The 288,358-nt window shown below is 37.7% G+C and overlaps 7 protein-coding genes and 2 long non-coding RNA genes across 28 annotated transcripts; 7 read left to right on the top strand and 2 right to left on the bottom strand.

Moving 5' to 3' along the window:
• Nucleotides 1–24,228: 24,228 nt before the first annotated feature.
• On the top strand, nucleotides 24,229–26,056 carry LOC113055262 (rhodopsin-like). Its single transcript, XM_026221418.1, has one exon. The coding sequence runs from the start codon at nucleotides 24,303–24,305 to the stop codon at nucleotides 25,365–25,367; it is 1,065 nt and encodes a 354-aa protein (XP_026077203.1). The 5' UTR covers nucleotides 24,229–24,302; the 3' UTR covers nucleotides 25,368–26,056.
• Nucleotides 26,057–28,078: 2,022 nt separating this feature from the next.
• Nucleotides 28,079–149,289, bottom strand: LOC113055263 (membrane-associated guanylate kinase, WW and PDZ domain-containing protein 1-like). 7 transcript variants are annotated; one of them, XM_026221426.1, is made up of 24 exons: nucleotides 148,462–149,288; nucleotides 93,764–93,880; nucleotides 70,463–70,582; nucleotides 68,646–68,852; nucleotides 66,627–66,843; nucleotides 65,694–65,776; nucleotides 65,039–65,074; nucleotides 61,723–61,780; nucleotides 60,907–61,010; nucleotides 59,687–59,803; nucleotides 57,788–57,973; nucleotides 57,069–57,704; nucleotides 47,584–47,615; nucleotides 45,906–46,149; nucleotides 43,321–43,412; nucleotides 41,819–42,011; nucleotides 40,358–40,660; nucleotides 37,744–37,947; nucleotides 35,233–35,326; nucleotides 34,388–34,475; nucleotides 33,854–33,997; nucleotides 32,344–32,482; nucleotides 30,898–30,977; nucleotides 29,706–29,909 (listed from the first exon to the last, which is right to left on the bottom strand). In XM_026221426.1, the coding sequence occupies exons 1-24, from the start codon at nucleotides 148,757–148,759 to the stop codon at nucleotides 29,853–29,855; spliced, it is 3,849 nt and encodes a 1,282-aa protein (XP_026077211.1). In that variant the 5' UTR covers nucleotides 148,760–149,288; the 3' UTR covers nucleotides 29,706–29,852. The 7 variants fall into 7 exon arrangements, with proteins under 7 accessions (XP_026077205.1, XP_026077207.1, XP_026077206.1 ...); XM_026221420.1 differs by lacking the exon at nucleotides 30,898–30,977 and having other exon boundaries at nucleotides 28,079–29,909; nucleotides 45,912–46,149; nucleotides 148,462–149,289; XM_026221422.1 differs by lacking the exon at nucleotides 30,898–30,977 and having other exon boundaries at nucleotides 28,079–29,909; nucleotides 37,744–37,911; nucleotides 148,462–149,289.
• Nucleotides 149,290–159,238: 9,949 nt separating this feature from the next.
• Nucleotides 159,239–168,336, top strand: LOC113055264 (putative homeodomain transcription factor 1). 3 transcript variants are annotated; one of them, XM_026221427.1, is made up of 17 exons: nucleotides 159,239–159,898; nucleotides 159,977–160,074; nucleotides 160,168–160,224; nucleotides 160,316–160,385; nucleotides 161,129–161,287; nucleotides 161,471–161,651; nucleotides 161,855–161,969; nucleotides 162,055–162,231; nucleotides 162,311–162,559; nucleotides 163,942–164,070; nucleotides 164,310–164,579; nucleotides 165,252–165,383; nucleotides 165,785–165,871; nucleotides 166,364–166,519; nucleotides 167,171–167,266; nucleotides 167,357–167,482; nucleotides 167,757–168,336. In XM_026221427.1, the coding sequence occupies exons 2-17, from the start codon at nucleotides 160,045–160,047 to the stop codon at nucleotides 167,775–167,777; spliced, it is 2,055 nt and encodes a 684-aa protein (XP_026077212.1). In that variant the 5' UTR covers nucleotides 159,239–159,898; nucleotides 159,977–160,044; the 3' UTR covers nucleotides 167,778–168,336. The 3 variants fall into 3 exon arrangements, with proteins under 3 accessions (XP_026077212.1, XP_026077213.1, XP_026077214.1); XM_026221428.1 differs by having other exon boundaries at nucleotides 159,239–159,748; XM_026221429.1 differs by having other exon boundaries at nucleotides 159,239–159,552.
• A 2,003-nt stretch (nucleotides 168,337–170,339) lies between these two features.
• On the top strand, nucleotides 170,340–173,242 carry LOC113055266 (uncharacterized). Its single transcript, XR_003277511.1, has 3 exons — nucleotides 170,340–170,923; nucleotides 172,955–173,011; nucleotides 173,128–173,242. It is a non-coding gene; the product is annotated as an uncharacterized LOC113055266 (long non-coding RNA).
• Nucleotides 173,243–176,897: 3,655 nt separating this feature from the next.
• LOC113055265 (uncharacterized) lies at nucleotides 176,898–182,942 on the top strand. The gene is made up of 3 exons (XR_003277510.1): nucleotides 176,898–177,954; nucleotides 178,041–178,105; nucleotides 182,533–182,942. It is a non-coding gene; the product is annotated as an uncharacterized LOC113055265 (long non-coding RNA).
• Nucleotides 182,943–204,030: 21,088 nt separating this feature from the next.
• Nucleotides 204,031–205,112, top strand: LOC113055268 (DNA-binding protein inhibitor ID-1-like). Its single transcript, XM_026221431.1, has 2 exons — nucleotides 204,031–204,506; nucleotides 204,614–205,112. Exons 1-2 carry the CDS (start codon nucleotides 204,156–204,158, stop codon nucleotides 204,647–204,649), a joined length of 387 nt encoding a protein of 128 aa, XP_026077216.1. The 5' UTR covers nucleotides 204,031–204,155; the 3' UTR covers nucleotides 204,650–205,112.
• A 1,895-nt stretch (nucleotides 205,113–207,007) lies between these two features.
• LOC113055267 (nuclear receptor coactivator 3-like) lies at nucleotides 207,008–240,816 on the bottom strand. The gene is made up of 23 exons (XM_026221430.1): nucleotides 240,691–240,816; nucleotides 219,860–219,964; nucleotides 219,605–219,765; nucleotides 218,096–218,196; nucleotides 217,759–217,933; nucleotides 217,419–217,595; nucleotides 217,218–217,304; nucleotides 216,736–216,879; nucleotides 216,345–216,492; nucleotides 215,743–216,242; nucleotides 214,051–215,048; nucleotides 213,491–213,617; nucleotides 213,134–213,292; nucleotides 212,799–213,020; nucleotides 212,588–212,702; nucleotides 211,775–211,946; nucleotides 211,274–211,633; nucleotides 210,578–210,679; nucleotides 210,443–210,508; nucleotides 210,067–210,241; nucleotides 209,714–209,894; nucleotides 209,279–209,459; nucleotides 207,008–208,875 (listed from the first exon to the last, which is right to left on the bottom strand). Exons 2-23 carry the CDS (start codon nucleotides 219,943–219,945, stop codon nucleotides 208,864–208,866), a joined length of 4,449 nt encoding a protein of 1,482 aa, XP_026077215.1. The 5' UTR covers nucleotides 219,946–219,964; nucleotides 240,691–240,816; the 3' UTR covers nucleotides 207,008–208,863.
• Nucleotides 240,817–244,949: 4,133 nt separating this feature from the next.
• LOC113055269 (protein kinase C-binding protein 1-like) lies at nucleotides 244,950–263,306 on the top strand. 3 transcript variants are annotated; one of them, XM_026221433.1, is made up of 20 exons: nucleotides 244,950–245,053; nucleotides 248,790–248,854; nucleotides 249,058–249,209; nucleotides 250,972–251,193; nucleotides 252,639–252,752; nucleotides 253,293–253,385; nucleotides 253,493–253,580; nucleotides 253,677–253,732; nucleotides 253,811–253,888; nucleotides 253,983–254,098; nucleotides 254,752–255,248; nucleotides 255,332–255,469; nucleotides 256,319–256,480; nucleotides 256,782–257,348; nucleotides 258,622–259,116; nucleotides 259,952–260,151; nucleotides 260,256–260,336; nucleotides 260,432–260,510; nucleotides 261,004–261,243; nucleotides 261,710–263,306. In XM_026221433.1, exons 1-20 carry the CDS (start codon nucleotides 245,040–245,042, stop codon nucleotides 261,874–261,876), a joined length of 3,624 nt encoding a protein of 1,207 aa, XP_026077218.1. In that variant the 5' UTR covers nucleotides 244,950–245,039; the 3' UTR covers nucleotides 261,877–263,306. The 3 variants fall into 3 exon arrangements, with proteins under 3 accessions (XP_026077218.1, XP_026077220.1, XP_026077219.1); XM_026221435.1 differs by having other exon boundaries at nucleotides 251,050–251,193; XM_026221434.1 differs by lacking the exon at nucleotides 244,950–245,053 and adding an exon at nucleotides 246,554–247,350.
• A 691-nt stretch (nucleotides 263,307–263,997) lies between these two features.
• Nucleotides 263,998–285,302, top strand: LOC113055270 (death-inducer obliterator 1-like). 10 transcript variants are annotated; one of them, XM_026221439.1, is made up of 17 exons: nucleotides 263,998–264,201; nucleotides 266,102–266,151; nucleotides 269,394–269,469; nucleotides 269,857–270,733; nucleotides 272,118–272,463; nucleotides 273,707–273,925; nucleotides 274,238–274,454; nucleotides 277,048–277,621; nucleotides 277,832–277,991; nucleotides 278,110–278,226; nucleotides 278,325–278,489; nucleotides 278,710–278,866; nucleotides 279,000–279,474; nucleotides 279,656–279,803; nucleotides 279,895–279,984; nucleotides 280,109–280,304; nucleotides 281,221–285,301. In XM_026221439.1, exons 3-17 carry the CDS (start codon nucleotides 269,406–269,408, stop codon nucleotides 284,718–284,720), a joined length of 7,305 nt encoding a protein of 2,434 aa, XP_026077224.1. In that variant the 5' UTR covers nucleotides 263,998–264,201; nucleotides 266,102–266,151; nucleotides 269,394–269,405; the 3' UTR covers nucleotides 284,721–285,301. The 10 variants fall into 10 exon arrangements, with proteins under 10 accessions (XP_026077224.1, XP_026077228.1, XP_026077221.1 ...); XM_026221443.1 differs by having other exon boundaries at nucleotides 263,998–264,200; nucleotides 269,373–269,469; nucleotides 277,051–277,621; XM_026221436.1 differs by having other exon boundaries at nucleotides 263,998–264,200; nucleotides 269,373–269,469; nucleotides 281,221–285,300.
• The last annotated feature ends 3,056 nt before the right edge of the window (nucleotides 285,303–288,358 follow it).

Below are 288,358 nucleotides of genomic sequence, written 5' to 3' on the forward strand. Positions count from 1 at the left end.
GTAATAAGAGGGACTTCAAGTCAGTGTAAACATCCCTTCCTCTTTGCTCTGATTAGCTGATAAGAACTAGAAAGCTTGAATGTTAAAAGTAGGTCAAGATGAGTCCCTGAATGTTCCTACACCACTAAAATGAACTTTACCTCACAATCAACTGGCAATCAGACATAAAGTCAAGTCAACTTTATTTATATAGCGCTTTTAACAATAAAGATTGTGACAAAGCAACTGAACAGCATTAAATAGGAAAATAGTGTGTCAATAATACAAAAAAGGCATTTCATCATTGAATTCAGTGATGTTATTATCCAAATCAGTTCAGTTTAAATATTATCTGTGCAATCCAGTCGACGAAATAACTGTAAATTAAGTGTTTAATTTAACGTCTATATTCCCCTGTTCTGAATTCCTTTTTTCTTCTTCTTTCAAGTCAGATATATATATATCTATCGCCAGGCGAAGTTTCAGCTCAAGTTTTAGTGAAGTTTCAGCTCAAAATACCCCACAGATAATTTATTATATAATTTGGAAATGACTATTTTGAGTGGAAGCAGAAACATGCTGTTTTCTTGCTAGTAGGCCTATCTTTAAATGCAAATGAGCTTCTGCTCCCCGCTGCCACATTTTCCAGAATGGGGCTGTGACTTTACAGCTTGTACCTCAAATACTCTGCAAAAAAAACTACTGTTTGGGTTTGATTATCATGTATATCACACAGAAATTATGCCTTTTAAAGCCATATCAGTTTGAACTTTCAAAGCACACACAGAACGCGTCTGTCACACAGCATGTGAGTATTAAACTAAGTTCTCTTTCATGTCTTATTGGACTTAAACTGCCAAATGCACACAGGTTTATGTTAAAAGGGACATGATTATAGCACTTGAACATGGGTAAAATGTCTGATTTTCATGATATGTCCCCTTTAAATATCAAATACACAGCCAGGTCAGAGTGCTGACTGTGCTAAACTGAACATGGACACTTTCCAAGATCAAGAGCAGCTGCTTGGGGTCTTTTCTAAATCCAAGCACTTTACAAATGTTATACTGCTCCGTGGAATGGGAACACTACAGATTAACCAAAACAGGGATCCATCAAGATTCACAAACATAGATTAAACAGGAGAGATCGACTGATGAAACATGTTACGGGTTAGAAAGACATTTTCCATGCCACTTCAAAACAATCTGTGATCCTAAAACTTCTCTGCTCTTCCTAAAAGTTGTTTGTTTAGTTGTGCTTTTGACCAAGAACGGCTGCACTGAATCACTCCCACTGAGAGAGCATTTTACATGTGCTTTTACTGCTGGGACACTGACCATGGCGAATACTTGGAAAAACGTGTGGGATTGGGCATCCAGATGGAGTTAGACAAACTTTGATTAATATGAAAAGTGTAAACAGATGGTTTAAGAAAAGTGGTTTTATTGTTGATCTGAGCCTTCATGACATTGCATTACTGCTGCCTGACCCATCTCCTCACATATCTTCTCGTGTCAAACATAAGGACAACATGGTGACCTAATCACTCTCAGCTGTGAGAGAAATTGAAAAAGATAACTCAATGCCCAAACTGCCTAAGCCTGCACTCTGATATGAAGCAGCTGGACAAAAAGAGGGAGAAGGGAGGGGAGCAAAGGAATAAGGACCGACAGCATTATCACTTGTCATGTCTGGAGAACTATTTTCTTTAGCTACACCTCGTGTTTCACCAAACATTTAGTATCATCATGAAGGACGACAAATGCAGAGAGTCAGTGATAAGAGGTAACATACTGTAATAATATAGTGATTATGATTACACATGACTAGTCTGCATTAGGTGATGTAATAACGTACTGAATGTAATGTTCTTTCAGTAGTCTTCATTTCCTTCTGGCATGTTCACATCTTATCATTTTTGCATTCGTGCAAATAAAAAAACAAACAAACAAACAAACCACTTCTTAGAGAAATATGGTTGGTCTTTATTTTAAAGTGTTTTTGAAGTATAGCCTACTGAATAATATTAATTAACAACATGTGCTTAATATAGGTCTAGGTTTCGGTTTAGGGTTTAGGGTTAGCTGCATCGAATTATGTATAATTTACTGTTATTACTATGACAAATACATGTAAAATAAAGTTTACCGGAAATATTCCTGGTTTGATACAAGTTCATTTTAATCGACAAAATTTTTGGCATAATATCGATTGCCAAAAAAAAATTTAAAATCCGACTTGTACCTTATTTCCAGGTTACAGTGAGCCATTTACAATTGAAAGTAAATGGGAAACATTTTTGAAGCCAAAAGCAGAAAACTGGAACTAATAATTTTATTAAAAATGCATTAATACTTCTTTGAAAACGAGCACTATTTGAGCCATAAAGCTGTCATGACAGCATTAAAAAATGTCAGTCAGATTATGCCTCCCTTTTTCTTACACACAGGAAAAATCTATCTCAGACTGTACATCTTTACATCAAAGCCATGTGTCTTTAGCAAGAGGAACCATGGGGAAATATGCTTGCCCTTTCCAGATGCAGTGGCCTGGCCTTTTGTAATAGCATATATAGCTTAGGATTCTGGGTCACAAACTCCATTCTCTGGTTGTCACAGGGATGAGAATGGCCAGGCTAGAGTCCCGCTGGCAGGAGCTTGGAGACCTGAGACTCACTGTGACTTCAGCCCCTCGGTGTCTGACAGGAACGCAGCGGTGCGCACAGGGGCCCCCGCTGGAGAAAAACGGCAGCCCAAATTACCTCTATGCTCCTGTGTGAATGTGGGCAAAGACGAAAAGGGAGGGGGGAGCCTGAGATTCTGAAAGAGAACAAGAAAGAGTGAGAGAGACATGCTGAGAGAAATCCTCTGGATTAATTACAAATTTCCACAAGCATATTTTAAGAAAACTGTCAAATGGACAATCTGGTTGAACTTAAAGACATCAGTGATAATGATCATGAGCCTTCACTCTTCATTCTTTGCCAATAGCATAAATTGTAACTTGGCTGTCTGAAACATAAGCAGATAACTCATCTTTTGTGAAATTGTGCAGTGGCAGCGCTTCTAATCATTATGATTGACAGTTTTTCAGAAGCTTGTGTTGCATGTCAGATGATCCAACAATCATAAACGGAAAGTTTGACAAACTTGAGGGAAACTTGTTTTCTAATTGCAATCCAGTAGAGCCTAATTAGTCAAATACCTCCAAATACCAAATTAATTTGCAACCAAAACAGAAACCATTACTATTACGTTCAAGCTTATCCTATCTTTGAATACCAATAAGTCTTATATTCCAAGAGCAATAAATAAATTGAAAATGTCAAAAGTTGGCATTGAACCACAAAACCAGTGGTCCAATGCCAGTAATAAGGGTCACAAAAACCAGTCATAAGTGTCAATTTTTCTATCTGAAAGCTGATAGATAAGCTTTCCATTGACGTATGGTTTGTTATGATAGGACAATATTTGGCAGAGATACAACTATTTGATCTGTAATCTGAGGGTGCAAAAAAAAAAAATCGACATATTGAGTAAATCGCCTTTAAACTTGTCCAAATGAAGTTCATAGCAATGCATATTACCAATCAAAAATAAAATTTTGATATATTTACAATAGGAAATTGTACAAAATATCTTCATGGAGCATTATCTTTACTTAACACCCTAATGATTTTTGTCATAAAAGAAATATAAATAATTTTGACCCATACAATGTATTTTTGGCTATTGCTACAAATATACCCCAGCGACTTCAGACTGGTTTTGTGGTGCAGGGTCAAAATAGCATTTCCATATCAGTAGCTCCTTGTAAAACTAATCTCAACCAAAATATTTCAGACAAGACATATTAGGCGGAAAATCAACATGGATCTTCTCTCTGTTTCCCAGAAGCAGTGACATACTGGCCAAAGATTGTCTTTTGTGTATGTTTCAGTTGTGAATTGGATGGCTAGAGAAGTACAGGAAATATCATATGACAGCAGGCTAAAATTCCTATATTTGTATACCCTGAAACACTCACTCCTCAGGAAATGGCAAGGGAAGCACAGCATTTTATTAAATAGAAAAAAAACATTACATGAAACACTAAATAGCCCGTTTCTATACTGTAAGCCTTGTCGGGTATAAAAGGAATGTTCTGATTAAAATAAGCAAAAGAGGGAGGATGTTGTTCCCCAAAGTTACGGTTAGTATAATAAACTACAATCAATCATATACTCTTTAGAGTGTCACCAGGAAACAATGAGAGCCTACCGATTAAAACGTGCCTTTACAGAATGTCACAACCACAAAGCCAAGTGAGTGCAGTAATTTGAGTGTGCTAATAAATACTGAATTTCAGAAAGAATGATGCGTGAAGTACCTATGTCAAAGGTCCACGTGCTGTGAGAGTCAGCATTGGCCAGAGTTTAAGAGGCAAGTTCCTAACCATGCTGTTGCATCATCTACAATATTGTCTATTGTTTTACCCAAGAAAAAAAAGTATTCTGAGGCAACAGTACTTCAGTATCTGTTTCTCAAATTTTCAGCAACCTCCTTCCAATTTTGTCCTCTCCTTTTCCTGCTAAAAGAAGCATTATTATTTCATCAGACTGAACAGTTCCAACATAAGTACTTCTCAGGTATAATTGCAAAACAGTGGAAAAAGAAACTTTGTGTAACCTTTTGGGACAGGTAATTATCAATGATTAGGCGGAGGAGACATAATCCTTCGAATTTATTTAGGCTTTATTTGAACTCTTGGGTACACTGGTGTTCCCCCTTTGTAGTTTTGCACACCTAATGCTATTCCAAATTCCCATCTGGGCCTGTAGTTTCCTGCAACTATCCATCTGTACAAGCTCAGCAATGGACTCAAAAGGAAAGCACAGATGAAGTGATGTAAATTTGAGCTGGAACAATACATTTAATCTCACAGGGATGTTTAACTTGATTTGGCTGCACATCAGCCTTTGTGCATATCACATGCAATCATGTTTTGCCCTTTCTGAAGTTACAGAAAAATGTCATTTTGTGTCTTTAGAGAAGTGAAATGTTGCATAAGAAATCCCAACTACCATAATGACCTACTTATCTCTGTTAGAAGGAGGGGACAGAAAATGAGAGGAGCAGTGAACTCAACGGAAGCAACCGCAACTGATAACAACATGAAAAAGGAAATATTCTGTTTTATTACACACTGCTATCAAGGCTGCAAAGAGGAAGTTGTATGATCTCATGGTCACCAAAAACAGTTTTGCTTGTTTGCTCCTCACCACTTCAATTCCAGCAACATGACCCAGAAAAGAGAAATGAAAAGATGCCAATATGAAACATAGCATCCAAACCTAATTATTTGGACCTCCCTTTTTTCTTTAAGTCTTTCCACTTGATGTTGGATCATAGATGCATTTAATTCAGTCCAATTAACTGAGGTCATGCACCGATGTTGAGTGATCTGGCTTGCATTCAGCATTTCAGTTCACCCTGAAGGTGTAGAGTTGGGTTCAGTTTTCTTCTTTGAGCAGGCCAGATGAGGTCTTCCAAATCAGACCCAGTAAACCACACAAAAGGCCCCATTCAGCTAAAATGTTTGTTTAGTGGGATTGTTTGGTTGTATACTTGATTATATGCACCTGTTAGTAATGAGTGTAGCCGAAAATGCCAAATCCATTATTAAGAATGTAGTGTTTACAAACACTTATCTTATTCTGATGCACACAGGGGGGCCATCGTCTTATTCCAAAGCAAATGAATTGCATTTGATGGAAGATCAGTGCAGTCTTTAGTTAAGTCAAAGCACTTACCCTAGATCCTTCATATTTTGTTGTTAAGTGTAACTAGCTGCACATGGTCAGAGCAATCCTGGCCTTCATGTTATGCATGCTGTGAAAGAGACAATAATCATTTTAAATGTCATACTTTGATCTCTGAATCACCATTTCTGCATCACGTAAAATGCTTGGTTTTAGTCCCTAAATTGCATACACCATAATGTTGTTATTCTTTGTCTAAATTGAGAATTTATTTGAAAGCCACAGCAAAACAATCCCTGTTACGAAGAAAATGGCCTGAAATGTTCTATAATGTAACTTTCCTTCCCATATATTCCTGCAGGGATTTTCTGTAAATAATGAGAAAGGGAAATTCAAAAACGGTGTGTAATGAAATTAAAATATGAAATCAGTTTCAAATATATAGGCCTACTTTTTAAGCTTTCTATTCATACAAGAATGCTGAAATAAATGTTTCACGTTTTTTTAAGCAGCACAATAGTTTCAACACTGATAATAAGAAACATTTCTTGAGCACCAAATCAGCATATTGTATGGTGATTTCTGAAAGATCGAGTGACGCTGAAAAATGTCATAATTGCTAGAGAAAATTCAGCTTCGTCATATGAGGAATAAATTACATGTTAAAAAATGGAAAACAGTTATTTTAAATTGTAATAATATTTAACATTGTTAATGTATTTTAAATCAAATAAATGCAGTCTTAAGAGTATAAGAGACTTCTTTCAAAAACCTTAAATCTTACTGATCCCAAGCTTTTAAATGGTAGTGTGTGTGTGTGTGTTTGTGTGCCTGCGTCAAGCGTGCATGTGTGTGTGTGAGTGTATAATAAATCTGACTTAATATTTAGTACTTTATACATACTAAACATATTTGCATCTTTCTTTTGGCTTATGCATTCTCCCCCCAAAAAAAAAAAAAAAAACCCACAAAAGCTCGATATTTATCATTCTGAATCATCATCATCATTGATGTTTATAGAGGAGATTGGTGTAGCTAAGAAATGGGTGGATGTGATTTCCTATTGGGACCGAGGGCTATCACCCTCCCATCCTGCCAAATGAATGAGAGTCTAATGGGAGATTACATCTAATTCTGCAAACCTTCAAATTCAACTCTTCATCCAAGACCAAGTTCTGAACTTTACCTACGAAGCTATTTTCGTTCATTTCTTTTTGGCAGCACTGCTTTGGTACTCTAGCGACTGCTTTTCAGTAGGTCATAAAGTGCATGTTCAATCCTGAGAGACTTCCAGATGTGCAACACCGCTCTCAAGGAAGCAGCTTTAGATGTTTACAACTACTTTATTTCTTTCTCATCCCCCAACATTTTAAGTTTACTTAAATATCATCCCAACAATTTGAAAAGTTTATCTTTGTGGTTTGTTTCAATAAATACACTAAATTAAAGCATGCCGTCTTTGAGACATTCCTGAAGTGTCTTGCTGTCTGAATACTAAAAATAGGCCACAGGCAAAATTTAATTGCCAAGACAGCAATACAGTTTTTATGAGAGCTGTTTTCCAAGAGTTTTTAAATATAATGTACTATGATAACTACCATTCATGCAATTTCAGTGAAATGATGCTGCTAGAAGCTTATTAGCAGTTTGGTCAAAGCATGGCTTTGTGCCTCATAAAAAGTGAGCTGAGTGATAGTTACAGAGAAAGGCAAAGTGCATCATAAATAAAATAGGAATTACTGCTTTTAGTGGAATGTGACCAATTTAACCTCTTTTAAACAACACTGTTTCTTATTTTTCATATTTTTCAAACAGAACAATCAAAAGCGTCTGGCTGAGCACATTTCTGTAACCCTACGGAAAGCCAACCCGACTTTAACCTTTACAGAAGAGAAGGAAAAAGATAAGTGCTTAGTTTACACTCTCCCAAAACAGTGCATAATGTTGGCCTTGGACCAACTGCTTGAATTATCAACATGCTGAAGAGAAATCAACAAACCTGTTCTGAAATCGATATTAAAAGGCAATATTCCAAAATATTATTTAATATACCATGAGCAGGGGTACCAGATGAGACCATATGGATATCTTTGAGAGCTATTGTTATAATATACAGCTCTTTGAATGATTCCACAGTTATTATGAGTCCGCATTGGCTTATCCTCCATTACTACACATGATTATGACATCAACCTTTTCTCTTCAGGTATAAAGAGAGCTGATATACTGTGTCAACATGCAGTCTAGACACGTTACAGTAAAAACACATGTTACAACAAGCTCATCAGGGATACCACTGGACATTTAAAAACTCTGCTGAATGTATAGTGGCTTTGGGAAATGTTTAATCAGAGTTTAAAACCACATGTTTTTGATATGTGCACCACGTAGTATGAATTGAAAATGAATTCACTCTTTTATTCCTCAGGTTATGCGAAAAACATGTTTGGAATTTAGTTTTTTGGTAAATTCCACTGTATATGGGATTTCTAATAATTATTGATGCCTTACAGCTTAATTAAAGAGGACATTTTGGTTTAAGGAGTCAGTGACTGCAAGGAGTCAGTGACTGCAGTCTTGCAGTTAGCAGAGAAGATAAACTTTACATTTGATAGATTTTAGTAATATATATATATATATATATATATATATATATATATATATATATATATATATATATATATATATATATATATATACATTTTTTGTTATATTTCAGTCAACTAATTATTGAAATTCTTATTAGGCCCAGTAAAAAACAAGAAACTAAATGCAGTGTATGCACATGCATGTTGACATGAGAAAACATAAAACCATTCAGCATGAATGTTTCCTGCTATTAAACTATTTTTATTTCTAATTTTTAAGGAATAAGTGCTTTATTTTCCTTATGTGCTATTATGAATCCCCTACATGAACTTCAGTCAGCTGTGTCTGCTTTGTTCATTTTCCCAGGCTCTATTATTTCAATGACAAGAAGCAATTAGTGTTAGTTAGTTGGTACTCTGCCCTATAAACAGTACACCCATGCTGCTCATCTGCTCTCTCGTGCCAAAGGATGTGCGGAAGTTGTATGGCCTCCTGGGAGTTATATTAACATTTGGGTGCTTCAGTTTTTTTTTTTTTTTTACTTGCTGAGTAGCTCCCAGATTTCTGGTCACAATGCAGAAATACCCTTTTAAATACTAATCAGTTATTATTTAAGGCAATTCTTATAGGATCATGATTCAAGTTTGCCATCAAAAGCTATTTTTTAAAAACAGGTCAATTTTGCCACACAGTCTATTATGGTTGAGTCAACAAAAATGTACTCCATGATGTGTTGCTGAATGATTTATGCTTTCCAGCATTAATGAAATACAGATGTTCTGTATTTCATTCTCAATATTCAGAGAGGGGATAAGGAGGAACAAAGAAAATCAAAACCAAAACATTTTCAGATGCTATCTTCTCCTTGATAGCCTAGGCCTCACCAGATAGCCAGCATACCGCACACAAAGCTCAGCGCTCCAGCACCTCATTTTGAACTTCAGTTCAGATACAGAAACTTCAAACAAAAATAATATGCTTAAGTGCAGATATTTTGTCTCCCTAATGCATCCCTCCTGTAGCTCCATTCAAAAACAGAGCTTTTTAAATCACTGTAAATAATCTGTAACATTTATATTTAGTTGTTGTGAAAGGAATGTAAAATAAATAAATAAATAATATAAATTAAAATTACAGGACCACGCACACACATATAATTAGAGTACAAAACAGGTGTTTACATTGGAAAATATTTAGCCGAATTTATACTTTAGGAAGGGGATCATCTTATTTGAGGGCACATGGGCTTATAAAGTTTAAAAACATTTACTCTAAAGCTATCTAACTTCAAAATATAAATCAGTGTAAATCTGGAATGCCTTTTTTTCTCATTCAGCATGCAGTTTTACGCACTCATTTAATGGAAGTTACTCTTTAGAATGTCTTTAGATGAACAAAATGTCTCACAATGAGTGTGGAGGAGTGCATTTCATGGCTTGAAAACCGCCTTAGAGCTATTATACATATTCTTCTTCATCTTGTTTTGTAATCAAGAGTTTTAATTAGAAGCCACTCTTAATCCTTAATCTCATAGCATGTGACCACAGCCCTCAAACACTCACAGGGTTGCCAACTCTCACGCATCTGGCCTGACACTTCAGCGTGAGATTGATGCTGAAAGCGTGAGTGTCACGCCAGATGCGTGAGAGCTGGCAACCCTGTGAGTGTTTGAGGGCTGTGGTCACATGCTATGAGATTAAGGCTCAGACATCCAAATAGGTCTTGAATTCTGCAGTTTGTGAAGGAATCATCAAGTCCTCACTCACTACAACAGATAATCCATCTGCAACACTCAACGTGGTCTAAACCAGAACTTTTTGGAAATATCAGGTAACCAGTCATGTTAAAACCATTACAGTCTATTTTAGCGGGTGAATAAACCATGAATAGTGGGTGAATAAACCAGGGACTGCTATAGAAAATGAGAAAGCATCATGAACCAACACAGTCTGATGAATAAAGTCTGGAATAAAGTCACAAACGGATGTGTTTGCATGCTAAACGATTCCTCACTATGTGTTCTTGATGTGGATGCATTATTAATTCTTCCTTCCTGCCATTTCCCGTTCTCTGCTTGCATTGTGTGAAAGTTCTCTCAATCACCAGGGCTCTGCCCAATTGAGCGTGATTTCAACAAGTACAACATGTTCCTGGATCAACATCCTTGTTGATCCTGGAACAACATTCCAGTCAACCAATCAGAATTAAGATATAACTTTTCAGGAAATATCTGCTTTAGGCTTACAAATCAGGGTTAGGTGCTTCTTTAGCCTTGTTATTAGCTATCATTTCCCACTGATTTTAGGAATAAATTATGGGTAGGGTTAGGTTTAGGGATAGGGACTGGGCTAAGTCTATATTTTTGGACAATAACGTTGATCCAGGATCATCAAAAGATGTTGATTGAGGAACATGTCTTACTTGGCAAAATCACTGCAACCGCTCGGCCCACAGGAGTGTGTTACGGTGGTGATGCGGTGAGTGCTCAACAGAACTGGCTCAGGTTCAAGGCAGGCTGCCTGGGTCATTTTGAATGTTGGTTAACCACTTTAAAAGAGCTGAAATGCAGAAAGTTAAAAAAAAAAAAAAAAACTTTGTTGTGGGCTATTGGAAATGCTGACTTTCTAAAAAGTATGGGGCATGTTAACATGGCATCTTAATAACTTGCACAGCACTAGTTTCTTAGCGATAAGAAGCCACAGACCAGTTTTCTTGAGAATATGCTGAATACTTTTGGTTCTTTTTGGAAGGCCACAGGAATATCAGAGCTGACTCAAGAGGTCAGATCTTTTCTGAAACCGTCGACTAAGTGAGAAAATGTCAATCAGAATCAAGGAAATGCCTTAACAGTAATTTCTAAGCCACAATTTGTAGGTTTTGGTAAATTATTTTATGTCACCGTGAGATGGTTTAGTGTTGGTCGTATTTGGTCTTCTAAAATAGCTATTGTTCAGCTTCATTTGGTCGAAATAATATCTCATAACACTTGTGTGTGTTTATAGTGAGAAACTGCAGAATTCATAGACTACATTGTGGGAGAAAAGATAAGGAATAACAGCATGTTGGTGGTAAGAGCAATTTTTTTTTTGCACGCGAAATTGGTAAAAGTTGGTTAACAATGCGCGTGTTCCTGTGGAGAAGGGTGATGTCAGAAAGCAGCCACATTTCATATCAAGAAGCAGTTAATCAAAAGAAGTGACACACACATACACAAGTGTACTACATTCAGCAGGGTGGGAGACAAACCTCAAACAAAACCGCTGAAAAGACAGTAACACTTTTGCACACTAGACTACATGTCCAATTTAAAGTCAGATTAATTAAAATTGATTATATGCAATTATTATATGCAGAGTCACTTTGGCAAATGTAAGAGATAATGGTTCAGATTTATAGAGTAATTGAAGAAAAATAAATCACGTTTAACAATGATCACACACACACAAACCAATAGAGAGCAGGACCCTAGATTTGCATGCATTCCAACTGGGGAAAAGGTACACTTTTTGGGAAAGATGCCCATGGAGAACCGAAATGAGTAGCTCACATTCAAGCCTGCTCTCATTCTCTATTGCATCTAAAATCATAGAGAAATGGAAAAATTTCTATCTCCGTTTTCTCAAGGCTTTTGGGGGCTGCAGAATGTCATTCAACATGTTCTTTGCTAAGAATGATGAGAACGAGGTGTTTAAGAGCTTCAAGTAGAGCTTATATGTACAGTATGTATGTGTGTGTGTGTGATATGCACTGTGGGCCTCCAACAGCTGGGACCGCTGAGATGGCAAGCACTTGGAATATGTCACTGGGATCTGTCAGTATGTGCCAATGTCTCTGATAATTCCTTCAAACATATGCTTACCTCAACTTTAAGTCACATACTAAAAAATGAACCACATCTCATTATTCCATGACATCCTGACATACAAACCCGCTGTTGACACAATCAATTCCAAACAACCCACAGAGTCACAAATGATTCATAGAGGCATATCCAAGAAAAATCTTCACAGATCTGCTCATACAGACTGTGTTTGTAAAGATTATTCATTTCATAATAATTGTACATAAATAATGAGAAATAAAAGAGAACCAGTGCTATGGAAATACCGCTTAGTGTTTGTGTGTGTGTCTCTCAGGCCTCGATAACAGCGTGTTAATGCTTCTCTGTGCATGCATCTGTGTGGCAAGTAGACAGTTTTTTCCAAAAATCTTTGAAGGAAAAATAGAGACAGATGGAGAGAGAAAGGAGGAGAGTGAGGGGGATGAAAATAAAAGAAAAAAGCAAATGAAACTGATAAGAGTAGCCAGATGCCTCACAGGGAATTTCAACATAGTAATTCTGTTCCAAACCTAGTGAGCTGCACCTACTAGCTTCGTAAGCAGCTGTCTTCTTAAGTAGAATTGTAACTGAAACAGAAGCTCATAGTCATCACTCATATGCGATTTGACGTGTTCTACACAGCATGTCACACAAATAGTGCTCCACACAGGAGACTCAGTTGACAGTTGTTTACAGCAAAATTTGATGTTTCCATTTTGCTCATGACATGATACACAAGTAAGCAAATGCACAGCAAACAGAAACAAATACTAATTAAAACTGCACTGAGCTATTTTTAACTATACTTTTAAGAATTAAATTACTGAACTAATTAAGCCAATCCAGGTTCATTTGGTGGCTTTTCTTCTAAATGATGACTTTGTTGCTTTTTGCATTCTTGCCATACTTTCAAAGTGCAATGATGAATGTGACTCTTGTCATTGTATGACAAGTTCGGATGGCAGTTCGGAAATGAAACGTTCAGAGAGTGATGCAAAAAGTTGAATGCTCCATAGACACCTAAAGAAACTGTAACCAAATGCGTTAACAAAAACAAACATGAGATAGATCACATTTGCTGAAGCAACCATAACATTTTAGCTTGCTTCTACAACTCTTTGATCTTTTTTTTTTATCATGACTCATTTTACAGGACTTGTATCCGAGTACTCTGCATCACAAGTGCAATGCTGTACTAGTCGAACAAGTCTACTACAGTATGTCGAAAAGCTATACATGTGGAGGAGTATTTAAAAAAAAATGCACAGAATAGGCAGTTCAGTATGTTTTGGAACGGAGTGATAATTTCCACTTGACACTGTCTACATATGAAGAATAGCAGTACCATATTTTTGCGTGCACCACCTGTAATGTCAGAGTATTGTCTGTAACATAAACTATCTTCTGCCTCTTTGAGATGGCCCTTTCCAGCTGTGCTGGCATTTCTGTCTCCACTCATCTCTCACACACAAACAGTCAAACGTCAGAGCTATTCACTCCATCGTACAGGCTGATAGTACTAACATCTAGGGAATGTGCTTTTACAACAACAGTCTCCCACTTACTTAATGCCAAAGCAAGAACAGTGAGTTGTGCAATGTCTCTGTTTCTATTTCTCCACATGCCCCCTCGTTTCGCTCATCCCTTTCTTCTCAGTGTCCCTTACATGAAAGCTCTACGACTTGAGGAGGAGTTGTAGAAGATGACATGCAGAACATGCAGGTGTCTGGGGGAATAAACACAAATAGTATTGCTATACCTCTATATAATCTGTTCATCAGCTGGCTCATCTCTGTGTGCGAGGTTGTAAAAGTCCCATATTTCCCACCAACGTCTTCAGAATCAAACTGACGATGAGGAGAATGCAAAGAGGAGAACAGAAACAAGCCCATTCGTAGTTTTATGGGCGGTTTTCTTATAATCTTTGGTAATGATTAAAGTGGTTTGTGGTGTCCTACAACAGTCTGGAAGACAATCCTTCAGGCTGTGCATAAAGTTTTAGATCACTTTGAGACACTCATCTTGACACCTACTTTCTTGCAAAACCTCAAACACAAGCTGGCACACAGTCCACAATTCAAAACACACATTCCTGCTAATTGTCTGCAAAAACGTCACTGTCTCACATCTTCTTCAATGTAATAGCAAAACTACTGCAAGAAGTTTTAGGTCAGTGTGTTTAAAGCAGACAGAAGCCCTCTTGGATGTATTTGAACAGACTTTGAGAGATTAACCGTTTCTGCACATGAACAGCACAGACCTCCCATGCGACAGACTGTTGTTCATATCTGTTGTTGTTATACACCATATGTTTTTCTGCATTTTTGTCCCAGTTGCCATTCTACAGTAATTTCTCACAAAAAAAAAATCCTGAATGGGTGCGACACAGAATTGAAAAAATGTCCGACTTGGTTTGGAAAAGAAAAATGTTTTCTGAAACAGAATGCAGTCTGTTCAGAAATATTGTATTGAGTTGAGCCTGTTCAAAAGCAGACTAAGATCTCTGGGAAGTATTTTGTAGAGTAACAATGATTATTATCAAAATGTTTTCCCTAAACTCTCCCTTGTCTGTCACTGGTCAAACAAATAGTCCTGCTCCAGACTCAAATCACTGGATTGAATCAAACTGGGAATGGAATTTCCAACATTAACTTATATCGAAACAAATTATGGTTATTCTCCTCAGACTTTATCTGGGAGATTTGAAAAAAGTGAGTTGTGATTTATGCGTCTTTTCAAGCCCCTTCACGTTGTCTTCCCAGAACTCTTCCCTCCACATCCCGTTCCTTTGCCACCTTCCTCTTCTCTATCACTGGTCAGTTCCAAACACACTCAGTGGCTGCAGACGTCACTCTGCTCATACGCATGCACAGAGAAGTGAGAGGACAACGTCATCAGGCACTTCGGCATCTGGGAAACCATGTAGCTTGAGTTCTTAAGATGCACAGCTATAACTCTGAGGAGAAGACGTGGGTTTTACAATAATCTGCATATTGTCAGCTCATAGCAACATTTTTTCAGTAGAGATGTGTTTTATAGTAGCTATGTACTTCTGTGAGGTGTTACATTAGTGAGGCAACAAAAACACTGAACCCGCTGCAAAAAGAAATGGCAATACCGAACAGAATAAATAAAAGTGATAATAATAATAATATGAATAAACTTTAGAAATGTTAAATTGGGTGCATCAATTAAAATAGAAGTCTGGGGAGGGTTTTAACATTGAGTGAGTGGTAACACAGACAGTATAATGGTCAGAAAATATATATATTGTTTTTAATCAAAATGATTATTTTTTTAATCAAAGATGAATAAGTTGAGAAAGTGACAGTAACAACATTTTTAAATTAAATACTTAAATTTAATTTTATTATATTATTAATATATATATATATATATATATATATATATATATATATATATATATATATATATATATATATATATATATATATATATATATATATAGAAACACATTAAAATGACTTTTGGTATTGTTGGTATATGGATCAAATTAAATTCATTTTTAAATTGAAATATTAATTTTTAGCAGACAGGGAGGGATGGTTATGTATTTTTTCTATCCGTTTTCCAACTTTTCTTCCTTTCTTCTTAAAGGAAAATGTTCACAATGAAATCATACTTGTTTATTTATGCATTTGTAATCTTGAACATGTATAAATGCATAAATAACAATAAATAACACAGTTTAAATTAAATAAATGCATGCACAGTTTTTTCTAACATTACAACTCACCTGGTAATTATTCTTTGTACTTGGATATTTACCCAGTTTATAGATTTCAAAAGCAGCTTTAATTTGTATCAGATAGATATGGGAACATATTGTAGGTTGAAATAAATATTTAAAACACTGAGCCACCGACGTTGAAACAAGACATCACAATAATCTCCGGCCTTCCCTGTATTACTGTAGTTTATAATTTTTGGCTTTACTTCTTCAGTCATATCTGGTCCACTCAGAAATGCTCTCTGTATTTTGGCCAAGGTTTGTGTGCATTACCAAATGTGTAATTTTTGCTCTCACAGAAGCCGTGCTGAATGAGATCTGTTACTTGTCCTGAGAGGCACAACCACCGGCCTTTGTTCTAAAAGGCAGCTGAACATGCTCACTTGGTTTTTCCCACAGAACTGGGCCACTTCGGCACTCATAACATTCACACCTTCTCCCCTCCTCTTGTGTGCAACGTCAGAAGCATGTAGCCCTGTCACTTCCTCCTGTCAACCCAACCTATTATTGTTCAGGACATCCTGTGAACACCTCCATATCATGCATCACTTCCTACCTCTTAGATGGTTTAACAACGTGTCTAAAGGTCATGAATGGGATGTGACAGTACCATCTTAGCGTAAGTGACCCCACCTCAGTTTCATTGTGCAGGCCTTTCCACATGCAGCTCCCAGCAGTCTAGCATTGTCATATCTGAGCTGTCATCATCCTGGGAGGATGCGACCTCCTCCCTACTACTCCTTACTGTAATAGCTGAAACATAAACCAGATTCATTAGCCTGAACATCTAGGCGAGCTTTAAAATGAATTTGTGGAAGGAAGTCCAGGCGGACAAGGAGAAGAGAAAGATCTGAAAGGGAGAGTCAAGCAGCATTGCCAAATGTATCGAAGCAGGAAAGGAGAGAAGCTGACCAAGTTTGATAGTGTTGAAGAAGAAAGTGGTGGATGATTAAATCAAGAGATGGAGCACATAAATGGTGCATCTTCTGCAAAGATATTTCCTTTTCAAAAATGTGATCTTCACCTCTAAAAGCTTGTGTGAAGACACTTAGCTCTTTGAAAAAACTTACAGAGATGGTTGATAGAATCCCATATCTGTGATATCTGACATTCAAATGTGTGCCGTTGCAGATCTACAAAGATAGACACATGTTAAAGAACATTTACAGTGAGATCCAAATGTATGAGACTATAGAATTTTTTTTTTTTTTTAATTAAATTTTTTTTTTTTTTACAATTAAACCTGGAAATAATAAATAAGATGTTATTAAAAAAAAAGTGTACAAGTCAGTTAAAGGTGCAGTGTGTAATATTTACAATGATCTATTTACGGAAATGAAAAATATTATATAAAACTATGTTTTCAGAGGTGTATAAAGAGATTTCTTAATGAACCGTTATGTTTTTATTACCTTAGATTAAGCTATTTCTTTCTACATACACCACAGGTCTCCTTACATGGAAGTCGAAACCATGTTTGTACATTAGCCCGAAACGGACAAACTGCTCTACAGAGCGCATTTACTCACTTTGTTGTTTTTGCAAATAAAACACTAACACAATGATGAATAAGTTCATTAACATTCACAATAACATTGATTTATTGAATAATTAAATACATTTAATTCCATGATTTACCTTTGTAAAGAAATCTCATTGCTCTCTACCTGTGTCGGCCACCGTAGTTTCTCTAAAGAGAGGGATGAGCGAGGGACTGAGTCGTTGGTTGCAATTCGCAACCTCTCTGCTTTATGCCGCTAAAATATACACAGTATACGTTTAAATATAAGTACAAAAGAATATACTGAAATCTGTTTGAGTTTGCATAGTGATATTAAAGACATGAAAGTAGTGCTGGTTTCAGATACTTGAATGAGTGGTTTGATAAACAGTGTTGCCAAATTGATGATGAGAATATTAAGAAATAACTGTTGAAGTATCTGTTATTTGATAACTAGGTCATAAACCCCGCACTCTCCACATAAACAAATAGGACATAAGCCAGACTTAAAAACCAAATAACACACATAAATTCCAAAAAATGTTTTACCAAAGATGGTTTCTGTCATTTTAGGTATTTGTTATCACACTGACGGATGTTCAAGTGTTTGTTATTCTAAGTCGGTTAATTGATGCTATAAAAAGGCCCGATCCCATGAAGCTTAGTGAATGACATAATTGAGTCAGTCTCCCTATGCTCAATGAATATTTTGTTATTCTCTTTGTAGCGGATTGGTTTAGTTGATAGTTTATATAACTCTGTAACAAAGACTTCTTTAAAAAAAAAAATGAATTGGAAAATACTTTCTCAGCCGGAAAAAGGTGGCATGTCAACTTCAGGTTGGTGGAGAGCTCCTGCCTCAAGTGGAGGAGTTCAAGTATCTTGGGGTCTTGTTTATGAGTGAGGGAAGGATGGAGCGGAAGATTGACAGGCGGATAGGTGCAGCTTCTGCAGTGATGCGGTCGATGTACCTGTCTGTCGTGGTGAAGAAGGAGCTGAGCTGCAAGGCGAAGCTCTCGATTTACCGGTCAAACTACGTTCCTACTCTCACCTATGGTCATGAGCTGTGGGTCATGACCAAAAGGACAAGATCCCAGATACAGACGGCCGAAATGAGCTTTCTCTGCAGGGTGGCTGGCCGCTCCCTTAGGTGAGGAGCTCTGCCACTCGGGACGAGCTCAGAGTAGAGCTGCTGCTCCTCCTCATCGAGAGAAGCCAGCTGAGGTGGCTCGGGCATCTGTTCCGGATGCATCCTGGACGCCTTCCTGGGAAGGTGGTTCGTGCACGTCCCACTGGGAGGAAGCCCCCGGAAGACCGAGGACACGCTGGAGGGATTATGTCTCTCGGCTGGCCTGGGAACGCCTCGGGATCCCCCCGGAAGAGCTGGAGGAAGTGTCTAGGGAGAGGGAAGTCTGGGCATCTCTGCTTAGACTGCTGCCCCTGCGACCCGGGATGGATGGATGGATTGATGGAAGGAAAATACTTCTGGAACCAAAGCCACTGAAGAGAACTGATTAACTCTGTATATAAATTCTATTAAGTCAGTAATGAATCTAATGAATACCTTTCACACACCACCTCACTGCACAGTGAAATTGATTTATTATTGATAATATGTTAGTAAATGACAAGGATAAAGTCCGTGGCTGGAAATGAGGATTCCTATGTCTCCTGTGGATATCTTATCTTATTTATCTAATCTCCAGATATCATTTCTGTTCTTCATTGTCAAGACATTTTGGTCTGTTCTGCTCATATTTTGCTTGCTTATCACTTTTTCCGAGTCCAAACAGTCTTTCACTCTTTCACTGCAACTGATAAATGAACATTAGGGAGAGCAGTTTAAATGACCCCTACAGTCAGGCCAGTGTTAAAAATGAACTGTACAGTGAGTTCAGCCTGTCTGATGAATCTAGTGGAAAAGTGAGGCTGTTCATATGCAAGGATTCACAGCAGACTCCAGACTTGTCCCTCTTTTATCAATGTCCTAGTCTACTTGACGTCTAACACAAACACAAATAAGCAATAGATTCCAGCTACTGTAAGACAAGGTTAAACTTTAATTCAAAGCAACATACGATTGGACGATACATAAAGCACTTCTTCTTAAAGAGGCAAACAGACACAGGAAGTGCTTGTAATACCAAGTTTTAGACATTGTTCAAATAAGTACAAGCTAGAAAAAGAAAGAATAAAAAAAAACGATAAAGCCAAGTTGCTTCGAAGGACATTTTTTTCAGTTGTCGCTTGAAAATCGTCAGGGATTCAGCATTATGGATAACGGTGGGAAGATCATTCGGTAACACTTTAGAATAAGGTTCCATTAGTTAATGTTAGTTAATGTATTAATTAACATGAACAAACAATGAATAATACATTTATTACTGTATTTATTCATCTTCATTAATGTTAGTTAATGAAAATACAGTTATTCATTGTTAGTTCATGGTAATTCACAGTGCATTAACTAATGTTAACAAGCACAACTTTTGATTTAAATAATGCATTAGTAAATGTTGAAATTAACATGAACTAAGACTTATAAATGCTGTAGAAGGATTGTTCTTGCTTAGTTCATGTTAACGAAAGTAGTTAACTAACATTAACTAATGGAACCTTATTTTAAAGTGTTACCGATCATTCCACCAGTCAAGAATGTTCTGGAAAGTGATTTTGAGTGGAAAGCAGAGTGGTGCTGAGTCTGTGGCTGATGCGAGTCTTGAACTTCATGCGAGCCACAACCGGTAGCCAGTGAAAGGAGATAAAGAGAGGTGTAACATGGGCTCTTTTGGGTTCATTCTAGACCAGTCTTGCTGCTGCATTCTGAATCATTTGTAGAGGTTTGATTGTGCTTCATGGAAGTCCAGCCAGAAGAGCACTGAAGAAGTCTGGCCTAGAAATGAAAAGGGCTTGTACAAGAAGTTGTGAAGCATGCTCCGTTAGAAAGGGCCTGATCTTTCTTATGTTGTGCAATGCAAACCTGCAAGACTGAACGGTCTTTGCAATGTGGTCTTTGAAGGTCAGCAGGTCATCAAAGGTAACATCAAGATTGCTGACTGAAGTTGATGGGGAAATTGTAGAAGAGCCTAGCTGGATGGAGAAATCATAGAGTTGGAGTGGCAGGGAAGACGAGAAGCTCAGTATTTGCTAGGTTGAGCTGTAGGTGATGTTCCTTCATCAATACCGAGATGTCCACCAGGTAGCCTGATATCCATGCAGCTACCGTTGGATCTTCTGGTTGAAATGAAAGATAGAGCTTTGTGTCATCAGCATAGCAATGGTAGGAGAATCCATGTGCATGTATGATGGGACCCAGTTATGTTGTGTATATGGAGAAGAAGAGGGGTCCAAGAACTGATCCCTGAGGAACCCCAGTGGCAAGTTGATGTGCTTTGGATACCTCCCCTCCCCAAGCCACCCTGAAAGACCTATCAGTAAGACATTCAAACCAGCAAAGTGGAATCCCTGTGATTCCCAATGATTAGAGAGTACCTGGTGATTGACAGAGTCAAAAGCAGCAGATAGGTCCAGCAGAATTAGAACTGATAATTTGGAATCAGCTTTTGCAATCCACAGGGCTTCCGTGACTGACAGTAGCGCAGTCTCCGTTGAAAGGCCACTCCTGAAACCTGAATGGTTAGCATTAAGTTTGTTGTTCTGTGAAAGAAACAATGATATCTGGTTGAAAACAACTCTTTCAAGGGTCTTTGCTATGAATGGAAGGAGAGAGACAGGTCTGTAGCTACCTGTAAGTGAAGTGTTTAATGTGGGTTTTTTGAGCAGTGGGATTACCCGAGCCTGCTTGAATGCAGTGGGGAAGGTGCCTGTGAGGAGAGATGTGCTGATAAGTGCTGATAAAAGTGTAGGAGAGATTGCTTGGAGAAGGTGTGAGGGGATAGGGTCTAGAGGGCATGTTGTAGGGTGGTTGGAGAGGAGAAGTTTTGATATTTCTTTCTCAGTGAGGGGACAGAAAGAGAAGATGGTAGTTTTAGCAGTGGGTATGGTTGGTCCTGTGTGTGTGGGGCTGAGAATTGACTACTTATCGTTCTGGTTTTGTCTGTGAAGAATGTGGCGAAATCATCAGCTGTTATAGAAGTGGCGGGAGGTGGTGGAGGGGGACAGAGGAGATAATTGTTGTATATAGGCCTACACAATACTAAAATAACACTGGATACAATGTCAGATTAAAGCATACAAAAATGAGATGTTGGTTCAGATAATGCCCAGCTATCCTGTAAGCAATAAGCTTCAAAATGATTTTAAAATGTCAAATATCAACAAACATCTATGCAGACTGATCACACATATAAATCACTTGAAATTGAAGTTAATACTAGATTTTTCTTATGCAAAAACCTGGAAAAAAAAAAAAAAAAACTTTTAAGGAACTTGTTTGAGGTCTAATGTGGCAAAACAAAAAGAAACATCCCCGAAAAACTGAGCAGCTAGAACAAGAGGTCAGTTACAACACTAACAGTGTTTCAACGCTCTCAGGCTAAAATTGGAGAGACTATGCAGACATCAGTAGTTTCTTCAAGACTGCTCTTTTGGGAGATGGAACCTAAAACTGCAAAGGAAAAAGTTGTAGTCTGACAACACTCAAACTGACCTGAAGGTTATGTTATGTCTGCCAGAAACAAAATACAGGCTGACACCAAAGTTCCAGTATGGCCATCATGGGTGACAGAATCCTATTGTGGTGTTACATTTCAGCGGGAAGAAGTGGACAGATGTCTGCCATGAAAAGGAACAGAAATGGTGTCATACACAGGCAAACATTTCTCAGGAATCAGATTCAGTCAGCACAAGATCTACATTAATGGCAATAGAATACATTAACAGTAATCCAAAGCACATGATCAAGTGCTTTTTAAAAAAATTGGAAGTACCAGGAACAAATGATGGATGGATGGTGCACACATAAATACACTGTATCCAAATAATAATTTGAAAAAGGCCCTGCAAAAAACTCCTCCTTTGATTAGAGGCAACTCAGTACATGTCAAAGAAACAGACTGTTACCATGAGTTAGCACAAAAAGCTTTTGATCCTGATGTATTAATAACAGAATAATATACAGTCCTGTAAGATTTATCCAGAGAACCAGCACTAAAGGACCCAGAGAGAGAGATAAGAGTGCTGTTTAAGACACACAGGAAGCTCTGCTGATGTGAGAAGACCTTTGTTTGGTCTTTCTGTGTCACAGGCACAGATCATTTAATACACTATACTGGAATAAAACAATTCAACCCCCCAGGCCAGATCTCCCATCAAAACCAAGAAGCCAACACTATTTAGCAGCCAGTCCTCCAAAAGCGCCTGGAGAGTGAAGGACTGATGTTTGAGAAAATACTGCATTCATTTCCGAGAAATGTGCAAGTGCAGGTTTAAAATAAAGCGCAATGGTTCACTCTTCAGTACTGCAGTTTTAGTGCACCTGCATTGGGAATATAACAGCATAAATGCTCATCAATTTTTTTTTTATACAATTGTAGGCTTGAATTTAACTGAATATAAATTGATTAAAATTGATAAAATAATTAAATTATAATGTAATAAATCTAAGCAAACAACAAAAAAGTAAAATATTATAATGAGACCTTCTTTAAAATCATAATAAAAATTATACAATTTACAGTTTATAACAATTATACAGTACAATTACACAGTTTACAATTGTGACAATGCTTAATTAATGACAGTGATAGAGTTGATGACGAGCTGAAGGGTTTCTTCACACTCTTGCGGGTCGCGTGTCAGCAGCAGAGGGCGTGTCTACATTGTGGCAAAGGAGGACGTCTACCCTTTGTTTTCCATTTAAACAACTCATTACACATAATATAGCTTAACTGTAGTTTCTTAAACTTCCATATTTTGATCATACGTCAAATTTCTGTAGTTGTAAGAGACATAAATCGACAAGACAGCAGTTATAAGTCATTATTATCAATATTGAACGTGATCATTTCCACGTAAGTTGCTGGATATGGGAGATGTTCGTTACTATCTAACTAAATGAATTAATTGATAGGACTGCTGTTGCAGGGAAACTGCCATTTCAGATATTCACCACAAGATGGCGCGTGGGAAGTTATTGACCAAGAAATGCACAGAGGGTCTCCTGACGCTTTTTTTTTTCAGTCTCATCTCTTCACATCTGTTGACGTGACATCATGTTTTCACTGTTTCTTCATGGAAAATATATTAACCCATCTAAATAATAATAATCTTTTTGAGAGAAATATTGAAGTATAGCCTTCCTCTCCAGGGCTGAATACCAAATAAACCAATTCAAGTTTCAGAGTTTAAATATTTTTTTTATTAGTGTTTTGAATTTAAGTGTATGGTTTAAGGCTAGGGTCAAACTCTAATTGTTAGCATTTAAGATATGAAATGGAAATCAAATCTTAATTTAAAAAAAGCTGAGTAACACTGGTGAACTGGTGAAGCAAGACCATAAATAGAACATTTAAAAAAATACTTTCCCTACAAACAAGTATTTAAGTCTTTAAAAAAAATAAAATAAAAAAAAAGTTCATGTACATGTTCATGTCTACTGTCACTCTCTCTTTAGTTGTCTTTGAGATAATTATTAATAGATGTTTGAAAAGATGAAAAGGACTAAATAAGGAGACAACATGAAGTGTGTTGTTTGAGAACCCAGAATACACTGCTCTCTGCACCAACTGATCTGTTTAACCCAATTGATGTAGACAGATTCAATCCACATAACCTGATCACACAATGAGTGTATGTGTAGGACCGAGATTATGATGAGCATTGGCTGAACCACAATTCTGCTGACCAGTCAAATATGCTAATCTATAATCTGCCCTTTAAAGGCACCCAAGCGGAGTGTGTTCAGTTTCCCAGACCAAACAAACCAACACTGAGAGGTGGAGAAAAAAAAACACTCATCATGAATGGCACAGAGGGACCAGACTTCTACGTTCCGATGTCCAATGTGACCGGTGTGGTGCGCAGCCCTTATGAATACCCGCAATTCTACCTGGCCTCACCGATGGCATTCTACTGCGTCGCTGCATACATGTTCTTCCTCATCGTGACCTGCATTCCCATCAACGGCCTCACATTGTATGTGACCATTGATAACAAGAAGCTTCGAACCCCCTTGAACTATATCCTTCTGAACTTAGCCGTGGCTGACCTCTTTATGGTGTTTGGTGGATTCACGACCACATTCTACACCTCCATACATGGATATTTCGTCCTAGGACGTGCCGGCTGCAACTTGGAGGGTCTCTTTGCTACTCTCGGTGGTGAGATTGCGCTCTGGTCTCTGGTTGTCTTGGCTATTGAGAGATGGGTGGTCGTCTGCAAGCCCTTCACCAAATTTCGCTTTACGCAGCTCCATGCCACCTTCGGTGTCACTACTAGTTGGATAATGGCTTGTTCGTGTGCTGTACCGCCTCTCCTCGGATGGTCCCGCTACATCCCGGAGGGCCTGCAGTGTTCATGCGGGGTGGACTATTACACGTTGAATCCGGAGACTGAGAACGAGTCTTTTGTCATCTACATGTTCGTTGTGCACTTCTCAATTCCTCTCACCATCATTTCTTTCTGTTACGGCCGTCTGCTTTGCACTGTCAAGATCGCAGCCGCCCAGCAGCAAGAATCGGAGACTACCCAGAGGGCCGAGCGAGAAGTTACTCGAATGGTTATCCTCATGCTCATCGCTTTCCTAATATGTTGGCTCCCCTACGCCAGCGTCGCCTGGTATATCTTCACCCACCAGGGGAGTCAGTTCGGTCCTATTTTTATGACCGTCCCTGCATTTTTCGCCAAGAGCTCAGCGCTCTATAACCCACTCATTTACGTCTTCATGAATAAGCAGTTCCGTCACTCCATGATGCTGTTACTGTGCTGTGGAAAAGATCCTTTCCAGGATGAGGAGGAAGAAACTTCCAGCTCGAAGTCCAAGACAGAGACCTCATCTGTCCCCAGCTCTGAATCTTCTGCCTGAGGGTCATGCTCTAGGCTATTCGAGGAATATACAGTTCATCTGCCTGGAACCTATGAAAGTTACATCCCTGTAAGGACATATGGAAAACTCTGGCATTGCAGATAGAGTTGCATACTAATAATATATCAATGAACAGACATTCCAGTACAGCTCAGACTGTGGATGGGAATAAATAATTACCTATATGAGTAATTATTATTATTACTATTTTCATTATGGTAACACTTGAAGCTCTATATATATAAATATATATGACATTATTAAGTGTATTCTTAAGGAATTATAATAAATGGATAATCTATTATTAAAAAACTTATGTTATTTTATCTCATAACTAATCATAAGAAATCTTACGTATTTGTGGTTATAACTTTTAGGAGTATGATTATTTATAACACACAATAAATATGTTAAATCCACTTAATTTATAAAGGGTTATAAGTCTCATAAGATCTACAGTATCTTACTGATATTACAATAAATATAGTTCAAATCAAATGTTTCATATTTTTCATATTTTTTCATATTTTTATTATCATTATTTTTGTTATAGCATAGCATATATACTAAGTTATGTGTTCATTGTGTATTATAAATCATCATGATCTTAAAAAGATAACCACAAATAAGGAAATATTATAATGCACTACTACTGTTATGATTACTCATGAGATGATACAACATATTATAAGTTTTTGTTTTATACATTATGCGTTCGTTATAATGCCTTAAGAATGCTCTTAAATGTTTTATAAATACAGTCTTCATTAAAAGTGTTAATTTGGGGACAGATTTTATTTATTATTTATATCTTTACGCTTTTTTAAAGAAAGAAATTCTTCATGAAAAAATGCTCAAAAGTGGCAGTAAAGATTTTTACACTGTTAGAAAAGAATGCTATTTCAAATAAACGTTCTATCCATCAAAGAATCCTCAAAAAATATATCACGGTTTCTAAAAAATATTAAGACATATATTATAATATTAACAATAATAAGGATGTTTATTGATCTGCAAATCATCATAAGAATGATTTCTGAAGGATCGTGTGCCAATGAGAACTTGAGTAATGGCTGCTGAAAAATCAGCTTTGCCATCACAAATAAATTACATTTGTAAATATATTAAAACTGTATAATTTCGTTTTTTTTTATGAATTTGAGCAGAATAAATAAAACTGCTACATATCGCTAAGTAGCATTATAGCTGACGATTGATTGTTGCAACAATTTATTCCCAGTGTTACCTTCTACCAGCTGCAAAAGAATGTGTGCTAAATAGAACTGAGATAAATAAAAGGGTGTTCAATTAATCAAAGAACCACTTTTGTATTAAATGTAAAGGGTAATGTAGGTTTTATACTTAATATTATTTACTGCAATTAATCTGCCACAATCTAGACTTCAAATTTGAACCATTCAAAACAAAACTATGGAAAATGTCTGTTTCTTACAATCCTCAAGACAAACACGATCACACTGACTGACAAATGCAACTACAGTTAAATGCACTGTCCATTTAAATTAAACATTTAAAGTCTAATCAACGTTTCCTTGATTTTATTGCCGTTTTAAGGTTTTTGCGCCATGCTTTCTGGAAACAAACGTCTATGAAACTCTGTAAAAATGACCTTGAGGTAACTAGGCAACCCAGAATCCTCCTCCCCTCCCCCACAATACAAATTCAAACCTGCATAAACAGAAGAGAAGTGAACAAATACTAGCCTATATAGACAGACAGACACTGTATTGCACGGCACAATGTTCTTTGTTCAGAACTGGATGTGGGAAAGTCAGCATACATTTGCACACCCTGAAAGCAACAGCGTTTGTAGCTAACGTCACTCCAATCCTTTTTTCATTTTCCAAAATGTAGGCCTTCTATTCTTGGATGCAGCAGTGGGACTAAAATGAGGTCAAAATAACAGCCATTCACACCAGGTTGCTTAACTAACACCATGTCATTCCAAGAATGAATCAACTACTTTATCTTGTGCCAGATATTAGAGCTTTCAGTCGCATATTGTTTTTCTTGTGTTAAAATCAAGAGTTCTAGTTTTTAAATGTTTTGCTATAGATCAAACTGTACAAGCATTAACGAAATAATTTTAAACCCTAGATTTTGTTGTGCAAACCTAAATTAGTTGAAATCTGAATAAAAATAGAGTACATAAACATAAAGGTCTTCAAAACACATTGCTTGGCCAGTAATATTCATTTTCATTCTGTTAAGCTGTTGAAGTGAGGACATACTAATTCCCAGTGATCCCTAACCACTCTTAACCATCCCTACTACGGCTGTAGAGAACAAAATTCACTTTTTATGCATTCACATCATCGTCTTTGAGCCAGAGAGAAAGGCTCGGTCTCTTATTCAGCTGATAACCTGTGTGAAGCAGTTCTCACTGGATTTTTAAAAAGCTGCCGACTCCGTGGGTAGTGTATTGAATCTCTTTACCTTCACCTTTTGAACTGCCAAGAAGATAAAGAAGTCTTTGTTCTCTTCTCCTCTTTATTTTCCAGACATGTTGGCAAAGTGCTAGAAAAGAACCTAGTGCGGTTAAACAGTCTCTACCTCCCACATGCATCCATCTTGAATAAATTTCACAGTCCAAGTTATCCTCCGCTTGCCCCGCTAACTAGCCTATTTCCTTTTTGTGGAAAGCTTGAGAATCATAAGAAAGACCATCAAAATGTGCATGTATATATATATATATATATATATACACTGTTTTTATTTTTTGAACATTATCATCATAGTTTTTAATTAATTATCCCTTCATTCTGTTAAAATGATCACCTCTGAATGTACACATACTGCAAACTGTCAAAAATATACAAACGAATGCAGGCTTGTGCTATACTCTGGTCAAATGTCTAAAAAACAGTGGCACTGGGGAAGAGAAAGAAAATAAAAGAGAGAAACGACACTGAAAGTGTAAAGACATGCACAGTATATGTCTGAGCACCACATTGACTGAGCTGCTCGGTGCATGAGAGGGCTCTCTGTAACAGAAGTTTTCATAATCAGACGGTAGTCCAAAAAGGCTGTCCTTTGTTAAACAAAATGAAAGAAAAACAGAAAAAAGAAAACACCAAGAATGGTACTGTTAGGCACATAATCGTTTTCTTTATACATAGTTGTCAAACTCTGTAGAACTGCTAGCAGATTTATAAAAAGGGTCATAAATGAAACCAAAATGACACTTCGATGGAAAGAAACAAAATCATTCTTCTGCTGTTGAGAGTTGTAAATATGTTCAACCATGAGAAAACATCCAGATTTCAAATCAATAATTTAGTATCCAGGTTCTGCGCAGTCCTTGGGTGAAGGCTTGTGTGGACAGTGGGCTCTGGGAATGGTGTCCTTCCTAGCCGACCCATCAAATGCTGAGGTCTTTGGAGCTGTCTTTGTAGGGCTTCCTCCTCGGCTCAGGTACATTGTTGTTAGCTCTACTGTAACTGGATCTGAGGGTGCTATAATACCCACTCAGCTGAGATCCGACCTCCTCTTCTTCCTCATCACGATAACCTCTGATGGGAGACAGGTCTCGGCCTAGACTCCTTGTCCGGTACGAGTTTGAAACCGGAGACTCGACCCGACGGTATCCATCCAGTCTGCCCCCACTTCTCACTGGGGAGCGGCCCCTCAATAACGAGTTGTAGTTTTGAAAGGCTGAATCCGAGTCGGGCGTCCGAACCCGGGGAAGGGTGTCGACACGAGGAGCACTGCGGAAAAGGGTTGAGTCATGATAGGCTCTGTCTAGGTAGCTGGGTGGCTCTCTTGGAAGGTTGTCTTCCAGATCCAGCCGGTCCAGAGATGCCGACAAATATGGTATGCTCTCGGATCGGGATGGAGGTTTGGGAGGAGGAGGTTCTTTTAAGGTCACATCTAGCCCCCTGTCCAACTCACTGTTGTAGGGTATATTTGAGGAAGCTGTAGGACGTCTCGAGGGAGACTGGTATCTGGATCGTTGAGGGGAACGGTAGGGGGATCTACGGCGGTAAGGAGAACTGCGGCGATGACCGGAATGGTGGGGAGAACGCTGAGGTGAACTGTGTCTGCGAGGAGAAGAGTGGCGATGATGGTGTCTATCCGGTGAGCGACCGTGTCTTCGGTCCAAGGTGTTCTCGGCGCTCCGAGCCCTGCGCCTCTCTGGGGAGCGGTGCCTCCGGTGGTGGTGCTGGTTGTGACTGTGGTGTTGGTGGTGGTGATGGTGGGAGTCATCCGTGCTGGACCTCTTCTTGTCGCCCTTCCTCTTGTGAGGCTTTGAGGTTCCACTGTCCTTGCTGTGCCCTTTGCTCCTGTTCTTCTTTTCAGGGGAGCTGTGTCTGTGGTTGTTGTGGCGGTGGTTTGACCGGTGGCCGTGCTCCCTTTTGCCCGACTCCCGTGCCCTCCTGTCGTCATTTCGTGATGATTTGTGAAGTTCTGGTGGATAGCTGGACTCCGATGGTGGGTGGGGTCGACTTTCGGGAGGAGCTGCATTCACTTCCGAAACAGTTTGTGCACCGGCGCTGAGGCCGTTGCCGTCGTTGATGCCGTCTGTAAGATACGAGTAATTATGAGTGAACTCAGTTATCACACACTGCCTGAACATGTATCATGTTTGTAATGGATAGTGAATGTGTATTTATTACTATTATATTTTCAAAACTCTTATAGGTTAAGCTGTTACCATGACTTTGATGAATGTCAAAGTCAATCTGCAGGCAGATTTCACCGAAAAGTGAATGACTGGCAGAGACTTGGCATTGCACTTCTGTGTGACATATATTTCCAAATATTTGCCATGTAGTGTATACTTTGAGTTTGATATGAGTTTGACTGTGCAAAAATCTGTTGTAACTGTGCATGTTAACGCACTTACTGATTCTGTTCCTACACTAACCAACAATTAAGAACAGTTTTGCTGCTGATGCAAATAATGAACACATGCAATTGATGCTTTTAAAATGCTGTTTCAAATGTTTAAATATCAAAACATAATGGACTGGTTTGAGATGGCATATCTGTGTGATTATAAAAATGGATGTAACAAACCTGAGGCAAACCTTTCTGCACTTATCTGAGGTCAAAGCTAACACTCTACACGTAGAAGCACTTTTGAGCTACATATTTTCAATTTGCTTGTTGTTTTTTAATGAGAGAAACCTAACATGCTGAAGATTGACAAGGATCCAAAGAATCAAAGAAGTTTTACCTGTACCAGTTAATGGCTTTGGTGTGTGGCAAACGACGACGAAAAAAAGAAAAGAAACGCATGACAAAAAAATAAAAATAAATACCACCTACTTAATAAAAAAAAAAAACTGCATTCAGTGATGAGGGTTTCAATTCATCTGTGGTGATGTCAGCAAACTTTAAATGCAAGAATGAAACCCACTCATTCAGGTCACAATGTCAGAAATGGCCACAGGACTGGCAATGCATTCTTTGTAAATGAACTTGCAAGAGACAGTACGGTTGAGTGGAAGCCACAGCACAGAAAGCTGCCAGATATGAGATGAGACGGAACACAGGATCTACAAACCGTGGTCTGATTTTGGTAGAAAGCAGGCTCTCCTGTCTTTTCAGATCTCATACAAGCAGCGACTTGGGGAGCAACCATCGCTAGGGGTGGAAGGAAGAGCCCAGAACAACAGAAAAGGATAGATAAAAAAAGAAGAGAGAGAAGCAGAGTATTTAAATCCCTTAAACAACAGTTGTGAGAGAGATATGCCCTTTTGCAATGGAAACCGTGTTTATTTGATCAATTAGTCAAAGATAGAGATTGTCCATAAAATGCCTCCACCCTTGAGTGAAAAATCAACACTAACAGAGAGAGCTGGAACCAAATGCATGTGCACACACACACACAGACACACACACACACACACGTGCACATCCTCACCCAGCAGCAAATCAATCCAAAGACAGTGAGATGTGGATGCTGCAACAAGCTTATGTGCACAAACACACACACCATATGAAGCAGTTTACATTGCAAACAGAAAGAAAAAACAAAAGTGGTGAGACGTGGAAGAGAAAAATGAGAAAAACAAGTACAAAATGGTATAAAAATATAAAACCTCACAGAGATGTCATGTTGGTGCAGGAAAGGACACATTATGTCACATTCTGAACTTGACAAAATACATGAATGAGCGTCTTCAAACGGTCAAGACCAAAAGCATCAAAAATAACTGGCAAATTAGTACATGAATTTTCCATAAATATTATGGAAATTGACAAGAAAAAAACACACATTTACATATTCACTGACATCATGCGGCACTGACATTATGCTCAATGAGTTGCTTTCTGTCTGTAAATGAAAGGATGTAGCGTCCGATAACAATCCGTTGAATACAAAAAAAACAAAAAACAAACAGGATAATGGAATGTGGAGTTTAAGAACCATCTGCAAAGTTTGCAACGAAGCAGCTGACATGTACAACATGCAAAAAGATCCGTGAATATACGAAATACAAGTATTGAGAGTGTTTACCGAAATAGCTAATGATACCAGAACGTGTTGTAGTCATGAAGTCTCAGTAGCTTACATTCACCTTCAATAAATATCATAAATATGTTACAACTCACTGACATGGTCATGCCACCTCAGTGGAGGGCATGACAGAGTTTGTCATATTTTCTTTTTGTTCCTCTGAAAAACAATAAACGTATATCCAGTTTTAGAAACGTTAATATTTCTGCTTCCTCGCTTTTTGCGTTTTTTTATTCTTGTGAATTATTATGTAAAGCTTGTGCCACAACCACCACCCAAAAGCCACGTGTCCCATAGTCCCTAGGCTAGCCCAGTGCACAGAGGCAAAGGGGGCAACAGCAGCAAGTGGAAGGCCCATCACCCAGGAGGAAGTCAGAGGAGAGGGCCAGTGTGCAGAAAAGAAGAGGTGGTGGTGATGCCGACCCCGTGGGGGAACTCCTCAAGGGGTGAAGACAGGGGAGAAGGGGATGTTCTCGTAGATTGACCCACCATATTCTGGCACAGAGCCGTCCCCCCTCTTTAGGAGCAGGTGGACTTTTCGGCCACCGTTTTTGATCAGTTCAATGGCACGGGCGTGCTTCATGCCCTTGGTGCTCTCCCCATTGATCTCCAGGATCTCATCTCCAACCTAGAGGCATAAAGAAAGAGAGAGGGCATGGAGAGCATAAAAATAAAGCAGTGGGATCTATATTTGGCAGTGAGATCCAGTAAATACCGTCATCCACAGAGAAAGCTAAAGATGGAGAAGAAGGTAGAATTTCCTTTGTTCTATTTCCCTATCTGCCTCTGGTTAGCTGTCAGAACTTATCGTCAAGGGAATACCCATTTCCACAAAAATGGGTCTTTGGCTGACAACTCGCTGCGCTTCACAGAGTCCTGGCACTACTGTCCTCTCATCTAACTTGCAGAGCTAACATTTCATTTGTTAGCACTGATCCTGACAGCTAATTTGTCTAATCTTATTTAACAAATAAATCTACAGTTTAAGAACACTTTTAAGATAACTATGGCGATATGCTAATTATAGAATTTGCTGTGGGTTGTTCTGACGGAGGACAGCAGAAACAGTGGTAAATGCAAATACTAACTGTTTAATCATGCATAGTTAGGAGAGCAAATTATAATTTTTTTAATTAATGAATTAATAAATAAAGCACTTTAATTAATAACAACTCATTTTGGAGCATCCATTTAGGTGATATAATAAATGTAATATGCAGATCACTCAGGATAATATAATATAATATAATATAATATAATATAATATAATATAATATAATATAATATAATATAATATAATATAATATAATATAATAATATATGATATGATATAATATAATATAATAATATATGCTGCATTTATAAAAAAAATCTGTCATTTAAAACAATATCATATTAAAATATATTTAAATTGAATAAATATTATACAATTTAATTAAATATAATCATTTAATTTAATATTTAAATTAATATAAAATATATATATATATACAGTATATATATATACAGTATATATATATATATATATATATATATATATACAGTCATGCCCAAAAATATGGACACCCTTGGTAAATGTGATCAAAGAAGGCCGTGAAAATTATGAAAAGAAATGCATTGTTAATCCTTTTGATCACTTATTAAAAAAATTCACAAAAATCTAACCTTTCATTGGATAATAAGAATTTAAAATGGGGGGATATATCATTATGAAATAAATATTTTTCTCTAATACACTTTTTTTTCATAATCAAAAGATCAAAAGGATTAACAATACAGATACATTTTCACAGCCTTCTTTGATCATATTTACCAAGGGTGTCCATATTTTTGGGCATGACGGTATATGACCATTCATATAAATAATAGCTACTTATCATAACTAATCCTTGGGCAGTCCATTTAGGTGAAATAATGAATGAGTCCAGATCGCTCAGTTTCAGATTCTTAAGTATGATTAAATCCTAACAGGTGTGTGCTGATTCATAGCTGCACATACCCTCATCTTTCCGTTTCGCACGGCTGCTCCGTCCTCTGCTAGTCTCAGCACATACAGGTCCATGTTGTACTCACGACCCCCTCTAAGGCTGAAACCAAAGCCTTTATTGTCCCTCTCCAGATCGACAGAGTAAAACTCCGCATCCTAAAACACAAACAAATACAGACCAAGGTCAGTGATGAATCTATAACAGTGTATTTTTTTCATTTCAGCAGAGGAAATGAAAGCCACCTGCAGGAAAGTCACAAACACTTGACAGCAGAAGCATCAGAGGAATAGCTTAAATAATTGATCTGACTCTGATGGTATTTAAGGTAGGGACAAACACATTAAACGTTCAAAATTCCACTTTAGAATCGAGGAACCTCAAGTGTAAAATGAGTCATAATGCGTGTGTCACAAATTCGCTTTGGTGTTTCAAACATTTTTCCTTGTTTTGTTTTTGACAGTTTGTCTAACTACTGGCATGCCCCCTCTCAGAGGAGCAGACATCTAAAAGAGAAGGCAGTGTGAGGAACGGGGGGAGCGATGTACCTGATTTGAAGGCTGTGTTGGAGCTGGAGGAGGTGGTGCTTGTGGGGCTTTGAATTCAAAAGACTCCTGTTTTGGTTTGGTGTTGTTTCTTGGGGAAAAAAAAAACAGAAAGAAAACTTTTGTAAAATCATGAGCACTGAGCCCCCACAAAAGATTTAAAACTGTCTAAATGTCAATGCATAAAGAAGCATTTTGTGCTCACAAAGGCTGCATTTGTTTTTTGTTTGTTTTAAAACACAATAACAACAGTAATAATGTGAAATGTTAATAACACAAATTATGAAAAAAACACTAAAATATTCAATGTTTAATATATACATTTTCATATATAATGTATTCCTATTGTGGCAAAGCTGCATTTTCCAGCAGCCTTCGGTCTCATTCGTAATCATTCTAAGATGCTCAAGATACATTTCTTCTTATTATCAATGTTGTGCTGCTAACATTTTTGTGGAAAACATTCTGCAGTTTTCCAGGATTCTCTGATGTACAGAAAGTTATAAAGAACAACATTTACTTTTAAATACAAATATTTTGCAAGATTCTAAATGTCTGCTGAATAAAGATATGAGTTTATTTTCAACAATTATCAACAAAGCATTTTGAAACAGTAAAAAGCTCAATAGAGAAACAACCTGGTTTGAATTTTTTGGACTTAAATGTCCAAATACATTTTGGAGCCACTTTACATTTTTAATGGAATGGTCTGGTGTGATTTTCTTTCATAAGTAAATAATGAGCAACCAATGAAAACATGACATTAAATAACTTGCAACTCCTCTTTTAATCCAACTCAGTGTGGCTGTAATGTGCGAGTGTTGTTGAGTTCAGGTGTGTGTGTGTACCTTGGCTCAGGTGCGGTTTGCTGTTGAGGTGTGTGTGCGGTAGTTATGGTTGCAATCTTCTCAGCGTTGGTCAGCAGTGATGCATTGGAGGACTCTGCGGGAGGAACAACACAAAATGTTAAGAAAGACATAATTCTCCACATTATTGTGTGTAAGTGTACCCTGTGGACCAAGCATCAGAGGCCCATTTTCCATACATCAAAACATCAGCAGTAGTGCACTGTGTAAGCTGGGCAGCAGGAACAACGGCACATTCATCATTCTGGCTGTAGCTTTCGTCTCACAGATTACATTATATCCTAATCCTAGCCCAAAAAACCACGCAAAGCTGAACACCCAATTTCCCCTTCTGTCTGTAATCACATATCACAATCTAACCTCACATTAACACTTACAACAGCTTGTGTTGAAGGGATAATTCATCCACAGATGCATATTCTCTACCATTTATTTCCCCTCACATCTCTGTGGGTTTTCGATGGAACATAAAGAAATTCTAGAGGGACGTTAATGCTGCACTGTGATTAGTTAGAGTTTAAATTCAATTTGAGACTTGAAAAAGAATATCATATTTATTGTCAGTAATGATTCAATTCTTGAACAAGTTTGGAATAACTAAAAGAAAAAAGTTTTATGTTTTTGATATAAGTCTCTAATGCTCACCAAGCCTGCATTCGTTTGATCAAAAACACAGTAAGATTTTTATATTCTTGAAATATTATAACAATTAAAAGTAAAATGTTTCCCATCTAAATGTTTATTTTAAAATGTAACCTTTACCTTTGATGGCAAAGTCATTACTCCAGACTTCAGTTTTGTGAAATCCATTATACATTTTTTTTCTTTTGGTGAATGGAATAGCATTTAGTTTAAAAAAAATGATATTTTGTAACATAATATATATATATATATATATATATATATATATATATATATATATATATTTGTATTAAACATGAGCACTACATCTTGAGCACCAAATAAGCATATTAGAATGACTTCCAAGCAGCTTGAACATCCTTTAAAACATCTCCTTTTGCCCATCTTTGTGTGAACTATTAGTTTAACTGATCTGGGATCATTTGCTTTGACTGCATCAGCCTAACTCTTAAGTCAGCTGTCACCAATGAAATGCGGACTGCTGCTGCTTGCGCTCAAAGCTGCTTTAATTCCGCCCCACTGAGCAGTCACTGTGGGATAGAGAGGGAACTTTGATGAGTGCACAGCCCGTGAATCCCACCGTCTTAAAATAGCCCTTCCCCATCACTCTGTTGAGAACAGACTTGCCGTTCTCTCTTTTTCCTCATCTCATGGTTTTCTCTTTTTTATTTCTCTTTTCTCCACTCAGAAAGCACAAGACATTTTTAACTATAAATTATGCAGAAATTAAGCACAGAAACCAGAAAGAAACCAAAAGATTACAGTTTAGTAACTGCAATAAAGTAAAAAAAAAAAAAAGTCTTCAGCTTCCTGTAAACACAACCAGACATACACACCCACAGTCTGTCAGTTTAGAAAATTCCCATGGTATGCCAGCACTCTCCTTCTTTCAGATTAAAGAGTATGAAGAACTCGCAGACAGACCCCAGTGCATTTGGCATCACGTATTAGAGTAGAGCCAAGACTTCACTGGAAACAACTTTCTCATTATTGCATGCCGCCTTCCCTCTGAGGAAAACACTCAATATAGTGCACAGACACACTGGCACATGCAAGCACGCATATATACCATGTGCTGTAATACCACAGGCCAACACTTGTTTTTCAGTGGTGTTTAAGCGTCAGTTCTGCCTCGCTTGGCAGGTAAAATGAGACTCAAACTAAGAAAATAAAGTGCTAAGTAAAACTAATTGATAAGGGTGAGGTTTTTATTTTTTCATTTTTTATGAAAAGGGATAAATGATTTTCAGAACAGCAATATATATACATATATATATATATATAGAAACAGAAAAGTAAATCTATAAATAACTAAATTTTACTTTCTAAGGATATATATCTATATTTCTATATATATATATATATATGCATAAACAGGTTTTTGGACAAATAAATAACAATAACTAGCGTTCAGTTAGTTCTGACTTAATCATCAAAGATGTAGTTTATCTTAAAACTTTCATTTAAGAAAACACTTGCCACTTATATCTCTGGGGAAACATTTAAATGTCCATGACGCATCTGCACAACCATGTCTTTGTTCCCTGATCAACTTTATCGGTGTGCCATCTGTCATTATTACAACAGCACAATATGAAGGCGTTCTGCCTCTAAGGTTATCAGAGTGTGTTGAATATTTATTGTGTTGGTCCCCTCACAGGTTCCTGTTCATTATTCTTCTTCTAATAAGGCTGAATGTATCATCTTCATTATTACTGTGAGGCACATGAGAGCAGTATGCTAAGAAATCGTGCTATTGCACATATTACACACACCCACGTGCATCAATATGTTCTCACCTCAGCTATGCAGCTTGAGCGAAGGGAAAGAGAATGAGAGAGAGGAACTGACCGTCTCCTGGAATGATCCGCAGCGTCACCGTGTTTCCAGCCTCTTTGATCAGGTTGACGATATCCGAGTGGGACTTATTGGTGATGGAGCAGCTGTTTACAGCCAGGATCCGGTCTCCGACTTTAAGTTTCCCACAGCGGTCGGCTGGGCTTCCCTCGATGATGCGACCTATTTTATGAGGCATTGCCACACATGCGTTTCCAGCTTTTGGCCAACATTGATTGAGCATGTATGAGTTTTAATTAAAAGTGTTATGTTGTTTTTTTTTTTTTTTGGTGGGGATGGAGAAAAGGAAACAGAAAGAGAGAAAAAGGAAAGAGAGAATGTGTAGGGGTTAATACACCAAGCCAAAGTGCTAACATTTTCAAAGACTGCCTAGTTACAGCATGGACAGCAAAGGTTTGGTAACAGCAAGAACGGACATAGGGAATCTGCTGAATTTGGCACTATTAAAAAGCATTCGCATGCTACAGTAGATCAGCCTGAGCATAATTTCTGTAGCACTCTTCAGATCCTGTGAATAATCACCATCGCTTTTGAATTATTCATTATGGGAAAAAGGTGTAAACTCTTCCCTTAGAGAACTGCACTGTGCTGTAACAGTGCCTATTCAATGAATTATAAAAAATGACTAAGTATCATTAAGATTATTCAAGTTTGCACCTTCTGATTCCCTTTAGCATTATGCTAAAGATGCTGTTAGCCTTTTAGCTGAATTCTACCACACTCCCTCCCTTCAGAATCCAGAATCCCTACGTTTGCAAACACATAAACTGTTTTCCAGTCTGACTGCCTAGTTTAGTAGATAATATTAAGATTATTCAAGTTTGTGCTTCTGGTTAACTTATCGTGGCACTAAAGGTGCTGTTAGCTATTTTTGCTAATTTCTGTCATTTAACCACGCCTTCTTCTCATGTGATGAATCAGGGCACGGCATCCCTTTTAAAAGTCTTGTTTTCTTATATATATCTGTCCTTTCAGCCAACCGATTTTCAGTTGTCATAGCCATTTTTGATCAATCTAAATGCTGTGATGGCATTTTAGTAGCAACAACTATAAAATATTCAGTCAATCTGTCAGGCTTGTTAGACTGCTATGAAGATGATTTGTTGTTTGATTGTAATACTAATGACTGAACTCTGTTTATGCTCCGAGGTCCTCGTTCACAGTGACTCTGGAACAGGAACTCATGCGTTTCATCACTGTAGTAAACGAGTGCCAAGCACTGCTTCCTCGCTTTTATTCCTCTCAAAAAATGGATCTGTCATTCCTCTCCTCTGTCATAAAGCTCTGAACAAAACTCCCACGTGGAGCAATCACCGAGCCTGCTGGATCCAGTATACGCTTATGTGAAGGCTGCCAGTGGCACTATTGTGAGTTTAAAGAGCGGGAGCGTTCTGATGAACACGGTGAAGAAAGATCTGAGTCTGTAAACATGGGATGTCATACTTGATTTGCTTTTTTTCTAACTTGATCTCTCTATCAATTACAATTGTTTAAAAATACTGATAGAAAGTGCTTCTGGCAACTGCTAAAATTAAATGGTGGGATTTGGATAACCTAAATGCTGTTTCACTAACTCGACAGCCATCTTGTGTGATGGAGACTTGTCTGGCTTTGGGAAGTAGAGCAGAAATAGAGCCCCACACAGAGGGTGGACATCGACCCCTGCTTCAAGCAGACATTGCAAACACACTGTCTTTTGCAATAAGAAAAACACAGGACATGCAGATTGGGATAAGTAGAATATGAAGAACCCACACCCACCGAAAACTGAAATCCACAACCAAAGTGCCATTCAGAGGCAAAGAGCTCCCATAAAAATGTGAATCTCTCAGTCATATTCTCTTTTTATAATACAAAAGAAGTGAATATGCAAATATGGATTACTTTCCTTTTTCTCATTTATGCATCTGACAGACAGTTTTATCAAGTGATTTACAGTGCTTTCAAGTCACACGTTTTGGAATTTTAAGCGTTTTCTGGGATCGAACTCAAAACGCTGGTGATGCTAGTGCCATATTCCACCAACTGAGCTACAGAAACACTTTCTTACTAAATTGATAGATGAAATCTGCAGACTCACAATTTTATGTGCTGATTTTAAAAAAAAAAAAAAAAAAAAAAAAAAAACCTGCAGAATGGACCCTTTTCATAGATTATGATTATGCGTTTCTATAGTTATTGAATTGTAAATCTAGCAAAGATTTTTATATTTATTTTTTTATTTTTTTAAGTAATATTCATTTACACTATATTTTATATTAGCTTGGTAATAAATTATAGAAAAAAAAACTGGTTAATAATGCTGCATGAATGTTTCTCATACAACGGCTGAAACACTTAACTTTCTTCTGATCAATTTAATCAATGTCTTAATATTTTGACCTCCTTTGGAAAATTATATATTTTGTAGATTCCGTTTACCATTATATAAGTTCTATGACATCTGAGAACTCACGTAAATGTGAAAAGGGTCCATTCTGTTTATTTAATATAAATCTCACCAAAAAAATAACAACGTTAAATGTAATTAATTAAATAACATTACATCAATTAATTATTTAATAAAAATCCAATCCATTCATTCACGAAACTATCCGTGCAATCTTACCGAAAGTGGTGCCCGCTTCAGGCCTCGACACTGATGACACGATGACAAATCCGAATCCCTCGTTCTCTCCGCGTTGGATCTCCACATCGTAGGGCTGAATGGCATTGGGGACCACCGTGTTGTTGCTGCCGCCCCCGCCACCGCTGCCGATGCCGCTGGTGGAGCCTGACCCGGAGCTGACCGTGTTGAGGGAGTTCTGGCTGCCCTGCGGTGTTCGCTTCTCCTCGGTCAAAGACGGGGCATGTGTGCTGCTGTGGTGAGAGGAGGCTGGGGAAGGAGGCATCTCACCATCCACCTTTGCCACTGAAGAGGAAGAGTGTTAGGAAGGTCACTCTGAGAGATTCATGTTCTACAGCTCAAGGAGAAACTAGCTCTTTGTCAATAAGCTTGAGAGGCAAAGGCTTAGACTCGATCATGTGTATGATCTACAAACCAAACGTGCTTCTAAATTTCTTGAACAGATCATGTAAATATATAAACCAGCTGGTCACAGCATATAAAAAATTTAGTAATCGCTATTTCCCAAGAAGTGTGTGTCCTATCTCTTGTCCTGCTCTCTTATAATGGTTAGATTGGGACTTGTATTCAGGTAGGTGATCTTAGATGAGTGAAAAGGGTAACTTATACTCTGAGACCTGACATATGGGACTCCGAGCCCCGCGCAGATTAATTAGCCAGAGTCAGCAGGCCTCCCCTCATTATCATTTGCCATGAACTCTCATTTAAATAAAGTCTGTCTGATAGGAATGGATAATCAGACCGCAAAATCCTGCATAATTTACAATTCCAGGAGTCAAGCTGGTCATAACGCTCGGGTTGTAGAGTGCAATAAGTGCACATTTAAGCTGCAATTAACACTTCCTCTGGAATTAACTCTACCTACTGATATGAATTATGACACTGATACAAAAGACATGCTGAAGTTTGTAATACTTCAAGTACTGATGAGCTTTTCTGGTCGGAACAATTCAAGGATCCAAATTTAAGACTGAAGACTGGAGTAATGGCTACTGAAAATTCAGCTTTGACATTAAAGTAATACATTACATTTTCAAATCGAAAATGATATTTTACAATTTTATAGTTTTTTACTGTATTTCGGTCGAATAAATGAAGCATTAGTGACCACAAGAGACTTCTTTTAAAAACATTCAGCCAAAGTTTTCAACGGTAGTGTATAAAAATAAATAAATGAATGAATAAATAGTAAGTCAGTGAAATATGAGCAACAAAATCTCAGTGTGGCTTCATGTTTTTGTGACTGCCACAGGTGACACAATGACCTGGTTGCCAGAATAATTCAAAGAAAAACAGCTAAAATAACATAATAAAATAATTATGTTGAAATGGGGACAAAACACATATTTCAATAAAAACATAAAATACAGTTTCATGACTAGTAATACATATTCATGGCCTGTAACTTCTCTCATCAATAATAATATTTTAGAGCCTCCTTACATCCATATCCAGTCTTGCGCCTCACGGTCAGATTGACGTGACCCTGTTTTGCGGCTTGTTGCATGAGTTGAACGACTAGCTGATGGGATTTTCCCACAACAGCCGTTCCATCCACACAAATGAGCTCATCTCCTGATCGCAGACGCCCGTCTTCATCAGCTGCTCCGAATTTCACGATGTGGCCAATATAAATCTATAAAACCAAGAGAGACACATACAGTTAGCAAGAAAAAAATCCTCGCAACTAACAAATTTGTCTTGGCCAAACTGACCTTCATCACTTTCTTAAACTCGTCAACTTTGTTTCGTTCACTGAAACACATTCATTTTAAGACTAATGGTTGTGTAATGCTCTCATAACAGAAAACCTCTCTGGAATATGTTATACCCCTTTACCAGCAAAAGCGAGAAGCATTGCAGGCAGCTCTGTATTTTTTTTCTTTAAGGAATAGAGTCCGAGACACCAGCTCATCAGTTCAAAGATATAACATGGCCTCATTAAAGGGAAGAACTGGTGGTCTGAGAGATATTTTCTGACTGATCGAGGCTGTACTGCACAGATCAAAGCTTTTGTCAACCTACACACACAGGGCAGATGCTTTCACTGTTTTTGTAAATGCACTGTGCACATTTCACATAGAAATGTGTATCATGCACAAGCTGTGAAGACTGAATCTGAGAACTCAGCCAAGCTTGAACTATTACATTTGGAAAATCTTCAAAGGGTCTATATTTGTCGGGCGCCTTTAGAACTGTCAAACAGCGCAAGTGTATTTCTGTCTGGCGTTATAACTAATTAAAATAAATATCAAATATTTACTTGACAAGCATATTCATGTTTTCACCGGTGTTGTTATCCATAAATAAAACCAAAACTATTAAAACTGTTTTCTTTAACTGAAAAAAAGCTGTCATAAAATAAAATCTAAATATCAGATGAATTTATTTTTTTTAAACTTGAAAACTTAAAAAAATTTTGAATTGTTATCTTGACAACTAAAATAAGTTCAAGGACTAACATGACTAAAACCGACATAAAAAATAGAAGCTAAAATAAATATTAAAAGGTAAAATGTAAAAGAAAATAATTATTGTTTTTTTATGAACATAAAGGCTAATTCAAAGCATGAACAAATTCTTTATTTATTAGAACATAAATAATACTACATTATTTTATTTTTTAATTAATATCAATATGCTGGGTTTGATTGTGTTTGAATGTATGAAATATGACAATGTAATATATGCCAGCATATATTTTAAGTCCTGTAACTGGTCACAATGACTGCTGCATGTGTAATAATTATAAAATATTTAGAAAATGTATTTAAAATAGTTAAAATAGTTTTATGTCTAAATTACAACTACCCCAAGATACTGATTAAATGAATAAATTACTATTTACAATAAAAACATTTAAATAAAAAAAAGAACAAACTAATGAGCATAATATACTTCCAGAATTGAACAAATGAAGCCTGCACTCATTGCTTTGCACTCACCGGCTCGCCAGGTTCGTTGCCTCCGAGAATCCTGAATCCAAAGCCGGTATCTTTTCTCCACAGGAAAATATCCTGCTCCTGATAATCAGGTACTGAAAAGGAGAAAAAATAGCTTGAGCCCATGATCAATCGAGCTGCGGAATGACGCACAAGCTTTGATTTAGAACTTAAATCTCCCTCTTTTGAGAATGGCTGCTGGTTCAAGGAGGCAGAAAAGCAAACAATGTCGCTTTAATGACTGCATCTCACATCTAGATTTTTTTTTTTCTAATTGGTTCACACCAATGAAGGTGAGATATGATGAATCCTCTGTTTGAATGAATTCACATAGCACAAAATGATAAACAGGTATTCCCATCTGGGAAAATGATAAGCACTGACACATGTGCATACAAATCTAGATTACAGATCAAGTGAAGTGGAAGACAGAATACAGGGGTCTTCTGAAGCAGCTGTGCCCTTGAGCTTTACACTACCGCTTGAGTGTCATCTCCACCACAGCACTTCCTTGTCAAATCAGTCAGGACGAGCAAACTTGAAGCAATCTGTCAGGTTTTACATTATTGACCCTGTAGCTCTCCAATGCATCACATGATGTTCTGTCGGGGGACATTTACGCCTTTTAAGTAAGAGAGAGCTGAAAACCTTGGATCTGGGCAGAAAGTTCTGACACAGGTTTTTACTGGAGATCTATTGTAATGCAGCTGGACGTGTGGAGCAGATGGCACATACAGAGGTCTCTAGTCTAACCAGATGTACAGCAATATACTGATACAGAAACAGGAAGCAGAATGGCTCCAGAGCCATAGAAAATGGCTGCTGCATGGACCCTATTCCCATACTGTTCGAGTTCCATTAAGCATCAAGGACGAATGTGGCAGACTATTTAAATTGAGCATTATGACAAAGACAGACCTTCAACTTACATTCATTTGCACTAAAGCCTCTCAATGGAGCTGCTCACTGCTCACCCTTATTGGACTGAATGTTCTCAAGCTGGTCAAAAAAATGGTAATGATTTACCTTTCAATCCATTCAAGGACTGCAACAGTGTAGTATGATTATGCAACTGACCAACCATAAGCTGGTTCTTTAAAGTGAATCACAAAAATACACCAGAACTACTGGAAATCTCAATCAAATGACTCTTACTATTCAGGTATTTTTAGTGAATCTAAAACATTTAGTCCTCTAATCCAGTTTCTAAATGAATTACTGCAATGAGTCTTTTTTTCTCTTCTTTTTTTGTGAATCAAAAACATACATTACAATAAGGATAGTCCAATTCCCGAATTAATGATTCTAAAGAGTCGGTTCTTTACGAATCATTAAACAATTTGTAAACGTTATGCAAGAATTGTTTCAACTTTAGCATAACCAGTGTTAGTCTGGTTTTGTATTATCTTTTGACAATGGAACTGAATTTTTTTTTCTGAAAGTACTTAAAAGAACTGTTAATGGAACTGTTAAATATCTGGAGTAGTTAAGAGGCGGATTTCATCCCAAGTCCAAACATCTTCCCTCTAAGGACTTACTAATGAGGGACCCTAATAAAAGGAAAACGGAAACAATGAAGACACTCCAAGTTAGCTAAATTTTCCAACCCAAACATTGGAGCGCTCCTTTCCACAGCATTTTAACATCCATATTCCTGTTAATTAGCCCCTCTGCTCTGGAACACATGAAAGTAGTATAGGATTCACTGTCTTCCACCACTAGCAATTATATGCACATTTGTCAAAAGATGTGTTGTAGAGTGCACTGTGTGAATCTACTGATGGCAGGGAGGAGTGTAATTGGTCAGAAGTGCCTCGCCGTTCACACTGAATTCTCATGGAGTTGGTTATACTAAAGTGAATGAAAGAAGGAATGAGAAAGTCTAATGAATTGTTTTGGAAGTACAGATGACAGGCCTGAGTTCTCTGATCACAACAGACATAGCAGATTCTAATTGATGGCTAATGGTTTATATTAGATTTGGACAGCTAATTAAATACTGAAAGACTACAGCCATGCACCCTGGTTGAAAATGTCAGTGTTGTTTAAGTATAGATCCACTCTTAAAGCAAGACACCCCAGTTGAGTAGGACAAAAATTGACTTCACCTTACTGCCCAAGTTGATTGACTACATTAAGAACTGCACACTTTTTGTGTAAAACGAGTTTTTTTATGTTATGTTTAAATGAGCAATTGATGCAATATTAAATTTAACATGCACTAATTTGCACAAATTTCCAGAACAGAAATCTGAACATTGGATTGTTGCCTATAGTGTCTTGCTTTAAAATTGGTGTCAACTGTTGAAACCACACTTGGCATAATATTTAACATAATTGATGTTAAACCAATCCAACCATGGAATAATCTATGTATTTACACCAAGGTTAAGTCATATTTTCCTCCAACAAACAGATGTTGATCTAAATGGTAATATTTAGCTAAATGGCAAAGCAGAATAATCAGACAAGGAATGAAGCCTGTTCCCAACCAACCAAACACGATATCCCATTACCAACTAAATATAAAGGAGAGACCAAGTGACCCGCTGCCAATGCACCCTCCACCGGAACCCCATATTACTTACGCCTACTTTCATACATGCTCCTGGACTGGGCCCAGATTTTAAAGGGATCTGGTTTCTTCTGGAGAGTTCCGTCTACCGGAGGGTCCTGGGGCAGGCTTGGCAGGGGTTGAGAGGGGGGTGGTGGGGCGGCCGACTCGTTGAGTAAGGCCTGGGAGGCGTGGAGGGGAGAGTCAGTGTGGATGCTGCGCTGACTGGACACGCTGTGCTGAGAGCTGCCCTGACTGTCCTTGCGCTCCAACTGTTGCTGTGGCGGGGGATAAAAGAAACATGAATAGAGAAGAAAAAAGCACCACAACTTCTCGGGCATCTTTAAGATGCACTGCATTCACTGAATAAATGTGAAGGAGGCAAGAAAAAAAGAAACAAAAAAGGAAAGTGGATGAATGAGTTGAAGGACAGAATGACACACAACTCTCCTTACCTCTCCTTCAGGATTCATTCAAGCCATGAATTACATCGACACATTCAACTGCTTTTTTAATGTTCTGACTCAACTAAATTTCAACCTCACCCTCTCAACCAACACCCTCTGAGCACCTCAACTCATTTAATCTTCAGTTATCACATTTTGTAAGTTTGTTTCATGATATATATATATATATATATATATATATATATATATATATATATATGGTTAATCTTAATATAACAAATAAATAAAATCAGTTTTTTCTCAAACTTACAAATTGAATGCTGATGTCATTAAAATGAAGTTATCACCCTAATTGTTATGCTGACAATTTAATTTGTAATCTTTTTCTTTAATAATGAATAAAACAAATAAATACAATTATAAAAATTCAAAATAGAAGCATTTTCATTCCAGTTTTTATTATTATTGCATAAATAATTAAATGATTTAATTGTAAACATAAGTAATACATCACATTTAGTTATAAAATGCCACTGGCGGGTTACGGTTATGACATTTTTGATGTTCCCTCTTCAACTGAAGTCATCTGAAGTTCTTTTTAAACCCACGCACACACCTCTGCATCCTTTCGCTTCCCAGCACAACCTACGAATCCGTGCATTACAGCAGAACGAAGAAATACAGCAATAAAAACGAAGCCACAGTTCAATAAGTAGTTAATAAATCCATCCAAATAAAACAGTGGCCATTTGAGAATGAAGAGACGCTCGTCTGGCATTGAGGAGTCATACAAGCATGGACTCCATTTCAACAAAGTAGAGAAACCCAAGGCTGCCATTTTAACAGAAGAACACTGATTATTATTTCAGCTGTCCACAGACTCACTGAGAGCTCAATTCCTACATCTATCATCAACAGGCTGGTCAAACTCAAAAGATTAAAAATCACTATATTCTGTCCCTGAAGCTCCAAGGCTGGAAACCTGCTGGTTTTGTTGACTTTGGTAAATCATTAGAGGGCTGTTACAGGACGCCCATGTGACCAAAAAAATCAGCCCTCCTCCCAGGGGTGAACACCCCCATCCACTCCCTGACCACATGGCTTCACCGTCCACCTCCAGAGTGTTTGAACAAAGTGCATAACAGACTCTTTCTGCCAGAACAGCGACATTGTAAAACCTCTTTTGAACACTAGAGCGATCACACAGATAATGAGCAAAAGGATTTTGAAACAACATGGACAAGAGTAACAACAAAAAACGCAGACAAAGTAAGGGGAGAATGAGAATAAGACACCTGTACTCACCAGTTTGGGGCTTTTCTTTGCAGGTGCCACCCCTACAGAAAGCAAAAGAGACAGAAATATTAATTGTGTGCACACAAAGATTTCACCTTCCCCACAGGCACAAATCTGAAAGTAATCCCAAGACAGATGGATGACTCCAATCAGGGCGTGTGGTGCGGCGGCAGCCCCCTCTCTCTTTCCGTTTCTTCTCTCATTCCTTCAGTCCTAGAGCATAAAGAGGGCAGCACGGACCATCCGCATCATAGGAATGCCCCCATTACCCTGATTAAATGCTAACAGACACTATAGACTTCAAGGGACAGTTCGACCAAACTGAAGCACGCTTGCTTACATAAAACACAAAAGGAGATATTCAACAGAAAGTCCTAGCTGCCCGTACATAATGAAAGCACTTGAGCAACAATTTTGCTCACCATTCACTTCCACTGTAAGGGAAAAAGCAACTGGGACGTTGTGCGAAATATTTCCTTTTATGTTCTACGCAACATTCTTTGCTGAGTACATGAAGCCAGAGGTGTAATTTCAGGGAGAACGATCCCTTTAAACCAACCAGACACTGCGCGAGAGATGAAGACAGAAAAAGAGCAGAGCGACATACGAATGAGACACAGGAAGAGAAACAGAGAGGGGTTTATGCCCAGACAGGTGCTAAGCTATTACCCATGGAGAAGGAGTCCAAGATACTGAACATTAAATTATAGGCAACGGTCAGTTCCCCTCTTACTGAAACCATCTTCCAGCATCCCTGCTCCTCGCGATGTTGTTGCCGAAGGATCCTGCATCTAGAGCCAGTCCTTGATTCTCCTGTCTTTTGAGCTTCTCTTTTTTCTCTCCCTCTCTCTCTCTCTTCTTCTTCTTCTTTTTCGCCCTCCCCCTCCTTGTTTCGATGTGCATCACCCTCGCTCCTTCATGTGTTTGCTCCTTCTCTCTGTTTCTCTCTCCCCAATGCAAGCATTCTCGCGCTCGCTTTACCATCGTACTCCCTCCTCCGAACACCGTTTTCCTCCCACTTCTACATACGCCGATGTGCCATCGCCCTGTCCCACGCCTCCATCAGAAATGCAACATCTGACAGGCCATGCATAAATTATGCATTCATGCATAAAAAGATGCGCACGTCATTTATAGCATAAAAAAAGAAACAGGAAATAGAAGAAAAACGAACGGCTTGAAACGTTTCCACTATGGCAAGATTCATTTATCGTGATCATGCCAAACACAAGTCTGCTAGTGATTTCACTGCTGGATGTGTGTATGTTTCACTGCATGGTGCTATAAGATGCTGAGCAGGTGTGTGTGATCGGTCCTCTTGATTCCAGTCTGGCTGCTTATTGTGAAGCCGTTCGCTTGAGAGCAAGTGGTCTGTGTGTGAGCGCGCCCATGGTAACACACATGCGCACTCGCGTCCAGCCTGTCCTCCACACAGTGCTCTCTCATGTAAAGTGCGCCTGCTCTTTATTCTGATACATCTCCAGGTATTCAATCTTCCATCCTCCTTTTCATTGCAAATTGACCAGTCCCATCAAGCCCTGCCTCGATCCTGAATCATTATCCCCAAAACAAACACGATCATCCTCTGCGGTCTGCCGCCCCCACCCTCCGACCCTCCCTCACCCCTTCTGCCCATCTACAGTCCATTAATTCTTAAAAGTTTCTGCAGCACTGCTGCATGCCCTTTTTTTCAAACACACTATTTATTCTTCTCTCCTTTATGTATTCACTTCAAAGCTTGCATCACAATTTTTTTTTGTTTGGTAGTGCAATTTTTCTCAAATCGTTGCAATTACTTGACCTCTGGCCTTAAAGTTGTTTCATTGTCATACACTTGTTTATTTATTTTTTGTTCAATTTTAATTCATGATTTCATTTACATTTCTGATTTCTGATTTAAATAATTTTATTTATAATATTAAAGGAATAATTGTGAATTACTGCTATGCTTTTATCAGTTGTTTTAACCCTCATTCTGACGGCACCCATTCACTGCAGATGATCCACTGGTGAGTAAGTGATGTAATGATACTCGTCTCCAAATCTGTTTTGATGAAGAAACAAACTGTTCTACATTTCGGATTGCCTCAGGCTAAGTCAATTTTCAGGAAATTTACATTTTTGGGTGAACTATTCCTTTAATTGCCTTAAATTTAAATTTATACATTTATGAAACTGTCCTTTTAAAATGAACAATCATTATATGTAGGGCAGTAATAATCAGTTTATCTGAATCATCATTAAAGATGTTAACTACAGCTTCTCAATTCGATTCAAATTGTGATATTGATTAAGCTAAACGTTGATGACTCCTATGAACTTAAGTGTAATTTCTGTAATATTTTTTTCTGCACAGAAATACTATTCCACAGTTGTGCTGCAACAGGAAAGCATTAAAAAAAAAAGTATGTGAGTTTAAGATTGGATCTGTGTGGGTCTGATTTAATAACACAGAGATTGTCTGGAGGTTGTTGCATATAGAGAATAGATGCTGCCTAATACCTTGTAATCAATTAATCAATCTCACTTTACTGTGCACATAATGGCTTTATCTGGATCCCATAAAGCAGTGCTGCTCGCTGAATGAAAATCAAACAAAGTGACCAGTGCATTAAAAGTGGATGACTCTTATTGTGATTGCTTCTTAACTCTTGGACCCATTTCAAATCCTATAGTCATGCAATCTGAGGTAGTTTCAAGACGCCAGACATTTCCCCTCATCCTTCCTTAGAGCAGGACTGATACCACATGATCTCCACCTAATCGTTATTTATTCAAAGGCTTGGGCAGAATAGCCAAGAAATGTTGACTGACACTGCGCATGGCTGAACTCAAATTAACAATAGCTACTGTTTGTGTGAGAGACTAAGAGCTTCCTCCATAACGGTGTTGAACATGCCATTGCAGGTCAACAGGAACACTGGTGACAGGTCAGCGTGAATCACATCAGGCACAGAGGAGACTAATAAGAAGGTTTAGCAGGAGATGATTATGATGGACTGCATGTGCACATGCATGTGCAAGGGTGCATAAGGGCACGAAGAGACTGAGGGGTTTGTACTGGACCCCCCTTCCTCAGCCAGGCTGATAGGAACAAATTCTGACCGTCAAGACCATCTGTCAGTGATGCAGTCTGACACACAGATGAATGGAAGACTGCTCCCGTCCCAGGAGCCGCCACAACAGCATATGAGTCTCTGGTGTGGAGCTTACGACAGCAGATGCAAAACCATTTTCATGCAAGACTACTGTGCAGCTCCAAATCTTGTCAGATCCCTATGCAGGCAGCATTCTAGGACATCACAAACACTCCCAAAGTGAAGCCTGTTACAAAAGGGAGACTGTGCTTAATTGTGCTACCTTCTGAGATAACCAATTTAAGGCACACCTGTGCAATAATCATGTTGTCTAAACATGCCACACCTGTGAGGTGGATGGATTATCTCGGCAAAGGAGAAGTGCTCACTAACACAGATTTAGACAGTTTTTCTGAACAATATTTGAGAGAAAAAGGCATTTTGTGTACATTGAAAAAGTCTTAGATCTTTGAGTTCAGCTCGTGAAAAATTGGGGCAAAAACAAAAGTGTTGCGTTTATAATTTTGTTCAGTGTATCTGCATTTGTGTGAATGGCACTAATAAAAATGTATTATTTTACCCAATAATGAACTTGCAAAAGTTTTGTGATAAATCCATGAAGGCATATGAAGGTAGCAAAATATAAATTCTAAATACACTTAATTTAATACTGTAAATATTTAATGTAAGATAACGGACAAAGAGAAATCTTGATTAAAATACAATTAACTCAATACTAAACAATAATAATTTTCTTGAGTCTCACACGTGAACTGCTATTCGTGTGTTTCAAATAGGTCTCGTGACAGTTAAAAATACTGTAGAATGCTGCCTAAACAGTGTTGTCAAAAGACCCGGTACTTCAGTACTAAGTCGGTACTAAAAAATGAAGATGTCATGGTACCAGGTTTCTTTCAAGTACCCGGTCATCCCGGTTCTTGACCCATACAGCGCTATGATTTCAGAAAACGCGGACGGAATCTCAAAATCCAGTCATGAAAATGAAACTTACATTTTAATATGGACAGTCACAGAATTTGTCAAAGTTAGCATAAATTAATCAAATAAAATCTCCATATGGACCAGTATCTGTAAATGTTAAGCCGCAAAAGTTGTTTGAAATATGAATCCTGCATGTAAGGCGCGACTCTGTGTGAATGAAAGAATGGCAGAGACGTGTGGGTTTGTTTACTACATAGACTGAAGCACGTGACGCTTGCAGTAATTTCAGCATCTGCCATCTCAATGAGGACATTAATACATAAACAACATCACCAGAACTGTTCTGAGTCACTTCACAAGCATTTTACCGTTTGATTTGAGTAAAACCAGTGTCAATTTAAAAGTATTCATGGTAACCCATCAAAATAAAAGTTCATTTTTACATAAAGGCATTGTGCCAGAAATATTACTGTTATTTAGTAGAATGAATGATATAATGCTATTACTGTTGAAAAAAATGTATAAAACTTTATTTTTTAAAGAAATAAATCACACAATATTTCTTCCATGTTTTAATTTTTAAAACAAATCCCCTTTATTTGCCAAAAAATGAAATGTGTTTAAATGACATTAATTAAAAGACAAATTAAATTTGGGTGAAACTTGTTTACCGTTTTTCATAATTATTTTACTAGTAAAAAAACTTTAAACACAATTGTAAATAAGTATAAAGAATGGCATTGGTTTAATTTTTTTTGATACCTTTTTTTTAAATTAGCATATTTTTGTGTTTTGCTTTGGTACCGAAATTGGTACTGAGAATCGTGGATTTTCACTAGTATCAGTACCGAATACTGAAATTTTGGTACCGTGACAACACTACTGCCTATGTAGGCTGCTCACTAGGTAGAACGCAGCTGTGTACATTAGAATAGTCTTAACCTGGCATGGCCTGCAGTTGGAGGTGGAAGGGCATGATGTAATGTTAAAATGGCCCAGTGCATACAAACACATAGATACAGCTCTGATGGCTATTGTACTACTTCTCCTCCACCGCTTTTGTGGATTCAGTTGGTCCACACAAACATGTGACTCAAAATCATTCAAGGGTAACACATAATGAAAGAATAAGATGCAGAGTGGTCTGTCTGTCTCTGTCTGTCCTCACTGCCTGCTGGCATTTGTTCCAGAAGGTGATATGTCTGCATGTTGTGTGCAAGACCTCTCCGCTTTATCATTTTAACAGGAAACCCCACCGCAAAGTGCGGCAGAGCATCGTCATGGAAACAAGGTGTGAAATCGTGTGATTGGTGGGTTCTATGCTTCAAGCCAAAGGTTGAGCATTCGGGGAGAAGTTGCTCCTCACAACCATTACCTAAAAATGTTCTCTTGATTTGACTCGGAGCCAGGCCACCACTTCTTTTGGACAGTTGATATCCCGAGTATGTGTCTGCAACACAAATAATTTTTGCTGCTAGACAATTCAGCAAAAAAATTAATCAAAAAGTAAAAAAAAAAAAACCTTGCTGGAATCCTTCCTTTCAGACATTAAATCAGGTTACTTTTGTACAGATCACTAATCATGGATGTTTATCCTCCCCTAGCTGCATTGATCTAGCCAGAAAAGAAAAATGAGACCGCAATGGTGTTCCACCCTGAAAAGACCAGCTTATATTCATTTTCCTGCAGGTTTAAAGGCCGTTCACACAAAGGACAATGACAATAATGATAACTATAAAGTTTTATTAATCCTTCTAATTCTCTAACAATAGGAAAGGACAACAGTAAACACCACACAACATGTCGTTGGATTTACTTTCAAAGCTATTTTTTTTAATAAACTATAAAAACACTGACAGCCAATCAGAATCCACCCACCTTTAATGAGATCAAGCATTAAAGCATCAGATGACATAACCGATAACAGTCTGTTGGTGTGGACACCAATATAGTTAGTGTTACACTGTTGGTGAACTTCACTTAACAGGACAACACCTTGAAAAAGCAATAATATTCACTGGGAATATTTGCAGTGACTTTCAATCTTTAAAATGAGAGGCTTTATATGGAACAATTTATTTATATGAACCTATTCACACCTGTGATTAAAAAAATTTATATATATAGATATCATTTTTAGGACATGATAAAAGCTATTTTTCCCTAAGAAGTCTACAATATCTGCAAAAAGTAATCTTTTTGCATTCCCCGCCATCTCAGTGGCAGTCAGAGAGAACAGCATTTCGCTCTTGGTGTGACTAGTTTAACATTTTACGATTTGTTTTGTGTTTTCATTTCCCTCTTGGTGGGAATAAACCTTAACACACTCATTTGGATGCTTGGAGTAGCAGCTAATGAGACAAGACTAGCCGATGCCCGAGTAGAAGCCAGTTTCATATCTGCTGGGGAAATTGAGATGTGTGATGTCATTGCTGATTGATGACTCATAAAGAGAGCGGATCAGATAGTACTACACACCTTTTCAGTTCATCACACTATCCATACGCGGAGCATCCCTTACTCTCTTTCTCAAAGTGGCAGATTCTGATAAACCCCAGCAGGACGAATTGCAATGAGGATAGAAATGTCCTTCTACACGTCGCAGCAATAGCATTTTCACACTGATGTAACTATGTAAACACACACACACAGGGAGACAAAATGGACCTTAGGGCCTCTGACTCGGAGTCATGATCTGCTCAGCTCGCTAACACACATTGTGTCGAACGGATTACTCAGGGCATACCAGATGCATAAATCTACTGTGCGTTTGCAAGCGTGACATTTAGTCCTAAAGAGCTGAGAATGATCAAGAGCAGAAAAAAACCTGACAGCGGTCAAGCCACATGGGAGAAACACGTCTACGATTGCAGCCCAACACTGCAAACCACAGGTTTGGTTTTATGCTCAGTGAAGCATCACATAAGATCATAATTATTGCTTGGTTTTTAAAGGAATGTTTTCTGGGTTGAGCTCATTTGACAGCACTTGAGGCATAATGGTTATTATCAGAATGAAATCTTAGGTGGGTGGGGGTTATAAATAAAAAAATAGAGCTGTGAATAGGGATAATACACAAATGTTACAATACTTACTATATTTTTTTATGTTAAATATCTCAGTAGTATAGGCCCAAGAAGTCAACAATATGCAATCTATTTTACCACCAGTTTCACAAACAAGACTTAGCCCTAATCCCAGACTAAAATGTAAGTCTGAGTTTTTTAAACGGAAAGAAACTTGCACCAAAATATGTCGGTGCATTTGTTTTGTCTCAAAACAGTTTTATAAAAACTACTTAAATATCCTAACTGAACCACAGAAATGCAACAAAATGCTGTAACCACTAAAATGACTGTAAAAAATTATGATTTAAGCAGATTTAGGCCTCAAATAATAGACGTACAAATAATATGTTTTTTAATAAACGTGCAGCAATTTCAACATGTGAGTATTTGTGTGTATATGTGTGTGTATATGTGTTTAAAGGAATGAAGAGATGATAATCATGTTTCTACCAGATAATCATTTTACTACAGACTCTACTTAATTGGTAGGGCAGCGATGGGTTAGTGTTGATGAAAAATAATGGTGTGTGTGTGTGCGTATCTGCTTATTTGTGTATGGTGGGATTTAGACCAGCAATTAAAGGTGACATGAGCACAGAGAATACTTAAGACATGCACACACATTTTAGAGACATTAAATGTCTCTGGTGTGAACTTGGATTACTCCAATGAAAATTGAAGCAGTTTTAACATAAATGTTTTTATCTTTTTACCATTAAGCCCACATATAATGTTAGTTAAGGTATTTTGTACCAAAAACAGTCATAATGTAGTATTAAATTATCATTACCCACCATCTCTGACTTTTATAATTAAACAAGCAGTTTTTTTTTCAGCTTTAAGATCTATATATATATCTATATAGCTATAAACAAACATTTTGTATATATATATATATATATATATATATATATATATATATATACACATTGTCTATTATGTTTAATTCTTAAATTGCGGTACAATTTTTATGACGTCATTTCAGTAGGCCATTCAGTTCTGGACAATTTGACATTATGCTTTACCGAAATAGTAAGGCGGCAGGTCTATTGATGAGCCATAAAATATGTAAGGACTGCGTACACTTTTGTTTACATACTGGTAACTGTCGCAAATGACAAATGGGGATGTTTTAATAAAACAGGCTCTGGCCTTGCAACTGGCATGCAGCAATTTCCTGGCCCTGTTAAAAGCTCTTACACAAGACAGATAAAAGTGCTTTCAATTCATCAAATTAATAACCCGGGTGCCAGGCTATGACTGAATGCTCTGAGAACAGACAAAACCGGATTTTATAGCCAGTCCTGAAAGACCTGGGGATCTGTGTGCGCAAAACTCTTGATTATTTCTTACAAACTGCAACTTTCTATGAGAAGTAACATTTCTTTCTTTAACATTCAGATGCTGGTGGTCAAAGTTTTCTCTCATTTTACACACAAAAGTCTCTCTGTTCCTCTTGGTCTGTCTCTCTTGGTTTCTCTCACTCTCTTTTGCTGTCTGTAAGGCAGAGGTTTTCCACCAATAGCAGGTAACCTTTACATGTCCATCTCAACACCCCCCCCTCCCAAAATTCAAAACAAAGACAAATACTGTGTGGCCGTGTCAGATGGGGGTTAACAGACAGATGATTTTGGCATACCTCAAGGACAAAAAGTGAGAAAGGAAGCTTACTAGATTCATAAAAGCAGAAATATGTCATCAAATAGGGGGAAAAAGCACCCACTTAAACCAAAAACAGCAGCCACAACAATTTTATGTGACGTTTAGAAGTGGGAAAATCCAAAATGGGATACTATTTGGATAACAAAATGTAAAAGTTTGCTTGATAGGAATGTATACACTTATGTTCAAAAGTCTAGGGTCAGTAGGATTTCTTTTTTAAATACATGGAATTTTTTAATACTTTTATTCAGCAAAGAGGCATTAATCAAATGTGACAGTAAATACATTTATAATGTTACTCTCTCTCTCTCTCTTTCTCTCTCTCTCTCTCTCTCTCTCTCTCTCTCTCTATATATATATATATATATATATATATATGATGATCAATAAAACAATATTTTTTTGATGAATAGAGTTCAAAAGAACAGCATTTACAGCATTTAGTATATACATATATAATGCCTTGATGTGCATAAGAAACATTTGACAAATTATTCTCGATCCCAAACTTTTGAACAGTAGTGTATTAGTACCAGATAGTTTTCCTCTTTTTTATGCGTATTTTGACACAAAATATTATTAAATGTTAATATCGACTATCAGCCATAATATAAAAGTAATTACTGCTTAATGGTATCGGTCAGAATTTTAATATCAATGTAGTCTAATGATGCCATAAATGAATGCTCGTGCTCTTTTCTCGCTTTTTCTCCACTTTTAAAGCATGATTTCCTTTTGAGCTTACCTCTTTGCACCAGCATGGTCACCTCACTGCCCTTGGGGCACTTGCTGAGCATATCGACCACCTGATTGTGTGTCAGGTTCTGCACGTTCCTCTTGTTAACCTCCATAATGATGTCTCCCTCCCTCAGACCTCTGCATCGTGGGTAATCCACTATCTGCTTCACTCTCTGGCCTCCCCCAGATGGGCTGTCTGCTATTGTGAAGCCAAATCCTTTGTCACCCTTCTCCATGTGGACAGTAATGAGCTCAGGCTGGGTGGCAATCGAAGATGCCAATGTCACCACATCACTGGGATAACCGTGAGAGCCATTAGACGCCACCTCTGCTGAAGGGCTGTGGGGGCGAGGTGGGTCACTGGAGCCGTTCAAACTCCCGCCACCACCTGTAGGTTCACTCCCGTGGCTGGATGGAGAGTCGTAGCTTTCTTTTCCATTGACGATGATGGGCTCCTTGTCCAGAATAGCCACAGAAGTCACCAGGCTGGTGTTGGGGTCATCAGGGTCAAAGGGTAAGGGGTAGCCACGGCAAAGTTCAAGGTCGACCATAGAGCCGATAGGGATGGACTGAAAGATCTTCACAACCTGGGCATGTGTGTAACCCAACACGCAAGTGTCGTTCACACTCACGATGACGTCACCTGTGGAAACAAAGCATACGTTGGCCCAAGAACAAAGGCTGCAGCTCAAAGATGTGTTATGTGACCACAGTTTTCAGTTGTACCTGTTTCCATCTTTCCATCCAGGGCAGCTGGTCCATCAAGCACCAGACTCTTAATCTGCAGGAACTCATCTGGTTCGTCTCCTCCTACTACGGTGAAGCCAAACCCACGTCTACTCTTCTTCAGCTTGGTGTTAATGAATGTCCCCTTCAGTTCTGCAGGGTTCCTTGTGAAAAATGGCTTCCCTCCTGCAGTAAGAAAAGCGTTGCGCTATTTGTGAGCTATGGGAACATGTGAAAGTAAATCTGTTGGACCTCTCTGTATGAGATGATTATGGATACCTCTGTGTATTACAGCACAGCAAATCTTAAAAACACCTTTTTTTTTCTCCAAGAGATCCAAGAAGAAGCAGTGAAACAAAGTTAACTTTACCAACCACTGTAATTAAGTTGGCTTGACAAAAGAAGCATATTTTGTTTAGGTCTCCCTGGTTGTCTGTCAGTAAACGGTCTGTCTTTCTACTAACTGACTGTCAATCTGTCTGTACCACATAACTTAAATCTATCAATTTGGCAGTCTGTTCCTCTCTCTTTCTCTCTCTATCCATCAATCCATCTTAACATTTTATGGAATTTACAGTATACAAACTAAAATAATCTAAATCAGCTAAAAATGTTTAAAACTTTAATCTGTCATGTCAATATCAAAGACAAACCTTCCTTCCTTTTCTTTTTTTAAGAATCAAAAAGGAAATTACTGTTGCGTTATTGTGAGAATAATTCTGTGAAATAAAGGTGTTGTGCATTATGGTTTTACAGCAAAATGGCCAAATGAATTTTAGTACAGTAGATGCATCAGCTGGCAGTCAGTCCTAGATCAGAACAAAAGTGCTGTTAGTAAGTTAGAATGAGAGGAAAGAATGGAGGAGCGAGCACAGAAGAAGAATGTGATTGGTTAGACAGATGATTTATGATCTGTTCATCATGGTCTGTCATGACAGGAGGATCAGAGAAAACTGCAGAGAAAGACACACTGTACACAGAATGCAAATGACTGGACAAGACATGAAATATATATATATATAGAGAGAGAGAAGGAGAGAGAGAGAGAGAGAGAGAGAGAGAGAGAAATGCAAGAGGGAGAATGTGACAGACAGAGAAACAGAGCTGTCCATAACAAAATAAAATCTAAATGTACATAAATATACAATTTGGTACCAAACCTGAGACCACTAGTGGAAATGTGTTTATTTCTATTTTCTAATTTAATACAAATTGTTCATAACAAATTATACTGTGATCATACAAAATTTGAGTGAAAACACAATTAATGTCAGAATGTTTTAGAACACAAATAATGCACAAATATTTTTAATGGTTAATGGTAATTTTGACTTTTTTGAATCCAAGACTTTCAATATGGACTCTTATAAACCCATTGTATATACTCCCACATGTGTGTGTGTGTGTGTGTGTGTGTGTTTGTATATAAATTTAAGGTCCAAGGTAAGGTTTTTTTCTTTAGAGCATCAGCCTTGGCTGGATTTACATCAAATCAAATCATTACAGATACAATCTTTTGAAACGACAGCATTTCTCTTCATTAATTCAACACATCCTTGACTTTGACCAGAATGCATCTTTTGTATCTGACATTATAGAGGGCACCAGAGAAACTGAACGAGTGCCCACATGAAGACATCAGAGAGAAATGGCAAATAGTGTGAGGGACAATGCAATATCTTCCACTAAAAAAAAAAGAGTGTTTGCTAAATCTTTAAAAAAGCAGCTTATCGTCGGGTGTTCAGACAATACAGGGACGCAAGAGACAGAGAGCTGAGGGAAGGAAGATTCGGAAAAAGTGAACAGGAGTGAGTGAATAGTGAATGTCCACAGAGGAATACGCCACACACGGGTGTGTATGTATTTGTGTTACAAACAAAAAAAGGAGGCAGCACATACGTTTAGCCCCCAGTTGGGATGCTAGTGGAGGGGCGGTGCCAGGTTCTCTGTAAGTCTCTTGGTGGTTAGCAGCATAGCTCGCTAGCGGTGCTCCTGGCGAATGCTCCTCTATCCATTCTGAAAGAGTGAAGGGTGCACTTCCTTTTTTGTGTGTCTCTCAAGCCAGTCGCATTTCCTGTCTAATCAAACTAATACTGAGGCTGTGCAGCTGCCAGCTTTGGACCGTCAGAGCCCCCTATGGTGTCCTAACTTCCTCTAGTTCTGTACTGTATCACAATCAGTGGCAGAATATGAGATACTTGAAATTGAGGGAGAAGAAGTTATTAGGTGATCAAGAAAGCAATATTCAGCTGAGTTGGCTGGGAACAAGCTCAAGGACATGTCCCAGGGTGACAACCTGCATTTCAGTACAACTTTCTAGACCATTTATAGAATGAGTAACCTTTAAAGTCAACATGAGCCCATAATCGACCCCATTCATTTTTTCTTAAAGGTAAAGCTTCAAACTGGTATGACTTTCAGAATCAGTTTCTTTCTTTTTATTCATTTTTCTTTTTTACATACTACATGAGTATGTACTCAAAACTGTTTGATTACCAACGTCCTTCAAAATATCTTCTTTTGTGTTCCGCAGATGTTATACAGGTTTGGAAAACTCAAGTGTGAGTATATGGTGACAGAATTATTGGGTGAACTATCCTTTTAAGAAAGTAAATAAAGTTCATTTTGACTTTAACGGCTGTTTTTTAAATATTTAATAATAACATTATGGATGTAAAATGGGTTGCAGATGGCATTTCAAGTAGACTTCAATACTGGTTTCTCCTTGTTATTAACTAGTAATATCCTTATTTATAGATAAGAAGAAGAACTGGTCTAAAACATTTACACGTATACATTTAAATGCATCAAGTCATGTACTGAAATAAAAACACATGTATATGCTTTATTTTAGACTTTTCTTTTTGTTTTCTTTCAAGAATTAATTAGATTGATATAAAAAAAAACTAAACTAAAGCACTATTTTTAGCAGAAATTAATCAGTGAAATAGCAAAATTAAATAATTAAAAATACTTAAGTCATGAAAAGATTAACCATAATCCCACCATTCCAAAACCAAAAGCTGCAACAAAACTCTTAAATGGCAAACATGGATGATCACAAACATAAAAAAAAAGAAAAAAAAAAGAAATAACAGCATGTTGGGCCTGAAACGAACCTTGGATATACCGCTCACCTTCAGCGGGCTGAGACTGCTCCAGTTGCTTCTTTCTTTTAGCCTCCAGAATTGGGTTTTCATACTGCGTCTTCCTGTTAATATGACTGGGAGGTGGAGAAAGAGAGGTGATGAAGATGAGTAAGCAGAGGACACAGTCAATAACAGAACCAGGGGGAGAAACAGGAAATAGAATGAGAGGGCAGGGAAAGGTTGAGCAGAAGGACAGCAGGTAAGCGGACGAGAAATAAAGTGAATTAATTCAGAGAAAAGGCAATAACAGTGGCTTAAACTGTGGCTGAAAGCCTCTGAATTCATTTAAAATTCATTTAAAATTGATTAAAAAAAAGTGTGCTTTTCTCTCTCATCTTATGTTCTTAAAAGCAAAATCTCTCCACTCGACTAGACAAGCTCAATAAACATAGATCAAAAGGCAAAAATAAAAGCACATCACCACATTTACCAAAAAATACAGATCACACCCAGCTGCGATCCAGGCCACTCTCCGAATGGTCAGCGCAATTTACGAGGCAAATACTGCTCAAAATATACGCAAACATCTCCAATGACAAAGAAACGGAAGGCTTTCTGCCTCAGAGGCACTGCTTTGAAACAACATCAAAACATGTGAATGCATTCATATTTATGCGCTACAAACCCAAGGGTCCCTCTGAAGGGGAGGGAAAGAGAGAGAACCAGATTTCAAAATGGAAACAGTAACAAAGGGTGTATACAGCCAAAACAGAACAGGCCCAATCAAAAAGATGGCAGGTTGATGTTTCAGGATGAGGTCATATTAATATTGGAAGAGTCACTTACTCAACATAATACACCCCGTACACTGGATCATCAATCTTCTCCCAACCTGTGGGCAGCTCTGGAAAAGGAGCAAAACAGAAGACATTTTCAGCTCATTAGAACTCATTTAATAAGGATTTTATCAAGTCCCATCCCAAAGTAGACACTGCTACAATATCCAAGGAATTCCATATTAATTGAGACATCAGACTAGAGATCTGAGTAAGCTATAACAGTATAAAGTCTGTGCACAGATCTGTCATTTATCTCCAAAAACACAACTCTCTGACAAAACCTCCTTGTGAAATTTACATAAACAGCAGACATTTTCCCTGGCATTTCCAAATCTATTGACCTGGCAAACAACAAAAATATGAATTGCTCTGAATATTTTAGGCAAAGGTTGACAAGTGTACAAAAACAACAGAAGATATTCAGAGATATGATCGTGTAACTGTAAAGGCGAAAAAAGATGCACAACATGTCTTCTCTAGAACAATAGAATAATCATGAAAAGGCTCAGGTGCATATGAAAATACTGCTTTTATTTTTTTACCATAGCTATGTCTGTTTAGACAGAAATGTCCTAACGCCTGGGACACAGAGATGTTGTGCCTGCAGCACCCAGGAAATTCATCACAACACCTCCCATAAAGAAACTTGTGACAGTTTCTAATTGGCCAATGAAAGCGGCCCACATTTAGAATTTTTTTTTGTGAAAGCAAGAACTCGTAATCTCTCCCAGGCAGCATTAGCAAATTTGGCTAACTCCCGCACTGTTCAAATAAATCTATAAATGTCATCCAACACCAATTACTTACAAATAACAATCTACTTGTGAACGGTTCTCTCAGCAGTCTCTATCTCGTGTATCTTCACCCTTCCTGATCTTTCAAGAGTTTAACATAATTAATCAACAAATGTTTTGGTCAGGTGAAATTCACACCACAGGAATTTTTCCATTGGTATCTGCAGGATGCTTTAGATCAGATTTAAGACTTTTTAGGACCTGCACGAATAAAATTTATATCATATGAGCATATATTATCTTCTTGTCGATCCACCATATCACATTTAAAACACAGTTTGTTTGCTGCATAAAAATATCGTTCGATTTTTGCATTGATCTGAATAAAAACAGCAGAAGGGCTTATTGAAAAATGCTAATTCATTCTCTGCCAGCAGGTGTCGCTTTCGGAGCAGCAGAAATATAGCGGTTTCCCAGGCAATGGCGGTTCATAGAAGAGCGCAGCATCTGACTTTGTTATGTGTAGCAGTCATGTTTATTCACTGAAATTATATAATTTGGAAGTTTAATCATCACATTAAGCCGTACCGCAATTCTGGTCTTTCCATCCACAAATTGATGTTTTTGTACCATTTAAGACATTTTATGGACCCCCGGAAACCCTGATTTGCGCAAATGGGTAAAAGACAATCATTCACAAAATCATTGCTATGCTTGATAAAGTTGAAGTGTGTAATTTGGGGGGAATGCCTAGCTAAGCAATTTGTAGGTTGATTTACCCAAAAGTGTAAACACTGTAATGCTGTGGAGCTTGCAAAACATTAGTTGCATCCCAGAAGATACATACTATATACATTATCCAAAGTATTAGTCATCCAACATTAGTTGCATCCCAGAAGATACATACTATATACATTATCCAAAGTATTAGTCATCCAACATTAGTTGCATCCCAGAAGATACATACTATATACATTATCCAAAGTATTAGTCATCCAGCATTTAAGTCGGAATCATCTGGGAATCACACACTACAAAATTAATCTGGCAAACTCAGAAAAGTAACACACCTATTGAAATGTTAGCAGCAGATCACATAGCAACACGGGCTCCACCAATGGCATGTGTCTGAGGGCGGGATTATATGTTTATCTGACCAATAGCGGCAAAAGGGCGTATTTGAGGAAAATAATTTTAAACCTTTATTATTTTTGCAATTATTAACTGCTAACACTTAATAATAAGGTCCTATTACTTAATATTAGTTAATGCTTTAACTAACATTAACTAACAATGAGCAATATATTTGTTTATTAATCTTATGTAATGTCAGGTAATAAAAATAAATATTAGTTCCATGTTTGGTCTATTAAATAAAAATAATAACAGATAACTTTATCTTTTATGCATTTTAATAATGCATTAGTAAATGCTGCAATTAACATCAACTAAGATTTTTAAATGTTTTAGAAGTATTTTAAATTAGTTATGTTAACTAATCTAGTTATCTAATAGAACCTTAATGTTAATCTTTTTTGTAGTTGCCTTTCAAAATAGTTTATTTAATTAAAATTTTGAAATTCACCAACTATATAATAAATAATAAAATATATAATGCAATACAAATTATCCATTATTATTACATATATATATATATATATATATATATATATATATATATATATATATATATATATATATTTTATGTCAGTTGACGAGAATGAAGAAGAGAGCATAACTGCCCACCAAAAGCAACTGCTACAAAGTACGTCCTTGTCCTTCCCCCACATCATTACTGCGACTCTACTGACAAATTGGCCATTAATATGTTTGCATCCCATCTTACCTCCCTACAGGATCAGGTCTCTACTGTGCGACCGGATACTCTTATACCTACTGCCCACATCCTGCAGTCATGGCATCAATTTAATAGCTCTGATTTCTCAAATCAATAGCTATTGACCGTGCTTTTCCAATCAGTCCAGACACAAACACAGGGCTTCTCAAGGCCACTGCCTGCATCACCTAATCCATTCCTAATGACGAATCAGCCCTTCACTTACAGCAGAGTGAGCTCTATGTGCTAATACAGTGGGCTCTGATGATGGTGAAACTGAATAAAGCAACAAATACTGATTTGACTGTCACCGTTAGCTCTACATAATACTTTCGGATCTCTTGAGCGATTTGCATGCATAATGAAAACGGAACAACTCCCACCTGCGAGAGTCCTGAGTTAAACACTGCAAATGCTTAGGCGGTTGAAATAGTAACAATGAATATTTTATATCATGCAGTGCAATGACAACACAACTGAACCTTATTTGAAAGTAATGAAATGTGTTATACGGTCATTCCAAAATGAAAACCAAACAACTAGATGACAGCAGTACTGAAACACGGCGGTGCATTAGGTGTACTCTGGGTAGACTTTACAATTTGCACTCATCTGGGATCAATTGTGAGGTCAGTTTCAGGTTTTAAGAGAAAACATCTGGTTCTAAAGCAGCACAGTAGGATTGATCTACTCCAAAAAACACACGCTGGTTGTGTGTCTAAGTGTGTTTTCCTTGTGGAATAGTGGCCTACCTAGATCATTGTCCAGTTCCTCTGTATGTACCCCTTCTTCTCGAGAGGGAGTAAAAGGGGAGCGGGTGTGCACAAAGTGGGGCGAGAAAAAGAGAAGAAGGGTGTCAGAGAGGCAAAAAAAAGGAAAATTACAGCTTAAAGCTTTATAATTATGCCACCATATTATATACACCATTGAAATGATTATTTTCAAATGATAAATTGCAAAAATTGTGGCATTTATTATTTGCAAAATGATCACAAAACTGCTCTGGAAATCATTCCAGGTTCCACTGCATAGGACACTTGGTTACAGAGGTTCAGTGGAGTTATTTGTTTTTGTGTGAGGAGATTCAATATAATCCAGACCCTGCTTTTAGCATTATAGCAACTGCCTTAGTCTATTTGTCACAAGGTGAGAGTGACTGTTATAGCTATGACAGCTCGAGAGCGCCATCTACTGGCACTCATGAGATCACAATGGATGACTGGAGGGCTTGAGCTGTTATTTACAGAAACTGTTTGAAACTGGACACAGATATTATATCACATTTTAGATTTGCGACACTAAAAGCTTATTTATGCACAATGCCACAAAAACACTAATGAACAAGCATTATAAATGCATTTAATCAAAAACACACCATGACAAACATGACAAAAACTTGTATCATACCATCATCTTCACATTCCTCCAGGGGTTTCTGAGGTTTGTCCAGGCATCGGGGGTCTATCCAGGATGTCGTCTTTGTGTTGTGGCTAAGAATAGATGCAGAACACAGACAGTGAGGCATTGTTCTAGAAGATGCCAGCAGAACAACATCCTGTGATCTCTTTTCTGCATCCCAGCAGGCAGGAAAACATATACTAAAGATACCGCAATGTTTGATACTTCCTGTCTTGAGATCTGAAAAAACTGCCAGTAGCAATAGAACTTAAAATAAGAGACAAAAAAACTACTGTATCCTCAGCTATTTATAGTGCAGTCAGTGTCTATACATAAAAATAGTAGACAGATTGCGCTTACATGAAGTATTCGACCAATTTTGGGTCGCATTAGGTCGCAATTTAACATGTATGCATTTCATTGCATTAGATGCAAAAGATCAAACCACCTGTGATCTCCAAACTAATCAACTTTCTTCTGCTTTTATTTTGGTATGGAGGCCCGAATGTGACAAACATTTGAGAAAATCACAAAACAAATCAACATCAACAAAAAATTATCTACATGTTGAAAAAAAGTGGAAATTATTCTAATTCATGATTTTTAAATTTCATTAAATTTCAATTACATCCATATTCGCAATAACTTGAATTTTAAGATATTTTTTTTTCCCTAATTAAAAAAATTAAATAATTTTTTATTTAGTTCTTATTTATTTTTGCCTTTTCATTGTTCGGTTTAGTTTTTAATCTATTTAAAACTGACTTCACATATTTCATGCATATTTCATAAGCATGAAATGTAAAAAAATAAAAACACTACTTGGGTTGATTTTTTGCATTATTTATGCAGACATTCATGTATTTTTCAAATCCAAAAGCTTTTCATGGCCACTGTAAATGTCCGTCCAATAAAGGTATATGACCAGCAGTTAGTTCTTACTCTATAAAGTAGACCTCTCCGTTCTCAGTGTAGGCCATTTCCCAGTTTTCGGGCAGAGGCCCCAGAGGGTCCTCTTCCGTGGGATAGCCGGGGTGTGTGTGTGTATTCTGAGAGCTCTCCGTGGTTGACGCCGAGGTGTTGTTGAGCACGTATGGTTGAACGTGGTCGCGGGCGAAGGGAGGCACAGGGGGGTGGTCGTCCAGTTCACTCGAGTCTCCTGCATGCACACAAAAGATTAGTTCACAAATACAGACCCTCTGAGTTCAACATGAGACTCTGGTTGAGAAGTGCATCATAAATGAATATGGCAATGTACTCTTGATAATGCTAATGGTTTGGAGAGTGGCACCAGGGCACCTCTCTCTCACTTCCTGTAAACTCTGGAGTGACCAAACACTATTCACACTCTACTTTACAGAAATACACATACAGACACCAGGCTGTTTGACACTTTTCCACCCACTTTAAAAATTAAATCACCAACATCCTCTCAAATCAATAAGAGTGAAAACCGTTAAAACTTAACCTTCTTGAAGAGGTGAGGAATCTAAACAAAATTGACTCTAAAATACATTGCGTGGCATGCCTGACTGAATTAGCTGCTTTAAATCGAACCACTCGAACCTGTATGAAGAGCACAGCTTATTGCCTTTTTAAATCAAGGGCCCTAAAAATCAACTTGGATATTGAACATAACATGCAATATAAAATATTATAATATAGCCAAACATACTCTTGATTAAAATACACAACCATCTTTATAATGCTTACAAAGACCAGTTTGTAGAATCAGGAGCAGGCATCCACTGGTATTTACTGTTTTTCAGCAAGGGTGCATTACATTTATCAAAAGTGACAGTAAAGACATTTATAACTTTACAAAAAAAAATGCTAATATTATTTCTAATAAATACTGTTCTTCCGTGCTTTCTGTTTATTAAAAAAATACTGGAAAAGAAATGCATCACAGATTCCACAAAAATAATAATAATAATAATAATAATAATAAGCAGCACAACTGTTTTCAACATTTATAAAAAATAATAATAAATGTTTCTTGGACATCAGATCGCCATATTAGAATAATTTCTGAAGGATCATGTGACAATAAAGACTGGAGAAGTGATGCTGAAAATTCAGCTTTGCAATCACAAGAATAAATTACATTTTAAAATATATCAAAATTATACTAAACAACAGTTTATATAATTGTAAACATATTTAACAATATAGCTTATTTTTATGTATCAAAGATACAGTGCACATAAAAAAAAGATTTTGAACAACAGTGTATACATAATTCACTGTCAGTGTGTTACTTCATGTTGATAAAGCACAAAAATGTTTTTAACGTTTAACACTGCATCCGAATGCACTCCTAGTTTTTAATCAGACAGCAAACATGACATGTAGAATGCTCAGTGCTTGAGCAGCTGTATTAACTGAACTTCAGATGTGTACACCTTCTACCTGCTCAGATGACGAAAATGTCTTTGTTGAAGTCTCAAACCCTTCTCTTCGCAAAACTTTTGATTAACAGGTGAACAGGCGGCGCTTTATTGTTGTCCAGGACCAAACGGAATATATCTGAATTCGTAATATAATGCAATGTGGACATTTGCACTGATCTTTGATTCGAGCAATAAAATCACATCGCAAAACTGTTGAAACCTGTCATTAGTGCTGCTCACTTTTTATTAGATTACAGAGACATCACGCGGCTATCTATTTCATAGACAGATGTCTTCTAAGAACACCACAAAATGCAACCCTCTCAATACTCTGATACAGAGTGTAAAAGTTGGCCGGGCGTAACTGTTGGATCAATAAATAAAGATGAGAAGAGTCCATCTTGGTGTTTTCGAACACGAAAAAAACCCTCTACCAGAGCCAGATGGCGCTCTTTCCCCCTTCCTCCCTGAATCACAATGGTGAAGGAAGAGGAAAGCAACAGAGGCATCCCTCCTCCCTTCTCCCATGTGCCAGACAGAAACTCAAACAAATCGGCTCGCTGCTGACCTGTGAAGCTACTGTTCATTTCAGGAACCTCATCATCATCCTCAGTCTCTGTAGGCACTATTCCAGCATTTTGCATCTCATTGTAGGACTTGGTTCGGCGTGGGGTTGACGGCTGGGAACCAGGAAGGCTGTCTTGCAGAGCATCGCCAGTAATCACTTTCCCACTAGGGGGCTGGCTGGGCGGCTTGGGTGTTCCATAATAGTTACCTAGGCAACAAGAGGATATTACCAGCATTCAGATCAGGAGGGTTAAAGGAAATGCAAGACATGATGATGTGGGGTTTTGAAAATGCTCTATTATGAAAATGACTGCTTGTCTTCATGAAGTTTATGCAAGGGTTATACCATTATCAGTGTTGTCTGGACAATCAGGCAGCATTGTTTAAGGGTAATGAGAGTACACAATGGACAGAGCTGTCTGTCCGAAAGAAAAGCCCTCCACATTATTAAATTAGCGCAATACTTTAGAATTCAGCTGCACGTAAACCTTAATATTAAATAAAAGATTAATTTTGACAAAACTACGGAGCCCAGGAGCTGACATGGTCAGTTCACTTAGTTTTGTCGTGATATGTTGTGGCCATGACAAAACTAAGTGAACTGATCATGTCCAGAGGTGGGTACGAGTTACATTTACTTCGTTACATTTACTTGAGTAATTTTTCAGGGTAACTAATACTTTTCGGAGTATATTTAAAGATGGGTACTTTATACTCTTACTTGAGTAATTTTTTTGGGAAAAATCTGTACTTTTACTTCGTTACTGTGGGCGATGCTCCTCTCGTTACTTTATCTAAATGCAATAAATGTTATAAATGCTTCAGTTTATTCCAAACGTGCCGTCTACTTTTCTCTGGGCAATGAGCGAAGCCCATTCGTGAATGATTCATTCTTTTGAGTCAATTCTGTTCAAAGGCTTGATCAAACCAATTGGCAAACGAGTGAATTGGTTCATGAATCAGTTTGAAAGAGTCGTTCAGTTCCCTGCCGCACACACTGAGCGTCTGAAGCGGTTAACTCAGAGTTGTAACATTTAAGAATATCAGCAGCATTGAAAACGTGTCAAAAGTGTCATTTGTTATGTCTAATGGGTGAGAATTCACACATATATAGAGCACAGTGGGATCCAAAAGTCTGAGACTACATTGAAAATATCATAAAAATATACTTTATATATTTTTGTGTGTGTAAATAATTATACATCTGAAATAAATATATATATATATATATATATATATATATATATATATATATATATATAATCTATGATTGATACTAAGAAAGTTTAAGAATACAAAAAAAAATTACAATGTAAATATGATAATTAAGTGCATACACTATTTCTAGGTCACCTATTAAATAAGTTAATTTCTGACACTGATAATCTGAAAGTATGATATAAAAAATGTATCATCTAAAAATGTTGAACAAAAAATATGAAATCAAATAGATAAATACTGATTTTCTGCACTATTTCTGGATCACTAATCAAATAAGTAGTTTTGATCATGTAACCATGTACAAAAGGTCAGATTTTCACCTTATGGGCCAAATGTGCCATCCTGCAATCCTCATTGATCTAAGAGCACTGCCTTAGTTTATCACAACTAAACCTTAATAACATTTAGTATGAGAAGATACAAAATCCCAAAAGTTATGCAATGGATAATAGTTACTACTGCATGTATTTATATGAGAAAAGCTTCAGAGTTTGTTCTGCATGGGGGGAAAAAACTCTCAAAACACTGTGTACACATATAACATTTAACTTTTTTTTTAAACTATGACAAGTAACATAGTTACATATAAATGTTTACCTTCATACGATCCAATCTCCAGCAGTGTCCCACTCTGTTCAAGCTTCAGAAACTCGTCCACTGTCAAATAATTATAATCTACTCCTGGCACCTCTCCGTCACGAGGGGTGCGGGTTGTACCTGTGACAAGCAAAAAAAGACACAGAACCCATAAGATACTGACAACATGAAACTGCTAATTTATGCTTAAAACCACATAAACACCATGTCTATGATTACCACCTAAACCAGGGCCAACAACAACCACATGCTACAGTCTACAGGCTCCTGGAAGCCAAGCGCTGGGTGTGAAATCAGTGTGAGAGTGCTTTGCACAGCTAAAAGTGAAGATGTTGTAACACCTTGATGATAATTGGTTGTAGGAGAGCAAAGTGTGGCTCGATTCCCACTGTATTGCTGTAACTACATATTAGATTAAAGCAGCTTTAGCGATCAAAGAGTCAATACGACTACTCCTCTATCACATTCCCTTACACCCCGTTTAGACCTTCTATTAAAATCAGTCTCAGGCGATCCAATCACTAATGGTCAGTGCAAAATTCATGTGTAAGAGGGGTTTTAAATACATTACAGACAACTGTAAAACAGACCCATCAATCAACCATGCATCTAGACAAGGGCTTTAAATGATAAATGAACTTTAACAAGGCCTTCAAAATGTACTGTTTTTGTATCCATGTTGGTTTCATATAGTTCAAAAGCATATGACCATTTTCAAAAATTGTTTCAATTTAATGACTAAATACATTACCTGGTGTAATCAGCGAATAAAAAGTAAACATATTTTCCTTACCCTTGAATTCACGAAAACACATATACATTTTAAATATTTTATTACAAATATCATGAACTAATTCATAAATATCACAACATTTTACAACTAACTTCCTGTATCCTTTCATAGGGTCAGATAAATAAGTCTAGGTATTACAAAAAAGAAGATCATTCCATTCCTCTTAATACCTAGGTGTAACTAAAGCTTCATGTATTTCCTTTTTTCCTTTCTTTCTCCACACAACCTATTCAAATGTACTCTGATAACCCAAGAGCATGTTTATTAGACACCATGATCGATCATATTATCCATCCACATGCACAACGCTCATACAGATTGAAGTGTATTTGCCCCTTGTGTTATATCTGTAATCAATATCTCAGCTGTCATAAATCAAGTCTTATCAACGCGACTGTATTTATTTGCACTTGGACACTGGGGTCTTCTGAAGCGATTCACGATGCTGAAGGATAAGACGGTGGGCTGACAGTCACCGCATGTCTCACACGCTCATCCTCCTGCGTGCTGTATCTCCCCATCACTTGATGGAGCTGATGAATAGCTGATATAAATAGCACCCCACAATGGGAGATGCTCTTTGGCAGCCATCTTAGTGACACTGGTGATAAATCAAAGATTTGATGATAACTCAGTTTTCTCAACAACCTCACAATGTAATATTCTCTTTGGTTTACAGGCCCTCTCGGTAGCGACTAGTGTAAAACGCAAGCCCCAAAATGGATGCTCTGCAAAGCCTGTGTGTCACTTAGCCTTCCCCTGGTCATGGGGTATTGGGACAAAAATGCCCCTGCACAAACAAATGTAAACTATAACGTCTGTTGCTGATAAATTAATAGAAAGTGATTTGCTCATGTTTCACCGCATTTGATTTTAGCCGTTTTTACATTGTTAAGCACTATAACCAATCACACACAATTCTGTTGATCTGTCTGCACGCAAAAAGCCGCATCTCAGACAGTGTACGCGAGAACCAAATTGAGTTCTCTTTCACTTCTTCTTGACCAAATGCACACAAAACGATATCCGAATCACAGTCTTGATGAGTATCCACATAAACACATATTGTTTCCAAAAACCACTCTTCACCCCTGTGACAAGTGGGGTGGGGCCGAGAGCCGGGGGAACAGAGCGAGGCCGGTGGAGTGATTCGGAAATGAGTGACACCTGTGCCTCTCACCGGTCTCGAGCCACACGGAGGGGATCGGAAGGATACAAAAGAGGACCGACGACAGTGAAGGACGAGAGAGGACCAGGCCTGGACTTTATTTTGTGTTTGGTTTTTGTTTATGCACGGCAGTCGTCCGTGAGGGGCTGACGCACTGTTTTTTGTTTATTTTATTGTTAAGTCTTGATTTGAATGTTCACCGGTTCCCGCCTCCTCCTTCCCGTGATTGTGAATTTTTTATATTGTTACAACCCCAAACCAGCAGGTTCAGGTCTTCCACCCGTAATGGTAGTATACTGCTCAGTCCCCTCACCATATTGGCTCAAATGCATAACAATTGCACTTATTATGGGCTCAACAGTTCTTTTAATTTCATCTCGTTCAATTTAAAAACATACGTGTTAAAAAGTAAAGAAAAATTTTTATATTACTTCACTGGCCAATTTAGCCATAACAAAACAAAACATTGTTATAGCCAAAAGCTATAACAAAACATACTTTTTTCTTTAAAACGGTTAAATTAATTGTGTTTGATATATTTTTTTTACTAAATGATGTAAACTTGCCTGACTGCTTCACTTCAACTTTAAAAGCATATTTGTGTTGTTTATTATTTATTTTTATTTATACTATTTGTCATTTTTGTGCAACTACTTGCCTGTCAGTCAAGCTTGTGGCAGAACATTTTGCAGTGTTTGCATGTTTATTACTTCAGATAATTAATTAAGATTAAATTAATTCATTTAAAAAATTAAATTTAAATTTAAAAATTTAAATTAAAATTAGGGCCGGGACTTTAACGCGTTAATTGAGATTAATTAATTACACAAAAAATAACGCGTTAACTAAGATTAATTAATTACAGGATTCCCGCATTTTTAATAACTTATTTTTGCACCGCGGAACGTTTCTCACTGGATTTGTTTCAGCGGACCGATTATACTGAAGCACCGACTAGCGTTCGCTCCGCATATCACTGCAGCATGCACCACATCGAGCCTCAAGTATCACCTCAACGCAAAACATATAGCAGCTAGCGTGGACTTTACACTTTATGTTGAACTATATATTATTTTGTTGGTTCAACAGTTTATGTTGAACTCTTTATTGTTTTGGCCAAGGTTATTGAGAGTTGGACTTAGTATGTTATGGCCTCTGAAGCAACAGAGAGATGTTTTCTAATAGTCAGTGTTTCCAATGTTCTGAATGTAATTGACAGTATTGTGTTTTACTTAAAAAACTCTTTACAGAAGGTTCCAGCACCTATAAGCTTCCTGAATTTCTGAAATTTACTATTTCTAAATTGTTTCTAAATATGCTATTGCTACACTTCATGGCAAAAATTACACTGGTCTGCTAGACTTGGTTGAACAAAAATAAACAATATTTTGTTGCTTAAGCTTATGTATTCAGTCATTATTCAATGGTATACTATAAATCCATGTGAAAAAAAATTACTTCTCACTGTTTTCAGGTCAAATATTTATATTCGATTAAAATGCGATTAATTTCGATTAATTAATTACAAAGCCTCTAATTAATTAGATTAATTTTTTTAATCGAGTCCCGACCCTAATTAAAATGTATGCATTTAGCAGACGCTTTTATCCAAAGCGACTTACATTGCATTCAGGCTATACATTTTTACACGTGTTCCCGTGAAATCGAACCCCCAACCTTGCGCTTGATAACGCAATGCGTCACCAATTGAGCTACAGGAACACTATTTAAAAAGAAGTTTAATAAGTTTAAGTTTTTAGAAGTTTAATTTCATAAAGCACCCTAGTTCTGCTCCTATGAACAATAAATAAAAGACAAAGCACTTTCACTTCACACTTAAAACAACATGCACCAATATGAAACATTTGTCACTACTGCAAGCAGAAAAACATATCCACAAATATATCAATTAGGGATGGTAAGATTCACATATTTGCATCGGTGCATCTGCATAAAAGTTAACAATGTGATGCACTGAGTTGGCATTTGTATCATGATGCATCATTTCTAACATATGCATCGGTAAAAAAAATATGTATTTATATATAATTATTAGTAGATGCATTATACTTTCATTATTTACAAAATGACCAAAACTTGTAACCAACATATTTATATGTAGATTGTTTTATCTTCTCTAAACCGTTTCTCAAGTGCATTCTCTCATCATCACTCACTGATGCTACATTAATATGACACATCACAACACTACGAGACCGAGGCATGTCATGAGTCACACAGAATATAGATTAACATGGTCGAGGTAGAGCTGCAGCTTCCATCAAATAATAACAATAAAACAAAATAAAAGCAAACTATCTGTACCCTATTGAATTGCATACCATCATCCCCCCCCCCCCATTGCATGGCATAGGATTTAATCACATTGTGTTGAATCAAATCAAAATCAGATTTCACTGCATCGTAATAGGGGTGAGTCGTATCGCATCTGTAGCTGCTTCACATGTATCGCTGGCTATACATCGAGATGCGTATCACATCAGCCTCAGTTATGAAGATGAACATCTCTAATATAAATAGCATGACTGTCACATGATTATGTATTTTCTTGTTGCTAGGGACAACCTTTGAAGGAGCCTCATCTCTCATTTCTGAGGGGATCAAACCGTTTCATATCACACACTATGCCAAACAGCGAAGATTGTGTGCAAATCAACAGCCTCAAAAACAAATATAAAGGCAAAGTCAAGCACCTGTGTGAACTTTTATATCAGGCACACAATTTCTTGTCTCTGAGAGCATTTGCTAAATAACATATCGTTATGTATTATATGAACTTGTTACTGACATGATATTATATGCAAAAAAGTCAATGTTCACCATTAAGTTAACCAAAGTGTTTTTAGCCAGCTGAAAACACCAAGTTGTGAGCGCTTCAGAGCCCTTCTGCAGCGCTGCGTTTTCAGTTATTAAGATGCTTTGGTTATTGTGATATGATGTCTCTGCTAAAGTAATATGGCAAATGTATTGTGAATTACATTTTTCTTCAAGCATTATTTTTTATAGCAATATTGTGGTAGTCTGGGAATTCCATCTGGTTTAGAAGTTATATCAAAAATTGTCCTTGCTCTTCCAAGCCTTTCAATGGGGTTAATCGGGTTGTCAACAGTTCAGAAGACGTGAAATAAAGTGCACGAATCCATAATAAAATGTCCGTCACATGAATGAAGTGAATAAAGGCCCCCTGTAGCGAACTGATGCATTTTTGTAAGATAAATTTCCAGATTACAAATGTAATAAATAAAAAAATTCGGTAACACTTTAGAAAAGGTAACAATTATCAGTTGCTTATTAGCATGCATATTACTAGAAAATTAGCCATGTATTAGTGCTAATTAAGAACATATCAATGCCTTATTCTACTTGACCTTATTCTACATCCCTAATCTTACCCAATACCTAAACCTAACAACTACCTTACTAACTATTAATAAGTAGCTAATTGAAGAGAAATGTCGTAGTTAACAAGTGTTACCTATTCTAAAGTGTTACCAAAATTTCTCACTTTTGCTGACAGTGGGGAACCGGAAGACGTGCAGGTGGATGTTGTATTTCGTCAGCGCAGCGTGGTTAGTGACGAGTGCGAAGAGAGAACAAAAAAAAACGCCAGTCACAAATTAGAAACACAAGATGAAGATTTGTAAAGAAAAAACGTCATCAGAAAAGAAAAACAAATGTCTGACTTGACTCAATGTATTTTGCCCCATCCCCAAACATATGATTTGACTATTAGTCGAATATCAGCAAGATTCGAAAATTCCGATTCGACTACGAAAATCCTTAATCGGGGACACCCCTAATTATTAGTAACAAAAATATTTTGTAACATGATAAATATCTAATATTTTTGATTAATTTAAATTTCTTTAAAAAAATCTTTGCAAAGACTTTTGAACGGTTCATGATTTTCCCTGCAATTTGTATTAATTTCCATGAATTAAAAACTAAATGTAAAATTCTTTGATATTTACAGCTTTCCCATGACCGTTCGATTCTGAATGGCCTTAATTATCCCTGGGTGCACATGTGACATCAGCACACTGTGTTTAGCAAGAGTAGATTACACTTTAGAATACACTTATCTTTATAGACTTTTTTTTTTAAACAAAGAAATCAGCATAATCACTTTTGATTCTGCTGTTAATATACTTATGCTAGATCACTGAAAGCTCATCAGGCACCCAAGTGCTAAAGCACTAAAGGTAAGGATAAGTGACAACAAACTTCACAATCTGCAGCTGTTCAATCCCAGCCTACACAAACTCATCAGTTGTGGGTCAGTGACTGCGAACAGAAGGGGTTGCTGTCGCCAAATGGCATGATCCAGGGCCCAAAAGAGAAACAATCTCTTAATGGGGGTTTACAACCCTCTGCTAAATGATAACCCCCTCGCTGACACACATGCATCAGTAGCTATAGCTGCTACCACATTTGCTGGCCATTGTATTTCCAAGCAGTAAATGTGTGTGTATGTGTGGCTGAAGACATTCTCTCCCTGGAAAAGAACAGTGGTGCTACATAATGAATCAGCATCAGGAGTTCCCACAATGCAGCCTGGGAACATGCAACACATGCATGCATACGCACACATACACACTCAAATATAACTTGGTATATTATGTATTACGTAGTGTTTTTAATGGAATGAATTTTTTCTCAGCGCAAAAGTGTTTCCATCTGACTGTAACCCGAATAATATAAACTCTTGCAATTGTGAGATAAAAAGTCTGAATTGTGAAAAAAAGAAAAAAAGTTTACATCTTTCTGATTTTATATCTGTCAGTTTCTCATAACTGAAAAGTTACATATATTTAATCTTAAATCTAAATCTAAAATTTTGGAGGTAGAAATGGGCATCTATAATATACAACAGTCTCCTTCCCAGAAGGGAATTCTTTCAGATCCATCAGATTTCACATTTTTCACATGCTTTCCTCATGGAGGTGGATTGTAAATCATCTTCAAATGGGTCATTTCATGGAAAACAGGATTTTCCCAGCTCCTCTGATATAAAAGAACTCAACAGACCCCAAAGACTTACTTTCACAACACAAAGACCATTTATGGAAACTAAGTTGCAAAAGCAGGTCAATCTGTAGTCGTCACAGTATTGATGTAAAGACTATGAGGGCATTAACATATTACCGCCCACATTTACACATCAACAGCTATTCAGCATTTAACAACATTGCCTGTACTGATGAATGACAGCGTGAACTACACCACTAGTTTTCATATGCAAAGAAGTTAGCCAATCAGAACAAAGGTCATTTACATTTAGATAATCTTATGTAATGTTGCCTGTTTAATTCTAAGGGTCGCAAAAAGAGTGCAAATTATTTTTTTAAATCAAATTTAGACTTTAGTAAAAAAAAATGACCTTAGCAAAAATATACAGAGCTTCAAAGGTTATATCGGTTTTATCGGCATCCCTTTCGTTGTGGTTTGACAAATGTAAATGTTTTCAGTGAAAAGAACAGCAGTCTCTTCTTGCCCTAGGTGTAGTCAAGGTGTGGCTGAGATGTTGACATGCAGTCTGATTCTGGATCAGTCTGTCAGACAGTAATCCCCTTTAGACCCCATGTAGCTTAAGCCTGACTGAGCTGTTGACTCAGCTTACGACTGATTCTGGATCTGTCTGTCATGTTGAATGGCATTTCTTCCTCTCACCTGTGAGCTAGCGTCTGTCCGTCCTCTCTACAGGAGGAAATCTTGATAAATACTGCTTCCTGCAAAAATGTGATCATTAAAGGCTGGTTCACACGGCAGGATAATTGGGCCGATTTTAGCCCCGATTCAGCCCTTCCGACAATCTTAGGATGCTCCGATTATCGTAAAATAATCTGATCAAATATTCCTGCCGTGTGTGGTGTGTTAAGACTAATCTCCTCTGCTCGGAAGAATGTCGGGACCGCTCCGATCTCAAATCGGGGATATCCAACATGTTGGATTTATTTTGCCCGATTTCTTCTCGTGTGTGGTGTCCCCCGAGGACAAACAATCACGCAGCCTGTGGACTGTGGCGTGTAGCCAATCAGAACGCGAGGTGACGAGGCAGTGATAGTACCGGGAAACAAAATCAAAACAGCCGGCGTATATAATATAACAAATACAAATAAAGTCGATGGGCATAACTACATCCACAACTGCAGTCCACCAGAGTACATGGAAACTAATATATGAACGTTTATTTCAACGGTTATTAATCTGTGTAGTACGTAACAACATTTCTATGAGATAAAACAACAACTTATCTCCATATCATGATATAGCAAGTATAGTCCATGCTCGCGTCGTCTCCACCTCTTTGACCATCGCCTTTTCTTATTTTTCTTATGTTTTTTTTTCCCGTTAAAAACAAAGCACAAACTATGGCCACTGCATCCTCTTCGTCCGCCATGATTGTTTACTCTAAAGTCACGTTTGATCTCGAGGGATTTTGCGAGATTTCCCGTCTGACCTGGGAATGCTCGGGAGTCAAATCGGTTTGTGTGTGATGTGTTGATATTGCCGTGTGGCTGCACACCACACACGGAGCGACCAAAACTGTTAGACCCGTGATTTTTTATCGCCGTGTGTGGGGTCTCTCAGGTTTGGAAAATCTGCCGACAATTTTAAAATCGTCCCGTGTGAACCAGGCCTTACTCACCCTTACGTTATTTTAAACCAACATTTTTTAAAAGCTTTGCAATTACAAAAAGGGATGTACCAATATTAAAATTCTGTCTGAAAAGAATATATATTTATGTATTTGTCCAATAACAAATAAATGGTCAATATTACAATTCCATACTATTGTGTCTAAATAAATTAAATCAATTGTTTTAAATGCTATGAGTGAATTTAGGCATCACAACGTTATAATGTACAGTATGAAAAGTGTATATATTAATTTAGACTTGCCAAAGATAATATCAGTATTATTATGATTATTTTTATTTTAAGTGAGTGTTAGATGATGACAAAAGTGCTTTTGTACTTTTGCAAAATAAAACATTTGCTTTAGAGCAAGCACTTTCCTTAAAATGACATCTGAAGTATTCCATGGAAGAACCAAAGTCATCCGGATCTGGAACGATATGAGGGTGAGTGAATCTTGACAGAATTTTAATTTTGGGGGGTGATTTAATCCTTTAAGTGAACTTGTGGTTAGCACAAGGACAGAATCGGAGAGCTGTGAACTGAATTGAAATGAGTGCAGCGATTTGGCAGCAAACACAGAGGCTCATTCATTCTTAATGACAGACTGATCCCTATTTTAAGTCATTTCTCCTCAAGTGTCTCAGATGACAGCAAGTTTCAAGATCTCTACGCCTCAAAAAGACAAATAAATATATAATTCTTTCCAGGATGTGGTAGATTGCTGTAAAATGTAATATTACAATCCAAAGTTTCCATGCCAGGTCTGTCTTATTTTCCTCAAAATAGAGCTTGATCTTTCTACACTTCTTTGCATATGACATAAACACATGCAGCGTGTAAAAGAAAATCTGCATTGTGAAGTGTTAAGCCAGCAAGGAACCTGAAAGCACCAAAGACATGCATATTTAAGTTAAACATCACACGTTCTAAAATACATCAGAAAAACAACAATGCCGCGTGTGCACATCCAGCACACAAACTGACTCTAAAAATAGCCGTGTCTGATAAATCAGTTTATTTTAGTGCTGGGTTTCCAGGAGCACTGCAGCACCCAGTTTTGTGTTCCTAGTTCAGGTTTCTGATATGACCTACACTCGAACTTTATAACAGGACTTTATTCAGATTTGGAACAGCATGAAGTTCCTTTTTGATAAACTTTCCTTTTTTGAGTTATTAATAATAATAATAAAATTCAAAAGTATTATATGTGTATACATTTTGGTTTTTTCAAAGCATTATTTTGGAAGACCAGTTCAAAAGCACAACCTAAGAATTGCCATTTGGAAGGTTTTTGCACGGACCCTGGGTCAGCATACTGTAAATAACAACCTGAAGTTCTGCTCAGTCAAACTTCAGCTTCCCACGAACATCTCTAGGCATAAGGCTTCACAGACTCACATGCCTATAAAAGATGAAAAAATAATTTCTAAACACCTTTTTCTTTTGAAAAAACTAAAACTTTCTAAAACCAAAAAAAAAAAAAAAAAAAAAAAGCTAGTGTGCTTGCCAAGGTGTTGCTAAGCAGTTGGTGGCTTTTGTGCCACTGCTAGCATTGAGCAGTCGGTGAGACAGATGACTTTGACTGGCTATACAGCTTAAGTCCCTTTCACACTGCCATTCATGCAAATACAGGGGTAAAGTGTTCCTGCAATTGTTCCCTGGTCGCTAGATTTGGCACTTTCACACTGCCAGTGATGACCCGTTATATGTGCGTGCTTTCACACACAACCCTTGAAGATCCCGTAACGACACGTGACATCAGCGCGTGACGTGTAATGTACGAGTCGAAAACGTTAGGCATGTTATGCTTTCACTGAAGCAAGCAAACGATCTCTGCGTCAGAGCGGAAAGTGAGGAACTAACTGATCTCTGCTTCATTACAGTTTGCACATATGTTTTCATCGTGAATGTTGATCTAAATTCAAAACAGCAGGTAAAAGAGTCGCGCGATAATTAGCGTGATCACTTTGACACGGAATTAGATCTGGCTTTTGTTCACACAGCGCTCGTCCCGGGTCGAACTCGGTAATCAATCCCGGGACGTGGTTGCTTTCACACAGAAGGCGACCCGGCAATGTTCCGGAAATATTGCGGGTCCGACGTGCAGTGTGAAAGGGGCTTTAGTGAATCAGTGCACGTGAAAGTGATGAAAGCTAGAAAATGGCAAGTCAAGAGGGCACACATAGAAGGCTGCTCTAATTTGACGTCATTTTATCTAAGAATTCCAATATGCATATTGAATAAAGAAAGTGATCAATATGATTCATATACAAAACGGTAAGCAAGTGCTTCTTTTTTATTGTTTGTATATCAAAAACAAATTTTTATATAGCAATACTAATTTATTACTTTAAAACTGTGTGTCATCTTAAAGAAAAAGCAGACCTCTCCTCAACAAGCTGCAAGTTTGCGTGGAAAAACTGAATTTATTATTTTTTTTTTTTTTTTCAAACTAAATACAATGAATTGGGATGAATCCCTAAAGTAAACAATAGGACTTCTTTTTTTATAGGATAAAAAAAATACTATTCAAAATGAAATGTCAACAAAGAAAAAAGAAAACTGCAATATATATGTGTTTTCCTCTCCATGGAGGAAATATTTTAGGACGGGTTATAAATCAAATCCAAACCCTCATGGTTATTTTTTTTTTTCAAATATCTAAACCTAAGTAAAAGCAAAATTAAATGTAAATAGCTTTAGCAAAACATTGGCAGAGATGCAATGTCACAATAAAATGCTATGAAATAAATACATGAACACAAAAAATGAAAAAAAAAAAAACAGGCAGCTTTGAATCATAAAGCTGGATGTTGGCTTTAGAGTCACCTGAGTTTAACAAGGCCTTGACTTCAAACCATTTGCTATGTGTGCATGCGCATACTAATCTGTCACTGAGAGAAGAGATAAACCAGAGTTGCAAAGTGGACAAAAATAGTAAGCCTGTATGATTCAGCAGTGTCTGATGACTCTTAAACATAATAGGATTCAAAATTAGCATGTATCTATATTCAAATCCTTAAAGGTCAGGCAAAGGTGTGCAACACAGTGAAACTGGCACAACATCAGAAGCCTTAATGCATTAAATACTTTCATTGTGTCTTTTATTTGTTGGCCAACAAAATTAATCCTTCACTGATTAAAAGAAATCTAAAAACATAATAATACTGTAAATATTTTATATTAATGCTATTACATACATATCTAGGTGCCTGAAATGCCCACAAAATGTACTTTCCTTTCCCAATCCAGACACAAAGAAGTTTTGTAGCTTCTTTGTTTTCTTTCATAGTAGGTCAGCTTCACCTCTCACAGCCACAACACAAATGTTACCTGGCATTGTGAAATCGGACATAGCAACATATTGTCCAGTTATAAAGTGGATCGAGGCGTTTAAGGAGAGGTATTGCATTCCTGGAGAGCAATACTGCAGTAACTTGAGAGGCAATCAATCAGACGCAACGCTTTAAGTGACTCGGAGCCTCACCGCCGTGATTCAGTTAGCCGTGTAGCGTAGGCTGTTGTTAACACATTTGGAAACAAATCATTATCATCATCATTCTAATAATAGTCAAGACTCTTACTATACCAGCATTCGGATGTGTGCGCATTTTCCAAAATTATTAAAGGGCCTGTGGTTTTTGGCTTGAAATACAAGCATGATTTCAATTTTCTCTGAGAAAAACTGAGTTAGTTTGAGATGCTTAATCTTCTGCGCTCTTCTCACAGAAGCAATTTCTTGCGTCTTCTGATGCCCCCCCAGTTAAATACATAAAAACTAATTGAAAAAATGCTCTTGTACACTGGAACGTGTTTGTTCTGAGCCGTTATCTGCATGGCTTGATTGAATTTTTTCATGACCCTGACCCAGTGAGTAATACAGGCTGCTCACTCTCATTCTTCTTCTTCCTTTATTTTCTCTCTTTTTTGCTATCTTGTCATCTCTCCTTTTTTCCCTGCATGTGCTTCTCTCTCTAATCTATAAATGAAAGGCACTGACATGACTGGTGAGGAAATAATACATCATTAGCATGCTAATAAAAGTTGGTGTAGTACGAACTTATTTCAAAATTTCTCCAATGAAACAACCGATAAAAAATACAGAGGACGCATCTTACACTCTCAATTGTATGCAATTGTAAAATGCTCCTTAAAATAGGAAGGTGCCCCCCCATTTATCACCTACTTCTAATAGTCATTAATGACTATTAGAATTAGGTGATAAATGGGGGGCATACAATTGTAAACCTTTTAACCTTTGGCAAGCGCACTGAAGTTATTACACCACCTGTTGCATATCCTGACTGACACGGAACAGAAGAAAGGATTTTTGAAGTACAAAAAATAAGAGAATCTGAAAATACCTATACTTTGTCAGAAGCATTAATCAAAAGGCAAAGCAGCAATAAATGGCATGTCCAGGCTGGAGGCGACATCAGTAGAGTTCAAAGAAATACAAGATATTGACAGTCTTGTCACAGCAGAGGCGTTTGAGAGCCTCTGCTTTCTCTTCCGTGTGACTGATGCCCACAAACTGTTGACAGATCACTACAGATTTATCAAAACACACCGGATTGTACTGTAATAGCTTGTACTGGTAATGCTAACACTTCACATTGTACATACACAACCGATCATTGGTTAATTAACAAATCTTCGCAATCAACCATCACTAAAGCTTGAAATGTCGTATCACAGTGTATTACAGTGATTTTACCATGGTAAAGTGGTGTTCTTACCCACAACACAAACCAGACTGTGAAGAACATTTGGTACATTGTTTTTCTTGGACCAAGGCGTATCATGTATGTTTACACATGCAATCTCTCCACAAAAACAAGCTTAGTAATTTTTTTTATTTAAAAACTATTTTGAGCCAGAATGGTTTATAACTAGACAAAGCAGAAGGTTGAAGAGAGAGAGAGAGAGAGATAGGAAGAAACTTGGCATCTTATGTTACCCTTTTTTGGGAGATCTGGAACTGGGAGACAGTAGAAAAGGGAAGACTCTTGATCAGGAAAGGCGCAGGGATGTGCGCCCATGTTGATGTTGACAGTCAGCCCTTCCGGCTCAGTGGGAGACAGAACCATCTGTCCCAGCAAAGGGTTAATCCGCAACAGATTCCTGATTCTAGCATTTTCCACCCCACATACTCCCATTAACAAAATTAGGTAGGTTTCTGAAAGCATATCCCCCCAAAAAAAGACCTCCACTTCAAAACAAAGCATGGTCTTAGCACTCAAAGACTCCGTTAAATCCAGTCTACTCCATCCAATGATGTCTGTTCCAAAACAACTGATCAATCCATCAAGGCATGCCAGATAATGCTTTGCAGAAATTAACGATCAATGCTTTGATGAGCTGATTTGATTGGTGTTTGAGTCCAAAAACTAGCTTACAAGGGAACACCATGCAATACAACCATACACACAGCAGGCCTATTCCTGGCTTCAGATTTACTTGGCTCAAATCTTCATCCTCATCAAATAACCTAGATGTACATGAGAGCCATAAAACACCAACCTGTCATTTATAAGCCAGAGAATGCAGCTATTTAACCTATAAACACCAATAGGACACAGAGAACCCTTAAAAACTGACTCTTTTCTGAGCTTACAAGGCTGAGAGAAAACGAGCATGAGAAAGCCTTTCAGGCACACATACGGCCGGAGACAGCGGCTGCAGCGGAGAGGCAGATATAGGGCTGGTGTGGATGGGAGGGGGGTTGGGAGAGAGACGTCTGCCACACTGTTCAACTCTAAACATAATGGCCTCCAACATGTCAAGTGATCACAGCTTAATTCAGCCTCCACTCGCTCAAGCAGACGAGCACGTACTTGCACGACCCAGTGGCTAACGCAGACCGCGGCATCTCTAGTGCACCATTTTGCCATCCTCAACAACTCACATCCTCAATACGGTCACATATTCAGCTACATTGCCTGCACTGCTGCTCCCAGCTGTCTGTCACTCTTTTTGCATCCCTCATTCCCCACCCCCCAATAATGCCAGACCCCGGAAGCCAATGAGTCCAGGTGATTTTTCCCGATGAAAAACGGCTAAATTACCTTAGCAGAGAACCTCGCATCGCAATCTCCAACGTAAGCAATCCACTTAAGATCTTCCAAAACAAGCTGAAATCCAATGGAAAAGAGCAGAAAATCCCAGAATCCTGTTCCAGTTCGCATCAGACGCTTGCATTTTAGCAAGAGCTGGCCAGTCTGTCATCCCTCCTCCTTCTCTTCCTCTCGATCTCTTTCTCTGTAAAGCAGCCGTCCAGCCCAGCACTGAAGCTCAGCCAATGTGAGGGGCACGCACAGCAAACACCATCTGAGCTAAACGTCTTCAGGCTCACACTCATCCACCTCCACCCACCCACCTCTCTCTCTCTCTCTCTCTCTCTCTCCCACCATATTCCCCCTCCTTCTTCTCCAACACACACTTGCAGACAGATACACACATGGCTCCCCCTGCAAACAAGACGTTTGCTCACTCTCTCTCTCTCGCTGGCACAAGTCCATACACAAATATGATGTGACGAAGGCAATCAAATGGTGGTCTAGGATGGGGATTAGAGGCTGAATCAGATTTAGCAGATAAAAATCAGTGTGCATGCATACAATATTACTGTTGAACTCCAACAGGCCACTGGGGCATACGGCAGGGGTGGTGGGGGGTGGCTACTGTGTGTGACAACATTTTTGTCATTTCCCTTCTTTTATTACGCTTCAACAAAACATAGTAGTATTGACCAATGATTGACTTAATTATTTATATATAAGTGCTTAAAGAACAATTTGAAATCAAAACTGATATTATTTATAATTTCTTAATAAATGTCAGTGGTGCTAATGCAAATGATTTATCATATAGGTATATACAGTGGGTATGGAAAGTATTCAGACCCCCTTAGATTTTTCACTCTTTGTTATATTGCAGCCATTGGCTAAAATCATTTAAGTACATTTTTTTCCTCAATGTACACGCAGCACCCCATTTTGACAGAAAAACACAGAATTGTTGACATTTTTGCAGATTTATTTAAAAAGAAAACTGAAATATCACATGGTCCTAAATATTCAGACCCTTTGCTGGTGACACTCATATATTTAACTCAGGTGCTGTCCATTTCTTGAAGAGCTTTGAAGAGCTCAGAGACAGAATTGTGGCAAGGCACAGATCTGGCCAAGGTTACAAAAAAATATCTGCTGCACTTAAGGTTCCCAAGAGCACAGTGGCCTCCATAATCCTTAAATGGAAGACATTTGGGACAACCAGAACCCTTCCTAGAGCTCACCGTCCGACCAAACTGAGCTATCAGGGGAGAAAAGCCTTGGTGAGAGAAGTAAAGAAGAACCCAAAGATCACTGTGGTTGCACTCCACAGATGCAGTCGAGAGGTGGAAGAAAGTTGCAGATAGTAAACCATCACTGCAGCCCTCCAATTGTCAGGGCTTTACGGCAGAGTGGCTCGACGGATGCCTCTCCTCAGTGCAAGACGCATGAAAGCCCACATAGAGTTTGCTAAAAAAAAAAAAAAAACACCTGAAGGACTATCTGGTCTAATGAGACCAAGATATAACTTTTTGGCCTTAATTCTAAGTTGTATGTGTTGTGGAGAAAATCAGGCACTGCTCATCACCTGTCCAATACAGTCCCAACAGTGAAGCATGGTGGTGGCAGCTGTGGGGGTGTTTTGTTGTGGGGGTGTTTTTCAGCTGCAGGGACAGGACGACTGGTTGCAATCAAGGTTAAGATGACTGCGGCCAAGTACAGGGATATCCTGGACAAAAACCTTCTCCAGAGTGCTCAGGACCTCAGAATGAGCCGAAGGTTCACCTTCCAACAAGACAATGACCTTAAGCACACAGCTAAAATAATGAAGGAGTGGCTTCACAACAACTCCGTGACTGTTCTTGAATGGCCCAGCCAGAGCCCTGACTCAATTGAGCATCTCTGGAGAGACCTGAAAATGTCTGTCCACCAACGTTTACCATCCAGCCTGACAGAACTGGAGAGGATCTGCAAGGAGGAATGGCAGAGGATCCCCAAATCCAGGAGTGAAAAACTTGTTGCATCCTTCCCCAAAAAGACTGTCAAAAATGACTGTATTCGATCAAAAGGGTGCTTCAACTAAATACTGAGCAAAGGGTCTGAATACTTAGGACCATATGATATTTCAGTTTTTCTTTTTTAATAAATGTGCAAAAATGTCAACAATTCTGTGTTTTTCTGTCAATATGGGGTGCTGTGTGTACATTGAGGCAAAAAATTAACTTAAATGATTTTAGCAAACGGCTGCAATATAACAAAGAGTTAAAAATTTAAGGGCGTCTGAATACTTTCCATATCCACTGTATATAGGTTTCTATAGGGGTTCCAAAAGTAAAATGTTTTGCTCCCAAATGTAATGTGCATGTGGGCAGAGAATCATAATATTAACCAATTATATCAGAAAAGGCAATCCATAACTCTAAAAAAGCAAAAAAAGACTAAATGAAGTCCCGCTCTACATTATATATATATATTTACATACCACAGATGAAATAAAGTCATAAAGGTTTGGAACAACATAAGGGTGAGTAATGACGACAGCATTTTCATTTATGGACAAACTCTCACTTAAATGATTTAGATGGGTTTTTAGGTACTGGTTTATCACCTTGGACTAAAAAAATTTTAGCTTAAAATTTAGAAAAATTTAGCTTAAAAATGTGCATGTAAACTTGAAATGTTAAGTCCTGTAGAAGAAATAAAGTAATTAATGTTTAGAATGACATGAGGGTGAGTAAATTATATTTGAATAAAAAAATGGGGATGAGCTACCCCTTTAAATGTTTATGTTGTTTTTGTTTAAGGCAAATTAATCTTTTCACATTGGTATAAAATCCATCCACATATTGTCCCCCATCTTTCAACATAAAGCTTAAAATGTGTGTGTGAACTTGAAATTAAATCAAATCAACTGAATATGGTTTTGAATAGCCGTTTGACCATTAATAGCCACTCAAAGAAATTACTTCCCTCATCCATCAAACAAGTCCTATAATTCTCAGGCAAATCTTTCAATCTTCCTGTGTTGCCCTCAGAGTTGAATGATTAAAGTGGCTATATGACAAACAGGCATCTCCCGATGAAACCCTGAGGAAATAGGCCAGAGGTAGAAATAAAAACACATTGTGTCACGTAGCCTGTGTACGAGCTTCTATTTCTGGGTGGAGCTCAGCGTGAATCATCTTCTCAGCCCCGTGGAGATGTAATTTGGATTTAAAGCTCACCTTTTACATAATATCAATCTTTCAGCCAGTGAAGAAAAGCAGAATTGCTTTGTTGTGTGAAACATGGAGGTGAAGGCCTTAGTATGCATCTAGAGCTGCATCAAGAGCTTTTCTATGATGAGTACATGACCAAAGTGTTAATTTGCGCAAATATGAATGTTCTGTCATCATTTGCTGAACCTCATGCTTTTCCAAACTCTTTCTTTCTTTCTTCAGTGGAACATAAAAGAATATATTTAGAAAAATGTCAGTGTTGTTTTGGGTCCCATTTACTGTGGACAGAAAAATTCTTGAACATTCTTCTTTTGTTTTCCACAGACGAAAGTAAGTCATATAGATTTGAATTAGCATGAGGGTGGGTGAATGGTGATAGAACCACTTCTGAACCGAACAGTCAGTTTATAATGGGTCTTTGGGAAGGAAAGTATGTGTAGATGCCATTCCATTTGGGTGAAGGACAACTAGACTGAAGATACTTTAGTTTTGATGGAGTAATTCTGAAGAACATCTTTAAATAATAATAATAATAAATGGGCAACTTGCTGCAGATTCCTAGTCCTGGTCTTTCTTATTCTGATGAATGGAGTGATATCTGAAGGGACATTCTTCTCCTTTTGTTCCTCAAACCTCTTTTTAAATCCACCCATCCAAAGTAGTGCCCCCTGGACAGGCCTGATGCTGCTCTCTAGTTTGTCCACTCTCACGGTAATCAACACTTTCTGAGGGGGCTTTTGACTTGCAAATGAATTCACAAAATGCTTTTGAATTCAGAACATCAAGTGCTGAGAGCGAACGGGCCTTTCAGGCCAAGAATATCCAAATCGCAACATTTACGTCGAACAAGGTGTTGGCCAAAGAAAATGTGGAAGGGGATTCAGAATCTGAAAATGGCCAGATTTAGTTGAATTTCTCAGTATGCCGCCCACATATGCTTGCTCAGTGATATCAAGCTTGAGCTGACATATCAAAATGGAGCCTGGAAACACAGGACGAACCCAAACAGAGAGGACCAGACCAACGAATAACCCATTTTGGATGGCAAACATAAAAACACATTTTGGATTAAACCGTGCGACACACCATCCAGCCACAGACTGTCAATGCTAAAACTCACCTGAATGTTTCTGATCCCTACTGAGAGCCCTCAGCTCCCTGCAGGTATTATCTCTCTTCTGTCTGCTAATCGTAGCTGACTTGCGACTGGGATGCTCTTCAGATCTACCCTGTCTCCAAGCCCGCGGCTGTAGCGCTTTGCTTGTCGGCAGACAGAGTAACACACATGCTAAATGCTAATTAGCTAGCTCTCACAGACACGGGTAGCTGTGGATGCTCCCCGTTAACACAAGTAGCTAAAAAGAAGATGCAAATGTCGAGTTGCATTCGTGTTTTCGCATATTTGACTCAAAAACATATTTTTATCGAAACGACGAAAGCTACAAATCACAGAGTGAACAAACAAACACATTCTCTCAGATGTAGAGATCTACCTAGCAACAATGTTTGTGATGCTTAACATAAGAAGACAGCATATGACTGGACAGTAAAACCTGTCTGAGACAGCACATGAGGGATCCGTAGTGTGTGCTGTTGAGTGAAGGGCAGTGGCAAATAACATTTTCCTGTGCTGCTTCGATGCTGGGCGCTTTTCAGGTGGCGAGTTGATCATTGCTCATTACATCAAGGGTGATGGCCCTTCAGTACACCGTACTCCCTCTGCCACATCATCATTCCATCACACACACACACTTATACATGCTTACACACACGTACACATGCTCGCCAAGGAAAAATGAAGTCCGTGCCCCAAAGGGACTCTAGACAATGGCTTGAGAATAAATCATATTGATGAGAGAGTTCCTCAGTTAGAAGCCATCTGTCCCTGTGAACGAGATGTGACTGAAAGGTTCGATCTTTCGCTCTTTTTTTCGCATTCTTTCCCCTGACTCAACCCCACTACAACCCCGACCCCACCCCCACAACAACCCCACCCCCAATCCAACCCTTTAGCCTATATATGAGGCATCAACCACATGCACTAAGCCCCATACATCACCAGCAAACCCTCTAATCCGTTGCCCGCATCTCATGAGAGCGCAAAAAGAGACCGAAAGTGTGCAGAAAAATAAGACGGACTTGCCTCCCCGGTTGCAGTCTCCAGACGGTAATCCTTTCTTTCTTTCAGGCGAGAAAACGCAGCAGCAACCTGTCTTCAGCTGCAATCCTGCTGTCTGATACCGAGCAGAAAAACAAATGGAGGGATGGAGGGAGCGAGAGAGCCAAAGAGGGGGTGTGGAGGTGGGGGGGATGCAGGAAAGAGGAGGGGAGCAAGAGAGGGCAAGCAGGGGCTGGCTAACCACAGGGAGGCTTAAACAGACTGATAGATGAAGACGAGGACAGAGGGACTGAGAAGGAAATGTGAAAACACCGAGGGAGGGAGCGCAGTTCCAGCGGCATCTGTTATGTTGACGGCGTCGGCGATGTGTAAAGCTGGAGCGCGAAATGAGGAAAAGACAAGAATGAACAAAGGGCACAGCCTTTTGTTCCTCGCTATTACATCACAGGACAACAATCAGAGAAATCAAATGTACTCCGAGCACAAAACCATTTCATATGCACCTGTTTCTAGCTGCTAGAGTTCAGGTTTGGAAGTAAAACGAGAGAAACATAAGGGGATAAACAGCATTTAGTTCAGATAAACGCAGTGAGATACAGAAGCCGAATAAAACGTGCACGGGATATCTGGCTTCATAGCTCACATCAGGACATTCTACATTAGTCGCAGTTCATTTTGCTTCCATCTGTCTCAAAGAAACATGAATGTGTCTGTTTTCTCATAAAGAACGGCTACAAGACACATTTGTTCATGTTTTATCACAGGTACCATTTCTGTAAGTTTTGAAAATATTTTTGTACATGAATTAAGTAATTTGTCTGGACAGAAATGTTGGATATATAATTAAAAAACTATATTTATTATCTATAATAATCATCATCATCATAATCATACTTTATAAATAATTTGGCTGACCATATATATATATATATATATATATATATATATATATATATATAAATGGCTTGCTACTTAGAAATTGAATAATTATATAATAATTTGTATTACTACTATTATTATTACTACTACTACTATTACTTCATATATTTAATGTTTTCACATATAATAATTACAAAATTATAATGAAACTAGCACAGCTGTGTTGTCTGGGAAAAACATTTGACCCCAGAATGCTGTGACTGACAAATCAGAATCTAGTATTGCAGAGATCTCTGAAAAAATCTGTGTTACTGTTCAAGTAACGGCACTTTGACTCCGTACACAGTAACACTGACTCAGCTTGAGAGGCAATAAACCTTAGTCAGGGTAGACGCACATAATGAGATCTGTATCTATAATTGTATTAGTGACATGCAGTCCAGTCTCAGGGTCACATGTCTTCATTGTCACTCTTCTCCAGCCGGCACACACACACAAACACATTGTTATACGCACACTCAGCCACTGGCCACCTGGTGAGGCAACTAGCTGCTTGGGCCATCAGTGCACAAAAGAGACAGCTGCACCCCTTCAACATCCTCATGCATAAGCACCAATGGACCCTCACACACATCCAAACACCCATCCTCACATTCACAAACTCTGATCAATCTTGACTCATTGCTGTCATGTTCACCAGCATCACGTCATGTTGAATTAGCAGGTAATTGACATCAAGATCCAAACTCCTCTGTTAAACATGATATTAAAATGCACATGCTTTCATCAAGACATGTTTGCATCTTTTTAAAATTAATCACTAGTAAAGAATGCAAGTTAAAACATATGGCACAGAGAAAAAAAATAGTGGTTGTTTATATTATAAATGGTAATCATAGTTGATTTTTTTTTTATCATGTTTGACCCATGCAACTTTTTAGTCAGTAATGTGATAAATAGGAATGATTGATTGATTTATTTATTATTTTTAATTTAATACATTTATTTTATTCAGCAAGGATGCAACAAGTTTACCAAAAGTGACAGTAAATTAATGATATTATATTTCAAATAAATGCTGTTCTTTTCATCAAAATGTATCATTGTTTCCACAATCAGTTTTCCCACTGAAGTGGTTAATGTGAACGCAAGCAAATCCAAATCCAAGTCCACATGTAATGTTATTCATATAATTAAGATTCAGCAGTGACCTAAAATCATTTCCAGGCAGCCACCCCTTTCATCTTATTTAACAAGTTATGACAAATAAATACTGACCCCGGATCAGCAAGAACTGCTGTTTTATGAATATTCCCAAACGCTGAACTGCTTTAGGAGTTGATTCTGGAGCATCTGGACACATCCCCCTGCTCAGACAGCTTTAAAACCAAAATTCACGATGCAATATACTGACACAAATCCGATATTCTCCCAACTGTTTACGTTGAATTAAGACATAACCGAGTGAATATCCGTGGTTTGGCTGTGTGTGCTCAGAAAACTGGACTGAGTTGAGTTCTCTTTCACGTTGTCACACTTTTTTCAATTTTATCCATATGTCTGCTCTTTTCTCATCCCAGACATTGATATTTTTGAACGTCTTATGAGATGTGCAGCTAGTGTATGCTAGCTTATGTCCCGCCAGATAGATCAATTCAGCTAAAATGTGCCCATTTAACCTCCCAATAAACCTGAAAAATACATTTGTTTTGAGTGGATCTTTTCCCAGTTCGCCCCTCCCTAATATTTTCCTCCCTTTTTTTATTAATTGACGAAAATCTCAATAGATTTTCATCATAGTTTATGTTATTCAAAATAAAATTTTTATTTCGTTACTATCTCGTCAACGAAATCAACACTGATCGGTGTAAAATCAAGTCTCCTGAGCAGTAGACTTGGCATTAGCCTGCTGCTAAACTAATCAAACAAAACTATTTTAAGTGTAACAGGTCGTACGTATTTATGGAAAAGTATATTTTCTATACACACACATCTTGATAAAGCATTATTGGTTTAAAATACACAAGGGAAAATCTATCTGAACTTCTATAAACATCGATCTTGAAGAGTCCAAGCACGACCATGCAACTGCACACTTCCAATACTCTCTTCCTCTACACAAAAACAAAAACACACACTATTTCATCACACCCCTCCAAGAACATGGCTGCCACCTACTCAATCGAAAGGAGGATTTCTGTGAATATTGACACCGTCCTTCCTCCCACCTCCACAGAACAAAACCAGTCCAGCCACCACTTTGCTGCGCACACAGCTTATACAAATGAACTTCAGCAAAAGAATATAATAGGAAAAAGTAGAGCAACATACAGCAGAGTATAAAAACAGTATAAAGAATAGACCGCACACTGGAGTTAGAAAAAAATAGACACAATAAAAGTACTCACAAGGCACAGCGTGGCGGTAGAGGTTGTCACGTATGGTTTGCTGAAGCTCGTAGTCAGCGGAGGATTTCTGAAACCTTTGGCTCAGGTAACGCTTCAGGTCTTTATTAAGTTTGTTTCCTGCAAAACAAAAGGAAACAGGTTACTGATGATGAATCATGCACAAACTCAGCAGAGTAATATTGTAGTACTAATTATTTCACCACCAATGGATAAAAGTTCCTGTAAATTCATCTTTGCAATGATAGGAATATATTACATTCAGAGACCTCAATCAAAAACATTCAAAATCACCTCCAAACTTTCGAACGCTACTGTATAAATGTTTATAAAGGTTTACAATTATATTGTTGGATGTTTGCATCAACTATGTCTGGCAACTAGGTTTCTAAAACTGTAAACAATTACAAAATAAAACACATTCATGAGCATTCCTGAGTGTGAAACTGTAATCCATAAGACATTAACACATCGTGGCACACCTCCGTTCACACTCATGGGGATACCTGGCTGCCACCTCGACCCAGTGCAAGCAATAGAGTGGGCCATGTGAAACATTTCCCACCCTCAGCTCCGCCATCTGTTTAGAAGACACAGATCGCTTACCCAGCACCATTTCAAAGAGATGCCAATAGCCAAAAGCTGTTTATGTGTTAATGTGGTTCCACTGGGTGCCCGCACCAATGCCAGATCAGTTGCAGGCACTGCCTTCCCACAAACTCTCGATTTCTCACATGTACTAGTGACTCAAGGGACTTCCCTTTCCTGGATTAATGGGAATATTGCATTTCTGGAGAATTCTTTTGAATGGATAGTCTCATTGTAGCCAAATCATGTAATCGGTTTCTCTTGTTGATCAAAGAAACTGCATTTTTAAGCTTTATGAACATACATAATTGGTTGCCATGGCAATACCTAGTGCTGCACGTCCCAAATGTCGCCCTCTACCCCTGAAGTTCTCCTGCAGATCTAAACTTGGGTGACATAAACCAACATAGACTGTCAGTTGTGTAAAGTTTACCAGTCTGGACTCTTTGAGATTTTGTATCCTTAAAGAACAACATTTTTTCACAATCACAATAATGAAACCGATAACCATTTTGCAGAAACATTAAAAATGATTTAAATTTTTGTTTTATATTTGAAGGATGAGTAAAAAATGGATAAACTGTATATAATTTTGGGATCCATCTTTTTTTACACTGAGGACAACATGCATGAGGGACTTCAAAAGTTCTAATGCTCACTGATGCTCCAGATTTTGTCTTTTGTATGACCTCTCTTATTTTGGTAAAATAATAGTCATTTTGCAGATACTGCAAAGTGAATGTAAAATTTTGACCACAACTATATAATTATTGTGGTCTTCAGATCCACAGTGTTTACGAATCTTAAATCATTGCACAGAAATATGACAAGCTTTTTCCATCTATTAACTGAAAACCGATTCAAAAACCCAGCAGATATCCTTAGATACACACATTACATTGAGGTAAAAATGTACATTTAACACACAGTTTGTGTAACAGCCACCATGTTAGGCAGGCTGTACAATTAGCTATAGAACAAGTAACAGCTCTGCTAGGCAATGTTCAAGCTAGAAGGTTAGAAAAGCTTTTCTCTTCTAATTGAACCTCTGGAGGACTGTTTCTTAATCTAGCCACATCCAAGTCTAAAAATACACTTCGATGTGAAACCCATTAGACTGCCTTTTCAGAACTAAAATGGGAATAATATGCGAGTGTGAAATTCCTCTTTAGTTGGTGTGTGCAGTCTGGCGTTGACGTTAGAGTCACGGCATGCCACTGAGAATTAATCCCTGCAACAGGTTGCGAGTCATTACTCAAGCCTACAGTACAGCAGCCAGACTACACACCCACCCCCATCCATCATCCCAAACTCACTTTATTCCAATTAGCTGCTTACTAGTCCAATTCAACGGCAAAAATGGACTCCTGGCCAACCAACAAAAAACCTGATGAGATCTACAACTTTGCCCTGCATAGATGAAGCCAAGAGAGAGATGTGAAAACAGAAAGATTGTGGAAAGAAGCCAGGGGATACACTTTATAAAACAAAGTTATTTTACTCATTTTGGGGGGTTTTACAGTAGCCTTCATGTCACTACTTCAAAGATACTGCGATGGCCTGTGAGTTTGGAACTGCACATGTGGAACAGAATTCAGAATCATGTGCACGGATTTTCTTTTACTGATATTATTAGAGGTAAAATGAGTAGCCAATGTGTCAGTTTGGCCTGATGAGAATGTTAGTGATCAGCAAAGTGTTCCAAAGAGCAAAAACATGATGCAAGCAAGAAGGAGGCCCAGGCTTCTGGAAGACTGCCTTGAATTACTGCGCATTATTTGTTCTGGTGGATAAAAAAGGGTACAAAAATGTAGTGCACTAAAATGTTTAGGGTGTCATTTTACACAGACCCTGCACTTTTTACACACAGTGAGCAGATTACACAAGATATAATGTTATTATGTGTATCGTGAGCAATATGGAAATGGGTTTAGTGCAGTGTAAAGAATGGCTCTAAAAGCACCTTTTCGAGGATACAAGTGTTTTGCGAAGAAAATATCATTATAAGATACTTTTTCAAACGGTGGAGCAGCATAACTTAAAACCAATAATAACTACATTATTCACACAGAAAAAAAAGAAATTAAATACCAGCATATAGAGAACCACAAAATCAAATTAAATGTTTCTTAAGCGAATCAGTTTTTCAAGCACCCAACTCATCTTGCAGCTATCAAAAAGCTGAATGATATCTGTTGTGAGGTCTGCGGTCCAGCTTCATTTTGCGGACTCTGCTGATTTATGCATATCCAGACAGCAACATAGTGTTGGCCCAGTTCCGGCCGACATCTGGCCCGCATGAAATCCATGTGGGCCAGACCTGGGCCGAAACTGCTCGCTGTCTGGGTATAACCTAGAGACAGAACAGTTACAACGACCCAATGGTGCACATCTTATCTTTTTGCTTAGTGTGTCCATAATGCTTACTCCACCGCTCTCCAAAAACAGACCAAAAACTGGCGGTTCAGATTGAGTCTGTGTATATTAATGAGTATTGGGGTATAGGGGACACCATTTGGTGTCCGAGCCCCAAATCCCTCCTAAAATAGTTAATTAGAAAACAAATTGCTACCAAACCAACTGCACCTGGCAGAGATACTGATAAGCTACCAAATGCGAGCACCCACTTAACACAACAGCCAAAGCAGGCTGGATTCATTCCAATGTATGTGTATCTGCATTTACGCATGTAAGACAACTGACTCAGTATCCAGGATGTATCACCAATTACCTGCTGGATTTCAATGCCCATCAGAATACACTAAAGCTCGGTGTGTTTAGAAGAGATTACTGGATCAGACAAAGCATCTGGCATTCAGAACGGCGAGATAAGAGAGAGCGAGCGCGCGAGTGAATACAGGACCTGGTACTACTCAGAAACATCTCTGCCAGCTCATGCCAGCCCTAAGTTCTAGGAAAAAGTCTTGTTTTACTCACTTGGCTTTGGAGATGGAAAATGAAAGAACTGTCAGATTTGCACATTTCTTTAGAGTCAAGCTACTTTCTGAACATTTTCCTCTGCCTGTGCATAAAAGCAGGAAATATAACTTTGTTCAGAAAGGCTTTAGAGAAAAAACTGGTGCCTGACAGATAAGTAAAGAAAGTGTCTGACACACACAGTCTAACCAGTGACGTGCAGCAGACTTCTGAAATGAGGAAAGGCACTTGTTTTTAGTCCAGTGTAAATTCATGTTCCAGTTGCAATTTTTGAATTAAGGCACATGGAGCGTGGTTTAACTTTATTTACATGTACGTTCAATCATCTAGCAGATTCTTTTATCTAAAGCTCCTTACATTTGAGGAGCAATTTAAAAAAGCAACAATATGTAAGTGCTGTTGTCATTCTACGTCATTTCTCAAATTTAAATAAATATAGGGGAAAAAAATAGATCACTTTCTCAGACAAGAAATCAACGTTGTATGTTTATGATAACATTTGTAATATTTATTGTATTTTTGTATGTATATCTCAAATAGTAACATAACATATAATGCCTTTTATATTCAGTCATTTGTATTAAAAAAAAATCTATATATACAGTTTTCAGAATAAAATCACAAGCAAACTAACTATATATTTTAAAATTTGTAGACATATTCTGAATTACCCGTTTTGTTTTAATTTTTGTATAACATAATACAAATATAACATAATAAAAAATAATATGATGTTACTATTAAACATAATATAAACATTAATGTAATTTAATATATTTATGTATTTATCATATATTGTCATATATACACACAAATGCATTCATATATATTTTTAAAACATTTTTAAAACATGCTCATGGTCTTCTAATGAGCCTCTACAAGATCAATTTCCTAACATTACCCTCAGTCCACCTGTAAATAAAACAAAGAATAAAAAAAGAATGTTGATTTCAAAGCAGTATATGTTATTAGGATCATAACCATAACACAAACCTAAGTAATCATTAAAAACATGCAGTCTCATAAGTTCCTACAATGCAGTTCAACAAAAACGCCCAGACAACGTGATGCTGCTCTGTAGAGTCTATGTGAAACACAGGTATGAGGTCTGGAAACAGGCGTCTGTTTGCTATTCTGCTCTCGTTTCTTTCTCAGCTCTACACTGCCCTCTCTGTTTCCCTCCATTACGCCTGGCCTGCATCACACTGGGCCGTGTCGCCATGGCAACGCTGGTCAGAGCATCACTCCTCCAGCTTTGTCGTTTAAGTGTGCCGCCCCCTACTGGTGGTCGATGGTAACATGTACTCACCATACACATGAATACAAACCGGTGTTCATTATCTAGATTTTCAAACAGTAAATGATTATCTCAACAAATAACTTCAGAATATTGAAAAAAAAAAATTTAAATATTAAACCACTACAGCACCCAAGAGTGTGGTTACAGTTACAGTAGTTTACATGGTCAACGTACATAATATTTCCATGCCTTTATACTTGATACATGAGCAAAATAACAGCAATAAAATGACAAACGTTATAACATTTTTAACTATATTTTCAAGACAACACTCTTCCAAAGGTGAGATTAATACTGAGTGTGATTTATATATATATATATATATATATATATATATATATATATATATATATATATATATATATATATATATATATATATATATATATATATATATAAGCAATTACTGTAATTACTTTCAAAACACAAAACATGCTAAACTTTTAAAAAATTAACAGTTTTAATTTAATAGTTATATTGAAAATTTGAAATAAGAATATTTAATGTGTTAATGTAGCAGTGATATAAAGTACAAGTCACCATGTGACATTTATGAGGAAGAACATACTGCTTTGTCCTGGAATTTATGACAATCACAGCCTATCGGCGTTCATCCTGAGGATTTTAAATGACCACACGAGATAAAAAAGACAGAGACACTTTACGGCCGCATCCCTGTCCAGTAGCAAGTGAAATTGTTTACCACATTCCAGATTGCTTTTATCGATTCCCAGCACTCTGGGCAGAAAATCTGCCTCTAATGATTCATCTCAGACATGCAGTGTTGATCAGATGTCGTTTATATTAGTCCTCTCTGACTGCAGGCATCAGACAGGCGCTTTTTGTGTCTGACTGCTGGGGTTATCAGAGTGTTTAATGAGTGAGAGTGTCAATGTGAATGCATTAACATCTTTGGTGGATCTCAAAGAAGCACAAACTCTGAATTGCCCTTTTGGAAGAAGCCCAACTTTATAAACTATTATTGTGTGTGTATATATAAATATATATAAAGTTTGGTGACAGTAAGACTGTTTTAACCCTTGTTTTAACCCTTATTTTTTTTATTCAATTAGCATTCAATTTCCTCAACAGTTAAGTAAGACTAATAATACAATAAGTTTTTTTAAATAGTTCCCTTCTCTTACCCAATCGTCAGGCATCAGACAACCAAATTAAACGTTCACGCCGCCAAACAAATCAGACCTTTCTGATAGGATTAACAGAGAAGCATTAAGACTCTGAACACCCGATGTGAAGTAACACAATTAATTAGCACAGCCTATTAACACTGCTAGCTTGCATTATATGCGTGATAGGAACGGCTGTTAAAGCAGCTTAGCATCATTGTTTGTCTGCCTACAAATTTCCTCATCAGGCCAAACCTTACATGTGCTTTAAGTCTTCATGGAGTCTGGCTCTTTCAGGACATTACAAAAGGAGATTTATAATACAGACAGTATAAGCAGGTGGAAATGGATTGACCTGGGCTGCATTTAACATCTACAGTTTCTTTGTTACTATAAATGTGTCCATCTGGGATCATCATTAACCCAAATACTGACAACAAAGCCCATAGCTTGAAAAATAAAATAAAAATATAGCCAAAAAATATATATAAGAAATATTTTAGTTTTGTTGTTTTTGTTGTTTTTTTTGTTTTGTTTTTTCAATTCATTTAGTTTTGTTCTTCCAAAGCATTGTTGTTGTTTTTTTGGTAGAATAATAATTAAGAAAAAAAAATTCTATACATATATTTTTGTATAATTCCACTAGTTGCTTTAGGTTAATAAACCTTATTGACCATTTAAATGAGCACCCTCTCACATATTACACCTTCTCTACCCAAAGGACTTTCTAAAGTACCAGGGACAGAAACGACAGGCCCCAACACTGAGTTGCACTTGCACTGCTGAGGGCCACATCCTCATTCTCCTTTCTTCCTCTGAACTTCTGCCATGCTTTTGTTCCATGGCATCTTTCCTTCTTCTCCTAACTTTAATAGTTCCCTCAGTCCATTCATGTGCCCTTGTCTTCCTTTTTTTATAATTTTGATGCATGTGCCACTTTCTTTTGCCCTCCGTCACACTATATGTCTCTTTTGCTTTGCTGCAGTTTCGGTCTCGACCTACCACTGGGTTTGATTAAAGCCTCTGTGATATAACTCACTCTCGCCCCACGCAGGGACAACAGTCCCCCTGCCATGTACGTGGCAGCAGGGCACGCTCACAAGTCAATATGGCACCCCTCCACAGCTACACTTAAAGGAACCCTATCTATCTCGCTCCCACTAGGCTGCAATGATTTTTCATTTTGCTGATGCAACACAATAACTAAATACAGCATGTACCGTCCTTGCGGAGCCTCATGGGACTAAGCAAACATCAACCTGCTGAGCCAAGACCACCAACACCATCTTAAATCTTTCCAAGACCGTCACTAGGGGGCATGTGTGAATATATTCCAGATTTATGTGTTAAAAGGGCTAGTTAATGTACTACCCTCTGGGAATAACATACATACAATGCTCAATTTTAACTCAGTTCAGGAATTTATGGAATTTTTAATTAAATTTAATATTTTGCTATTAGTTACAGTTAGCTATTAGTTAAGTAGTAGCTACAGAGGTGTACACACTCCACATTCAATGCAAAGAGGTTAGGCCATTAGTATTCTCACCCCAAACTTAATTAATTGTTTAATGTTAGTTTTTCTACCTTTTGCTGATCAATAGGAAATAATAGTTTGCATTTCCAATCATCCTTTTTCCCATTAATTGTAATTATCCTGTGAGATTTTTGTATGCACAAGGAATGTGTGCATTTATATTATATATAAATTAAATTCAATTCATTTAAATTTATGCAGTTAGCAGACACTTTTATCCAAAGTGACTTAAGTGCATTCAGGCTATCATTTTTTACCTATCATGTGTTCCCGGGGAATCGAACTCCCAACCTTGCGCTTCATAAGCGCATTGCTCTACCAATTGAGCTACAGGAACACTATATATGTATTAGAATATAATTAAGTAATTCAAAACCAATAAAAAATTAAAATGGCTATTAATTGAAAATTATTATTTTTTCCCGCATAATAATGTATAATAAAGTGTCAGGAACAATTTCATCCAACCATTTCATCCAACTAGGACTCCAGGGAGGAGCTGTTTGTAATGCCCCATTGAAAAAAATGTATGTAGTATAAAACATAATTAAACATTTGCATGTGGTATGTGCTAAGCTGATCTGTTGAGTGATTGTCAAGGCAATGTTGAAAGTTTAATTTCACAATCTATAGCTTTTTTGTATGTAATACAATTCGGAAAACATAATAGCATAATAGCCATAATAGCACAGTTTATCAGTAAATGGTAGAAAAAATACCTTCTTAAAGGTCATTTATTTAGAAATGATGTCCAGAGGGGACATTTCAAAAAATCAAAGTCATTTCAGGTATTATTTCGAGGAATAAGAATGACCCATCACCTGTTCAATTAGTGAAACACAGTGGTGCTCAAATGGATACCTGCTAATTCATACAACACATTATTTCTCCTTTACTGCTGTTATTCCCTGCGGCTCCACCTAACACTTCTTTATTTAATGCTGGGGTTTCACTCCCACGACCTTTTGCTATCCACCTCCAGACTTTTCCTCCCTCCATCTTTTGCTTTTCCGCTCATTCTCTTGTCCTCAGGCTGGCGTTGACCCTTGAGCCCATGTCCATGACCTAGCTTCTGCAGCGGTGATGATGCTGAGTCATTGGCAGGATATTACATACGACAGAGACGGCGAAAGGCAAGGTGATGTTATCCACATCGGGGCCTCCCTCCACACACCACATCTGCCTCGGTCTATATTTAGCAACACTAATGCACGCAAACAACTGCCCCAGCCTACTACATTAAACTACACTCAGTTAGACAGAGAGAGAGAGTGATTGCATACATGAATGGACATCATAAACACAGGTTTAGGCATCTTCCCAAACAAGTCTTTGAGGCACTAATCTAACAGTGGCCCAAATGCAGCTCTGATCCACTCCTCTAGAGCAATGCATACTGTGGCACTGTACGCAGCATACTACAGCGTAAGAAACATTCATACCCCATCACAGCAGGGTTCCTGTGGTGTGTTGTTGTGTTAAATTAATATTAAAGGAAATACATGATTTAATAAACAAACAAAATGATCCCAAAACAGATTAAAAAAAGCAAAGTTAACCCAAATTGCATGAGCTATAAAAGAGAGCTTCAAATCCTGGATCAGTATAAAATCTAGTCTTAAGCCTCTCTCAAACAGTGGCACATGAATGTGTAGTGAAAGTGTGTCTGAATATGGTCGCTCTTATTTTTTACATCCATACTGTTGGGTATTATAAATAAATAAAAATGTATATGAGTATCCAGAATAAAGATAAACAAAAAGAAAAACTATGAAATTAAAAATGTAGTTTGAAATGCAGGCGGGCTTTTAGATTAACATTAATAATGAAAAACAATACATTTGATAATGTATTATTTCAATACATGTTATAGATTTAAAAGTGCAACCAAAAAAAGTAATTTCATTTTTTTGTCCTTAAACACTGAACACATGAGTATATATATATATATATTTTTTTTTTTTTTTTTTGTGAATCACACAGCATATCATTTTACAAACTAAACTAACCTTGCCTTGTCATAAAAAGTTCAAGTTATCTGTTATTTTAAGAGACATGCACATCATTAAAGGTGTGTATTTAAATATATATGTACTGCATTTTTTTTATTGTATTTTTTAATAAATTAATAGATAAGGAAAAAAAATATCAACGCATCATTGTCCCATAAAAATTGGGTTTCAAGGATACCCTAGGGAAAAAAAAAAAATCAAATTTGGTTTGAATATAAAAAAATTCAAAACATACCCTCCGAGTAGTCAAGGGAACGTGAACTGCATGCAATTTTAATGCCTAGCCTTCCCAATTTCATTTTTGTCCCTAAATTCTCATGCTTAAAATATCAAGCGCCCATATGTTCAGACTCTGTAAATGGCGTACACCCAGAGGGGCTTCGCAATCTGTCAAGCCAACCAACCTGCACTGATGCAAGCAAAGGCACAATGCATGACTGCGCTGATCACCTGCGTCACATCACAGAGACACTGCATCTGCATCTCAAGCTTATGGTTCTTTTTCATATCCAGCATCATTACAGTGCCTATCTTGGGAAGTTTATATAACTACACTTAACAGTTTCTCTATGCTGTGCCTGCAGACTCTTTTGTACTGTGAGGGAATTAATCTTGAAGCCGGTAGTGACAGCTTTCTGCAGTGCAGGCTCCTTCATCATTCATTCCACTTCAGTGTGACTAAATGCTTTCATGCTACATATCATCAGCCTCTTTACAATACCAAGAACCACAACAAAAGGTTCTTAATAATATCATCTCCATTTCAATCACATCTCCCCTCATTACAGGAGCCTTGGCGTTTAATCTTTTCTTCTCTGGAAAATATCACATCCTCTTATCCACCTGTCCTTAACAATAAGCACATGTACAGGAAGTGCTATGGAAATAAAGCACAGAGTGGGAGGTGATCCAGGGGCAGCCTATATTTCACTGAGCAAAACCAATCAGTGACCTTCTCTGAGTGGGCCACCGGTTTGCATAGAGAGAACACTGAATATGAGCCAATAGAGACGGAATTTAAATCGAAAGGCTTCATTGATTAATGATCTCTACTTTATTCTGTCCATCTCACTCTGAGATATTCACACTAGGGATGGGCATTTTGGGAAATTTCTCATTTCTCATCTCTACAAATATAATGTAATTAGGCTACAAATATATCCAGTGCATTCTTATTTTATAAATACCATTTCATTATTTGTCTGTGATTTAAAAATTAACACACAAAGATACTTTTTCTTTTTTTGCTACTTTATTCAACAGCATTTTTTTTAACAAAACATTGTCTTCCAGTATAACTTTAGCAGCATATTTTGATCCAGCGGTGAAACATAGTTTTTAAAAGATAAGAAAAAAGTTCACCAAGTTTAACCAAACTATTATAAGGTATAAAACAGAGACCAAATAGCCTAGATATTTTAACTATGGCTGAAACTCAAAACTAAAATAGTAATATTATAAAAAAAAAATGGATATTATATTTACCACGACTGGTGAAACATTCAAATGTCTATTCAAAAAGATAAGGTGGTCTACGTGCTCATATGAGAGCCGAGTGCGCAGCTTGTACACATTTAGTTGAATAAATTCGCTCCGCTGGAACAGATGTTGCAGGAACAGCCAGGCACCACTGGACAAGTAAACCTTCGCTGTTCCTGAAACTAATGGGCAGCAAATCTTTCACCACCATTTCAGCGAATAGCTTTGTCGTCTTCTCGGTTCTGCCTGCGTTGCATTTAGGTCTTACGGCAAGTGATTCAATGCTCGTCTGAGTTGCCACTCTGTTATCGCCAGATATTTTATGTACAAATTTTAGATGATAGCGCATTGTATTTGTTGTCGATTTGTGTGAAAGCTTGGCCCTGCACAGCTTACCCTGAACTGTTTTTTCACCGTTCTTCTCAAAAGGAAACCAGCCATCACTACGTGACTTTGAGGCCATTATTATGTCTTCTTACGTCTTTTGAGGCATCAAGTGGGAAGCTAACCAATCAGAGATCAGGGCGCCGCCCAACGTGCTGCCATAACCAATCAAAAAAAAATTATAATAATTTCGATCATCGTTTACGTGATCGATCATCGCTGTCGCGGTCGAGTACTCGAATACTCGATCACTGTTGCACATCCCTAATTCACACACTGTGCAACATCCCAGTGCAAGCAGAATGTGGGAATCACCAGCTACCAGATGATAAAATAAAATAAAATAAAATAAAATAAAATAAAATAAAATAAAATTCAATTAACAAAAAACTGGTGCGGTCAAATTGATTAATCATGATTAGATCGCATTCAAAATAAAAGTTTGTTTTTACATAATGTGTGTGTAAATGTGTGTTAGTGCTGGGTGACATTAATCACATGATTGTCTGCGATTAATCGCAATTAATCACAATTGTTATGCACAAAACTAATAATGCATTCAATGCATTAGTGTATTGTGCACTTTTTTCATTTAAAATTACTGCTATATGAACAAAAGTGCAATAACATTTGTAACCCTGGACCACTGGGGGTACTCAAAATAATAAACCACAAAGTTAACAAAACAATGCACTCCACTGTGCTGAGCAAGCATTCTCTTCTGTCTTCACGTGCTATCAGAAACTTCCTATTTCCCATTTATAAAGTCGTGATTACGAGCTTGTTGCATTCTTTTCTGTTAAAAATAACAGTGGACAGTGGTTTGTGAATGTTGATTCTTAGCCTAAATAATTTTATTGGGAGCATCCCTTCCTGTGACCCATTATTTGTCTGTATGTGTATATTCAGAGCCAGTGAGCATGGACTTTCAAAATAATAAAAACCTGCATTTACACGTAATAAAATAATTATTGGCGTTAATTAATTATTGCGTTAACTTGCCCAGCCCTAATATATATATAATCACAATTAATCAATTTTAAAGCACAAAAAAAACTAAAACAAAACAAGCCAAGCTAAGCAAAATAAAAATAAAACACTGTTTTTATGCTTAAAAAATGCACACACATGAGGACCAACTTCCACTGTCAAAATCATCGTCTGTAATCAACATTATTTTTAATAAGCATTGAAACTTAAGCATCCCTAAAAATTGCCTGTAAAAAGAAGAACCCAATAATACTGAGTCTTGCTCTGAGAATATTAATACAGCATAATATAGTAAGTTTTTTTTTTTTACAAACCTCTAATTATAACACTGACATTATATTAGATTACAATGCTGCTGAAAGGTAACACATGTGAGAAACACAAATAAAGCTATGATTGATTTCATACCGCTGCTAATAGTTCTAAAGAGTGCACACTTTGTCAAGGAAGCATGCAGTGGGGTCGTTGTATAGCGCTTTACTGTCGTCTAATGAAATGAAAGGAGCTCACATACAGAGAACCGGAGATAATGAAGCAATTATACAACAACTCCACCTGGCAGCACTCCAGATCATCCAGACTCAACCCCACCTTACTCGACCGTCCCTCCCACATGCTAACAAAATTTTTTCAGTCACTCTTCAATCCTGCCCTCCATGCCCTTAGCCCTGCAGCCACAAAACCGTCTAAGCCTCCACACAGGATAATGGAAAAAAAGACTAAACATTTAAATGAACACATTTTGGGTTATTACAGGAAAAAATGAAAGAGATGGTCATAAATACAGGAAAAAATGATCACCATTAATATACACATGCACACAATGAGGACCATATGTGTTGATGAACCATTTTAGCTGTCCAAGAACTTCATCACCATTAGGTTCTGCTTGGTGAATAAACCTCTAACCCTAAATATGACATTTTGGGACTACTAGCCTGTACCATTTGAGTTATTTACAGAAATGATTCCTCAAATAATGAAAAAAGTGTTCAGTTAATGTTTAAAACAATTTGAAACAATTTTCACTCAGATTTTTTACTCAGTTGCTAGTAAATTTCACAATTACAAAGAAACAATAATAAACACATTGAAATAAACATGACATTTTAAAGTAGAAAACACAAAATAATATTTTTGTAAAACATACTCCAATGATCATTGTATTATTCACTTTTTTATGTACAGTGCATCACTCAAATTTTCGCTATGAAACATAAAGATTTAGTTGACAATCTCATAACCTTACACACAAAGAGTGCTGTTCAATATTGTGGTTGTCAAGGGTATTTTTTTTACAAAGTTATTTTTTAAGTATAAATAAAATTATACTCTAATTGAATACAATTCAATTTCAATTTCAATTAAATTCTGTTTTTAAACTTTCCCAAAGAACATATATAACGTATCATTTTCCATGTTCCACATCATAAAGAAGCACAACTGTTTTCAACATAAATAATATTTTTTCTTGAGCATCAAGTCAGCATATTTGAGTGATTTCTGAGGGATCATGTGACACTGAAGACTGGCGTAATGGCCAATAGGAATGTAACATTTTAAAATATGTAAAAATTAAAAAAAAGTTATTTTACATTGTAACAATATTTCAAAGTATAAAAATTTCAAAGTATTTACATTTTTATTGTTTTTGATTCAATAATTGCAGCCTTGGTTAGCATAATTGGGGGGGGGGGGGTCACTAGACTTTGAACGTGCAAATGTATTTTGGACACCGCTGTAAATATGGGCGGGACCAGGATATAACGGTTTCCCCTCAGTTATCACGACATGGATTAATCTGTGCTTGTACTGTGTCTTTTGCAATGGTGTCGAAAACGTCTTATTATATTATACTCTCTGTCTATCTCTCTATATATAAATATATACACACTAAGCAATAAAAAATTATAAAATGTGTCCTCATTCAATTGGACCATCTGTTCCTGTTTCCATTGACACTGCAAACCATGCAGCTTCTTTTTTATTTGTTTTAATTTATTCTTTTAAAGATGTATTCTATAAAATAAGACTCAAGGTTAATTTTTGAATTTCTGTACAGAGAGGTCACTGTACATAGAGGTAACAGTGACGTATTGATCTTCTACTGGCCGCACGTCTTCACGCGATGCGAATTCACAGGTCAGAGTTCATCAAACTTGAATTTTGGCACACAGCGAATTGAGGAATTTTTCACATGAGCTTGATTTCCGGTCTGATGCATTCGCATGCGTATGAATGGAAGTCAATTGAATTAAAAGTGCAGTCTGACCGCCCCTTAAGAGATTTATTTCAAGCACATTAAAAAGATCTTACCAATCCCAAATGTTCGAACAGTAGAGTTTATGTATTTGTGAAATCATTGAAAACATCAAAGTACCTGATCCCACTCTTCCACTAGAGAAAAGCAACTTCTCTCTCTCTCTCTCTCTGCAGATAGAGAACGATGAGATCCTAACTAAGGTGTAAGCTCTTTAGCTGAAGTGCTTTATGACACATTAAAACATTGAATCTTCAGCCTTTACTTACTACTTTACCTCTTGCATGAGTCACTGACTCGCACGCTCGTCATGCCATCACATGCTATTTTAACATGTCACAGCAGATTACCATTTCTCGGAAGCTCACATACTAAACACATCCAAGTACTTCCAAAGTAATTGAGTTCTCCAGATGGCAAAAAAAAAAAAAAAAAAGGCGGCGGCAGACCTCCCCTTTTTTTCTCCAGATGTACACAGCATTGCTGAATCTGCAAAAAATATAAAAATATAAAAAGAAGAAAAAAATTCCAGCACTATTCCGATCATTCACCCCCACCCGGACCACCTACAACCACCATACAATGTCCAAACTATGCCAAATGGCAGAACTTTACACAAGGCTTCCAACACATACGCTTGGGAATTGTTTTGAGATTAAAAGGCATCTTCAGAACAGGTGCAGCTTTAATCGGGCTTTGAATACAGAGCGAGGGTTCAAACAAAGCAGCTATATTTATTAGGACCCTCTGTGTATTTTTGGGTAAAAGTTGAGTTAGACCTCCCCAGTTGTGTGGCAAACTTACATAAAGTTGAATTCTATTGAGAGCCATCTGAGGTGAACACAGAAGAAATTGGTCTGTAAACCAGACAAAGATCAGATTGTGGAGAATGTGATTTTTTACAGAATTGACACAGCTGTGATAGAGATTACAGGGAGATGGGGGTGGGACTGAGGGAAGGAAAGACAAACTTTCCAGGTCTCTCTCATTCCACGCTGTCAGCACGCTGGCACACTTCAGATCTCCATACCTCTTCTTGAGCTGGAGAACCACAACCTCTCCTCACCACCAACACCCTTCGAGACATATTTACATTTGAATTCACCTCAGCCGTTTTATTTGGATTGTCACACCTTTGTTTACAAAGTTTTTTTTAACCAAAAAATCAAATGACACTCAATATCTGCATGAGCTTTTTCCTTCAAGTCATTTGGATCCAATGTTGTTTCTTGGTTTAAACAAAACAGCTGAAACATGCATAAAAATGAATAATAATAATACAAAAATTATATATATATATTGGGGGTTGTGTGTGCAAATATACTTAACTAACGAAAGTGATTAAATAATAAGTAAGATAAAAAGTATAGTTTACACATTCAATAAGGAGAAAAAAAATCACTGAAAAAGAGTGAGCTGGAAAGTAACATGACGTCTGCACACTAGTACATGTGAACTCTGAGTGCACCCTGGATATATTACAGCACCTGAATGAATGATGTGTGTGTGTCTGTGTGTGTGTGTGTGTGAGAAAGAGAGAGAGACGTTTTGACAGTGTGTTTTCTTTGATCCCATGGAAGTGAGGTCTCTACAGAGGATAATTTCATGGCTTATCAAGTCCATTTACAATTCTTGCTCAATGATGACCTCAAATGTCAGCTTCAATAGAAACCATGTGTGCCTGTGTGTTATAGAGCGGGAGACCGACAGAGCCAACAAAAAGCAAAGCAGACCACAAACTCAGCGTCTAATATTTCATGTAACTTGAAATGAGAGGTGTAATACTAGACACGCTCTCCAATGGCATCCATCTGTTTTCTTACAAATGCTTTCATGCGCATTGTTAAAAAGAACCTTCACACTATTTTTTCATTCAGGAAGCTGTTTGGTTAATTTTTAATTAGCTTGCTGAACACGTTAAGTGTGAGAGACATTGTGATTAATCACATGGATGTGAAAGAGCACGCAAAGATCACTGTGGTGACAGCACAGGCTGAGGAAACGAATCTGTCATGCAAACAGCAAACGAGCCCCATGCAGCGACTGACAGCGTTCCTGGACTCTGACGCCCTGAACACCCTGAAGGGACAATCAGAGGGACTGACATCAAAATAATAAAACCCTAAAGAAAGATGAAAATTGCCTAGATTCCAAAACTGCATTTGTCACATTATTTTTTTGAGTGAGGTTTCTTCTCAGTTACAAATGCAGTGTGATTTGATGTTTTCAATACAAGAACAGTCATGTGAAGAAGAAGAATCACTGCATGACCCTTTGAGGGCCGGTCTGTGTGCTCTGGCTGAAGCGCTGAGGGGTATTTTCTCTGGTCGAAAGCTTTCTGACACAGTCAGACAAGATGTTATTTTCTCTGTGATGTCATGCAAACCATCTGACTGCACTCGGTATCGTTCTGCATGGCGTGTTAAGAGAAAATGGGAGAGCTGTACACACGCATGAAAACATTTCTAAATACAAGAGACAAGGGGTCTGTGGTAATGTCATACTCATTTGCTGAAGCAGGGCAGCTGAGACCCAGGGCAGCGATCCTGAGTTTATATAACCGCTCTCTTCTCTCTGACAACACATGCCTCACACGCCAGGATCAGACAAGCAGAGGGAGGAAATAGAGGGTTATCTCTCGGGCCGATCTCCTGTGCTGCTTTATGTCCTTAACCTCCACTTCTAATTATGCTAAGAGACAGAAACAAGGGCCCTTGGTTTTGACGGTAAGGCCATTGTGAAAGCCGTCCATCTCCCTATCAGATGAGAGCTCTTTCCTTTCGGTCTGATTAGGAACACAGCAGGCTGTAATGTCCGGCAGGGATGATCGCCCGGCCCCGAGAACAGACCAGTCTGAAACTGTTGATTCCCACCACAGAGAGTTACAATAACCAATTAATACAAAAATAAAGAAAAAACATCTAATAATTGGTCAAACAAGGTCACCTAGTCTATATCACTATTTTTTTTCTCTTACTAGTTTAAAGAATAGACTAAAAAATCTCCCAACTCTTAAAAATATTACATATAATCTTTGTCCATTAGCAAGAAAAGTCTTATGTATTACAGTATTTATGTAATTTTACATGATTTTACACAATTTTACATTTTACATAGTGAACTAAACTCTAATAAACTCCACATATTTCAAATAAATTTTCTAGACTAAAATAATTCATGAAATAATAATAAAAAAATAATAATAATGTTGCCCTGGCAACTGAAACAGAAATAAAATTAGTTTAAAATGTAATACTAAAATGCATCAAACTAAAACTGAAATAAAAATAAATTAAAGCTAATTAGAAATACAAAAAAGCAAAAAAAATATAAATATAAATAAAATAAATAAATTAAAAAAAAAAAAAAAATATATATATATATATATATATATATATATATATATATATATATATATATATATATATATATATATATATATACATTAATAAATACTATAATAGCATACAAACAGTCCTAAAATAATAGAGCATTATGATGTGACTTATCATCTGACTTAGAAAGTCAGCGCTCAGAGTTGTTACTGAGATGGGAGCCGAGTGACCTAAGGGTCTTTTCTTGTGCTACTTCAGTGATTCTGCAGTTTTGTTTCCTTTCTTTCCCTTTTTAAAATGTCATTATTAAATAAAATGCTAACTGAATTTCACTTTTTGATTCATTGCAGTAACATCAAACCGCTGAGAGGAAAACAATAATACATAAAAGCTTTTCTTAAAATTACCATCAACACAGGGAACCGGACCACCATTTATGGCTGCCATTAACCATTAATCACAGGACCATTTCCAACAGCATTTTCACTGACTCCTTTTTTTTTCTTGATGAAGGCAGGAATCCTGATAAGTGCTGAGAATGCAAAAGCGGCCTTTCGAATGACATACTACTCAATGAATCTGAAATTCACATGAATTAGTAGTGGGTGGGAACATTGCCCCCATCGGACTTGCATAAACTATGTTGGAGCACCATATACAGTCAATGCCTTTAAAGAGCCAGCAGAAAATTCAGCTCAGTGCTGACTAAGTTCTTCAAATTGGAAATGCTCTAATGCAGTAAAATTGACTGTATGCCACTTTGCAGAATTTACAACAAAGTTTTAGATCTATTTAAGTGTCAAATGTATATATAAAGATTACAAAAATCTACTATAACACTGTAATATTCTTTAAATGCACTGTATATAATCTTTTACCTCCATGAACTCAAAATTAAAAATGTGACTTAAAAAAAAAAATAATGGATAATAACAATTTAATAACAATGATAGCAAAATCCCAGTTCTCTCAGTACAAATAAGGAGTTTTGAAGGCAGGCAGCAGTAAAAGAGCTTCAGGGACTGTCCAGTTTATGTCCAACATCATCCTCAGAGACTGCAACTAAAACCTTACAGAAAAACAACTGAACACAGAGAGCAGGATGAAAACGAGCATTTAGTGAACAGGGTCAATAATATACTCAACAAAAACCAAAAGCCCAGATAGCAAGATCTACAAAAATAAAATAATGCATGACCTGCCCCCCCTTTTACCCACTGAGAAACTCTTCAACTCATCCGGTAGAGAGAGACACTGCAGATGTTTCGATACAATATACGGCAGTGTGCCACAGCCTGAGGGACATCCTTGAGAGCTAGCATTGTTTCCAGCTCGCCCCATCTCAACCCATCCCATGAGAACATGTGCTGCTGTCCAGGGCCTTCTGAACACTCAATCTTTACTTTCTAAGGGTCACATTATAAAAGAGAGGTCTGCAGCTTTCAATTCTTTTTTCAACTTTTCAAGCCTCTAAGTGCAAGTCACAAGCACACATTTTATATTAATGCGAAAATGCTTAGATTAATGGCAAATTGTTAAGCACCCATAAATAGCCTACAATTAAACTGTATTACTTGGAGGAAGATTTTACTATTCATTATTGTTTTTAATAATATTATATTTCTTCTAATACTACTAATAATTATCATTAGTATTAGTATCAGTAGTATTATGTAGTACCACTAGTAGTATTAATAATATATTAATTAAAAACAACAACACAATTTTGAAATATTGCTTCAATGTTAATGAAGTACAAAATTAAATAGTTATTTATTTATTTATAAATAATTATTACACCAAGTAATACAGTTTTATTAAAATAGTTATAGCATCAAAATGATCTTTGAACATAATAATAATAATTATTATTATTATTCCACAGAGTAATAGTCTTATTTAAATGAGTACACATCAAAATAATCATTGTTAAGTAAACATTAACATTTTTCTTCTTGACACTGAATGAGACTAATGGTATTGTTCCTTAAGAGAAAAGACCTTTGCTTTCTTCTTTCTTCAAAAAGTTCTTATTTAAACTTTTTAAAATGTTTTGTCTGCTTGCATGTGCTCTTTGTTTACATAGTCATATCATGTGTCAACAGGTGACATTGGTTTGATATTAATAAGCTGTAATGAGAACTGTTTTATATTACCAAGAGAGCGGGTGTGAGAGAGAGAATACATTTCAAAAGCAGCACATTTGAGCAATTAGTGAATGAGAACTTCTGGCTCCCTGAGGGTCTAAGCACAAGACCAGTGAAAACACCCCAACAGATGACAAGACCTCTGCTTTAACCCTTGCACTGCCCAGAGTCTGTGCATTCGTTCCCTCTGCGTGACTGTGACAGAACTGCTGAAAGCGGTAGAGGCTATTTTTTGTGACCTGCTGCATCTAATTATTTTCAGGCACAGATGCCAGTGTTTAAACATACTTGCCCCAGAGAGAAACAACAGAAAGAGAGTGAGGGGAAAAAAGGAAAAGAGAGAAAGAGAAGGTTCAAACGGTTTAATAAAACAACATACAGTCTTTATTGAAAGAGAAAATTTCCATGAGCTGTCCTTCACCGAAATGTCTACAAACAGTCAGCTTGAGGAATGCCAGGATGTGCAGGTCTCTCGGTCTCTGTTTGAACTCCAAACAGCACTGGAAACAAAAGCGCCAGTCCGGGTCTTTTCTATCAGTCTCATAAGGATGGTTAAATAACTGCAGAGCCAAGAGTTTTTATACAACACTTTGTGTAAATGTCTCTCAAGATCCTATGAGGGGAAAACCTGAGAATATTTTCCCTTCACAGTCTCCTGTCCAACATCTCGAGCCTTAGGAATCCTAATAAATGAAATGAACAATACTGTGAGCCAGGCAAAGTCCCCGTGCACCATTTCTGCAGCTCTGTTTCATGATAACTGGTGTTCTGCCTTCTCTCTGGCTGAAATCAAGTCATTAAAAACATATTTACCACTTACATTTTCAGCCACAAAGGTTTAAAATGCATCTATTATCAGACTAGTAATAAATCATGAAAAATAAAAACATCTATTTGGAGGATTTTGAGTATTATAAGAACATAATCAAGAAAAACAAGGGCAAAACTGTTTTAATAAAACGTGCCAATAGTAAAAAAAAAAAAAAAAAAAAAAAAAATATATATATATATATATATATATATATATATATATATATATATATATATATATATATATATATATATATATATATATATATATATATATATATATATATATGTTTGATTCATTTAGAGTCGGGGTTTGTATTCTTAAGAATGCAATTCTTCTTATTTGCTAACTTAATTCTAAAGTTTACGAATTGTTTGTACTCACCCCAAAATTCAAAAACTTTTGAACTGCAAGAAAATAGCAATAAAAAATAATTGTATCCTTAAGAAATCTCTAATTGTCATACCATTCCAATGTTTTCAAAAGAGATCGTTCTTTTAAACACAAAAACAATTTGATGTTCCTTAGAATTCATTCTAAAATGGCAAGTTATTCCAGCTGCTGTAAGAAGAGGCTACAAATGATTGGCCACCTGCAGCATCCACACACACGATGGGGTCTATATGAAAACAAAAGTGACATAATGATGCAAAAACGGATGACCTGAACCAGTCAAATTCTAAAACATTTTTACAAGCTTACCGTTGTAAATTGGGCTAAAGGAGATAGTTTTGAACACTGACTGGTTATGTACTTGCTCAATAATTGATTTTGGATCATTTTTAACAAAACAAAAAAAAGTGTCACGTAATGCAGCTTTAAGAATAACTTGAAGAATTAAATGAATGTTTAAATGTTCTTTAAATCATTGTAAATAACCATAATTAAAATTATAACTGAAGTAAGGATAACGTACTCGGTTACTAACGTAACCTCGGTTCCCTGAAATACGGGAACGAGTACTGCGTCGAAGACGCATATGGGAAAAACCCCCTTTTTCTCCTGAACTGAAGCCTTATTCAATCACGCAGTGAAACTGCACAGCCATTGGATCGTGCAGTGCTATTAAAACAAACCAATGGCTTGGCAGCGGTGCTGCACGAACCTATGGCAGCGAAGCCCGCCAAAGCCCGCCAATATGGGCGGGGAATCTGGCTATATATTGGCCGCTTCGCCACAGGAATTCAGGTTACTTCGACTGAAGCGACGACTGAGTTGTGCAGCCTTTTTAGCATGGCAAGGAACGCAGTACTCGTTCCCGTATTTCAGGGAACCGAGGTTACGTTAGTAACCGAGTACGTTCCCTTTCAATACTTCACTCGTACTGCGTCGAAGACGCATATGGGAACCCAGTTCAATCACGCCATGCTAAGAAGGGAGGACGACCAACGCAATCAAACTTGATTTGTTAAACCAAGATATGATAATAGCAACTAGGGGCAGAATAAGCTCAATGAGGTTACGTCTGGCCTAGCCTGATCATCCCGTGTTCGTATCGCCTCAGTAGCCAAGGGACCGAGTGCATACGAGTAGAGTTTGAGCCTTGGGCAAGAATGGCCAAGAGCATGCAAATGAGGAACAAGAAGGTGACCTTCACACAGAAAGCACCCTAGCATGAAGCGCTGGGACGTCTAGATTGTAAAATCTAGCAAATGTGGACGGCGAGCTCCAGCCAGCCGCCTCACAAATTTCTGCGATAGTCACACCATTAGACCATGCCCAAGACGAAGACACTGCTCTCGTCGAATGGGCTCTTACTCCAATTGGGCTTTGCAGGCCCAAAGAAGAGTAGGCTAGCTGGATTGCATCCACAATCCACCTTGAAAGTCTTTGCTTAGAGACCGGTAACCCTCTGGTGCGGTTTCCAAAGCATATGAAGAGCTGTTCTGATCGTCTTATTGGTGCAGAACGCTCTATGTAGACTTTTAGAGCCCTCACTGGGCAAAGTAGATTCAGCCCTGGATCCTCCTCTGTGTTTTGTAACGCAGAGAGGGTGACCACTTGTGCTCTAAAAGGTGTGGAGAGCACCTTTGGCACATAGCCATGCCTCGGTTTCAGGACGACCCTCGAGTCGTTAGGCCCGAATTCTAGGCAATTAGGGCTCATCGAAAGTGCTTGCAAATCACCCACACGCTTAACAGACGCTAGTGCCAATAGCAGAGCGGTCTTTAGCGACAGGGCTTTAAGGCCTATGGACTGTAGCGGTTCAAAGGGGGCCCCCTTCAGGGCTCTCAGCACCGTGGGCAGGTCCCAAGAAGGGACGGTGGGAGGGCAAGGCGGATGAAGCCGTCTGGCACCTCTCATAAATCGGACGACTAAGTCGTTTCTGCCCACCGACTGGCCTGCTATAAGGGCGTGTGATGCCGCTATAGTTGCTACATAGACCTTGAGCGTGGAGGGGGATCGTCCCTTCTCCAAGAGCTCTTGCAAAAATGACAGTATCACTGATACGTCACAAGAGGTCGGGCTCTCACCATGGTCTGAACACCATGTGGAGAACACAGACCATTTGGAGGCATAGAGGCGTCGTGTAGACGGAGCTCTAGCCTGTGAAATTGTGTCTAGCACACGCTCAGGGAGTCCCGCGGGCTCCCGTCGAGCGACCAAATGTGCAGAGACCACTTCTCTGGGTGTGGATGCCAAATCGTCCCGTCCGTCTGAGAAAGGAGGTCCCGTCTCAGGGGAACGGGCCATGGGGCTGCAGTCAGCATCTGCGACAGGTCGGCTATCCAGTGCTGATTTTCCCAGAATGGGGCTACAAGCAGAACCCTGCATCTCTGGTCCCTGACCCGCCTGATTACTTGGGGAATCAGAGGGACCGGAGGAAAAGCATAAAGAAGACGGTTGGGCCAGTCCTGGGACAACGCGTCCTTGATCTTGGAAAAATATATTGGGCAATGAGAGTTGTCTTTTGAGGCAAAGAGGTCTATTTCCGCTCTGCCAAAGACCTCCCATATCTTCTGAACCGTCTGCGGGTGGAGTCTCCACTCTTCTGAGGAGACTCCGCTTCTTGACAGCATATCCGCGCCCTTGTTCAGCTTGCCCGGAAGATGCACTGCTCTCAGGGACCCCAAATTGCTTTGGGTCCATTCCCGCAGTCGCGACGTCAGTCTGAAGAGACGCGTCGACGACAGCCCACCTTGGTGATTTATATAAGAGACCACCGTCATGCTGTCCGATCTGACCAGCACGTGGTGGCTCTTTAGGTCTGACAGGAAGCTCTGGCAGGCTCGTTGAACTGCAATCATCTCGAGGCAGTTGATGTGAAGCCTGCTCTCCTCTTTCGACCATTGGCCGAAAGCGGGTTTCCCTTCGCACAGCGCGCCCCAACCCTTGTTGGACGCGTCTGTGGAGATCACTTTCCTTCTGCAAACCATACCAAGTGGAGCACCCCGATCCATCCATTGCATGTCCCTCCAAGGGGTCAGGGCCGAAATACAGTCCGTGACGCCATGCATGAGGTGGAACACGTGGTTTCAGCCAATATTGGAGGGGGCGCATACGAAGCAGCCCGAGCTCCAGCACCGGCGATGCCGCCGCCATAAGACCCAGCAGCTTCTGGAATGTCTTTAGGGGTCGAGAAGCACCTATTTTGAAAGAGGCCGCAAGTCGCTGTAGAGCCGCAGCGCGCTCCTTCACCATTGTTGCCCTCATTGTCACTGAGTCTAGCACTGTTCCCAGAAACGATATCCGCCGGCTGGGGGACAGTGAGCTCTTGACAAAGTTCACCCTGAGCCCCAGGCATTCCAGATGGCTGAGGAGCACAGTTCTGTAACCCAATGCCTCCCCCTCTGACTGAGCTAGAACTAGCCAGTCGTCGAGGTAATTGAGAATGCGGATGCCCTTCTGCCTGAGAGGGGAGAGAGCCGCATCCATGCACTTTGTGAACGTGCGAGGCGCCAGAGACAGCCCAAAGGGGAGGACCTTGTATTGGTAAGCCACGCCCTCGAAGGCAAATCTCAAGAACGGCCTGTGACGGGGGGCTATCTGGATGTGAAAGTAAGCGTCTTTCAGATCCAGCGAAAAGAACCAATCCCCTGAGCGTATTTGCGAGAGGATTTGTTTCAATGTGATCATTCTGAAGCGCCGTCTCATGAGGGCACGGTTCAGATGTCTTAAATCGAGGATGGGGCGCAGCCCACCATCCTTCTTGGGAACCAGGAAGTAACGGCTGTAAAACCCTGAGTCGCGGTGTGCTGGGGGAACGATTTCTATAGCTCCCTTCACCAGCAGATTTTTCACTTCGGCACGAAGAACGTGAGCGTTTTCGTTGTGCACTGAAGTGGTGACCGCCCCGCGAAAGCGTGGTGGCCGTCGTGCGAACTGAAGGGAATAGCCGTGTTTTATTACTCCCATGACCCAATCTGATACCCCGGGAATGGCTTGCCATTGTGAGGCCCGGATGGACAGAGGTTGTATTAACTCGAGTGATTGACCGCCGTGGGGGGACATAGCACTCGTGAGTGTTGTGTGAGGAGAACTGCTCTTTTTGTGAAGGAGTGTGTTTTTTATTTTTTGCACTATAACAGCGCTTTGCTGTCTGGGCGCTAACAAGGGCCCATTGTTTGCAGCAGGAACAACTTCGTCGACATCTGGAGATGGACGGCAGAACACACGGGGCAGTTTGGGGGGTGGTCCGGCTGTGGCGAGACTTAGCCCCCTCCTCTTTCTTTCCTGTCGATCAGGATGACGGCGGCGGCGCAGGGTCCAGCACTATCTTGGGCCGGGGTCCCATGCGCTTGGGATACTGATACCGTCTGGTGGCCGAGCGAGAACGGTGTCGAGGCTCGGGTTTCACCGGCTGGGCTGCGGTGGTAGCAGCTGGCGCTTGCTTAGGAGGCTGACGAATCGGCACCTGTCTGGGGCGACTGGCAGCAGATGAAGCGCTCTTCGGCAGGAAGTGTCGCATTGCCTGGGACGACTTCTGCGCCTCTGTGAAACGCTCGGCGAATCCCTCTATCGCCGGGCCAAAGAGGCCGCTGGGGGAGATCGGTGCATCTAGGAACTGGGCTCTGTCAGCATCCTTGATCTCCGTAAGGTTGAGCCATAAGTGGCGCTCCAAGACGACCAGGTTAGCCATCGAGCGCCCAATGGCCTGGGCGGTGCTCTTGGTAGCACGCAGCGCCAAGTCTGTTGCACTTCTCAGCTCCCTGAGTGTGGCGACATCTGGGCCAGACTCGTCGGTGGCGGCGAGAAGTTTGGCCTGGAAGACTTGAAGCACCGCCATAGAGTGGAGCGCCGCGGCTGCTTGCCCTGCCGATGAGTAGGCACGCCCGGCGAGTGCCGACGTCGTACGGCAGGGTTTGGACGGATGGTTGGCCTTGGCTTTCCATCCAATAGCTGCTGGCGGGCAGAGATGCACGGCCACAGACTCGTCCAGCGGCGGCAGCCGTTCGTATCCTCTTTCATCAGCGCCGTCAATTGAGGTGAGGGCGGATGAAGATGAAGTACGCAGGCGCGCTGAGTAGGGGGCGCGCCACGATTTAGTGAGCTCGTCGTGGACCTCCGGGAAGAACGGAGCAGTTCGCTGACGAGGGGCTTGCTGGCGCCCCGGCAGAAACCATTCATCCAGACGGCTACGGGCTGGTTCCTCTGGAGGAGACCAATCCAGACCCAGCTCATCCACTGCCCTGGAGAGAACGCGGATAAGCTCGGCGTCCATCCCGAGTTTCGAGCGGTTTGGTTCAGATGACATCGAGGGGGCGGGGTCCGGCGAGCCCGACAGCTCCTCAGCATCTGAAGCGGCTAGAGACATGCTGTCCTCTAGCAGTTCCTCCTCAGTCCCTCCAAACAAAACCAGATCACTCGCGGCAGCAGAGGGACACTGGTCTGGCTGTACAAAGAGGACTGGGGAATCCCCTCTGGGCGGAGAAAACGAGGCACGCGGGGGCTGAGCCGGCGTGAGCTCGCTTTCATCCTGCTGCTTTAATCCTCTGCCCCGCCTTTTCTTCCTCGCCGGCTCGCGGGAGGAAGAAAAAGGGAGGGCGCGAGGAGCGAGATCGCTCTCTGAAAAGAAAGCGATTCGCGAGCGCAGAGAGGCGATATTCATGTTCTCGCAATGAGAACATGAATTCCCCGCGAGTGCTGTGTCAGCGTGGGGTTTCCCCAAGCACGCGACACACTCGCTGTGCCCGTCATCAGCGTGCAGAGGGGCTCTGCACGAGCTGCAATGACGAGACGGCATTTGCAACAACGCCGTAGAAAAAGGCTCTTTTAGAGAAATTTGCTCTTTCAATATATCTCACCGGATGGCCGCAGGGAAGCGATGAATCTGCGGTGGGGACCGGCAGTCGCGTTCCAGTGCGAGGCGTGTCAACGGCGAGCAGTTCAGCGGAGATCAGCGAAGCGATGTGACGTCGTCGCTGAAGGAGAAATAATCTGAATTCCTGTGGCGAAGCGGCCAATATATAGCCAGATTCCCCGCCCATATTGGCGGGCTTTGGCGGGCTTCGCTGCCATAGGTTCGTGCAGCACCGCTGCCAAGCCATTGGTTTGTTTTAATAGCACTGCACGATCCAATGGCTGTGCAGTTTCACTGCGTGATTGAATAAGGCTTCAGTTCAGGAGAAAAAGGGGGTTTTTCCCATATGCGTCTTCGACGCAGTACGAGTGAAGTATTGAAAGGGAACCTACTTGTCTTAAATGCTTAAAAGTAATTTTTTTAATCAGTTTATTGAGTTGCTTTAAATATAAAGTATTATAACACAACACTATAATTATGTATCTTATTGGTTATTTGACAACTGTATTTACTGACAACTGTTTTTAAAATCTGAATTCAGTCCTTGAACAAATCAGTCAATGCCAACTGTTTCTTCATTACAGATTTAAAAGCTGGATGTATTGGGTTTGAATGCAGTGGTCTCTCGTATTAATAACCACACTCTGCGTGTACAGAAGCAAACTGACGGCACAAAAGAAGTTAAGTTAAGAAAGAGTGAGAGGCAGCGACAGACAGAGAGCAGACGGGCTCTACACATGATGGTTCAGTAGATACCATGAGCCTCTTTGTCAGAGTGTTACTGCATGCAGAGCAGATTCTCAGTGAAAGTGCTAAAGCAGGCAGGTAACAGCACTGATCACTCCACAGGGAGCTGGACTCGAGTCAGACGTCTCAGGAAAGGACTCCAGTACTTTAACTAATCCACTTCCTGCACTGTAAACACACTACAGTACCCTGCCAAATCCCTTTAAGATGCCCAGATGATGAAAGCTGCATTTAGAGACTGTTGTATTAATTTAATTCATGGGAATTAACATTTGTGCATCTACGTCCTTCTCCTGCTCCTCGACCACATATTCTGGACTGCACCACTCAAACTCCATATCCTGAAGCATAAAACTCCTTGATGAAGTGTCAAACACCGGTGTTAAGAGAACCGAGGGACTCTGGCTTTGTGTAAAACTCCGGAAAAGGATTTTTCCACTCAAGCTTTTGTGGAAGAAAGCGACAGAAGCTCCAGTTGAATAAACAGAGCTAAAAACTGTCTTCCTGTGTCAGATTCTATGTGCTACCCACAAGTGGATTAATTTAATACAAATTTGAATTAGACCGCTTACTTCTAATGCATTTTCAATAGCAAATCTGATAATCCTGTATTGTTATGTTCCATATAGTAATCATTTTGTATTAAAAAGAAAAAAAATCCACTGACCATCGACATGTCTGTCAGGCCTGATATACAATTTCTCATGAACACATTTTTTTTTTTCATGTCAAAGATGATAAAATATTTCTTAGAAAATATCAATATCCAAGACAACAGATTATAAATAGAATAAATTATCAATATCATCTCCATATCTTCCTAGATGTTAAACTACCATTAAATATGTAGGTAGGCATGGGTGGCAATATGCATATGGAAATTCTATGCAAAAGAGGTTATGTTTAATTAAAGTTCCATATATGGTTCATGTTCTGTTTAGAGATGTGCAAGGAATACATTTCCCACAATCTAGGAGAACGAACTGGCATACAAGTTCAGGCATATGTATGAATTGAAAAATACAAATAATTTCAGATGAAATCCACATTAAGCTTTATACACGAGGCCCCTGAAATGTATTCTTCATTTATAATTTATAATGGATTGAGAAACAGTACAGTTGGATAAGCTGTTTATCTTGAGTCAACAGGAAGATTTTCAAACTTGGCACTGGTGCCCAGAGTCTGACCTCTTCTTGTATCCAAACCAAACATTAATGGCCTGAAAAATGCTGCTTCCTCCTACGCAATTCATAATTCAGTTCATAATCCAGAACAATGGAGAGATTTCTATCAAAAAAAGTCCTTTCTATCAGCTGTCAGACCTTATGAAGGAGGTTTAAATCAAGAGCATGCTGACTGTAGGGAATCATGAGTTGCTTAATTGGATATTGAGTTGTGAAAATTGTATAGCTTAAAGTTGCATTGCAGTCAAGAGGCCAAGTGAATTCCTAAAGAGGGATGTTGTGGGTGTATGAATAACAAAATACTACAGATGATCTTGTTCTAACCTGTGATAGTCAACTTTAGCCCCCAGCCATGTGTTCTGGAGCTAAAGTATCCCACAAGCTACAATTAGTGCCTGGTGCGGCTTACTCAGGATACAGAAGGCCAACCATTGGTCACGCAGCAGGCATGCAGAGTTTTCCTTGTTCCTGTATCTGAGTAATTGATAGATGCATGGGGAGATGTCCCCATGGTTGAATAGCTGGAGCAGCATGAGTTTAACAGCATGACGCTGGTCAAGAGCTGATAAGGCTGGGCAGTCCTCCATGTGCTCTCTCCATTAGCAGAGCTGACTGAGCCGTGTGGCTTTAAACTCTCTCAACGCTAAAAGTTGGACAGAAGCACCAACTGGGGAGTGGACAGACAGAGGTTCTAACAAAGACAGAAGCGTTTTAGTTGTGCTGGGAAACAAAAGACAAAACAAAAGTGCAATCCCAAACCTAAGCGATGGATTTAAAGAAGAAATGAAAGAGTTTAAAGACAAAGCAAATCACGGTCTGAAAATATAATTTAAGTTTAGTTACAGATGTAAATTGAAGTATTTAGAATTATGAAAAGGGAGCTTCTTAATACATAACAGTTTATCTTATATCTGCCATTGGTTGAACGAACGTGACTAAAACAAGATGTCAATAAATGATAACTGTGACCATATCAACATGCAATATTGTTGACAACAACATACGAGACTAAAATGTACTTTAAAATCTTAAAAACTATACCAAAACCTCTTTTTATTTAAAATGTAAAAAAAAAAGAGAAAAAAATATTATTGCGACTGCTTTGCACGTCTCTACTTCGTGAGATTTCATGAGTATAGTTGCCAGATATCAAAGAGTTCAAATTCCCGAATAAACGCTTCACTGTTCTGCCTGGTGTTTATTTTAATTTTAGCAATCTGGCAACCATGAGCACATACTTGCTCTACCGCTTAAAAAAAAAAAATCAAATGACAACAATTATTGCGATTATAATTTTGAGCAAATATATATATATATTTATCAGTTTAACCATTATACAGCATGACAAAAAAAATACATTTACCAAATCTAGACTACTAATGCTAAAACATTTTGTCGAATAAAACCTGACTAAACAAAAACAGGACAAGGTTGACTAAATATGATAATAACTACCCTATTTTCCAGACTATAAGTCACACTTTTTTTCATAGTTTGGCTGGTCCTGGGACTTATAGTCAGGTGCGACTTATTTATCAAAATTAATTTGACATGAACCAAGAGAAATGAGCTTAAAGAATAGAACCAAGAGAAAACATTACCGTCTACAGCCGTGAGAGGGCGCTATATGCTGCTCAGTGCTCCTGTAGCCTACCAGATGAATAGCCTTCGATAATGAACGTGATATTGCGTAACTTTGTCTATTAAATGGCGCACCATTTGAAAGCAGGTGATGGAGATTTAGCGGTAATCAGGGAACCGGCTTTACTTACGAAATAAGCGTGACAATCACACGCGATATATTGCCCATCCCTATAAGGGCCGTAACATTTCCATCACACGATTAAGGTATTCGGCCAATCAGAACACAATGGATAGCTGGCCAATCAGAGCACAACTCACCTTACAGACCGATAAGCCTTGTAAATATTGACGCGTTTCAGAAGGCGGGGCATAGAGGAGAAACAATATTGTACAGTATCTGAAAAATTACGTTTTTTGAACCTTAAACCGCATAAACATTTCAGTACACCAAATACACCATATAATGTTCTTTTTAGCAGCATCATATGACCCCCTTAAGATAATATGAGGTAATATTGAGAATTGTGCCATCAAAAATGCTGTAACCTGAAGTTATATTTGACAGTTATTGTAACAAATCCTTTCCCAATCCTTTCTTATCCAGTGGAACACAAAATGCCTTTTTCAGAGACAAACATGTTTTTTATTTTCTTAATTCAATCTAAATGAGGACTAATTAAAGTTGAGTATTTAATTATTAATTAGGGCTTATTTAATTACTGGTGCATGCTGACTAATAAACTGTTTAGCCAAGTAATCTCACGGGTGGTTCATTACAAATCTTCCTCCTAAGCCTGTTTCTCAGACTATTTGATGCAATCTGTGATTAAAGATTAAACCAATTAAAGCTTTTCTAAAATGCGTTGTAATAGTGTCCCAAATCATCTTCTACACCTCTGAACCACTTATAGACTAGCAGTTTAACCATACAAGATGAAAATCATATACTCCTCGTCTAACGAACTGCCAAAGGATAATTATGTGCACAATTTTTTAGTTTCAAACTGACATCTGCAACCATGAGCCAGACATTGTTTTGAAAATACATTATTCATGAAGTATTTCCAAATTCTACTTTTGGCATATAGGACACATTTGCATTATTAAGTCCTTATAAGCCCTTGCATGTCACTAATAAAAACAAAAATCACTCATAACATATTGTATGATTGAGTTTCTGTGCAAATACTCAGTTTGAGCATTTACATGAGCAAAATAAAGTGCTAATGTGTGCCACTGCCTTCAGCACAAGCCTACGCCGCTCTGCTGTCCATGTCTGTTCCAGCGAGCACATCACATGTCTGATGGTGGAGATTCATGTCACTTGATGTGAAATAAGGGGGCAAACAACTGGAGAAAGAAATCAAGCATGAATCTCCCTCCATCTCGGCTGCTCTCAGTTCATTTGAGTCCTGCTATCACTCTGTTCTCTGTTACAAGCCTAATCCTGGCACGAAATATGGAGTGTCTTCATGTGTGTTCAACCAAGAGTGTGTGAAGACCTCATAATGGACAATTTCAGCTGGCCACATTCCACATATCCAACAAAATCATCTACTATGTGTTTACCAGCTGACTCCACAGCCATATATAACTACAGATGGACCATTTTTTGATAAACAGCTTCAATAGATCCATTTGTTCCTGCTAAACAAAGCATTATATTTCTTATATATATTTTTGCCAATTATTTAACCATAATGTGACAAATCTGCAGTGACTGAAATTTCCCTGTGAAGTTCTCTGCTATTAACGGAAAAAAAAAAAAACTGTTCAAAATGTCTTCAACTGTGCCATTTCCTCGAACTGTCTGAAATGTGTGGATAAACAACCTGAACTAAATCTGAAATCACGCCACAAGACACAAACAAAGAGCATCAAGGGACAGGAGGTAAAGAAAGTGTGGTTTTAAACACCTGTAACTTGTCGGGATGCAAATACTTAAAATAAGCTTGAGGGAATGATCTTTATAAAAGAAAGAAAAGAGACTAAAGTGACCCCTGGTTCTGTTGAACTGGGTACACTATAAAACCTACATGGTCTTTTTTTAACTTTCTCTGTTAAATAACAAATGATTTATTTCATACTATTCAGTGCAAAGCCGCCAACTTCAGGCAGATGATAAATGAGCACATTTAACCCTCTGTATTCAAAACACACAAATGGCATTACCGGTTTCAACCGTAATGACTTACTATTGGACAGATGTCCACAGTCCGTCCTAAAGACACGCACTCACCGTTAAAAATGTCTCATTAATTGCCAGTGTAACATCCAGCATGGCTGACGCTGTTTGTTTGTTGGGGGGGGGGGGGGGCTTGGTCTATTAGTTGGCTTGACATTTTCAGACTAAATTTGTCACTAATTGCTTTTTGGGGTTTCCAAAGGCATTACAAAATGCAAATAACTCTGCCCACAAATCAAGACTCTGTCTGAGTGCAAATTGATTTGTTGTGCTCACAATGCACGGTGACATCAAAATTCAGAGATGTCTTTTGTCCACACCTTGCATGTTCTGATACCAACTGTCAGCCACACAAACGTTACCATGGTGATCAATTAGTTGCTTTGAAACCTTTAAGATCATTAACATTAATTTCGCTCCCTGTGAAGTGTATCATAATGACGGCAGACTTTAGGGGGTGGGGCTGCAGGACGGGACGCTCCTCTGAATGAGTCCCCCAAGAGGATTTAGAAAAATGAGTGCACTGGCCCACCCCCTCATCTCTCAAACCCAAACAAACAGCCAATCAGAGAACACCACAACCTGAACCTCCTCACCTACAATCATTAATTCCACTAAAGAAAGTTGACATTAATGATTTTTACAACCCACAAATAAACCATTCGGAGATGCTTCATCAGTGTTTCTCCACAAGCCCAGCTGGGACAGGCCACTTAGTTACTCCCCATCTACACCTTTTTGGGGCAGGTGGCAGTTCAGCTGCTTTAAAATCACTCTCACTATTAAGGTTTCATTTAGGATATCTATTAATATACAATTATTTAAAAGGCCAAAAATGCCCAAGGATCCCATAATAAAAAAAACCATGATGCCAAAATAGGTCAAAATAGGAGGTAATAAAAAATGGAAATCTGACGTTTAAAAACAATATGTATATGTTATAAAAGTATCACCATTTCCATAAAAATATTAAGCAGCACAAATGTTTTCAACATAGATATTACTAGAATAATAGTAAAATATAATTAAAAAATATATATATATTTTATACATGAAGTAAAACTTGCACACTGCATAGCTAGAAAACGTTATGGCTCACTCCAAACTCTTATCTGCAATGTTGTAATGCCACAGTAACTACTCCCATTAGGATTTTCCCTCAAATGAGAGAATAAAAAGTTCACTGACTATCTTTATTAGAAGCATATTTTGTTGCAAATATCATGAAATGTCAAAGACTTGAAATATGCAAATACAACATTAATATTAATGACTATTATAATCAGGGAAGCCAATTTAACATTTGAATCTAGTGTGATTCATTATTTTATAAAATATGTGATAGAAATTTACATAATTAATTATGCCCCTTTATGCATATGTAAATTTGATAAGGAATTTTGACAACATGACTGACAGAATGACAAACTGAATTTTAAAATTATGGACTGCAGGCCAATTATTATGCTTATTGTCAATAATATGGACATAAACAATATATGGACTTCTAGAGCCACTTTTTCCTATTAAATGCTTTACTTGTCTGCCACAATAATGTTATGTCTTTGAATTATGTTAATCAGAGTGCTTTCAACAGACCTACTGGTATATATATGGTATATTATGGCTGGCTCGATATATTTTTTCAGAACCGATACTGATCTGATACAAAAAAATCAGAGTATCTGCCAGTAGCGATATCGATCCGTTACCAGCACAGTTTTTTAAAATAAATTATGACACAAAGTCTAAACAGTATCATACACAAGTATATAGAGCCACTATCTCTTTTTACCATTCTAATAATAAACAAGAGCAGATATTGTTCATACATGTTTTACTCAAAAAGAGCCTAGAGTTAAAGAGTGGGAATTTTATGCTGCCATGCCTTCAGGACGCCCTTTATGTGCCCCTCCAAAAGCCACTAGAAATATGTTTTGTGTTTACCACCAGCTACAGTCCACGGACAACAGCATGATTATGAATTCTGACTTAAACCCCTAAATCCACACAGAACCAAGGCAAAGCTCAATAATGAAACTTGTCAGGCCTGTCCACTATCCTCATGCTAACTTTGAACTATGAATCCTATTTTGCATAGGCTTTATCTACATCTGTCCGGACGACTCAACATACTCATAGTAAGCTTAACATATGCTTTGAATGGCTGACATGGTACCATAAAAAAAAAAAAAAAACAGAGCTGTGTGTGAGAGTTGAATGTTTTTTTTTATGCTTATAAAAAAGATTAAAAAGAGATTAAATCTGCGAGGAACAAGCTCTGATTCATTTTAAATTTCAAGTACCGTACACACAAACACATAGATGATACAATGTAACCCAACTCCAGCGGTCTGAGTGGTTTTATTAATTTTGTGAGGATTGTTAGTACACAAGCGTCTCTGCACGACCATGAACCACAAAGAAATGATGAACAAAAGATCAAGTCAATCTGCAGAACCATGATGGAATATTTCAAAGAACTTGCAAATAAAACAGAACAGAGAGTTATTATTAGGATAGAACAGTGATGTAAGGATAAGAGTCAGTTGAACTAGAAGGCTGATGTATCATAACTGGAAACTAGAGCACAGACAGAAACCGGCTGTAGAGGGGAAGTCAGACAGCCCAGAAACTGACAGAATGAATTTGTGAATCATGACATCAGACCACACACACATTCCCCTGTAGCAAGTTCATCGACATGTGTGGCATTTTTGTGCGTCTCTCTTTCACTCCACTCACTTTTTCTCTCGTTCACTCACACTAGAGCACCACATCAAAGCTCGCAAGCAACTTTTATGGTTTAGTTCACTCTCCAAACCGGATTTGCCAACTCATATTTCTTTATACCTCCGCCATCCATAATGTTCTCCTGCTTATGATTTCAAAATCAGCATGAAAGCAAAACTGACCCCATTTACATTCTTCTAAAAAACATTCCTTATTGCACATGATTCATAAAGGCACATTATTTATTAACCTAAAAGAACTTTTATTTTCATCATATGTCACCAATCTCTCTTAAATTTAATTTCACTTTTCTATGTTGGAAGTATCTTGGAAGTACATGAGACTAGGGAAGTCAAATGGGTTGTGAGTGACATTTCATCATCTTTTTAGATCATACGGTTAGGATTTCTTAGCATTGAACTAATCTAACACTAAAAGGCTACTCAAATCAAGCTCTTTTTAATTTCTTTGGCTTATGACTTAAATAGGGCTTCCACCTAAAATCTTACTAAGAGCTTTCAAGCAAGATAAACTGAGGATACGCTACAACTGACCTGAAATACCAACAAGGCCATCACTTCCCATAAATGGAAGTTAAACCCATTCCCTGACAAAGAGAAACCTTTTAGGCCACTAAAAGCCAGACATTACATTCTTAATAACAAGGAATGGTGGTAAAAAGGGAAAAATATTGTGCAAATTGCAAATGGAAGTATCTGCCTTGCCTGGTCAGCAGAACTGATAGTGGAAAGAGAAGCGCAGTCTAAGAACAAAAAGATACCGTCACACATTATCTATCAGTTCACTTGAATTCATTCTCTTCAGTTCTCATAGTCCCACTTTTCTATTTATTTTCAGAGAGAGACTGTGGACTGAATCTGCATAAAACAAAAAGAACTGAGAGAATAGCAAGTTTACACTGAATGGGTATAACACTTTCTCTTAACTTTTATGACGCAACCCACTGAAAGTGAAATTCTGCAAGAAGCAACTAAATCTAGCCAAACAGATTGCAAGGTAACATGTTAGGACACAAACCGAGGGGGAAGTATGATCTACAACTTCTACTGTTCTACAAAAGTTTGGGGTCAGTAAGATAGATTTTTGTATACTTTTTCAGCAAGGAAGCATTAAATTGACGGATTTGTGAAAAGAAGATAGCATCAACACTGACTGCATGGACTACAGGAGATCAGCTCGCAGATCATTAGCTCTGAAAACACACTGGCTTAGCTTCAGCAAAGTCTTTCCCTCTCCTCCATTCCTCTATCGAACTTCTGAGCGATAATTTTTCCTCTCTCATACCTATTCTTTCTTCATCAGGCAGGAACAAGAAAACACAGATGATCAAAGAAAGGAAAAATAATTACATTTCTTTATCTAGAAGTATTAACTTGCAAAGCATTTTTTTGATATCGCTGTTAATTAGTTACTATCTACATCTGAGGAACTGGAGCAAGCAGGACAAGCACATTTATGTCATTTAAAGTGCTGATGCACATGCAGTTTCAGCAGGTTGTATGATCTACAGCATCTAGCTCTGATTAAGTGGCAATAAGTTCAGTACAGCATTTTTCAACTAAAATTACCAGAGGCCACATTTTCATTGAGCTTGTTGCACTGCATATATCCAAGATGGCAGACAAGGCAAGGGAAATATCCATTATAAAACAGACTTATAGAGATAGTTCACCCAAATTCTGTCATCATTTATTGACTCACGTCTTCCAAACCTATGACTTTATTTTTTTTATATAAAACATAGAAGAAGATATTTTAAAGAACCTAATTTGGAATCCACTGACATTCATTGCATGGATTTTTCAAGACATATTTTAACTTTTTTTTTCTTTGCCTGTGATTCTGATAAAGATAAATTAAATATTTTGATATTTGAATGATCATACTCAGAATCAACACTTATTAGATCAGACAACCCATTCAACAACTATGTTAAATAGCACCTTATTTAGTGACTAAGCAGAGCTTAATTTATGTAAAGATAAATAAATAAATAAATAAACTAAATTTGATTCCAGGTATGAACCTTACACTGCTGTTGGAAGCACAGATGCTTGAATGAGAATCCCCCAGTGAGTGGTGCCCGGCTCAAGCACACCGTCCCGATTGCAGGGGTGTATGTGCCCATCTGGGACTGGTAGATTCTGATGCCAGTATGTGCCCACTAATGAGTTGTTTACAGCCCACATTCAGAAATGACATCCTAAAAAAAATTCACTTTGTCCTGTTTTTCAGTTCCCCATGTGTTCTTGGACTGGCCAATTGAGAGAAAAACACAGAACAAGACAAGAAAACCAAAGTACAAAGAAAGAGGTAAAGACACAGTTCAAGATGAAATGTGCAATTTCAACTCCACTTTAAGAAAATGCATGTGCAATGTGACAAAAATTAAAACGCTCCTGGCAAACTGATTTACAGTGTACTAGTGGCACCACAAAGAATAGGAAAAAGGAGTTTAAAAAAATATAGTCCCTCCCCAAACTCACACCACTGTTTGAGCCATAGGTTGTGAATTTACCTTTTGCGCAAAATTTGAATACTGCATAAAACATTTGCAAATAAAGCACTGTTTACATTCAGTCCACTGTTTAGTCCATTTATACTGTTCCATCGCACAAAGTCACATGACTTTCTTGATGTGCATTGAGGAATTTATTGTAGTTTATGTGCATGTTTTCTTACTGGTTATAAAATTAATTTTTTTAATTCTTTTATGTGTTTTATACATTTATTATTTTTGCACAGGTTAGCATTTCCATTCAGCACTTTTTTATGTGATATCCCAAAATGCGCATTAAAATAGGTGGATAAAAACATAGCTATTGTTGCTGTGTTGGACTTATCAGTATGCAGGAAAACAAAACTAATATTACAGACTAAGATGTCAAAACAGGATGGAAACAAAACCAAGTGTGAAAATGAGTATGAAGCCAGACAACCTTTATGAAAGAAACACCTCCAATAATTAATTTCTCATCACTTTCCACTCCAAACCAGAGCTCTTTAGATAAATACAGCAGGGTCAAACTTCAGAGAGCACTAGTAAAAATCTAAGACTATATTTTGAGGAATTTAACATCCTGTGGTGATCAGAACACATCAGAACAACAGAGGCCTGATTTTACCAACACCCACTCACAATACTACACCAAACTGTGCTCTACTGTTGTGGTAAGCCAGTCGCCCAAACGCTGATGGGAAGTATGAGCAGTAAGTGTTATTTTGGATCTCTAAAAGAGTGAGACAATCAGCAGGCGGAGGACAGACAAAAAACTGCAGAAGACACTACTGAGGATGCAGTGCATCAATCACACAGCACGCACACCAGCACCAGCAGAAGGAGAATACACTCACTTAACAGACACAAACACCACAATGAAACACCCAAGCACACTAGAAAGAACATAGCATGTGATATGTCAGCAGTATGCCACACAAAAAAGTGAAGCATTTTTCTGTTAAACACAGAGCAGAAATCTCACAACCTCCTGCCATACACACCCATATACATACACACAAAGATTCAAACTAGAGGCTGCATGCGGCGCTGAGGGGCTTTCCCACTGGACACCTACAGAGCAGACCAATCCAAAACCCCAGTGAATTACAGCGGCAATATCTACTGCCTTCTGCTCAAGGGTCTGACAGCTTAACGATCTCTCCCACTCCCATTTTACACAAACGCACACACACACTCTGCATTTCATGCACACACGTCAATTACATTACACACCACAAAAAGCAATCGTGATGCCATCCCCTCCTCGCTCATAAAGTATCCATTTCCAATAAGCTCTATGACATACGCCCGATAGTATAAACAAAGAGTCACTCTACAGTTACTGTACACCACAGCACACACTTAAATATGTGAGTGACAAGAGCAAAGAAAGAAAATGTGCCAGAAGACTGAAAATAAAACAAATACGCTAATGAAAGAGCCAAATAAATGCCAAGAAAATAGTAAAAGGCAAAGAAAGAAGCAAAAGAAATAACCAAATATACAAGAAAAAAAGTGTAAAGTAAACAAAAGGACAAGACAATAGAACACGATAGAAAATAAAAAATAGAAAAGCGAAAAAGCAAAAGAAACTTAAAAGAATAAAAAAAGAAATAGAGAGCAAAAAAAGAGGTTGAAAAAACGAATGAACAAAACGAGGAAAAAAGGAAAAAACAGGAGAGAGAAAGCAAAAGGAAAAGTGAATCACGAGAGAAGTAAAGAGTGATAGAAAAGAGGAGCGAAAGAAATCATGAAAGTGTAGAGTGTAAAATGCAAGATAGAAAAAAAAGAGGAAAAAATGCAAGAGAAAGCACAAATGAAAGCAAAGGAAGAAGTTTTTTTCACAAAAGTGCAAAAAAGGAAATATGAAATGAAGTGTGAATGAAAAAGTGCGAAAGAAACTGCAAAAGAAAAAATAAGCATGAATGACAAAGAAAGCATGAATTTAAGAAAGAGCAAAAGAAAGTGAAAAAAGAGCGAAAGAGTGGAAAAGAAAGTGACAAACTGCAAAAGAAATAAAGGCCTTGGTAATTTGGAGATGGACACATGAGTGTCTTCAGGCAGACAGTGGCTGGAAAAGAGCTGTGTGTTTCTGTTAAAGAGTCACCATACTCTAGTGAGGCACAGAACAGCTCGAAACGAACTCTGGTCAACAAACAGACATTTGGGGAAACCACAGCGGGACAGGTAAACTAGACATTTCTGCCTCTGGTATTCAGAGGGACACAATATGACTGCAGATATTTGCTTCATGCTTCACAGAGCCGACAGAGCGGGTGGCACTGAAGGCATGAAAAGGCTTACTGCAAACATCCTGCTGTTGTATTAGAGACCGGAAAACACACAGCGGGCGGCTGACCGGCCTCCTCCGGTTCAAACGGGTGTAGCTACTGCCACTGGAATCCATCCAAAACGTTATCTGCATTGAGTAAATACTACAACAACATCTAAAGGTCAAATCAGCCATCAAGGAAATGACTTCATATCTTATAGTAAAACACATTGTGTGTGTTTGGATGCTAGTGGTGTTTGCATAAATTTAATTGAACTGAAATTTAATGTAACTAATTTAACTGAACTGCTTGTCCGGAAAAACATCTCCCTCAAAATAAACATTAAAACATTCTTGCATGACTTACAAAGCAAAACTCACAATTAAAACACCACATTCATACTTGAGAACAAAAGTTCACCATAATTAAATTTTCCAGCTCTGTTTTACAATAGAGCAGTTTGTGTTTGAATGGAATGACATCACTGTTTGGACATCTACAGACAACCACTGGATTCACAGCAGCGGCTGGTCCACAAAATGGCAGGCGCCTCCAGCGGTGTCACACTTCACATCTGGCTGTCGCTGTTCTTTACATCACCAACCCCATGACATCAACACCAGATTCTTTCCAAACATGCATGGCTGCAATTTTGATCTCAAAATTTGACCCATCTACATTGAAAAATCAAAGCTTTTTAGATTTATGTCGTCTACACAATGGAATGCACCAATAACAGCATTTTGGTCAATAATGATCAAAATAATTTGAAATTTTGTAATAACTTAAATAATATTGAATAATAAATCTAAATTAAATATGAATATCTATTGTATATATATATATATATATATATATATATATATATATATATATATATATATATATATATATATATATATATATATATATATATATATATATTATTTTTTTAAGACATATTTCTGAAAGACTGTTTCCGCCACTCAATTAAAAAAAGGCAAAAAGGCAATTGCGACTTTTTAACTCACAATTCTGACGTTGTTCTTGCAATTTCAAGTTTTCATCTCACAATTGCGAGATTTTTTTTTAATCTTTAAACGAGTTTGTTTCTCATAATTCTGCAATATATATATATATATATATATATATATATATATATATATATATATATATTATTTTTTAAGACATATTTCTGAAAGACTGTTTCCGCCACTCAATTAAAAAAAGGCAAAAAGGCAATTGCGACTTTTTAACTCACAATTCTGACGTTGTTCTTGCAATTTCAAGTTTTCATCTCACAATTGCGAGATTTTTTTTTAATCTTTAAACGAGTTTGTTTCTCATAATTCTGCATTTTTCCCCTCGCAATTGCGAGTTCATATCTCACATTACTGACTTTTTTACTCAGAACTGTGAGATATACAGTAAACTTGCAATTGCAAGTTATAAAGTCCAGTTCTAAGGGGAAAAAATGAAATGATTTATATCTAATAATTCTGACTCGTCTCGCAATTGCAAGTCTGAGAAAAAAAAGTCTGAATTGTGATGTTAACTCGCAATTGTGAGGAAAAAAGTCAGAACTGCGATATGTTAACTCGCAATTGTGAGAAGTGGCGAAAACGGCTTTCCATACATATTACCAGCTTCGATTTCAACCTAAACATATCAATACCAATAAATGTACAAAACTTAAAAGCAGTGCTGGTCAATAAAGCTATCATGCAACCCTAGCAGACATTTGTGATTAATATAGACCCAAAGTACACACTGTGTATTCAGTCAGGGCAGGTAATTTGATCTTCAGTGAAACAAGCTCTGTATTCTGTGTTATTGTATGATGAGACAGGTATATAATATTAAGAATTACTGGCCAAGGCTTACTAAAGGAAAGGCTGTTTGACATCAATCAGTGTATCAGTCCATTAAGACCCTCTGGTGGGCCATAAAGCCTTCAATCACGTGACCGATGACTGTCCACTCCTCACATCAATACATGAACCTCCACTCGGGTGGGTTAGTGAAAATACAGGGAAATTGGTGCCATTGTCCTTTACAATCCAGAACCTTCTGGAAACAGAAATATTTATACTGTTATATAACCACTAATCCCATCATTTATGTTCTGTGGGATATTATGGACTGTTAATATGCAAATGTGCTGACCCTGCCTCTCCCCCAGTAGATCTGTAAAAGCCTTCATTAATATTTCAGTGATTTTAAGTATGCTTGACCCTATTAGGAGGACTGGGGTGTCTTACAAAATACATATACAATCACTACATTCATCTGGTGTGCATTACAGTCTCAGATCAAATGTTTAATAGGGTCAAACTCTCATTTGTGTGATTAAAATGCAGGATTAAGAGTTTCTTAAGAAAAGATTTTCAAATGTCAACTGGGGCAAAGATTAAAAATCAGACACTAACAGTGCTACATAGGATTTTATCTAGCAATTTTAAAATGACATAAAATGTACTTTAATTTTCAAGTCAAAGTTCATCAGATCTGTTAACTAATCTGTTATCTAACCTACAAAGAACAAATGGTGTAAAAGATTCTGCAGCAAAGGATGTGACATCATTTTGACACTTACACAATAAGAGTTGTCTTCTGGACTCTTTCTGCACCTGTTAACAAGTGGAATGAGTATGTTTGTCAGTTTCACCCCAACCTGTCCGACGGGTCCCGCCCAGAGAGCAGGTGTGTTACGTCCACAGTTTGCTAGCGGAGCAGTGTTGTAATAAACACTAGCGCATGTCAGTGTCATTGCAGCATCACAATCTACAACCAGTTACCTCTATAAGGCTTCTGGTTAAAAAATTAACAAGTTGAATTTAGAGGTATTTTGGCGGTACATGGTGGTACATGATGGAAACACCATGTCTTAACAAAGTGTATCTGTTTCAAAGGGATTTTTTAGAGAGCAGCTTCATGAATGAGATAAGATATGTGAACTATTACGCACAAGAGACAAAAGCAAGGACAGAAAAACAGAATATCAGAGACCAGTTAAGTGAGATTCCTGACGTTCCAGAGCGCGCTGTGCAAACAGAGGGCATGGAAATCCGTAAACATTCACCAGAACATTCCTGGGCTCTTCTACTGAGTGTTAAGCAAACAGGTTTCATGTGAAGTCTCTGGCACTCTGGATATTTTTGTCAGCTATTTCTCATCTATTTGCTTAAAGAAGCCAAACTTCCTCCTGACCTCTTCAGAAGGTGGTCAGGTGTTGACCAAAGGAACAAACAAACTACGCAGATTAGGACATGTGCAGCAAAAAGTGTAGAGGAAAAGGTATGACACAAAAAAGGTAGGAAGTAAAGGAAGCAGGAAATGACACTGAGGAATTGGTCGGGGCTAAACAGCAGAAAGGGCTCATCAGTTTGTCTCTGCCTTGACTTGTTTCTCAAGCGCTGCAGTATCTGAGTCAGCAAACAGTTTTACATTGAATGCAGCTTATGCCAAGCGTTTCCCTATCTCAGCTCTCGAACTTTATTCAGGGTTTATTTCAGCAAAGTACCAACAAATTAACTTAAAATACCATCAGAGACTAAAGACAGTTAAATAACTGATTGAAAATGAGGGAAGTTAATGAAATTAAGGACAATTATTTATTTATATATATATATATATGTGTGTGTGTGTGTGTGTGTGTATATGTGTGTGTGTGTGTATATGTATGTGTATATATATATATATATATATATATATATATATATACACATATATATATATATATATACATACATATATATATATATACATATATATATATATATATATATATATATATATATATATATATATATATATATATATATATATATATATATATATATATATATATATAATAAAAATGACAAAACCACATTAAAATTAATAAAACTTTAACTAAAAATTAAAATAGACAAAATAAAAATAAAATAAAAAATAAAATATGAATAAAAACTATAAAATTATCTTAATAATGCTAATTGGAATGCATGTAATAATTGCTAGGCCACAGCTGTAACAAAGAATGAGATATGAACACAGTGCTGGACTCAAACCTGCATTTACCATATGAGCACCAAAGCCAAATGCTAGCAGCTAAACCACATCTCCAACAGAGTCCTCTCTGAATGTACTGAACAGATGAGGTAATGTGTCAACCCAGATGTATACTGAGTGAAAAGGGAGATGCAAGCAAGAGGGTAAGAAATACTAAAGTTAAAGGAATGCAATATGTGATGGGGACAACGGAAATGAAAGGCTGAATGAAAGTGAAGGAGATGCTGCAGTCTGCACTTTTTAAATGAGGACAATGCGCTCCATAGAGAGATTTAATTGCAATACCTGGCAACAGGACTGATTCAATTAGGTAATGTAGGAAAGAGTTTGTGTGTGTATATGCAGTGCAACCCACTCGTGTAAGATGAGATGATTTCAAGGTAAACTGATCCAAAAAAAAAAAAACATGCTGAGAGAGATTAAAATATAAGCATCAGAAAGTGAACCAATCTGATTTATGAACTGGACCAATCAATTAAATTACTATAAATTATCAATTTCTAATGTATTTCTCCACTATCATGAAATCTCACTGAACCATTAATCAAAAAGTAAAAAAAAAAAAAACAATCTCTAAACATATGTGGAAATGTAAGAAAGAAAAAAACTCCTCCAGTGACTCCTAAGAACCACAATTTCTCCGTCTTTGTTAATGACCAAAGAAGAAAAAAAACTTCAAAGTCTGAACTATTTGTTTTTTCCCACCACAAAAAAGCGACAGATGGAGAGAATTGGTTAGTCATGCCTCATCCTCCCTTCCTCTCAGAGGTGCTAAAGACAACTTTGTTTTCTTTCCCACTGTAATGCAGGAGAAGAGGTCTAAAGCTTGCCACTACTGAGGAAAAAACCTTGCTAAATGAAAAACAGACAGAAAGAAACACCAACTGCACCGCAAAGGAACTGTAGCCCTTTAGCATAGCATGAATTATTCCCACCCGACCATCCACAGAGAGCAAGAGAGGTGCCCCAGACTCCAGGAATGGCCTCCTTCGGAGCTGTTGGTGCAATTACAGGCCATGCCAGTAAATCAGTGCCTAATTTAAACTGACTCTGCTATATGAAAGGGTTAAGAAAAGCATGTGCCACTCTCGAAATCATGATTTCCTGCCATGAATCTTGAGAAAGAGAGACAAACAGAGTAGAAGTGAGAATGCAGTAGGTCTATGACAACATTGGTATGAATGTTGCTATATAGTTGATATTGTGAAGGTGTTGTTACTTTGTTCGTTTAGTTAACTTGCCCATATTATATATCTAATCAGAATTTTTACATCCTATTTATCAGTTTTATCACATTAGTTTCACAGTTTTTAGTTTGTTAAAAAAAATAACACTATCTTCCAGAATATTAAAAAATCTAAGTAAATTAAGTAAATTAAAATTGATAAAGTTATAAAATAATTCATTTATAAACTATATAATTCACCAGAAAGAGAACACAGTAAAGCTATAGCTATTGGTAGCAATATTGTGTAAGTAATCTTAAAATATTCTTATCTATTGGATTGCATCTGATAAAAATAAATAAATAACTGAAATTAAAATAAAAAGTACAGTAAAAATTGATTGACTGATTGAGTAAAAAAAATATTATTTATGAGAATGAAGAGAAAGAAATAACCCTGCTGACTTACTGCAGGCAGAATATGATGGATCTCAGCAGACAATATGTGCTTGTGTGTGTGTGTGTGTTTCTGACCCTTTCAACTGGGATGCAACTGTGCTCACACGGTCACATAAACATCTCTCAAATCACAACACCACGACTCAGCAAGAGACACAACGGAGCAGCATGTAAAGACTGATTAATGAAGATGAACAATGAAAGAAAGCAATTAAAAAGGTGTTGATGAGAACTATGACTCCCTTTCTTAAACACACACAGCAATATAAGACACTAACGAGGAAATAAATCTGCACAAAATCCAGTATAATAAATTAGTACAAGATCACACATGTCCCTCATTTCACAGACAACAAAGATGGGGAACAATGACAGCAGATGTCGCGTACAGTGGCCCTCGCTGTCAGGATTAATCCTACTGTAAACATATGGCAGCCTCACCTCCACAGCTGCATACTGTCAAATGCCCCCCCGTCCCACCATAAACACGCTAACAAAAGACATCAGGGTGGTTCAAACATCAACATGCTTCAGTTATTACATTCAACACCACAAGTGTTTCGAATCACGCCGATTATTTTGAAGATGGAGTTTTTCACAGTTCAAACCCTAGATTTGATTTGTTTGGAAAGCAGGGACGGCATGCTAGTTTGTGAGAACCGAATTAAAACCAGAATAACTGACAAGCAGGGAACGGAGGGATCACAGTGCTGGATTTCCTTTGATTTAATAACTGAAATGTGCAGAAAAAGTTATTTATATCGGAGGTGGAATGTTCCGAGAGGGTTTGTTGTGGGAGAGATTCTGACTTCCTTCTGTAAATACTAACACATGGTTATTAAATTTAATTGCTCGATTCATTTTCCCTTCCAAAACTGGGGTGCATCCTTCCACGGGTGGGTGTGTATGTGGTTGGGTGGGTGTTTAAGTACCTCCTGCTGAAACATTAGTCTCTAAACCAAATTCCTTTTCAAGCAAGACCCGTGCCAAAATATATAGTTTCTTAGTATTATTTATAAACTATTTAGCTTTTATATTTTTTTAGATTTAATTTAAATTTTGGTGTTATGTGCTTTTGTCATTTTTCTAAGTTTTTTTAATATTTATATTTAGCTTTATTTTCAACTGTAAAAAAATTAACTCTGTTAATAACCAAAACAGCTACATTTTTTAAAATTGTTTTCAAAGAAAATACTATTTTTAATTATAATTGCCAATGTAACTTTTCTTTTAATAATAATAATAATAATTCCTTACATTTATATAGCGCTTTTCTAGCACTCAAAGCGCTTTTACATAGACAGGGGGTATCTCCTCATCCACCACCAGTGTGCAGCATCCACCTGGATGATGCGACGGCAGCCATATTGCGCCAGAACGCCCACCACACACCAGCTTACTGGTGGAGAGGAGACGGAGTGATGAAGCCAATCAGTAGATATGGGGACTGTTAGGAGGCCATGATGGTCCGAGGCCAATGGGCGAATTTAGCCAGGATGCCGAGGTCACACCTCTACTCTTTTCGAAAGACATCCTGGGATTTTTAATGACCACAGAGAGTCAGGACCTCGGTTTAACGTCTCATCCGAAATCCGGATTATTCAACGTATTTAATAGTTTTAGTTAACAATAACAACACTGCCAGACACAGCAGTTCTTAATTTTGGGAATGGCACTGATTTTACAAAGATAAACAAATGTTTTGAAATCCATGAAACAAGAATATTCTTAGGCACCCAAAGGAAATAAATTCATAATTTTGGAACTTAATGCATACAAGTAGGCTACATGAATTTACATTTGAAATCTCTGAAATAATGCATTTTGGAATGAAATCGCTTGAAAAAGAGCAGGAGCAGAATGATTAGCTCATTCAAGGCTTTCCTAGATGAAAACAACAAGAAAAGCACAAAAGAGAAGGCACCAAAGGATGATGCATGGCCAGTCGCCGACCATATCGGACACTGGGGAGGCAGTGTGTATTCTGTCTGCTATTGTTGACAATAAAAGCCTGTCTAAATCCTCTTGAACTTGTCTGACCCCCTCCGAACTCTATACTCCTTTTCTTGCAGTTTCTCTTTTGGTAATAAGGCCAAACGAGCTGAGGCAGAAAAAGAAAAGGCCTCTTCTCTAATGAGATCTGTGTATTCAGACCCTTGGGCTTCAGCTGAACAGAACTGTGCTGGAAAAACACATCGTGCAGGACGCCCAGTAACTTCTCCAGAGACCTTGGGATGATGAAGCATAATCCAACCGAATATAACAGTGGTATTCAATTAAAGTCCAAAGAGGTCTAGTCTGAACATTTCTTTCACAGCATAATCCAGACAATCAAAACTAACACGTTTTTACTAGCCAATATGTCTTGAATGCAACAAAAGGAAATAAGCACTACATGGAACACTTACTGTAAATCTCAAAGCAAAAGTATTTTTCCCAAAGTCCCTGCAGTGGTAGTTTCTAAAGAACTATATACTAATTATATATATATATATATATATATATATATATAAAAGAATTATTTATTAAAACTCTCAGCAAGACAATGCATTTGTAAAATGAACCACAAAACGCTAATTAGTGATCTCTATAATATGGGGAACCGCTGAAGATTTGTAAAAAGGCCAAGATTTTCCTGAGGTTAGGTTCAGTTTATTGCATGTGTGAAAGACTGCTCTGAAAATCATTTCGAAAAGAGGGCAATGACAGCAAAGCTGCGTATATGCATGGGTGATCAGATCATCTGATGTGTGCAAGTATGTTTCTGCAGGAGAAACCATTAACTTGTGCTTCTCTGTGCTAGCCTTAGTCTCTCTGCACAGATATAATATTATCTAAAGGAGATGCTCTCCAGGTTTTTTCCAACTTTCATCGATGTCAAAGTCTGTAGTTTGTGACCCAGAGCGAAGCTGTGAATCAGGACATTGAGCGTGTAAAAAAACCATTAATTGACTCTGAATCTGCATCATAATCATTAAATTTGTGCAATTCTCATCCTTATTCAAGAGCTCCATGTGTCAGAATGACAGCAATAAAGTTTGCCTTTCAAAGCATCTGCTGATTCAGAAAACACCACTCTTTCACTTCCTTTCAGTTCTTGTGTGACTGGTTGACAATCCAGACAGACTGTGCCTATTAATGAAAAACAGGGCCAGAAACATAAAAATCTAAAATCTCTCATAAGCACGAACCAAACGTGTATGGCTTGCTGGACGCCTTGACTGTGAGGTTGTGAAATGTGGGGCAGCATCACTGGAGAATGACAAAAGCATTGTGAATAGGATTGCTATGATTATTTTACCAATACCAATAAACAAAAGTGCTGTTTAAACTCAGATTATACAGAAAGAAAAGACAATAGCAGAACATAGAGAAAGAGCCTGGGTAACATAAGAATGAGAAGATTCAAAATAAAAGAGTCAGATTTCACAGTATTTTGCTTCAGTATTTATGTTTGAGCGTTTAAATGTGAGACAAAGACGAAAGAGTTTTATCTAAGAGGCCTTCCCCTGAAACCTCTATTGAGACAGGTAAGCTGTTGACATATCACTGAACACACACCAGCCCTGAGTGTCTGACATTCAGCTGAATGTTTGCTCATCTCTTTGGCAACCTGGGCTTGAATGGAAATAATCACTATAATCTCCAACACTGACACTCTTATAACAGCAAAGAAACTGTAATAGCCAATTTCCAGCTCAAGAGTAAAAATTGAAACTAATAATGGAGGGATTAAAGTTTAAAATGAGAAAGTTTAAGTGAAAAAAGTGATGTGATGAGTAGCCATATTTAGAATTAGGGCTCTGCATTTAACCCATCCAAAGTGCACACACACACATACTCAGAGCAGTGGGAAGCCGGGGAGCAGTTGGGGTTTCAGTGCCTTGCACAAGGGCACCTAAGTCATGGTATTGCCGGCCCGAGACTCGAACCCACAACCTTAGGGTTAGGAGTCAAACTCTAACCACTAGGCCACGACTTCCCCACAAACACACTGTGCCTTGCTCAAGCTGTAGTACTGAAGGTGGAAGTGAGCGATGGACATTCACTCTCTCCACCTACAATCTCTGCCAGTACTGAGACTTAAATCCATGACCTTTGGGTTACAAGTCAGACTCCCCAACCATTAGGCCACGACTGAAGACTGCCCAACTGACTGCCCAGAAACTATCCCAATTGTAAGAAACTTTCATTATTGAGTGACAATGTAACAATTACAAGGAAAAAGTAGCAATTACCCTTTTCTCTTTGTACTCTTAGGTGGAAACATTCATAAGAAACAGCACAGTCAGATAATTAACACAGTTTGTTCCATGTCATGAATGAGACAATGTAGGTGAGCTTTTTTTAAGTGCCAAGCAAGAAGGCAACATAAGTTTTGTGAGTCTGATAGCGGAGGGGGCCACATCACATGAGCATGTCCCCTATATGAAATACTCTTTGATATTGAAACAGTAACATCCAACTTGATCGGCAAATAAGAAATTCTGTACGCCATCCTCCACAGGTCAGTAGTGTCACACCAGCAGCAGTAAGTCACAAGACCCCATTAGACCAGTTGGACGTAAGCTTTCCCCGTGGAAACACATAGTTTGAGGGAAAAAGTGCTTTTGCCCTGCCTTCATAACACTAGTGTAACCAATTCCCCTTAGTTACCACTTATATTAATAAAAATGTGAATGTTTGAGTGAGCAGAATGCCAAGGTCCTGTTGATTTATATGAAGACGTCTATTACCCCTTGGTGATATCATCAACAATGACTTTTCAAATGCCTTCTGTGTCAAGTTTAAGCTTACCAATGAAACAATGGTATAGAGTTATGGTTTTTTTGTTGTTGTTGTTGTTTGTTTTTTGTATTTTTTACATTCTTCAGCTAGGTTTGTCAGTGAACTTAACTGACCACATTGCAAAGAAAAACAATTTCAAACGCGTTTGTGCTCCACAATATCATGCTGGGATAGGAAAGTCCTTGTCCAGGGTCCTGGGATCTCTAGGTATTGGTAAGTGATTGAACTCCTCATCCTCGATCTGAATACTATCAGAACAGCTGGATCCCTCTCTGCCTTCGAAAACCATTTACAGAGATGGTCAACACTTGATTCACAACAGCTCATAAATTGCTTTAGCTGAATCTGTGGTTCACGGATCAACAAGGTCAACACAAATATTTCTGCTGTAATTATGGCAAAGCTGCTGGTTTTCAAACGTTTACTAGAAGAAACTCGGAGCACTGAATGAACCACAATTTATTATGTGACTCCAGAAGTTCTAAGAAGAGTGTGTTTAATAAAAACTATAGATATTGAGGGTAATCAAAATAAACATGATTCATTTTACATCATGATTTTAACATTTTAATAATGATTTTTTTATTTTAATATATTAATTTATTAACTTAAATACGTTTGTGTCATCCTGCAGCCTCCTTGAAAGTTTGTTGAGGCCTCCAATGGGCCCCGACCCCGTTTGAGAACCAAAACACAAAATAAAACTGTCATTTCAAACCTTGTGACCCCATTTAGTATTGATACTAAAATGTTCAGCTGTTATTTTTACAATAAATGTCTCATAGACCTTAACTGAATTATGTGCTATAATCAGTTGCATCTTAGTATACAATTTTTTGTGCATCACCATTGGCTGTGCTTTACCAAAATGTGCAGTTGAGATCATTTGTTCATTCATTTACTCCTTTACCAGTCTTTCCTTTCTTGGGGCACTGAAAGAGTGTGTAGCTTTCCGCATTGTTTTAAGTTATCCTGACTCACCGACCATGATAGGAAGCAGAATGTGTTCCTCTCGTTCTCCTGAACATCACAGATGTTTAAACTGAAGGAAAAGGAAATAAACACTTCCACATGAAATCTACCCACTGAGGCCTCCACCCCTCCCTTCAGCTCATTTACACTGCAATAAATCTATCAGCCGGCCATATAAAAATCTACAATATGTATATATGAAAAGGAATTGTGTTTTATATACAATGTGAAATGCAGCAGGACTGAAATTTGAATATGCATACAATAGAAATGCATGCAGAAAGTAAGGGCACAACCTCGATAGCCTGATGTGATCCAGACACTAAATACCTTCATGGTAGCCCTTTACCACTGGCTTAATGGCATTTCACAATCCACTTTATATTGGTTTAGGATAGATTCGAATTATCCCTGTGCAAACCGAGGCTGTGGACATGCAAAATACACATTGCATTTTCTCCCCAGGCATAGCCTAATCCAGCCCAATGTTAAATCCCACACAGAAGCTCCCAGACTGAGAGATGTAGAGCAGTGTGTCATTCCACCCCTTCAGAAAGCAGCTCAGAGTGGGAAACTGATCTAGGATCAGCATTTGTTTAGAGAAAACTGATACTGGATAAATTGTCCTGGTGTGAAATGCATCATGAAAACAAGTCAACAGCCAGTCTGGACAAGATGTAAAGAGTTTGTTTGTTCATCGGAGCAGAATTGGAGAAATGTATGCATTACATAACTTTCCCACCAATGGATCCTATGCAATGAATGGGTGCCGTCAGAATGAGAGTCCAAACAGCTGATAAAAACATCACAATAATCCACAAGTAATCCACACGACTTTAACCTGTTGCAAAATATTAATCTATTAAAGCTTCAACCAGTTAAAAAGTCCAGCCCCTGTTGCCCTCTCACACCGACACGTTTAAACTTTTGGACTGTTTTTTCTTGATCTGTTCATATTTCTCTTCTAATTCAGACAAGATGACTTTTTCACTGTACAAAAGCAATATTATGGATAGAGACTCATGAAAAACATCTTAATGATGAATTTGTTTATTACAAACACAGGTTTTCACTTCACAAGACATTAATTGACGGACTGGATTTTGGTGTATTCCCTGTGGATTACAGTGATGTTTTTATCAATTGATTGAACTCTAATCTGACGGCACTCATTCACTGCAATGGATCCAAAAAGTAAATTAAAAAAAAAAAGTCAATAATTTAATTCAATAAAGTATTAAAGATGCTCTTCCAAGAAGACATATTCACGTCATTGTATGTACAATCTGCATTGCATTTTTAAATAAATTAGTAAATGAAACCAAAAATGAGTATCATGTCACTGACCCATTCATTTTCCTCACTTTAAGACTTCCAAATCTTCCATGGCATGTAACTTTCAGCTCTAAGTCTAACTGTTTTCTCAATTGAAGAGTAAGAGGCTTATTCCATCAATCAATACAAAAGCATTGAAAAGTATTCCTATTACATATCACCTCCAGAGAAAGCTGCCAGGGCACAAACTGTCAGAGGTCACCACAGGACTCAGAGTATTCATGTAAAAATCAATGAAGATTAATAAATTAATTTGTTGTGTGCTGCATTAACTGTGCTGAAGGTTATGGATGGGCTCTGAACTTATTATTATGCAATGTAAATAATAATGCCCCACAGCTGCTTGTATGGACAAAAGCGTATGAAGTCTTGAACCATGCAAAATTAACTTTAAGCTCAGCTTAATGCATTTCATATCAATAATTCATCCTACAAGTCTAAAGCATGGGGAGTTTGAGATCACCAGCCTGTTCAAGACAAAAAAAAAAAAGAAGACTTTGTTCACAAACTCAGAAACAGATGGCATTAGTTGCCAAAAACATTTTCATAATTAAGACTGGTTACGACAAAAAATTCCCAGACAGCCTGATAGATTATAAACAGTGAAACTCAACACCAGAATATATATGCGGATAGTGTGAGAGAGAGAAAGAGAGAGAGAGCTGGAGCTGGGCCCAGTAGTGCTCTGGGAATGCAGTCCGAGTTGATTGGCTGGTTTCCTGATATTGTCTGAAGTCATTTGGTGAAATAGGCAAAAGCATACAGAGCGGAGAGAGCAGAATAACTCAAACCATGTGATGAGGCAGAGCCCTTTTGGGAGTCACCTCACCACAGCTTCAGCACAATGGACAGTCTGTAGTGCCTTTACCTGGGGATTACAACTCCTCATAAAGGATTAAAGTGAAATAAATGACGTGAAGAACGCCATCACATCTGATTTTATTTAGTGAGTCATGCTTTAAACTTATCAAAGAGCATCTGTAAAGGGGCTACAGAATATCTGACCCTGGACGAAATGGATTGTCAAGTTACTCTTATTTCAACTTAACTTAACCTGGGGCAAAAGTTTCACAATGCTTAAGAAAAGAGATTCATTCACTCGTAATTGAGAAATGTCCAAAACAAAGCTGAAAATAAATGTGAAAAGTTCTGAAGTTTAACAGCATAAATATAAAAAATTATAATAACACTGCTGCTCAAGCCCCTTTTTTCAGGGACGCACAACCCAGGTCCTGTGAACTGACCCATGAAAATTTGGTCTTGTCTTTGAATTTTAGAAATAGCCATGGAACTATATAGAAAAAAAAAAATAATATATATATAAAAACATAAATATTGTGTCAATAAAAAAATACATTTATAATATCATATTGTTATTATTGTTGCAGTCTAATGACAAAATAATTAAAACTAAATAATTAGGCCCCTCTCTACTTAGCCAAGTCACACAAATGGTAAATTATGAAATATTTTCATGCATAACTGGTACTTGGAAAACAATCCCTAATGATGTGTTTACAGAAAATGCATTACTGGAGAAAAACAAAAGTGAGATTAAGGTACTCTTCTTACCTTGCCTCACAGTTTTCAACCTTATAGGTCCCTTACAGTTCTTGATCACTGTCAGCACATCATACAGCGGCAATCCAGAGACAGAGAGCGTCTCCACCTCCAGCAGTAATTCCCCTTCGGACACTTTCCCATGTCTGTACTGTACGGCATTCCCGTTAACGTGTCCGATATAAGCGAACTCACCGTTCTCCGCTCCGCCGAGGAGCTGCACGTTCAGCTCTCCGCGGGTGTCCTTACAGACCGTGCACTCGTTAACTTTGGTGGTCCAGTGATTCTTTTTCTGTACCACTTTGGACATGATGAATCAATCAAATCCGTCCAGAAACAGGTGGTTCCGCTGACAGACAAGACAATAAAGCGCGATAGTTTCATAGAATGAAATATCCCACGCACACGCGGTAAAGTTTCTTGTCCGTCTCCTCGGTCATGAATGCAGCTTGTTCGCAGCCCAAAAAAGAAAGAAAAAACCAAATCAAGACATTGTCCGGCTGTTGAATAAATGAAATCCCCACTCCGACCGCTTCTCTAATTAGCCTGTATTGTTTTCCTCATCTTCTTAACATCTTTCCCCTTTAATCCTTTGTGCTTATCTGTTTGTCTTTTAATTTCATAAACCTCTCTAACTACACTTTTAGTCTTAAGCTGTTTCCAAAATAGTTAGTTTTTTTCTAAAACACTTCTAAGTAAAAATTTCCTTGGAGCACAGACTGTGTCGCTGAATGTTTCCTCCTGGTTCACGGCTCCTTTAAACAGGTACAGCGTTGACGTCTGTTTTGATACATTTCATCCAGTTCTGCGTGCTCTGTGCTCTCAACCAGGGATGGAGCGAATGTAACGTGCGCGCATGCGCACTATTTCCCTTCGTCCTCTTGAGGGAATCCTCATTGTGTCCATCACCAGGTCCTAAAGTCCGTCTTTCATAAAAGAAGAATATTAACGACCCTAAGCCGATTTCTGAAAACCCTTGATTAAATATCTCCCACACTATATATATTTCAAATTCTGCAATAAATAAATGCAAACACGGACATGTATAAATAATCGCTCCTGGATTTTATACCAGGCTACTCAGCATCTAAAAACTGGTTAATTGTAATGAGATTGATTGAAAACATCTCCAGAATTTCCATGAGCCATAAATCATGAAAGATTTTCAAACGTAGAATTTTTTTCTTGTGAGTCTATGTTTAAGACTTGCTGTTTAAAAGCACTAATCTACAGTATATAGATCAGTGTTTAAAAGACAGGACTACACTCCCTACACTCCTAAACAACCAGTTGTATCTGTTTGCCAGGAGAGTTGGTTTGAGTTGAAATTTAGCCTAGCATAGGGGTTTATCCTTGTTATTCAGGTTCAACCTGCCTGACATGTCTGTTGTCCTAAAAAAAAAAATCCAGTGTTGGATTGACGATTTTGACATTATAAAATATGTTATAATATTTTGTATAATTTAAATATATAATATTACTATATTATATTTACAAACTATATTATAATATTTTTGTGTTTATTTATATAATGAGTCAAATTAATTTATAATGGGTAGTTAGTAGGTTAGTGAGGTAGATATTCTAAACTGATCAAGAAAAATCTGTACTTGTATCACATTGGCATTGGTATCTACAAGGTTGCAGTATCAGTATCTGTACTAGGAATTCAATCCTCAAGCCATATAATAATTTTTAGCAAGCAATGCCAATATTGTCATGGTCTAACTCTCCATTACTAATTCTGATGTATTTTTACATAATGTAAGTCTCTTTTCAATTACACTGTCACTTTCTCATCTGTGTCAGTAGTCATACAGTGTTTTTCCTGTGTTTGTCTGACAGCATGTTACAGCCTGACACGTGAAGGGCTGTCGTCGTGATCAGATGGGCTTTGCAGTTCACCTTGGGAAAAGCAAATGAGCTCTCTGATCCTAAAAATAACATTCAAAGTTCTCCTTCTCCCTGGAGACGCCAACCATTGGCCTGGATGGGACAGAAAACAGAGTGCTTTTAGGCTTAAACCATGCAACTTCTCTTCTAGTCGTCAGCGGAGCAATCAGACGTTCGCCGCGTTCACGCCATGCCAGCCTGCTGCATCTGGGATCTTTGAATGATGATGTAACATGTCTAACCCGATTTCACTCTTGAAATAATCAAGAGCAAAAGTGGTAACTAAATGCTGTTTGGCACCAGCTTAAATCAGATGTCCCGCTTGTTGATGTCCTAAAACACAACATAATTGCATGATAAAAAATTCCTCAATTCAGTATTGAGCCTTCCTGTTTCAGAAAGGAAGTAAAGGAAGGCATTAACCTGATGTGGAAGTAGAGTTGTATATTTGGGCGTGCAACTTGCAACATCTTCTCTCTTTTTTTGCCAGTCAAATCCTCTCTGACCTGAGAGTGGGCAGGACTTTCTCACTGCTGGCCTTCTACCACAAAGCTTCCTGCCAGAACACGTCATTTAAGGCCGAGCGGCTGATGCGCAGTGACTGTGACCCGTTTCTCCTTTTCATTTGATTCCATCTGCCTTTCCATTCCTTCCTGCAAGCAGTCGCTATTGCAGAGGGTGCACGGTCTATATCTTTCTCTTCCAACCCACTTCTCACTCTCAGTCCATGAACACAAGATAAACACGCTGGCATATAATGCAGTATGTCAGTCCAATTAATTTTTTATTCTATCTGAAATGTATTTATTTAGAATTTATTTATTTGGTAATTTATCAGCTGACCTGCAGTACATTAGCCTATATGTGCAGCATTACCAGTTCACCACACAATCCCATTGTGAACTCTCAAATCGGGTTTCTGCATCTTTATTTGTTTTAGTTTCTAGCTGGATTTGACATTTAAAAAGCTAAAAGCAATATTTAATAGCCTATATTTTTATTTATCATAACTGAACTTGGTTAGTGGCAAACATCACTATTATATCAATCTCAAACTTAATGAATATGCAGTATGATATTGCGCATTAATATTTGATACATTTCTGAAATTAAATCTTGTCTGACTTGAACAAATGACATAAATAATGCCCTCCTCTTTTTACTGTAGGCCATATTATTTGTTTGTTTATTTATTTATTTATGAGGAAAGATTAAAATATTGCATATAGATTTTGCAGTCTATGGCATGATGTTCACTAGTTCAGTACTGTCCAGTCATTGCTTAGGGTTTTGGCAAGCAATATCTCCTCACCTATAATGAAAAAAAAATGACATACTGACCTTTTGCAGAGAGGAAAAACATAAAACTGTGACATACCACTTTTGTGTAATCTCCCTTCCCCATTAAATCTCTTATATTCATATGCAGGGAAATAAATATATATTTTTGACTAAAGTGATTTGGCACAGTGTTGAGTGCTGCATTCACACCACTAGGTGTAAATCATATAAGCACCTCAAATACAAAAAACTACTGAATGTATCATAAATGTGAAAATTTTAAATAAAATATTTAAACAACAATGCATAGGTTTTGTAAATCTGTTTTACTGGCAACAGACAAGAATGTTTCTTATTAGTGTTGTTATATACAGCATCATCATTGTTGTATTTTACTCTTTAGGGGCTGAACACATGAGAGAAAACTGAGTAAATAGCTTCCCAATATGTGTAATATGGAAAATTAAAATAATAATGGACAAGGGAACATTAATGTGGTATGTATTTAGGACATCCACGTAAACACATGAATCCAATTATGTCATTCTCACTCTTGCTGAATAATCTTTATTTACTATATAATTAGCTGACTAATAGATGCTCAATTTGAAGGCCTTTGCTCTTCTTCAGTTCTTCTTATTCTTTGTCTCTCTTTCTCTGTGGATCCAATCTTATTCATTAGCATAACATAAATGCACTCTGAGTGCTATCCAATTGCTGTAAAGTACCATAAAACCCTTCAAACAGTCGTTGGTCAGAATATGATCCCTTAAAGTTCTTCAGTGAGTGGATCAAAAAGAATTATCTTTTTAAATTTTTTTAAAGTCTAGTTTGATTTTTGAAATAGTTGGAAATGTTTTACTGTGAAATGTGAAAACTAAGCCTTCTTTGGACGTCATTAAAATAAAAAAATAAAAAAAATAAACCATGCTGGAATTCATTGGCAACTAGACTAGAGAAGGGGTGCATGCAAAACTATTTGATTAAACCCAGTGGTATGTGCGCTAATCTAAATAAACTTTCACTCTAAGCATGGATGAATATTGGAATCAGCCTTTATAGGCTACACCCGAAAACAAGATGACACACCTCCTGCTCTCTATGTGTGTAGCAGATATGTGTGTTTCTAACCAGCATGCTCCTGTAGAAACTGGAACAGCTCCAGAACATGCAGCATGGCCCCAGTATCTCTTTTATGATTCCAGTGTCAGCTTCCTCTGAGACTGCAGGAATGCTTTGAAAGCGATGTGGAAGGATGAGCTCCATTCTGCTGTGATCAGTTTCAATAACAACATTACCTACAGATTATACTGCATTTTTGATCTTTGATCCTTTCCTCCTCTTTTGGGAGCATGAGTGGGTGAATGAATTACAGTGAGCACACAACCTTGACTGGCCTGTGAGTTAGACACAGTATACCGAATGTGATTATGGAAGACGAGGACTTTGTACCCTTTAAATGCGAATTGTGCAACCTTATAAAATGGTAGGAGAGATTTTAGGTGTGACACACAATGATGAGATGAATATTAGACCACACTGAAACAAATGTGTCTATAATGAAGCACATTAGTGGAAAATAAACCTGAGATCAAAAACGTCATTCTGATCAAGGGCCAGACTTCTGCCCCTAGTGGCAGATACCTTATTCTATGTTAAACAACAATGGTGATTTGGTTAAAAACTGTTTAGGTGGACTAACATTAGATGATGATGAATAATCTTTTTGAGTGGCCCTGGTGAGATGCACTGTATGCACCAAAGGTTTCCGCTTGTGCTCATTGATTCTGTATCTGGTTTTTATCATTTGAAAATGATGTCATTGTTCCTGACACACTGTATATAGCAACTAAAAGTCAATAATATGTTGTACTGACTATGGCACAGTGAAATAAAAACAAGATATTTAATATTTGATAGTTTTTATAAATATTTGGATATTTTATAAATGGAATGGAAAGTGAAAAAGAAATAAACAGATTTGCACTGCATGTATACTACATTTCAGGCTTTCAAAGATTCCTAGACTTACAAACAATATCATTATCTTCCAAATTATGACACACACACACACACACACATATATATATATATATATATATATATTATATACATATAATTAATATAATTCATATAAATAATATATATAATTTTTTGTTCAGCAAGCACACATTAAATTGATCAAAATATATAATATAATATAATATAATATAATATAATATAATATAATATAATATAATATAATATAATATAATATAATATAATATAATATAATATAATATAATATAATATAATATAATATAATATAATATAATATAATATAATATAAGAAAAGCTCTGTTCATAACCAAAAAAAGATCTGGATTGCCTCGAGAGAATAAGCTTTAAACTTTTTACATAACTTTTGAAGATAACCTCTAATTGCTGGCCCACATTTATTAGGTCTTCCTGTACTGCAGAGACAGAGCCATTATAAGTGCTAATTCAGGATAACGGATTAGCCAGCTGATGCTAGCGCTCTAATTTATGCTAATGTCTCTCGTTAAAGTGCATCTGAGGCTCTGTGTGGCAGAAAGTCTTTACGTTTCTTTTGCATGTGCTGCGCTCAATGCAGTCTTGGCTGAAATCCAGATGGAAATAAGGAAAGTGAGCATTTATCACATGAATATGCCAGAATAAAGGGGTAGTATAGTTAATCGTTAAGGTGCCTAAGCGCATATAGGTCAATTCAAAATGTTTAAGGTTTCAGGCCGAGCAAGTCCAGATTAATTCAATACAGTGCCTTTCCAAAGTAATTCTTAGAAGATGCATGTGTTACCGGAATGTGGCTATATACGCACAAGGAAAATATTGTTGAAAATAAGTCCCTTTAGAGCCTTGTTCTCACTCTTTCTCTCGCTCTGCTTTGTTACATAACATTTGCTCTCTACCTCGAGCTTGACATGGCACAGTCAATTACATCTCTCAGTCTAAACGTATATCATTCTGCTCATTCTGTGATGAGATTTGGGGAGTACAACATAGGCTGTAAATATGCATAGATACAGATTATATTTACATGTATGCCATTCATTTTCATAATAATCTGGACATAAGCCATATGGACTTGAATAGATGTTATTTTACCTCCTGAAGAAAACCTGGGAACAAAATGAAAATTTACTGAAAAATGTACTCACCCTAAGGCCATCCAAGACATACATGAGTTTGTTTCTTCGTCCGAACAGATTTGGAGAAATTTAGCATTAGATCAGTTGATTACCAGTAGATCCTCTGCGGTGAATGGGTGCCGTCAGAATAAGAGTTTATCTCAACATCACTATAAGTAATCCACATGACTTCCCATTAACGTCCCACCACTTAATGTCTTACTGTAAAGTCAAAAGCTGCATGTTTGTAAAAAACCAATCCACCATTAAGACATTTTTGATTTCTGAACCATTGCTGGCTTAATTACTAATCATATTGCTTTTTTCAATGAAACTATCTTCTTGTCTGAATCAGGAGTGAAATATGCTTAGATCAAGCACTGTTTACAAATGAAAACCATCCAAAACAGTTGCAAATATGTTGGTGGATTTTGATGTGAGAGGACAAAGAGGGACTTTTTCACTGGAGGAAGTGTCATTATAGATTATGGACAAAATTATGGATATTTTAAAGTTAAGATGCATTATCTATTTGTTCCTTACTAATACATTAATTGATGGACTGGAGTTTTGTGGGTTACTTGTGGATTATTGTGATGTTTGGACTCTCATTCTGACGGCACCCATTCACTACAGGCATCCATTGGTTAGCAAGTGATGTAATGCTACATTTCTCCATATCTGTTCAAATGAAAAAACAAACTCTTCTACATTTTGTACGGCCTAAGCATGAGCAAATTTTCAGCAACTATTCACTTAAGGTCAACATTAAAGCAAAATAGACCATATTTACTTTTTTTTACGCTAATGTTTAACAATTTATTGGTGCAATCAATGGTCCAAATCATTACATTTTTTCAATTGTATTATCTAAAAATATGATTTAAAATAAAAAGAAATGGAAAAATGGGCTTCAAATAATATTTTTAATGCTTGAACAACTACAAAGAAACACACACTTCACCTTGAATCTCATAAGCATGTAATAGTGTATCTTTTCACTCCATTCAGCACGGTTGAGTATTTTATCAAGCATTTAAATTCATATTATGCAAACACACATGTGCACACATTCCTTGCATTTATAGAACTCTGGAACAAAGTGATTCATGTCAGTGAGCAACTAGTACAGCGTGCACATTGTGGACCAGAGTTTTGTCAGCAAAAAACACTCTGCTTCTGAGCTGGATCATGTGAGAAAGAAAGAGAGCAAAGGGTGGCAGAACATTCTGTTTTTCCTGTCATCTCATCCTATATATCATCTTTGACTATATGTATGTATGTATGTATGTATGTATGTCCCCGGGGCATGTCACATCAGCTGTGCCTGAGAGACGAGAAAATACTGCGATCAGGGAGGTGAAATACAGTCAACTAAATAAATACTTATAGTCAGCTTGTCAAATTTGTTAAAGCATGTAAACATTTCATGTTATTATTTCTGTATGAATAACTCCAGCCTCAGTATCTTTGGCTACACCGCTTCTTTGTCTTGGACTGGGATGAAAGTCAGTTTAGGTGTGTATGTAACACTGACGAGATGACCAGACCTGTGGTTGACCCACTGCTGACTGCCATGTTTATTAATGAATGCAAAAAAAAAAGCATGCAGAGTTTTAAAATCACTATTCCCACCACTTACTTCACCATACCATGAATAATAAAAACCTCTTTTGATGGTGAGGTCTAAAAGCACTGGGCAGATACACAAGACAACGAGGTGCAGTGAAATCACCTATCTTTTAAAACCGCTGGAGGTGAGATCTGCCTTGCATATGAGTCTCATTAAGAGGGGTCTCGCAGGACAGATCCAGGTATTAGGATTGAAATATCGATTGAGACTTTTCATATAATGTCAGTCAATAATAACCTCCTATACTGGGGCAAGGGAAATCAGAGGGAAAACTCACGAAATGAAATCTATAAGCAGTATACACAGTGCTCACTTATGCACCAACGGAGGACTGGGTAATTACTCCTGGACAAAGGTGATCTATGAGTATATTGAAAGCAAGAAACCATTAGTGCATTCAAATGAGAAAGTGCATGTAACAGTCTGAGTTTTCCCACTTAGAACGTCCAATGTATATTCATGTTAAAATTTCCATCGCTCGAATCAAATTACGCAGACAAAAGAATGTAGACTTATATTTTTATGAATTCCCATGGACACACACACACACATTATCAATGAATGGTATAAATACCTAACCTAACTAGCCTTCTACCACGCTACAATCCATCACGCTCCCTAAAGTCACAATTAGATAGCAAAGTCCACTAAAGGAGGTAGACCTTTTTCACATTTGGCTCCTAAACTCTGGTATAGCCTTCCTGATAATATTCAGGGTTCAGACACACTCTCTCTGTTTAAATCTAGATTAAAGACACATCTCTTTCGCCAAGCATTCGAATAATGCATCTCATAATCTTGTACTGTAGTTATATCTGATCAAAAGTGCATTCTTATTTTTTAGTTGGGTTAAATTCATTTTAATTTGTTAGATCAGCAGTTATGCTAATGATGTCTCTATTTGTTTCTCTGTTTTGTGTAACTATTACACAAGCTCCAGTCTGGATCCAGAACACCTGAGAAGAGATGATGCTGACCCCTCAGAGGACTCCAGATGATGCTAACCCTGAATCAACCTACAGAACTAACAAATGTTGCTATAAGTATGATTGCATCATATAATAATTGCTGTTAATAGTGTTCATCGCCTGTTTGACAACATCTTTAATTTATTTTTCCGAAATGTTCTGCCATATACACATAAACTGACAGTCACCACTTATAATGTACTACTAAATATTGTATAAACTTAATTTTCTGTAAAGTTGCTCTGCAATGATTTGTACCGTAAAAAGTGCTATGCAAATAAACTTCAACTGAATTGAATTTAATACTAAAAGTATTAATACTGCTAATAAATCAAAATAACAATTAAAATAATAACATTAAATATTTTTTTAAATACAATAATAAATAATATATAATGCAAAATACTATAATCCTTAATAAATAACATAATGATTATGATAACAATTATGCATAGTATATAATAGATATTATGCCTTATATTGACTCGATGCAGTAACCAACACATTTAGCATTTCTGTATATTTACAGTATTTTGATAATTTGGGTAATCCTTAAACACTGGCACTGTCGACTTGCAATATGGTCCAGATAATAGCCACGGTAAGTTATTTATCTCAGTCAAAATTTCTTCATGGAATTTGTGATTATATGGTGATATTATGGTGTCAGACTAGTATTGGGCTTAATACTGTGATTATTCTGCATGTTCTTCATTATATGTGGCTGCGAATCTATTCAAAACATTGTTCAAAGAAAGTGATATAACCCATCCATGGATGTATATTTAAAAATCAGAAAATCTCTGTTTTCAGTCATAACAGTAACACAAAGCAGTGAGTAGTAAATATTATTATTAAATTATTGATAGCTGCAAACATTTTTATCCAAAATTTTCCAGATGGTCAAGCCTGTCTGTCTTGATGTCATATTGCTCACATTTTTGCAGTAAACAAATAATAGTCATGAAGTCTTCATCCATTTAACTGTTTATGGGGTTAATTAGGGTCGAAATATTGAATTTAATTTCTGCATATATTTAATTTTCTTATAGATGAGTAAGCATATGAATTCAATTATAGAAATGAGTAGTTTATTTTCTTCTTGAATAGTGAGAAAAAATATTATATAAAAAAAGAGAATGAATTTTTCCGATTTTTTTTCAGAAGAAAATAACAGTTTCAGAAGTAAAAAGATCTGTTTATTCTCAGACGTAAAGAGACAAAGCTAAACGAATAAACGTAATGTTATATAATTAAAATGCTGACATCTTCTGGTGAAAATATGGCGGTACATTCTTGTGGCACTACATTTTCGTGATATTAGTTCTGTTACTTTTCTCGGCGCTGATCAGGATGGACCAATCACAGTTGCTGAGTACTGGTGAATGAAGGCGTTTTATCTAGTCATTTACAGAGTCATCTCACGCGAATATACAATAAATATACAACAAACGTTTTATTTACAATAATAACGTTAATATAAAACGTCACTAAACACAGGTTTAAATGACTTTATACCAGTTAAAAACCTTTTAACACGGACCGTATTTTTTCAACACTAGAAAAGGGCACGCAACAATCTGTTAACTTTCTTCTAAATTAAATAATTAAAGGTGCAATAATTTAAAGTAGTAATAAACATAAAGAAATTAATAGCACTTTTGAAAATATGTTTGAAATAATAATCTCATGAGCTGTATGAAAACAGCTTTTAGCATTTGATTCAAAGTTGATTCGAAGACCACTTTAGTTCAGACAGGTTTTGTGAATCGGTTCAAATGATTCATCGTAAAGAGCCGACTCAAAGGAACGATTCGTTTAAGAAGGAGCATTTACACATACTCCAACCAAAGATGTTACATTCCACGAGTTTCATTGAACGTTCGAGTTCAGAATTTAACTAGGGATTTTTTTTGTTTTGGTATCTTATCTTATCTTATTTTACTTTATTTTATTTTATTTTGTCGTTTTACACTAGCTACTAAAATGTATTTTGTATAATATGTAGTTCCGCCATTCACATTGGATGGCTCGTTGTCGTCGCGTGCTTCACACACTTGTCGTATCTGCCAGGCGCTGATGAGAGTGGCTGGGAACTTTAACAATCACTTTTCTTTTACAACAAGATCATTTTATCTTCGAAGAGATTTAACCGGATTAATGCCAGGGTGGTTTGACAGTAATTATCGTCAGCTCAATACTTTAGATGGTTGTTTTAACTTCTTATTGAGATGTTTATGATGCGGCGTCAGATAGTTTTGTGGGGGGGGGGGGCGAGGTTAGTTTCAGCGTCAACATAATAATCTGAAAATGTTGACAAGACTCAACAACAACTGCTGAGGACTTACAGCCAAATATTGTTTATTGGGTTCCAGGTATCTTTAATATTGTAATATTTTCTAGAAGCATGCGACTTTACCTGTAACGTTAGCGGTCTTTATCAAATGCAGTCTAGTTAGGCAGCTCACTAGGTTTTGAAACACAGCCGCTCTCTTTATTTTTACTCGATACATCTCTACCTATAGGTCTGTACATTCTTTTGAAAACGGGCGTCTCCTTTTTACTGTAAGCGATGCATAACCTGTATGTCTGCCTCTTTCGAGGAATGAGAGATTCTGCACTACTTATCGTCTGAGATGAACTGACCTAATGTAAAGAAAAATACATAAAAATGGCAGGAATAGCATGGTATCAGAAAAAGGTGAGCCTTACTAGATCTGTTTTACAGTAAATACAGATTTGAAAGTGTTTAGAAAGGGATGATTGACAGTTTGCTAATGATCTTGTGTCAAAGATCGGAGCCTATGATCAGCAGATTTGGGAAAAGTCACTGGAACAGACTGAGCTCAAGGTATTTGGCACAGTGGCAGTTTTTGTTTGCTACAAACAGTAGATGTGCTTTTGAACATTGTGACTTGTGAAACTCTGTTCTGTGTGATCAGGGCTTTGGAAGCAAACCTAAGAAGACTGGCCATATCAAGGCAGATCTCATTGATGTTGATCTAGTGAGAGGTGAGGTATTTTTGTGCATGATTTTACAGTTTATAACCAGATTTAAATATTATATAATAAAATGATGTAATCTTATCTAAATCTGAATAAGATGTGTAAAAAGACACACATACAAGTAAACTAAAGATAATCAAATGTGATGTGTCACATAGGAGCTTCTGGGCTACTATTTTTGCTGAAATTTACTGACAGAAATATAATTATTTGTTAACTACTTAAGTATATGTATTTGCCAAGTTGTATTGTTCTCCATAAATGTATATTTCTTTTATTTATTTACAATACAATTGCAACACTGTTCAAAAGTCTGAGGTCACTACGATTTTTTAAAAAGAGATTAATACATTGATCCAGCAAAGATGCATTAAATTGATCAAAAAGGCATTTATAAAGACATTAAAAATGTTTCTAATGTTACTAAAGAATTGTATTTTAAATCAGTGCTGTTCTTTTCATCTTTCTATCATCATCATCAAAGAATCGCAGTTCAATTTTTAAAATTTCCACAGTTATGTTATTCCTCCAGTTATTATAAAATTATATAGATCAATAGTATTTCACAAAATTACTGCTTTAACTGTTTTTTACTGATAGAATAAAGCAATTTTTGTGAGCAAAAAAAAAAAAAAAAGGGATTGCCCCCAGACTTTTGAATGATATTGTACATATTTAAACATATCACTATACCCTAAGGCAACTAAAAGCTCTTTTAAATAATTAAAATAGTATCTTTACAACCACAGGATCTACCTTTAGCAAGACCAAACCAGAGAGCCCTTGGACCGCTCTGACTCGTAAAGGCTTGGTCAGGGTCCTCTTCTTTCCTTTCTTCTTTCACTGGTGGATCCAAGTTACATCTAAAGGCATTTCCACCCTCATCTTAGTTCTGTACCTTCTTCAAGGTATGCCGTTTTTCCTTCTTTACAGCAAAGCACAGTCACGTGAACATATCTTAAGCATTCAAGAGTTTTGGCATAGCTTCGCTGATCATTTTTGAAAACCTTTTGTGTCATTTGGAAATGAATTAAAGTGAATGAAAAGTCTCCGTATGGTATCATGAGCTGATGGATCTGTGTTCATTGCAGTGGCAGGAGCTGTGTTGTATTTCGAGGTACCTGCAGCCTGTGCCAGTGAGGTTGTGGGTCCATTGTGTCTCATGCTGTTGTTGGGTACAGTACACTGCCAAATAGTATCCACAGAGTCCTCCAGAAGCCCGGACAACAGCCCTGTCCCCAGTCGGACGGCCAGCCCTGTTCGCAGGAAAAGGTTAAGCTACTGCTGTGTCAGATTTGTGCACAAAAAAATATGTCATTGACCCTAGTGGCACCAAATTTAAACAGTTATATTACTTTTCTATATTGTAAGAGATATAAACAAATAGGTCCTGGCTTTAGATTGGTCAGTACTCCATTATTTGGATGTAATTCCGTATGTTTTCATGTTTTAATGATTTTGGTGTTTATTCACAGACCGAGGAAGAGTAGAAAATCAAAGCGGTCTGAGGATGAGAGCAGCAGAGGGGGAGGCATAGCAGAACTCAAACTTGAAGACAGCCACCGGCTCTACAGATCAGAGAAGAGACTGGTAAAACAGTTTCCTTAGAACGGTTCGTTTTGAATTGTCACGAACATTCATGGTTGTGTTGATCGAGATCCTGTGGGCTTTGCAGAACTCCCTGAGGAGGCCTCCGTATGGGGCTTCTGAAGATCTCTCCAGTGAGGAAGAAGCAGATGAAGCAGAGCTGCAAAGAGAGAGACTCTTCTCATCCGCACCTCCCAAATACGCCCGGGCGCTCAGGAATAGACTTCACAGCGTCCCCAAGAGCAATCTGCCACCCCAGACTCATGTGAGTATCTGTGTAAAACCAAGGTAAATGTCTGTAGAATAGTTCTGAATATTCATTACTGTTGTGTGAATGCATACAGGGAGAGAATAATGGCAAGCCAACAGATGCCCCGGTGCTTCCACGTGAAGTCAAGCTTCTGCGGCCCTCATCGGGCTCACGTCCAGCCTCCGACACTGATGATATGTTATGGGAGGAGCTTCTACATGATCCTGACTCCGCCTCTACAGGAAGCAGTGAAAGTGGAGAGGAGGAGCCTCACAGTCCTAACCACTCCATCCCTCTGCCCAACATCACTCTGACTAGTGATGAAGATGAAGCTTTACCGCAGGTGGGTTGTGTTAATAAGTTTAATGTGAATTTCACACCTCGCTTAATGGATTAGTGCATCCAAAAATGAAAATTTGCTGAAAATGTACTTCCTTTCAGACCAACCAAGCCTAGATGAGTTTGTTCCTGCATCAGATCAGATTTGGAGCAATTTAGCGTAACTAGACTTGCTCACCAGTGAATTCTCTGGAGTGAATGGGTGCCGTCAGAATGAGTGTCCAAACAACTGATAAAAACATCATAGTAATCCACAGTCCATCAAATAACATCTTGTGAAGCGGAAAGCTGGTTTTTACATTTAATCATTTAGCAGACGCTTTTATCCAAAGCGTTAAATAAATAAATAAAAAATGATCATGATTTTCTTATCTTCAAACTATCTTCCAGCTAAAATAAGTTTAGTGTTTTGTACACTTATCATTTTGTGTTTTGGTATTTGGTGTATTTGTTTCGTACAAAAAAAAAAAAACAGAGCTTTTTGCTTCACAAGACATTGTATGATGGACTGGAGTGGATTACTTGTGGACTGTTGTGATGTTTTTATCAGCTGTTTGGACTCTCATTCTGACGGCACCCATTCACTGGAGAGGATCCATTGGTGAAATTATGTAATGCTAAATTTTCCCAAAAATGTTTTGATGCAGACACTCATCTGCATATTGGATGGCCTGATGGTGAGTACATTTTCATTTTTGGGATAAACTCAGGAGCTTCTGGGCTACTATTTTTTCTTTCTCTTTGTTTTTTTTTTTTTTTAAACCCTTAGAAAAGGCCAGTTTTTACCACTCCAGTACAAATTAAGATTGCATTGTTAATTTAAACAGCATTTCAATGTTGTATAGACAGGAGGCATTCAATCACAAACTAACCAGTAACTGCCCATACAAATATTAATGTACTTTGCATAGTTTATACAGAATCATCGGTCAGTGTTTAGAAAAAAAATTTTCAACAGCAAACTCATTTTTAAATTTCCATGATGTCATTTCCTCAGATGAATGATTAAGCACTTATAACAAGTTGTGAGCACTTTGCATGTTGTGCTCAATATCTCTGATATTTTAAGAAGTTTATTGAACTTGATACACAGTCATGAGGGTCTGCATTTCCTTTTTTCTGCATGTTAGTCTGACCTCATGACTTTGATTGGCTGGCATTTTTCTGAATATTATTATACAGTTAAAGAAAGGTTATGTTGCAATACTTATCTTTTTCACAAGAATTTCATAACTTCTTTCCTTTACGATGTTATGACAATTGTACCCGCTTGACATCTTTAACGCCATGTCCCCCAAAAATTTCTAAATTGATTTCATTTTAAAAAAAAATTAATAATTTGTTTATGCACTTAGAATGACACGCATGATTTCTCTCTCCCTTTAGCACCAGTTTTCGTGGCTGCAGGCTTGTCACCCCTCCAGAGACCGTGTCAGTGCCATTATCTGGGAGCAAGGAGACTGTAAGAAAGCTGACATGTCTGTGCTGGAGATCAGTGGTATCATTCTCACACGAGTAAAGTCCTTCTTTCTCTGCCCTGTTTATCTCTACTCTAGTGGTTTAAATTGCTTGAAAAAAGAGAAGAGAACTGTTGACTTCCTCTTTAAACACAAATTATATTCAAATTCAGTCTAAACTCCTCTGTAAGCATTTGAATGCTGACTGTTTTGGAGCTTTGCATTGGTATTTTTTCTTCGAGACATACCTAAGGTGCTGTTTGCTGTACAATCATGCTGAAGGATTTCTGTTTCCAGGTGAAGGTGGTTGAACAAGGGATGGGTTATCTGCTCTTCGGCTGTCTGGTCACCACCTCACTGGCTCTGCTGCCCTACTGCTTCAGACTGGCACAGAAACTGGATGTTGCCAAACTTAATTCTGTTTCCCTTGAGGAACTGCCCGCTGTGGTCATCGGGCCGCCTTGTGGCTTGTCCTATGCGTTTTTCATCATCACCACAGTAGAAAGACTTTTCCTCTCTGCACTTTTCTTCTTCATGATGTGTGTGGCTGAGAGGACGTATAAACAGGTCAATATGAAAATGCCTTGGCATCAATGGAGTGTTAGTAAAAAATGCTTAAATGTTAATTTGACAATTGTTTGATTCAGTATGCCAATAAATTTTTACATTTCAAGTTGCATAAATGAACAGTTAAAGCTGCAGTAGGGAACTTTTGTAAAAATATATTTTTTACATATTTGTTAAACCTGTCATTATGTCCTGACAGTAGAATATGAGACAAATAATCTGTAATAAAAAATCAAGCTCCTCTGGCTCCTCCCAGTGGTCCTATTGCAATTTGCAGAAACTCCATCGCTCCCGGTAAAAAATAACCAATCAGAGCTGCGGTCCGTAACTTTGTTTGTGTTCAAAATGTAGAAAAATGAACATAATAAGCGAGTACACCATGAATCCATTTTCCAATCCGTGTTTTTAGATTGCTTCGGGGGTACCGCGGCGTAGTAACCCAGCACCTTTGTGATTCTTCATAGACATAAACAGAGAGAAGTAGTTCCGGCTACGATGTTCTTCCACAAGACGCAAGCAGTTCTGTTTATTAACCGCTAGAGCGTCAAAAGTTCCCTACCGCAGGTTTAACTAACATGCAAAAGTAGATGGTTTCTTGAAAACTCAGTGCCACAAAATCTTATAAAGCTAAACAGGATGTTTTGTTCTAAATAAATGTGATGTCATCTACAGCGCCTTTTATTTGCGAAACTATTCAGCCATATCACGTCCGCACGCAAAGCCAAAAAATCGGAGATTCCCCACTTTCGGCTGAAGAAAGTGCAAAATATCAAGATGTGGCTTTCACTTCGATCATTCCTGAAGGTATCATCTTCCCACTACATTAGGGATGCACTATAGAATTTGTTGGCTGATATTAATGATTGTTTTTTTGCACGCTAATTTCTTCTATTTTTACATTTAGATTACCATTGCTGTCATCTAATGCTTTCTTTTTTTTTTTTTTTTTACAAAATAATATAGAATTCTACCCATAACATATTTTGAATTCTTACTTTAACCTTTAAGACATTTTATCAAAGCTCTTTGGTTGCTTTTCAGTTTCAATCCAACTAGCTTAACCAGTCTTTGTAAACACAAATGAAAGTGAATGAGTGTTTTTTGCAGGCAGTGACATTTGTATAGTCCTGTTTAAAAATGCATGTAGCTAGTTGACATTACATTAAGATACCTGTTTAATTGAATTTCTCTGTTCTGTTTAACAGAGACGAGGCCCTCAGCGATCAGTTGATGTCATTGTATCATCGATTTTCCTCCTGGCTTTGTCTATTTCCTTCATCATCTGTGCCCAGGTCAGCTGTTGTTCTATCATACAATGTTTTCGACATACCCTTTAGACCTTTTCAAGGTTTACCTTCCCAAAAATCTAATCCTATTTACATAAATGCTCTAGCTTTTATGTTGTTTGTTGTGAAAAATAAAAACACCCCCTATTTCTATAATCCCGCCCTACAAAGACACCATTGTACCTTTACAAATAAATACGACATTACACTTGAATTATAATTTAGCAGTGTTAAAATTTACTAATTCAATAATACTAGTTTAACACTGTCACTTTTGTGTTTGTTTTTTTGCCCTTTGTATTTAGTAAGAATAGTAGTAAGTAGAAATGTGGTTTTAACTGGTAGTATATGCCATAAAGTCATCTTTTAGAGAAAATTAATTGATTTATATCAATCTTTTATATTAGGCTAAAGTATCAGATTACTGCATCTGGTAAATCTATTCACAGTGTGAAAATGTGACTAATAAAGCCTAAGATAACTGGTATTGTGTTTCAGCTTTTGCACAGTCATCACACATTTCTGGACTCAGAGACCAACTGGGAGCTGATGGTCTGGTGTGCTGCTCTAATGGTTTTCCTCCTACGCCTCGCTACCCTCGGAGCTGAGACCAACCGAAAGTACAGCAACGCTTCTGTGCTTCTGACAGAACAGGTGAAATACAAATATCAGCCACACATAGGGGTGTGCAATATCACGGTTTTTGATCTTGGATGATTAAAGTGTCGTATAAATATTGTAAATAACATAGAAATATTTTACTGTTGTGCCACAACGCACACTCTAATCAGTAGCAGTTCTGGCGCCTCCCTCACAATGTACTGTAAAATACCACATACATTCATATCAAATGTTATAACTCAGTGGTAGAGTTACACTCACGGGACACTGCAGACTTTAAAGCCTTGCCGGTTAAACATTACATAGTGCTCTTCTGACGTGCTTTTTCTGAACGCGTACACCTGAAGCGCACACACAAACTAAAAAGCAAGTAAATTATGACAGGATTTTCATATCCCTTTAATGTTAATAAAACAAAAAAACAGAGAAAAATCCCTCACTGCTCTTTACTGAAAAACAGTGATAGGAAAATATAGTGTTATTTTTATATTTGTGGATTCAATTTCCTAAACGGTACTGCTAAATACACATAATGTGCTTGAAAATTTTAAAGATATTTAGCATTATTAAATGTCTGAATTAACATTAAGATTAACAAATAATTTTCATTGTTAGTTAATTTTAACTGGTGTAAGTAACTAATGTTAGCAGTTAGGGACTTACTGTAAAGTGTTTTTGTTTCAGATAAACTTGTATCTTAAGATGGAGAAGAAACCCAACAAAAAGGATCAGCTGAACATAGTAAACAATGTGCTGAGGCTGGCCACAAAATTACTGAAAGTAAGACCATTCAAGATAATTACCATTCATTGGGAAAAAATAAAAATAAACCATGCCACGCTTGAAATGACCATAATTTGCTACTTTCAGGAATTGGACACTCCATTTCGTCTGCTGGGTCTGACGGTGAACCCTCTGATCTACAATATCACGAGAGTGGTCATCCTGTCAGCCATCTCAGCTGCCGTCAGTGATTTACTAGGGTTCAACATCCGGGTGAGTAAAACATTTGCACACCAAGCACGGTGGTTATCTCCACATGTATCCTGGGTCTGTTTTATTGTCCCGCTTACATGCAGATGTCTGGATTTATTGATGATCTGTGTTTTTATGACTCTAAAGTCATAACTGCATTTGTACTACTTCCTGTTATCAGCATAGTGGGAGCTGCTCACTCGTTGTAGTATACGTATGACTTTTATCACACAGCAGGACAACATATACATGCAATCTTTAACAAAATCCATCATGTGCTTTTTTTTTTTAACAGCTCTGGAAGATCAAACCTTGATGTGATGTCTTAACACTGAGGACAGAGAGACTTGTGCACAACCTAACAGATGACCAAGTTTCTCTACCTTTTAAAAACTGTGCGAATCTACTGACCAAACTTCTACATGACTTTTCTTCCATACCCTGTGCCTTCGGTCAGTCCAAGCAAACCTGTGTTCAGCTCAGCTTTTTTTGTTGAGCTTGTATTTGAAATGTAGAACCATAAAGCTCACTCAGACTCCAGTGGGTTTTCTGGATGCACTTGCTTACTGTAACTACTTAACAGCTTGCCGTTATTTTCCAACCAGTGACCAGTGTTTCCCATAAATGTATCCTTGGGAAATGTATTACCTGGTCGGGAAGCAACCACTTAAAACCGAACTACTGTGTGCCTTGTGAAATGCATATAACAGTACTTTGAAATAAGCTATTTATGAGACATGGATTTGTCAATTGCTGAATGGGTAATGAAATGAAAGTTTTGAGATTTCAGAAAAGGGTACTGAAAAAACATGCACACTGAAACTCTTGGAGGGAGCACCTTTTACTGGCATTGTACTAAAATAAAATAAAATAAAATAAACTTTCTCTAAGAAACTTCCTCATTCGCTCCTTAACAAAATATTTGAGTTTGGGATGGGGGAAGTTTTCACAGATAAAATTTTAACAGCATTGAAGTATTGTGAATGTACTATTACTGACGACTCAAAAATCTTATTTTTAGTTTTAATTGATTTATCATTATTAGAAAAGTGAGGGTTGTGTGATTTTTACTGCTATACATTTATACTGCAATCACTGGATAGTTTGTGAACAAATCATAAAAGCAAATAAGAAATATGCTACAAGAAATTTGTGTAAAAATGACATATGGACGTTATTAAAAAATTATTAATAATTTATAATGTTATTGTCTTTATAGTTTTAGGAATTAAAATGTTCATGAATTTTACGATGTAACGATGTTACAAAGTGTCACTGAACGAATCCGTTCAGGAATTGAAAGCATGGATGATTCAAAAGAGTCGAATCACTGAGGTGAATCAACAGCACCACTTACCAGAACGCTGTAATGTTTGGTTAAAGTCTTCTACAGGTGCATCTCAAAAAAATAGAATCTCATGGAAAAGGTTTTAATTTTTTGTAATTAATTTTTTTTTATTTTATTTTTTTGCAAACTTTCTTATGTTCTAGATTCATTGAACACTAACGGAAATATTTCAAGAGTTTTTTTGGTTTTAATTCTTATGTTTACGATATTTTGAGCTTGATTCATTTTATTAATTTTGAGTATAAATACTGGGTACCTCTTGGGCTAGATTAGAACATGCAACCATACTTCTGGGAAAGACTACTGACTCGACAGTTGTCCAGAAGACAATCATCAACAAGGAGGGTAAGCCACAGAAGGTCATTACTGAAAGGGCTGGCTGTTCACAGAGTGCTGTATCTAAATATATTAATAGAAAGTTGACTGAAAGGAAAGGTGTGGTAGGAAAAAATGCACAAGCAACAGGGATGACCACAGCATTGGGAAGATTATCAGGAAAAGCCGATTTAAGAACTTGGGAGAGCTTCACAAGGAGTGGACTGAAGCTAGAGTCAGACGATCAAGAGTCACCATGCTCAGATGTCTTCAGGAAAAGGGCTACAGCTGTCCCATTCCTAGAATCAAGACACTTCCGACCCAGAAAAAACATCTGAAGCATTTGCAAGAAGTTGGTCTGTTCCTCAGTGCTCCACAGTCCTCTTTTCAGATGAAAGGAAATTTAGCATTTCATTTGCAAATCAAGTTCTGAAGGAAGACTGGAGAGGCAAAGAATCCACGCTGCTTGAAGTCCAGGGTGAAGTTTCTGAAGTCAGTGATGACTTGGGGTGCCGTGACGTCTGCTGGTGTTGCTTTATTGTGTTTTATCAAGTCCAAAGTCAATGCACCCATCCACCAGGAGATTTTGGAGCATTTTATGCTTCCATCTGCTGACAAGCTTTAAGGATATGCTGATTTCCTTTTCTAGCAGGACTTTAGCACCTCCCCACAGTGCCAAAACCATGATGACCATGATATGTGCTTGATTGGCCAGCCAACTCACCTGACCTGAACCTCACAAAGAATCTATGGGGTATTGTGAAGAGGAAGATAAGTAACATCTGACAAACAATACAGAGGAACTGAAGGCTGCCATAAAATCAACCTGGGCTTCAGTAACACCTCACAAGTGACATAGGCTGAACACCTCCATGTTTGGCTACGTTGAAGCAGTAATTTGTGCAAAAGGAGCATATTTAAACCTGCTTTGGAGATCTTGAACATTTCTGTCTTGTAAACCTTTTTCTGATTGATCTTTGAGAAAATATTAGAATTTTTTGAGAAACTGAATTTTTAATTTTCCCAAAGTCCTAACCATCAGAATTAAAACAAAACTCTCTTGAAATATTTCAGTTTGTGTGCAGTGAATCTGAAAGTTTTTTATTTTATTTTTTTATTTTTATTAAATTACAAAATATGAAGAACTTTTCCATGATATTCAAATTTTTTTAGATGCACCTGTACTATTCACTTCACAGACCAATAGACGGACGCCGTGACATGCTTTCACAAGTATTAGCCTACGGTAAGTGACGTCGAGACACACCTTCACTTCACTCACGCGCTTGGCGCTGCTGGTTGCTATGGAAGGTCGTCAAGTGCAAGGCGACTCAAGCAACAGCACTTGAAGGGACAACAATTAGGAAACAATAAAGTTTTTCGTATCTCAGTCATGTGTTTATTTTTAATCTATTCATTCTACGATGTAATGACTAATTGCTGACAAACTCCCCACAGGCTACTGTTTAACTGATGACCGAACATGGAATCCTCAGCATCTTCTTCTGTTACAATGTGTTGCGACGTTTGTTGTGACTGTGGCACAACAAAAGCTGCAGTGTCACTGAATAGAGCATTTTGCGTGGAGAAAATGTTTTAAATTGTCCTTAGTTCTTTTTAATAAGCCAATAACTAACTTAGGTTGCGTATATTGTCCTTTTCCCGCCCCCTCTTCTCTGCGGGAATGTTTTTTACAGCAGGAAGAGATTAAGTCTGTCTGCATGGGTGCAGCAGGAGGCTGCTCCAACCAGTTCTGCTGAAGCCAAAAAATGAGCCCAGAGGTCAAGAGAAGAAATGCTGTAAGTATACACTCTTTCACATCCCACAGATCTAAGAAATTGAATGAAACCATGTTTAAACTAGTCCAAGGTGGTCAGCTGGTCATGCCGGTCTGTTTCACGGTTGTTACAGAGGTTTGTGCTACTTTTCTGCTGATGATGAGTTTCCCACATGTCCTATTAAGTTTTAACAACAGCACTGGATCATTTGGCAGTTGCCCTTCTTATAGTGTCAGCTGTCACTGAGGCTGTTAAACAGAAGTTCACTGTCAGTCTAAAAATAGACCTGCTGTGCTTCCCTTTATTTATATATGCATTGTCTGTTATGCTGGCTTCAGGGTAAAGGCACATTTGTTTAAGTTTTTTTTTTTTTTAAGTCATTATCAGTCAGTATTTTCTTAATACCAAATTCTTTTCTTTATTAAAAAGGGGGAAAAAATGTTAAGGGATTTCAATTGCATTTGACATTTTGTTTAGTCTTTTTGGTTAAATAGTACTTATTTAAAAAAATATATAAAATAAAAAACATTCGTTTATCTTAGAAGAATAATTAAATAGACAGAATACCGTTTTATAAATAGTATTGAAAGAAATATAATGCTTTAAATTAGACTGGAGTGAATATGTTATACACCAAAATATATATATTTTTATTCATAAAGGATACGATTTGATCAAAGGAGACAGTAAAGATATTCATAATGAATAAATAATTGTTCCTATAAAAAAAAGCACCAAATCAGCATATTAGATTGATTTCTAAAGGATCATGTAAGATGAAGACTGAAGACTGGAGTCAATGCAGTCAGGTGTCAACAGTTACAAAGTTTCAGGTCCTATTTTGTAGTTTGTTTGTGGAAAGTACCATAAACCGCAAATGCAAACATATTCTGTTGGTGTCCCACATTTACATTTGGCAAATTATAATTGTTAGTAGACTGTAACTTCCTCTAGCTCTTGTTGCGCTGTTGATATTGTCTGTCTGTTTTTCTGTGCCTGTCTGACCACAGCATGGGTGTCTTACATGACTAACTCCCCCTTCATGATTGTCATGATCGGCCTCCCTGACAGAGGCAAGACGTACATGTCAAAGAAACTCACGCGCTCCCTCAACTGCAGCGTTGAGTTCCCACAAAGGATAAGTGGGCAGATGAATTTAGAGAAGTTGCAACATATCAAATGACACTCACTATAAATATCATCTGTCTTCACATTTACATGCATCATTTAGCCTTTAAGCTGACCATTCTGACATGATGGTATATTTTCATTTAAATGTGTAGGCAGCACATTTCAACTCAAACTTTCTTGAGTACATCATGACCCACAATGCAAGTGTTTTAATCCCTGTAACTGAAGTCCGAGGTTCCTAAAGCAATGGGAATTGAACTGTTCCATCTTTACATGCAGAGTGATGTCACCTTGATGCATTACAGTTGCACTAGAACTGATAAAGGATGTGAAGATTAACCATGATTTCTTGTTTTTTGGGTTATCTTGCAGTGTTTAACCTGGGAAGCAGTTAGAGCATACAAGTCTTACAACTTCTTCAGACATGACAATAAGGAAGCCATGTAGATTTGAAAGTAGGATTATATCTTTGTTAAATTTAATGGGATAGTTCTCCCAAAAAGACCATTTCGACACATATCCTGAAGATTACATTAGTGACAGGTCCAGTATTCCATTACATTAGTTACATTCTGACAGGTTCATTCATGTCTTTCCTGAGAACTGAATTTATTTGAATTCAGTGCATGTGTGCATGTCTATTGTTGCATTTTTGGTTTTCCCAAAGAGACAGTGTGCCTTGGTGGCCTTGATGTTGATAAGCTTCAGGGCTACTTTATTTATATTTGATATAATCTGTTTTTGTCCTTTTAAGTTTTTTGATGCTACAAACATAACCGGGAGAGACTGGATCTTATAATAAATTTTGTACAGGAGAATGCATACAAGGTATCATAGCCAAATGTGCACTTCCATCGTAATCTTTCTGAAGAAGTGATGTGTAGTCATTATTTTACGATTTGTGTGTTTTTACCTTTGCAGGTGTTTTTTGTTGAGTCAGTATTTGATGATCCAGAGGTTATTGCAGCTAACATCCTGGTATGTTGTTATGTTTGGTTTGCTTTTACTTCAAACTAATGCTATAATGAGGTATAGCAACGTATCAGAATTGCCTTTCATGATCTTCTTAACAGCTGTCTCTTATGTCTCTTCAGGAAGTAAAGGTTTCAAGTCCAGATTATCCAGAAACACAGAGAGAGAGAGAGTCATGGAGGATTTCCTGAAACGCATAGAATGTTATAAAGTCACTTACCAACCACTAGATCCTGATGAATATGACAAGTAATAATGTTTAGAAAATAGACACGTAATAGCATATCTGAATGTACATATATTTTCGCCTTTAGAATAAACCTTTTGGCATCTATGTAATAGAATATAATATAATAAAGACCCATTGATATTGCAAAATGTAAAACTTATTATAATATAAAACATATTATAAATATGTCTAAATATATATTGGCAAATATATATTTGGCACTGTCAAATAGAATAAAAAAATTATTAATGATGTCAAATACAGTATAATTAATCTTAGTTAATGTTTCCTACGCGAAGAACATATTTAACATGACCACATGTCAACAGAAGATAACTGTTACTCTTATTTTTATTTATGTAAATAACATCTGTTTTGATTCACTGTTATATATTACACAAAAGGTGCAGAACGGGATTCACACCTAAAGGGTTAGTTCACCCAAAAATCTAAATTATGTCATTAATGACTCACCCTCATGTCGTTCCAAACCCGTGAGACCTCCGTTTATCTTCGGAACACAGTTTAAGATATTTTAGATTAAGTCCAAGAGCTCCCAGTCCCTACATTGAAGCTGTGTGAATGGTCTACTGTCATTGTCTTCTCTTCCGGGTCTGTTGTGAGATTTCAAAAGAGATTTCACGAGTCAAGAACCGTTTCTGTCAGACGCGTCCGATTCGTGAACCGAGGAGCTGATGATACTGCGCATGTGTGATTCAGCGTGACGCAGACTGACACACAGAGCGTCTGAACCGAACTGTTTTTTTTTTTTTGGTGATTTAATCTGAACTGATTCTGTGCTAGTGTTATGAGCGCAGGTAAACCGAAAGGCTTGAATCAAGGGCAATCATCGCAAATGATGTAATTACGTTGAGCGCAAAAGAACCAGTGAACCGTTTTCTTCAACCTGTTTATTGAATCAGACTGTCCGAAAGAACTACTGGTGATCCGAAAACCGATTCAACCGGTTCTTGACTCGTGAACGAGTGATTATCTGGTTCAGCTCGGTGTTCATCTTGACTAAACTGCTCTCTTCACATCAGTTCAGTCAGTGTACTGTTTGAGTAAATGAATTACTCCGGGATACTGGTTTGTTTTAACTCCGAGGGAGTGTCAGCCACATTAAAAAAGTTAACAGCTTAAGTAATTTGTGGATTAATGCGTATTGGAGACACAAACTGTTTCAAACAATTCAGTTCGATTTGGTGAAACGGTTCAAGAAGATCCGGTTACATCGAATGATTCGTTCGCGAACCAGATATCACTAAACTGCAGTGTTTTGAAATCTCACAACAGACCCGGAAGAGAAGAAAATGATGAATAAAGTCATAGTTTTTGCTATTTTTTGACCAAAATGTATTTTCGATGCTTCAAAAAATTCTAACTGACCCTCTGATGTCACATGGACTACTTTGATGATGTTTTTCATTTTTTCTGGACATGGTCAGTATACCGTACATACATTTTCAATGGAGGAACTGAGAGCTCTCGGACTAAATCTAAAATATCTTAAACTGTGTTCCGAAGATGATAGGAGGTCTCACGGGTTTGGAACAACATAAGGTTGAGTGATTAATGACATAATTTTCATTTTTAGGTAAACTAACCCTTTAAGTTTAATTGTGTATTATAATAGTTTTATAATGGCTTAGCTGGCACCACTGATACAGAGAAAAAGATGTTCCTTGTGAACCATGTTCAGGACTACATCCAGAGCAAGATTGTCTACTACCTCATCCATGTGAGCAACAAAACAGCACCACTGCACAGAAGACTCCACCTCCTCCCGGAGACCAGGTGATGACTCTGACCCCAGACAGCATGAGGAGATCCTTCAGCAGGATCAATGCCCGCAAAGCTCCGGGTCCTGACAACATCCCTGGGCGTGTACTGAAAGACTGTGCAGCAGAACTCACTGATGTCTTCACAGACATTTTTAACATCTCACTGAGTCAGGCTGTTGTTCCCACATGCTTTAAAACTACCACTATCATCCCAGTCCCGAAGAAGCCATCTCCATCCTGCATCAATGACTACCGTCCTGTTGCACTTACCCCCATCCTCATGAAGTGCTTTGAACGGCTAGTCATGCACCACATCAAGTCTGCCCTCCCCCCCTCCCTGGACCCCTTCCAGTTTGCATATCAGTCCAACCGGTCGACCGATGATGCCATCTCCACTGCCGTCCACTCAGCACTCACCCATCTGGAAAAAAAGGATTCTTATGTCAGAATGCTGTTCATAGACTTCAGTTCAGCATTCAACACAATCATCCCTCAGCAGCTCATCTACAAGCTGAGTCAGCTGGGGCTCAACACTTCGCTGTGCAACTGGCTGTTGGACTTTCTGACTGGAAGACCTCAGGCAGTACGGGTCGGCAGCAACACATCCAGCACCATCACACTGAACACTGGGGCCCCCCAAGGATGTGTGCTGAGCCCCCTCCTCTTCACTCTGCTGACCCATGACTGCACACCGTCACACAGCTCCAACCTCTTCATTAAGTTTGCAGATGACACGACGGTGGTGGGTCTCATTAGCAACAAAGATGAGACAAACTACAGGAGTGAGGTGAGCCGCCTGGCTGGGTGGTGCAGTGACAACAATCTCTCTCTGAATGTGGAGAAGATGAAGGAGATTGTTGTAGACTTCAGGAGAGCACACACTCAGCACGTTCCTCTGACCATCAACGGTGCGACTGTGGAGAGAGTGAGCAGCACCAAGTTCCTGGGTGTGCACATCACAGAGGACCTCTCCTGGACTGAAAACACCGCAGCACTGGCCAAGAAATCACAACAGCGTCTCTACTTCCTCCGCAAACTGAGGAGAGCCAGAGCCCCACCCCCCATCATGTACACATTCTACAGAGGGACCATCGAGAGCATCCTGTCGAGCTGCATCACTGTGTGGTATGGCGCCTGCAACGCGTCCTGCCGAAAGACTCTACAACGCATAGTGAGAGCAGCTGAGAAGATCATTGGAGTCTCTCTACCCTCCCTCCAGGACATTTATGGAACACGTCTCACCCGCAAAGCCCTCTGCATCACAGGTGATCCCACCCATCCATCACACAGCTTCTTCAGCCTGCTGCCATCAGGGAGGAGACTGCGGAGTCTCCAGGCCAGGACCAGCAGACTGAAGGACAGCTTCATCCACCAGGCTGTCAGGAAGCTGAACTCCCTCCCGAACCTGCCCCCCCTCCCCTCTTCTTCCCCAGGCACCACTGAACTATGAACCCCCCCCCCCCCACTAATTATATGATGACATGCACGAGTCACTTGTGCAGCATTGGTCTGCTCACTCACCGCTCACTACCTCATTCGACATGGAACTACCTCATCAGTCAGTTAAATAACTGCTCTTGGTCACTTGTCACTTGTCACTTTAATCAGACTTTAGATATTTTTAATAAGTGATTTTTTTTTGCACTAAAAAATCTTTTAACTGCACTGTTGTTCACTTCATTGATTTGCACTATATCTGTCATTTACCTTGCGCTGCTTTATTTAACTTTATTTTTAACTTTTATTTTTATTATATGTCTTTTTTTTATAATTCCCTTATTGTATAATTGTATCTACATTTTATATTTGATCTAGTTATTTTTTTAGGTTTTAATGTTAATGTTATTTGTATGCACCGGGGTCTGAGAGTAACGCAATTTCGATTCTCTGTATGTATGTACTGTACATGTAGAAATTGACAATAAAGCAGACTTGAACTTGAACTTGAACTTGAATGTGCACTCACACTCCATCTACCTGTGCAGACATGGAGAGAGCAAACATAACATCCAGGGCCGCATTGGAGGAGATTCTTAACTTTCCCCCCCAAGGGAGACAGGTCTGAACTTATTTAGTGCTGCCTTTATAGCGTTTATTCATCAGAAGATTCTCTACTTTCTCTCTCCTTTGAGAGTAGTTTGCGAGTGCCCTGCGTTAGTTCATTGAGGAGCATAAGCTGTCCGACTTGTAGGTTTGGACCAGCCAGTTAAGGTTTACCAGACAGATGGCTGAAGAGCTGGGAGTTCCATAAGAACAGTGGAAAATCCTCAATGAGATAGATGCTGTTAGTATGCTCAGATTCTAGCAGAGATTGCATGCATTTTATATGTATTATATGTTCATGTGAGGAGATGACCTATGAAATGATTTTGAACACATTCCCAGAAGAGTTTGCTTTAAGGGATCAGGACAAATACCACTACAGATATCCAGGAGGAGAGGTACAGCACGTGATGAGCGTATCACTTTGTTGCAGTTCTTCAGAGTATGTTCCTTCTCACTCTCTGTAGTTCTGCAGGTTTTCTGGCTTTTGTTGAAGTCAGTGTTCCTGTGGGAAGGTCTGACTGTTTTAAAAGGATCTTTCTTCTTGTAGTCATATCAGGACCTGGTTCAGCGACTGGGGACTGTGATTATGGAGCTTGAGAGACGAGGCAATGTACTGGTCATCTGCCACTGCCAACTAGCCTATTTCTTGGAAAAGAGTGGAGGCAAGATGCACTTTCACTTGAGAAGCAACAAATGTTTTTATCTGCTGGCCAGCATGTTTTTACTTACCCTTCCGAGATTTTCACTGGCCTCAAAAATGTCTCTTTTGAACAATTGAATGCATCACTGCTGAATTGATGATGATGATGATGATGATGATGATGATGATGATCTCACTTATTTGAAAAGTTCCCTTCATGTTGTCATGAGGCTCACTCCTGTTGCTTATGGTGGGTTGGACAGTTGTTTCCTCGCTTTTTGTTTATTGTCAAACTTGCACACTTCTGCTCACAGCTCATTCTGGTTCATGTTTTAGGTTGCAAAGTGGAGATGTTTCATCTGAATGTGGAGGCAGTGAATACACATCGGAACCGACCACTGGTTAGTCCTCATTTGTCTCTGTGGTGTTTCTCTTGCTGTATGAAATATTAATCAAAGATATTAAATATTCATTTTAAAATAATTGGTGCCACATTAATCTCATAGATTTGTATCTTTTTTTCAATAATGTTTTTGAAACTTTGCGACAAGCATGCTATGTTTTCCTTTGATGCAGTTTCTGATATCTTGAAGGTTTTGTTATGATCTGGAACTGAAGTTTCATCACTGCATGTTGATGTCTGTGCTGCCTGTTGCTTTTCTCAGAGAACCCCCTGATTAAAGCAGCTGTTTGAGTTCAATACAACTTTAACTCTGTTAACAGCACGACATGCTGCCAGTTACCACAGAACATAATTTTGACTCTAACCTTAATTTGCAAAAAAATAAAAATAATAATAATAATAATACAAATTTAAAGTAAATTTGCTTACAATGGGGGTCCATGGGGCAAGAGATTGCATAAATATTAAATGCAATTATACATGACCCTATAGTAGTGTCATAGAATCATTGACTTCAATGCTGTTCATATTGAAATGTAGTCATTTTCACACGCAGTGTGCCAGGATACCAGAAAGGGACTGTTTACATCAAGTAAAATTCAGAATCTGAATTAACCAATGTATATATTAACTAATATATATTAACATATAAACTAATAAAATTACAAAAGCACATAGCAAAACTTTGTATACTCAAATCAAATTAAAAACTGAAAATGTACCAAATAAAATAGTGATTCTATAATAGCATATAAATAATACTAAAATAACACTGATACTAAGTGCATCATTTTAATTTAAATTTTTAATTGAATGACACAGCTTTTTTTTTTCTTTTTTTTTTTTTTGCGGTAACAGCTTAACTTGTTAACCCATGACATTCCTTTAAGCTATGTTCTCTGTAGTTTAATCAAAAGTATTTTTGATTAGACATAAATCTTCTTCCTCTTATCCACCTGATCAGAGTGAGGTATATGTTGTTGCTTTCACAAATAGCATCCATCAATCCAATAAATGGATTGATGAATTAATTTATTGTATAGAAACTAGCAGCATAACATCTCTTTTTGTGTTCTGCAGAAGAACAAAAGTCTTATGGCTTGGGATGACATGATGATGGATAAATGACAACAGTTTTCATTTTGGGGTAGATCTCTTCAAAGTGATGTGCTTCAGTAATGAATATTGTTGTACTCTGAACATGCCAGTTTGTCCTTGCGCTTCAGTTCTCTTCTCCATACTTGTCTGCCCTCATTCTTCCTCCCCTCCCCTTCATCCTCCTCTCTCTATATTCACAGTCTCATGTGGTTGGTAGTCATCAGTAAGTATCCCATGAGTCTGAAAGCTTTTTCACCCAATTGCATTTTTAGAAATTTGTTATCGGTGGATGCGTGATGTCACAAAGCGCTGTTTTGAATGTACGAAGATTCTCAGAACTTGCATTTGTGTGTGTGTGTGTGTGTGTGTGTCTGCTCTTGTTTTTGTGACCTATCAGGACACAACTCTGTATAATGACATGGGTATGACACAGGTATTACAAGGAGAGGTTGACTTATGAGGACAACCTATGTCCTCATTTTTCAAAACGTTTAAAATCATACAGAATTAGTTTTTTTGAGAAAGTAAAAATGCACAAAGTTTCCTGTGAGGGTTACGGTTAGGTGCAGGGTTGGTGTAGGGCCAGTTTGTACAGTATAAAAACCATTACGCCTATGAGATGTTGAAACGCATATAATGTTAAATCTAACCTATTTTCCCTTTCAAAAGTTTTTAATTCATTGTTACACCAAGTGAAAGTATTTTCTGTATACTGCAAGTATATAAAACCAAGATAAGAAAATTAATTTGAAGTGATCACATAGAGTTCAAAGAGAGGGCATTTATTGTGCGTGCGTGTGTGTGTGTGTATACATATAAATTATAATTAAATTTTTGTAGCTATTTTGAATGGTTTTAAATTGAAAATGTGAAGTGGTTTAGATAGTTTATTAGGAAGTATTCTGATGTAATGATAGAACTTAAAAATCCTAATATTCTCTTTATGTTGAAATTTAACTTTATCTTGGCTTTTTATTTATATTTTTTTGAAGAAGAAGACTCCTGTGAAGGAATCAACTTTGACTACCCAGGTGAAGTTAATGACTGTTTCTGCTTCTGATTGATATAAATGGGGGAATTTCCTAAATCCAGCATGAAAAGGAAACTTTGCTTTTAGATTATTCCACTCCCCACATTCTGCTTTCTTTTTCGGTGATGGATCTATATTTCCTATCAGCCTCTTGCATGACAAATCACTACTGCTATGACTACAGTGAATCATTTATCATCATGAGATGATGACTGAACAAAGGAGATCCTCTGCATGAACTGAATGTGATCTGTTAGATTGATCACACCGTGGATTGTGCAAATGATGATAACCTCCATACAGATTCTGTGTTGCAATACAGTGTTATTAGCGACGATGCATTTTCACAATCATAACTATTACAACAGACTGTAGTCAGTTATCAGAAAGAAGAAAAGCTTTTTTCAGGGAATCAATGGGACAGAGATTTAACACAGACAGAGGAACAGTTTATATATTATAACAAGTAAGTTTTAATGAAAGGGTTTAAATGACAATTAAATATTATTGTCTTTCCCAATGTTCTTAATAAGAATGATACTCTTGTGATACTCTTTGGATATTCTACAAAGCTCAAGCTAGTGATTTAATATTTGTATAGAAATGTTTTTGTATAATATCTATCTATCTATCTATCTATCTATCTATCTATCTATCTATCTATCTATCTATCTATCTATCTATCTATCTATCTATCTATATTAGTTAACAGGTGTAACAGTAGCATTACGGCCACCAGATGGCGCCAAAAGACTTGTAATAGTAGCATCAGCGAAATAAAGGCTTTGGACGCGGACTTGTGCAAGCAATGGCATACTAGTAGAGACTGCTAGATTCGAAATTTGTCACAGCTAAAATAATGGTGGCCTGGAACTGATTTGGTTATAAAGCAAAATAGTTGTCTGTGTGACTATAAATGAATGGCTGCACCTGGAACACAAACACATTGCCCTCTTGGTGTTACATAACCCTGATGGAGATAGTGAAGAACCACAAGAGAAGTATTAAGCTCTGAGTCACTGCAGGTGAAGGAAGATATCTAAATCTACTATGTATTCAATGCCAACAGTGAATGCAAAACAGAATTTCAACCTACATTTCCTCTTGTTTGTCTACTTGGATGCTAAACATGTTGTCTTTTTAAAGGTTGTGCAATAAATCATTCAACTCTGTCTTCAAAATGAATGTGTCGACATCATTTCACAGATCAGCGAGAGATGAAAAGTGCAGGTGCTTTCACACTGAGTGTTGTAAGAGCATGTTAAAGAGCCCTTGAAAACTTTCTGAGATTCCACTTCAGCACAAGTGTTCCAGTCTGACCACAAAAGCACGGTTGTCCCAACTGGGATGATTACATAGATCAACTTTCTGTTATTAATTTTTCCTGTCTTTTCTCCCACTTTGTTGTGTTTTGAATTTGTGGTTGTTGCAGACAGGTAATTATAGCTCGGTTGATTGAGGAGCACATTGGAATCGTTTGTGTGTAGGTCTTTTACTGTCTCAACTACCCATGAGAACCTGGCAGGACTGGTTCTGCTCAATGTGTCTTTTACATGAATGTTATATAAAAATAATATTATCATAGTGATACCACTATTACATTGGCTCACAATGAAGCTAACATCAAATTCCTCTTAAAGCATCAATGTGGTGATATTGTCAGTGTAAATATTTAATATTACTGATAAAAATTGAGGTCATTAAGTTAAAACATGAAATAATAATAATAATATATCAAATTGTTTTTAAAAAGCATAAAATATTAAGATTCCATTCAAACTACTTTTTTTTTAAAGAAGATAATTTTGGATTACAATTTATGTTTCATATATGCTGTTCATTTTAACTTTCTATTCATCCTGAACAATTATTTCTACCAAATATTAGGCCCAGTTGTTTTCAATATTCATAATAATAAGAAATGTTTTTGAGCACTGATTTCTGAAGGATCGTGTTACTCTGAAGACTGGAGAAATTATGCAGAAAATTCAGCTTTGCATCACAGGAATAAATGAAATGTTTAAATGAATTAATATAGAAAACTGTTCTTTTAACATGCAATAACAGTTCACTATATTAGTGTTTTTAGTGTATTTTTCAAATAAAGGCAACCCTGACCACTGAAATCTTCCTGGCCCCAAATACATAAAAGAGGTCACTTTTGTATGATCATGTCAGAGGTGTATATAACGCACTGTAATTTAAAACACTCGGTTTAGTGATGTACGATAAGTTTCAGTGACAAGCGAAACAGAATGATGTGTAAGGATCACACCTGTGTGTGTGTGTGTGTGCAGGTATACGTGAGTAATCGAGAACAGCAGGGAGTTGCAGTTTAGCACCGTAATGTGAGAGATGGAGGTCACCCGAAGCAGCGCTCACCTGTCCCAGAGCTTTCAGGGGAATCTGATATCCTTCACTCACAGTGCGTCAAGCAGAAAGAAAAAGGAAAGAAAGAGAAAGCAAGCAGGGTGGGAAAGAACCTGAACTGCCCTGACCCTCAGAGAAGTCAATTATAATTAGTATTATTTCACGGCTCTCTGGAACACTTGACTCTGATTGGTTAATTAAGTTTGTATGACTGTTTGTGATTTGTTTCACTGACGTTTGTCTCACTCTGTGCTAATATTAAGGAATAAGTCACCCAACTATGAACATTTCCTGAAAATGTACTAATTTAGCATTATATCACTTGCTCACTCATGGATGCTCTGCAGTGAATGGGTGCCGTCAGAATAAGAGATGGCAATCTCATTCTGACGGCACCCATTCACTACAGGGGATCCACTGGTGAGCAAGTGATGAAATGCTGAATTTCTCCAAATCTGTTCAGATGAAAAGCAGACAAACAAACTTTCATTCACATTTTGGATGGGGATGAGGAGATTTTCAGCAAATGTTAATTTTGGGGTGAACTATTCCCTTTAATGAATCTTGTAAGCCTTTCTTTTCATATAATCATGTAATTGTATTTGTATGCTTTGCATCTTTGTATGGTCGCTGTGGAGGCCGCGTTCATTCATGTGATTGATTTTAATGCCCATGTGTAATTCTAACTTGTTATGGTTAATACAGGTCATTTTAGATGCCTAACCATCATAGATTAGATGACATAGTCATCCCCAGCTGTCTCAAACCACATCACGCTGGGATCAGGAGCCATGCAGTTGCATCTGTGTGACTCAAGCAGTTGTATGACTGGTTTTTATGAGCTGTTTAATAGCAGTGAGCTGAACGAGGCCATTTAGTGTGAAGAGGGATTGGTCTGGTTCTCTCATAAAAACACCGTGTCCATTATGATGGGCAGAGAAAGGAGAGAAGGGGTGAACATGGAAAAAGGAGGGGCTGTACCTAAAGACAGGCTGTAAATCAAGAGTTCATTTATACCTTCTCTCTCTCTCTTTCTCTCTCTCTCTCGCTCACACACAAAGATCATTTCAACCAGATTTTCCATCATCCTGAGGGTTTGAATGCAAAACTGTGAGGGCCATTTGGAAAAATAAACCAATGTAAAAACTAGTAAGAGCACACTTTTTATATACAAAATGCATATATAATATTTTAAATAAACAACAACAATTCCTTAAAATGCTTAAGGAAAGTCTTGGATATTTTCTCAGATTAATTTACTTCTTATTTAATTGCAAAATATAATCTAAATCAGAATTTTTGTCATGTTTTCCCAAAAGCAATTTAACAAAAGAAATTATATATATATATATATATATATATATATATATATATATATATATATATATATATATATATATATATATATATATATATATATATATATATATATATATATACATATATAAATATATATATGTATGTGTGTATATATATATATATATATATATATATATATATATATATATATATATATATATATATATATGTATGTGTATATATATATATATATATATATATATATATATATATATATATATATATATATATATATATATATATATATATATGTATATACACAAACAAACACACCATTCACAAGATTTTTCTTTTTTTAAAGAAATTGATATTTTATTCAGCAAGGATGCATTCAAATCGATCAATAGTGAGATGTACATGTATTTTAAATACATTTATTTTCATCAAAGAATCCTACATTTTACCAATTTTAAAATATATCTATATATATATATGTTTTTTGCTGTTTTCTTTTTATTAAATAAATACAGACTTGGTGGGCATAAGAGATTTCAAAAGCATCGAAAATAACACTTGAATGGTATATAAATAATTTATAACATTATATTTTTTATTTCCCAAACTGACAACTATAATCCAAATGTAAAACTATTTAATGACTTTTTAATTTTATTTAATACATGGGCTAAACTAAGTTCATATAAAATAAAAAATAAGTCAATTAAATAAAACGTTTTATTTGAAATTTTAGCAATTCTGCATGATGTTTTAAGAATTATTATATATTTTAATTAAATATAGTTACTTTCATAGTTAATATTAGTTATAGTTATGAATGAATGAATGAATGAATATGCAGTGGATAAAATGTTTAACTTCATTATATATATATATATATATATATATATATATATATATATATGTGTGTGTGTGTGTGTGTGTGTGTGTGTGTGTGTGTGTGTGTGTGTGTGTGTGTGTGTGTCTGACGCTGGAGAGCGTCTGTAAAATAAACGACTGTCAAGTTTTAGAGCTCTCAGTGTATAAGCTATAGAGTGGGTGGAAGGGGATAAAGAGATTAACAGGTAAAACAGACCTCTCAACCACACGTACCCAAAACCACAGAGGCATTAGTCATTGCACCGCAGCGAACAACAGCCTCTGTGTGACTGTTTTTGCAAACACAAGGATGCATTAAGGAAACTATGGCTCCTCTCAGTCCAACAATTCGAGTGATAATCGTATTGTTTCTCTCTCACAAACACAGGTGCTCACAGGCTGGTTTGCGCAAGTCTTCCTAATAATATTTCTCTCAGTGTGTTTTGAGGACCCCCGGCTCCAGTTACTTTGTCCTTCATCGCGAGAATCAATTAACCACTTGAAGGGGGGCAACTTTAATTTAGATTAAACACAAGCAGCTATGCAAACAGCGGACAGCGGCGAGAGAGAGGAAGAGAGCGAGGGAGTCTCAGTCCTGTAGAGCCGCTGAGTCTAGACTCCAGATGTGCGGAGCGGCCCCTGAGGTCTTCAGCAGATATCAGCAGCACGTCTTCACAGTTACAGCACTACCAATCATGACTGTGAAAGACGGATCGTTTCTAGAGATCTCAGCAGCTCAACATGAGATGGGCTGGTGAACACACGCCAGTGGCCCGATTGTTTTGTTCTGTAAAGACTCAAGTATATATTACAGTTTTGCCTTAAGACTGTTTGTATCTACATGCATACACTGTATGGACAGTCATCTGTCAACCTGACAAGTTCACGCTGTCCTCCTCAACCTCAAACCAAATCGAAATGATCTGTAGAAATCTGAGCTATGAAAATTAACCATTGTTTTTCCTATAGTTTAACCGTGGTATTTGGAGTAAAATTGTGGTTATACAAATGGTCAAAAAGATTATTTGAACTTTTTATCGCCAGCTTTTTTTTAAATCTGGGTTATGAAATATATAAATGTGTGTTTGAAAGACACTAAACGGCTACCTTTGTGTGAGATAATATTCAATAAAAACTATTCAATACATTTTGTTCAAAATATTCGCCAGCTTTATTTGATTTGCAGACTACAGTATGTAAGTACACACACCTGAAGGACACGGAAGTGTAGCATCCAATATCCGTTGGGTAAACAGGGCTGGGGGTGGAAATATTCAGCTGTTTAAACTGTGAGACATGTACATGAGAACTGTGTGTGTAAGTGGTGTTTGATTTGAGGAGGGTGAGAATATGTACTGAGCAAACAGGAGTATGGGACCCGAGTATTGTACCAATACAGTTGTGAGAGACAGCTGCTTCCGCTGCCAGGCTTTTGTTAGTGTGTGTGTGAACAGGTGAGCAACAATTCATTCCCCTGATACAAGACAGCGCACGTGCACACAAGAGAGAACAAATATGCAGCGAGCACACACTGTGACGAGCACAAGCTATTACACATCTACCTCACGTTCTCTTTTCTCAAACACACATTCACAGATTTGGACATTTCTTGGGTGTTTCCGAGGCCAAGTAACCTCACACAGAATAATTCTCACCCCATTATTGAGGGTGATGCTTGAATTGTTTCTTTCTTTCATCACCTGTTGCAATATGGGTCAGGATTGCGGTGAACAGTAACACATACAGAAAGTACCACGGCGTCATGAAGGTAACCAAATAATCATTAAACACACATTGATCAACTACAGTTTTGAATATATGGGGAAACAATTGAGTGGGTACACTCCTGTATGTTATTACCTTGTTTTGGACACAATACCAAGGAAATACCATGGTTTCTTTTCATGGAATTTATATGAATTTTATTTATTTATTTGCATTGTATCATGGTATTCTTGGACATACCCCAGAGTACCATGGTATATTTCAAAATGTCATAGGATTACCATTCGATGTCATTGCTGTACCATGGAACCGCTGCAATACTCTTTTTGTAAGAGTAATATAGTTACACTTTATTTTACAGTCCTATTCCACATGTACACACTATGTAGCCTACTTATTATACTGATTACACTAACTGGGTAATAACTAGGTACTAACTCTGAACCTACCCCTAAACTTATCCTGTGTAGTTACCTCATATTACCCAGTACTTAGCAAACATAAGTACATGTACTCATTCACGACAACCATGTATATCAAAGTGCCATGTTATCATGTAAACAAATAAGTTCTTTAAATAATCAAGTTCTTTGAAAACATGATTCTGGACAAAATATCAAGGTAATAACATGGTTTCCAAATCAGTGTTTTTTTGCCATTTACCATGGTACTTCCATGTAATTTTTGTTATTAGATTATTTTTTAGAAGCATGGTAATTTTGGATGTACTTTGGAGTGCAATGTAAATACTATGACGCAAGAGTTATAGTTCCACCATGTATTTCACATTTTCTAAGGCATGTAACATAGAAATGTCATGTTTCTGTGGTATTTATTTACCATGCTAACATGCTATACAATGAAAGTCTTTGTTGTATCATTGTACACAAAAAATTACCATAGTACTACCATGTATTTTTAACAATGCTATGTACCTCAGTAAATACCATGGTATATTTCAAAATGCCATTGTTTGCCAAATTGTACTAGGGTAGTACCATGGTATTTTTATTAATACATTTATCAAACTGGTCAAATTGATCTCCTGAGTCACGGACAGCTTGAACAAATCATTACCCTTTCAACACGCTCATGACTGGCCTTATTCTTTTTAATTGGGTACAATTATTATTATTATTATTTATTTATTTATTTATATTCAATTATTTTTCGTCTTCTGGGATGAGGACTGAATACAGATGTGCAGGAATCTGTGACTCCATTTTCCACCACTAGAGGGACTGAAACACTGTGACTGAGATGTAAACAAGACAGGGCCAGAAACACCTCATTAGAGAGAGTGTGTGTGTGTGTGTGTGTGTGTGTCTGGGCCACAGATAAGATGTTCAAAGGCTTATTGCATGTTATCTCATTCAAGCACCTTTTGTCCAGCCCTTGGACTCGTCTCTAATGAACAGTGCCTCAGGATGAGATCACAGATTAACAGCTTGGACCGTCTGTCCCACGGGTTCAAAACATCATACATCTGCTGTAATTTAGCAGACATGTGAAGTATACAATTCCCACATGCAGTCACGGAGAAGCATGCATGTATGCATGTGTCGAGACTCGAGAACGCATTGTTGACTTAAACAACCGCGGTGCCTGCATGCATCTGAAATGAAAGCCCTTCACTGCACTCTAATCATCTGCCTGTGCGCCAGCCTGGCTGCTTGGTAAAATATGAGCAATTTCCCTACAATGTGGTTACAATGAGCCAGTAATCGCTGTGTACGGCCCCCTCCCCACCCCCCATGCCACAAACACTCCCATGCATTCAGTGTTGACACAGCTTCAGTGGGAATACCCACCCTTTATGCCTCCTCCTGCTCTGACCCCCCCCCCCCCCCCCCCCAACACACACACACACACACATCAGAGGCCCAGCCATCAGGCCCCACACCTGGGCATGTTTGCAAAGGAAGAGGCCGGGGCGGGCAGCCCTCCATGCGCCTGTCGACTGGCTCCACAATGTCTGGCCAGCTGTGAGCCTGGCCTGCCCTGAGCCCTCGCTGTGGGGGCTGAACACACAGCTGGGGAAGGCATGCTTCCCAAAGAGAGAGAGAGAGAGGAAAGAAAAAGGAAAGGAAGCAAATGGAAGACAGAAAAAGAAAGCAAAGGAATGTGGAAAGCGACAACTCTATATTTTAGGATTCAGATACAATAATGCATGTTTGTTCATAAACTGCTGCTCTTTAAATTTTGATCTAAAATGTTTTGTTTGTTTGTTTGCTGCATAATTCTTCTAAATGTACATTTATGCATTTAGCAGACACTTTTTTTCCCCAAAACAACTTACAAAAGAGAAGCATATGAGCAATTTATCGCAGAGTGGACAATATTCACATTATTGACACATTCTTTTTATTATTAAACTAAATGTATGTATATATTTATACACAAATTATGAAGAAAAATACTCTTATTTACTGTATTTTACACAATGTATTACTTATATTTATTATTATATTTAAATGTATATATTTATATTGTTATACATTATTTAACACCTTATTCTAATAGTTTTTTTGTTATTATGTTGTCGATTTCATTTTTTCTTGTCATTACTTGTTTTGCATATAATGATTTTGCAATATTCTATGTTAACCTAAATTATGTAAAAAAAAAATAATCTTTAACTTGAAAAAAAAAAACTGACAGAGATGTCCATTTAATTGAAAGAAGGGATTTTTTTTAAATAATTTGTACCTAGTTTTGATTTATAAAATGTAGTAAAAAAAAAGGTACTAAAAAAGAATGGGTCTGTTAGTTCAGACTTTTCACTGTGTATTTTATTTTTAGATAGTAGAGTAGTAGGAATAACATTTAAGGAGCCAGAAAACATTACAATTTATTACTAATCACTTATAATGATACATGTCCAGATATATAACTGGAATAATATTCTGCTCTGTAAATCAAAACAAGGTCCTTATTTTTATTTATTTTTCATAGTTTTTATGAGACTGAATTGCTATAATTTCACATCATTTATGGACATGCTTTATGAATTAACAGTGAAATCACCATTTTTTTTTTTCTGGTGCAAAACCAAAAGTTGAAAATCGAATCTGTGCAGTTTAGCCGCTGTAGCATTGGCCAGTGCTACTATTACCAGAAAAGTACTAGTTTGACTAGAATTTCAAGATTTTAGAATAAAATAAATGTGTGTATGTTGCAATTATAATGCATTACAGTGATAAATAAATCCTATTATCAAATAAAATAAATAATAATGCATCCTAGAAATTAGCTTAAATAAGAATTTGGACTCAACCAAATGGTTTTTCTGAACCATATGACTGGCCTGTTAGGTTTAAACCAGCCTGTTTGTGTCCCTCTGAGAGGACACATGCTGGTCCAAGCACCCCACTGCTTCCCTCGCACACTAACACACACACTCCAGATGGGCACAGTAGATGGACAGAAGGACAACACATGTTTGGGAAGTTGAATATTAAATAAGGAAGAGATCAGGTAGAAAGTGTAACTGTTAAACACGCTCTCTTAATAGCAGAACGTTTTTTTTTTTTGACCCAGTGCCTCAGCAGTTTCCTCCCCACTCACACACATGCAGCAGGTTTATAACATTTACATCACGTACCAATCAGTGCCTATCACCAGAAAAACGAAGGCCTCTCCACTTACAGCATTCCAGAGCTATTCAGCACTTTTTATGCTGCTTTATCTGCCAAGGTGGATGAACATACAGTACTTTTTAGAAGTCTGGGGTCAGCTTCTTCTTCTTCTTCTTCACCTTCTTTTTAAAGAAATTAATACTTTTATTCAGCAAGGATGTATTGAATTGATCAAAATAGCAATTTAGATTTCTCTTTTAAATTATTTCCATTTTGCACTAAATCTGTTTTCAACATCGAATCAACAACAATTTGTTAACAGATCAATTAATTGTCAGTAAGTTGCAGCGCTACTGTTGAAGTGGTGTGTAAGTGAGTTTCTGTAAGCAAACATGCAACAAGATTTGGCAAGAATAGGCAAATAAAGTGAGAGACGTTTGATACATGGTGTTGTTCCACTTTGCAAGTGTCTTTCCACTTGTGGGAATGACAGAGCTTAACTTTTGGAATTCTGCAATGGAATCAACGTCAGAAGAGCAGAAGAGCAGAAGATCTGTCTGTTCACTTGTCCACAGGCTGACACATACTCTACACTAAAATGATTCCTGATCGCATCAGCAAACTGCGGTCACCTGCTTAGCTAAGGGAAATGGAAAAAACAGCAGTACAAACGGGGCGAGAGCAGATCACACGTGTGAGTGTGTTTGTGTGCCAATTCCCTGAGTGAGGCCAAAAGCAGGAACTATCTCTACAGCTGTCTTTGAAACAGGAAGCTCCTCTCCGAGAATGGATTTCTCAAGGCCTGCTCGTAGAGGCCCCGTCAAATGACAGGAAGTGAAGTCTGGAGAGAGGAAGTGGGCCGTGGAGCTTCGGCTCCAGTAAGTCTGGGCCCTAAAGCGAGGGAGGAAAAGAGCGAGGGAGAAAGATGCTGGGCGTAGTGATGTTAGTGGCAGCTGTTCCCACACTGCCAGCTGTGAGTTATTATTTGCCGCCTCGTAAAAATACACTGGCACCAGTCGGGCAGCCTCCTGTCGCCATGGTACTAGTCTCTCCAGTGAAGAACAGATGTGTGACAGCACACGACCATCGCTCTGTCTGTCATTATACAAAAGTAAGTGTTTTTTATCCATCTACAGTGCAACATATTGTTCACACACTAAAGAATACGTGGTCTTCTTAGTGTTATGTCCATCACTGTCCTATAATTAAGAAAACAGTGATGATTAAATATGTATTTGTAAACTAATTAAGCCAAAGACACGACCCGGTGCATATTAACAATGTCTTAAACACATGCTAGTAAACGACTCTTTTACACTCCCCTCAGGTTCATAAAAAACTCTTTAAAGTTTATGTCATGAACCGTAGCGGCGTTCAGAGAATATGCTTAAAGCACTGAAAGGCTAGCCATGCCTGTTTCGAACACTTAGCATACAGAGAGTAAGGAAATAGCTGCTTTGCATTAAAATGAGATGTATCAGCTCAGATAAGTAGGTGTTAATTTGTGTAGCGACACCTGACATGAATACAGTGGCGGCGTCATCGTGTGTTAAGGGTTGTGACCGCAAACATGGCTGCAAAGCCTGCATACTCATCTAATTTGGGTATCGACCTCCTCATTCAGTAGCAGAGGTGCTAAGTGTAGCTACTTCTTATTGCTAATGGCTAAAGACCCTCCTAGAAAGGTCTGGAGACAATAGCCTGTTACAATTGTCACACTTTCTAAGTGGCACCAGCAAGTTAAACCACTAAAACTTTTCACCTACTGTAAAGGGCTTTGTGAGGCGGTACTTCCTTTCTTTAAGGATGCATCGGGTTGCTAATGGATCATTAGCACCTGTGACACCGGCCCTGGAACCTCAGGACTTTGAAAGTCAAAGTTTTATTTCTCAAATGCAGCAAACCGCAGTACCTGATGATGAAGAGTTATCCTGCAAGGTTCTTTTAAGGTATAACAAAAGAGAGAGAGAAAAAATGAATATAATTATAATAAGTCTTATTATTAGATCAAAGCCGCCTCATTTCATGAGACCATTCCGTGTTATTAAGATAGCAAACTCAAGTCTGATAGCAAATGGAAAACAAAGCAATGCCACAAGGACACGCTCAAGAAAGACAGTCAGTCTGAAGTGGCTTTTACATTTCTGTGACTGACTGGCATTAGCTTAGCATCTGGACAGACACAACATAGCAGCCACAGAAACATCGCAGACATAATTCAGCACAATTTTATCACTACGTATGATAATATATCAAATTGTGTTGCACTTCTGGAGGGTGGACACAAACACACACACACACAAACATATCATATCTTACAGAATTTCAGGAATGTCACTGGTTTTCCATCTCTAACTTTGGTCATTTCAACCTCATTTTGAGCGGAGGCTTTGATCACCTCACACAGCTGCCCAGAACCACTTTCATTGCTCTCACAAAAGAAGAAGAGTGTTTTTCTGCAGAAGAAAGGCTGGGGTTTAGTTCCCAAAGAAAGCTGAAGTTTAGCTCCTTCACTTTCTCAGCATTGTTATGCTAACGGAGCCAGCGCTAAAGAAACATCCCATTAGCATGTGAAGAAGACCCCACATCTTCCAGAAAGACAATCTCCCATTCCTCTCTCACTCTCTTTCACTTATTCATTCACTCCTTCTCATTCAGCTATGATCCTTCACTCTCCTTTTTCCTGTCTTTCAGGCTTTTATTGTTGTGTGTTTCCAAAGATCCTCCATCTGTTTCCCTCTCGAACCGAGAAAGTGCATACAAGCTATACTTTCTGGAAACTTCTTTAAATATACACTCTTAATGCTAAACAATATTTTTTGTTAATCATATGGCAATTATCTTTTTTTCCGTGACTCGTGCTGTTAGAGCAGCTCTAAATGTATCCTTCAGTGTCGGGATGAATTCATCATGTATATGGCAACAGTGTGTGGCTTAACTGGTGGCAGATGTGGAGACCTTCAACATGGGCTGAGTGTGTGTGTGCTTTAAATGTGCATGTGTGTAAATCATGATAAGTATGACCACACCGATTCCTGTCTCACACTCAAATTCCATCCATCTTATAACACTCAGCCAGAGTAAATATATGTTTAGATGCCATATTGAGCCCATAGCTGGTGGGTTACACACATATGGTTCTGCTGAAAAACAGAGACCTATCTAGGTCATAATGGGAGATATGAAACACATAGTTTATAAAGACAAAATATGCCATTAAAATGATTATCTGTAAGGATGTGAGAGCATGCTTACTCTCTCCCTCTCTCTCTCTCTCTATAAGTATATATATATATATATATATATATATATATATATATATATATATATATATATATATATATATATATATATATATACTCTCTAAAAAATGCTTTTATTAATAAAAAACATTTGATTTTTTTTTAAATATAATTAATTATAATTTTATAGTACGTCTGTAGTATTTATAATTATTAAAATTACAATATTACACAATCAAAATTATAAATAGTATATATAATAGTATATATATATATATATATATATATATATATATATATATATATATATGTGTGTGTGTGTGTGTGTGTAGAGAGAAGTGTAGGTTTAGTGTAAGGGGATAGAAAATAGTTAGTACAATACAAAGATCATTAAGTCTATTTAATGTTCCCATAAAACATGGTGTGTGTGTGTATGTGTGTGTGATAATTATATATATTTTTTACACTCATATACTTTAATGTTAATACACAAGTGGACTGATACAAACAGTGAAAAATTAACTAATATACACTTGATAACAACTTATTGTGTAGCACATCACATTAAAATGAATAAAATCAAAGTCGCACCATGCTCTACTGTTTGAGCTACAAATGCTCCTTTAATAAGAAAAACCTTGGTGTGTCTTCATTTTGATCACTAGGTAAACTTGGGAAGATGTCAGTAACCAGGCGGATTATCACTATGAGTGTACGATAAACAGTAGTGAGGGATCACTGTGAGTGACGTGACACTCAGCCTGCTCTCGTCTCTAGAAACAGAAACTACTGCCAGCTGTACAAAGAGTCAGAAGTGCAGCATAGGCCCATCTGCAAGAACACACACACACACACACACGAAAGTCCAGAAACTCCAGAATCACGGTGCTTGGCGCCCGCGTGTGTGAGTGATGCTTTTAGTAAACACTGACACAGCTGGGCCGTCGGAGAGCAGCTAAATTGTTGATTGCAACATGTACCTGTGACTAGCGCTGCGGTGTAACTTAACATCGCATAGACTCGCTTAATAAAGAGCGATGTTGAGTCACCCACACATGTTTTGAGTATGGGTAGGGCAGAGAGGATGACTAAATCCCGCACCTGCTGGACTGTCAGGGCATTTCACTGAAGACACTTACACAGGCAGAGAAAGGGAACAACAGAGGAAGGGAGGGGGATATTTAGAGTGAACGCACAAGGAGGATGTTGTGAAATCATGTTGCGTATGTGGCTGCACAGCTGCAGCTTCATAGAGAGGGGCGGACTGAGCATGTGCAAACACAAGAGTCACATACAGCATGGCTAACGCTGACATTTCATGATTGGGGACGGTATCACAGATGAGACTGATAACGTGTGAACATGATATGAGCTGCTAACCTGGGAGGACTGGCAGCGGTTGAGGACATAGAGAGCCGCGCACATAAACACATGCACCTTTCGTTTCCTGTAACTATTAGGCTCTGATCCAGCAACATTCCTCTGTTCGGGAAGGAAATGCCTCACAGCTTCGGCTTCTCTGATGCTTCAAACCAGAGAAACACCCAGCATATTGACTTCCTTTGTTCTTGCTGACATATTTATGGAGGGTCTCGCAGGTGTTGAGGTCAACTGGTCGTTAATACAAATAATGAAAAAATATCGCTCAGAATCAGCAGAATGAACAAGGAAGCATTTTTGTTGCAGCTCCTCGAATTAATTTATTTATGAATTCATTTCTATTCGTTTTACTTCAGGACATGACCAAAACACAACCGCGTCTGAAACTGAACACTTGATGTTTGAAATTAGACATGCATAAATATTGGTAAATAATATGAATACAGTGTTTATTATAAAGTTTATATAATTATTTATAATAATTTCTTTAATTTTATATTTTCATATTATATTTAAAAACATCTTATTTTCTATATTTTATAATTAGTATGTAATGTAAAAAAATAGGAAATAAATACAATAATATATTAGCAAAAGTATATATATATATATTTAAAAAGTTTAGAATGTTTGATGTTTTTTTAAGGCTCTCATGCTCCCCAAACCTGCATTTATTTGATTCAAATACAATAAGAACAGTGAAATCAAGAAATATGAATACAGTTAAAAAATATAAAAAATAAAAAAATATATATATATTTATATATATATAATATATATAATAAAATATTATTTTTAATATATTGATAATATAAATAAATAAATATATATATATATATACATATATATATATATATATATATATATATATATATATATATATATATATATATATATATATATATATATATATATATATATATATATATATATATATATATATATATTAAAAATAATATTTTATTATTATTAACCAGTTTCAGTATACTTTATATTAATTAAACTAAATGTATATTATTTTTATATTTTATTTAAACTGGGGAATTTTTCCTTGTCATAAACCAAGTAGTGCATGTTAATTTTAACCTGTACGATCTATAACAACTGAAGCCATTTATGGTGAAATGGCCTCCAAAAACTCACTCTAAGGGTGCATGCGTCCTTCCATACAGGCGCTGTGTGGTCCAGCTCCCCCAGGAAGTGTGCGCGGGAGCCCCAGGCTGTCTTTAACTGTCTGATTTGCTTTGATGCTCAATCTAAAGACTGGTGCAACAGGTGGTGTATGTGCATTATGATAAATGCATGGCCTAGTTTTGTGTCTTTGTCCACAGTTGTGAGGTCGAGTGAGTGTATATAGGTAAGTTGTGTCTTATAGGTCTTCACGTGTCTTGTGAATACAAATGTGTGTGAGAATGTGTCTGGGGGGATACGGTGGTCCCCTCCTGCCTGGTTGCCAAGCAAGCACCATATGGGCTGCCTGTTAGGGTGCAGCTGAGGTCTCTAGCCCGTTCCCAGAATTGAGATGGTAATGAGAGTGGCTCTCTTTCACTGGACACTGGACTCAAGCTGGAGCTGAGAGGTGATGCTACAGGCTGTGGGACAGCCCACCTCCGCAAGACTCAGCCCCTCCAACAGGGCCAAACCACCTGTTTGATTTTCACATGAAGGGGTGGGAGGGAGGCATGGCAAGAAAGAATAAAGAGAGCTGGAGAAAGCAGAGGAATGTGCTCTGCTAATTCTGTTCATGAGTGTCTCTTTCTCTTCATTCAACTTTCTCCATAAACCCCCCTCAGCAGCGCCGCACACACACACACACACACACACACACATACACACCAGAGTAATTTAGAGTCTATGAAAAGCACACAGACGTGTCCGGGCACTAGAGGACGATGGTGTGAACATACCACACACACAATGTTCACCCGTTCTCCCTTTGTTACTGTAACCCCCTGAAACAATGCAAAGAAGAAAAGAAGAATGTAAAAGAAGTGGGGCACCTTCTGCTGCCTGTTGCACACAATTGGATTCCTGCAAGTCAAGCCTGGTAGATAACATGTGTGTGTGTCCAAGTGTATGGGGTTGCTCGGGCCTGGCTGTGGGAAAAGAGATAGAGCCACTGTGTGTGTGTGTGTGTGTGTGTGTGTGTGTGTGTGTGTACAGGGGACACATTCTTGCACCGTGAGAATGCCCAGGGGAGATGGGATGCATCCTTTGCATCCAGATTGTAGCCTCATTCATTCCCGTGCTCATTCCTATGGAGTCTCAGGCTTGTTTACAGAAAAACTCTTCTGATCGCTACTACATCAACCATTGCTGAAAACTGTACAAAAATGATTTTGAAATTAAGTATTGGATTTGTTTATTTAATTTATTGTTTGTTTGTTTTTGTAAAACGGCGTTTGCCTAACATTCTGTGTTATTTGTATTATACGAATACAACTCAATAAAAGATAATAAACAGCAGAAAAGCAAGATTAAGTGTAGGGCTGTCCATTTAATTTGTTTACTTAGTTTGATTGATTATTTAAAAAAAAATCTAATAAAAAGCAGGGATTTAGTTTTTACATAAAATGCATTCTTTAAAATGCAGTACTCATGGCATGTGAATTCTGATTTTTATTTATTTATTTTTGCAATGTTATGGCAATGATTTACTCTTTTTATAGTCTTTTTTTTTCAATTTATTCATCGTGTATATCTATATACATATATACATGATTTTCTTTCTTTCTTTCTTTTAATAATTATTTTTTACTTATTTTAATTTCTTTTAATTTAATTTTTAATGAAACATAATTTCAAATAATTAGAAATTAAAAATGTTAAACTTTTTAACTTATTAAAATGTTTTATAAATGTAAATAGAAAAATATCAATCTTATTAATATATATATATATATATACATATATATATATATATATATTAATAATAATACTTATATATATAACCTATTTTTATTTTTTGGATTTACAAATTAATTAATCAATTAATTAACAAATAAAAATGTTGCACTTGTGTAAAAAAATACTCAAAAGAAATGTATTTTAAATGATAATAGAAAAATATTCAAACCAAGTAGCAGCTGCAAAAAAATTATAATATTTTAGACATTTTCTCAGAACTATGTTGGCGTGTGTGTGTCTCAAATGTTCAAACACTTTTATTCTGTAGTATCTTGATCTTCACGTGAGACGTACTGACAGATTATTCCAATCTTGTGGGAGTTGGTTGAGTTTACATACATGAAACAGGTGAGAGGTTGAATTTTAGCTGCATTATATTTAACAGCCCAGCCCTGTCATACGGCAGATGGGCAGCTTAAGGCAGTGAGTGTACACTTTTAAACACACAGGCAAAATGGCTGAAGAGCTTCTCTTGTATTAAAGCTGCAGGCTAAACACCTGTGCGGAGGGTGTATGTGTGTGTGTGAGAAACACAGGGTGAGTGTGTGTATTTTAGGGTGTGGCTAACTGCCTCGGCTCTGTGGACAAACAGCCTCACAGCAGCACCTGATACATGTGAGTTTCTGGTTACCACTTTCTGATGTGATTTCAAACCTATTTACAGTCTAATAAAGGAATGAAACCAGTGAGTCAAAACCAAACAATTCTTGCCTGCAGACTCGATTGCCTTCTGCCATTCCTCACACCTGTGCATCCAACAGTCGAGCAAGTTAGCTTTTATATGCAAGAAACAAACATGATGATCACCAAAATAACCAATTTAAAAAATGATCACTATAATTAATCTTTAAAGGAATATTCTGGGTTCAACACAGGTTAAGCTTAATAAATATATAATAATAATAATAATAATAATATAAATGTATTTATTAAAACCCAAACCTGAGGTTACTCTCAAGAACTTTCATCACGAGTGTTTTTAATACTCCAATTTTTTGAGGATTTTAAGGGTTGAAATATGCTTTAAATGCATAAACACACATAATGTTAACATATTAAGGCTTTACTATTGAAACTTTTAATTAAAATTTGCTGATTGACCTGATTCACTTTTATTGTAAGAGCAGGTTGAAATTTATTTTGTGGTAATCACCATTATCCCACAAGTACCCAGAATATTCCTTTAATGACTATGCAAGTCAAATCAAAGTATCTTTAGAGTGCCGTACCACCCCGAGGGGGACCATTTTACAATAAACAATAATCCAGATTACATAGATGTAATACTGAAAACAAAAGAGCTGGAAAGGTCTGTTCGGTGTCGACGCCGGCGGCCATTTATCAGAACCATCAATGGGTTTCATTCTCAGGCATCTGGCACAATACGCTCTGACAAACAGGAGGGCTTCCCATTCTTTGAGACTGCCACTGGGAAAACGGATTTGAGGAATTAATCTTAGTGTGGAACTGAAGAGGAGAAAGTAACCAGGCCTTGGTATTGTCCCATTTTCTCTGAATAGGGCTTTGTGAGGGAAGCACAGCTGCCACCATCATCACACCCATCTTTTGGACGTACTTTCATCCAGTATCCAGATGGGTTCGGTGGTATTTTCACATGTAGAGGTATGTGGAGGAAGTTAGGTGACTTGAGCAGACAAAGATCTATTAGATGCAACCCGACCATGCCACGAGCAACAAGTTGTGGCAAGCTGCGGGACCACGAATAGTTGCTGACGGCACCTTTTTTGACAGCTCCATACAATAACGGAAATAGCACTGCACCTGACACACAGGGAGCTCTGGGTTTAGAATAGAACGAGCAGAAGCTCTCCAGAGGGTCTCTGGCTAAATGGCCTCTGTCCCTCTCCCCTGCTGGTGGTGACAGCTGCCTGGTAGTAAGGGACTTCCCTCCAAAACTTGGCCATTATACCCCAGCTGTGAGCAGCTGGTCTCCCATAAACACACACACACACACATCCTCTAGATCTGGCTATTAAATGGCAATGTGATGCAAATGAAGGCAAGCCAAGAACATCATTCAGCTTTTCTTATGGGACCAGAGTCATCTAAACATCTTTAACAATTGACTTCAATCCCCCTGGAGTGATTTTGAGACTTTTGAATGCACATAAAAAAACAAATCACGTAATCCTGAAAACAGTACCTAAAGGTGCGGTCACATTAGTGAAATTTCCAACAAAAGTTTGCAGACAAAAAACACCCATTGTCCAATAGAGTAACTTAGGGTGACCATATGCCCTCTTTTTTCCCAGACATGTCCTTGCCAGGATTTCTTAATTGCCTAGAAGGTCAGTGTTTTGGCTTTGTATTCCTATTGACGTGCTCTCTGTAGTCCTTGTACATTATAAAAGGACGTATGGTCACCCTGGTGTAAACTAAGCGGCCTTCTGCTGGCCAATGCGGCGAATCCATGAACAACTTGAACCTGTTGCGAAATCTGCGTTAAGGGATCACGTGGAGTCCTATTTAAACGACTGGATTAGGTATGCGAAACTTCGCTTTTCGAGGATGTTAATATGGTGCTGTCTGGTTGCATTTATTAGCCCACTAACGGCACAAAACAAACGTCTGTTCCCAGAAGATGACACAGTCACAGATTAACTCGAAGAAGGAGAGCTGTCGCCAGTGAGCATGAGAAAAAAGGAGGAGGAAAACAAAATGTGTTTGTGTGCGTGGGGGGTGCTGGGGGCATCCAGGGGACAGAAAGAGCTTCGACATTATTAGATTTGCAACAAGCCGCAACACTGTCACCCTTTGTGTACCGGCCTCCTCCCCCGTCCCATCCCGTGCACCTCCCGGAGTCCAGTGCTTGTCTCCTCCCTCTCTGTAACCCCGGCTCTCCTGTCCCAGCCCTTCCCAGAGGTCCAAGTCCTCTCCAGGCAATCTCCAATGAAGTGGAAATGATCCCGGGACACAATGCCTACTTTCTGAATGGGGCTTCGGCATGCAACCAGTGGTCTGTCACCAGCAGATGGGGAGCTAATTAGGAGCCATTAAGGCACTTTGATAGTGTGTGTGGGAGCCAGGCGGAGATTGTTCACAATCTGCTACAGCAGGACCACTATGTGGGAAGAAGTGCTGTATGTCAAGACCATTGACATATGATCAGGACTAAATAAAGTCACAACGTTATGAAAGTAGCATAAGATTTCTTTTATATTGCTGACATTGCTTAGGCCACACTCAGAATATTCCAACGTTTTCTGTTGGAATATATGAAATAATCTCCAGATAGCTAGGCAAACATTTATTTTGGCTTTTATCAGCCACCATCCAATTAATTCCCAAAGGATCAAATCAGTTCCCGCCCCTACATTTCTTTCCTTATCACCCTGTTTCAGAATCACGTCATACTACGGAAGTCAAATGTGTTTTGAAAAGCTATTCACATTGACTTTATTTCAAAGTATGACTCACACAAGCTCATGTTCTTATTGAACTGTATTGTCTTATTGTGCTTTGCATTGAACATTTCCTTTCTCTGTCTACTGCTTAACGAGTGTAGCGGAGATGTTGTGAATTAAAGAGTTCATAGCCAGCTGATGACACACCACAGAACACTGCAGCCTTGTCAGACAGCGATCACATGACTTCTGAGAGGATGTGATTCCCTTGAGGACAATTATCTGAGACCACTCTTCCCATGAGAGGGACGAGTCAAAGATACATGCAGATGCTTCAAGAAGAAGAGCATTCACACTCATCCCGCACCAGCCTTTTCTGCTGTATAACATATTGGGAAAAATAACTAGCCGTAAATCAGATCAGGGTGGAATCAGGACAAGAACAGCTTATAGCTTAATATATATATATATTTAGTTTAAAAATAACCACACACTAAATAAACAAATAACTAAATAAAAATGTGCATATAAATATGTATATACTTTTAAAGAATATATATATATATATATATATATATATATATATAAAATAATAATATATTTGTGTACTAAAACTAAACACACATGCATATTGCAAGTTTTACTGAAGGAATAAAAACTAGTGATTGCTGTCCAGCGGCCAGCATGTGGTCATCAAACAATAAAGAATATATAATTTGCCACTGTTTTCTTTGAACTTCCTTTCTCCACTTCTAAGAATATGTTTTATATTTTACCAAGAGTTCATAAGGGTGTGTGAGTGTGTGTAAGGGGGATGTTACACTCTTTGCCTCTCTTTGCCTTGATGTGCAGTAAACAGGCTTTGGAGAGCCCAGCTGTGAGGGCTTATTGTTGGAGTCGGTAGGAAGTGCTGATAGCTTGCGCAGCTGAACAAAAGCGGGATGAGCGAGTGGAGGGGCGCTCCAGACTCGTCGGCTCCAGTCGAGATTCTCTCTCACAGTCCCGACACTGCACTCCCATTGTTCAGCTCCTTCTCCGCCTCCCCTCAACCCCGCTCAGCTGTGACCGAGCCAGAAACGCTCCAGTCCCTCGAACTCCTGCAGGATGTACAGCTATGTGTCCGAACCATCGGTAAAAATAATCTGCGCATGTTCCTGCACGTAATGCATGTATATTTTATTCAAAAAAATAAAAAATAAAAAAAATAATAATAATAATATATATATATATATATATATATATATATATATATATATATATATATATATATATATATATATATATATATATATATATATATATATATGATTTATATATAATTTATATATAAAATATATATAATTTTATTGATTCTCAAAATTAATAAAATTAAGAATGCATAACTTCCAAAAATAATTACTGTTATATTCGAAAACAGGAGGCTATTTATTTCACTTCCTTAAAATTTTATAAAATAAAAGTGTCCCTGGAATCTAAAACTCCCCCTCTGGCTCAATAGGCTATTTTTCACTTTGTCTGTCACTTTTGTGTCTTTACAAGAGTCTTTCGGGACGACAATGGCAGTGTGCAGGTGCGCGGAGCGGTAATCGCATCAGAGGTTTAAAGTGATAAACGAGCGCTGACCAGGGTGTTCTCAGGACTCCGCCGCGCGCAGGTGAATGGGGGAGAGCGGAGGGATGCGAGCCTGTTGTTTGTTGTTGCTATAGAGACCGCCCGCTCGGCGCCAGGCTGACAGGCGTCAAGGCTCGAATGAATGGGTGACGTCACGGCGCTGGCGCCCGGCAGTCTGCTTCGGTTTGTTTGGACAATCTGGGGGAAGAATCAGAGCACAGCGATGCAAAGTTATGCGAGTGAGTGCGCGCTCAAGGCGAGGCGCACATATGAAGGAATTTGGAGGTTTGCAAGACATTCAAAGAAATACCATGAGACAATCATTGGTGGAAAATAAACAGATAGAGAGACATTTGAATAAAAATGAGACCGTGGCAAGACTTGGTTGCACAATAAACCTGAGCACTATACAAGAAATGCACTATGGATTCTATATGAGCATACAAAATAGTTAAAAGTTGGCGAAATATCATTAACTGTAGCTTAGCCTGTAATCTTATAAATTTGCATCAGTTCACAATAAATGTCTTATGTATTGAAACATACCACGATTTTATCAGATTTTATACAAACCACAAGAAAAATATTTGATATTAAGCAACAATTTATTAATGTATAACTATTTGGATTAAAACTCATTGTGAAAAAAAAAAAAATCTTTTACAAAGCAATATAAGTTAGGCTAGTTTGTTTGGCATAGCGTACTTTTTATTATTCTTAAAACAGTGAATAAAATAATAATTAATAAAAATAAAAACATTTTAAAGCTCAATGTCATGGAATTTACATATATATATATACACACACACACACACACACACACACACAAACATTTGTCAGTTAAATAAAAGCCATTGTGGCAAAACCAACATGCATGAAGCAATTTTGTTGTCATGTGACAAAAAATAATAGCAGATGATCCCTTTAGGGGTGTCAAGATTATTAAATTATGAGTTTAAACAAGGTTTATGTATATATAATTTATTTTTTACTTAAAATGTTATGTTGACATTATATTCACGCACATGTGTCTAAGGTGCCCACTGCAATCACAGAAGTTACTGTGGCAAGATAAATGGAAGGAAACAAAGATGATGAAGAATCATTTTACAGTGTGCTTTGCGTCTAGAACCAGCCCACATACGAAGAAAGCTTGTTTCATTTAAAAGTAATAACTGTTGTCTGTTGATCGTCGACCACCCCCACCCTCCGCCTGATCTGTCTGCTTCACCTGTGGACAGCTGGATATCCACAGATCATTCGCAGGAGAAACACATTTGTTTCCATTTGTAACACCCTCCCCCCAGCATATTGTAACTGCGATAACGGAGTCGCGCTGTCATTGGCTGAGCGAGCGACCCTGGTGAAACCCTATTGGCCCGAGCCTCCAAACACTAGCGTTTGGAGACGCCCACAGCCCCGAAATCCTGTAAATACCGAGCAGCTCGGCTCTGCAAGCATGTGGTGAACTGTCATCGCGCCCTCTACGACTTAAGACCTTAAAGGAGTACGAGCGTATCGCTTCAACGCATTCCTTTTGACTTAACCGTCAAACTTTACAGCCAAAATGAAAGTTGTGGGACCTACCTGCGCGCTGAAGAGCAGCAAAGTTGGAGGAGAGGATGTTGTCCGCTGCCTCTCCGACCAGAGCCTTGCCATTTCCAAATGCAAGATCCCGCTGCTCGACGAGCAGATGACCATGTTTCTCCAGGACATGAACAGCTGCTACAGCAAACTGAAAGAGCTGGTGCCCACGCTACCGACCAACAAGAAAGCCAGCAAGATGGAGATCCTGCAGCACGTTATTGATTACATCTGGGACTTGCAGGTGGAGCTGGATAGCAAGAAGAACCAGAGCTCGGCTCCCCGCACTCCCCTCACGACTCTGAACGCGGAGCTGGCCAGCATCTCTGTTGAGGTAAATATCACATGTATTGGCTAGAATATGATGCTTTTGCGTGCAAATACGTCACCTATTCATGTCCAAAAGACTCAACTAACGATGTTTCCCCTCTTGCCTTGCAGAGCGGCTGTTCAGATGACCGAATCATGTGCCGTTAAAGTGGATGCTCCCGGTTTCACGTCCAGTGATCGGAGCATAGCGAAAACAAACAAGGTGCGCGGAGGTGATGATGGACCAGAACCGCCGAGACGCCTTGAACTGTGTTGGAGAATCTCCTTCTGTTTTAGAGGAAAACATCTTTCAGTAGAGAGTCACAAAACTCGTGGACTTGAGAGCTGAAGTGTGACCTTCTCTCTGAGATCTTCCCAAACATGTCGATGTGTGTTAGCTGTGGAATCCATGGCGATCATTCACTTATTGTTCATGCATTTCCCTTTCGGTCAAAGTTTCTCCAATGTTTTGATAACTTGTTAGAAAACTGTCTATTTTGTTGTAAAGTTTTCTCAGATTACTGAGCGAAGGAATGTATTGTATATTACAATGACAGATATGTGAATGCCTTATTGTGTTTTTTACAATGTATATTGTGTTTTTTAATTAAAAACAAGAAAATTAGACCCATCTCGGACTTGTGTTATCAATTTTGGGTGTGAGGATGAATGAATGGAAGTTGAGAAAATGCTGTTTCTTTCCGAAAAGTTTAGTTGGTCAGTGTTACTGACGTCTCAAATGAATTGGTCTCACAAGGTTAAAGGTCATTTAGTGAACACATTGAACATTAATATGTAACATGTTTACATCTTATAATATCCTTAACATTTAACCTGATAATTCTGTCATTAGTTTGTCTATTTCAACTTTTGCTTCATCAGTAATTAAACTGAAAGTGAACTTTAAACTAAACTTAAAATTAGCAATACAACTTCTGATAGTAGTTTTTTTTTTAATTGGTAAAATTTTTTTAGCTAATCTTCAGATAAAACTGACTAATATAACTACATCCACCATAACGAAAAGTCTGTAAACAAATAAATGTAAATGTCTCGTAAAAGTGAATTAAATATCTATAGGATGGAAGAGAGGTTAACTAATGTCATACAAAATTGGGCAAAATGAATTAAATTGATATGCACAAGTAATTCGTTTTAAAATGATGTTTCATTTTCTATTCATTTTTAGCTAGTGATTTTTGTAAACACTTTCCAAACTCTATAATTCCGCGTCCCATTATTTAAAAGGGTGGGGAGCGGAAGGGTTAAGTGTTTTCCGAGAAAAAGGCAGTTCGTTATAAGATTTATTCCGTCTCCCTGGTGCAATGTTTTTCTCATTTCCCTGCGGTGTGATGCGCGCAGCTGCAGGCCTCGCGATGCGCGGCTCGGCCAGTGTGTGTGATTGTGTTTGTGTGAGCGCTTTGTGCCAAGGGCAGGGGAGGGCGCAGACTGAGCGGCGCCGCCGCACACCTGGGGAAGTTCAGGTTAAATCGCTCCACATTCCTCGGCACACAGCTGATTGAAACATTAACAAACAGTAATCCGCAAGCCCGGGCTGCAGATGGGCTGGGAACACGGCCAAGGAACTCTCGCTCCCTCTGTATAGTTTCCCACATACTACAACGAAAGCCTCTTTTAAAAAGAACTTTGCGCCTTTAACCATTACGCCACACACTACAGCCAACTTTTCCACCAGAACATCAACTAAAGCACATCAACATGCGTTTTGAAAACAGTAGACAAAAAAAAAAACTTGTTTTGGGGGGCCAGTGGGAATTACTTGAAATTAATTGTGGCCATAAGGAGTTTGCTCTCTAAATTAAGACAATGCTACATTAAGAGGCGTTTAGCTATATGTTTGTATACTGAAACTCATCTCAGACATCAGAAGAGATGAATAATCTGTAGGCCACATCCATTTGAGTAAATCTGTATTCTCATCGTTATCATTAGATGCTATTTATTTTTAATTTTGACGTAGATGAAGACAATCACTTGGCAACACTACTGGATAAATGATAAGATTCGGTGTGTAGACATTTTATCCTCTTGCGCCCCTCCGTGGTAACACGGTGAACTTTATTTACACGTCATCCCAAACACACACACACACACACGTTATGAAAGACTTTGCATTGACTAAGAACTTTTTTTAACTTACAATATTTTCTGTACCCTAACCTTCCCAGAAACCTATCAAATATATAGTTGAATAACATTAAATTCTTATTTAGTCATTTTAAGCCACTTTAAAAGTTTGTAGACTGCATTTACTAAACTCCACCTTCTACCTAACTACCCAGAATAAATAAATAATAATAATAAATTGGTGTGAAAACATTTCTCAAAAAGAAATTTCAGTAAGAGGTTGTCATTTCCACAAATATTTTTTTTTTAGAAAAAGAAAAACTCAAAAAGCATTTTCTTACAAAGACTACTTCAATCTTTTTATGTTTTTGTTTCAGTTACAACTTCGAAAAATCAATCAAACACACACCCACACAGAAAGACTGCAGGAAATACAGGTCACGTTTAAATAGAACTTTTATTTACAACGATATCAACATCAAGCAAAATAATTAAGTGTATTGTAATTTACATCCATGTTCACACCCCCCAGTCAACCAGTTCTGAAAACACACCAGAATAACCTCAATTTCCCAGAATTATCATTTCAAAATATACTTTGTCACAATCAACAGTAACCTAGTGAAATGAACACTACTGATAGTGTTGCTTTCCTGAAGAGCCAGAAGAGACCGACTTCTTATTAGTTTCCCACTGTATGTCATTCCCACATCTGGGAATCAGCCTTATTTGAAGTCACTTGATGGTAAAGACTGGACTAATGAAGCGGCCGGGATCACTGCACTACAGAGATGCACCGATGAGAGTCTTTGTCAGAATGGATTCCTTATTACGAGAGGCTCTGAAAAGTGGTTTAAGAAAAGTTGTAAAACGAGGTGTGTAGTTACAAGTTGTCTTGGCAGTTCTGTAGATATTCATAATCATCAAAATCTTACAAAACAAAGTGAAGAGCGAAGAAACCGCATGATAGAGAAACCCCCCAAAGCACAGACAATACTGCTAAAATATTAACTGGCCTCAAAAATAAACAGGTATACTTGGTTTTGTTTGTATACAGTATATAGTACAAAATCATAATATGTAGTAATATGTTCATATGATATGTACCTTTTACTCTGAGCATTTGCACAAAAACATATATAAATGGATACATTTCTGTAGTCAAACTTGAGAAGACAGAAAAAAAAAAAAGACTGAAAAAATATCTTTGGATTGTGCATGTTTCTTAAAGGTAGATTTCTGAAGAACCGACAGTACAATACAGCGAGAAAGCGAGTTCATTTCCTTAGTAAGATCTAGCTTAAAGAGCAAAAACAATCTTTGCGTATAATCTGAAAACTTGCACCATTTCTTTCCGGTCAGAAGAACAAATAGAAATGATAATAAAATCATGAAACCGTCGCTGCATCACATTTCCGATGTCAAACATTTAGAAAAAGTGCCATTGAAACATAATGGCGGTCATTGTTGAGAAAAAAAAAGAAAAAGAAAGAAAGAAAGAAAAAGAGGCTGAGCTGGAAAAGATTAAATATTTTCTCCCTTTGAAAAAAGTTAAAATAGATGTAAAACCCAGAGCAGTATTGACCTAAAATATAGATAAGATGGACCTATCATGGCCCAAACTCTGTGCAAAAAAAGTATGTAGTAAAAGCATGTATGATACATATGTAGCATACAGTATTTACAATTCCAATCTTATTCACACACACAAACAAAACAAAAACAAAAAAATACTGCGGTATCATTTGCTATTTGTTGACATGCCGCTTTGAGCCGGTGGCATGGAGAGGAGGATTATTGCTTTGATATGCAAAGTGAAGAAGTTCTGGTGTTTACAATTCCCACGGTTTTTATTAAAACAAGCCTTGTCTGAAACTAATTTAAAATAGACAATATGCACATAATCGTTCTATAAGGCTAGAAAAGCAAGAAATATATTGCAACTATCCTTTCCATATTAGCCTTAAAATAAAGTGCTCCCCCACACTGTCAAGTTGTACCACAACCATTCCTCCTCTGTGCCCCCTGGTGGTTATGTTGTGTACTGCAGTACAGCCATGTGGGGCAGGAGAGAGCCTGCTGCACTCACTACTGGGCACATTCAGAGAGAAGCCCACAGAGAAGGCCCGAGTCTCTCGCTCTCTTTCCCTCTCTCACAGTCAAGTTTTCACTGGAGATTCCCAGGGATTTCTTCTCTACGAGGTGGATTTTATAGCTCCGTGGTGACATTTCATCACTGGACTGATGTGTGAGTCCATGTTATAATCCAGATTTGACAGAGATGGCTCATTGCCTCAGCAGTACTTCTGTAAGACACACATTAAAGATGAAGAGATTTAACACATGACATGTGAAGGAATCACTCATCCCCAGGCCATTCAAGATGTAGATGAGTTTGTTTTTCATCAGAATGTGTTTGGAGAAATGTAACACTATAGTGGATCCTCTGCTGTGAATGGGTGCCGTAAGAATGAGCGTTCAAACTGCTGGTGTTTTTATCAGCGGTTTTGGATCCTCATTCCGACGGCACCCATTCACTGCAGAGGATCCATTAGTGAGGAAATGATGCAATCCTAAATTTCTCTTAATCGGTTTTGATGAAGAGACAAACTCATCTACATATCGGATGGCCTGAGGGAGAGTACATTTTCATTTTTTGGGATGAACTTCTCCTTTAGGGAAATATAACTGAATCAACGCAGTCTGTACCTGATCGGGTCCCATTGGCATGCGTCCCATGCCCATGGCATTCATGCCCATCTGGCCCTGCATTGGAGGCATCTGCCCTGCCCCGTTGCCATTTACACCCCCCTGCATAGAACCGTTTATCATCATCCCTCCATACTGTCCCGGCGCCCCCTGCTGGGGATATTGCTGCTGCGAGTATGAACTAGGAAACAGATGAAACAGGAGAATGATTACGATACACCCAATTAAGCTTAAAGACCATGTATTTATGTTTGATTGTAGTGATTGACAGGTTTGATTGAATTAATTCACTACTTGTTTTGCGTTGATTTAGCAGTGTTCCACACCAGTATTATTGTAGGATAATTTATGTACTATTAAAATGGCATTCATATTTTGAATTAGCTTTCATGTTTATTTTTCATTTTATAACTTTTATAAGGGTTTATAACTTACTTATTAATGGGCATGGGCCCCTGTCCCCAGCCTTTCATCTCTGCAGATTGGTACATGGGATTGCTCTGAGGGTGCTGCTGCATCATGGGATTCTGAGGGCCAGCCATACGACCAGACATCATATTGTTAGGGGGGCTGCTGCCTGTTCCCACAAATGAAGGGTCCCCCTGCTGGCCCATACCTGAAATCACAACACAGAGATATTTACAAAAAAGCAACAAGAAAGTGGATAGCATGTAATTAGCAATCGATATACCCAAGCAAACTGATATTCTATTCCAATGATGTTATTCACCGTGCCCCAATACTAAGTATTTTATCGTAACAACAAGATCCCAATAGAACTAGCTTACCATAGTTCCCTCCATAGTTAAAGGGCTGCTGGCCGGGCTGGGTCATTGGTGGTCCTCCCATAGGGCTGTCCATTCCTGTAGGAGCTGTGACATTAGGAGGGGGACTAAAGCCTCCGGCTGCAACCTGCTGCTGCTGTTGCTGCTGCATCATCATCATCACCCTTTGTCTTCTCATCTGCAGAAACAAAGAAAACAAGGGTTAAAACTATTTTACATAAGACACTGGTTATGATTTGCTAAAACAGTCTTACATAAAATCCTATCCTTTTGTTACACTGCATATATTGTCAATGGCTATTAAGTATCATATATGCAATTCCACACAACATCACTGACAGACACAGAAACGTATTTCTGGAAAGTCATCTGTTGATACCTCTGTTTGAAGATTCATCATTTCCCTGCTACGCTGGGCCATCATCTGAGCATTCAGGAAACCAGGCTGAAAGATGGAGGAACAGCGATATTAAAGATAGAAAGGCTTCAGAAATCATCAAAAGACAAAAAATACCTGTCCGCCCATGCCAGGCTGCATGCTGGGTCTCATGCCAGGGTTTCCTGCAGGGTTGTTATCTGGTCTCATCCCCATGCCCTGCCTGCTCTGGTTCAAAAACTGCAGCAAAGGAACATTCAAATCAAATGTTGAATCTGATTAATCAATATAAATCAAATGATAGTGTAAATAATAAATATCATTGCTTGTGTTGGATATAGGATTTCAAGTTTAATTACTAGCAATTTAGAACCTAAAATGTATATAATTTAACATTAATGAAATTTAAATTGGATGTAATAAATCCTATGACCTACAGTTACTTGGCTTCACTAATCACTAATTCTCACATCCTCATGGGTAAAGTCTCCATCAAATACACATTTTATAATCTCGACAATGTAGCAAGTCATCCAGGTGCTTTTACTAAAGCTATAAACTTGTATATACTATTGGTCTCTCATACAAATTAGAGAAGTATGCAATTTCTGATGCAGCAACAGTTATTTTGTGCCACAGCAAAAAAACCTGACCAGTCGTTACTGACTTTTTAATAGGTTTTAACTATTCAATATAAGTCACAGCCCTACATTACACAAAATAAAATAGGCAATTAGATTGTGGAACACTATCTTTTCTAAAATGTGCATTGGCTGTAACATCACAATAATCGATTACACCTCAGTTGAGTGTTATTGGAGGGCAGCTGCACACCTGCTGTCCCTGCAGTCTCTGCTGGAGCTGGTATCTGGTGGGATTCCCCATCCGAGGCCTTGTCATATTAGCACGAGGATGCATAGCGCCCATACCACCCATTCCGGGGAAGCCACCATGTTGGTTCATCTGACTCATCATGGGGTTAAAGCCCGGTCCAGACTGCCCTGGCATGGGACCAGGTCCAGGGCCAGGACCAGGGTTGGGACCACGGCCATATCCACCCTGCATTCCCATGGAAGGGGGGCCCGGGTAGCCCTGCCCATACATGCCCTTGGGGTCCATACCCATAGAGGAGTCAGGTCCCGGACAAGGACCAGAGAAGGGGTCTGTTGGAGGGGGCTGGTCTGAACTATGACCCTAAAGAGAGAATGAGACCAAAATGACGGTTTTCAGGGAACCTGGTTGGCCAGCAGCTCTAACGTATCTAACGCCACAGCATTGAAGATAGTGGTTTGTAAACTGAACACATCTGTTCCATGAAGCAGACTGGCAGGGTACCTGGTTGATGAGATCCGGTATGCCAAGGGCACGGTCGATCTCCTCCAGAGCGATGACGTCAGTGTTGTTGAGTAGAGAGTCCAGCTGGTCCAGCAGAGCTCGCTCATCACTCTGACCCTCAGTGGTAGACGGAGGGACCAGAAGATCATCCAGAGAGTTATTAAATGGCAGCCTGACATATAAAAAGCAGACAGAGAGGACGTTACTGACTTTGTGCGCTAAAAACAATCTAAACATCTTTAAAACAAGATTTATTTACAATGTATTTAAACTTAATCCTCAGATGCACATACTTATTTTTAAACAATATACCCTTAAGTAGTTTTTTGGGTTATATATATATATATATATAAAGAGATGGAGAGAGAGAGATTTAACCAATTGGTTTAATGTTTGACATTGACTCATTCATTAATTCAGTGACTAGCACTACCTACTATTGTTTTAATTTCATATTTAGATTTATCTAATTAAAAGCTAAAAAAAACGGTCATACTTTATTATTCCAAATAATCAATTTTCATTTATACATTTGCTTTCATATACATGTCTGTATAGGGATTCCAAAAAATATAAAATAAATAATGGATTAGGAAAAATATTTTTCAACGATGCCTTCTTTTTGCAGACATGAAAGAGGCTTCAGAGAGAAGGTGTGTGACTCGATGTGAGGTATGTCCATTTCAGTGTATAAGTCTATCAGAAGTTAGCAAGCTGGCAAACACTGTTTTTCATCATTTTAAACATCAGGATTAACTGAATGCAGGCAAATGAACTCAAGCTGTAGATCTGGTGTAACCTCATTTCCATTACCTGTTTGCATTCTGTGCTCCCTCCATTCCCATCCCACTGTCTGGCCACGAAGGGGACTGTTGTGGAGGTGCCTGTCCACTGAATGAATTCAAACCCATTCCTACCTCATAAGGCCCTGTAAAAACAACAACATGTTGTTTGAAAGATTTAATTTGATGTGCTACCTGTTGTAATATGCCCACGCTGCTGGTTTTAAGGTGACAGAACTTACCTATAGGATCCATCAACTGCTGCTGCAACATGGATCTGGTTGCAGGAACGCTGTTCGATCGGTTAACCATGGGTCCTCCCATTAAGCTCTTAGGATTGTGGTCCATGCCTGTGCGACCCATGCCAGGGTGTCCGACAGGACTGCCGGAACTGGACATTCTCCAATCTCCAGAACCTGCCATTGGGGGCCGATTGAGCATTCCCATTGGCCTATTTGGACCTCCTGGGAAAAGCATGTTGGAAGCGTTAAAATTCAGCTAAAGAATGAATGCATATAAAGTTATATGGTTAAATATGTAAGATCCATGTTCAAACTTGAAAATATGAGAGGCTCACCCATGCCTATCTGGTTTTCAATATGCTCCTGTTTGACAAGAGAGGAAGGGGCGCTCCTCCTACCAGTCATGCCTGGCCCGCTCAGGAGTTTACCATCAACAGACACTGCCCTCTGGAAGGGCACACGCGGACCAGAACCCATACCAACACCCTCCCGATCTGGAACACAATAATGCATACAATTAGCTTGAACAAAAATGGACAGATTTCTTTGGCCATCCACATGGTCATCAGCAGTAACCTTTAAAATATATGTCCAGTACATTTTCTATTAAAAGTTACATATCGTTATCTAGTAACAATAAATTTTCAACATCCCCCTTCTGACTTTGAGGCACTCTGTGTGTTGTGACTCACCATGTGCGGTGCTGTTAGGTCCATTGCCCTGCTTATTGCCCCCCTCCATTCCTCCAGTTCCAGAATCAGCAAACATTCCAGAACCTGAATTCCTTAGTCCTCCAAGAATACTCTCTAAGCTATCCAGCTGGAAAAACAACACAAAGGATTGATGTTAGAATAATAATTCTCAATTTGCATGGGAATTTTCCACATCAACAAAGCAAAATGTATTAGTTGTCAAAGTGCGCAAAGATAGTTTCATATTGTTTTTTAAAACAATAGCTCAGATTTTTAATCAGTGATTATACTTTTACCATGATACTTTGAGGATTTTTTTAAGAAAAGTAAAATTCACTTTTATGATCTCTTTTGTTAGATCTAATGCATCCTTGCTGAATAAAAGTACTGCTACCTTTAAAAAAAAAGTTGTAGCATACAGTACATTAGATTTATTTATTTTGTTAAAAGTATGTATGTTTATTATTAAATCAATTTCACTATATATATAGGACTTAAGTGTTATTGGGAAGTATAGAAGTATGAACCCAATATGAGAAGTATGAATCAACTGTAAATACCTCATCAGGTGGTTCGATCTTGACTTTGCCCTCCTGTTTGTTAGAAATAGAGGTTGTGACCCCTGACCCCTGCCCTCCAGCGGCCCCTCTCCCTTCCAGCTCCTCCAGCTTTGGCTTGACCTCTGTTGCATTGGGCTCTTTGGAGTCATCCTTATTGAGGAGGTAGTGAAGGAGGGCTTGTGGCTTTTTTCCTTCTTTCGGACTGTGCTGCTCCTGCTTGAGATCTAGATTCCTCCCCTCAGTGCCCGGGAGCTCTGGACCAAGAGAGGACTTACCAGTGGCCTCGGCCGTGATGCGAGCCACCTCGTCGGGTGTGTTTCCATTTTGAAGGAGCTTGTGGAGTATCTTGTGCTTCTCCTGTAAGCTGTGATGGCCACTGGGACAAGCTGTGGATGACACTCCTCCCGAGCCTTGCTGATTTACGCTATTTCCTGATGACGGACCAGATGAGGAGGACACTCCAGTCGATGAAGGACTCATCATGCCACTTCCCGTCTCCTTTGAGTCGGGACCCATTGGAGTGGAGGCACGTCCTGAGATAGGTCCACCGGTCCCAATACCAATCTCTTCAGTTGGGGATGTGAGCAACTGAAGTAACTTCTTGTGGCCCTTTCCGTCAGGGACTCTCCGATTGACTTCCGCTCCAGTGGGACCATCCTTGCTGGACTGGCTGTCCGGTTTATCAGTGGTCTCCGTCGAAGAGGCCTGTTGCTGATCTAACCCTGTGCTGTGAGCACTTGACGGGCTCTTGGAGTCACCAGCGCTGGGTTTGCTGTTGCCGGTCTGGCCTTGCTGACTTGACTGGGTCGAGTTGATGCTGGGAGAGCTCTCGGATTTGTGTGCAGGAGAGTTGAGAGCTGAAGGTAGAGAAGAGCCAACACCTTCACTGATGGCCTGGAGGGCATTCAAAGAACTGCTAGAGAAGGTGTTCCCAACTGATGGAGCAGAAGATCCGCCACTAACGCCCATACCCACAGGACCCATGGGAGAGTGCATACCTGTCAAATCGAGAAAATATGGCTAAATCTTGAGCTAGTTTTCAAATTCCGCACCAATAAACACAACACGACCAGTACAATTAGGTTAGTAGAATCTGAAAACATTTTGCACATTTTCTTTGAGTGTTGAAAGGGATATTCTGCAGATTTGACTTAAACACAATAAAAAGTGTTAAAATAGCCACATAATAGCCATATAAGTGTGTGTGCAGCCATTTGTAAATTGAAAGTGCACGGCTTCCTGTGTGATTCACTTCGTTATTGTAGCTGTGCAAAAAATCTATTATGCTGCTTAATTTTGCAAACTAGCATTTATCACATTATTGTTTTGATCTATTATTGTAATTATAAACACTTTGGTTTGTTGTACAATAGGTTCACCATTTATTCCATTCTTCTAGGTAAAACAGCCAATGAATCATGTAGTCGGAAATTCACAGGCAATAGCTTACTTCAGCATTGCAAAATGAGGTGGATAAAAAGGGCAAAAACTTTAACTTCCTAACCATCGGGTCCAACCCTTATTTATTGGCAGGTTAGAGGATTCTCACATTAGCTAAAATGTCTAATAAACAAACTTGGGATGTGTATAACTTTGGGAATAACAAGTTTGAAATCTGTTGAATAGGAACTTTCAATCGAATTCAGTTTGGTTCCATCTATCTAATCGAAACTGCAAAAGCAGGACACTTACCTCCAGGAGAAAAGGGACTTGCACCCATTTTAGGGCTCCCCCGTATCCGTGGCGACCCCATGAGATTCTGTTGAACAGGGTTCACGCCAGGGCTTCCTTGGGAGGGGCTTGTCATGCCCATACCATAGCCACCACCGTGAAATTGACCCTGCTGGTGCTGATTCATGCCAGGATGGCCCATCTGATTCAAAGAGTTCATCTGATTCATTGGATTCATCTGATTCATAGTGCTCATTTGATTCATGCAATTCATCTGATTCATATTCATTTGATTCATTGAATTCATCTGGTTCATTTGATTCATCTGATGCATCGGGTTCATTTGATTCATCCTGTTGCCTGGGCCGTACATAGCTCTTTCTCCTCTAGGACCCATGTGACCTTGCTCGTTCACGCCATAGCCTCTGGTATTGCCCATGCCCATCTGGGCATTCGGATTGGCATTGCCCATAACTGACCGCATTACACCACCCTGATTGGGCCTGTATCCATTTTGCTCCCTATGTGAAAAAGAGGAGTGAAGGCGAGGAGAACACAGAGGTATTTTCATGTAAAATCAGAGCAGTTATATAACTGTTGACTTTGGGTAGAGGGGAACAAACCTCTGCAGAAGATGAGTAGAGAGGAAGGTGAGCGGGTCATTGGTGACAGGGTTTCGGCAGAGCTCGCTGCGTGTTTGTGCCGTTACAGGAGTGCCATCTGACAAAGAGAACCTATAGGGTGGAGTCTCTGCTCTACCATGAACATATGCTGAAAAGAAGAAGAATACAAACAACATTAATAAAACATGTTTCCAATCTGTCAAACCCAGTTCATACTGCATGCAAAAGCAGAACTTATTTCTGGGCCCATTTTAACAAGTTACAGAATTCACACTTCCATTTTGTCTTTCAGCATTTCTATGTAGCATTTTACTTCATTTATGCACTTAAATGGAAAGATTCAAGCTGAGCTGAGTTGAGAAAAGATCCATGCAAGTGTATTACCACATACCTTCATGAAAGTGTCTCTTGTAGGACCAGGGCTGACCCTCACTACGATGCAGGAACATCTGCATACACCGCCGCACTAAATCCTCCCAGCCAGGACGCATGGTGGTGTGCAACAGGCTCTGCTGCTCGATCTCGATCAGTTTCCCTGAGGTCAAATGAACACACTCAGATGTGGTACTACATCTGACTCAAATAGAATTCTATGTGAAATTTTTGTGCAATTTCACCATAATCAGTTTCATTGTTTTTTCTTCTGTTGAAGGTGTCCTTTAAACTTTTTCAATATTTACTGCGAATAAAATATTACTGTGTGTTGTAACTGGTCAATTTCCACATTTTAAAATGTCAAACTGAGTTGAATCAGGTGTGTTAGATGATGGAAACAGTGCTGGGCTGCTCCAGGACAGTTTTTTTTTTAAAATCTCAATCGTTTCATCGACGAGATGAACTTGGAGTTAAAATGACACCGTAAATCAATTTTACCTGTTAGTTCATGTCTAGTACTGAATCGTTCTGTCCTCTCCACTGCAGTCACTCTCCGTGCTACACAAATCATACACAACTGCAGATCTGATAGACAGAAAGAGAAAAAAAAAACACTTTTCTAATTCACAAGCAGCTCAAGAAGACAAAGTATATAGAATTCAATCTGTAAAAATAATAAACCATGAATTTACTACTGACCTTCCCCTTCCTCCATCATTGCTTTAGGCTGCGTGAGAGCGAAACATTGCATGGTCTCGTAGCGAGGCCCACCAGCGCCTTCTTCACCTCCGTGGCCAAACTTCACCAGCATGCGACAGTTAAATGTGTGACTCTTCTGACGGGAGGCATCACCGCCCCATGACACACTGTTGGGACCTTAACATACACACAAAAATGTTCTGCATGATGCTGAAGTCACATCTTGAACTTATTGCCATGATTTCATGATTTATACATACATGCTTATTTTTTTTGTGAACAGTTGAGAGCAAAATTCACTTAAAAGATAGATATACATCGACTTTATATATATATATACCATTGTTTTTGGGCAGGTTTTTATGCAATTCTTCTCTGTCTTCCTCGTGCAGTATGTTATAGATGCTGGTGTTGATCAGCTCCTCCTGTTTATACTGCAGGTACTGAGTCACATTATCTGACACAAACACAATGCTGCCTTCACGACTCACCACAAACAAAAACCCATCCAAAGCCTGACGAGAGAGAGAGAGAGAGAGAGAGAGAGAGAGAGATTCAGAATTATTATTATTATAAAACACTTTAATTCACAATTGCATGCTAGTACAAAGATGCCAGTATGATAAATGAGCAAATGAGCCTCTGGTGACCGTCGACCTTTAAGTTTTTAATCTAACCTGGAGCAAGAGAGGGCCCAGATGGTCCTTGTCGATGACCCCTTGACCAGTAGAGGACACATCCGCCTTCTGGACATCATCATCGCCACATGAGCTTTTACCTGTGAGTCATGTAAACACACACCACATATTAGAAACCCTATAGAAACATATACACAGTTGTAAAGATATACACTAATGTTGAAAAATTTTGATACAATTTTGATCAGTAGTGTGTATCTTTACAAAAAAGTTGTTTTTTTGGAAGGCGTTAACATGGATTGAATCAATCAAAAGTGACGTTAACAACATTTAAGTTACAAAAGATTGCCATTTCAATAAATACTGATAGATTCAAATAAACTTTCTATCAATCAAAGAATGCTGAAAAACAATGCTTCATGTTTTTAAGAAAATATTGGTTAAAAATTTAACAAGGACCATCAGGACCACAGAAAACAGTTTATTAAAATTAGTAAATTATCATTTTAAAATCGCAATAATATTTCATAATATAATTGCCTTCACTGTATTACCGTATTTTTCGGACTATAAGTCGCACCTGAGTATAAGTCGCATCAGTCCACAAATACGTCATGACGTATTACGTCAAATTAATTTTGATAAATAAGTTGCACCTGACTATAAGTCGCAGGACCAGCCAAACTATGAAAAAAAGTGTGACTTATAATCTGGAAAATACGGTAAATAAAGGCAGTCATGGTGACCATAAAATCCTTTCAAACACAAACACACACAAAAATGATAAATATTACCAACCCCAAAGTTTAGAAAGGTAGCGCTAATTAATGTTTGTTTCGCCACAAAAAACATCTTATAGAATATTTTAGCTAGGCAACAGCTGAAAAATAGGTCTGTTTATTTTGATATGTAGATTTTGTAGGTTTCATTCCTGTAAATCACTACTAGCCGATGGAATGTCAAGAAAGGAAGAATGAACACAACGCCTGTGTGAACTCTAGGTTATATAGTCCAAATGAAAAGAGGCATGTATAGGCCTGTCTCACACAACAAACTTGTGCAGACTACAGTTCTGAATCTATTATATAATTATGAGAACGATGAACACAGTGCTATCACTCCAGGAATTACACCTCGAATCTTACAAATATGATAATTAAGTTCATGAAAATGTAATTACTTGATTGATTTACAAATTATATTTGACTAAAATTACTAATTAGTTTTACTAGATAATCTACTCGTCCAGATTCATATATATCCAGAGATAGTCATGTTTGCACTTTTTTTTAATTTCAAAAACAATATTTTATTATCTAAATCTAGCTATGGTGTTGCCCAATTACAAATAATCACGTATATACTGAATTTACACAATTACCAAATATTCATTCAAATGTATTAGGAGGCCAGACTACAGTAACATGTCAATCCACCTGCCACCAGGTGGCAGCGTTTTTATAAAACAAAGGAAACTCAACACACTGTGGGTTTAGTAAATATTTTCACAGACTAATATGTAAAAGAGCCATGTGAGCAGACGTGTACCTTGCTCTTTGATCTGTCGTATCTGGCGCACGGTCTCTTTAAGGATGGCACATTTGTCTGGTTTGACATTGAAGCTGTCGATGTCACTAAGGTTGGCCGAAATCAGTTCAGCCAGCTCCTCGATATACTTGCTCTCCTGTTCCCTCCTGCGCTTGTCACATCTGTAGATTTAACACACACACAGAGAATTTTAGGGAGGAAAAACATACAAAGATTTTAAATACTGCTTGTTTTATGCACCATTAAACGCCTCACCCTTGTCCTGGCGTGTCACATGTGGAGAGTTTGCGCTTTCGGTCTGAGCACAGTGGCTCAAGTGAGTTCTCACCCACTCCACTCATGTTTAAAACATATCAGCACCTAAGGAACACACAAAGTTTAGATCAGAGGCAGAAAACCCAACTGAAGGCATATTATGATCATATTACGAACATACAACAAAACAAGCACTTCTATCCTGCCACAAGTGCATTATCACAAACAAATAATGAACTCACTTTGGCACGTTTACACAATGCACTGGAAGGCTTCATCTCTTTTTCAAAAATGATTTATTAAAAAATGCAAGAGTGTGTTCGTGTTTATGGCTTATTTTTAAGTGTTCCCACATACAGCTGAATGCGCGGAATGTTCCAGGCCTCAGCAGCGGTGCTGCGTGTGTGTGTTTGTGTGTTTGTGACAGTGTGTCTGAGAAGAGACACTGATTATGATGGAGTGAAACGGGGCCCCAGGGGAAGTGGATCAACCCTCAGTGCGTTTTCGTGTGTGCGCGCGCATTTTTGTAACAGGGACTGGATCAATTATCTCAATCCATGAAGCCGTACGCTGCACAACATGTAAATGAAATGTATAAATGATCTAATTAAAAAGCAGACTAATGAATCTGAATTACTGTTAGTGATATGTTCTTCCTTCACATGTCTCATTATGACACGTTTCTTCCTACTTCTACCATTATTGCTCCACCCACTTCACCAACGACAACACTTCCTCCTCTTTAGTGATACTTCTCAGTTCTCAGCGATCATGTTCTTTTTTTGTTTTGTTTGTTATTATTAGAAGTGCCCTTTTCAATATGTCTGCTTCCTTTTAAGATTATGTATGCAAAGACATGGATGGCCCAAAATATTAATCACACATAAGCCACACTTGTATGAATGTCATTGTATTAGATACAAAATATCAAACCAAGTGGCATTTATTTGAAAGGTGAAATATAATTTCTGTGCCACTGGCAGGGCTGGGTAAAATATTGATTTTAAAATTGCTTCTTTTGAACTTTCCTAATATTGACTGAAAGATCCTACAGTCCAATTCCTGAAATGAATGACTCTAATAAGCCGGTACTTTTTAGTGAATTCTGAAGTAAAAAAAAAAAAATATTACCCATGAGTGGTGTAGTTCAATTCCCAGAATGCAGGACTCTTATGAGCCAGTTATTTTTAGGAAATCAAAAAACAAACTGCCCAACCAGTGTAGTCTGATTCTTGAAATTAATGGCTCTTATAAGCGGGAACTTTTCAGTCAATCAAAAAAAAAAAAAAAAAATGATATACATATCAGTGGATCAGTGGTGTGCGGTGATGTTCTGAAATTGTTTTTTTTTTTATTTATCAAATATTAATTCATGTCCCAGTTACACATTCTTGGTTAAAAAAAAACATTACTTAAACATTACACTACCAGGGAGGGAAAAAAATCTATTTTATATTTATACATTAACAATGTAATCAATATACGGTTTATTAAAGCCAAGTACGAATCTCATCAAGTCAGTGTTTTTAAGCATTTTATATTTATTCCAAAATAATAACTTGGGGCAGTAACAATTTTAACAAGATACTTTATTTGTGAACTTATGGCATTGCCTCCTCTCAAGAGATTTTCCCCCATTCATTCTCAATTACCCCCCAACCAAGCCCACCTTACGCTTTAGGGGTTTTGTTAAAACTCAATGGACTCATGGGAAACGAGAGAGACGGAGACTCCCGATGTAACTTTACCTGCTGGTGTTGCTGTTAGACAGTGCTTCTTTAGAAAAACGAGTGATTTATACTCTTTTAAGTATTATATTTTGTAATATTGGCAGCATTTTATTTTTGTATTATGAATTTTTGGGGGGAACAATTCTGAGGAGTCACTGCCTCCTTTGCCTACTCGGGAAAAACAAGGATCTCTGACTGAATATTTCAAAAAGATTAATTCAAAAAGTCATTGGACAAGCTGATGAACTGGAGTGCAGATTTTAGCATTTTTTTAATGTATTTTTAATTGATTTATTCATTTAACAGAAACCATATAGTGTGACAATATGTTATTGCTACATCTGAAGAAATCTGCATACTCAAAGCCTACAGTGCTTGCTTTATCTGAAATATATCTATAGTTAATGGATTAAACTACACCTGTGATTATTCTGCTAGCGCATCAGGGTCAACCTGAGGCAAAATTACTTCATACATTCACCTAGAAATCACCTTAAGGTCACAATGATTAAGTAATCACAAAAATGATTCAGAAATGTCAAATTAGTTCAGTATGCATTTGATTTAACATTTCATCATCTAAAGGAAGGCACTGAACGTAATACATTTTTAAGTGTGGCTTCAGTGTCCAGTTTTTTTAAAGAGTCACGGTGTGTAAAGGGACACATGGCTGTCTTTCCGTCTCCACTCTTTTCATTCTCTCTAGCTTCTGCTGCTGTTATCAGTCTCTGTCACTCTGGTCATAGACCCTCTGCTGTATGCGTGCATGTGTGCGAGTATGTTTGTTTAGAGCCCTGACCTTGCCCCACGCCTGACCCCTCCCAGAGTTCAGCGGAAATCTCAGAGCACAGACCATCGGCTTGCAGTCTTTTCCCCTTCCCTTGCTGAACACATGCATGCAAAAAGCCTTTTCCTCTCATTTAAAGGGATAGTGTACCAAAAAATACAATTCTGTCATTTACTCAAAAACATACTCAAACCATAAGACTATTCTTAATCGTCAATATTTTTTTTTTTACCATTTTGAACAAATATTTACTATGATATTCTCTTATCATTTGTGTCCAACCATTTGAAGTCTGTGTAAACAACATTTTCTGTTTCAAAGTCCATAAAGACATTGTAAAAAGGAATCTATATGCATTGGGCCGTTTAATCCAGGTTTTCAAAATTGATACAATTGCTTAGTTTACAAAAACTAGGGCTGCACGATGTGTCGTTTAAGCATCGATATTGCGATGTACGAATCCACGATAGTCCCTTGACGAATGTGATTCGCGGATTAATTTCACAGCGGTTTTAAAATTTTAAATCCTGTGAGTTTAACAGGGCAGAGAGAGAGAGAGAGAGCGCGAGTGAGAGAGAGAGAGAGAGAGAGAGAGAGAGAGAGAGAGAGAGAGAGAGAGAGAGAGCGAGCCCCGGCCACACGCTCACCGTCTTCAAACAACACCAGCGCCATCTTGCTCTCTCTCCCTCGCGCATATTAATCAATTTACACAATGTTGTCGATGTTTAAATCATTTAAAATGAGAATGTAAGTGTGCTCACCCCATTTTTGTTTGTAAGAAATGTTTTTATTCGATTTCATATTGCAATATATATCGCAGAAAAATAAAATATCGAAATGTAATTTCTTTCTCAATCTCGCGCAGCCCTAACAAAAACGTATTTTAACTTGGGATTTTATTCACATAAACATTGATCAATGCACATGGTGCATCAAATAAAGTAAAGAGAAGTGCAAACAAGCTTGCATGACACCACAAGAACCAATGAGGTTTATTCTCATGCGTCAAGCGAGCATGCACATTTGAGCTTCTGTTTGTTTACCATTTCCAAGTCTACTGGATTACTTTTACGTTGTCTTAAGCACGAAAATGGGTCAGTGGACGGACAAATGAAAGACATACAGGGTTGGAACGACATGAGGGTCAATAATGTCAATTTTAATTTCAGGGTGAACTATCCCTAGTTTGCCCTCAGTCACCTACAAACTCTCAGTATGAGTTCATCATTCCTGAGTCTGACTTTGAGACATTACACAACTGTGCCCATACTGCACTGCCTGTGCTGACACGTATGGCTGTCTGTCACAAACCTACAACAAAGTGGAAAAATGCTGCAGAATGATTCTCTACTTTTAGATCTCTTTCACCCTTTCTTTCTCCTTGAAATCTGCAGTGGAGTTAAACAAATGATAAATGACAGACATATAACCATTCATGACTGTTAAGGTCAAGGCACCATTCAGATCTAAAGTCAAGTCATTAGAGAGATAGTTCACCCAAAACTGAAATTTCTCTTACCTTCATATCATTCCAAATGTTGTTTTCCCTTCACTGATCATAAGCAAAGATACTTAAATGTGTATAAAAATATATTATTTTTACAGTGATCAACGTTTTAAGTAACGATAAGAGGTTGTAGTTCTCCACTGCATTTCTTAGCCATGACCGTTACACTATACACTGAACTGACCAATCCACATCCAGGACTGAAATATTTGTTTTATAAAAGAATATACATGTGTGCGAATGAGATTTGGACATGCAGAGGCCCCAACTGTCAGTGCATAAGTTAAATTTGGGCTGTCCCTCAACTGAAACTATTGAAAAAAAAACGGTCCTAACCTAGTTTTCTGGCCTAAATTGGACAGCTGGCTGGTTTAAGAAGGACCAGTGAACAAGCTTAGACTAGTTTAGCAGGGTTTGTTCAGCAGGAATTTAAACTGTTATTTTAATACTCCATTCAAAGTGTACAGTTCCATTTTCATCAATACTTTGAGTGCAACTACAACAAAACCAGACAGCACATCAACATTCTCCTCAAGAGAGCACGAAAGACCGAGGATGAGTGTGAATGTGAATGTGAGGAGATGAACGCAATGGCTGAAAGCAAAATGCTAAGAGACAAAAAGAGCAAGAGTGAGAAAACTTCAGTCCAAGGACGAGCACTTCACATACGCCTTTAATTAAGCAGGAGATGTGGAATGTAGAAGCCCACGGCAGAATCAAGTGAAACTTCTGTCTGTATGTTGCGCTGATGTTTCCAATCTAACAGTCAAGACGCAAAGGCAGTTTTAAGGACATTATGGCTCCATTCTACAGTGATGCAATTCCACATCTTTCAGAAGTTCGAAAGGTGAACCGAATATCTGATAAAAACATACAAGAGCACTGCTCATTATAGCGGAGCTCTTGCAAAGACTTCTTACAGAATGCACCAGATGAGCATCTCAAAGCGAAGATCCACTTCCAGTCTTTCTGAGAATAATGGCTATTTTAATGGGAAAGTTATCGAGAATATCCGAATCAGGAAGCAGCAAAAACAGGCATCCTGTTTGCGCCTTCCCACACACACCGAGTTTTGCGTCACGACTTCCTCTTCCTGGAAAATGCCTGCTGGCTCTTTGCAATCATATTTACATATTCAACCTCATAGGTTGAACCGGTTCTTCTGTTCGGTCTCTTCGAAGCTAATCTGTCTGTGTTTTTCCATGAGGACTTTATATTTCACCGCCACCAATCATCTCTATCACTGTCTTAAGAAGAACTCCATTTCCTTAACATTTCATAATGATTTCTTATTCTACCTTATTTTTTAAACACTTAATAACACTATAAAATCTTTAATGAAAATTAAAGAGATGAAAAACTGTAGATTTACTGACAAAAAAATTCTACACATGCATTTTATATATATATATATATATATATATATATATATATATATATATATATATATATATATTTATGCTACAAAACCACAATCACCCTCCCAATTGTTGTGGTCTCCTCTGCCTGTTTCCTTGACGACCAGTAGGGTAACGTCTCAATATCCCATCATGCCTTGACCCCATACTGAGAGAACCTGCATTATTGATGGGGCTGCCTCCTGTCGCCCCATACACAACACACAGTCCACCTCAGCACCTTACCATACATATCAGCAGTCAGATTCAATGGGCCGTTCAAAACCATTGCACCGAGTTAAAAGAAGAAATACATTATTGAAAAGAAACAGACTTATAATTATGTCAGCGGCACCTGCAACTCTCAGTCCTCCATGTGCAACAAAAGGGCCATCAAGCCATTTAACAGACCACGCTTCAGTCGGGCATTAAGGCTTAAGAACTTATTTGCTTATTTTCAATACCTCATAAAAACTCCATTTGGCATTTTCTATAAAACCGAAGATGTTTTAAAACCACTTACAGTGAAGCATATGCAAGAAATAAGTCACGCACTGACTGTCAGAGGACACCAGACAGCAAATTGTGCATTCCACATTCCACATTATGGAATTAAACAGGTTTACTTTAAATGTCATTTCATATTCACACACCTCAAAGAGGGCAACTCTAGCTGCACTTTTTTTTCTTTTTGTGGGGAGGTCTAAAGAATTACTGTAATATATGTTATATTACAATAATAATAATAACAAATTGTAACATTATTCACCATTAATAACTTAAAATTACAGTATTTCAGCAAACTACACATTTATTTGATCAACTTCATTTTCATTTGAACTGAATTTATGTATTAATGCGATTTTATAACAACATGTAAATTGTTGTCATTTTACAACATGTGTTATGTAATTTTTCACTTGTCGTCTTAATATCATAATTTAATATCATATTGACATTAAATAATAGTCAGCAAATTGCATGAATGTTGAACTGGAGCTGCTTCTTGAGGGTCAGGCAAGTATACTATACATACGATCTACCCATGCTTTTGCTGAATAGGGTGCATGCAGTCACCCTATATTAAAACACATCAGACGGTGAAATCAGTGAAACTGTTAAATGTCCATATGAATGCAATGCATATAAAAACAAAAAAAAAAAACAGATGAATGGAGCACGTAAATTGTAGGAATGGATGAAGAGGGATATGAAGAATGACTCAGATCCAAAATAGCCACCACATTCTGGCAGAGCCTGAAAATAAAGCATGAAATCTGATCTCAGTGAAACACTCACTAAATAAACACAAACACATACACAACAAAACCTCTGCAGACTATACGACACACACACACACGCTCTGCCTTTTCAAAACGAAGATGAAAACACTGTGGAAATGAACTGTGGCTAAATCTTTTCAGACACGGTACAAGAGGAGGATGAGGTGGCACAAGTTACTGGCCGTTGCTCTCTTTCTCCACGATAGTCGCCACATGACCACTCAGGACGGCTCCATTCTGCAGCAGAGACAAGCTAGACAGCAAGTGTAAGAGATGAGCAGAGGTAGAACAAAAAGAGAAGGAGGGAGGGAGTGAGAAAGAAGAAGAAAACAGCTCAAGAATAAGGGACAGAGAGTGGTTTTGACTGGAGGAGGAGGAGGAGGACGAGAAAAAGCAAGAGAGAGAACAATAGCGAACAGCCCAGACATGCAGACATGTGCCAAGCATGTGTGTACATGTGCAGACATCTAAAAGCTTTTCACAGCTACACTCGCTTAAGCATACTGACACACAATTCACTTCACCAAACCTGGACATATTTACTGTCCAGCACTGAAAAAAGTGCAAAAGGGGTCCGATGTCTTGGGGATGAATTGAAAACACAATCAAAGCATGAGCACAGATTAATCACTTTTCATTTCAGTTACTTTCGACTTAACTATTTCCAACTAACTATTTACATTTTTATAGCAAGATATGAGGCAGTGGCCATACTTGCATATTAAGGTGCAGAATTTCATTCAATAATATGATTAAATATGTTAAATACTGTGATTTACCGGTCATATGATAATTATTGATAAACAAATATGCAAAAATAAACATTCAACATTATATATTTCGGCTGCTTGTAAAAAGGCATGTAATAACACAAACTATGCTTACATGACAACGATGTAGTCAAAAATGGAATAGTTTTTCCAGTTTTCAAAAAGATTTGCATTTACACACATCCACGAAAGCACCCAAAAATGCTGTATTACTTATGTCAGGCCATTAGTTGGCACTGTCACCTTGTTAGTAAACAGTACATGTGGGGAAGTGATGATTATTTCTTATATATGATGCGTCTCCGCTGTTGGTTGTAATATTGGTGAAGCAAATCCACACTTTGTTGAAGAAGCATTAGCCAACTCTTGAGCAGCAACAACAGTACCGTGTACTTCGCCCATTGTTGTTTATGTTTGTTCGCGCTTGCCTTTAAAACTGACATGTACTGTGTATGTTAAATACATAACACATACTACGCACGCGCATGACGTCACCGTTTTCATGAGTCCCGTTCTGGGTGTTTATACAGAAACTATAACTGTAGCATTTTCAAAAATTTGCACTTCAAAACCCATTTCTAAAATATAAGTTTTCAATCCCCAAAACACTGTTGTTGTGTAAACGAACAGGTAAATTGCATTAAAAGTTTCCAGTTTTTGGCTGAAAACGTTTTCGTGTAAACAGCCTCTTACACATCAACTCCCACCATGATCAACAGGTTGTGCAAAAACGAATTTGTTCAAATACCGAATGCCCACTTTTCACAGTCCTATCAAATCGTAATCGTCCTCCTTTTTTCTTGTATAATATTCATATTAATAAAATAAATGGTTGATATTATTGTTAATTAAATTGACTATTTTAAAATATGACATTTGTAATGTCACAAAAGTTTCAAATAAACATTCTTTTGAACTTTTTATTCATCATGACTGGAGTAACGACTACTGAAAATTACATTTTCCATCACCGGATTAAATGAGATTTTTAAATATATTAAAATATGAAAGAATAACTTTAAATTTTAATACCATTTTAACAATAAATTAGTGATCCTGTGGCTCAGTGGTAGAACACAGTGTTAGCATCGCAAAAGGTTGCGGCATCGATACCCAGAGAACACATGTTATGTAAACAATGATAGCTTGAATGCACTGTAAGTCATTTTGGATAAAAGTGTCTGCTAAATGCATACATTTAATTTATTGAAATTTTAATTAAATAATATAAAACAATTCTGCATTTTTCAAAGAATATATCTTATATTAATATAACTTTATATAAATTACATTGTTGTTGATTAATTATCATTATTATTATTATTATTATTATTATTATTATTATTATTATTATTATACAATAATAACCCTCTATGAAACCAATGAAATGCAGAAAGTATGAACACCATATTACAAGCCACATATGCTTGGACGAACAACAAGTAATAGGTTTAGATTAGAGACAGATCAGAGCACTCTCCTTCACTGTGAAGCACATTCTGTACTGTACATTTATTGAATTAAATTACAGCTTTTTGAGGTTTAATAATACCATATCACACCAGGCCATATCGCGATTTCGTTTTTAATCCGATTAAATGCGCAGCCCTAGTGTGTATGCGGTTTTGCTTACGGATGCACCACAGGCCCACTTTGTGTTCATAGCAATAAATCTGTTAATCCAACTGTGTTACTGTAACAGACCACCAGATAGTAAGTCATTCCTGCTGTGCAATATCAACACATGCACACATTACACATCTTAATGTATTAGGTTATGGAGGAGACGGAGATAGCATTCGAGCGTTCGCCTTCTCTCTCGTTCAAGAAACTGGCACACGCACCCACTTCACCAACAATACAATGGAAAAACTGCAGAGTTCAGGAAAAATACAACAAACGCTGACAGAATCACCTCCGCAGGAAAGAGAGCGAGGGAAAACAAGTAAGCATGGGGGTAAAAAATATTTTTTTTATTTGAACACAAAGTCCGTACTATGCAAATTCATTCATTAATCTATGACAGAGAGGCTTTCAGCAGCCTGACGGGGGTAAAAATGCAAGGAGGGAAAGAAAAAGACTGCAAAAGTGACGGAGCAGGGGTGGAAGGGGAACATGTGCCTGGTCATCTAGCCTCTGTTTTACCCAGTGAGCTAACGTAGCACTGACTCTTTCAAACACATAAAAACACAGCACTCTGAGTGCAAATGGAAAAAGCAGAGGGAGGGCCTCATTTTCCTCATAAAAAAAGCCCATTTAAAGAGCACAGCTTCGCTCTGAAAAACAACCAAAGATTTTTTTAACCCAGAAGGAAGGGAGAAAAGAGAGAGAAACTTGTTTAGCCTAAAATCATTTCTCTTTTTTTCTCATAAATGTTTTTTTATTTCTTGAACTCATGTTGACTGCCCTGCGCCGTTGAACAACTTATTCATTCCAGACGGTGACTGTGTGGATTCCTTTTTCCAGCCTCCGCTCTTTCGCCCTCCCTCTCCCTCTCCCTCTCTCTCTCTCCGAGTAAACAGAGGAAGAGCGTAGGCTCCACTCCAAACTGGTTCTGGGCGTTCCTGCGCAGCTCCGGCAGGGTCAAAAGTTTACAGTGGTTTTAATTTCACCTTTCCTCAGCCAATAGCAGCACAGCAGCTGAACTCTGACCTCTATAAAAGGATTCTACTGGCAGGAGGATGGCTGCTCTCTTTCGCTCTCCAGTCTCCTTTCTTTTACTATCCGTTTCTTTCTCATCGCTTGGATTTGTTTTGAAATTGGTAGAACGTGGGATTTCAAACCTTGTTAAAAGCAGAATGACTCAGCAGAGCTAAAGCAAGGGTTTTAGTGCTCATGATAAAGTAATGCTTTAAACATGAATCTGTTGTGAAAACTACAAGGTGAAAACTACTTACTATCTTCCTTGTGGTATTGATACAGACCATTACAAATGTCTGAAGAAGAATCTACTTAAACTGAACCAAGATCTATCCAGGTGTTGGCAATAATTATCTCAAAATCATAATTGATCACCTTGTTATTATAAAAAGTCTCACTTTCGAATGAACGGTGTGCTCTAAAAGTAAATAAAACAAAATTAACGGTATAACCATGGATAGTAAGCACAAAAATTCTTACTATATGTATGTAGGACATTTTGAACAATAAACAATGTTTGGTACTCCAAAGTGAAAAAAAAAAAGATCCTGAGGCAAATCTTTACTGGCCTAAAGCAGGCCTTGTCTGTGTCTTGTAAACAGCTGGTTCTCTTGGAGGACATACCAAATGCTTTTTTCTCTTCCATCATCCTCATTCACAAATCAAATTATGCAGTTTTCATAGTAAAGGGAGCTAAGTGCCCCATGCTGACCTCAGCCTGTGACCCCTTCTGTTCTCCCGGTTCTCTTTCCTCTCCCTCACCACATGCTGCCTCAACACAGGCTAAACCCCAGCTCGACGTAGGCTAACACTATTAAAAGCATATTTAAATGACTTATGAGCACTGAGACAACAGAGAGCACCCAGGGAGCACAATAGAAAGGCCAAAGGCTGGGGAACGCTCTAAAGTGCCTCCAATATTGCAGATAAAAACCATCTAATCGAGTTTGAACTGCCAATACGTTCGATGAAGCCCTGTCGGGTTCAAAAGGCTTTTCCGAATATGTCAAGGTTACACTCTTAGTCACCTTGGCAGAAAACCGCTGGCTGATTGGCAAGCCACAGTTATTTCATTGAAATGAATTGAGCTTCAAACAATGGAAGGTCTGGAACCAGTCAAACGGTAACAGCTACATCAAACATTTGATCGGAGACATCAGCATCTTAAATCTTCAATGACGAAAGAGAAGGAAATCAGAAAGTAAATGTGTCACTCTCAAAAAGAGTGGTGTGTGATAGAAAATTTGCCGCAAAATGCATTTAAAAATGGTACTAGCTTGTTTAGTTTTTTTATACAGCCATAAAATGTCGAAATAGGTGAAATTCTCCTACATATGAGTGCAAAAATACCACAGTTATGCTGTGACCTTCCTCACTCAAGTTACACCAAAACAAACCTAAACCTATAAATAAACCTGAAAACTTCCTGTAACAGCGCATTCTACATCTAGACCTGCTTAAGCAAAGCGGCAGCTAGTTTTCGGCGCTCTAAAGAGCACAATGAGTGGGGTTAAAGGCCAGTTGCTTTTGTTGGCTAACTCTTTTCTTAAAGATAACCTCTGACCTGCTCTGGGGTCAGCAGTGCGCTGATGGTGTCTCACTGGGTGCTGAGTGAGAGATCGGTCACTACGCACTGATCCTGAACACTGTTTGGTCAGATGCTGATTGGAGACAAGCTCAGGTGATGAGTCAAACTGTCAGAGAGAATTGAGGCACTTTCCTTAGGCAAAAAAAGACGCATGCTCTTATTTCCAAGCATCTGACAGAACGACTAAATCATTGTGGATCGATTCACTCTATATATGGCAGATATTGGTACATTTCAATCAACTGGAGTGATTTTTACATCACAAATCTTGTTAAAGGGATAGTTCACTCAAGAAAGAAAATCAGTTCATCCTTTATTCACCCTTATGTTGTTACAAACCTGTATGATGGACTTATGTGAAACAGATGAAAATGAAAAAAAAGAAAGTCAACTGGGCCCAATGTTATTTGGATCCGAACATTTCTTTGTGTTCTGCAGAACAAATTAAGTTTACTTTGAGGTTAATTATCCAATAGCCATATTAATAGGGTGGCACTAAGACCAGAAACACCAAATTCCAATGCATTTATGATGAATCAAACGTTGTTGAGAGATGTTTTCTGTTTTGAATCAAATGCAGTGTTTTTTGTTTATCGTAAGCATTGTTATTTTAGTACTATTTATACATTATTAAAGCATTTATTAATATTCCAAATTCATTTTTATTTTTATATTTTCAGTTTATTTATTTATTTATTTAGTTAGCGTTTGTTTATTTTTAGTGTTAGTATTTCAACTTATTCATTTTCTAATTCATGTTTAAGTTTCAGGGCTACATTATTTCAGTTGTACTTTAATTAGAAAAGCAATTTTTAACAGGTTTCGTTAAAAAAAAAAAAACACTGTCTCAAAGCTGATTGTGTTGATTAAAGTTAGCAATTCATCTTCAATTTAGGAACCGTATGCAAGGTTTTTTTTTTACTTTTAAATATCAGTTTATTCTGATGGTACAAGTGGCTTCCATTTATTTCCATAAATGTTGGTTCTGGATGCATGTAAGTTTCGTGAGTAGGTATGAAAGTCTGTTAAATGTGTGGATTGTGTTAACTCAAGTAACTGTAGGGGACTTCAAGAATACACAAAACTAGTTGCTTTAAGCACTTTTTGAAACCCCACAATGGCTGAATTGTTACACCTCTGATAAAAAAACATATCACATAAAAGTCAATGGTGGCACTTCCCTTCATATCAAATGTTGTACAAGCTCTGTTGTGACACTTCCTGTAAAACGTTTGCCATTTGTCACCACCTTTAGAGTTTGTACTCCACACTAAAGACAAAAGATTGGATTAGTCCACCCACTGAAATGCCTGCGAAGAAAATGACAACCGTCAAGATGCGAAATTAATGCAATCGATCATCCAAACAGCGTCAACCTGCATTCTTGGCATTAGGGTTTTGATTCATCATTTGCACACCACAAAGGATGAAAGGTAAAGAAGGCCAATATGATCTGGTATATATATATGGCTTTGGCAGTGTGTATACATTATACAAATTTAATTAAAAATTAGGAATGACAAAAGGCCAATGCAGTTGCTAGCTTCTCTATTAATAGTTCATTGGATAAATGGACCTCCTAGAGGGAAGAGGACGCCCATCATCTTTTCCCCGCTTACGACTGGCCTAATCACCTTGACAACAGGCCACAAACAAGAGTGAAGCCATGGCAATAGGCAGACAGACCAGTATGTAATCCGTTTTACCACACAGTCTTGGACTCTAACCAATAGAATGACATTCATTTCAAACCAAAAGCCATAAGACCCTCCCACATCCTGTGGCTCAAACATCTAAATCCAGCATCTTAATATGAACTGACATTGAAATCTTCAATATATTCAATGCAAATACGCATTTCAGCCAGGTCAACCATAGAATGCAGAATGTGGTGTCCATTCAGTCTGTCACGCCTTTTAGTGTGTGACGTGTCTCAGGTGTGCGACCGGTCCTGACAGCAAACGATGTCTGCGACACTGGCTAATTAAAACATTAATGATGTGATTAAAAGGAAAGACCGTTGCTTTCCCCACCTGGTGCAATATTTTTTGTCGAGGCCGATGCGTGAGGTGCATCTGCTCTGCTGCAAAGCTGCGATGATGCCACATTTGTATTCTACATTTGATTTAATCACTGCAATGCTAAAATCCTATTCAGGGTTGTCCCTTCAACATCATCAGATTATCAGTCTGACACAGAGAGATTATGGACGATGTGACGCTCCTCTGGAACAAAAGAAAGCTGAAGCCTATGGAAGTACACATAGCGAAAGAGGGGTGCATTGGATGCAAATAGGCTTTAGGGTATGAAGATAATAAGGAAAGAACAACAGAGACCATGTAAAAACTACAGTGTTGCATAGGGGTGGTTCCATAACATTGCTCATCCAGTCATATTTAGTGTATTATGCATTTATTATAATAATTATAATTAATATAATCTACTACTACTATTTTATAGATCTTGCCTTTTGTTTGACTAAATTATCAGAAAAAAATAATTGCAACATGATTATGTAATATATAACAATTTTAAAGTTTAATTTTCAGCAAAAATAACTAAATTGTGATGCACCAGTGTTTAAAATTGTAGGGTCGGTAAGAATGTTTTAATGCGTAATGCTCTCCAAGGCTGCATTTACTTGATCAAAAATACAGTAAAAACTGTTATAGTGTTATATTAATACAAATAAAATATGCTAACTGTTTTCCGTTTTATTGTATTTTAAAATGTAATTTAATCTTTTGATGACAGCTAAATTTTCAGCAGCCATTACTACAGTCTTTACATGATCATTCAGAAAGCATTGTAATATGCTGATTTTGCTGCTCTAAAACATTTCCTATGATTATTGATGTTGAAAACATTTGTGTTGCTTGATGTCTTTTTTAGGATTTTTTTTTCTTGATAAATAGAAACAACAGCATTTGTTTGGAAATTGAAATCTTTTGTACATATATAAATGTCTTCGGGGCCGTTTACACAATGTTTTCAGCCAAAAACTGGAAAACTTTTTATGCGTTTTGGCTGTTTGTTTACACGAAAACAGCGTTTTTGGGACTGAAAACGCATATTTTTGAAATCGGGTTTCAAAGTGCACATTTTTGAAAATGCCACCGTTATCGTTTCTGTGTAAACACCCAAAACAGGAATCTTTTAAATTTGTGATGTCATGCACGTACGCAGTACGTGTTATGTATGTATACACGCACAGTATGTGTCAATTTTAAAGGCAAGCGTGAACAAACATACACAACAATTGTTGCTGCTCAAGAGTTGGCTAATGCTTCTTCAGCAAAGTATGGATTTACTTCACCAATATTACAACCAACAGCGGAGATGCATCATATAGAACACATAATCATCACTTCCCTACAGGTACTGTTTACTAACAAGGTGAAAGCGCCAACTACTGGCCTGGCATAAGTAATACAGCGTTTTTGCCCATTTTCGCGGATGTGTGTAAACGTGAACATGTTTGGAAACGTTGTCGTGTATACGTGAAACCTTTAAAAAATGCAAGGGAAAAACATTTCTATATTTGACTACACCGTTGTCGTGAAAACGTAACCTTAAGGTCACATTTGATCAATCTAATGCTTTTAAACAGTAGTGTATATACTGCTTTTAGTCATGTAGCACAACAGGAACAAAATGACCCAAAATTGTCCCATGACTCACAACTGCACTAAAATAAAACACTCACCTGGAGTAATGTACAGTTAAAGGCATTGTTTGTACAGAAATTAAAGTTCCTGATTTACTTTCTTTTTTGGAGCAGGTATCAGACAGACAGACAGATTTTTAAAGGGATGGTTTACTCAAAAAAAATTTTTTCTTTTTTCAAATATCTTATTTGTGTTCCACAGAAGAAAGACAGTCATTGTCGACTACTAATTTTGAAGAATTTCAGAGCTGACATGTTGTGCTCCTTCATGAGACAAACAAGAACGAATGACACTTAGTTTCGCTGACGTCAGACCTGAAAACGTGATTTACGGGTTTGGAAATAGTAAAGAACCGCTTAGACATTCTTCAAAATATCTTCTTTTGTGTTGCACAGATAAAATAGTCTTGCAGGTTTGAACAAAGGTGAATAAACAATCACAGCATATTAATTTTTCAGTGAACTAGGCTAATCCTTTTAATTATAGAGTAAATATTCTACAGGAATGCAGTTCAATTGTAAACGTTTTCCAACACTACAGTGGGGTTTTGTAAGTCTGGAATTCTGAGTAACTCCACAAAACTTTCGTCAAATTGGGGGGTGGGGATGCTGGCAAAATGAAAACAAGGTGGCCACTAAGCAGATGAGAAGTTCATCCAAAGTTGACTTTCTCTCTTTCCATCTACTTCTCTCTCTCTCCCCCCCCCCTCTCTATGCTCAACTGCTGGGGAACACATCTGGTAACATTTACTTCATGACTTAAAACTTTTCTCTACTATTATACAACAGGGCCCTAAATACAACACAAACACACACCAAGTCTTGCTAACTTTTTACAATGGTAACAAGACCAGACCAGGGCCTTACCCTCCCATGAGCTTATTCAGGTGAACCCGTTTTACGAGCATTCTTCAGCAGAGGGCGAGAAAGCCAAAAAATGAGAGAGAGAAAAAAAAAAAGAGGAGGAGTGCACACGATTCACTCTTTTAACCTCGTTAGCCATTTTCCCCACTCTTTCTCTCCACTTTTCTCGGCAACAACAGGAAAACTACAACAAATCTGAACTGGGCTGGAAAATGCAACAAATTAAGCACAACAGCAATGGGAACATGAAAAAGCGAACACCATATTTTCCTTCTCAAGCCCTATCACCATCTTAAGAGAAAGTCTTTATGCACAGACGGCCTTTGCATGCATTTTCTAGTTTCACTTTCAGACACCCACAGCACTGCGCAGAGCTTCCTTCCGTGTATGTGTGCATACCGTGCACACGCCGTCGCCAGGCACATCCAGCTCATCGTCACCGCCTGAACGACCTTGAGCCAGTCGTGCAGGAGTGTCGTCATGGCAACACAGCTTTACACAAGCAGCCACAGCTGGATGCAACTTACACATTCCTCTTAAATTTGACTTGTGCTACAGGACACTGAAGAGAGCTGTAAAATGCAGATGCCATGCAGAGACTCTTAATTACGACTCATAAGTTTGCAAATGATTCGCCAGAATTTTTGACTTGCGAAAGACAAACCTTCACAGTTGAGCTCTTGTCTGTGTGTCTTAAAAATATGTGGTTTACGAGTGGAGTAAACGGAAAGAAACCCTGGAAATTTATTCCATGACACACAATCTGGCATCCATTCACCGCGCTAAAGGTGTACAGGAAGAGTGAAAGGAATTAAATGTATTTCTCTCTCTGGACTTGATTGAGAAGGACTAACTTTACTTTTAAATTTATGCATTTAGCAGACGCTTTTATCCAAAGCGACTTACAGTGCATTCAGGCTATCCGTTTCTTTTTAACAGTACCTGTGTTCCCTGGAAATCGAACCAACAACCTTTTGCACTGCTAACACAATGCTCTACCACTGAGCCACAGGAACACTTTTCTGATTGTTTCTCTAGTTAACACAATCGAAAGTTACAACGGACTACAAATTAGTGTCGTAAATTATGGCACAATATCCAAATCCAAAATATTTAGGCTTGAAAATGTTTTCATTGAGGATCTGACTGGTGCAATAAATCATTAATATCCACTAAGTTCCAAGTGGTTCGTTTTTCAATTTATTTTGCACAACCTCGCCACATGTAGTCATTCATTTTGGTCAGCCTCGCCACATTTATTAAAAGTTTACAGATCTAAAACATCCCTACTACTAACTACTCGGAGCAGAAAGCCATTAGTCGAAGCTATCACATTTCAATTAGTCCAACAATCAAGCTTTTGTTTCAACCCACTGCCACCAACACAAGCACCTTGGAGCAACATTATACCCCCCCCCCCCCTCATTAATCTTACATTTGAAACAAACACACAGATACATGATATAACTGGACCATTTTCCCTGCTCTGAAAATAACCGTCACCCACAACCACACTGTTTTCCTTTCTTCGCTCTCACAGCAGCATTTCAACTTCAAGTACTGTGGACAGATAAATGCAGAACGCGCGGGGACGATCAGACAAGTGTCAGAAGGGTGACGACAATCACATTAGTCATTCTGCCATTTTGCTAGTCACAACATCCTGCCATCCATGAGGAAGCCACAAAATATCTGGGCAAAAAAGAACATTTATGTATAATGACAAGACATTTAGGAATATTTCATATATAAACGAAAATAATTAATTACTTTCCGTCTACCATGGAACACAAAGGGTGTACGTAAATGGAAACTGGGGCTGTAAAGAACAAAAAAAAAAAAAAGTTTAAAAAGTATCATAAAAGTGGGTCATAAGACTTTCTTCTGAAGTCACATGATAGTTAAGCATGATAAACAGACCAAAACTGAAGGCATCTCTGAAATGTGTGACTGTGCATGAATTGTTCTTTTGAGTCGGATCATTCCACCAAAACGGTTGATCCAGTTCACAAAACTGCTCCGAGTGGTCCAGAAACAAACCAGGACTGTCATGAGACATGTACTGTTAACACGATTAACTTAACTAAAATACGATCTAAATTAAACAACTTCTAATTAAAAATGTTGCTTTGGCAGCTAACAGAAATACATGTTTAAGCTGAAGTATTATTTCAGTTTTAGTAATTGTAAATCAAAAATAAAACTAGATATAGAAACACTTATAAAACTTAACGGCCACTAGATGGCAAGATTATCAGTGAATAATAACTTAAATTTTGGACCGTTCATCACACAATGCTTCAGAACACATAAAATATGTCATATGGACGACTTTTATGATACTTCGTGGTGCTTTTGCCACCGGTTGTCCTGATTCAGTCTCATTCTATTAAAAAGAGTGGTCAGGATATTCCTAAAAATGTTAAAGACAATAAAATACTAATGATTCCTTTAACCACAACAATGGACATTCAAATACGACTAAATGCATGATGTTTAAATGTTCAAATCAAAACTCTGATGGTTCTTCAAAAATCATAGGAAATCTTTCACACAAGCATTTTTTTTTCTTCCCCTTGAGAGTGTCCAAGTTAATGAGTTATAAAACCCGAGCCAACAAATGGACGAGGACAGAGAATCTATGCATGCTTTAATTCTTAACCCCATCTGCAGTCAAAGCGTTCAACACAAGATTGATTCATAGTTAATGCAGCCTGACGCTCGGCGTGTGAGAGAGAGGGAGCTGGGGAGAAAGAAACAGATAAAGGGGGAAGGAGGGGTCAGCCTGCGACCAGTGTGAAGAAGAGTTCAGAGGGTCTTTTCCCACACGCAGTCAGGGCATCCGTGGGTCCCATAGCGTGTGAGCACCAACATACACCGCTGTGAAGAACACTTGTTCTGTTCTCCTCCATTCAACTACAGAACTGCTTTAAAAACACACACTGACATGAAACTATTTTTATACACAGAATAAGTGCACTACAGGCTAAAGAGGCTGCAGCTTTGAAATTTAATAACATAATTATTAGGAAGTTCTCACTGCACTGTGGAGGCAATAAAAGCAAATCAGTCACAGTTCTAAAAATATGTTATTAAACAGTCAGAGCACAAGCATGTTATCTACATGTCTACCTTCAATCGCCGAATAACAAGCAATATATATTTCACAGCGTCTATACATGTCAGCATGAGTGCATATCTGGATTTCAGGGAAATGTTGGTCCTACAAATGTGGTTCTGTGATGTTTCTATAAATGGGCAGGGAATATTTTCGAAACGGTGGGATGTGGTCAAACTCTCCTCGCTCAGAAACTGCTGCATTTGGATCACTACATAACACGAATCGCTGTGAATACAGACAAACTTCCTCAAACTTTCCAGCAGCACTGCAGTGCACGGACTACCTCGGGCTAAATTGTTGCAATTAACATCGCAAGAGCAAAGAATGGGGGTGTTAAAAATAGTGTCTGTTGACTCCGATAACAATCATTCACCTTCCTGTGTTCGCAATATGCACGTTTAAAACACTCCTGTCATGTCCAACAATACTGTCTGGTAGAGAGTTCACAGGGGGTTTGAGACACAGACATAATTACAGCATCTAATACAGTCAGTACGACCTGCATCACATTTTAGCTGCACAAATATGCAATATGGCTAAAAAAAATCTAGAAGATAAGAGTTATCACAGGAACTTATCCTGCTGGCTTGTGCATTGCTAAAGTTGTCTACATTGACTTTAACTGTTTTAACCATTTAACTGTTGTCTCAGTTAATTAATACACCACAGTTGAGGTTTGGTAGCAAAGCAAAAGCATAAAAACACCGCAAATAATGACCAGTTTTTATGTTTTTCATTTCTTTATGATCATTTAATCTCCACCCTCTGTGTCATTAACCAGGAAACCATATTGTTGTTTGTTTCATTAAAAGCTACACAACATCCTCGTAATAAATCACACAAGACATTTGAATAGATCGTCTGAGGTCAATAAGTTTTTCATTAAAGGTCAGAATATAAAAATAAGTTTGTGTGATAGAGAAAGATAAAGGGTTAAGATTATATTAAACTAACTTCAGCTCATGTAAACAAGTGATCCAAAAACTGGTCAACAAACTTGCTGCTGGTCAAAGATTTAAAACAAAGCAAAAAGTCCATACCTTATTAATATTACATAAACCAACAACGGGAATAGTACTGCAATTACAAAAATAACTTAATGGTTTCGGGTTGTTGTATATCGCAAAACATTCAGACTGGATTCAAAACGCTACAAAATGTTGAATAACTTAAGAAAACAGTGTTACTACTACTTAACGGCAAACTATAAACACGACCGCATAAGCATTTTCTTTAAAAAATCCACAAACGGATCTTGTTATGAAAAGTAAACAAACATGCTGGAGAATGTTGTCTCTGGCAACACTGTGTTACTACGATTATTGTCTCAAAGGCAGAATAACTAGGTGGCAAGATCCCCACCGTGGACAAGAATGTACTTCTGAATAACCGGCATCACGTAACGTTGTTTCACGGACAAAACAATGGCTTAAATGCATCCATGTAGGATCGCGAAGAAGTGATTCTGTTCACTTACCGGTGTAAATGTATCCAGTGAAACACTCCAGTTTCTTTAAGCCACTTCTACGCATCCGCCATCTTCAGCATTAGCTATGTTTGTTTAAATGGGAAACACTCCCAAAGCTTAAAGAAGCCTGCCCGAACCATGCACGCGAGGGGCTGCTGGGTAATGTAGTCCTGCCATCCGGGCGACACGCGCAATCTACACAGAGCTGGAAAGGAAAGAAACTACAAGTACATGAACCCCCGCAGATCGAAAAATAGACATCCAGTAGGAGATGAGCAGTAGTAGCAATATCGTTAAAAAAAATATTGTGCATTTATTTTTAGCTCATCCGAGGACCACATAGAGATAACCGTCACGTATCCCTAACGAGTAGGCTGACGTTACGCCTTCATTTACATAAGTCGTGTGTGATGAATTCGCTGTCTTTGCAAGAGATCGAATAATTTGTTCGTAGCACACCTTTTAATTCATAGTCTGTCAAATCAAATCTCTTTATCAAAACTACAACGTGTACGTAGGTCTCATGTGGTCTACCAGCATTGACAGTATAAGGCAATGTACAGGAGCACAATAAACACGCTGCACAATTTACACATAATACACAATACCAAGATTTACGTGTAAAATACACAAATGCAATTTTTTTTCTTGACATTATATATTAGGTTATGCATTAATTTGATCATGTATTAAAATAAGCTATTGTTCACATTGAGGATACTTGCAAAGTAAATTATATTTACTAAACACACGTTTATTTTTTTGTATGGTTAAAAAATAATGAAATGTTCTTGTAAAGGTTAGATCCCCCCAGGTAAAATAAATAAATTATATATATATATATATATATATATATATATATATATATATATATATATATATATATATATATATATATATATATATATTTACTTGTACAAATAGTAAATAATTATAAATATAAAAAAAAACTGTTGCATGTGCAGGAGGAAGACTACAAAATAAAAGTTGATATGTATGATATATATATGACACAGCAAACTATAATAGCCTTACTATAAAGTATTAAATGCATGTGTTTCTTTGCCTGATATACATAATAAGCTCACATTTTGTGATGTATATTTATATATTTTGATCGTCATGTAAAGAGAAATAAATGCTCAAAAAAAATAATAATAATAATTTTAGGACACACTTGTATTCTTGTGGTCTGCAGAGGCTGTAAGTGCTCTGCCCTCTGAAGACCAGACATGGAAGATAGCAATGAACTCATCTCCATGGTGATCGCTGAGGCATAACAGTGTAGAATTTCAACTGTTGGAGGAGACAGCGCTAAAGAGGGAGGGAGGGAAGGAAAAAGAGAGGGGAGGGAGGGAGGGAGAACGGAGAGAGAGAGGCAGACTGAGAGAGAGAGAGAAAGAGAGAGAGTAGTAATTAGCTCATTGCTTGCTGTTTCCTGTCATGACTTTTCCCTGCTGTACAACCTCTGGTTTCAACTGGCCAAAAAAATTAGACGTGAAACTTAAGCATCAAGCAATTTGATAATCACTGAGGAAAAACTCATAAAGAATATATTTTCAAATTTCTTTTTGGACTTGTGCACCAATGAAATGTGCAAATTTTAAGTGGCATGGTGCTTTATATGTCTAATTTTTAAATAATGAAGAATAATAACATGCTGGAGGAAATGATTTTCGGTTTTAAAGCATATTTGACCACAAAACTGAGAGTGCCCCAATAACATTCTCCACAAACCAACCCAGAAAGAGGCCCATGGACCTGTTGTTGTTCCCTCCCCCAATTCACAGCACAATCTTACATCCCCCTTCAAAGAGTGTGAGATGGTTTACCCCTAACCGCCTCACTCTGTCTGTCCCCTTTGAAATGACAGGAGATAGCCCCTAATCATCTGCATCTATAAATTCTCTACCTGGAAACATACAGTCATGAACCTCTCTTTTGCCCATCTCCTCTTCAGATGAAGTGCTTTAAAGATTTACAAGGTTAAATCACCTTTTCAGAAATGTACAAATGAGGAATGAGTAAAAAAAAAAAGTGCATAATTACATCTTTTTAATTCAAGGTTAGGAAATCATATCAATGTGCTTGAAGCTCTTTAAAGGGATTGTTCACCTAAAAATAATCATCCTGTCACCATTTACTCACTGGCACATCACTCCAACCCTTGTATTACTTCCTTTTTTTCTGTGGAACCCAGAAAAAGACATTTTGAAAAATGGCTCAGTGTTGCTTTTGCACACACAACAGAAGTCAGTGGGAAATGTTTTGGATGCCAAAATTCTTCAGAATATCTTCTTATGTGTCCGCTGAAGAAAGAAAGTCATGCAGATTTGGAATGACATGATGGTGAGGAAATGATGACAGATTTTTCATTTTTGGGTGAATTATCCCTTTACGGAAACTTGAGTGTTTAATAAAAGAGATAGATGAAATTATATTATTTCAAGATATCTCTAGAGATCTTCCGAGCTGTCAGTTTTTTTTTTTTTTTTTTTTTAGAAAATATATACAGTATATTTAAATGTACAGGTTTTTATAACTAAACTGCATTTTAAACCAGCAAATCCTGTGACTCATGTGAATATCTTAAGATACTGTGTGTGCACATAAAGAAACTCTCCATATAATCAGTATTTCTGTGTGAGTGTGTGTCTATGTCAGGATGTGTTTTGATTTATTAATGCAGCAGGGTGTCTCAGACAGCTGTCCTCAGCATAGATGACAACATGAGGAACAGAAAGCTGAATAGCCTCCTCTAGTGTACAGTCTGTGACATGACCCACTAGGTCTCTGAACGGTATTGACCTCAATGTATGTTTTTTTAGATGATGAAGGGCTGTTAACCATTCTGTTTGTTAGTTTTAAATAATGCAATTGCAAGGGCCTTTGAATTGTTTACCATCATTCATTAAAATATCTTCTTTTGTGTTCCACTAAGGAAACTAAATCATAGAGGTTCGAATGACAAAGTGTGAGTAAACAATGAAAGATTTTATTTATTTTTTGGCATACTATCCCTTTAAGAATTAGCCATTAAGTTTGAGTTTAAGGATTTGGACTAGTAAGGAACCACCCAGAACACCATAGCAACAACCCACATAACCCTGACAACAGGATACGTGGTAATGCACTAAACTCACTCAAAACACCTTAGCAACCACATAGCAACATCCTGGCAACCATCCAAAACACCCTAATATTGTGGAAGTGAGATTTGCATGGGCAAGCAAATGTATAAATCAAAATGTTTAAAAATCGAATAATTGATTAGTCAGTTTCAGTATCCTATGATTAAATATCCACGTGTTGCTGGTTCTTTTTAGATACAAAAACACAAAGTCTGGTTTTGCAAGGATACATCAAGCGTGGGGGGTGTTTTGGGAGCTAAATCAACTGCAAGTTGCTTCAGAACCTGTCGAACTAGAGTGGGTTTCAGATAAGCTGTGCCCAGACCCCACCCTCTCAGGTTGAAAACATCCCTGTTGGAAAACCCAGGATATGCTGGTTAAGTATGTTTTGAAGCTGGGATGCTGGTTTAAGCTGGTCCTTAGCTGGTCATGTACTGGTCCAGCATAAACCAGCAAAGGACCAGCTCAAACCAGCATGATATGATTTGGAGTATTGTCCACAAAACAAAAAACTCATACAGGTTTGGAACAACTTGAGAGTGAGTAAATGATGACAGAATTTTCATTTTTGAGTGGACTGTCCCTTTAAGACTCTCTCTTTACTGTTTTAGTAGAAATCAGAAAGCTCAAACTACTCGATAACCAACCCAAGGTGTTTTGATGATATGAATTTGTTGAATCAATGATGTGGTTCAAATTAGTGAATGATTCAGAGGTAATGACGTAGTGAACGATTATAAAATTAAAATGTAAACTTAATATATGTATTAAGCCTAAAAAACCAATCTTTATAATTTAATTATGATTTTCCTTTCAGCAGAGGAGGGTTTAATTTCAACACTCAAGGCCTTGTCAAGGCCTTTTTACTTAGTAATTAGTACTTAATTTAATGCAAAACACCTTTAAAAAGAGCTTGCCTGTAAATAATTGAGCTCCGTTTTAGCTGCAACACATCAAGGCCTAGCTCCTTTTTCAGTTCACAATCCTGCCACAGCCTGTCTGGACTGAACAAAAGAAATTTACTCAGGAAACCTGTCAGCCAATCAGCTGCTGCCTCTCATCCTGCCTGTAAAATCCGGCCAATCACAAAACTGCTTTCATTGCTGTTATCAGAATGTTGGCTTGGCTGGCTTGGAGAGCAGAGAGACTGCTGTGTAGAGAGAGAGAGAGAGGGAGGGCTGTCCTCCATGTTTTAATAAGCATTGACATTACACACTGTTTTAAGCCATGCATCCACAGAGGTAAGAGATTTTTCATTGCTTATATGCTTTCTACACTACCTCTTAATGCTAATGGTTGAATTATGTCATGCAGAAATACAGGATTTTCTGAGAGACAGGGGACAAAAAAGCTGTCCCAACACCAAAGAGCTGGATCCTGGCAGGCAGAGGCAACTCAGAAATCACACTCACACTGTGTTTTAGTCACCAGGCTCGCATGGCTGACCTGTGCTAACACTGTGACCAACCTGGCCTCTTCTGGTCTCTCTCCTAGTAAAGTTTCTCTAGAGCTGGAGAGGAGCACAGTTGTGTCACAGGCCAGACCTCTCAAAATGGAAGGCCCTGAAGAGCAGAAAGTACAGACTGTAAGAGGAAGTGCACATGTAGACCGGCAGAAAAGATCGAGCAGCCGTTTTGGCTCAGGTTGCAATTTAAGGGAACACTTTTCAATGGCCGACATAACGCTGAATGTCCATTTTGCTCAGGGTATAGGCCTAATTCGCATTCGCAGCTTTTGCTGACAGAGTTATTGAATGTGAAATAGAAGAGACTTTCTTTTCAATCAATAGATGCATGTAGATGGTGTAATAAGCTTGTGTTTGTCTTTCTAGGTTAAATAGAGGCTTCTGTCTGTGGACTCAGGTTGTAAAGACTCTGTGCAGGCCAGGCATTTTATCAAAACTTAGTTGTGGTATGAGCTGGCAGCCATTTCAGACAGACTTCCTCTTTCGGCTGTGCAACCACAACGACTGTTTTTGTGTATGTGAATGCAAGCATTTTGCCTTAATGTGGCATTATTAATATTACGTTTGTATCCAGTATTTCAAATATTTCTTTTGGGTGGCAAGTCGTTGGATACAGTATTTAATACAGCAGAGGTCAAAGCGGTGGAATAGTGTTTTTTTCCACAACAGTAATGTCAAACTGAGGTGTGTGTGTTTTAGTTCTTAACCTGCCATAGCAGTTATTGTCTGCAAAATAACCTGCACTTTGGACAGTACGGCTGTTAAAGCAAGTGATTAAATGTGACTGTTTATTGGCTTCACCTGTCTGATTGACAGTGCATGTGCACATGTGATTTCCTAATATCTGTTTGAGATTAAACTTCTAGAAACTTCTAGAAATGTGATTTAACGTTTAACTGCTGAGATTTGTGAGGGGTGGAAGAAAAGAGCAGAGGATTAATTACAACACAGGGAGATTTAAGAAACATCATTTGAATTATCATCATCAAATCATTTTTATTAGTAACCAGACAGAAGAGTTTCCATGATATTTCTGTTGTTCAGAATATGACTATTTATTACTTTATTACTACTTTATTTATTACAGTATTATATATATATATATATATATATATATATATATATATATATATATATATATATATATATATATATATATATATATATTTTTATATATATATATATATATATATATATATATATATATATATATGAAATAATGAAATACAAATGCCATGAAATCCACATGCATAAAATTATAAATCCACATGATATTTTACAACATGAATTAACCTTGTTTCATAAGAGGGTTGAATTATCTGATATTAAGGAATGATGTTGGTGATTTAGGACCACAGTGATCGCTTCTGTGACATCATTTACTGTTTTATTGAGCTTGTTTATAATATCAAGACAAACAAATATGCTTCCTGACATTTTTGAACCCCCCCACCCCACCCCCCCATAGGGAGTATTTCCCAAGACCTGCAATTTGCCACGACTCCGATTCCATTTTCCAGCCTTTTCTTGGTCTCTTGGTGTTTACAGGGCCCTTGCTACATTCCTGAGAGCCGCTCATTTGACAAATCTCCATTTGGCTCTTACTTAACACGACAAGGACAGAGAATGTGATCAAAATGGTCGCCCTTAACCCGTGACTGCAAGAAGGGGAGGAGAATAAAATCATCTGACATGTTTGTCCGAACATCTGTGTCCCATGTTTATTCACACCGGTGGTTTTCAGGGTAGAATATGAGTATTTTCCTGGTGAATGGCAGAAGCAGCAGCAGCCCTCCCTGCATTGCAGCAGTGTATCAAAGCAGGGAGAGCCTGTGTGGCACACACAGCACCAGCCGCCCAATCACGCGCCTCCGTGTGGCTCTCAAACCAATCGGCAGCACACAGCTGAGGTTAAAGATTGACAATCGCTATGAGAGCAGCAGGGAGAGCAGGGCCCTTCTGGAAAATTCTGCACCCATCTTTGTCTCATCCCTTACTGCCTTTATATCTGAAAAACAAACATTTAAAAGGCTCAGCCTGAAGAATCTGTGTACTGTGCCTGTAAAGAAAAAGGTATGCCGTTATTATATGTCAGTTTTTAGATGGACAACCATACAATGCTAGTGTGACTGTCTGTTTTTTGGGAGGAAGCTTGTGTGTTAAGGTTATAGGTGTTTCTGCGATTGTACTGTATTTTGCCATTTTACCTCATGTTTTCGGATTATTGCTTGCGTAAGAGGAACTGTATTCTTCTATGGGTGGGGAGTGGATGGTGCATGCAGGCTGGATGTGAGAAGGCCAAGATGGCAAGTGCTCAAGCTCTACAGATGTTTGCCTTGTGCATGCTGTCAACACACCCCCTCCCCAATCTGCATCTCTGAAGGTTGGGGGTGCAGGACGGAGCAAGCTATCGCTGCAACATCAGTGCAGATGCATTAGAATAGACCTCGTAAATGTCAATAACAGTGTGATTCTTTGATCATCTTGAGGTTTGTTTCGTGGAGGTTGCTATCTGTTCCTCTGCTCGTGGTGGGTGGGTGTGAAAATTACCCAGGCATCAGGAGAGTAAATGAGGCTTTTTAAACCCACATAGGCTGCAAATGGGAAACGTTATGTGGCTTTGAAGGTCTCATGTCTTAGTGCTACATCGAAATTGAAATTTCCACAGAGGTTTAGCATTGGCATCAACTGATGCTACATCTGATGAGTTATGGGCCATCGCTCTGATGTGGAGACTGTACTCAGATGACGTTTGTTTGTTTATTGGGATTTCTAATAGAAAATTCACTCTTGGCAGTAAGAGGAAACCATCTTGGTGCTACTTCCGCCAGTGATGCACTGCAAAAAATAATTTTGTTGCTGAGTATTTTTATATTGTTTTCCAGTATAAATCTAAAAGAATTCTTAAATGGAGATATTTACTTTTGAAGCAAAATGACAGATTTTTGGTTATTTATTATGAAAGTGGGGTAAGAAAAATAATAATGTTTTTCCTTTGAATTAAATTTATTGTTTTTACCCCATAGACCGATATTTCTTTCTTTTAGATATTTGTATTGGTAAACAATATATATATATATATATATATATATATATATATATATCACACACACACACACTCAATAAATGTGAAGTGTTTATTTTTTGCACTGCATAAGTTAACTGTGTTTTCTGTTGTGTTTTTGGATTGGAGAAAAGTGCATTATCGTTTACAGAAATGAAACTGCTTTGCCTTTTTTGTATACATTTACATAAAATTTGATATTTTTATGCCATGTCACTCGTTGACGAAACCATCAGGAAAGGCCACAGCTGATTTATTTTCGCTAGTAGCTTCACTGTAGCTAAACACATTCCCTCCGAAGGTACAAAATGAATTCAAGCATCATTTTTGTTTAGCAGTTTCTTTTATTGAAAAGAATCAGAAGTGCAGGTGCCATAACAACAAAACAGCAGGTATAGCTGTACAACATGGACATTTAAATACCATTGATTTCTTTTCATTGTGGCAGTTTGGCTGAAGGAGGGAAAGAGTCAGATGCAACTGAAAGGATGGAAATCGCAACACGATCCAAGGGTGAGAATTGTCCTTGATCAGATGAGAGTCTCACATTTATTTCCACATTCAAGTGTCAAAACAGTGCAAACACGTCATGTTTGTTAAGCTTCCATTTTTGTTGATGCTTTGTGATCGGATTGAATTTTTTTCAGTATAGTTCAGCTTATATCTACAGTTGTAACTCTAAGATTATGTCAGTAATCTGTGCCATTGCTGTGCAGTCTCTGATCAAGGGTCAGCAGAGAGGACCGCCCCAAAGCGGAAGGTTTCCAGCCCCCCTCACTCCTCAAACGGACACTCGCCCTCAGAACCCTCCTCCAGTCCTGTCAAAAAGAAGAAGAAACCAGGAGCCGTCAATAACAGTAAAGACCAGGTGCAACTTTTGCTTCCTATAAGAGCCCTTGTTCAGTCCTGCATGTCAGTCATTCACCAAATTTACAGTTATAATAAAAAACAAATATATATATATTTTGTCTTTTGGGTGACGACTTTCATAGTGATTTCACTACAAGATTTGATGGTATTCATCATTACCATAATCCATTTTATGATTTAGTTCACTGTTTTGCTGTATTACCAAAAAAAAAAAAGTATTTATAACTGATTTGCTAAAACTTATTTTTGGCCACTTTAAGATTTTTGTGTACTTTTGGCAAATGCTCCAAAATCTGCCAAGAGCCTTGTCAATTAATAATGCAATTTTCTGATTGCAAATATTTTGTTAAATAAAAATGTATTTCATTTTAGTCATTATCAAAATCTTATCCCACACAATATTTAAGCTTTATGTATTTAATACATACAAAAGTTACATTCATTTGAATTAAATAGTTATGACATAAACAAATTAACATAATGTGATGCATATTTGTCAAATATAATTTAAAACAAGTAAGGATGAGATTTATGTAATAGTACTAAAAAAAACCAAATGTGTTTTAAATACAAAACATACAGGTTTACATATGTCATTTAAATCCAATTTATTAAATGTAAACTAATTCATACATTTTAACTGCTCAAATATTTAATTTTAAAATTCTTAACTGATTAAATGTAATTGTATTCACAAAGAACATTTATGCTGATTCTAGAAATCAAATAGATGCAAATACTTAAGTACTTTTTCTATTGTTTTTCAAGTATACTTGCTTGAAAATATTTTGCTGATATTTGAAGAAAATCTAACATTTTGCTGCTTTTAGCAATAACTAGTTTTTAAATTAAGAGTCAGATGTGAAGTACATTATCTTTAACACTTGAAAACATCAAGTTTAAACTTTTTTTTTTATTATTATGGATTTAGAATTTTAATAATAGCTTTATTTAGACTGATGTCGTCAAAATGAAATAAGTAAATCAATGAATATTAAATCGAAAGGTTATCTACTACTATTATCAGGCTATTATAGTAGCAAGAGTTCAATATTAATATATTAATGACCATGTTTTTCTTAATTTCTTGTCATATTTTATTACCATTTTCTAAACTAAATCGAAAAAACATAATGTGTGAAATGTTGAAGTGGTCTGAATAAATTTTGGTTTGACTGTACATGTTTGACTGATGTGGCCATTGCATCACATCCACTGTTTTTTCAGCATCTCACACCATGAGCAACCATATGCAAACAGACCACACTTATCATCAAACCCTGGCATCAGCGATTGATAAACCCTCAAGCTGACCATTACATTTTTCATTTTTTTTGCAGGGAATCCAAACAAAACATTTTACCTTTAAGTGTCATCTTTCGCCAGTGACATTCATTTTTACAAACAGCCTAATGTCCATGGCTTCAGATAATGAGCTCAGCCAAACAAATGCAAGGCAGGTGGCTGTCATGCGAGCTAATCTGAAATGTGTATCCAGGGACAGCCTATGATTTATATTGATGCAGCTGCAATGAATTATTTGACCTGAGCTTGTTTCCACCTCTAACAACGATGCATTTACTTTCACGTTACAGATTGAAATTCCATTAATTTAATGCTCATTAGTGTACATTTGCCCTCTTCTGTACTTTCATGTCACTCCCTGATCGATAACCATTGTGCCTGCTTGTTTTGTCTTGTAACCTTTAATAGCCATGTTTTGAAACCCCAACCCTCTGTTTCTCTCGCCCGCATTCCAGTCAGAACTAAGACATGGTCCCTTTTACTATGTGAAGCAGCCCGCACTCACCACAGACCCTGTTGATGTTGTGCCGCAGGACGGGCGGAATGACTTCTACTGCTGGGTGTGCCACCGCGAGGGCCAGGTGCTCTGCTGTGAGCTCTGCCCTCGCGTCTACCACGCTAAGTGCCTCAAACTGGCTGCAGAGCCCGAGGGAGACTGGTTCTGCCCTGAATGTGAGGTACTGGCTCATGCAGATCTAATTAAAAAAAAATAATTCTTCAATCTTCACAGTGCAGATTGTTAGCTATTTGGATTTTTTTTTTTTTATAGTTAGGGCAAGTTACTTTTTCTGAAGATAAAAACTCTTCATTTTATTAAACTTATATATTTGCATCTGTAGATTTCAATTACAATACATATAATATTTTTTGTTCCATCTATATTCTGAAGTTTTTTACAGAGAGGTTTGTTTATATTGATTTTTTGCTTTATTTTATACACCATTTTGTTCCTAAAAATATGTGATAAAGTGATAAAAAGACATATCTGAAATCTGACACATCAGACACTGATGTGTCAACAAATTGAAACAATTTTGAACCTGGCTTTATCCATTATTCGGACTCCTGTTCTTGAAATGTGTGATAATTACTGCATAATTGATTAGATACTAGATTATTTGCATATTTAAACATAATATTTCAGAAAACTTGTAGCCTAATACACCAAAAGTTTTTTTTTGCAATTCTTAATGTAATTAATCAACTTGGCAAGTATGGCAATATCTATTAGTTAAATTAACTTTTAATTGTTTGTTTTTCTCTCCAAAATCCATTTATAGTATAAGTCAAGGTTTCTTTCACTAAAAAGTCATACTTTTGTTTTACCTGACAATATTACACTCTCTCTGACTTTTGGAATTAAACTTTTGAAATGCTATATTGCATGTAGATTAGTGCTTTTATGATTGGCTAACTTTTTTGCATGTGAAATTAGTAATTAGATATTTGTGCGCACTTTTGACAAATGTCCCAAAATCTGCCAAGAGCCTTGTCAATTAATCATTCAATTTTCTGATTGCAAATATTTTTTTTAAATACAAATTTCTTTAATTTTAATCATTATCAAAAAAAATTCACAAAAAAAATATTTAGGACTATATTTAAGATTTATGTATTTAATACATATAAAAGTTACATCGATTTGGAATAAATAGTTTTAACATAAACAAATTAACATAATGTGATGCATATTTGTTTGCCACATATAATTTTAAACAATTAAGGATGAGATTTATGTAATAGTACTAAAAAACACCAAATGTGTTTTAAGTACAAAACATACAGGTTTATATATTTATCATATAAATCCAATTTATTAAATGTAAACTAATTCATACGTTTTAACTGCTCAAATATTTAATGTTCAAAATTCTTAACTGATTAAATGTAACTGTATTCACAAAGAACATTTATGCTGATTCTAGAAATCAAATAGATGCAAATACTTTTCCTGTTGTGAAATTAGTAATGCTCCTACTAAGTTACTGAATAATAAACATAAGTTGTAACTGGCAGCATACCATGCGAGTAATATCTGAATTCATTTTTGCATGCATTTTGAAAACTATTTCGACAGAAATAAAGAAATAAAGCTTTAAGCATTTCTCTTTTTTGTTTACAGAAAATAACAGTTGCAGAGTGCATAGAGACTCAGAGTAAAGCTATGACGATGCTCACATTGGATCAGCTGTCTTTCCTGCTGAAGTTTGCTCTCCAGAAGATAAAGCAGCCTGGTGTAGGTTTCTTGACTTTCCATGGCTCTCCTTTTGGAGATCCATGATTTAGTCTGCATTTGAGAGCTGTGCCTAGAACTAACAAAAAAAGCAATTTTGAGAAACTGTAATGTTTTCCCCCTTTTTTTTTTTTACATTGTACACTTGAATATGAAATGAGAGTCTTACATTTAAACCCCTTTCCTCATAGAACAGGCACAGACACATTCTGCCCACCTGAAAAGCTTCATGAATGTCTCAATGGTATTGTTTGGGGTTACTTCCACAGTAGAGCTTTCACATCACAATTTGGTTTGTTAGGTTGGGTTAAAGTGTTTTTATTAAACGGTATGCCAACATAAGTGTCATTCTGTGTGAACAATACACTGTAAAAATCCTATTCAATTTACAGTAAAAAAAAAAAAAAAAAAAAAAACCTGGAAGCATTGGTTGCCAGAAATGAATGGATAAAAATATGGTTACAATGGTTTAGGTATTACTGGAATTTATTTTATTTAATTTTTTTTACCTCGAATACTAAAATTTATTGTTCTTTTCTTCAGACGGAGCCATTTCAGAAGCCGGTGTCGTTGGATCAGCATCCTGATTATGCAGAATATATATTTCATCCCATGGATCTCTGTACTTTAGAAAAGGTGGAAGCGAAGCATTTGAATCTGATCGATATTCTTAATACTTTGGAATGTATCAAATCTGGCACCTTATGAAAGTTTTTTATTAGTGTGTTTGTGTTCCTGTTCAGAATACGAAAAAGAAAATGTACGGCTCCACTGAGGCTTTCCTGGCTGATGTGAAGTGGATTTTGCACAACTGTATCATTTATAACGGAGGTGGGTTGCTAACAGTTCCACTGTACTGTCAAATTAGTTTCTGCTGAACATTTGTTTTGTTAATACATAATCTCTATGCGACTGTTTTTCTCTTAGGCAACCATAAACTTACAGCAACGGCTAAAGTTATTGTAAAGATCTGTGAACATGAAGTATGTATTGTAAATTGTAAGCCAAAATAAGTACACTCTTATTCAGAGCCAGTTTTTTAAATACCAATTACTTTTCAGATGAATGAGATCGAGGTCTGTCCGGAGTGCTATCTCTCTGCATGCCAGAAAAGGGACAACTGGTTTTGTGAACCATGTGTGAGTGTATTACACTAAACAAAATGAAATTCCTTCTTCACATAGTAACCAGTGTGAGTTAACCATCTGTTGATGAAATATTTGTGTGCATCAGAGCAACCCCCACCCTCTGGTTTGGGCCAAGCTGAAGGGATTCCCATTTTGGCCTGCCAAAGCTCTTAGAGACAAAGATGGACAAGTAGATGCACGGTTCTTTGGGCAGCATGACAGGTGAGGAACTATTAAACCATGTCCCTCCCAACCAAACACACAACATCAAACAATAAATCAATTTTCTTCATGTTAATCTTAATTTGATCATACACAGTATATATATATATATAACTATATTTGATAAAAAAAAATAAATAAATAATATATATATATATAGATCAACTTTTTTTATTGTTTTTAGATCAACAAACAACATTCATTCAAATTATATAAATATATTAACTGTGCTGTGAATTTAAGTTTTCAAATATGTACATTACACTATTACTAAAAATGCATAATTTTATTTTATAAAAGTAAAAGACTTGCTAAATTCATATCCATAAAAAAAAAAAAAATCCAATTAATTTTTTTCATAAAACAACGTCACTGAGCTTCTGTGTGCACAGAACCAACTTATAAAAAATTTGTATGATTATTTTCATTATGGATTTTTTTTTTTCAATTGTATAAATTATTGCAGCCGTATATTTCTCCAAAATCAAGTTTCTCTGATCTTCGCTACCAATATGTTTTGACTGGACATGATTGATATTCTGATGTGTTTCACTCTAGGTGAAGACAGAAAAATGACTTAACACTTTATAGAAAACACTTGTCGTCACTTCAATGTTTTTTTTTTATTCTAACTTATTCATTTTTATATACAGGGCCTGGGTTCCTATTAACAACTGCTACCTCATGTCCAAAGAAATCCCCTTCTCTGTGAAGAAGACCAAGAGCATCTTCAACAGTGCCATGCAGGAGATGGAAGTGTACGTAGAGAACATCCGGAAAAAATTTGGCGTCTTCAATTACGCTCCATTCCGCACACCTTACACACCAGACAACCAGTTCCAGATGCTCCTGGACCCGGCAAACCCTGGCGCGGGCTCCGTCAAACCTGAAAAACATGAGAAGATCAAGATCAGCTTTGATGTAACAGCATCTCCAAAGTTGCTTGTGGGTAAGAGCATGGTGTCCAGTGGAAACGTAGGGGGCGGGACAGGAAGGCGAATCTCAATGACGGACATGCCTCGTTCACCAATGAGCACTAACTCCTCTGCCCATACGGGATCTGATGGAGAACAGGAGACTACAGAGAAAGGTCATGCTAGAGCGGCCCTGCCACATTACAGCACTGGAGAGGAGTCAGCAGACTGCACTGGTATATATAACATTATTTTTCTCCTGTTAATATTTAAACAGAATGATTTGTTGTATGACTGAAGCTCATTTCTACACTTACAGCATCGCCTGGCCCTCCTAGAGCAGGTCTCACAGGAAACACCTTAGAGAGCCCTAAACCTTTCCATTCACCGGCTCCCAGCACCCCTGTTAAACAGGAGAAGACCCCCACTACCAGCAGCATCCTCAACCTCAACCTCGGTAAATCCCCTTCAGTTGATTCATCTGCTGCTCGTTTCATTGATTGTTTTATCTGATAATAGTCACGTTTTAAATTTCTATATATACGCTAGCATTCAAAAGCATTGGGTCAAAAAGACTTTTAAATGGTTTTCAAAACCTCTTATATTCAGCAAGACTGCATTTATGTGATAAAAAGCACAGCTTTACAGAAATATTGTGAACCGTTTTCTATTTCAAATAATTTCAATTTTAATTTATTCCAGTCTTCAGGGTCACATGATCTTCGCTTCTCATTATTATCAGTGTTGGAAATCTTTTTTTTTTTTACAGGATTCTTTGACAACAAAGTTCAAAAGAACAGCATTTATTTGAAATATTTTCTTTTTGTTACTTTACTTGCACAATAAAAGCATTCATTTCTTGAACAAAAAAACTTGACTCCAAACTTTTGATTGGTAAAAGATGTTCAATCACATCTTGCCCAATGTCCTCTTCCAAATTGAAGGATATGAATTATGTAGATGTCAGTATATACACTGTGTGCATAAAAATGATTACAATAAAAATGTTACATAATATATGTAACATTACAACAGTACAATTCTGTTCACTATATTGTACTGTGTGAAAGTAAACATGAAATCTAAATTTACTATATTTAATTTCTTCACAATAATAAGACATTAAGGTCTCATTGTGGATAATTCATTGGTGATGCTATTCCACAAAAAGCCTAAATCTAATTCTTCCTAGCTCTTAGGTATACTTGATGTCCTGCAGCTCAAATAATGATGTAATGAGGATCAAATGAGTATGCTTTTAGATATGCTCATAGAGGGCTAGTGAAATCCTTGTGATCTCTTTCAGATCGTAGTAAGGCAGAGATGGACCTGAAGGAGCTGAGTGAAAGTGTCCAGCAGCAACAGCAGCAGGGGGCTCAGCCCTCCCTCACCTCCCCTAAGAGACAGATCAGAAGCCGTTTCCAACTTAACCTGGATAAGACCATAGAGAGCTGCAAAGCACAGCTGGGTGAGTCCAGATAGATATCTGTCGTCAGAAACACAACAGCCATTTTCACACTTTGAACTGACTACAATTGCAACAGCTTTCAGTGTTTGGCTGCCATTCACAAACCATTCCAAATCTCTCTGATGGCATTACTTGCATTTATTACATAATTTGCTCTAGCTTTTTAAATATTCCTGTTTTCCTCATTAGTGAGTTAGTTACACTCTATTAATAATCCTTTTCATTTATGAAGACTTGTTGATAGAGAATTTGCAGCCAATGTATTACTTTCCTGAAGTTGAAACATTTCTGTGTCTCACAGGTATAGATGAAATATCTGAGGATGTGTATAAAGGCGTAGAGCACAGTGATTCGGAGGAATCCGACAAGTCTGTCTCCAGCGAGAGTGAATACGGTAGCGACGATGAGCAGAAATCAAAGTGCGGCCAAGATGACAAAACCGTAGCTGATGATAAAAATGAGAAAGAGCCACCCAAGAAAAAGTCAAAACCATCGGCGGCTGCTGGTGAGGACAAAGACAGCAGTGCAGAGTCTGCTGCTACAGCCAGTAAAACAACCAAAGGAGAAACCAGCCAAAAATCAAGCACCTCTGAGCCTATAGCTAAAGACAAACCAGGAATGGATTCAGAGAAAGAACCTCCTGAGAAACTGAAAGCTGCTCCCGCATCTCCAGATCCCAGAGAGAAACCCAAGGGCTCTGCGGAGGCCGTGCAGCCGGCATCTGTGGATGAAGACATGGACTCAGACTCTGAGAGGGAGCTGGTCATTGACCTGGGAGAAGAGCAGGCAGGGAAGGAGAGGAAGAGGAACAGGAAAGATTCAGCCGCTGTCACTGCACTCAAAGAGCCCACAGCCTCCAAACCTGAAGGTCAGATTTCCTTTATGAATCAGTGCCAATAAAGCATTAAAAAGAAAACTGTTAAACCAAAAAAAAATCAGTTGCACTAGATGCTTGTTCAGCATCAAGTAATTTTTATCCCAACCAGTCAGATGATAGTTGATGTTCAAAGGTCTACTCAGTGATTTTATTCATAAAGTAATTAAAAATAAAACAAATAATATATATTTAAATAAATAATATAAAATTAATATAGAATATAATGCACCTCAGATACATTAACGTTATCGGTTTTATTTTACATGGTTCTAACGTTAGCGGGTTGCTTCATGCTGATCGCCACATGATGAGCCGTATACGAATACTACGACTAGACCTATTATTATAAGACGTTTTCTATTACAGAATAAATCGATTTTTTAAATGCGAATTCTTTTTGATCAACGCTTTTGTCGCACAGCGGATTCGCTCTCGTTTCATACAAACGCAACTGGCGCCATCTTGCGTCTCAGTCACCGATTGCGTTGAACTTGAAATTTACCTCAGATCACTTTTAGTAATATTACTGTAATATTGTTCGTCTTGCTTCTAAGCCAGCTGCTTTTTTTACGTTATAGAGGAAGTTTCCGATATAATTACAGGTAAGTTTATACAATACCTAAAGCATAAATTAATATTTCTTGATGTGTGTAACGTTATTTATCTAAGATAACTGCCACATTTATCAACATACACAAAAATGTTTTTTGCATTTTTAAAATATAACCATAGTTTATTCGGATTTTGTACCATTCTAAGATTCAACTGGACAAAACCCATAACCAGTAAACTAATTAGCAAATGTCTTGTTAAAAATATATAATGAACAATTGCTTGCCTCTTTATATAGTTTCCCTGGTTAGGACAAAAGGTAAACTGGTTAATGTGTTCTCATGCCAGATATACTCTTATCATTTTTATTAATAGTTTAAATGGAAGTATTATTAAAGTAATTTTATTGTGTGTTTGTGTTTTTTATATGTATATTTATAATTTGGTTTTACTTTTATATTTTCCGTTTTACTAATTTTGTCATACATTTGAGTTATTTACAACAGTCACTGAGTTTAAAGTTTAAATGAAAATGAGAAATGTGGCTTTGCAGCTACCTACTGTAACATAAATTAAGTTTTCCTTTTTTTTCTTTACATTTTATTTTATTTCAGTTGACATTTATTTTAAGTGACAAAATGTTTTTATGGTTTTAGTTTTAGTTAACGATAATAACCCTGTCTCATGCGCTCATGATTTTCTTTGACTCCAGGTAAAGCCACTCCAGTTTCAGCCCAGCCTCAGAACCCAACAGTCCTTTCCTCCTCCCCAGCTATTAAAGACCCATCTCAATCCCCGATGGCCGTCCCGCTTAACATAACACACATCACAGCAGCTCCGAACAACACAACCTTGACCTCCTCGACCCTCCCCATCACCACTCCCTCCACCGCCAACAGTTCCTCACCCATCTCAACCATCACAGTAAAGAAACAGCGACCTTTACTGCCCAGAGAGACCGTACCTGTGGTGCAGCAGGCGGTCGTGTGGAACCCCACCACCAAGTTTCAGACGTCCTCTCAAAAGTGGCACATGCAAAAGGTGCATAGGCAGCAGCAGGGCCAAACGCAACCGGCCACGCAGGCGCAGGTGTTAACGCAGGTGCAGCGCAGCCAACAGCCGCAGCAGCAGGCGCAGGTCTCCTCATCCTCGTCAGGACAGCAGCCTTCATCCAGCACCAGATACCAAACACGACAGGCTGTGAAAAGTATGCAGTCGATGTGAATTAATAGTTTAATGTCATATGTGACCCTGGACCACAAAACCAGTCAAAAGGGTCAATTTCTCGAAATTAAGATTCATACATCATATAAAAGCTGAATAAATAAGCTTTCCGTGGATGTATGGTTTGTTAGGATCAGACAAAATACTGAGAAAATCACCTTTAAATTTGTCCAAAATAAGTAATATGCATTAACAATGCATATTATTAATCATAAATTAGGTTTTTATATGTTTCCAATAGGAAATTTACAAAACATCTTCATGGAACATGATCATGAGCAAATATTCTAATGATTTTTAGTATAAAAGAAAAATCAATAATTTTGACCCATACAAGGTTTTTTTTGGCTATTGCAAAAAATATACCCCATTGACTTAAGACTGGTTTTGTGGTCCAGGGTCAAATTCGTACAAAACTGGTTAAAACCGGTTGGATAAAAGTGTCTGCTAAATGCATAAATGTAAATTTAAATTGCATAATAAGGATAACTATTATTAAGAATTGTGTAGCGATAATAATTACAAATAATTTAGCACCAAATAAGCACATAAGAATGATTCTGAAGGATCATGTGACACTGAAGACTGGAGTAATGATGCTGAAAATTCAGCTTTGCCATCACAGGAATAAATGACATTTTGAAATGAATATAAAGTTATAAAACAGTTATTTTAAATTGCAATAATATTATGCAATAATAATATTACTTTTTTAATTTTTAATCAAGTAAATGCAGCTCTGGTGAGCGTAAGAGATAACTTTCAAAAACCTCTTATTCCAAGCTTCAATATCATTATTGTTGGGTTTGTTCTTGCAGCAGTGCAACAGAAGGACTCGACACACACCACATCCACCTCCACCGTCACCCTGGTGACCAGCACACCGGTATCGGCCACCGTGATGGCAGGTCCCTCCGTCAGCTCTTCCTCTTCATCATCAACATCCACAACTGGAGACTTCCAGATCCCCACTACGTCTGCTGATGTAGCAGCTGATATAGCCAAGTACACTAATAAAGTGAGACTGCTAAAAGAATTACACCTTTAAAGGAAAACCTTTTTAATTGATCTGTTAACGTAATTATTGATGTGTTTCACCAACTGTTTTTCAATTATTTACAGATCATGGATGCAGTTAAAGGGACAATGACTGAGATATATAATGACCTTTCCAAAAGCACATCGGGAAACACAATAGCAGAGGTTCGTATTTGTAAAGTAAATCTGGAGAAGAGCAAAGCACTGTTGGTGAGTTATGTAAAAATATGCGGAAAACATAAATTTCTGCCCTTTTACAGATTAGACGGTTGCGAATTGAAATTGAAAAACTTCAGTGGCTACATCAACAAGAATTATCAGAGATGAAGCACAATTTAGGTATGTGATTTCCTGATAGTAGTTTCATTAACGCAGGGATGCACCAATAAAAAAATGAGCATGAAGAGGATGAGCATGTACAAGACATTTAAAGCAATCAATTAAAAAACTGTAATATTGACCGTTAAATGATATAAGTCCCTGTGATTTCTCCAAGGTGGAAAATGTACAGTATAATGCTGAATTTGGCGACTTTTGGATTAAAAAATCAAAATACACTTAAATAAAACGTGTCTGTGAACATTAAAGTTCTAAATAAATGCTATTAAAATACAAAGTGCATGTTTATGTGTGAATGACATGCAGTTTTATCGGTGCAGTTTCCTTCACTACACACAGTCAAGCACACATGACGTGTCAAGAACATGTTTACTCAAGTTTAACTGAACCATTATGGACCAAATGGAATCCAGAATGGGGGTCCAATATATTGTGCATCAGTATTCCATACTGACTGCATATGCGTTCATCCACATTTTTTAAATGTACTCAGAGCTAACCATGGCAGAGATGAGGCAGAGTCTCGAACAGGAGCGAGAGCGAATCGTGACGGAGGTCAAGAAGCAGATGGAGGTGGAGAAACAGCAGGCCGTAGATGAAACTAAAAAGAAGCAATGGTGTGCAAATTGCAGAAAGGAGGCCATTTTCTACTGCTGTTGGAACACCAGCTACTGCGACTATCCCTGCCAACAAGCACACTGGCCTGAGCACATGAAGTCATGCACACAGTCTGGTAAGACAGCAGCAGACTCAGAATGACTATTAAATATCCACTACTATTCAAAAGTTGGAGATGATATGATTTTTTTTGTTGTTGTTGTTATTGGAAGAAGCTTCTTATACTCACCAAGGCTGCATTGATTTGTTACAGTAAAAACTATTTAAATACAGTTAAAACTAATTACAGTTTAAAGTAGCTGTTTTCTATTACTCCAGTCTCCAGTGTCAAACGGTCCTTCAGAAATCATCCTAATATGCTGATTTGTTGCTCAAGAAACATTTCTTCTTATTATCAATGTTGAAAACAGCAGTGCTGCTTCATATTTTTGTGGAAACCACTAGAGGTCTTTTGTAACATAAATTTCATGCATCCTTTCTGAACAAAAGTATTTGAATCGTGGTATATAAATGGTGTTTAAAATGACTCAATGACTTGTCGTCTTATTAATAAGTGTATGAAATGATTTTGTGCGTTCCAGCAACATCATCACAGCAAGAACAAGAGTCGGAAAGCAACACAGATGTTACTCCCAAAGTCCCTGGACAGCCGAACAACTCGCCTAGAGAGACTGTATCTGCTGCACCTGCAGACAAAGACAGTGAAGGGGATAAAGCCAAGGACAGTGTCACTGTCACAATGTCCTAGCTCATATGTACAAAACACACTACATCAGCACTTATGTCTGTACAGCTGTACATAGATGTTGTCAAATCCTTCACTACATTTTTTCCACTAATGTTTGTCTTGCCTGACTGTGCTTTTGTGTTATGACTGTGTCTGAATGTTCTAAATCTAAGACACACAGACCATTTCCTGCTGTAGGATTGAGAGGGTTGTCCGCCACTGTTGGGTTTGATCCTTAAAAAAAAAGAAAAAAAGACTAGTTTATTTATTGTTTTTTTTTAAATTGTGTGGGTACATGGGGTCTGATAACTCTTTTTAGTGTTGCCAAAATATATTTATAATATTCAGAATGCCTGACATGCTGGTAATCTTTCAAAGATGAGTCCCGTCCCTCATTTTATGGTTACAGCGAAATGGTGGTTTTTATTTCCAGTTCCAAAAACCTAGTACAACATGTGTTTATTTTGATTTTTGGTAATTTAAGAAGAGTATTGTGCTGTATTTCTTGGATTATCTTATTTATGCCATTTTATCAAAACATTTGGTTATATTAAACGTAAGAGACATCTTCTCCATACAGCGCTAAGAACACTGTTTTGAAAAAAATATGACTACTCTATCACTATCTTGTACGATTGTGTGTCTTCATGGAAAGGATATGGTTAAACATGTTGTAAAACTGTATTGTCACTAGATAAGAGTGAGAATTATAAATCTGAGACTCTGTTTATTTGTTTACCTGTAATATATCATAAATGCCTTCAGTTTTTTTTTCTTCAGTTTTTCCTGCTATTTACCTCCGAGATCCTGTTGATGTTGCAGTTTGTGTCATCAATAGAATCTCATTGTTCTCTTTTTAGGTTTACCTTGCATTCGAAAGCCAGTGTTAGATCATTGATGAATGACAGAACATTTTGTCATGTCTATATTGTTGGTGTCAAAGAATCGTTTGCCTTTAAGATGACAATTACTTTAAGACGATTAATTTATGTTTCCATTTTTTAATTTTTAAAAGTACCTGATTCATTTTATATGAACATTGGTGAAATGTATTATTTTTAAATTACCTTTTAATTTCCTAGTTAACAGGACTGTAATTTCAAACCAATATAGGTGATTAAGGCAGTACTTGTTTATTGCTGTTTTTGTTAGTTATATTTTTTGATGCTGTATTCTAAATGTTTGAAGAACATATTTTTATTAACCCATAAGTTACTGCATCTGTGAACCAGAAACAGAAAAAAATCTGTATGTTATGCTGTTAATAGTGCATACATGTGTTATTCCAAACCATATACAGAGGGCAAAGGAAATCGGTCAGGAGTGGCTGTCAGTCTAAAGAAGAACAGATCGATGTTTACAATATTGTATATAAATAAAGATCTGGTGGTCTAAATTGTAATTTAATAGTTTTTTTGTATGGTGCAAGTGAATTAAAGAGAACACCTGATGAAAATGTTTCACATTGGAGTCATTCATTGATGAGTGATTGACATTAAAACATGCAAGAAAGAAAACCCTACTTTATTTGAACCTTCACATGTGTTTTAATCTGACAGTATTCTCAAAAATCATGTGAGAAGCTGTATGCTATGTACATTTCTGGGTTGTGTGTAAGTGCAATCTCTAAAAGAAGTGATTTGTTTTTGCCACGGTTTGTATGACCGTGGTGACTTGTTGCTTAATATTTTTGTGGACGCCTCTGTTATTATAGCTGCCAGATCTTATATTGATGTCTGGATCGGAAGAAAGGCAACAAGGCAAGTCAGAATCCAATGTTTGTGTATCATCCTCTCTAATTATATTTCCTTATCTGCTGCCTTTTATATCCTAAAAAATAATTTCTGTCTAAAATGAAATCATAGTGCGTAAAAATATAAGATGCATTGTATGCATTATAATTATCAGTCTACTATAATAATACCCAGTCTAATACAAGTAGATTTCTTGTCCAAAATAAAGTAAAATCTATTTTTGATCAAAATAATAACTTGTTTGAATAATAATAATAATTAATCTGTAAAATCCAAAACCCTAATTATTAACCAATTTAAGAATAATATAATCTAATTGCACCAGTTTAAGGTTTTTCACGTAGGCTTTGAACGGCGGTCAGATGTTTGACTGCAGACTAGAGGGCCCACTTCTGCATGGTGGATATTCGTGGATGGTGCATTTTCACCCCCAAGACACTGCGTCGCTGTTCTACATTGCAACTTCAGCTTCATGGCATGCTATGCTCTACTAGCAAACGCAAATACTGCATTCGCCACCATCAACGAGAAAAGAAAATGGAGGTCATACCTTTGCAATAAGCGTAGGCCGAAAGCTTTTAATGCAAAAAAAGTGAGTATATGCATGTTCAGATCTGAACACTAGTGTATGTTATTCTGCCGGTCGTCTGAGCTGAATTCAGAGATGCAGATTCAGTGTCAGCTTTACAGCAGAACATCGCGCTCTAGTAATGGCGCCTCGAGTCTCCATATTTATTTGATACGACAAGAAAATATTATTCCAGGTGGAGTATAACAAAGTTTTGTCTCCAGATCAAATAAGGCTGAATCTATGTGTGTTTGACAATCACGTTTTTTTTTTTTTTATTAAAGTTTGACTGTTATTCGCTTAACCGTTAACAGATTTATGTAACGTACACGATTGGATTATTCCGTTCTGTTTAAATGTGATTACTAAGAAGTGTAGATGCAATTAAGTTTTGATTTGTACCGTGGCGACGAAGTGGGTGTGTGAGACCCTTTGGTGTTGCACTAAACGTGCATTATTTTGCATCTAATTTATTATAATGTGAAGTATTTATTATTATTTTCATGAATGCTTGTTGAATATTTTTCTGCACTACTGGACGGTGTAGACCGTGCAGATAAGTGTGTATGTCTGTGTCAATAAAACTGCTCTTTTTAAGTGTATATAGTCTCCAGCATATTTTGCATGAATATGAAACGTCTCTAAATTATTTTGCTATTAAATAATACACATTACGTGTTAGTTAGACGATAAGTTCTTCTCACGTGGCAGCTAAGAAACTAGTCTGTGATACGTTGGGCGTGAAAATCATGTAGACATAAAATAAACACGCTTATCAATAGCGTAATGAACAGCAGTGTAAAACGTACGTTGGATTTTATAGGGAACGCCAGAACGTAAGGACCGGGTGATTGCGTCATTACGCGATGACGACAAAGAAACAAATTCGTAAAAATGTGTTAATTTAATAGTCATAGTACCTACTTTAGAGCCTATTGAGAACCGTTTTCAGATATATTATGTGCCATATAGAACATACAATCTTATGAGCGTAACCGAGGAACAAAATAATGGAATGAAAGGATCTCTTGTCTTGTGTAAGCGAGACTTGGCACGAATGGAATGGGGGTCGCGCGCTAGCGAGTTAGCTAAAGCTAACGGGCAAGTAACAAACCGAAATACTCAGTACTACAAGCTGTTGTTTTGTCTGCATTACGCGAATGTGTATTTTTCTAACCACAGTTATGGGTTATAATTGTACTGAGTTCATCGTGTGAGTTGTATTTGTAGCGTATTTGTGTTACTATGACACGACTGGGCCTTCAACACGCTTCTTATAATTTAACTTTTATGAGTGTCCGAATAGCTGTGCTTTTTGTTCCTTGGCTCTAATCGTTACATTTTGTTATGTTAATATTATTGGATTAGCAATTATATTATACAGTGTTGTACATGTGAGATGTGCAGTGATCTTACATTACTTGCTTAAAAAATGTGTGTAAGCGGGATTATTGCAGTCATAAATAACGTAATAGCGAGCTGTCATATGACGTTACTTGTTTGTATTTAGCTTTTAACTTGAGTGCAGGGGTCGAACAATATTTTTAGTGGTTGTTTAAGCTAACAAGAATGAGCCAAAACAAATACATGACACAATCCTGTGTGGACCTGTGTAACGTTATAGACTTGCTAATTTGTCATTTTATGCCACACTTAGCCATCTATTCTGTGTTTTACCAACAATATGCAAGGTTATGTAAAATACAAGGTCTCCTACATTTGAATAAGTAACAGTTTTGCTACATGTTTGGAGTGTGTATTTTTTATTTATTTATTTTTTAAAGGAGGGACATTTGTATATAGAGTTATATATGAAGTAAAAAAAAAAGTGGAAAGTTATATGTCCTGATATGCTGATGTAAACTCTTAAGTTTTGTTGTTGCTGATTTTCAGTGCTGCTTTTTTTTTTCTTTTTCTTTTTTAGATCAGTATCTTAAATAGAGGAGTTCCAGTCATCGTCTTCATAGCAAACAGGTACAGCATTTCACTACTGTTATTATTGGACTTCATGGTTTTTGACAACTTAAGTCACACTTTCACTGTTTTTGATAGTAATAATGGTTGGCAATAATTGTGTATTGGCAACTTGAACCTTATAAATTTAACTTATTACTCTTTTTTTTCTCCTTTGCCAAAATGCATGTTGGAGCCTGCAGGTGCTGTCTTACAGCAGGTCTGCTTTTCTCTAGATCACATTGTTCAATACTAATATAACGTTTTTAAAATAATGCATTGCAGCCCTTTTAATTTAAATGGCTTTCATTGTAATATACAGTATAATGAGTTCTGTTAGCTTTGAACCAGATGTATTTGATTATAAAAGTCCACCGAAGTAGACATGCTGTTGTATGCAACTCAAAATAATGAAAATGAATGTTTGCATTGCAATATGAAATTAATTCCTAGTGTCTACAAATGTAAAATGCATTGAATTAATGATGAAAATAGCTAAAAATGCATCAATTATGGAATTCAGAACTTCATTATTATTAGTATACAATGATTATACTCTGTTTCACACTTTTGTATTTTAACAAGCTTGACTTAGGGGCAGTTGTGGCCTAATGGATAGAGAGTTGTACTTGTAAGCCAAAGGTTGTGGGTTGGAGCTTAGGTCCAGCAGGAAGCCTTAGGTCCAGCAGGCCACACGTTATTTCAATCACTTTATGCATGCCTATTTAAGTACAAGACATCATGAAGACATAATTGAAAGTAGTCTTTAGTCCTTGTCAGAAGATATTTTCTGAAAAAAATGTATTCAAATTTAAAATTGTCAATCACACAGACTTTGTATTATCCTGCTTATTTTTTAAGGAATTTTATTGAATATTACTACTGAATATTGCTACTGTTTTTTGTTGTTGTTGTTTTTTTTTACTATTATTAACCGTTTTCTATTTTAATATCATTTTAAATTCACAATCAATTGCTCTGATGGCAAAGCTGATTTTTAAAATGTATTGAAATGTGCCCTTGCTGAATACAGTTTGTTTAATAAAAAAAAAAAAAAGAACGGTAGTTAGTGTGTGTAAATAATTTTTTTTTATTGTACTTTACACAACGTGCACAATTCACAAACAGTTTTTTCTTTATTGTCCATTGTGTGTGGAATTTTGAATTTACAAGTGGAACTTATGTATATTATTTTTATTTATTCATATGTACAGTTGTGTGCTAAGATATTCCCTTTATTTCACCAGTGTTATGTACATTCATCTAAAGGATTATTAGGAACACCTGTTAAATTTTTCATTAATGCAATTATCTAATCAACCAATCACATGGCAGTTGCTTCAATGCATTTAGAAGTGTGGTCCTGGTCAAGACATTCTCCTGAACTCCAAACAATGTCAGAATGGGAAAGAAAGGTGATTTAAGCAATTTTGAGCATGGCATGGTTGTTGGTGCCAGACGGGCCAGTCTGAGTATTTCACAATCTACTAAATTACTGGGATTATCACGCACAACCATTTCTAGGGTTTACAAAGAATTGTGTGAAAAGGAAAAAACATCCAGTATGTGACAGTCCTGTGGGCGAAAATGCCTTGTTGATGCTAGAGGTCAGAGGAGAATGGGCCGACTGATTCAAGCTGATAGAAGAGCAACTTTGACTGAAATAACCACTCGTTACAACCGAGGTATGCAGCAAAGCATTTGTGAAGCCACAACACGCACAACCTTGAGGCGGATGGGCTACAACAGCAGAAGACCCCACCGGTACCACTCATCTCCACTACTAATAGGAAAAAGAGGCTACAATTTGCACGAGCTCACCAAAATTGGACCGTTGAAGACTGGAAAAATGTTTCCTAGTCTGATGAGTCTCCATTTCTGTTGAGACATTCAGATGGTAGAGTCACAATTTGGCGTAAACAGAATGAGAACATGGATCCATCATGCCTTGTTACCACTGTGCAGGCTGCTGGTGGTGGTGTAATGGTGTGGGGGATGTTTTCTTGGCACACTTTAGGCCCCTTAGTGCTAATTGGGCATCGTTTAAATGTTTCTGACCATGTCCATCCCTTTATGACCACCATGTACTCCTCTGATGGCTACTTCCAGCAGGATAATGCACCATGTCACAAAGCTCGAATCATTTCAAATTGATTTCTTGAACATGACAATGAGTTCACTGTACTAAAATGGCCTCCATAGTCACCAGATCTCAACCCAGTAGAGCATCTTTGGGATGTGGTGGAACGGGAGCTTCGTGCCCTGGATGTGCATCCCACAAATCTCCATCAACTGCAAGATGCTATCCTATCAATATGGGCCAACATTTCTAAAGAATTCTTTCAGCACCTTGTTGAATCAATGCCACGTAGAAATAATGCAGTTCTGAAGGCGAAAGGGGGTCAAACACAGTATATAAATTGTGTTCCTAATAATCCTTTAGGTGAGTGTATAATAAAAATAAGGGGCATCATTCTCTCCATTTTTGTAGATTTCTGCAGCTTAAACTCTGCAACCTGGTTTATAGATAGTTATTACTTTTAGTAGATGGAGGAGACCCATGTCTTTTTGCTTAAAGACAGAAACCCAGCTGCATGACCCCCCTTTCCATTAAACATATTTTATTGCAATGTCCTGGTTTTAATCCAAGTAGAAAACTTTTTAAACCAAGTAGAACACATTTAGGGACTTGTTTATTAAGATTTATCAGGAAAGATTTTATTATTATAATGTTTTAATCATAATGTTAATTAGTTGCTGTATTTTTGTGTTTGTTTGGTTTTTATTGTTTATGTTACTCTTGTATAGTGCAACTCAGTTTTTCCCATGTGGATAGTCTTAGGTGCTTACATGTGAATAAAAATAACTACTACTACCAAATGAAGTAGTGAGCCCAGAAATATTTGTTTTTAAGTATTTAGTTTTGAGGAGCCCAGTGTGCATCTTGAAATCAAGCAGAGTTTATGAACGAGGAAGAAAGGTTTCCATCAGTGTTATCCATGTAATAGTTCTGTAGCAGTTAAGCTCTAAACAGTTTAGACAATCTTTCAGACATCCTTAAATTGTACAGTGTGTTGTGATTTGACACCCCGAACTCTGAATGCAATAAATCAGGGGTGGAGCACTTTCAACCATGTTTTTATATATATATATATATATATATATATACACACACTTAGAAATTTGTAATAATATTTGGGAGGTGTGCTGTCCATTAAATCTCTCTTCTTTCTTAATTATAGATATTCTGTTTTTGAAAATAGTGTGTCTCTGCTATGGAGGAGAGTGTGAGCCCTGAGCTAGCTCAAGCCTCAGAGCCTGTGGATACCAGCTCACAAGGTACCCACGGCCCACTACACTACATACAAGAGAGCCGTGGGATTCACTCCAATCAGGGTTTCAAATTGGGAAATTGCTGAAACAGGATATAATAACTGAGATTTCAGAGACTCTTTATCGGTTCGGGGCATGCACTGGAAAATATTAAATGGCTGAAACCTTTTTTACAATATTTTTTTTCCGAATGTGGTGTCACCGTATCAATTAAAATGCTTTTTTTTTCTTCTTTTTTTGGGGGGGGGAATTCATCCTCGTTTTCATTGACTAATCAGCTTGAAAGCACAAATCAGAGTTTTAATTGTGATCCAAATCCCATAGTTACAGTATGCTGATAATTAAACTTTTATTTTTGAATTGAACTGAAGTTTTGCTACGTCTCGCACACAGAACCACCATCAGTATCCGAAGAAGTCAAAGATAAAAAAGACCAAGGTGATGTTAGTGAAGACAAAGTAGAGGACCCTGACAAATCCACGAAGCCCCCATGTGAATTTAAGAAGACTTGGGGTTTTCGTCGGACCACCATTGCTAAGAGGGAAATCCCTGGAGAAATGGCAGCAGAGACCCCCGAGGGCAGGGGCGCCCCAGTGCGTCGCAGCGGCAGGCAGGCAAAGCGCACAGACAAGCTGGAAGAGTTTCTGGTCACTGTGAAGCGAGGAAGAGGAACGGGCAGGAGAAGTTGTCCCTCACGACTTGAGGGAGGAGATCCTCCATCCCAGACCCCAACCGATGCCGAAACGGCCTCCGAAGCAAGCTTTGATGGAAATGTAGATGTTAAGGTAGAGGAACAGAGAGTGGCCTCACCAGAGAAGAAGAAAAGGGGTCGAGGACGGATGAGGAGAGCAGTGAAGCCTAAACCTGGCAATGGCTCAGTGAGTGATGATGGCAGCTCTGAAAACGAAGAAAAGGCTCCCGGTGAGGTAATAAAAGAGACTCAAGAAAATGTTGAGACTGCGGCCAGTGCTGAAGATGGAAAGGATGTGGAAGAGGAACAAGCGAAGGATGTGGAGATGAAAGAAGAGGAAGGTGAGGAGGAGTGTAATAAGAACAAAGAGAAGACCCCTAACGAGTCCATAAATAGACGTCCTACTAGAGTAGTCTATAAAGACTCCAAAAGAGACACTAAACCCAAAGTAGGAGTGAAGCTCCGCAACGAGAAGAAAGATGATAATGATGATGAAGAGTCATCGTCCAGTGAGTCTGACAGTGATGGTTATGACCCTAATGCACTTTACTGCATCTGCAGGCAGAAACACAACAAAAGGTATGTGTCTTTAGAGGTGGAAAAGATGTTGGTAGCTAGTATATGTTATTTGATGGATACTGGGATAATTAAATTATTGATGCATGGAGATTCAGCATAAAAAGTTGGTCTGATACAATTTTTTTTTTTTTTTAATGAAATTTGAACTTTGAACTAAACATTTTATAAATATAATTTGCAAAATGTGTTATTTGTATAGTTAAATGTAGTGTTTGAAATGTACATTTACAAGAATTATACATTATAAATTACTATGAAACAACATTTTAATAATATTGGTTTAAATATTTATACATGTATAATAATGCATCACTTACATAAAAATGTTTATACAAACAATTAAAATGTTAAGCGATTTTATAGGTGTTTAATTTCAGTAAAGTATGTTCTAAAAGTAAAGAGTTCTTGCATGAGCAGAAGAGCAAAGACACTATGCAACTGAACTGAAGTGTTATTATACACTGTAAGTATGTGCACATGTATCTGCCGGAGTATTTTAAACTAAATCACGAGTTTGCCCAGGAAGAATCTATATATTGTGTGCTAGAAATTAGTTTGCATGCCATAACTATTAGGTCTTGTGAAAGTTATTGTCATACACATCTTAAATCTAATCTCTACTTTGCAGTGTTAAATTATAAAACCTTATATGGTATGAGCTTGATGCATAAAAATCATGCTTTAGATGCACAGAACATAGTATGCACAAGACAGTGTAAGTGTAACCCGGGAAAGTATTAGTAGCTGTATGATGTTGCTCTGAGAGGATTATTTTAAGATCTGCGCCAGGTTACATTATGTTTGGGCTCAATTTAATCGGAATCTTCTGTAAGTAAATGCCATTTTCTATAAATCATGAAACATAAGTGTGAATATGTCAACAATGACATCTGTTTTTTATTTACTTGTGCATTTGAGAGTTTTTATGTGGTAGATTTTTGTGAATCCAATCTCTGTGACAGTGCCACATTGTAGCATAGAACTGTCCAATGACTTGTGCTTTTTGAATTGCATTGTTTTTATGTCAATTATGACTTTGTTTCATAATATATCAGCAGTGAGAATTCAAACTCTAAGCTCATGTTTTCATTAATTAGCTAGAAAGGGTTTTAAGACTTCAATGAAAGAGTCAAAATGTGAAATTGAGTATTTTGATTCGATTTATTGGTCTTGATACACAGTTCCAAATGGGTATATTTGTAATCTTTGTTATGATTGTTAGTTCAATGTGTGGTGTTATAGTTTCATCATCAGGCACTATCCAAAAAGTTTTTTTTTTGTTCAAAGCAGAAATTGTCTGTTGTTGTCAGCAGAAGTTTTATATCTTTTGAGGGTTCAATGATTATTGAGGGTGTTTGGTTATTGTTTAAATCCTTGTGCATAGGTTTATGATCTGCTGTGATCGCTGTGAGGAGTGGTTTCATGGCGACTGCGTTGGCATCTCTGAGGCACGTGGCCGACTGATGGAGAGAAATGGAGAGGACTATGTCTGTCCAAACTGCTACACACAGAAGGGACAGTTTTCCAAGGCTGGTTCCTCCACAGCAGCTGCAGAGAATGGCAAACGGCCAGCAGCTGGCCTTCGTAAAAGTGAGAGCGCCCTTGCTACACCGTCTAGCACTGTTGCAGCTGCCATGGAGGAGAAAGCTTCTGATGACCTGGGCATCAAGGGCAGGATCGAGAAGGCTACCAATCCTAGTGGAAAAAAGAAAATAAAGATTTTCCAGCCGGTATGTCTCTGAATGAAAAAGTTTGAATACTGAAATCTTGTTTACATGTAATTTCGTGGGATTTAGGAAATCATCCTGTTGGGTTCTTTTCTTTTCTTACAGGATTACCTTATTTAGGATTATTTTATAATGTCGGCGACACATCGCTTGGATGCTTAATTTTATATTAATGTAACTTAAATTACAACATCAATATCTGATTTAGATTATTAATGATTCATATACGTTTTCTTTTCAAATTCAAATTGGATGGGCATTAATTGGCAGATAATATTAAGGCTGTCATATTTTGTTTTTACAATGTTTAATTGTACAGTATAATTATGATTATCTGTTTTGACCACTAATCATTTGACTAATTTTAGGCAAACATCAGGGTTGTCATAATTCTTGATAGCAATAATATCTGGGAACCATGCTTTTAAGGGCCTGCACAATTAATCGAAATTAAATCACAAAGGTGATAAATCTCGATTAGGCAGAAGATTGTCATGCGTGTTTTTCAGGGAAGCACGTTTCTGTGGTCAGCAGTAATAGGGGCACTTTAAAATACAATCTTACAATTTGAAAAAAAAGACTAGTCCTATGAAAAGTTATTTGATGTCTTACTATTAGCTATGTTTTCACATATGTTTACAAGTCACTCAGTTCCTTTCTTTTAAGTTGTTAAATTGTACTGTATTTCTCCTTGGTGAAGCAGAGTTCCTAAAATAATCCCATGCTAAAAGTAGATAGATTTTCAGCAGATGAGAACCTTGTAAAGTCAGAGTCTGACTATGTGGATTAGCATACTAGCACGCTAGTCTTGCTAATGCTGCAGTGTATATAATATGCTTACTGTGGACTTGTACATTTTCTCTATTTGCAGAATCTCTAGATGTGCTACTAATGTTACTACAATATGCAGTATAAAACACATATTTCTGAATTAAAATACTGGATTACCCAGTGCCATGAATAACATTTAAAAGTACTATTAGCCAAAATCTTATTTGTCAATTTATTAGACTAGACCACAAAATTAAGACATTTTCATTTAAATAAGCATTTTCTCCTGGATGACATTTGATAAGGTAACGTGACTGTAGCATATTACGTTTTTTAAAATGGATAGTGCAAAGATGCTTACTGTTCTGCTTGCTATTTAAAAACAAAAATGGAAGCAATATACAGTACATACGGTGTAGATCAGCCATTGCTGTAATGTAGTGGCCACAGCGGTTTGACATCCCTGAGTTTTCAGCAGGTGACTGCAGTTGAAGGATCTTGCCTCCCAAAGTGCATTGGCCCTGGCTGTGAGAGAGATGCGCTTCCTGACTCTGTCTACTGTGGGAACGACTGCATACTCAGACACGCCGCTGCTGCCATGAAGACCATCACCACGGATGGAAAAGACTCTAAACAGAAAGAGAGGGGCAGGCCCAGAGCACAGAAAAAGACTTCAAATAAATCACCAAATAAGGTATTATTCATAGGCACCTTATATTAATCATATATTCATTTTATTAAGGCTTAAATAGCACTAAATCGCTTTCTGTATGTTCATATATATATATATATATATATATATATATATACCTACAATTGATTGAGGCTAAATTATTGTTCTGTGAGGATATGATTAAATTGGTGTTTAGGTGTAATGGCAAAAGATGTTTAGTAGTTGTTAATTCAGGTGCAGAATAAATTGGGAAGATGGGTATTGCATCAGCTCTATAATGCCAGGACATTTAAATATGTATATGCTAACAGTGCTTTCTGTTCTTGACTATAGAGGAGATCTGGCCCAGAAAGGAGGTCCTCTAACCAAGCAGGTGAGGAGGAGGAGTCAGAATCTGGGACTGAGGAATATGATGACGATGAAGAAGAAAAGCATGCCGAGGAGCATCCGCCGCCACCAGCCATGTCATCCTGGTCCAGTGACCATAATTACATTGCAGTAACGCCAGAAAAGACTACACCCATATCAGCATCTGTGTTAAACAAAACGTGTATGTATCTCTTTGAGGGTTTTCCACCTTTTATTGACCTGTCTCTACCTATGAGGGGCGTTTTGAACTGTGAAGAACAGCAGATTCACAAATTAAAATTCTGGTGAGAATTGGATTAAAATTACGTGCCTTTAAAGGGATATTAGTGCTGGAATATCTTAGCACGGCTATAGTTATGAATTTTCTAAGTTGGACACCCTGTGCTACATCTTAAAATATTTTATCAGTGTTTTTATGCAACACTGCAAGATGCTAATATTTGGAAAGAATCTGTATCAGGTCATTCAGAGCTCCAGAACAGGTAAGTTTAAATAATATCAAAATGGTAAGTATTTAAGATCTAAAATGCATAAAGACTGTACTTTACAGTCTGTAATTAAGTATCTAATCTACTTAATGTAGGTAAAAAAAGTTTTTGCACCAAATAAGTGATTTAAAATATAGATCCTATGGATCTGAGGCCAGACTGTAGTGCCTTGCCATGATACAATTTTGTAAAGCTTTCTGACAAACATCTACAAAGTATATATGCATGTTACTTTGAGTCTCTCAATGAATGGAAAACCATGTAATTTATCTCCAATTCCTGCCATCATCGGGGCAAATACTTCATCCAAAAAGATGTACTGACTTCACCTGACAGCTGATCAGGTAGGTTTGGTGTCTTTTTCTCCTGCCCTCCCTGACTAAGAATAGAACATCTTTGAGCACATGGACATTTGACTACGGTGCTGTTATATATTAATGGAGTCATGTGACGTTTTAACTAACAGTTTTTATTTTGATATTCATTTTGACTTGCATGCAATTGCATTTATAAATCATCATTGGACAAAGTGGCATTCAAAATAAAGTGAAATTGCGGATAATACTCTTCTGGCCCTGTGATTCAATTGTAAGAGAAGTCTGTTTATTGGATGACAACATGGGATGGCATGACTTCTGCCTGTTTCTGGTTTTTGTGAGCCAATCCGCTAAATATCTACAAAAAGAAGCCTACAGTCGTTGGAGCCGGCCTGAGAGAAGTACTGTGACCTTTCAGAAAAGTCCAAGAGCCCAGAGAGTGAACTGAAGTAATGAGCAACCGTAAAGAAGAACATGATGACATCAGATCACCCCACAGCAGACGACAGCAGAATTCACACGCCTCATAATTGCAGCACACAGGGAAATGTCAAGCAGTATTTATGCATATACACAGAATGTAGAGCAATGCTGATATTCTGGTCTTATTTAATATTTAAATAGATTACATATTGAAAGCATAGTGTACCTTTTTGAAGGCTCAGTACAGTTGATTTGATGCAGAGATTGCTTTTAGAGCATGAGTTTTTTCCTTTAGTTGGAATGGTTGACTATTGCAAAGTTTTCGGTTCATCATATGCAAAAACAGAAAAAAAAAACATACCTTAAGCATAATGTGGGGCATTTGTTTGATTCCAGAAAATTATGAAACAGAAAATCAAAAAGAATGCCAATTTTGGTGTTGGTCCCAGTAGCATTGTTCATATGTTTTTTTAGCATTTTAAATGTGGCATTAGTGTATATAAGGTTGCCTAGGGTTGTTTGTGTTGTGTTGATCAAGATAAGCAGTAATTTCTCTGTGGATAACACATGAGTGGGATTACATTGATGCTCTGATGTACATTGTGTACCTGCTCTTGGAAGTGCTTTTTAAAGATGCATTTCTGAAATACAAGTAGGCTGAGATCCAGTTATTGAGTGTTTAGTTATTGTACAGTGATTGTACACTTGAATAGCTCTGTAAATGTCATATTGAATATTGAAATTATTTTTTCCCCCTACCTATAGCTGGAAAGATAATTATATTTTTATGCATATTTTTACCATGAGTTATTACACCACAATGCCTATGCTTTATCTAACTAATGTGCTTGTTGACAGATCTATCAGCATTTTAAAATATTTTTTTCAGACTTTTTCCCAAGGGATTTAATTGAGTTAGAGAGTTATATCCTGACAAAGTAATAACAAGGCAGTAGCCAATCAAATTTTGTCTCCAAGATTGAGCCATCACTTAATAACTGAAATGTTTGTGCTATGAACCCTTTACATTCTCATCATATTTTTATCATCATTTTAAATTACTTGAATATTTTACTAATAGCTGCTCCAGTTGGTAAAATATTTAAACTGATTCACTGGTCATACAGTGATTGTTAAGATTTATAAATTAATGAAGAATATTTAGTAATATATATATATATATATATATATATATATATATATATATATATATATATATATATATATATACAAATACAGCTGACTGATCTGTGAGTCAAGTAGCCTTAGATACTGGCTTGAATATGATTTTAGGACAGAATATTTTCTAAAAGATTAAATGTTAAACATTTTCTTGTTTGTTTCTTTGAGCCTATTCTTTAACTGGTAATGATGGTTTACATATTCAGTAACTTTAGAAAAGTTACTACAGTGTCAAGGCAAGGCACTACAATTGAGCATTTCACAATACTTCAAATTCATATTGTGAATTGTAACATTTGCACCTGGTTAAATTTGCTATTTAATTTCTTTGTTGATAAATCAGTTTATTCCTTCTGATTTCCAGCAGCTGCCCAAAAAGACAAAGAAAAGGAGGACGATGAGGAAGTCAAGCCAGAGAAGGAAACAGCTTCCACTGATAAGAAACCTCCTGCATCAATTGTTGCTCCCAAAGGAGGGAAGAAGTCTCCTGGCTCCAAAGGGACAAAGGCAGTTGCTGCCACCTCACCTCTTCCCAAAGGCAAAACAACTGCAGCGCCTTTGAACAGTGGAAGAAATTTAAGGAAACAATCCTTACCCATACAGGGCAAATCAAAAAAGCCAGGACCTCCCCCACCACCAATTCCGGTTTTATCACCTTCAGGGCCCCCTGGATCTCGCCACCATGTCACTGGAGCTCTCCGTGTGGGCAAGAGCACCTTTACTATCCCAAAAAAGCAGCCACAGGCAGTGCAGAAGGACTCTGTAGATCAGGGTTCCTCTCCCACCTCTAGAACCCCACCTTCACCAGGGTCATCCACCCAGCACTCGGCACCTAAACCAACCCAACCCATCACACCTGCTGCTCCTCAACAGCCACCACCCAACAACCAGATGAGATCCAACATCAGACGATCACTGACTGATATCTTATATAAAAGGTGAGACGTCTTAAGAGGTATTACATTTACTTTTTTTTCTATAAAGCAATATGGCATTAATAAAGCGAAAATTGAAAGTTTTATTGAAAATAAAAATAAAATTGTTTCGTGTTTGCATTTTATTACGATCTTCGAAATCGTGCAATTGAAATCTAAAATGATTTTTATTTGAACTGAAATATTAATTTTAAATCAATCATTGTGCCATAGGGCCAGTGACAGTGATGATCTCTCAATGTCTGAAAGCGGAGTGGGAAAGTTGGCTGTCAGCATCGAGAAAGAGATGTTTAACCTTTATATGAACACTGATAACAAGTACAAGAACAAGTACAGGTCCCTTATGTTCAATCTAAAGGACCCCAAAAACAAGGTTAGTCCCTGTATGTTTATGTCAGAGACCATTATATTGTTTTGAAATGTGCATTTTAGTAGCTATATGAGATCTAACAATGCAGAGAGATGTATTATTTTACTTATTTGTGTGGCAGGGCCTGTTCTATCGCGTGGTTGGTGGTGAGATCAGTCCATTCAGGCTGGTGAGACTAAGTCCAGAAGAACTTCTTTCGAGGGAGATGTCAGACTGGAGAAAACCTGAGATCTCGGAGGTAAAACAAGTTGGAAATTGTTTGTTTAAACTTGGATAACTGGAGCTGTGATAGTATGCCCGTACTGTTTATTTAAAATTATGTTCTTATTCCTAAAGAGTCTGGATATGAGTGTGAGATCCCAGTCAGGACAGCCCAAAAGTGGATCTAGACAGGAGGGCGCTCCCCCAGTTGTGGACATGGAGGAGGCTCCTCCTCCTATGTCTGATGGAGATGTATGTATGCCTGCCACTTCCCAGTCTCCCCACTTGGCTTCTGCTGCTGTAAGTTCTGGCTTTCTTGCTTTCTGGATCTTTGTATCACTGTCATATCAGTTTCCCAAAGTGACTTGCTTAATTTGTTCTCATCGCTGCCTCATCTTAATTTTTTTTTCTTTCACATGGGTGCATATAAACATTTATGCATAAATGGATGAGAATAGGATACTAAAGTTTGTTTATTGATCTTTTCCTTCTATCTTTGTGCAATATTGTTTTTGAGCAGGACTCCCAGGAGGACACACGGCCTACCTCTGTGTCACAAGCCCCAGTGTCTACTGGGAAAGGCAGTTCAGTGCCAGATATCTTTAGTAGTATGCTGAAAGACACTACATCAGAGCACAGGGCTCATCTCTTTGACCTGAACTGCAAGATCTGTACAGGTGGGGACTGTATTACCACAATAAAAAGCCATATATCCTTAAGACCTATTGGAAAGTGTCCCTTACTTGTTGTACATTCACCTATGATTTTCTAATAGCCGAGTAATTAAATTACATTTTGCTAATTTTTCAGGTCAGAAGTTGGTAGATGATGAACCACCATCTAAAAAAACCAAAATGTCTGCACCTAAAAAGCCAGAGAACTCTTTTACGTCTAAATCTGAGTCAAGACCATCCAAATCTCCTGCTGATCTCCCTCAAGTGTCCTCTCTTTCTGGTCCTGAGACGCCCATACCTGATTCTGCAGCTGTAATGGAGAATCTAAGCAGTGTATTTCCTGTGGTTCAGGCCCCAGTTACTGCTGCTTTACCTGCAGTCTCTTCTGTTACAATAACTCGAAGGGATCCTCGTACTGCTGGTCACCGCTCGTCTGTGCCTCAGATAGTTCCTGATGTTGTTGTTCCTGCTATGCCATCAAATATTCCTATCTCTGTTGAACCCGTGGTTGTAGAAGCGAAGGGTCCTTTGCCAATGCCCCCTCCTGCCCCAGCATCTATACCCAGACCTGTGATCCCAAAAACAGCCTCTTATGGGTCTAGTTCTACCAGGTGCAGGATTTAATTGCATATATATATATATATATATATATATATATATATATATATATATATATATATATATATATATATATATATATATATATATATAATTTTATTTAATGTAAAATGTCTTCCTGCCTTTATATGTAGAAATATGTTATTATTATTATATATATATTTTTTTTTCCAGTATGTCAGAGCCCCCTCCTGAAGGTGAAACCGCTTTGTTCTTGTCTGGACAAGAGATGATGTGGAAAGGATTCATAAACATGCACTCTGTTGCCAAGTTTGTCACAAAAGCCTACTTGGTCTCAGGATCATTTGAGCATATTAAAGAGGTTTGTTTTGCAAGGATTTTCTTAAAAGGTCTTAATATTATAATATTGGGTTCACATTACATTTTAACAACTCTATTAATTTTATTTGCAGGACTTGCCTGACACCATTCATATTGGTGGAAGAATATCACCACACACTGTATGGGATTATGTTGGGAAGTTGAAGACTTCACTGTCAAAAGTATGAAAAGAAAAACACACTTTTCATATGCACTAGAATCAAATTCAGTACTTCTGAATTTAAATCAAACTGCAATTCATTGATCTGATTGCTGTTTTCTAATACTGAGTGTTCTTTTTTTCAGGAACTCAGTCTTATTCGTTTCCATCCAGCAACTGAAGAGGAGGAGGTGGCGTATGTGTCTCTGTTTTCTTATTTTAGTAGCCGTAAGCGGTTTGGAGTTGTGGCAAACAGCAACAAGCGCATTAAAGACCTTTACCTCATCCCTCTGAGCTCAAAAGACCCACTTCCTGCAAAGCTTCTGCCATTTGATGGACCAGGTAAGCATATACAAAGAAGTCTCATATACAAAGAAGCATATAAAATGAAGTCTCTTTAAAGAATCTTCTTAGTGTTTCCCCCCCCAAAAAAGAGCCATTTTTTATGTTAACATCAGGTAAGGATGATTATTTAAGTCTGTTTGTATTATTCTCTATTCTGTGAATGGAAAGCTTGTTCCACAATTTAAAAAAGGGAAGACAAACCATGGCCATGTCAAATGTGCTACAATAAGAGCCTGTTTGAGACAAAGTTGTTTGTATACTTGTAACTTGTCTTATATTTTTCTACAAGTTGTCATGTATTTGAAGACTGTCTAATAAAGTATAGGATGAATCCAAGTTTGATGTCCTAGATATATATATTTTTTTTTATATTTTGAAAATGTAATATAACTTTGCTGAATATTAAAATTAAGAATGGCCATTTATGCTGTCTGCTGTCGAACTAGCTGAAATGTCATGGCAACCATGGTAAATTATATGCTGGACAACATCTTTTATTGTAAGTAAAAGGAATCATCCAACCGATGTTCGCCAGCATGTTTCTTATCCTGAGACAAATTGTTGCATAAAATTTACATGATATGAATCATAGCCATAAGTTTGCTAGAGTAACAAACATGAGTAGTGTTGTCATTAAGTGCTGATAATAAAGTATTTTGTGGTAATCTAGTTTATTAATATTAAATAATTCTTTGCTCATTAAATGTGTAAATTATGAGGATAATTTGGTTGTCACATAAAAAAAAACAAAAAAAACAATTGTGTTGGTACATTTTTAGTTACCAGTTTGTTGTATAATGTGGAACATGCTCTATGTATGTATATTTCTAACCTATTATGTAGGCGTAATAGTATGTATTAGAAGTAGATTATCTATTTGTGAAATAATGTTTCGTATTTATTTATTTTGCAGGGCTGGAACCAGCTCGTCCCAATCTCCTCCTTGGGTTGTTAATATGCCAGAAGGACAGGAAGCGTCCTGGAGTCCCTCTAGAGAATGAAGAAAAACGTTCTAAAACTCTAAGAGACGATGAAACGGGCCTCCCAAAACCATCCACTACTGGTAAATCTGAAATAAAACCGGACAAAGTTCTTCGAACTAGCCTGGATGCCATAAGCACAACTCCCCCAGGCACCCCTCCACCCCTCAGTGCTCCAGAGTCCTCAAGTTCTGTCTCATCTGTGTTTTCGTTACTGTCCTCTGTGAAAGCGCCTGGTGTCAGCAATAGCACAGGCAACAATTCTCTATCCTCTAACGTCTCGGCAGCTTCTTCCACACCACTTCAGACTATCCTGAAATCACTTTTTGGTAAGAAGAAGCAGGATTCTGATGTCTCATCATCACCTTCAGATCAAAGTGCTGTAGATGTCGCTGTGCCTTGTGTGTCCCTGTTAGATCCAATTGTACAGCAGTTTGCAATAACCAAGGGTAAAGAGGTAGAAGTTCAGGATGATAGACCGTATGATCCTGAGGAGGAATATGACCCAGATGTTGGCTATAGTACAGAAAATGCCCATGATACAACCAAAGTATCTGCTGAACTTAAGCAAGCAGAGGTCACCTCTCTAATGGATGATGTAGCTTATGACCCTGAGGATGACTCTCTTTTTGATGATGTTGGGGTTGATCCAAGTACTAAGAAATTAACTGAACATCAAAAGGTGTTTGAAGAAAAACATATTGAGGAACGGAAGCATGAGGAATCGGTTCATCAACAAATACCAGACACTTTGATTTCTCAGCCTGTTACATCCCTGTTGGCTGACAGTCAACTGCTGCAGCTTGGTAAAAAGGTTGAAGAGTTGGTGGCAAAGACTTCAGCCACTCCAGTTATTAATCAGAGAAGAGACCCAAGGCAGAGTAGAGACTCTGGACAGGTGGTTACAAGTAGAAGAAAGACATCAGATTCCACAGTAACAGAAGAGGAATCTTCTTTTACCACAGACAAAACCTCTCCACAAAAAGGTACAGTGATAGAAACACCACCGACACAAGCATGCTCAGTTGCAGACACACAGACTGCACAGCTGGACTCTACCAAGGATACATTAGTAGAGGAACCCTCTGCAACCACAGATATGCCCCTGTCACAAGTCATTTCCACCTTAGATTCAGTGCAGTCTGCCATCCTGGACTCAAAAGTATCCAAATCTGAGGAAGGGGACCAGAGTGAGGAAGACAGCAAGAGTGAAGAGATGCCTTTTCTTGATACAAAGAGCACAGAAGTTTCTATTCCATTACTAGGGGAAAAAATTTACCCAGAGTTAGTTGAAAGCTACATGGAAAAAGAACCTGAAGAGGAGCCCAAAATGAAGGATGACCCCATTGAATCTGAGATCAAAAGTTTTGAGGAGGTTTGGCCTAATTCTGCCAGTATTTTAAAAGCTGATCAAGTTCCATCCATTGGCCAGCCTATTGAGAGCACTACAACAATATATTATAACATTTCAACAATCAGTACTTCATCTACATCTTTACATTCAGGAGTGCCACAAGATGTCATCCAGGACAACTCATCTTACATGGATTCTCACAGTTCCCATATACAGCACATACCAACAACAAACCCTACTAACATTCCACCTCCAATGTCTTTTCCTCCTCCAATTGGTCCTCCACCTATTTTTGGTCCACCTCCCATGCAAGGCCCACCACCAATCGCTGTTCCACCACCCATGCATCTCCCTCCTTCAATGTCAGGACCACCTTTAATGCAGATTCCCCCAATACAAGGTCCACCACCTCCTCTTGTGGATAATGATCATTCTCAGTATCCACCACATGGATCGTATCCACCTTTCCAGAGTCAGTGGGGTAGCAGTTCTCAGTTAGATGCTGCTCCAAGAGGTCCACTTCCTCCAAATTTTACACCAAGAGGACCATTCCAACCAATGGATCAAAGAGGTCCTCCTCATCAGATATTTGATAATTCCATTAATTCATTGCCCCCTCAGCATATTAGACCAAGAGGCCCACCTCCAGGGCCCCCACCACCCAGGCCACCTCCAACCTTTGATGGACAAAGGTTTAATGGGCCTCCACCCCCTTTTAACTTCTCTGCAACCAGGGTACCACCTCCACCATTTTCTGGTCCCCCTCCAAATCTCTTTGATAATAGACCACAACCACCATCCCACTTCCCTGGGCCAAGAGGCCCATCTCCTCTTCATAACATTGGGGATCGTGGCCCTCCATCTAATATGTCAAGAGGGCCTGGGGATCAATTTGAAGATGGTGGAAACTCATATCATCAGGGAATAGAGAAGCCCCAGATACCTTCACAAGGGCCTCCTTTTAGGGGACTACCACCAAACCACTTTGATGGACGAAGGGGACCCCCTGGACCTTCAGGTGAAATGTCGGGACAGCGATTTCCACCTCCAAACCAATTTCGTGGTTCACCTCAGCACAGGGGATCATTTGACGAACCACTGGGAACTTTATCTCAAGACTTTGACAAGCACCGGGGACCATCAGTGCAGCAGTTTGGTGGCCTGAGAGATCCACCACCTGGACATTATGAAAAGGAACCTGTTAGTCTGCCAGCACGATTTAACTACAATGATGATACCACAAGTGATGTTCGAGATGTTAGACCTGTTCGTGGACCTCTGCTTCCGACACCTCCTGAAGGTCCCATACCAATACAAGGCCGTATAGTTGGACACAGCCCAGATAGCCACCGTGATGACCACTGGAGACGGCAGTCCCCTGAAATGAGGAGACGAAGCTGTTCCACCAGAGATACTTCAGAACCACATAATCGTCCTAGTAGATTTGATGTTGCTTCACGTGACAGAGATGCCTCCTCAAGGTTATCTGAAGACAGACAGCACGATTTGTCTGAACATAGGAGGAGAGACGAAGACCGAGAAGGTGGACATGGTGCACGATCATGGGGCTGGAACAGGGAACATGAGTATGACCGGGGTAGAGAAAAGGATCGTGAAAGAGACCGGAGCAGGGAAAGAGAAAGGGAGCGGGGACGAAGCAGGGAAAGAGAGAGAGAACACAGTAGAGAGCGGGATCGCAGTAGAGGCAGAGATTCTGACCGATATGGAGATGGAGACAAGAGGAGAGACCGAGATCGAGACAGAGACCGTGGCTCTGAGAGGGAGCAAGACCGTAAAGACCATGACCGTAAAGACCATGACCGAGACAGAGCAAAGAACAGAGACAGAGAAAGAGACCGTAACAGAGATAGGGACAGGAGAAGAGAACGCTCAAGGAGTCGTGAACGAGAACGTGGAAAAGATCGGGAAAGAAGGGATCGGGACAGAGAACGGGACAAAGACAGAGGTAAGGACAGAGACAGACGGGACAGTAGCAGGAGCAAAGAAAAGAAAGATGCCAAAAAAGAAAGATCTGACCACTCAAGGGCAAAGTCTACAGAATCTGAAAACCCGTCATGATTGTCATTCATCTTAACTGTGGACTGACAATTTTTTTTTCTTTCTAAATTTGCATGGGTTTGAATGTTGCTCTTGAAGGTCTCTTTTGTACTCTTTTCTTGCTCAATATTTTATGCTTTTTACTTACAAAGCATTGATGTTGACAACATCTTCAGGTGTACCTCGTATGTGATAATTTTGTCAGAACAACATACACTCTCCCTGTAGGTCTGTAAGCAAAATATGGACAACTTCACAGTTTAGTGTAAAACAGGACATGTAAATATGTATTCATGTATATACAGGTGTGTTTTTAATTACTTTTTTCTAAATAGAGAAGTCTTAAGCCATATAGGTTTAAAATTATGTTTAAAGGAAAAAAAATGTCTTTAAAAGAAGGTCTTTGTATGGTAAAAGCTTAACCAGCAATTAACGTGTCTGAAGGCTATTGTTAATGATTTACCTGAAGTCACTACATATGTTCATTACAATTGTTCAATTAAATTCTTTGTGATTATAATAAAAATCTTTGTGTTTTCTGGGAAATTTTGGGGGAGTTTAAAATGGTTTGGAACATTTTATACATGGTCAAGGTAACTTTAATGTAGGTTAAATTGTATGCTTTAAAATAACTTGATATTATGTGTCAGGGAGGGCACATTTAAATGCTTTGCAAATTTGTTAGAATTTAGTTGATTTATATTTCAGTAATAGATAGTATGTTCATTTTATTTATGGTTTGTTAAGCACACTTGCAGTACATTTAACACATTTAAATTTACTTGAAACATGTTTTACTTGAAATCTAATTTCCTCCACCTAAAGCAATCCAAGTAACCCATCACTATCTTTTAATAATTTTTTTGTGGATCATTGACTAATGCTGTCTAATATATCCAAACAGATTACATATTAAAAAGGTACATTTGGGTGGGACATAATCAGCAATCGCATACCAAACAACCGAACCGAGACTGAAGATGTTGAAGAGGTGGTCTCGGTTTGGATCCAAACGAACTCTGGTACGGTTAGTTTAAAGTGTGAATATGATCGGACCTCGATCCGACTCCTTTTGCACTGCTCCTTTTGAGTTAACAGTCTGGAGAAGATGCATAAAAAATGCATATGTGTTCAGTGAGTTCAGCGAAAGGGTGAAGGAGAGGGAAAGGATTGGTCTCTCACAAATCACGTTGAGTGGGAGGTGGGGGCGGGAGTGGTGGTGTTTACGGGTGATCACGCTGTTAGCTGACACTTGCTAAAGCCTGCAATCGATTTCTTATGCGCTCTGTTTCTTTTTTTCTTTTTCAATTTTGCTTTTTTTAATACCTAATTCATCTTCTGTGCAGTACCATTGTCAGTATGCCATGGAAGGCGCACATAAGAACTTGCTCTCTCCGCAGGAACCGTCTTGCAGCACTTCTTCGTCTTCGCAAAATCCTTTTTACAACATTGTATTGTCTAATCTGATGATCATAAGTGTCTTCATATTGCATTTTTAGCTGATAACAGAAAATCTGTAAAATAATAACAATTGCACTATGAAAAATCTCCATGATTAGCCTTTTTTCAAAATTCCTGCTTAAAGTGATAGTTCACCCAAAAATCTAAATTATGTCATCAATAACTCACCCTCATGTCGTTCCAAACCCTTGAGACCTCAGTTTATCTTGGGAACACAGTTTAAGATATTTAAGATTTAGTCCAAGAGCTCTCAGTCCCTCCATTGAAACTGTGTTTACAGTATACAGGTCCTTCTCAAAAAATTTGCATATTGTGATAAAAAGTTCATTATTTTCCATAATGTAATGATAAAAATTAAACTCTCATATATTTTAGATTCATTGCACACCAACTGAAATATTTCAGGTCTTTTATTGTTTTAATACTGATGATTTTGGCATACAGCTCATGAAAACCCAAAATTCCTATCTCAAAAAATTAGCATATCATGAAAAGGTTCTCTAAACGAGCTTTTAACCTAATCATCTGAATCAGCTAATTAACTCTAAACACCTGCAAAAGATTCCTGAGGCTTTTAAAAACTCCCAGCCTGGTTCATTACTCAAAACCGCAATCATGGGTAAGACTGGCGTCCTGAAGGCCATCATTGACACCCTCAAGCGAGAGGGTAAGACACAGAAAGAAATTTCTGAACGAATAGGCTGTTTCCAGAGTGCTGTATCAAGGCAAACTCAGTGGGAAGTCTGTGGGAAGGAAAAAGTGTGGCAAAAAACGCTGCACAACGAGAAGAGGTGACCGGACCCTGAAGAAGATTGTGGAGAAGGACCGATTCCAGAAATTGGGGGACCTGCGGAAGCAGTGGACTGAGTCTGGAGTAGAAACATCCAGAGCCACCATGCACAGGCGTGTGCAGCAAATGGGCTACAGAGAAGCAACACTGGACTGTTGCTCAGTGGTCCAAAGTACTTTTTTCGGATCAAAGCAAATTTTGCATGTCATTCGGAAATCAAGGTGCCAGAATCTGGAGGAGGACTGGGGAGAAGGAAATGCCAAAATGCCTGAAGTCCAGTGTCAAGTACCCACAGTCATTGATGGTCTGGGGTGCCATGTCAGCTGCGGGTGTTGGTCCACTGTGTTTTATCAAGGGCAGGGTCAATGCAGCTAGTTATCAGGAGATTTTGGAGCACTTCATGCTTCCATCTGCTGAAAAGCTTTATGGAGATGAAGATTTCATTTTTCAGCACGACCTGGCACCTGCTCACAGTGCCAAAACCACTGTTAAATGGTTTACGACCATGGTATTACAGTGCTCAATTGGCCTGCCAACTCTCCTGACCTGAACCCCATAGAGAATCTGTGGGATATTGTGAAGAGAAAGTTGAGAGACGCAAGACCCAACACTCTGGATGAGTTTGATTTTTTATTATTATTATTATCATCACTATTATTATTATTTTGTTCTGTCTGAAGAACGGAAAAAATAAAATTAAGCTATATTTTCTGTATTTTTTGTTTGTGGATAAAAAATGAGCTTATGCATTTGTGCTTGAGCAGCCCTGAAACGCCACTTTTCAACTCATCCTGTCTTTACTGTGTGTTACATCATGCATAATAAGAGTTCATCTGATGTACTGCTTTGCAAATTAGTTTCAATGTTTCTTCATATTGTTTGGCTGTTGTGGCTATATTTTTTGTAAATATCTCATATTAAGAGCAACAATGCACTTCTCGGGTCGGTGGTGTATGAGCTTCTTATCTGCATTGTCCTCGCCACACACCCATGCTCAGAGCAGCCTATTCCTTATAAAGCTTGGAATTTAACCCAGGCCCAAAAGAAGATTTGATGTGACCGACTGTATAAAAACATGGACGTAGTGTCAATGACGTCACCCATAGGCTTCCGAAGAGAGTTTTAAAAAACATAAGTGGACGGAGCGGGCCATTGCCATCTTGGCAGCGCGTCACCACTCGTCACTCTGGTTTAATCAAAAATAGGCAAAAGGCGGGAGCTGGTTGCTGAAACCATGCCCACTTAGCGCAACAGCGGTGATAGCAGCGGCAATCCACCTGTCACTCTAAGTAGTCACACCCTTAATTATGCAGAACTTTAAGGCTTAATATAATTTAAACGGATGAGTTATAAAAAAAATTCACCCCCTTCACAGTTGTCATGAAGGGTAAAATTAGCTATACAGTAT

The sequence above is a fragment of the Carassius auratus genome, chromosome 36 (assembly GCF_003368295.1).
Source record: "Carassius auratus strain Wakin chromosome 36, ASM336829v1, whole genome shotgun sequence".
Taxonomy (NCBI): domain Eukaryota; kingdom Metazoa; phylum Chordata; class Actinopteri; order Cypriniformes; family Cyprinidae; genus Carassius; species Carassius auratus.

Bases quoted from the DNA above. Each gene is read 5' to 3' on its own strand.
- LOC113055269 (XM_026221433.1), top strand. The intron at 248,855-249,057 runs GTGAGAATTGTC...ATTGCTGTGCAG, and splicing joins AATCGCAACACGATCCAAGG to TCTCTGATCAAGGGTCAGCA. The intron at 253,386-253,492 runs GTGGAAGCGAAG...GTTCCTGTTCAG, and splicing joins ATCTCTGTACTTTAGAAAAG to AATACGAAAAAGAAAATGTA.
- LOC113055267 (XM_026221430.1), bottom strand. From the start codon at position 219,945: ATGAGTGGAGTGGGTGAGAACTCACTTGAGCCACTGTGCTCAGACCGA. The intron at 218,197-219,604 runs GTACACGTCTGC...CATGACTCACAG, and splicing joins ACGACAGATCAAAGAGCAAG to GTAAAAGCTCATGTGGCGAT. The intron at 216,493-216,735 runs GTATGTGGTAAT...TCTTCTTTTCAG, and splicing joins CAAGAGACACTTTCATGAAG to CATATGTTCATGGTAGAGCA.
- LOC113055262 (XM_026221418.1), top strand. From the start codon at position 24,303: ATGAATGGCACAGAGGGACCAGACTTCTACGTTCCGATGTCCAATGTG.
- LOC113055264 (XM_026221427.1), top strand. From the start codon at position 160,045: ATGGCAGGAATAGCATGGTATCAGAAAAAG. The intron at 161,652-161,854 runs GTTAAGCTACTG...GTTTATTCACAG, and splicing joins AGCCCTGTTCGCAGGAAAAG to ACCGAGGAAGAGTAGAAAAT. The intron at 165,384-165,784 runs GTATCATCTTCC...TCTGTTTAACAG, and splicing joins CACTTCGATCATTCCTGAAG to AGACGAGGCCCTCAGCGATC.
- LOC113055263 (XM_026221419.1), bottom strand. From the start codon at position 148,759: ATGTCCAAAGTGGTACAGAAAAAGAATCACTGGACCACCAAAGTTAAC. The intron at 47,616-57,068 runs GTAAGCTCAAAA...TGCTTTCTGTAG, and splicing joins GACCATGCTGGTGCAAAGAG to GGGTGGCACCTGCAAAGAAA. The intron at 46,150-47,583 runs GTGAGTACAGGT...CCCCCGCCACAG, and splicing joins CAAAGAAAAGCCCCAAACTG to CAACAGTTGGAGCGCAAGGA.
- LOC113055270 (XM_026221439.1), top strand. From the start codon at position 269,406: ATGGAGGAGAGTGTGAGCCCTGAGCTAGCTCAAGCCTCAGAGCCTGTG. The intron at 274,455-277,047 runs GTATGTATCTCT...TCTGATTTCCAG, and splicing joins ATCTGTGTTAAACAAAACGT to CAGCTGCCCAAAAAGACAAA. The intron at 280,305-281,220 runs GTAAGCATATAC...TTTATTTTGCAG, and splicing joins TCTGCCATTTGATGGACCAG to GGCTGGAACCAGCTCGTCCC.
- LOC113055268 (XM_026221431.1), top strand. From the start codon at position 204,156: ATGAAAGTTGTGGGACCTACCTGCGCGCTGAAGAGCAGCAAAGTTGGA. The intron at 204,507-204,613 runs GTAAATATCACA...CTTGCCTTGCAG, and splicing joins TGGCCAGCATCTCTGTTGAG to AGCGGCTGTTCAGATGACCG.